At 42.5% G+C, this 251,044-nt stretch overlaps 4 protein-coding genes across 13 annotated transcripts; 3 read left to right on the top strand and 1 right to left on the bottom strand.

Moving 5' to 3' along the window:
• Positions 1 to 11,627: 11,627 nt before the first annotated feature.
• On the top strand, positions 11,628 to 60,183 carry LOC100701904 (zinc finger protein 516). 8 transcript variants are annotated; one of them, XM_025911442.1, is made up of 7 exons: positions 11,628 to 11,730; positions 34,169 to 34,237; positions 40,044 to 42,268; positions 45,284 to 46,594; positions 49,565 to 49,669; positions 52,489 to 52,559; positions 55,808 to 56,016. In XM_025911442.1, exons 3-7 carry the CDS (start codon positions 40,501 to 40,503, stop codon positions 55,865 to 55,867), a joined length of 3,315 nt encoding a protein of 1,104 aa, XP_025767227.1. In that variant the 5' UTR covers positions 11,628 to 11,730; positions 34,169 to 34,237; positions 40,044 to 40,500; the 3' UTR covers positions 55,868 to 56,016. The 8 variants fall into 8 exon arrangements, with proteins under 8 accessions (XP_025767227.1, XP_025767224.1, XP_025767225.1 ...); XM_025911439.1 differs by lacking the exon at positions 52,489 to 52,559 and having other exon boundaries at positions 55,808 to 60,183; XM_005450658.4 differs by lacking the exons at positions 11,628 to 11,730; positions 52,489 to 52,559 and adding an exon at positions 11,767 to 14,368 and having other exon boundaries at positions 55,808 to 60,183.
• Positions 60,184 to 92,466: 32,283 nt separating this feature from the next.
• On the top strand, positions 92,467 to 241,656 carry LOC109204128 (uncharacterized). Of its 2 annotated transcripts, XM_025911400.1 has the most exons (4): positions 126,790 to 126,916; positions 142,152 to 142,397; positions 143,349 to 143,516; positions 238,847 to 241,656. In XM_025911400.1, exons 1-4 carry the CDS (start codon positions 126,910 to 126,912, stop codon positions 239,026 to 239,028), a joined length of 603 nt encoding a protein of 200 aa, XP_025767185.1. In that variant the 5' UTR covers positions 126,790 to 126,909; the 3' UTR covers positions 239,029 to 241,656. The 2 variants fall into 2 exon arrangements, 1 of the variants encoding a protein (XP_025767185.1); XR_002063687.2 differs by lacking the exons at positions 126,790 to 126,916; positions 143,349 to 143,516; positions 238,847 to 241,656 and adding exons at positions 92,467 to 92,677; positions 108,219 to 108,256 and having other exon boundaries at positions 142,152 to 142,513.
• LOC100695646 (teashirt homolog 1) lies at positions 190,943 to 226,754 on the bottom strand. 2 transcript variants are annotated; one of them, XM_003443697.4, is made up of 3 exons: positions 226,546 to 226,754; positions 223,804 to 224,376; positions 190,943 to 195,865 (listed from the first exon to the last, which is right to left on the bottom strand). In XM_003443697.4, exons 2-3 carry the CDS (start codon positions 223,841 to 223,843, stop codon positions 192,330 to 192,332), a joined length of 3,576 nt encoding a protein of 1,191 aa, XP_003443745.2. In that variant the 5' UTR covers positions 223,844 to 224,376; positions 226,546 to 226,754; the 3' UTR covers positions 190,943 to 192,329. The 2 variants fall into 2 exon arrangements, with proteins under 2 accessions (XP_003443745.2, XP_005450713.1); XM_005450656.4 differs by lacking the exon at positions 226,546 to 226,754 and adding an exon at positions 224,597 to 224,922.
• Positions 225,747 to 229,777, top strand: LOC100695385 (prostaglandin reductase 3). Its single transcript, XM_003443696.5, has 2 exons — positions 225,747 to 226,373; positions 228,661 to 229,777. The coding sequence occupies exons 1-2, from the start codon at positions 226,090 to 226,092 to the stop codon at positions 229,589 to 229,591; spliced, it is 1,215 nt and encodes a 404-aa protein (XP_003443744.1). The 5' UTR covers positions 225,747 to 226,089; the 3' UTR covers positions 229,592 to 229,777.
• Positions 241,657 to 251,044: the final 9,388 nt, after the last annotated feature.

The raw sequence follows: 251,044 nt of genomic DNA, 5'->3' as shown, positions 1-251,044 counted from the left end.
TTAGTCATTGCTAATTTTCTCTGTACTTCTTTGCACAAGAAAATGCAGAGTAGCAACTCGAACTGTTACTGAAGAGAAACAGGCCTTTTTTAATAAACAAACAGCTCAGATATAATTAGCAAGATCAAGATAAGTGGAACACAGTCCAAGACATCTGTTATATGTTTTCTGTGCGCTGCAAAACAACTAACTCTTCACAATTGCTAATAAAGACCTGCTCATTTATGGTGAATATAGTGTACATGTGCCTAGGAAACATAAATAGCATCATGAAGTATGAAGACAAGTTTAATTATTAAAGCTCTACAGAAAGAATATCCCTGTAAATGCTCACGTACCAACTACAACACTATTAGATTGTAAGTAGTTAGCTTTCTTAACTAAAGTAAGGGCCAGGGGTTCCCAACCTGTGAATCTGCCCCTGTGGGCTCACTAAATAAATGTAAGGGTTTGTGGTGTGATTAATGAAGCTCTGTTACACAAAATTTCTCTGTCTTTTTTAGTTTTCCCTGAATCTGTAAAGTCTGTTTTGGTTGATTAATTTATAGTATCAAATAGTTATTTGCAAATTCACCTTGCAGAAAATAATCTGCAGCAGTGCCAAGACATCATGTTTTGTTTAGCTTTTTGAGATATAATATGTTGTCTAGAATGAATAGATTGTGAAGTCACATTTTAAACATTTTGTACTGGATTGACTGCACGCTTGTGGTGCAGCTGCAAAGAGTTTTTAATGATATTAAACATTTTTGCACTGGTTAAACACCCAGTTTCTATACAGGAACTGCTGCAGTAACAGTGTACTTAATGAAGGTTAACATTACTTAGCAGGTGACCCCTTACTGACCCATTCTAAAGTACTATCGCTCTCCCTACAATTTGTATAAATGCAGTGTTATCATGCTGAACTACACTATGTTTCATTCATAGCCCAAACTGTAAAAACTACTGGCGCAGCAGTATAAAGTTGCAGCCACTGCCCATCAGCTTAGATTACATTCAGACCCAAACACACAAGAAAATGCTGTAAACCCCCTGCTTGATGGCCCATCACATGATTCAAAAACACAGTAATTCCTACTCTTTGGCAGAAATGTTCCCCTGGGATTACTGTTGTGGGACAAGACTCCTTTGTTTTAGATTTTAGTTTAACATTCCCACTGCTTTCAAATCATTTCACAACGACAAAACTGCTTTCTGTTCATCTACTGAGGGAAAAAAAGAGCTGTAATCAGCCAAATCACACTAACCTGCCGCCGTCATTTCAGCATATGTAAGAAGGAGTCGCAAACAAAGATAAGACTCGCGCATTCTGCAAATCACCTTTTCATTACAGTAAATCATTTTCTGCATTTTTCTACATTTTCGGATACCAATTAAGCCACAATGACCATGCGTGTAGAGCCAAGCTATATGTCTACTTTGCACAATGTGGTTGTGTATCAGAGAAGTGGGTGTGAATGAGAGACTTGCAAATGCTTTCAAAGGGGACGCTCTGAAACTTCCAATGCACATTTGTCATGCTTTTAAGTGATTTACAAATGAGAGGCATGAGGGCTTTGTGAGGGAGATGGAGAGAGAGTTTTTCAGAGGGGAGCTTTGTGTGTCCCTGCCTACCCTGAGCATATAGATGGAGCTGGAAATTGTGTTTGTGCGTCATCAGCGGTCATTAAACCAAGACACACACCAGAGCCACTCACAGTATGGCGATGAAGGGGAGGTGGAAAAAAAAAGCAGATGATCGTGATGCAGATGATAAATACTTTTCTGGGTCTTTTATTATTGATTTCAAGAAGTGATCATGGGAAAATTAAGCGAGAAGAAAATTAGAACAAATGTTTTGCTTCTGATAGTTTTTTTAATACATGGAAACTCCAGATACATCGAATGGAAATGGAATCAGTTTGTTTTCTCATCCATTTATGTCCATTTTACTGCAAATCCCCTGATACCACACCCACTCATTCCCATGCACACACACACTCATATTGTCTCACTTGCTCTCACACACTGACACACACACAAAATAACAGTATACGTTATCTCAAGTAAACACACTAACTCCACGTCACAGATGATGTCTTGCCGACTTTTGACTCATTTCTGATAGTTCAGTATTCAGCAGTGGCGTCTTGTTTAAGCCAAGCAGCACTTGAACAAAGATGAGAGGGAAGAGGGGAAAAAAAAGACAGAGGAAGAGGGAGGAGGGACAATCTAAAAGCTACCCATCCCCCCTCTTTGTAAAAAAAACCCCCCAAAAAAGTAGAAAGAAATGCGTGCCTTGCCATGATTTCCTCTCTCACTTATATGAGGCCACTGTTTTACTTTCTATATTTAAGCACTCAAGATAATGTAAAACACTCAGACACCCCTATAGCTGTGTCTGTACATGCACCGTGGCATTGGTTTGAGTGAATCTGCTAACAGCTTTGCCACTTAAGGCAACAGGTTTCTATGAGCATAAGCAGTTTTCAAATGACACTAAACTCTAAATGTTTTCTTTCAACATAATCTTCAGTCATTTGGGAGAAACTAACAATGGCCAACCCTAAACTGACACATTTCAACGTCAGCTGTTTCTAGCATGGCTTCTGTGTAAAAGCTATTGACAGTGGCCTGAGCAGTGTGTGCTTCTGTGTGTCTTTGTGTGTTTGCGTATATGTGGGTGGGTGATCCAGGCTTTACTTTGCAGAAAGGATTGGGGGTCGGTTGGCTGTTGTGAAGTAGGACGGTGCTGGTGTTGGTGTTGCTTGGTGGAGGTTTTGGGGCTTCTTCTCTCCCTTGCACACTCATTACTTTGGTAAAGTAAAACTAGATAGGGCTAATTACAAAGTGGGTTTGAGCACTTGAGGGCTATCCAAACAACAGCTGTCTGTGGCATAAGCAGGAGAGTCAAACACACGGTTGTCTATACAGACACACACAAGCATCTTGGATATAATTAGCAAGATAGAGATAAGTGGAGGGCAATTCAAGAAGTCTGTTATGTGTTTTCTGTGCGCTGCAAAACAACTATTTACACCTCTTCACAATGGCTAATAAAAACTTGCTTATTTGTGCTAAATGTTGTGTAAATGTGCTAGAATATATATCAAACAAGTATAATTATTACAGTTCTGCAGAAACAACGCCTGTAAATGCTGACATACCAGTGACAGTAGCGCTGCACATGTATCGTCAAATAACACTGACTCTCAGCCTGTGAACCACTGTGGGATCACAAAATAAATGCAAGGGGTTGTGGCGTGATTAATGAACCTCTGGCGCACAAATTTGCGTAGGGTTTTTTTAAGGGTTTTTTTTTCCCCCTTAAAATCTTTAGACTGTTTTTTTTCCTGTTTATGAAATGCTGGACTCTTTTTAGGTCATGGAGGGAAAATCCATTTGGTAAAACAGTGACAAGTTGCTCCAGCTAGAGACTCATTTGTTTTGCGATGGATCCGAAGCCAAAAAGTTGGGAATAACTGCTTTAATACATTAAAATGACTTCAATTCCATAATAGACGTTGTTCTGAAATATAAGTAGCAGTAAAAACATAAAAAATATAAAAAAGTAAGTACAAAAGTACAAAAACCTAAACATTTGCTAACATATAAAACTTTATAATACTTGCCAACAATATGTGTCTATTAGTTTTCACACCTGAGGACGGTGAATGTACTGCATAGAAAAATCAAGGCCGCTGAGCCATGTGTGCTGCTTTCTCAGGAACTAATGACTGAAACCACATGCTGCAGTTTTTGTCTGGAATGACAGCTTGCATACACCTGCCTGCACATGTGCACATCACACATGAAAAGGCCTTGCTGTGACATATTTTACTTGAGTATTTATAGCAAGTAGAGAAGAGCCAGGTAGGTAATAAATATCTAGCAAGCACATCTTTTCAAAAGGACAGGACTGCAGCCAGGCACTCTTAACAAATATGTATCCACGGTGAGCTTGAGCACCGATTTGGTAGATGGGCATTTTACAGTACAGTGTCTTTTTGATTTAGCTAAATTATGTCTCCGTTTCTGATTAGGCATCCTTATAAAGACCTTATAAGTTTTAACAAATCGCTTTATGATAGTTATTAAATGATTCAGTACTGATTTATATTTCTAAGTCATTACCCATTAATGGGAGGAGTGTGTGTGTGTGTGTGTGTGTGTTCTAAATTAATAAATGCTCATGAATTTCCTACTTTCTGATAAGCCATAAACTCTATAGTTAGATAAATAATTAATGAATGCTTTTAATATTCACTTGTGCAGTTGTTATAAAAAGGATTCAGTTCCAGAATTTTTGCAGAAATAGAAATAAAGAAAAGTGATAGTCAGATTTTACTACCTGACAATCCAAAATTTATGTCATAGATCAGAAGCATTACTGGAAAGTAACTCATAGAAACTCTCTATAAACTGCAGCTTATTTAAGAGAGACCACATAATCCACATGTGCTATATATACAGTATAAATGTGTGCAAGTCTGACAATAGTAGCAGAAAAATAAAAATTCAATTTTTCAGGACTGATAATGGAGGGAGTGTGTGTGGGGGTGGACATGATGGTGAGTGAGAGTGGTTAAGGGGAGGGTTAGGTGAGTGGGCATGTAAGCAGATTTTACATATACTCCTATTTATGATTTTGGAAGTGTCTGCAAAGCAGCTAATATAAGAGCCTGAACTATTTTTGCAGCTCACATCCTGTTTCATGCATCACCTGTAGCGCTGGGCTATGAAGTGGAAAAATTATGATATAAAGATTCAGCCATACCCGGACATCTTTTGATTTATTTTTTTTTTAAGTTGTGCTTATAACCCTTATAGGACTTTTTAATTTTTCTTTAAAGCACAACCTGTTTATCGGTTTAAAGAATTAAAAAGCAAGTTTTCATTGCAATTATTAAGATGGACCTGAATTGAGGCATTAATTGCAATTATAAAACTATTTTTAAGAGAATAATTTAATTTTTATGATGATCAATGGTTGGAGCCATTAACTGCAAATGAAGCCCAATGCAAACTGAATTTTACATGCAATGTAAAATGCATTTTATTGTGCTATTTGCACTGGTGGCTACTAGGTGTAATATTGAGTATTCCTTGTATATCACCATAGTTGTAGACGACAAAATGAGCCTACATGGTTATGAGTGTTTTTTAGGTCTCTCTGGTAAGAAATGATTAGGGCCCCAACATGCGCAGACGCTTTACCACAATACAGTTATTAATTCTCCATTTCTACATCACTAGCTGTGTTACCTCGGTTACAATGATGTTGTACTTAATAGAAAAAGGGTCACCTAAAACCACTGTTTGTAAAAAGCCTTCCATCTCAGGCTCACACAAACACACTCACACCTACACTTACGCATGAAATTCGTAAGTCGTTTATGGTTTGTTTAACCAACAAATTTGTATGTGAGCCTTCCATGAAGTTCCATCAAAATGTGTTAAAAGCCAATGAGTAAATAAAGAAAAGCTGATAACTTGCACAGGTGATCTTATATTTTTATCCACATTTTTAGAATAATGTATGCTTTTTAGCTGATATAGTTGGCAGATCTAACAGCGCTTTTAAGATCATTAGCATATTAAATCATTTAGGAAGAATAATATTAGAAATAATGCAAAAAAAAGTCTGTGTTACTGAAATCTGAGTGAACTGTGGTGAAATGTTTCGCAGCCTCATTGTTGAATCATGGAAACATGGACATTTCAGCAGTAGTGCATTTCTGTCTACTTGCAGAGCTTGCTAGATTGAAATAATAGAGCCTCATGCCAGACAATAATGTGAGTTAAGTCCTTTAGGCAAGCAGCTGCAGAGATAGCCAAACAAAAGATAATCAATATCATATGGTGTGTCGCCTGGAGTCTAGACTTTAGCCTCTCGCCGGCGTACTCATCATATGCCTTTGAGTGGTTGTCTATCACCGCAGCCAGTGTCAGACACAATGTCAAACAGGCAACACGTCTAGGGCTCAGTGTTAATTACAACATCACTGCACAAATAAACACGATGGCAATATGACAGCTTGCAACACAAGGTATCATTGCGAGTGTGACTAAGCAAGTTAGCCAGATTAAAATAGGACAGATTCAAATTTGGGGAGCTGAAAAAGCTCACATATTAGTTAGATGTTACCAAGTCAAACATATTCAAACTGATTGATTTCTTTTTTCTGATGAAAAATGTGGAGAAAAGAAAGATGTGAAAAGTAAAACGGATGTTACTTATAACTGCACATGATTTGCATGAGACCGAACAGCGCAACAGCGGTGGCTTCAACATCGCTATGTGAGCTGATGTATAGAACGCATGTACACAGGCTTTATTCGCCTTTTCCTGCCACATCAAATACACATGTGCACATACTACCAGCTCCTTCTCTTTCCTCCCTGGTTCTTTTGAAGCTGAGGACAGACAGAGCTGTCTCTGTGTTTGGATTAAAGGGCTGCGACAGGAGCGGACACTTCCCTTCTCCTGTGACAGGGTGTAAGTGAGAGGTTCGCTGTCGCCAGTAAAATAAACCATGGGTGCATGTTGGTGACTTCCTGTTTGCCTTGTGTAAGTCAGACATGGGATCCTCATATGGCTTCTGCAGCACGCTCACACAATGACAAGTTGTAATGATGAAATCCAACCCTGTGATAGTCTATGTAGCCCCCACCTCCCCCTGATCGGTGCTTTTTGTCTTTTTTGTTTGCTCTTGCAGCACCTTGTTTCTGAACATGCATGGCTGCCTTTGAAAGAGCACACTGTACGTGTACTGTCTGCAGGGAGGGGTGAGCAGTAGTTTTGCTTGTAGGGATCATGCAGCTATGTTTTTTTTTCTCACTTGCACTTTTAGTCATCTTAAAATCCGCTTCATTAGTGTGTCTAATGTGTATGCGTTCTTGCAGTGAGTGTAGGGCTGCACTTGCTCCTGCATCTGCAGCTGTGACTGTTCAGAGCTTGTGTGTGCGTATGTGTGTGTGTGTGTGTGTGTGTGTGTGTGTGTGTGTGTGTGTGTGTGTGTGTGTGCGTGTGTTTTAGAGTGATAATTCTGCTGAGAGGCAGGCAGACAGTACAGGGGAGGGTGAAGGAGGAGGAGGAGGAAGAAGAGGAGGAGGACTGAAGACAATGTCAGCGCTGCAGTATGATCCTGTATCCATCAGGCTGCCTCCTGCAGTCACCGCTGCTTAAAATGCACTACCACAAACACACACACCCATACACACACAGGAAATGGCCTCAATCACTGTAGCACACAGTCCGCAGTTTCTCATTCCAGATGGGATTATGATGTTATTATTTCACGATTACACCAAATAACTATATTAACAACAGAACACAACCTGGGACTTCTCAATCAGTCACCTTCTCTTTATACAGAGAAGACTTTTCAACAACCCCCCTCCCCTGCCTGATACACCGATACACACCTCACCATTCCTGGTCTAACAACAGCAACAGGAGCCAGTCATTCACCTTAATCTTCATCATCCCTCCTCATGCAAGCAAATTAGCCATTACAAGCATGATTTAATGATGTTTGTGCTGTGATGCTCCAACATTAATGCTGATCTGGTGACGTAACACAGATTTGCATTCTATTGGGAGTTTTTTGTTTTTGTTTTTTTTTTCTTCCTCTTTGCAGGTGGATGTTCTGGCCCCAACTGAGAACAGCATTTCTAAAATAGCATTGAATGATCACTCATGTGGGTGGATCCACCCTCACTTCCCCTCCCCACCCTATGGAATTTGATAAGTTGGAGAGGAAAGGTGGCCGACCAAAACAGAACAAGAGAGAGAGAGAGAGAGAGAGAGAGAAAAGGGAGGGTGGGAGAGTAGGGGTAGAATGAGAGAAATGTGAATTTAAAAAAAAAAAGGAAGGGAGGGGAGGAGTGTAAGCAGGAAATAGATGAGATCCAAAAGCAGTGTGAGATCAAGTCAACAAGACCGAGAAAGAGAGAGAGAGAAAAGAGAGTGGGGGGGAGCAGCACTTCCTCCTGTATGGCAGTCACAATGAAGAAGTAAGAGAACATAATCTTCCTAAATTCAAAATCATACGCAGCTGGTCTGGCAAGCTTTGTTTCATCACCTAAGAAGACAGAAACGGGTGCAAAAACCTGCGAGCGGGTCACACGCAATTTACCATGAGGAAGAAAGAGAAGTGGTTTCTGTACCAACAAGATTTATTTATTTCCAACCTATAAAAGACATTTGATTTCTCTCCTGGACTGAGGAGGAGTGACATCTGAGTCCAGAAGACGGTGTTATTTATTTATTTCAAAAGAGAGAATGCGATATATCCCCCATAAATATTTTACATTCTACAGCAAGAGGTGGGCTTCCTCCTGCTGCTCAGAGATACTGTATGTGCTCACGGGCTGGTTAGGCAACAAAGCATCCCTCCACACCCCCACCCACCTACCCCAGCACTCCCCGAGGTATCTCCTTGAGGGTTCTCCTTGCACTCCTCTGCCAGCTGACAATTAGCATGCAGTTGCTAATGCACTAGGAGCTAATTGAGCACAAGGGGGCTGGAGGTGTCAGTCACTGGAGAAGGCTTGTATATGGGAGCATATACTGGCGCTGCCATTTTAAGACAAGAAGGGATAAACTTAGAGAGGAATGTGGGTCACAGCATGAGGCAAATTAAAGTAAGACAGGTTAGCCCCCTACCAAAAATAGCAAATATTTATCACGTGTTAAATAGAGGAACAAAAACCCCCCCAAAAAACAGATAATTTATTGCTTTGTGGGTGTGAGTCATGTTTGCTGCTTACTGATGCTTGAAGTAAATTGTGGTTTTCACATTCACGTTCTCCTTTTATTTGAAACTCTAGTTAGGTAATACAAATAAATAAATAAATAAACACTGATGCCACACACACTAATGTGAATCAGTGCTGGCTGGAGAACTGCACATCACTGTGTTAAAACCAGGGGTAGCTATTATAAGAGCTGCCCCGAGCTCTGTGTGTGTGTGTGTGTGTGTGTGTGTGTGTGTCTGCCACGCATGCACAAGTAGATATGCATGCAGCACTTTGGAAATGCATGCATGCACTGTTTATCTAGAAGTGCCATCAGTGCAATATTTATCAGAATTCCAAATCCTTTTTTTCTAAAAAGGTGAAGGTTCATTTGGGTATATTTAAAAAAAAAAGATGAGTGGGTGCAGACTGAAGGGCAACAAACGACAGAGAAGCTTCTCTACTGGCTCGTTCAGAGAGAAAAAGACAGAGAGGCAAAGGGGGGGAGAGAGAGAGAGAGAAAAGAGGGAGAGGACACCTTGGTGGTGTATGTGTATGTGTGTGTGTGCGTGTGTGTGTGTTTGGCCTGACATTCCCTCTGACTTGGAAAGCAGGAATGAAGAGAAAGGGAGGCTGTTTTAAAGACGGCTCTCCTCTAACAGGAAGTATCTGAACAGTGACTCACACGCTACATGGACAGAGAGGCAACTACATGGAACTACATATCCCTAATGTGTGTATGATGGGTTATAAATATAAGTGTGATTGCATAAATATGCATAAATAATAACATGATAATAATGAACATCAAAAGTGCTAGTGAATGTGTGTGTGTGCGCGCGCTTGTGTGCGTGTATGTGTGTAAGGAAGTTTACATGCACTCTTGTGTTCTGGTCAAATCAAATTTAAAAAATGCTGCGGTGCATTTTACTAAACAAATCTGTTAGTGTGTGCCAGAGGGGCTATCACTAATTCTCATGTGTTTAGCTCAGTAGATCACATTTCAACAAGGGTATGATGCCTTACTCAAAAGCTTCAGTGTGCACGTTCTTTTGTATGCGCGCGTTTGGATAGGAGTACTGCTTATTTCTGAGGAATAAGCGATGCGTATCTGGGCTTATGATACACATATGTTAAATGTATATAAGGATGTGTGGATTTCAGCATGAGCGTGTGCAAGTTCTCAGCACCCCCCCAACCCCCCATGGAGCTCTGGGGGTTTGCCTATACTAAGAGCAGTGCCTGCCGTTACAATTCCAGGGCTTGTCGCTGATAAGATGTCTGTGTATCTTAAGTCACTGGTACATCAGCAGTCAGCAACATGGCTCCCTCTCACTGCGTCGTGCTGAGCAAACAAGCCTGACCTCTGCGCAACACCCACAACAACACAGCAGAGTGACAGTTATTACCAATGACTTCAGAGTACAATAAGCTACAGAGCATTTTGTTAGCAGTAGGGTTGATTTGCATAGCATTGTGGTGTTTATGCCTGGACAATTTTTTTTTAAAAAAAACATTACTTGCTCTGGTGGTATAATAAAAAAAAAAATAATGAAAGGTCCCACACTGATCGACAGTTTTAAGTGTAATCAAAATTATTGGAACTGAATAAGCATGCATGTCCACACTTTTCCCACACCTTTGGGCTATCACTTTCATTTTTCATGCTTTTCCAGACTTTCCAGTCCTGCAAGGGAGGCACTGTTTACTCGTTCCTGTCTCACATTTTTTGGGGCGTGTTTGATAAAAAGAGAAAAAAAGTGAGCCAATTAATCAAATAATTTCATTTTTAACTAAATTTTAAAAAATAGAACTAGCAAATTAGAACTAGCAGCGGTGTGTGTGTGTGTGTGTGTGTGTGTGTGTGTGTGTGCTGACAGTCATTGAATTTCTCCTATGTCTGTGTATTGGACTTTTTAGTATTGACCTCTCTGTGTTATTCTGTTTGTCTCTTCTACATGCGTGTGTATGTGTGTGTATGTGTATGTGTGTGTGTGTTTGTGTGGAACAGGATTACAAACCTGCTTAACTGAAAAGAAACCAGACTATAGTCATGCATTCCATCAAGAGGAAAAAGAAGAAGATACACGTTGTAAGACTATCTTGCCAGTTTTAAATCTTTAAACTGAGGGTAAATTCTGCCTGTAAATCGCTTGTATAGTTACCGTGTCAGACTTATACTGGCTTTTCCACAAGGACAAGTAAAACAAACAAAACAAAACAATCAATGTTTAACAAGCAGAGAATGAGACAATATGCTGGGAGCATATTATCAATGTGTCATTGTACAGTATGTAACAGCTTTGTTAAAAAGGGAAAGAGGTTCTCTCAAGGTTAAACACACAATGTAGTTACTCAGACTTTGTTAACAATATGTTTTTATATATATATTGCAATAAGATAAACCTTATCATCTTTATACTCTGGATTCCAACAACACCCTGGACCAACTGTCAATATAATCAGACTCGACGGGAGAAGAGTGTAATTTCATCGGCACCTTGTGTCTTTATGTGTCGTGGCATTAAAAAACAAAACAAAACAAAAACCTGAGCGTTTTTCTAAGAAGCGGTTGGGTTGGGCAATTTCACACTCCTCACGCACTTTTTTGAGTCCTTAGCAGTATCAACAACTTTTCGCTGATGAGACAATAGCAGATAGTTCCATTTAATGCGGGAGGAACCATTCGGCTGGAGAAGAGGGGTGTCAGGAAATTGCCAAAACACTCACCCAAACACGAAGTCGAGCATATTTATTTTAAGTCACGAGCCTGTGTGATATCAACGTTAAGCGCTGAGTTTATGCATGTGTTACAGAAACGAAGCACAAGCGTGATGGTCGAGTGAAAGCGGAGAGGAAACCTTGCTCCACCCCCCCTCACGGGACAGAATGGACTCGACCTACTCAATCATACTCTTCAGCATACACTGCAAAGAGCATGCTTTCACCTTTAGGATTGTCTGTGCTTCTTGAAGTCACCCTGGATTATTCTTTTGGATAACGCAGGTACGCACATCTCGTCTTTCCCTGCCTTTTACACACATAAAAAAACACAGGGGCGGTCTCCTCGGTGTTTGGATTTGGTTGTAGGTGGAATGCGATTGTCTGATCTAGATTTATAAATAGGTTACATGCAAGAAAGGGTGTAGTGGTTGATTTAAATATATATGTATTTATATATATATATAAGAGTGTGTGTATATATCGTGTATGGCTATCTCAATGTAACAGAACCAGAAGTACGTACAAGTGTGTATAAATTCTCCACTCTACAGATTTACAGACACTGTGAGTCACAGCAGTTTGATGATACTTCGAATTTGTGAGACTCCTCATACTTAATGTGATCCTTCAAAAAAAAAGAAAAAAAGAAAAAAAAGAAAGATAGAAAAAAGGGACTAAACCAAACTAAAGCGTTTGAATAAAAGGTGGAATACTAATATGCTCCACCGACATCCTTCAGCTCAGGCAAACTTTCCACCAGCTCGAACACACGCACGCACACACACACATACACACACACACACTCATCTCTTCCTTGAGTAATGTTTTGGATAATAAACTCTATCATTGCAGCATCAGAAACACAGATGGCAGCTGTAGACTTCTGAGTAGTGTTAAAAAAAGAGGCAGCTCAGTAGCACAGTACAGAAAACATCCAAGAGGAGGAAGAGGAGGAGGAACAGTTTCTCTCTCTCTCTCTTTTTTAGAGATTGTTTTATTCACACGGAGGGTGGAGGTGGACGTTAGGGAAGGGTGGGGGCAATATCCATATTAGGAAGCCGTGTCCTACATAATAGACATGGCACAACTGCCACTGAGCAAGGCACAGGTGCCGGGCAGCAGTCGGGGTCCGGTGGCTCTTTTAGACATTACATATGAGGATCTGAAACCGCTGGAAGCTCTCTGGTGTGTCGCGTTTCTTCTTCTTTCAATCTGTGCGCCTGCTAAAGCTCTCACAATCTGCATGCGGGGTGTGTGCCCGTGCGCGTGTGTGTGTTTGGGGGGGGATGTGGCGAGGAAGGAGTGAAGAAGTAAGGTGGTGGGGGGGTTGATCGTGTAGTTCGTGTGAGATACTGTAAGTGGGGGCTACTACTTGCCCCCCACCCGCAGTTGATGACACACACCTACAGGATGTGTGCCTGCTGTTATGGTAAAGGTTCACAATAGCACTAAGCTCCAAGGGGGGGGGGGGGGGGGGTTATTGCAAGACAATTGGGATGACTGAGACTTGTTTCACATAATCCCTATTATGTGACGTGTACATACAGGTGACTATGATACCAAAATGAGGGAGTGTATGTGCGTGTGCAAAACTAAGCCCAGAACACCAGTGTCAAAGGGATTTCATACCAATATAACACACGAGCACATTTGCGCACGAGGGTCATTGTGAGATGAGTGTCTTCTTCACTTCTCTGGACACTATCATTAATTGCCAACACGCACGCGGGCGCCAGTTCACGTGTCCCTGATAGGAAGCGATGGACATACGTGAAAGCGCGGAGAGTGGAATGTGCGTCCCCTGCGTGGGGGGCAGAGGTTTGGTGACACCGCGAGGACAAACTTTTTTCTTCTCTTTTGTTCGCCCTCGATCTTGCACCTCACCGTTTCACAAACACAATCTCTCTCTCTCTCTCTCTTACACACACAGATGGGGCTTCTTTCCATGCACGGTGCGTTCAGGTGCTCTCATAACCTCTGCCATTCACATGCTAGAAAATGTGATCAAAAAGTAGTGTGTGGTGGTTTTAAAAGAGGAAGAATTTGTTGAATCTCGCTGTGACATGGGGGATGTTGCATGTCTTATGAAAAGATCGTCTGTGTGGACCAGCCTAGTGTGCTTCCTTTACTTGAAACGCATGCGAATTGTAGGAAATGGACTGACTCAACGTGAAAAGTAAGAAATACATGAAATTATTAATGTTAATGAAGTGACATCAAAAACAACAGGCTAATCTAAATCAACAGTGCCTTGTGCGACCTTTATTTCCAATCACTCAATAAATCTCTTACTCAATGCAATCCGCAAAGTGACGTCTTCCAACGTTATCTGATCATTCTGAGTACAAAAGTTATTGACTCAAAAGACGAGCAGGTGAGAGAAACCAGAAAATACCGGTCGGAAAATATATAAATATATGTAGCCCAATCAAAAATAATTACCATTTAACTGGATAGCACCTCTAACAACACACGCCATAATGTACACTCATCTTTTAGAGTATTCAACATACAGTAGTATTTGTTTACGTCGCTGCTAAATTTACTACATAATTCCAACCGTGTGTCACTTTATCCCTGAGTCATGACATATCCGACAACACCTAAAAGCAGCAGCAGCGAAACGACAAGAGACAAGACAGACAGAGAGAGAAGCAGAGAGAGGAACCTGTACTGTGGTAGCTACAACACAAGGAGACAGGAATTCGGCCGAGATAATAATAATAATAGCAATCGTGCAGGATTGTGGCGAAGTTGATCAGCGGGCTGCTGTTGTCAGTCGCCGCACTGGAGCACACAGCGGGGTCTCCTCTGTATCTCTGCTGGATCTGGACTCTTGGACGCTTTAGGGAACCTGCACCCCCCCGACCCTCCCCTTTCTTTCTCCGACTGTTTGAGCTGCTCAGCGTTGTTTTAACTGGTGAGGAAGTGAGTTCACATAATTATTACTGCTTGTAATTTAGAGGGTGTGTTCGTGGTGGCTGGTCTTGCTGCTACTACTACTACTACTACTACTACTGCTGCTACTGCTACTACTTTAGCTGCTGGTGCTCCTGCAATCTTTGGCTGTTACACATTCTTTAGTTTGAAACCTTGTCATTTCCTTTAAGTGAGAGGTGAGAGAGAAGTGACTAAGAGAGGGACAGTAAAAAAAAAAACGGCATGTGCTACAGTGGAGATAAGGGTCATTTTGGGGAATGTTTGACTGATAAGTGGAACCTTGTGGCTAGGAAAAGCAACAACAACAAAAAAAAAAAAAAGGAGAAGAAGAAGCCAACATAATCCTGTGATACACTTAGGAATGGTGCTATGCAAATAGTAGGCAAAACTGACATCCCAAAGGAGCTTCACTGGGATATTAGAACTGTATCATAAAACAGTTTCAAACGTCTTAATAGTAGCAGTAAGTGTAATGATAGCTGCACTGTAGGTGATAAAGGAGGATAAAACAAAATCAATAAAGTGATGCATATTATAAGAGGTTGTAAAGAAAGTTATCACTGGAGACAGTTATGTAAAAGCATAGTTTGCAGTAGAGATAGAGGAGAAAGTGTGCGCATGCATGCCAGTGTGCACATGTGCCAAAACAGGCTCACCTTCCTGCTTTGTAGTTTGAGCAATACAGATGATGAGAAAAAAAAAAAAACACGGGGAGGGAGGAGGGGGGTAGCTGTTCTCTTTATCTGCTGGTGTAGGAAGTTTGACTTCAAATAGGAGCCTAAATAATGGTGGCTTTGTATTGAGTGGAGTTTCCACACACACACACATCCGTATACACCAAATACTGTGATATTCAGCTGTTCCCTACAAGTAAGAACATTTTGGCAAAAGGGTTGTGTTCCCTTCACTGTCCCCCGCTACAACGGCTTTGTTTCTAATTGTGCACGGGACCCTCAGCTGCCAGTTTTCTCTTGCCTATTTTCTTTGAGATTGACTTTCCGTGGCATACTGTTTTCCCCTGTAGCTGTTGACAGATACAGCATTTTTCTTCTGTGTAAGGGTCACACACACAAACACACACACACACAGAAAGAGAAAGAAGTAGAGAGCGGAGGGAGCGAGCAAGGGAGGAGGGAGGAAGAGAGGCAGAGTGTTGTTTTGCAGACAGGATTACATTGTCTCCCCCATGTTAGATTTCAGACATTATGTTAAATATTTCTAGGCCTGCGACTCTCGCCCTGTGCTCGTGCCAGCAAATACAACACCCTGCAGCGCAGCGCAACAACAATAAAGGATCTAACTTCCCCAAATTGACTGTTAGATAATAAATAGCAGTTACGTGTGATCCGAGTCTCATGGATACTGACAAGAATAGGTGTGATAGGCAAACCGATTTAGTCAGTTATGGAGGGGGGTGTTTGGAAAAAAAAAAGTAGCTTTTCTGAATGTTTAATTGATTTTTATTTTTTATTTTTTTGTTTAGACTTTTTCCTTTTCTTAATCCAAGAGTGAAGGAAAAGCTGCAAACAGGATTAACTGTAGCTGACGAGTTCAGCATTGGGGGTGTTATTTTTTCTTAGAAGGTTATGTCATAGAAGTAAATAAGCAGTGACGTCACTTGTTGACCATCGCAGCAGAGTGAAAGAGGAACATGACCTGTGTTTAAATGTGAATTATGACGGTTCATCACTTGACTAATACAAATGTAAGTCATGTTCAGGGAGTTGAGAACTTTTTGGAAAGCCTGTCACAGATGCCTCACATTCACAAACAAGTCCCCGGAGAGCTTGCGCATGGCTCGAGCTGAGCTTTTGTGTTTGATTGCCTTCCACCACTGCGTGTCTTTGCATAAACTGAAGAAGTGCTGCGTATATCTTTAGTAGAACTGCCTCTCTGTCGCACGCAGTTTATGCGCTCAGTTTTCCATCCCTGTGCTTATCAAGATCAAACTCTCAGCCATACCTTGACACTTTTTTTTTTTTAATCTGTAAAGTTCATCCAGCCCCTAACTCCTCCCCTCCTGTTCTTCCTGTATCTGTGGGAGTAAAATTAGCAATTTCATTTTTTTTTTTTTTTTTTGGAGTGGGGGTTTGTATTGTCCCTTCAGAGTGTGGAAGTGTTTTATTGGTGTGGCGAGAAACAATGAGGACAAGGCAGGGCTTTGTGGTGGCAGAAATGCATTTTTAACCCATGTGAATGAATGGCGCCTCACATTCCACAGCAGCAGGCCCTTTACTGAATGGCAGCACTAACTCGGCTGTTTTCATTACTCATTACTGCCTTGTGCCTTTTCACCATGTACAGAGTCATTTACCTTCACCACACTGGAGGGGGGTTAAACACTATACAGACTCTTGTTATAGTCGATTTTCAGAACTGGACATGGGGTAAAGCTCATGATTTGCCTAACTGTCTCTTGCTCAAGAGTCAGCATTAAAGCTGCTCTTGTATATAGACATTAAGAAAGGATGAACTGATAATGTTCAGTGTGAAAGTTCTGCTTGTAGTGATATAATGTGCATGATCTATTGTGACTTTTTAGCTCAGTGTTTTGGCTGTCTGGCCTCGAGCTTTATTGTTCCACTTCATTGTTGATGCTCTCATTGAGTCATTTCTAGCATAGACCTTAAGAGAAAAACTTCGTAAATAGTCAGTGTAAAGAACAAATCACTGGGCAGCAAAAAAGGGTATTTTTTCTTATGTACTGATGGGAAGAAAAAAGTGGTTAAAAAAATAAAAAGTCAGGGAGAAACGTGAATGTTCCTCGTCATAAGCAGGGTGCACAGATTTTAAACAACAATAAATCAATAAATAATGTAGATCTAGTCAGGCTTGTACCACCAAATGGCAGTTCCTTCTCCCTGTTAGTATCTTTTTCAGGAAATGGCAATGGCTTAAGTGTCTAAATCTTTTAGTAAAGACCTTTGTAAAAATCCTTTTTTCCCTGTAATACTGGGGTGTGAGCGTTCTCTGTTGGTGGTATCTAAGACCTTGCTGAATTCACAGAGAATGGTTCCAAAGCTGGCTAATTGTGTTGTCCTTATGCATACACAAGTCGTAAATCCGATCCATTCAGTCCATTTTTCACTGTAATTACTACCCTGCTTTGACCGTACTTTCTCATCTCCGTCCCAACTGCTCGTGGTAATGTTGTGTGGTTTGAAACTATAATTGATATGAAGGGAAAAAGTCATCAAATCAGAGGACAGATATGTTTTTCTGCAGAGGCTCAGTCTGAAGTCATTCTGTGTGCCCTGCTGCCCCCCCCCTTTTTTCCCTCGCTCAGCTCTTCCTTGTTATGTTTTAGATCATATCAGTGCTTTTTACATGAAAGCAAACATGTACGCATCTGCCTTTACATGGTTAAATAACTTTGTGACATGTTGAAGTTGGATTGGAGGTGGGAAATGACGAACGCAAAAACAATTTTCTGGTATGAATCAGAAATGGAGGAGGAAAAAAACCAAACAATTTATTGTCTTTTTACTGGTGCTCCATACAGCCACATCATTTTAATACAGGGTCTTGTGTCTATTCTGTGGTGATGGCATTGATTCCATGCTACATGGTGGGGGTTTCCACTCTGAAAGGGCAGTCTCTCTGTGTTAGCCTAGAAACACCAAGCTCCTGGATTAAATTATAAATGAGCCCTCCGTGGGAAACGTATTGCTTACTGCTTAGGATAATCAGAAGGAATTTTGCATTTGCTGTCATCCTACACATTTCCAGTGGATGTTTTGTCCTCTCTACTAACTTCTGTTCCTGTGGTGCTCACAGTTTTCTTAAAACTTTTGATAACAGGTGTGCAGTTAATCCCTTTATTCCGATTGCACCTGCACCCTCCACCCTCCTCCCGTATGGATCAATACAGTCTGTGCCAAGCCAAGCAGCGTTGTCCAGGTACTAAACTGTGAAGACAGATATCTGTCTAAATTAGACCCAAAGAAAATGATGTAGTAATCAGGGGATTAAGATAGGAGAGGGGTTAAGGGGTTAGAGCTGGTGGGGGGTAGGGAGGGGATTTAGGCACAGGCCATTTTAGTCATCTAGTCATAGTGTTGGGGTGGGGAGAGAAAGACAAGGGTGGTTTTTTTTTTTTTTTTTTTTTTTGGTTTTTCTTTTTAAATTAAATACGCATCTATTCAGCAAAGTGTGATCTTCAGACTTGGGAAGGATTCAGTTTTTCCCACCTAAAGTTTAATGATGCAGTGGTGGAAAACCCCTCTGAGACAGCAAGCCCTAATGGGAGTGAATAACTTCCCTTTGAAAGCCATATATAGATTTTTTTTTTTTTCAGAAAGAAACCCAGAAAAACCCAGTGTGCACATTTATATACAGTACATCTGGCACAGCTTACTTTATTATATCTATCCTTACTAGGGTTACTGATACAATAATGGCAGAGCACAGTTCCCCTCATAAACTGGCTGAAGCTGGTTTAGGTGGGTGTAGGTGCAACCTACAGTAATGATTTTCAACTAAATTCCATATTTTTCATGTTGTAAAAGTCACATTCTAAATACTGTCATTTGCACACATCCACTGAGAGTCTAATGGAAACCGTTTGTGACACAAGGTAGCATTTTTAGTCACTGCGAGATTGCTCATTTCCAAAGTATTTTAGTGATGTTAGGAGTAGTTAGTGTTAGTGGTTCCTCTTACTGCAATGTATTTTTTTTACTCAGGTTATATTTAAGGTATCTATATTTATATTTTTACTCTTTTCTTCTTAGGTATAAGCTTTACAAGAACACATACATTTGTTTCCATTCTAAATAATGAAATCAACAGCGTAATCTGTGTGTGTATTTGCATGTGCTTTTTATGCCTGATGGTAAGAGCTGGATCTTTGGTTCTTTCTTAAAAAGTAAAAAAAATACAATAAATAACTACATTAGTATAACACCCACCTGAAACAGGTCAATTTGAGCTTTTAAAAATTAATAGAAATCCTATATTTCCATACTTTGTAGTAGAAAATAGAAAGTACACTAAAATAATGTTAGCAGGCATTTGCAATTGCTGCTAGCAGCCTTAGCTAAATATGACAGCTCATCCTACTAAACCTAGCAAGCAAACATTTTTAAACATTATCTCCATACCTGAGCTGTGTGTGTTGTGTGTCTAAAAGGCCTGGTTGCCCTGACACAAGAGCCAAATGCATGCTGTTAACAAAGCATGGCAAAGTTTTCTCGTCTCTTTTTCTAGCAGCCATGCTAACTCTGCATGCTAGCATTTGCCTTCTGCTCTTGAGACAAAACTTGTTAAAAACTTAAATTAGCGAACCCAAACCTCTACAGGATGAACCAGATATTAAATAGAAAAAAATATAGCAGTCGGACTTCTATCACATCGACTGCTAAACCAGTGTGTAATACATTTGCCCTACATTCTACCTTTTTGACACGTGTAGGTGTGTGTCAGTATTTTTGCAGTTTTCCACCACTGACAGTTTGCCTGGTCTGATTAGCGCTATTGCTGATACTCCTACTAGTTTCCCTAATAAATAATAATTTCACCAGCTGTGAGTAGGCTGGGACCATCACTGAAATCAGGGGTGGGCCCCACTGAGTGGCTGATGATCTGATGATCAGGGTTGGATATCGACTCCATTTATCAGTGCCGCCATTTATTAGCGGAGGACGCTCACAGCAGGGTTGGGCCTGTAGTGATGCAAGCGGTGTTGCAGAGTCTTGTCGGTGCATAGATTTCTTCAGTTGCAAAGAGTGGGATGTGTTAGAGTTTTAGCAGAAAATCTGACTCTTGCTTCAGTTCAGACAGAAGCTCCTTTGCCACATTACAAGCCACATTGTCCATCACCGTCACTCATGTTGATTTTCCGCCTTACGCATTATTGACGATACAATGAAATAACAACCAGGAGCAACGCAGCGCTGAGCTGACTGCGCTGGATTCATTAGCGGCACTTATCAGGTTTGAGCTGACATACTGATCATAGTTAATAGATTTCTGCCTGCGTCCATGAACCGAAGCTTGGCATTGTTCCTGTGATTGTTGCGGGATTAAAGAAGAGAAATAAGCTTAGCTGAGAGAAACAGCCCAGAAGACCACGTGGCTATGATGGGGGATTCAGAGAGAGAGAGAGAAGGGGAGAGGAACGGCAGTCTTTGTCCAGCCCAGATGTCACTGTAGTAGACTACCCTTATTGATCTGCTGCTTTACACAAACACACACACACACTTCCTGCACATCACTCACATGCACGGTCTAATTAGATAGCTATACAAAGGGAATTTAAGAAGTGATACCTTCAATTTGGCTACATAAACACCATTTACCGCTGATTTATTACTTTATATTGAAATATGTGTCTCATTATAGAATATCCTTTTAACCGAGATGAGAAGCATTCCATATTCACTGTTGCAGAGTGCGTAAGCATACATCAGTTTAAGAATATTTTGAAATATCTCCATCTCTGCATTCTTTCTACTTTTCCTGGCCTGGTTTTTATGTCTGCCCTTTTTAAGGTTTGATAAACCAAGACGACACAGTCACTTAGCATGTAGGTGTCTGTGTGTGTTTCACAGGGCTCGGCAGGGAGGGGACGCAGCACCCAAACTTAATCCAAACTCACAGCAGCCCAGAGGGCATTAAGGGTGGGTGGGGGGTTGGGTGAACCGTTTCCTAAGAAGAGAGGTTCATTTTTTAACATACGCATTCCCTGCTATTTAATAAACACACTCTAAATGGGGATGCAAATGCCTACAGAAATTTTTAAGAACCCCATTGCTTACATGTACAGGTTCTGATTTTTTTAAGGCTTGATTTCTTTGGAAAATTCACCACAGTCCAAAAAAAACTTATATGCAGGGAAGAAATTAAGAATAGGTGACTTCCACTCGGGCAGCACAGACAAAGAAAAAGAATGCCACTTATGGGAACTAAAAACGCAAACATTAAAAAAAAGGAAGTTATGAATAACCACTTTAAAAGTACTTTGCAATTATTTTCATTTACTTTACTTATTGCCACACTGTCCCTATACATACACACACACACACACACACACACAGGATTGCCTAATCCTCCTCATTAACTACTGTTGTTGCTCCATTCTTATATATAAAAAAAACTTTAAATACAACACACTTTAAAGTCTGCTGTCTACTTCTCCACTTGACTTGATCCATCTCAAGTGCCCCATATTTACTACTACATTGCTAGCAACGTCTATTAGTCAGAAGAAGTCTTTTTTAGGGGAGGGGGGGCACAGAATCAGAGAGAAAATGGAAGAGGAGTGGATGTAGTTAGTCCAGATTGAAGGCCAGTGATGTTACATGTCCGACTAACTTAGGGAAACAAGCTGGAAATGTCTCCAGGCTACTGCAGCTAATCATTCAGCCCACAGAGGAACTGATCGTTAGCCACTGATGTCAGCCTAACCTTGCCACGATGTGTTTTAGTGAGTTGTGTTTGTGTGTGTGCGGGTTGTGGGGGTGGGGGGTTATAGATGGAAAGATGGACCCCGAAACAAATGTTTGCTGATCATAATGGATGAGAAACCACCTCCTGCTAAGGGAATATAACATAAAATACAACAATTGCTGTAACAAACTCCCAAAATGTTCATGTTTTACTTTTTGACTATCTCAAAATGAATCGATAGGAAAGAATAACAAGAAAGAGCAAAGATACAAAAACAGAAAAACATCCAAATTTGCGTAACACTTTGAGACCACTGTCTATTCAACTGTAGCAAAATTAAAGCCCTCTTGGAGAAGAGGGACAGTCATAGAACAGTCATTACATCATCTCTGAGGCGCTGAGGAAGTAGGACCAGGAGGTGCTCTGGGTCAAGCAGGCGTCAGGGTCACTGAGGACAGAGGTGAGGGGAAGAGGGTCGCCCAAAGATTAGCGAGCTCACCCGAAATCTCAGTGTGGCTCAGACATCCAGGTGAACTGCAAGCATGCATGCGCGATGAAATCAATCTGGATGCAGATTGGAGGCCATGTGCGTGTCTGTGATCTGCTCTCGAGGATTCTCCTGTGCATGGAAGGAGAAAACAACCTTATCCCTTTAACTTTTCTTATCTTTCTGTGTCTGTTCCATATGGCTGGTAGGTTATAGTTTGCAATCAGAAGTAGCACAAATACTGAAGCATTGTTATGACTGGGAGTGATATACGTTGCACTGTGCTCTTTCAAGTGAGACCAGCTGAAGATTGTAGAGACTAGTTTAGCTCGTTGCCTATGTTTGTCTATTTCTTAGGATCAAAGTATTATGTAATATTAAAAGTAAAGTTCTCAATTTTTCCACATCAAAGTAGGTTTTCACACTTTCAAGAGAAAAAAAAGTTACTTAAAGATTTTTTTTTTGTCTCCCAAGGGAACAATGACAAGTCTAACAAATGTCCTCAAGTGCTGCCACTTGAGTTAGCATCAGTTGGGACTGAAGATCAAATCTCACAATAAGGAAAAGAAAGAAGAAAAAAACCCCCCAAAGAAATGGATGTATGAAAATTGAAAGAATTGATCTGACTTAATCAGCTACTGAGCTACCAGCTGCTTGAGTGTTTGAGGCTATCAGCTGGAGGCTACATTACCTCCTACTAACATCACACACATCATTATGGACAGTCGGTGGCAAAGTTGCTTTTGTGTGAGAATTTGGGAAAAACTTTGTGTAGATTAAAAAAATCTGCAGCTTCAGTGTTTTTCATTTTTAGTATTCATTTAGTAATATCACAGTTATAACTGTATTTAATGTATGACAGTGTCATATCCATTGCATTTAGTCTGTTAAGAACAGAAAGATGTTTTTGGTCTCCCATTGTGTTTCCTGGTTGCTGTCTGCTTTTTACCTCTGTTTCCAGCTGTCTCTCTGTTCGTCTGTTGCTCCGGGGCCTTGCAGTCAACTACACAGGAAAGAAGAGACCAAAGATGGGGAGCTTTTTAGCACCCCCTCCCCACCTTTCCCCCCAACCCCCATCACAACACACAACCCTACTACCCCAACATCCACAGCTACTAGCAGCAGCAGCAGCAACACTCTTGATGCTTTGTAAAGAATCCCTCAGCACACAGACACCCTCCCTTTAGCTATCTGCCTGGCCTCAGTGCCCTGTTCCTACATTGTATCCAGATGTGAGGAGGATGGTTGAAGGGAGGAAGGTAAAAGGGCCCCTGGTACTGCCCTCCCCAGTCCTAGACCATACCAGCTAAACCCATCCCAATAGCAAAGATTTATTAACAAACTCCCTGCTAAAAAGAAATGAGGCCAGCAAAGCAAATATCCCAGACTTTCATTTCAATATTTGCACATGTTTAAATGCTGCACATAGTAACAAACAGCGCAGTGGCCGTTTCTGCTGTTTTACCCTAAAACTAAAACCGAGGAGATGAAAATCTGTTGCTCTTAAATACAACTGGCTGCGATTATCTAATCCCTGGCTGCAGAACTCTATTTAAAGAGCGTAGCCGCTAATCCCATCAGATTATACCTGACCAACTGTACAAAATCACCTAATTAATAGTCTTAAGGATAGTCACAGAAGCTGGGCTTCCCTTGAAAAAAAGACCTTAATAAATCATACAAAAAATTTGACCCATATACAGAGTCCTAATCTCAGGCATAATCTCAAACACAGAAATGGGAGATTCAAGGTCGGAACTCCTCATGGTCAGGACTCGTCTAGAAACTAGAATCTGGAAGTGGGTGAAAAAAATCCCAAAACATTTTAATGCAGTAAATGCATTACTTTACACTGAATCATACAGAGACCAGTGTGAGGTGTAAATTCCCCCTTAAACCAATGCTATAGTTGTACCATCTGTAAGGTTGTACTGGCTGACTGCTGTACATATACTGATATGACTCCTTTAAATGCATATTGATTTTTTTAAATTTGGTTTGTGTCCCAGAAGCAGGTGGTGTACTCAGATTTAAGTACCTGGGCAGCAAGCTCTGTGCCATGCATGTGCCAGGTAGAACTAAGGAGGAGGTTTTACGGATCTGTGTATATGAATTGGAATACTTGTATGAGCAAAAAAAATCAGTTTGGGCCAAATTTAAGTCAAATTTGGAACGTCTGTTTCTATTTTCAAACGTCAGTGGAATTGTTATGGGCAGCTTAAAACAAGTGCTGCTACTAAATGTGTGGAACTAATTTAGACTGCCTTACTAGATCAGTTCAGTTCATGAGGTATTGGTTAATTCTACAATAAATATGTAATTGATTAGGCTGCATCACATTGGAAATATCAGCAACGAGTTTCCTCAGTCTCTTGCCCTGACTCTTTCCGATGCTTCCACATTACTGTCCACGTGTACGACCACATATGATCCTAAACCATATTTGTTGCCATGACAGTGCCATATTTTTTTTCCTTTTTGTATCGTAGAGCCCTGCTTATCTTAAATTCATACTATTGCAAATGCAGGTTTATCAGCAGACTTTGTCTCTGCCTCCATGTGTTTATGTTTCTCATTAGAAGTTAGCTGTGTCCATTTTTAGTAACCCATCCTGCCATCTTCAGTCAGTACAGTGTGTTGTGTAAAGTTGTCCACTGGTGCGGTTTGGAGAGAGGGACTGTGTGTAATCCTCGATCCTCTGTCTCTCACTTCATGTGTGAGCTGTTGCTTTTTAGCAGTGGTTAGGTGGCTGGTTGCCTGGTTTAAATGGCCTGGGTAATGCAGGTAGCTCCCACTGGAAGTTTCTGATCTCTTTAGGGAAAGCTGTGCAAACATCACTGTTTGATGCAATATTTGCCTTCTCCTATACTATCCTCAGCTGCCTGTCTACATTAATGACTCAACATTAAGTGGTGAGCTGCGTCAAGCTGCTACAATTAAGAATTTGGGCTTTTTCTCAGACTTTCATTATCAGAATACAAAATTGATTGTTCACTGAAAAGAAGACTAGATGGGTAGATTGCTACAACTACATAACTTGGAATGGTTATGGCTAAGCACATAACTCTAACCCTTCTTTGTCTTAGGGTTTTTAAAAAATATAATATACAGTCATTGTGGTGCGATAGACAAAACTTAATTCAAATTCAGTCAGATATCTCCTGGAAGTTAAAGAGTTCATCGAGACTGAGCACAGGCAAAGCTGCCAGATGGCATTTTTTTTTCTACAGTTTGACTTAACCTCCTGAAGGTCAAGTCATTCATCTTACCTTTTTAAAAGTTAACACAATAGAAAGATATGGAACACAGTGAGTTAAAAAAAATCCTACAAAGTTTCTCTGATCATGAATTGAACCATAGCCATTGTGGTTGTGTGGTGTGCCTTAACCACTGGTGCACCAGACATAATATTTCAGGAACAATATGTTGTGTCCAGAATTGAATGATAAGGTAACTCATGAGCTTCATAAAGTCTGTTGTAGACTACTGTAGCTCCACGAACACACTGTGACAGCTAAAGAAAAAGGCAAAGTGTGACTCTGTAAGAGTCTAAAAACACTATTACTCTTTGAGGCCATAATTAGCCCCAAAGTTGCTTTGAGGTAAGCATCAGACGCATGGTAGCATATCAATAGCTAGAGCAACAACATGCTCTTTGTGGTTTTTAAAAGAGGTAACATATGCTAACCTTCCAGATTAAGCATGTTAACATGTTTACATTTGCTAACAAATTTAAATTTGGTGCTCAATGAAAATCACATTTAGTACAGGTTACGCTCATGAAAGTATTATCTCAATAAATACTTGAACATCAATAAAAGTTAATGGAAAGTCGTTGTCATTGCGTAGAGTTTATCTTGAGATCACAAATGTTAGCCACAGCAGCGCTCCAGAAAAGGTATTTCTGAAAACTAGAGATGTCAAGCTAACTTAATGATGGAACTGTGTTTGATTGTACATAGCAAAATGTATGTCGGCAAGTAGGCTACTCTTTGCAGTTCAAGGGTTCAAGGTTCTTTATTTGTCACATGCATAGTTATACAAGTATAACACACAGTGAAATGTATCCTGACACGCTCCTCGACATGTGCAAAAATGGGGGGCGGGGTAGAGGAAGAACATTATATATATATACATATATATCTATAGTATATACATTGGTATATATATAGTTGTTATATACCTTTGTTGCCATCATGTCACAATCTGAATCAAAGTACTATGATAAACCCTGTTTATCACCAGTCAATGAGGTGCTAAATATATTAAGTTCAACTCTGTTTTAATCATATAGCGCTGATGCCCAGCAGCTATCACCTCAAGGAATTTAGTATTGTATACTACAGACCCTACAAATTAAAAGTACCACTGTGAATCATTTTTCTACTGAAAGCTTCAGTTTTTATTTAGCAATAATAAATAACAGGAAAATATAAGAACTACAAAAATTATCTCATCACTAAACTGTTGTTCAAAAAGTATTAAACCCTAGTGTTTAGAATTATTAGAGAATTTATGTTATAGTTTCACAAACTCATAGACTGCTTGTACAAGATACTTTTCTTCATTAACAGTGAAACATGAAAAAGTAGGAATCAAGCAGTTGACAGCAATTTGTTATCATTAACTTCTCACTGACATTATGCAACCTATTACTAGACATGGTGGCAGCCTGACGTTCATGCCGGTATAGGTTCTGCTTGCTTCTACATGTCAATTTGGTAAACCCACTACTATCTAAACAGTGCAACTGGTGCAGATCAGGTTGTGGCATGGAGTTTTATTGCAAACAGGCGGCTTGCATAATTCTGCTTGTTTGCCAGTAGAATGATCTGGTTTTCTTAGGCCCACCTGCATCTGGAGGGGAAATAAATTGACATTGTGGGCTGATTTAGATACATATGGAGTGTTTTCCTCCCTGTTTTGTTGTATTTATATTCATCTGTTAGAAACACTCAAAGTGTCTTGGATGTAATTTACTTAGTCATTTACAAGTTTTTCATGTTTTGGGGTTTTTGTGTCACTTACGCAGGTGTTGTTCATCTTCCTTTTTTTGTCATGTTTTGCAAGAAAACTTGTTAAATGTGACTTTTGGTTGTTGCTTCTTTGAAACAAGCTTCTTCAGTTAAACCTTTGAAGACAGATGTTCCATCACTATATATAGTAGCAGATTTAGATCTCTTTTTTTCACTGTTATGTACAAACATTAGAAATCTGTAATGAGAGATTTTTCTGGTGTTGTTGTTGCCTGTTTGATTTTATATTTTTAAAGTAAAATATATCAAAACAAAGTAAGAAAATATCTTGTGTTTAAGAGCTCACGCAGGTATATGAAACGTGACAAACAGACATGCATGTTGACACGCGCACATCCACATTTGAGCTGCACAGCTCGGTTGGAGGAAGAGGGGAGGGGGTTGTTACAGTGTAACTATACTAGCAGATTGTCTCTGTAGGACTGTTGGATGAATGTTAAGAGACAGTGCATTCTAGCCAATTTCCTGTGCTGGGGTTGCTCTGCAAATAATCGCTGTGATGTCTGGTATTGGTGTTTGGACTCTGCTCTCCTGAAGAATTTGATTAAAAGCAAAAAAAGGGAGAAAATGCAGTACTGATGAGCTAAAAGTTTTATTTTTCTTACCAATCTTCTCAACAGACAGTGGTGATTTGCAGTCCAAATTCCTAAAAATATTGCATACTCCTGTAAAATGGACATCTGCAGCGTGCAGCTCCAACGCTGCAGCTCTCGCTCTCTCTCTTCCTACCTCGATCTCCCACATCTTCCCTTCTCGCTCCTCTCAGTCAGCTCTTATTATCCTAATCCATCTCCTGCCATGACTTTACATCACTATTTACCACTTATCTTCCCTCTGCTGCCTCCTTCTCATTATTTGCTCAGCCTTTTCTACTCTCCCTGACATGCATCTATCTCCCTCTCTTGTTTCTGATGCTGCCTTGTTTTCCTCTGTATTGGTTTAGGGTTTTTCCACTGGGCGGGTTAACAAGCCAGCATGATTTCATCAATGTGAATCAGTCAGCCTGATAAGACGTGACCCAGATGGGATCTCCAGTTCTTTTTATACAGCCATCAATCACGACCACCTAGCCACATAAGCTCACACTAACAGTAATGCCTGTCAGCCTGTGCACAGCCTGAAGGAAATATGGCATGTAGCTTTAGTGCGCTCTTTAGAAAAACTCTGTCCCACATGAAAGACTAACAATGTTTGTTATTCTCATCTTGCATCCCCAGTTCCTGCTTGTTGCTTCTTTTTTTTAAAATTATTTTTGGCTATGAAATCCTGGGCAGATGTTGCAGTCAGTGTACACACACACACGTGCACACACACACGGACACATAAACAACTCCCAGAATATTCCTCATAATGGTCAATAATAAGTTTACAGTAACCTCAGTGAACTTTGTGGAATCTTATATTTGCAGTGGTGTCACTTTCATATTCCCACTGTAATAATCCCCCAAGGCCCACTATGTTTCTAGGTCAGTGATTTTATAGACATTTGCTTTGTATGCTAAAAAAGTGTTTGCTTAGCAAAGAAATAGAAAAGTATACTGATACATCTCTCTTGTCTGTGCAGTAAATATTAATCTAACACCAGCAAATTAGCTTAGCTTCCAAACTAAGCAAATTTGCTTAGCTTCCTAGCTAATGTTGCTATGTCGCCGCGACACACTCTTACGGCATAGAAACAAAAAAACAAACAAACCAGTCCTAAATTCAAACTTTTTATGTTTCCTCAAATTTCAAATTTTAAATTTCACAGGTTAACATGCAAAAAACAGATCTTGTTTGCCTGTTTTCAGTTATTTACTGCAAATCTTCATTTTGAAGATGGCAAACCACGTCTGTTCTTTAAATTATTGTGGTTTACTAACAATACAAGTAGCACAGTCTGTGTAAAAGATGACTGTAACTGCTGTGACATTACCTATTTGTTTCTGAAGTGCCCTTTTAACACCCCTGACCGTTTCCATTGTTGTCGTCCTAAGAGCCAAATTACCCCCCCAGATGTGATGAGGAGGGGCTCTGAACGCACTTGGTTAAAGACCTCTGACCAGTTGTTAGCCAGTCAGTTTCAGTGTGGTTTCATACCACAGATAATTCTCTATTTTGAAAAAAAAGATTACAAAATAGACTCTATTGTTTATCCAATATGACCCGAAATGAGTAACTGAGCCCATAAATTAAACAGTAAAATGTTTACGAGGGCCAAGTCAGAAATCTGTTTCCCCATAGACTTTTATAGAGCTGAAGTCTTTTTGCAATCACAACTATCACCATCTGGTGGCCTTCAGATGTAATGCAGGCTAAAGGTACTTCTGTGTAAGCTACATCATTACTCAGTGAGGGCCAAGTTGTACCTCTACATTTGTATAGCTGTGCTAAGTAGTGGTTTCCCCCTCATCTGAGAGGTTTGCAAGGATAAGGACCTGTAGCAAAATAGTGCATCAGAAACTACTCAGTAAGCTCTTTTTCTCTAATAATTTGTACAGGTATTTACACAGAGATAAATTAAGTTAAACACTGCAAATGTGGTCATCATTACCTGGCCTTTGTCTTTGTTGGCTTTTTTCCTTTTTGTGTGCTATATTAGAAATCTTCATTATAGAAAGTAACGCTTATGAACTTGTTCAGCTTTTCTTCACGGTGTCTTTGAATATTTAGTCCTCGTGGGTTTGTAAAGGGGAAGTGCCATCTACTTACCTACTAGGCCAAAAGCAATCAGAAGTTCAAGGTATCGGCTGAAAGAAGGAGCGCTAATTAAGCTAATGATCTGCTGGCAGTGACTTCATATCTGTGGAACAGGTTAAGTGTTTCAAAAGAATGTGAAATTTGTGTGGGTTCGGTTATTAATGTAGCTTAGCTGTAACTTAGCAGTACACACAACAAACTGCTTTCACGCACATTTGACTACTCAGTTATTTAAATGTATTAGCTATATATTTACCTATATATTATTATTGTTGTTTGCCAGCTTTACATTTACGTTTAAGTTGAAGCAGCTGACAAACACACACACACACAGATGGATAGAAATGCTATGCCAGTGTGCTCTGCTATGTTTGCCTACCATCTAACATTCAAAGCTGTATAACTGAACTGACCAAAAATAAGTGAAGTTCCTGTGTGAAATGTGCATAGACTGTAGTCTGGTGTAAATATTGAGAATCTTACTTCCACTACAGTGTAACTCTGATATTGTGAGAAACAACAATTATGCACCACGTCAGTGGCCATGACTTTATTATGCCTGATATTTTTTGTCATATACCATTAAAGCAAGCTATATGATAGCTATAATAATTACCTGTGACTCTCCCATCCACAAAAGAAAAAAAAGTGAGCATGGCATTACTTTCATTTTATTTGACGCTCTCATTCGCAAATCCACATACAAAGATGTCTTTATACTTTTTTGTATTCAACCTAGCAGTTTTTCCAAGGGAAGTAATTGAATTTTGCCCCGAGGTTACTTTGTTTGGAGTTTTGTTTCTTCATAATGTGTGTATGTGTGTGTGTGTGTGTGTGTGTGTGTGTGTGTGTGTGTGTTTGTACTCTATATCAGTGTGTGAAAACCCCACAACAACAACTGCCTGTTTGAGCCCACACACTATTTCTGTAGTAGAGCCATCAGGAGATTTCTGTGGAAACCCTCCCATCCTGCATTCCTGTGTGTGTGTGTGTGTGTGTGTGTGTGTGTGTGTGTGTGTGTGTGTGTGTGTGTGTGTTGCCTACATCCACACACACACACACACACACACACACACACACACACACACACACACACACACACACAAAGACTCAAAAACAGATCTGTTGCCCTGTTTGGGTCTCATATGTGCTCTTGACAACTCTTACAGGATGTGATCTTCAGATTTTGCCCAAAGGTAAAGGTTTGAAAAGAAAAGCACAGCAAGTAACGAAAAAGCAAATAACCAAGCAAATCAGCAGGCAAACAAACAAACTGTATTCAAGCACACACACACAAAACCGCCCCACACATTCTGAGAGACACCTAATGCAACACCTCGGCATGGACACCTTTTACATTTTCCAGCAGAACATTGGACGCTAACACATTTTAAATACTATGCTGAGGAGGGTGATGCTGAAATTTGAGATAATGTTTGTGGAAACGCTCCAGTCTGAAGTAAAATTTCAGCTTTTTTAAAAAGGTGCAAGGGGAATCATGATAAACACAAGGCCTTTAATAAATCGCATTGCCATAGCTAACTGGTAAAATAAGCAATAAGTTAGTTAATTGTGATTTTTGTGAGTCAAATTACAAAAAGAACCTCTTGGCTGTTGTCTCAGTGATGCTCAGTCTTTTTGCTGTTGTTTGGGCAACTTAGCGCAGGCTCAGAGACGCCCATTAGTACGCAACAGCTTGATCAATACAAAATTTACTCTATCCCTCTCCCACGTTAAATGTGTGCAAGCGACATCTCCACGTTTGTGCACCTGTGCGCAAACTCGCTAACCGCCTGACTATCTCTCCTCGGCAAGCCACAAAATAAAAGGGTTACATCAGAAAGTGTGACAGTGTGGAAGACTGGTGGCCAACTTTGAGGTCGCTGGTCTAATTACACTTCAGAGAGACTGATTTAAGTTCAACTGCAGAGGTCGTCCAGGGCTGCGGGCGAGACGGAGGAGAGCGCAGAGGAAGACGATGAAGAAGGCAGGGAGAGTGGACAGTAGGGAGTGGGGTGAAAAGAGATGGAGAAGTTTCAATTTAACTCTACTGCATGAGGGGCTATAGCACCTTCACCACTGTGCTTCTTCTTCATCTTTCTCCCAACCCTAATGCCTTCAGTTTTACCCTGAGACAAAGCATATAAACGAGCTGCATTCGCGGCCTTTCGCACAGATCCGAGCAGTAAAGAATGAAACGTCTTATCTTTGATCAAACACTGCTGCGACTCTCTAAATGACTTGTTTGTTTTTGTGTGCAGAACGGTTCTGCTTGAGTGGCCCTAAATGTCTTTCCATGTAAGGGAAAATCAAAAAAGATCCTCTTATATAAAGACATTCTGATCATCCTTACATCCACTCCAGTGCTTTAGGATTAAGATTTGGATTTAGGGGTTGTGGTTAGATTAATGTTGGGCTCGGGGTTAAAGTTCAGTTTAGTGGCTTAGGAACCAACGATTAAAAAAAACGCAGTCTCGCACAAGAAGTCTTGTCTTTCGCAAGAAACGTGCCTGCTTGTTTTTGAGCTTGGAGGTAATTTATGCGAGGGCTATGATGGTTTAGTCTGCGCTGCACAGTGACAGTAGATCCTAGTTTGTGTATGTGTGCGAGGAATGCTGCTGTGGTTTAGGAGAAGGCTAGAGACGGTGTGTGTGTGTGTGTGTTGAGGGGGGCACTGTGGGCAGGAGCACCCAGGGGTTAACGAGCGGTGTGAGAAAAACAGGCAGAGTTCGAGAAGGAGGGGGAGGGAAATATGCGCACACTCATATACACACACACACACACACACACACACACACACACACACACACACACACACACACGCTCACACAGTGTGTCTCAGAGGAAGCCGAAGATGGTTGGGTCCATAAGAGTAGCAGGGGGGACAAAAGAACTGGCCTTTATCCATTTTCATGTGATACATGTGAAGCCCAAAAATAATAATAAATACATAAATTAAAAAAACAGGTGTCTCTTTTGATTGCAGTTGCAGCCACAGTGAATCGTACTGAAAGACAAAAGCCTCCATTGCAGTGTGTTTGGTTAGTGTGTGGGCCTGAGAACTGCACTCTTCTTTTTCCTGACCCATCCAGTAATCCCACAAGCATGGGTGGGTCACTAAAATGTAACATGACAGTATTGACCCAAACACCTGCCACTTCCTAAACACACACACACACACACACAAACACACACACACACACACACACACACACACACACACACACACACAAAAGCACACATACATAAACAGAGACCCAGTGGACTCTTTCAATCCAAAGGCCCTTCTCACGCAAATAGAGTAGGCAGGCAGGATCCCTCTCAGTCTATTTATCAGAGAGGGGGGTGGCGGTTTGAGGAGAGACAGACAGCATGGACCCCCTCTATTGTTCTGGCTGGGTTTAAGGGGTGGGTGGGGGTCGTAGGGATGGGACCAGGGATAGGATGGGAATTGGAGACCCCAACAATGCCACAAAACCCCCCACTGCTCTTCCTGCTTATGAGAATGACCTGCTCTGACAAGAGAAGGAGGAGAGGGAAAACTATAATATAACTCAGCCCACACTGGACCCTGATTGGTCATAGATCTAGTTATAGGTTAGCCCTAAGTGGGATTCAGTTTGGAGTCACAAACTCTGCCAGACCTCATTTAGAGAACACCAAATTCTTTAGGGGTGGGGTGCAGGATGGGAAAATTTAGGAGCTCAGATCTTGTCATTAGACTATGTTTAATTTGTTAAATACACAATTGACAGAATCAGGCATGAGTGGATACAGACGGTCTGAGCCAGAATCAAAACAAGTCATTTAAAGTCACTTTTGGGCATGTTTTTGGCATCGCAGCTAGCATTACCAGGAAGAATCCAGCACAAAACTGGACTAAAAGTCGCTTGAACCCACATCTGGACCACATCCATCTGCAGTTCATCTCTAAAGGAAGTCCATCTCCTGTCTAGCTTTCATACACACACACACACACACACACACACACACACACACACACACACACACACACACACACACACACACACACACACACACACACACAAGCAAGCATATTTGTGGTTTATGGTGGAGATATGTGAAAAATGTTGCAGGGATGATGACATACATTTCTTAGCAGTGCAGGAATAATGTACACAATTCTGAACATATTTTACTGACACGTTTTTTTTCCTTTTTTTTCTAGAGTGAAGAAAGAAAGTTTTACGTGTGTTCTCCTCTCACAGCTGCTGACAGGATTTTTGGTATATGGCATGTAAGTCAATAAATAGTACTTAACAGCAACTGGAGCAGAAACTGGTCTGTGAACCACAAAGTTTTCACAAAGTTTATTCTTTTTTTTGTTTTGTTTTTTTTCCCAGCTAAACCATTTTTACCCTAAAAATGTCAGAACTCTCCAGTGTGTGTGTGTGTGTGTGTGTGTGTGTGTGTTTTTTTTTTTGTTTGTTTTTTTGTGAACATCCTGTAGGTGTGTGTGAGAGATGCCTATCCGGCTGTGGTTTATTTCTCTCTCTTCATCGTGGCACATACAGCAGACCTCTTTGTCTGCCAGTTTAGAGCTGGGTGGGAGGTGAAGAGCAGTTTGTTCATAATGGATTATTGATTGGTCTGAGAATACACTGCATGTGTGTGTGTGTGTGTGTGTGTGTGAGTGTTTAAGACTCCATCGCCTCTGTCCCACTCTGAGCATTGAATGTCTCCACTTTATGAGCAACTATACAGAGGATAGCAAGTTTATTTGTAAAGTGCTCCCTGTATGTTATGCTCCATGAAGCAGTGTGCAGTGTGTGTGTGTGTGTGTGTGTGAGCCCTTTCTGTATGTGCTGTTAAGCTATCAATGCTGCCTGTATGAAACAGTGGTAAAAGCCCACATTGTGCATATATGGACGTTCAAAAGATGTGTGTGTGTGTGTGTATGTACGCGACATTAAAAGACCCCTCTGTTTTGCTTGTTGATTCCTCAGTTCCCCCTGCATGTATGTGTGTGTGTGTGTGTGTGTGTGTGTGTGTGTGTGTGTGTGTGTGTTCATTTTAACAGAAGGTCCACTCTTTATTTTTCTCCCCCTCTATTTTTTTTTCATAACCTCAAACGCTGATCTCTGCGCTGCTGTGTGGGAGGGAAACAGATCCTGTCTCTGCTGAAGGATGTCCCACATGAGAATGACCTAGAGTCGTTACCAGTGATAAGGTGACAGCGTGAGTGACTGACTGCGTTATGAAAGCCAATCTCCTCAAACGCGGGTACGGGAGATTTGTGCCGTGGATGCCTCTGAGGCGGTTGCTGCGATGAAGGCGATTCCTGGCAGAACGGTGGCATTTTCTGTCACAAAAGAGCAAAACGGCGAGGGCGAGCAAACAGTTGAGGGCGAGCAAACTCCCAAATGGGAGCACGCCTTTTACTCATTATCTGCCACATGTTCTCTGCAAGCAGAATATACGGCCTCTAGAGGGTGCTGTGGAGAAAGAATTTTAAGCGGTGCAGACAGTACTCTTAAATAAACTGTGCTTGCCTTGCTACCAGTGTTGGATCTAAATGGATGAAGCTTGGTTTGTACGTCTGCCTTTGCGACGGCACTACTGTGTGAAAACAAATCTGTAAACAGATCCTCTGCTTGCACAGTTTGACACTGTTTGTTTTGAGATTCTCTCCAGATGTGAACCCCGGAAGATCCAGAAACAAAAAAAAAAGAGCCAAGCTGCTCTGTGAAGGTTGCGCAGGGTTGGGAAAATGAGAACGGATTTCCTCCTCTTACCGGTTTTCAACTGCTAGGGTTTGGCGTTCAGAAGGCAGATCAGCTGAGGTGAACGTATCAGGAAGGAAGAGAGGAAAAAGATTGTTTTTTTTCTTTTTATTTGATGCAGCAGTCATTATCAGCTGAGTGTGTGAGACTCAAAGGAGGCTTAAGTGTCCGTTAATGGCATGTCTGATATCTGAGTGGCAGTTTTGCCAACTGGGTTTAGACTGATCATTGTGTTCGAGGGCGATCTATTTCCTGCAAGTAAACAAAAAAAGGTTAAACACTCCAGTTAGAAAGTAGCTGATAAACACAGTAAACTAGGATCATTTTCCAGCTATGTGCTCTCACCATCTCCAGTCCTATTAATTCTTCCCCTCTTACTGTGCGCGAGGTTAATTAGCTGGAGGATGTCAGTGACAGTCACAAAGTGGAGTGGGCTCCGTGTCTCAGAGAAAAACTCCTATCCATTTATTGTGCCACGGTGATCTTTAATAGAGCTTCTATCTCTTTTTGTTTTTGATGACTTTGATGATTGGTCATTTTCTCTGTCTCTCCTGGACTGTTTCTCCCTCCTTAAGCCAATTTGTCTTTTTTTTTTTCTTCCTTTAGCCTCTATGGCGACAAGCCTGCATTGTTTCCCTTCTGGTGGTTAATCTCATTACATTTCAATTGGCACATGTGCTTGTCTGGTGGATGACAGGCTTACAGTTGAATAGTCTCAACCCCTCCCAGCCCTCCTGACCCCCAGTCAGCAAGGCCATTTAATAGCAAATAAGATCATTATCCTCTGTTTTTAGCGCCAGAACTGGAAAAAACTACTAAGTACTAATGAGTAACATTAGGATGGAGACAGAGAGCAGATGGAACAGATTGAGGGGAAACTGAGGTGGATAAATGGCTGTGGGTAGATGGCTTTGTTTTCCTTATTGTCCCTCATCACTTGAATTTCTGCCTGTTACAGTGACAACTGGAGTCTTCTCCTGATAACATTTGGCTCATATAACAGTTTCTGAATATCTTCTCTGAGATAGCTATATAAATTAAACACTGCGCCATGGGTCATGGTGTTAAAATAATAAGGCCTTAGCAATTACAGCAGCAAACTGTAATGCTCTTTCAGGAGACTGAACAGATGAAATGCAGATCATAAGCTTACAGTAGTAATTATTCTACATACAGTGATACTTCTAATGCTTCTGATCTAAATCAGCAGCTATGCTAGCGGCTCTGTGACACTAAATTTAGGCACAGCAGTGCGCTGAAATTCTTAAAATGGCATTGAAATAATGAGCAGGTCTATTGTTATCTAGTTTTCCTTGTATTAGCATGTTAGCATTGCCACTAAAAACAGAGTGCAGTTTAGACAGATGAGGATTTCATTAGTAATTCATTCATAAACTGACAAACTCTTGTATTAATTCCACGCAAAACCACGACATGACTTGTGGTGGCACAGAAGAACAAATATGGAAATTTCAAAGCACAGTGCATCCATTAGGCCTCAGTCACACAGGCTTGGAGACCTGTCAGCAACCCCCTGTCAACCTCGGTTTGCTAGGGAAAATATCTATCCTTTGACCAGCTGCCGACTGTCACTGGCTAAAATCGGTATCAAAGAGGGTGTCGTACCAAAAACCTCCTTGGAGTTGCTTTTGTTTCCATCAAATTGCTGCAGTTTGTATGGACGATGGCAAACTCCTGGCAACTGAGCGTAGCAAAACGTGAAAAAGTGCTATTCAAACCTGAAACGGAGAACATTTGCCTTCAAATAAAAGTTGTGCCTTAACGCTGTGTCCGGCACGTTTCAAAAGGAACAACTTTTGCACATGGACTTTTCACAGTTTTATTTCTCATTCGGAAAGCAGCTTCCAAGTGATTGCAGACAAGCCAGTTTTTCCTTGCAAACTGTGGGTGACCATAGCAACCTGCTAGCAACCAAAACAATTTTCCTAGACCACTCTCTAGGCCTGTTTGCCAGGGGCCTTACATACTGAGATCTTTTTAAATTTATATATAAAAACTTTGAAAAGGACCACAAAGGTCATATTTAATCACCTGCATTGGGGTTATGCAAACAACTGAATGTCACTGCCATCCACAAAGCCATGCCCTTAACACTGTGTATGCCTTTACAGGTTGAGAGTTTTCAATTAAACGGAAATAGATTATGATTAACTGTATTTTGTTTAGACAGTTAGTTGTCTCCTTCTGATACAGTACTTTGTTTCAGGGTAATGTGAAGCACAGGTGTACTCATGGCAGCAATGGTACGTCTTCACTAGAAATCTTAGCAGACTAAGCTCGCCCAGAGGAAGCATGGTAGCCTACTGAGGCTGATTTCAATAGCATAAATCATTCTTGATAGATAGATAGCTTTGGCGCAGGGTAGTCATTTTCAGTGCAAGAATTTAAGACACATGATTGTTCTGGTGCTAACTTTCCTCCTCCACCACCTTATACTCTTATGATTATGATCAATTATCCACTTATAATTAGAGCTCGGCAGTAACTCAGCTCACGGGTTCTGACACTTTATGTAAAAGCCTGTAATAATGTTGTCAGTCAGATTTCACATAGTTCACACTTTCAGGCAGGTTTCCCATGGAAATCTTTTCATGCTTGAGAGTTTTGTGATAGTAACTTATATGATGTGTCCGGTTTTATAAAGGAAAATGTTTCCTTGTTTTAAATCAACAGGGCTGTCTTATGCATTGATGTTTTAATGAGCTGACGGGTAGAAAAGAATAAAGATGTGAATGACCTTTTAATCAGTATTGTGAGAAGAGTGGGACAGCCCATGAGGAAAAACGTCAATATGGTGAAAAGGAGGCACTTTGAACAGAATACATGGTACACTATGACTAATTCAGGTTAGGGCTGGATTTTAAGGATTCTTAGTTTAACAAATGGCGTACACACAAACAGTTTAAGAAAATCAGTATTTCACCTGTTCATGGAAATACTGTGTATGCAGTCAACACGGAAGTTTCTGTTTGTCTCATCGCTCTCTCTATCTCTCTCTTTCTGTTTGACTCTCTCTCTGACCCCATTCAACTCCAGTTCGAGAAATAGAGCAAAGCAAACTGTCTGAAGAGCCACTTCCTGTTGTGTACTTAAGATCCCTGTCATGTGATAGAGTCAGTTGAGGCGGGTGCATGAGGCCACTGTGGGGAGGGAATATGGTGGCACTGCTGATGTTGCTGATGTGAAAGCGACCCCCCCTCATCACTCCTCCAGCACCACCCCCACCCGACTACAACCCTGATTGTGTAAAGTGTCGACTCAGCCATTGTGTCAGAGCCCCCACGCTCCCCTCCCACCCACATCCCCACCCGACTCATGCACAATCACAGCACACACATGCACGTGCATAGTGGCAGCATACAGTGCAAGATACAGACTCACAGTGTCCTATAGAGACACACACACACACACACACACACACACACACACACACACACACACACACACACACACACACACACACACACACACACACACACCTAAAGCCTGTACATTTTTGTCAGGCTGTTCGGTGGGCAAGAAGGTCAAGTGTTTATCACCACAGTGAGCTTTGAGGTCCAAGAAAGGTTAGGAAGCTGCTTTTTGAATAGGGTATGCATACATACTATGGTATGTATATGAATACATGTTTATGAATACATACAAAACTAATGGCAGAATCTGAACTTTGATTTTAGTGCTCAATAGCAATGATTACTCTTGGAATTTATATTAGAGCATATTATACTTGCTAAACTTGTAAACATTGCTATTATGAGCATGGAACTGCATTCATGATAAAGTATTCATACCAAAGTGCTAACTGTAGGTTGATAGTAACTGTAATAGTTCTATTATGAAACCTCAAAAGGAAGATTTTGCAGCTGCTTTTTTAAAATGTTCTGCTGTAAAAAGTGACAAGATTAGTCCATCATTTCAAAGTGTGACTTGAAATGAGAGCTATGGATGAGTCATTTGGCTCATTGTGTCTTTTTCTCACCAGTGCTGTCAGTGACTGCTGACTTTATCTGTTGGGAGTCTATGTACAAAACAAGTCCAAGCTGTGCAGCTTTACATGCCTTTGGAGGTACAATTCAGGGACACGCATGAATGGTTATGAAGCAGATTTAACACACAGACACTTATACGTTAGAGCTACATCATAGTAAAAGGTGCAAAGACATCTGATAAGCATATACATCTATGGCCGTGTACACAGCCACTACAGTGGCTCGTTGAGGTGGATTTAGAAAACTAAAAGGCTTCTTGAAATGATGCGCTGTAGCTGAACTAACATGCCTTTCTCATTTTTATTCACAGGTGGATGGTACACGTGCGGGTCACCACTTAAAGAACGCTCGCCGTTTGGCAGTACAATGAAGACCAGAAGAGTAGCGAATGGCCTCCTCTGAGGCAGACACCTTCAGACATGCCACTCCACCGACACAATGACATGAAACTGAGTGAAACTTTCACATTATTCTGACAAAGAGATTGTTTAAATCTCAGTTATTATATGCCGACCTTTTCGACTCTGAGAAAGCAAATGACAAGTAGCTGTTTGTGATTTGAGTCACCGAGGATGGCTATATTGCGTGGCATCCAGTGACCGGACTTGAGCTGCTATATTGGTAGCCTGATCGAATGATTGAAGGCAGATAGTGTTTTCAACTTGCCAACAAAGACATCTCTAGATGTACAGCTGCAGATAGCAGTAGTTATAAATACTGTTTGAGCTTATGAGAGGCCACCTAGACAGGGTAGTTTAATTCATACCATGAATCCCAGAGACAGTGTGGACGTAATGGAGACTCAGGCAGGAGGTCAGAAGGAGAAGTTGAGCATAGACAAAGCCAACCCTAAAAATGAGATGGAGGCCGAGGACGACAAAACTCCTGGGAGTTACGACTGCAACATCTGTGGACGCAGCTTTCCTTTCCTTAGCTCTTTGTCGCAGCATATGAGACGCCACACGGGTGCACGCCCTTACAAATGCCCCTACTGTGACCACAGAGCCTCGCAGAAGGGCAACCTCAAAGTCCACATTCGCAGTCACAAGCTGGGCACGCTGTCTAGCCACCACTCCAATGAGGATGAAGAGGGTGCTGCTGAGGAGGAGGAGATGAGGGTTTCAGAGGGTCTCGATGGAGGCACCAGCCCAACCAAGAGCAGCTCTGCCTGTAACCGGATGATAAATGGGGATGGTGGTGAGGAAACCCGTAGGAAAGTCCCTGTGAGGAGCATGAAAAGGGAAAAGTCCGTCACTGAGCAGCGGCCTTACTGTTGCCGTTTGTGCGGCTACGAGGCCCAGCGGGAAGACCAGCTCCTCAGCCACATTGAGAAGGTCCACATAACAGCAGACACAGAAGAGGAGACCGCTGTCAAGGAGGAGGCTGCGACCGAAGCTGACGTCATCCAGCCCCAGAGTGACGGGACCTTCCCTTGTGAGACTTGTGGTCAGGTGTTCTCCCAATCCTGGTTCTTGAAGTCACATATGAAGAAACACGCGGGGATCCTGGATCACTGCTGTCGCATCTGTGGGAGACGTTTCCGCGAAGCGTGGTTTCTCAAATCTCACATGAAAACACACAACACCAAATCTAGGTCACGGTCAAAAGCAGAGTCAACTGAGCATCCAGCCACCATCAATGATGTAGCCCAGGATCCTGATATTGTTACCGGCTCCGTTACTTCTGTCTACCAAATGTGCTCCAAATGTGGAAACCTGTTTCACAACAGAGAGAGCCTAAGAGCCCACGATAAAGTTCACAGTCTCGGCTATAGCAGGAAGTCCCCGAGCCAAGGGAGGCCCAATGACGATGAGGACTCCCCAGCAGCTAAGAAACGTTTCCTTGACTACTTAAACCTCCAGCCTTTTGAGGGAAAGAACCAGGATGAAGAGGAGGAAAGTAAGGAAAAGATGATGGGTCAAAGAATCCCAGAGCTAGATCCAGTTTGCAGCTACCAGGCCTGGCAATTAGCCACTAAAGGAAGGGTTGTGGAGCCAGTGGAGTCTAGTTACAAGGCCTCATGCGGGGCAGGAAGTATCGGAGAGGAAGCCCTAGCCGGTGCTGCTGTGGTTTTTGAGAAGGAGAGCAGCCGTTATGTCCTGCAAGGTCAAGTGAAACGCAGTTCGGGCAGACGCAGCAGCTCCGGTTTGGGAAGCCACACCTCTTCAGGGGACCGGACACCAGACAGCCTCAGTGATTCCGAGTACCGGCCTTCGTCTCGTCAGGACAGAAGGCGCCCATCCCAGTCGCAAGCTTCTTCCTCCAAGTCCAACGAGTGCTTCGAGTGCGGCAAGGTGTTCCGCAGCCGTCACCAGATGATCGTCCACCAGCGGGTTCACAGGAAGGATGGAGGCAGGGCCTCTGTTGGAGACAAGGAAAGAAGCACAAGAGATGAGCGATGGGGCTCCACCAGCGACCCAGAATCAGGCTCTCCCAGCTGGCCCAGCACCCCGGGGTATGGAGATTCTCCACCAGCTTCCACCCTTGGAGACCAGGCCTCAGAGATGGGTACTGCAAACTCTGGAGAGCTTTCGGGTTAGTAAACAGTATTTTCCATTGGCCTAATCTTGTTTTATTCCCTTTTTATTTGTTTGAAATAACCCTCTTCCATTATAGACGCCACATAATATATAATATATAATATAAGCAAAGAGCTGAGGATTAATTAATGTGATGATAAGGAGTCTAGTTAAATAAGCTATGACCAACAATTCTATCAAAATATAATGTGAAACATAAGTGTAAAACCATATCTTGAAGGATTTTAGGCTCAGGAGTGATTGTAGTGCTTTTAAAGCCTTGCAGTAAATATCTGCTGATGAAATGTGCTTTGTGAAGTTGCAGCTTCTCAGCTCATCAGTCTTTATAGAGTGGGAAGTAGAGCCACCATGTGGCAAAACGTCCAAGTTACATATTTGTGCACGGCACTCCATAAAAACAGAGTGCTGCTCATAGATGCCATTTAATATGGTCAATAAACTTTAACAGTTGCCGGAAAGTCAGTTTACAACAGTGCTATTATTATGTAAACAATGAACGGTTAGCAGTTAAATGAGAGTTTGTGCCTTTCAGCAGCATGTCAGCAGAGCAGAGGACATTTTTGGAATGCCTATCATTTTTTTCCACCTCCACAACCAATAAACACTGCTAAGCAAAGAAAAAAAAGGAGAAGAAGAAGAAAGGACACCCATAATCATGGGTTAAAAATGCTAAAGGAAGAATTCCTGCGTTACAGCTCTCTGCTGTTTATCTTTCAAACTTCAGGTTTCTGTCTGCATAGCTACGGGACGGCGGATAGCATAGAACTGTTGTGATTGTTTCTTTTCCTCCCTGCTAGTACAGAAATGCAAAAATAGCAGCAGCATTTCTTCAGGCCTGATCGAGCTGTGCGCTATTTCAGGTCTTCCTGTCTCAGGAAACTCCCCTCACCTCCCTCCCACTTATATGTGTGTGAATATGATTTTTTTTCTCTCTCTGATTTGTGTCTTAGCCATGAACACATGTTTGCTTGCTTCCCTTAACACGCTGGTATTGTTTATTATATAATAACAAATTATTAGCATTACTGGGAACATCAAAAAGTCATTGAAGGCCGGCTCGGCTTTTTTTTTTTATAGTTGTGCAGCACTGTGAGGAATTCACTCTCTAAAAAGAACAATCTGACACTGCGCTTGACTGTGTGAGATTGTTTTAGAGTTATACTAGAAATGCCTAAAATCTCTTTTAAACATTTAAAAAATATTTTTACTGTGAAATGTGTGTACAACAGTGATGCAAAATTATAGTTTAGTGTGCACATTGCTTCATCGAGGGAAGGGCAAAGGTCAAATGAAGGTAGCAAACACGGCTGAATCCCCCGTTCCAATATCCGAGCAGTGCTATCTAGCTTAGATAACGTCTGTTCATAAGAGATCACTGTCACTGAGGTCAGGTTGGATTTTAGACACAGAGGGTGTCAGGATCAGGCTGTTGAGACATTTAATTAACATTTATCGATGAAAACGTATTCAGGATTCAACGATGAACTAATTTGTTTTATTCTCAAGCAGCAAAAGATTTTATTTATCTGGCCATCCATCCTTTTCCTCGTTACCTTTCTTCCTCGTCTGCCTGCTGACTCTTTTCTAATCTCTAAGGTTACCTCCTGTGACACTTCCACTGTCACTCATCCACTCTTCTTACCACTGAGCCAGCCAAGCCGCCTGATGTTTGAGGGATTGGTTATTTATAGCGTCACTTTCCAGTGAGGGGCCATACAGGCTGAGAGGACGCTCCTTTCGAGCCACCACACTATTTGTGAAAATGTTAATTTTGTTTTAAAAATTTGTGTTTACTAATACACATATATTGTGTACTCCACCCTTTATATCATGACCCCACACCACTGGTTATTAACTGAATAATAAAAGTACTGGTTTGGTAACAAGAAAACATCAGTTGTTCCACTCTAACTGGTAGTCCACCCTGTCCCAAGCTTTACCTTTGGCAGGGTCCTGGGCTGTGAGCGCTGGCCAACGTTGCCAACAGGAAGCCAAATGAAAAACAGATGGCAGATTGCTGGTGCTGTAAAAACGGAGGAGGGATTATGGAGAATACAATAATGTGCTACTTAGAGTATCTGATGTATTTTATCATACATGTGCGATTACCCTGCCTCTGGCAGTCTTTCATACTGAAAAAGTCTAATTTTAGGATTGTTCTTCCTCACATATATATATTTTTTTATTTAAAACCTTTTCACATCCAAATATTGCTGCTCATTCTACATCTATTACTAGAGTTTACATTCAGTTTGATATCATTATTAATGATCTCTGTTCCTGTTGAAAATTTGGACACTTACGGAAATAGTTATCCAGTCATAACAATGACATTCACTGTTAGAAACCTGTCACAACTGCCACCTTGTGGGGAGTTTATAGAACTGCACCTGCATGACTTAGCAGCATTGGCTCAGTACATTTAACACATGCAATGTAAAGCAGTGCCAGCATAAGAGCGTGCCAGTAAATAAACCAGTTTTACAGCCCTGTAACACTCCTCATTTGTTTATATGTCAATAAGGAGTTTATTGAACTCTATGGCAATGTTTGATGCTATGTTGTAACTATTTCAATCCATATGGACTATAAAACAGCCCAGCAGTTGCCAAGGAAATGTACATCTCTCTGAAATAATATTCAAATATTTATACATAACCTTCACATGAGTCTTGCATGGTCACAGAGTATTACTGAACAAATACCAAATCTTATAAATAGCTAATCAAATGTTAAAATGTAATTATGTTTTGTTTTCTGCTATTGTGTATATTCTTGCAATAGTAGATATAATTGTTTTATTTTAGTATGCATGAAATAAAAAGAGAGGCTTTGGAAGGACTGATCAATACTGCTCCCTGGTGGACATTTACCAAAACTACATCTAGATGAACCAACATGAATGTGAAAGTAATGATCCCTGGGTTGACTATTAAGTCTATTAAACTATAATCAATATGACTTCCTTTGTAGCCACTGACCTTTTTGTTGTTGTTGCTTTTCCCTACAGATGAGAAGCCTTACATCTGCAGCATGTGTGACTTTGTCGCCACAGATTCACAGGCCTATTTAACTCATGTCCGTGTCCAACATCCACCTGCCTCCAAAGATAGATCCAGCACCATTCCCAGTCCCAGCTCGGACAGAGGAACTCCCAGCAGTAATACCAAACTTAAGAAAGCGCTTCTTCAGGGAGTAAACAACTCTACATCCCCTCCTGGCTACCGTTCAGCTCAGTCCACTGCACTTGATCCCAGCGTAGCACCTTTGGATCTATGTGTCAGGGCTGAGGGCATCAGGGGTATAGCCTCTTTAGCCTTGGACAAGAAAAGCCTCCCTAGCCACAAGTGCTCCTTCTGCTCTCACTCCACCCGCTACCCCGAGGTGCTCTGGATGCACCAGACTGTGGCTCACCGCATTAATGGCAATAGTTCCAATCTGGCTCCTAAATGGGCTCTTAAAACCAACTCGAAAGGCTCCAAGGACAGTTCGTTATCCTCCAGAAGACGCACAGGACCTCCACCTGTCCTGGAAGGGAAGGAGTGTCAGCCTCTCCCTTCACTGACGCGTACCCAGCGCACACGGCCTCCGGCGTGCTCTAGTGAGACTCTAAAAAAGAGCAAGCCAGCCAGTTATTCAGCCACACCATCATCATCTTCTGCCCCCTGCACCTCATCCTCAAGGGGCCCCTCTTCTAGCTTGGGCACCCAAGCTGGGAGAGTCGCAGCACGGCCAGGCAGCAGCAACATCAGACCCACGGAGGACCACACTCATCAGTCACGCTTCAGACCCAAAGTGGAAGTGTACCCACGGGGAAGCTCGCTGTCATCCTCCAGCTCCTTGGAGAAGAACACTGGCACCCCTTCACGCCCCTCAGCCCCAACTGCTGGCTCCGCTACATCTTCCAGAGCTGACCGCTACTTGTTGCCCCAAGAGGGACTGGGTTTCATGCTGTCTAGCAAACACGGCCTAGCAGAGTACAGTCGAGCTAGGGGCACCCCTCATCAGCAGCTTCCTAACCCTCACAGCCAGGTTCGGGCTAATGCTACGAGGCCCAGCACCATTACCCATAGTTCAACTGCAGGACACAACTTTGGTGCCTTGCAGGCGCAGGGTGGCGCTCTTCAGAATTCCTCCTCTCCCTCCTCATCCTCTTCTTCATTACCTTCAGAGGCTCGCGGGGAGGTAAAGCAGGAGCCGATTACAGAGACACCAGAGACGCCAAGTGACGTCCTCGGCTTCCTCAAAAACTACAGCCCTCATGAATTTGCTACCCTGTACCACCGCTGGGGTGCAGCCAATGCCCTCATGGATCCTACTGGTAGGCATCAATTTATTTATTTTTATGGCTGATTTACTTTTGTTTGTGAAAATTAGCAGTGGCGTAGTCCAAGTTGTGTTTTATTGTATTTTTATAATGCCAAACATTGGAAAAAAAGCTGCACTGCAGAAAGTCCCTCATCATAAGCTCACATCCAAAATGCCCAGAGGGCCTTGGCTTTGCCAAATGTCAGGAGTATGTAGAGGAGTATTTTCCAGTGACTGAGCAACTTGTTTTTTCAGCTGATATGAGTAGAAGTGATTAAACCTGACAAGCTAAAGAAGAAAAAGACACCAGCAGCCCCAAACATCCAAACTTGTAGAGCAGGCACACATATTTCTCTTTATCTCACACACTTGGCACTCCATCTGGGAGAAAGTGATCGACAGGCAAACAGACACACACACACACGCCGCTCCAGACTGATGAGATTTTTAATAACGATGGGATCCATTAAACGAGCGCACATGTGTGCTCGCATGTTTGTGAGGCATAATGGAAGTCTTTATCTGAGGCAGCATGTGTGTCCATATGTGCCTGAAATTTTTAGATGGAAAAGGAACGTGTGTGTGTGTCTGTGTAGCCTCTATTTATTTATTTTTTTGTAATCGTGAAAGACGTGAGAGAACCTTTGCTACTCTCAGGTCTGCGAGGCATGCCTACTCTCCAGCTCCACTCTCCCAGAAAGCTGTCACAAACTGTTTAGGTCACGGCTCTGCCTGACGAGAGACTCGCACAGATGCGAATGGAGGGAGGAAAAACAGAGAGAGGGAACAGAAGAGGCAAAGAGAGAGATGAGACAGAATAATTACCCCACCAGCTGCTTTGGAAATGGTCATTACCGAACATCCGTATTATTTGCCCATTTTCAGTTGTGTCTCTGAGGTCAAGTGGGGCTGTGTGGAGCCAGGGGTCAAAGACAACAGCCCCAGAGCAGACGCATGACATCGCTGTCACCCGTCCAGGCGCATATCGTCACGATCTGCCTTAGCCCTTTGAGTCACATGCGATAAAGTGACCTTTTTTGAGCAACTGAGTCTTTCTCCCTTTCTCTCTGTAATATGTGTACGAGTGTGCGCGTGTCTGCTTGTGTTTTCCGTCCAGCTCTGTCTTGTCTTTCATTAGTGCGTCAGTGAGAAGGGCTGGCGGCCCAGAGTAGAAGTAGAGTATCCAGAGGCCAGCAGTCGGGCTGCCAGAGACACTCTCTGTCACCTCTTCCGCATCCCTGTCCTCCTTGTTCCCGCAGCTGCCCCCCCTACATCCCTCCCTCTCTGCCTACACACATACACAAATGTACCAGAGTACTGGGCACTTCCCAGGTATATGCCAGGCCTTAAGCTTATGGTGTTTACGCGTCCTCAGTGAAAGCACCCCTGAATCTCCAGGCCTCTTTTCTGTCAGCGAGAGAGGTCAAAGGCAAGCACGCATGTGTGTTGTCATTAAGTAGACCATCCTTAAATGTCTCTCGTCCTCGTCCTGCCCCTACATTTACATGCAACGCAGGGGGGAAAAGAAAAATCCAGCACGAGTGACGTGTCTTTGCTGCATAGCTGTCGAAATTATGAACACAGAGCAGGTTTCTTTATGGTGAATTCCTGCTCTTTTTAACCACTTTTTAGTATGCATTCCATCTGGTTTACAAAGCACAGGCGGGCTTCTTGTCCCCTTAACAATTAATTTCCTGGTGGCGTTTTTCTTATACTGCCTCGTTATAGCTTCAGAGCTCTCATTAGATGTGGCGAGATAAAAGTTGATTGATTTTCCCGCGCTTTCCCTTTGTTGTAAATCAATTTTAAAGTAAAATCCATGTAGCGTTAAAGGCGTCGGTGAGTTCTCTGTTTCATTTTGTTTACCTAAAGGTTTCGCAGATTCTTCTCGCAGGATGTGTGCAAAAGTAGCATTGCAAACTTTTCCGGCAGAATAAAATCTACAAGTTCATCCTGTTGACCCGCATTAAGCTGGCATGGCAAATTGACGGTTTTTGTGTAAATGCTTAGTTATTAAAAATAACTGCGTAAAAGCAGGACCTAACAAAAAGGCCGAAGCCCGGGAGTCTCCGTTTAGTCATGTGCCATCAAAGAAGACTGTGATTTATGATCCTGTGTTATCAACAAGTTGATATCTTTTTGCTATTTAAGGACATTAACATGTAAAGGTGAGCGGTGCATGTAATGTCGCAGTTGTTGCATTATTATGTGTGTGTGTCTAAATGATGCCAGTGTGTGCCACAGCCCGTGCTTCACTTTCCTCCCTTGGCCCAAACACGCATATATACAACTCTTATAACTCATACACATGCCAACACACACATGCGCACACACACACCTGACATGTGACACACGGGCAGCGGAGCGGGCACATCACAGCCGGGGCGTTTTAATTGCCTGTAATTTATGCGGTGTGTGTGCGCGCTTTGTGTGTCTGGCTGTCAGCCTCTGAGATGATGCTGTGTGACAGCTGCAGTCCAGCCCCTGGAGCTAGCCGCTCATAATGACACATTAGACATACTAATGATGCCTGCGCGAGTCCACTACTGATGCTACCTACCTCCACCGCTCCAGCCAGGCTCTGCGCTTTATGTACACCCACTCACTTTCTGCCTGAATCCGACCTTTACGTCTTTAGTCAAGCTGTGGAAAAACTGCCACGTGAAAATGTCTACTTGTTTGAAATAATATGACTCTGATGTTCACTTTTGACCCCTTTTAATAAAAAAAATCCTAAAATATAAAGACTATGCAATATTTTTTGTTCCCTAATAGTCCATTTTCTTACACTGACATCTGATATCTGTTCTTTTTAAATATATGTATATATATGTTGTTGTTTTATCTCTGTTCTAAGAATCAAAAGTTCAAATTCACTGCATTTGGCCTCCTCTAAATGGCTTGCAGTGGTTTTGACCTCTGGAATTTGCAGAGCCACCATTTAATCCTGTGTTTCCTCCCTCACGTGTTTGTGTGTGCGCAGGGATGCTGAGGTCTCTCATGCGGCAGGGACAGTATTTCTGCAATGAGTGTGGGAAGAGTTTCAGCCAGCCCAGCCACCTGCGAACTCATATGAGATCCCATACAGGTAGATACAGCCATTACGCACTGAAACCCCCCCCCAAACAAAAGCAAGTACATATTTGTCACACACATGCTGGATCTTATGTAGAAGTGTCTAAGCCTTGGGTTAAAATTGTCTTCACTTTTTTTGAGGTGGATTTCACAACATTTGCTTGTCACAAAAAAAAGAAACAATGAAAAAAAAAAAATCTAACAAATGCACATTTGACTGTGACAAAAGGCCATTCATATGAACTAAGTATAGTGAAATCCTATGACTGCAGTAGGGCTGCAAATGTGCTAATTGATAGTAAAAATGACAGATTAGATGCTTATTTGCAGCAGTATTGACACCAACGCGGCCATCTTCGCCTCCTCAAATTGACACAACTTCACTAGCGATTGGAATAATTGGCGTTCACAATACTAAACAACAGTGAAGCTCTCATTTTAACAACACTGAAGTGTTAAAACATTTATAATAAATATTAATCTGGCCAGTGCACACCTTAACGTTACCTATTAGCAATAACCCAACAGCAGCATTAGCCGTCTGTTGGGTTATCATTAAGGCCTATGGCCGATGATAAAATGATAATATTAATGTGTGAGTTACCCAACAAATGTTATCACTCCTGCCTGTCTGTAATATTAATAGATAGTGACAGGATAACACAATTATTTGTGTCTAAAAAGTCTTAAAATCCCAGACTGAAGCTGATAAAGTCTACAGAGAAGCAGTGACAGCCTACAGTGCCAAATCTATTTGATTAACAGTGGTTCCAAAACATTGCCTTTTTTTGCATTACCTCATACAGTCCTAAAATATTCATCACATATACACACCATTTTGTTACTGTAGTTTTCTATGTCAGTACTGAGTGTGAAAATCTAGTATCGTGACAACCCTAGACTGCAGTAAGCAAAATTTACAATACATACAATACATTTTTATTACAATGTAACAGAAAATGTGATTGTTTTCTCTAAAATCTAAAAAATCCCAAGCTTATAACAAATGTAATATCATTTAAACCACTGAGCACAGCTATATTAATTATTTTTAAGATATTAAATAAAGCTCCGGATCTCGAAACCCTAAACCAAAGATTATTGTTTGAAAAGTTCTGGCAGTAAGTTCTCTACTATGACTTTCTAAAGTTATACAGAGCAACTCAAAGAGGATAAATGGTATAGTAGTCAAGGTGCAAAAACATCAGTCACAGAAACCATTAAATTATCCAAAATGCAAAAGATATGAAATAAGGGGGGGAACGAGGGAAGGAAGTCCAGAGCTCTACTTTAACATGTACAACTTTATTTAGCTACTTGCTATTCCCGCACTCTTAGATGTTCCCAGTTTCTAGCCCCTCTCTCACCAGTCACTCATTCCTGTACCACCTGTGCGCACACAGATCTATCCACCCAGAAACGCCGACATGAGATATAGAGGATATATGCACAGGGATTCACATTCCCAACAATATTTCATCATCAGGCTCCCCGTACGTCCGCTCCGTCCCGGCATCCTGCAAAATAAATCAAAACAGATCTTTTTGTTCAGTTGAGTGTGACAACCGGTCTGTGAGTCCTTCCCCGCCCTGGGCTGGGCAGCTGTCTCTATTTTTTAAACTGAAACATGATTTGCTCCGGATACTGACCTGTGACAAATTGTATACATTATTAATTACATGTCAATTAGAGAGATGGAATTGTGCATTCTAATGAAGCAGAACAGCATTTGTCCACACCAGCCTCACGAATCCATTTGCATGCCATTCACTAAACAGCTTGATTCAGACACTCCGGCTCTTCCTCTACTTTCACTTATTCCCTCTCCTTTTCATTCCCCTCCTTTCTTTCCCTTTCATTTCCTTTCCTAGATCCTTTGTCTTCTTTCTCACTTCAGTAATTTTCCTTTTTGTTTCCACATCTTGTCACCTTTACAGTCTTTTTATCTCCTCCGTCTGTCTCATTTTGCCTTTCTCCTTATCCCTGTTTTTCCTTTATCCATTGACTCCCCCACTCTCCTCCCCCCCTCCCCTCACTTTCTTTCCCTCTCCTCCTTTTCCCTTTCTCTCTTTCTTTTTAATTTTCACTTTTATTTTTTGTCCTCACATACCCTCTTCTCCTTGGCTGCCTGATTTCCTGCCTCCTCCTCCTCCTCCTCCTCTTCTTCTTCTCCTTTCCCTCTCCTGTCCTGTCATGTCCATCAGCCGGGCCAGCGGTGATCACAGTAGACAGTGAGATAAGTAGCTTCTTTATAGAGAGTGTGAATGATATGTGGCACAGCCAGTGATTCTAAGTGACAGAGGCCAAATGGTAAGTGATGCAGAGCTCAGCTTCCCTCCAAGCTCTATTGTAAACACACACACACACACACACACACACACACACACACACACACACACACACACACAGATGCCCATGCACAGGCTCTGAAAACACTCACAGGGGCTGTAATTAATGTTGTCACCGACAGTTGTCTTCAGCATGGACGTGCACACGCACAGAAAAGGCCAGCCACCCCGAGGCCTCTATTAACATGCGTCATATTAAATCACCGACTCGCCTCCACCAGATTCCATCACCATCATCACCACCACCACCACCACCATCATCGTCATCATCATCATCATCACCATCATCACTGCCAGCTCCCCTCTATTAACAAGGGTGCTGGTGGCAGAATGCTTTTTGTTTGTGTGGTGGTGGTAGACCAAAAAAAAAAAATGCTTGTGTGGATCTGGTAGAGCGTTTAACCAAATCCTCCCTCCCCTTCCTTCCTCCTCCTCCTCTTCCTCTCCCCCCCCCACCCACCCAATCCTCCTTCTCCCCCCACAGTTGGGTTTGATTTTAACGGACTCCACAGAGGTACTGACGCTCACACCACCGCTTCTGAAGCTCCCAAACAAGTATGTGGCACAATGGCTAATCACTGGGCTCGCTCATCGCTCCCGCATGTTTCTGAATGTTACTGTCTCACCTCTGCATGTGCGTGTCTGTGTCAGTCACTCAGCTTCACAGCCTTTGTGTGTGTGTGTGTGTGTGTGTGTGTGTTTTTTTGTTCATGTTTAACATTCACATGTGGCGCCCTCTGCACATGGCATTAACACCTGGCATTCTCACATGCTGCTGGATCACACCTGACGTAAGAGTGTGTATTCACAGTTGTCTCATTGACGAGCTTCACTTTTGCTTTGAAAACAATGAGGTTTGCGCCATTACACTAAAAGGCTGGGATACTTCAAACTAACGCCTGATTTAGACGTCTACGGGAAAACTACGGCGTAACCGGATGTGCATCTACCGAGAAATGTAACTACACATGAGATCGAAAGAGCCCGCAGTGACTGAATGACGTGGAAGGCTACTGCATAGGGTTAAAAAGGATTTCCAGTTACATTGTAAGTTACAACGTAGATTCCCCCGCAGTTATCTAAATCAGGCGGAAGCATTATTGGTTAAAGAACAGCGCATGCTTTTTACTTGTCATGAGATGCATTTTTTCCTCCCACATTGTCATTACAAATATCACATCCCCCTTTTTCCTCATCACACTGGAAAGGCTATGCAGGCTCTGATCTCACACATTCAAACATATACAGTTAAATCTGCATCCATGTGTAGAGGGTGAATAGCTCTGCCTGGCATTTTGGCTAACTGTACCCATACTTTGACACTTCTTTCAGTTACAAATTGACATAACGAAAAATTCAACCTATAACCAGTTCATAAATGCTTTATGAAGAAATGCCTTTTTGAAATCCCAGTTGATTAGTTAATGAATTAACTCACTGAACATAGCTTAGTAGATAAAATGAGTGAAATTGTTCACATCATCAAACTGAAGTGATGCTATTTTGTGTTTCCAGGTTTCTTTTTCTTTTTTTTGTTGTTAAATATTGAATTTAGGTGTTTTCCTGTATGCATTTGAACTCAAAGGGCAGTTGCTGCTTTGCTGCAGTGCAATTTCACTGCACATTAGACAGTTTCACATGGGCTCGTCAGTGTGTTGCAACTGCAAAATGACAGCATGTAGATTCTAATGTACAAAATCGCTTCATTTGCTATAATTCAAACTTTATAAATCTTTAAGCAGCTAGAATTCAGGAAAGCGATGATTCCTAGAAATATCTGTTGGCAGGTATTTTGAGCATAAACGAATCATTCAAATGACAATTCCAACAAAAACACCAAAACCATCTGTTATCATGTCAGCAGATGTAACTTTACTGCTTTTATTCATCCTGATTTCCTAACTGACACTGCAAACTAACTGATGCTGTTAACTGCAGTTAACAGCGGTAACATGGCAGTTTTTGTCGAGAGATTGAGAGATTGAGATCGTACACATGGCGAGAGGACAGCAAAAAGCTTGGGGTTGCATAGAAACGAATAAATCTTAAATGCGATTATACTCAAATATTCAAAGACTGTATATAAAAATGCGATAATGCCTTAATCCTGCATTTCTGTTAATGGCCAGCAGAGGGCAACTCTTGCGGTTGCAAAAAAGAAGTGAAATTGTATAAAACTCAGTGAGAAAATGTCCATATTTCTGACTTGTTTTATGATTCCAGTTAACATTTTTCTGAAGACTCAACAGTCTGAATCACTAGTTTCAAGACTCATTTAATACAGGTCAATATTAACGTTGTAAATTATGGTCAGATTTATATCGAGTTGAATAAAAAACAATATAGTGGGGAATGCATCTGCAGTACCATCAGATTTACAGTGAAAGCCACTCGTTGCTTCTTGTATCTGGTCTCAAAAATCACTTCAAAAAGGGTGTCAACAAACCACTGGGCAACATCCCAGTATCTCCTACTTTCACCTTTCACATACAGTGTATTATAACATCTTTGTTTATGAGCAGGTGTAAATACAACAAGAACCCAGAGGATTGTGTGGAAATGAAACTGAACACAAGTAATTAACAAACTTTACAAATTGCAGAAACGATGAGTAAGGATCGGGGTCAGTGGGAACATTGGGCTAAAGCTGCTCTGCTCTGCTTTGACATTCAGAGAGACCTGGGCTGTACAGGCAGCACGTCCATCATAATTAATCATGCATATCACACACGCCCATGTGAACTCAGACTTAAGGCACACACACTATGAGTGATGGGAGCGGGCGCTGCAGAGGGGTCCAATTAAATGTAGTGTTGACGCTGCTTTACGGTGACGATAACCTTTAGTATAATGTAGTGCACCGGTCCCGTCAGTGATGTTTTCCCTCGCAGGACGGTGTCGCGGAGGTTTTCGCTTTTGCTTCCCCCACACGTCTCACCCTCGCCGTCTTTGCAGCTGTTTTTTGGGTTTTTTGGGGGGGGGGATTTCGGTGTGATTAATTATACTTTTTTGTTTTTTATCTCTCTCGCTTTCTGTCTTACACCAGCCCCCGCCCCCCTTCCTTTTCTCACCGTTGCGTTTCTGATGATGTATGATAACAGCTATATTTCCCTGTTTCTTCTTCTGGGAGAAGGGGTGCGGGAGGGGCGCGGGGAGTCATTTGTTTTCCCGCTTTGATATTCTTCCATTTATCAAAATGATAATTAGGTGCAATTAAATGGCACGCTCATTTGTTTTGTTCAGGTGTGCGTTGCTTATTTTTATTTATTTTTTTTGTTTTTTCAGAAGTGTCTGTGCCATTGTAGGTCATTCTAATTAGAAGGGAGAGTATAGGGTGCGCACAGAGTGTGTTTGAGAGGGGGTGTGTTTGTGTAGGGGGCCGCTGGGTGGCCCAGGTGATTGAGAGAAACGCATGGAGACAAAAGTGGGACTCTTCAGACAGGGGGATGTGTGGCACTCTTCTCCAGATGGCAGGAAAGGGTGAGGACTCCATCTGGGTCAGGATAGAGAACTTTTTAAGTGAAAATAGATGTAAAGAAATAAATAAATAAATATAAAGACTTCACTTAACCTACAGAGTGTTTCTGTACTTCTAGCTGAATGCCACCATGTGTCTTTGCTTATGTTTGCTTGTGTTCTCTTGCCTCCTCCCCTTCTTTTTCCATTCCCAGTGCAGCAAGCCTCATCTATGCTTTGCATCATTTTTGTCCCGTATATTTAAACATCCCTGTCCTCTCTAAATTCTGTGTACGGTGTCACCTCTGGCCGCCATATGACCTTTCAACTTTGTGTGTGTTCCTCAGGGGAAAGGCCATTCTGTTGCCAACTCTGCCCATACCGAGCCTCTCAGAAAGGGAACCTAAAGACACATGTCCAGAGTGTCCACCATATGCCTTTTGACAACAGCCAGTACCAAGACAGGAGGAGCTTGTTACTGAGCCATGGGGAGCGAGGAGGACCGGCTGCCAAACACCCACCAAACCCACAACAGCAACAATAAACGCCTTCAGCTGATCTGATCACAACCTGGACCAGCTTCTCACACAATCCCAAAGCTCTGTCACCGTTCCTGAAATTCACAGATCTAGACACAAGAACCTACGACTAAAAGTTCACTTTTTGAGCCTTTCCTCTTCACCGTCACCCTTTAATGATGTAGAATTTTCTGCATTGAAGGTTATTGTAGTTTTTTGTTGTTTTTCACTGTAAAAAAGCGTGTTCAAGTTGTGCTAGAAAATTTCAAAATCACGAAGACGGCCCAGAGCAGAAAAAGTCTTTTTAATAGAAATGACGTCTGATGGAAATCTGCTTTAAGAAGCTGCGTGGGTCAGGTGTGCACACCTCTCACCACAGAAGAAGTGAAGAGTGAAGTTTCTCTTTGGCAGGAAGGCTGGACTTACCAACATTCAGTCTTTTGCTTCATTGGGTCTTCTTTATCACGAAGGTTGGTGTGTGACCTGTAAATGATTTCTGATCACGGGAGCCCTGAAAATTCGATGAGTTGCCTCTTGCTGCCATTTTTGGAGGTACCAACAAGTAAAGTTGCCGCCAGCTCCTTTACAGGAGAAGGAAAGTAAATAAGGAGAGAAACTGAACTCAGATGCAACTGCTGGCCTAGTGATCGAGGACTGTGGCATTGCATGGCTGCTGTAGATGCCCCCACAAACCTTTTCTTTTTTTTTGTTCTTTTAAGCTTTATTGTACGTGAGATTTTGTGCGTTTCTCAGGACACTGACCATCAACACACAGCAGGAGAAGAAAGACGAGAAGCTCTACGGTTCATCGACAACCAGCTGGCACATAGCAAGTTTGTCTCCTCTGGGCTCTGACTCAGAAGACTTGCATCTTTCTGTCAGCGTGTGTGTGTGTGCGCGTGTGTGTGTGCGTGTTTAGGTGTGCTAAACTCACTCCCCTTCAGTCGACAGTGTAATGGTGGGAGTGCGGTGACCATTCTAGAGCTAGTGATTAGAAAGAGAGAGAAAGATGGAGAGAGGTAGGATCAGAAAGGGACAAAAAAGAGAGAACAGTAATGGAGGTGTATGCTCATAAAAAAGGCAATATAAATGAGGATACCATTTTTATGGCCCTTCAATTATTGTCCATTTAAGAGGAAGGGACTGAGTGGAGTTTTCCTCAGTAACTCGTTCGTATTAGAGTGTCACCATCTCAGACTATTTGGGCTTTAAATGAGGCGGACTCCACTAAAGCAGGAAGAAAGTGGCAGGAAGAAGTCGGCTCCAGATTGCAAAGAAAAATACGCTGCTGATCATGTTAGGGAGAAGAAATGCATCCTAAGATTTTCCATTGCTAAAGAGCAGTTCTGAACTTTTGACCGCGCTGTCTCTTAAAAATGTCCATTTCATGATGTCATCTTATGCCGGACTTAGAAAGCATAAATCTTTTGCCTTACATAAACGGTAATGGCTGAAAATTTATGCTGTCTGTTTTCTATCTGGAATCCACCATGATGCTTTTATTTAAAAAAATAAATAAATCTTGTGCCCAAGAACCCAGCATGAGCATGTCACCAGCAACAAACAGTCATACAGAGAAATGACACAAAATTACCGGACGCCTGTCGATTAAACGTTTTCAATTGAATGATAGTCCTTAGCTTAATGAGTCAACTTCAGTTTTTTTTAATATATTTTTTGAGAGGAAATGGTTTGAGTTGCAAGACTGTTAAAGGAGTTACATAGGTAACGATGGGCTACATTTCACAAGAATCCAAAACTGTGATAAGGAGCCTTGTAAATACCTCATGCACGAAGCACGCTGGTATTAACACTGCAGCCAGGCCCCTAATTCCATCTTTTACTCTCTTGTTGATCCAAAACAGATAGGCAGGCTGAATACCATCTAAGGTCCCCATTATACCCGTCACCCGGCGCCTTACGAACGGCAGAGTTAGCACCAAATTGACATCGCATCCACTGTCACTGTTTTAACGATATGTTGGCACAGAAGCTCAGAGATTATACAGAGAGATTTTTCAAATGTCTGAAAAGATAAGACTTAAAAATAAAGAAAACAAAAACAGCTATTTCTTTGCATCATCTCCTATTTGTGCTGTAGTTGAGCTACTGGCTGACACCTATTCAGCGGGTACATGCACTGTAACAGCAAGGTGTGTGATGGCACAGCATGCCAAGCGACCAACTCGACGTCTACGATGGGGCCTTAATAACCGCAGAAAGCAGCAGTGCAAGTGCTGCATTCTTTTTTTATTTTCTTTGCAAAGTCACAGTTTCAAAAATTTGTTCAGATGTTCAAAATCACGACTAGTCCTGCCGTTTCTTCCTGTCCCCGGCCAGTCTTAGTGGACAGACGTGACCGTGATGTTGATCTTCTCGTGTTAGGATTTAAAGCTGTGCCTTTAATGGTTTTATTTAAAAGATAAAGTGGGCACATAATGAAACGTATCCACCATCCTGTAGAACAGCGTGTTTATTGGACCGACAATGCAGAGCTGATTAGGTTACCAGAACATTTAAGCAGGCTAATGCAGACTAACATCCCCCGGGCTGTCAGTCTGATTCTTTGAATGGTGATGTGAAGCTTTGCATTCGAGGGGGTCAGAGAAAGAGTAGCCAGAGGTGAGGAGGTCAGCCTATCAGAGAGTTCATGAGTAAATACACAAGGTGGAGACACTGAATTGTAGAGCTGTCACAGCCTTAACACAGGTGTGTGTGTGAGTGTGTGTGTGTGTGTGTGTGTGCATTTCAAACCTCTTTATACTGTATTAGAGGTTGACTAAACTTCCCGTGTACTACAGCCTCCGTCTTGATGCTTTCTATATTATCCTACCTCCTCTGTAATGAAAGCATGCTAACATTTATTGGCTGATTTCAAGCAGGGCTGTTTGTTTTACTTGTCCTTCACCCTTAAAATAGCCCCCAGGATTGAATACGCCATGCCCAGCATGTTAGGGAAGAGGAGAAGTAAAGCGAAGCAGCTCAAGACTCTGAAGAAGAGTAAAGCAGTCGGTTTCTCTGATTCAAAATTCACACCAGTTGTAGATGACGGAGCTTACAGAGTACTGTATTTTCCATCTATTTTGAGACCTCAGTAGTTTTTACGCAAATGGGTGATGAAACGGTTGTTATGCCATTGGGTTGTTTAGTTATGCATACAATATCGTGTGCTTGAATCGGACTAACAATGCACAAAGGTGTATGTTGAAGGTGTGGTTAGTGAAAATACTTGAAATGGATTCTCTAGCCTTTGAGGTAGGGTAGTACTAATACCAATGTTGTACAGAAGTCCCTTTAAAATGAATTCCTCAGCTATGAATTTGTACTCCGAAGTGTGACTTAGAAAAACTATGAAGCAGGAGTAAGTGTAATATAAAGTGTATATCTCTAATCTCTTAAACTCTTACCAAACCCTTTATATACAGCGGTAGAAACCAAATGGCATTACTTAGTGCACTTAGACTAGGTTAGTGCTTTAACCATTCTTATTTTGTCCAGTTCTAGCTAAGGTTTCTTTGAGAATGTCTTTTTAACGGTGCCGGCTAACACACTTCAGCGCAATTTCTGGTTTAGACATTTTGTTTCTTTTTTTGGGCCTTTTATTTTGTTACAATGATTCTATAGATATGAATGCAAAATGATTTGTTCTGTGACGGCTGTGTGGTACAGCTTTTTAGCTACGTTTCCTCAAGGGAGGTTTGATAATGCTAGGCGCAGCAGTGCTTATTTTTTCATAAAGATGTAAAAGTGTGTTTTTAGTCTATTTGCTAAACTGTAGGATTTGTTGAGTAGCTAGTCATGGTTTGCCCTCCCAGAGGGGCTGGCAGGTGTTGTTTCTTTTTTCTCTTTGGTTGGGTTTTTATCATGCCTCTTAAGTTGTATTATTTGTGTCCGTATTCATATTTTTTTTAATTTGTTATGAACTCGATGATTAATTTACCTTAGAAGACATTATTATTCCAAATGTATTTGGTTGATATCTGTATTTATTATCACTTCAAAACAGGATAAGAGGACAGAAGCAGACAGGAGTGTTTGTTTTAATTTGATTTTTCCGGGTTGTTTTTATACTGTGTAGTTTTCAAGCCAGCAAGCCGATGTGAAAGCTCTACCTCGTCTGAGCCATTCTCAGTTCTGTTATACTTTTGTACATCATTTCAAAAAGATGTAATGTCATGTCCACAATAAAGACACACAAAATGGCACCTGTTGGCACCGTTTTATCTTTTTTTTCACTTGTTTGTTTTAAATTTACCTCAGCCAGCGTGACTGAACGAGTCCAAGTTTAGATGAAAAAGCTTCACACGTTCACGGTTTTTAAGATTTCATTTTTCTCGGTTACTTAAGCCGCCTGTGTGTGAATTTCACCTAGAACCATGCAGCCCGTTGTCTCTGAATACTGACGGTAACATTTTGTGTTTGTTCGTTTTCCATCACACAAATTATTCTTATCACGGTCACTCCTGTCACTGTCAGCTATCGACTAGAATTTGAGCATGTTGTCAACAGTAACGCAGCATCACGATGTACATCATGATGTGGTGAAGAACAGCTTGCTGCCATAAATTGCTTTTCCACAAGCTAAACAGTCAGATGAGAATCAGAGGGGATATGTAGACTCAGAACATTGAGATCTTCAAGCTCAACAGTTACGCTCATCTCAACTACACACCTAATCACTTGTTTAGTGATCGTATATCAGCTCTGTTTCTGGGTGTCAAACCTGAGGTCTGGTTGCACAAGACTCCAATCTGATCCACCAGACGGCTTAGGAAAATATGAATGAGGACATAAATTTTATACTTTTAACTGTATTTTTGTAAGTTTTGCAGCTTTTCTTACTAATAAAAGACCTCCCCTGATTGTAATTAGTAATAAGTAATCGATAAACAATTAATTAATTGAATAACATAGTTTTCTCACTATCTACTGTAGATATGTATCATTTTTATAGTGCGCGAAAAAGAAAAAAACATTTTCTGTCAATCAATGCATTTTTTTTTTCCATTTTACTTTTACAGGACAGTCTGCACTGAGTGTAGAGAACTTTTTCTTTAATTTCACACATTTATTTCCTAAGTTAAACTTCTTTACACTAATGGAAAGAGAAGTTTAACTGGTCCGGTACACTTAAGATCAAAGTGGGCTGTATATGGCCTACAGTCGCTGGTCTACAGTGTTGTTTGAAGCCATTGCAATACTTTCGTCTTATTTTATTTATTAGAAACAAGTCGCCCCCGGTATCTTCAGCTTTTTGTTCACACAACTCATGTGTTCCTCACAAGTTTTTGAAGCCTCACAGTGCACTCTATAGCCCAGGGGTTCATTATGTCGCGGACGCCAAATATTTGAAGGCTTTAGAAAATAATAGCTCTCCTTCAGTGTAGATGTTAAGCTTAGGAAGAAAATATTTTTTCATAGCGAGTAATCAGAAACACGCAGCAGCATATTCGTGACTAACCTCGTGTTGTGGATGGGCTCATCTCAGACGTTCCATCTGCTGAAGTTTCCTCCATTTATCGAGTCTTCTTCCTGCAACAGGCCTCTGTCCATCGGAGATGCTCAACATGAGCTCTACTTCCTCACCCTCATCCTATGTCTCCCCTGCGCTAACGTGTTTCTATTAGCCTAAATATAGCTCTGTAGTTTCCCACAAGTTAGCACATCATATGCCAGCTAGCCCCAGATCACTAATCCTCCAAATATTGCTGTTTTTTAGTTTTCATGTCCAAAGTTACAAAGAGGTTTGCATTTAAATTTTTACAAAATACTTCCGTCAGACTTCAGTATATCATTGTTAGGTGGAAACTAGGAAGCTAATGTCTTTACCAAACCTTGTCACTCATGGATATTTTCAATCCATGACTGTATTTTAAAAATGTCCACACTGGTCATGTATATGAACTGAAAGAGTGTGGACCGTTTTATAACTTACAGTGATGCCCTAGTGTTTGTTTGCTTTTATGAACCTGAGGAGCGTTTGGACCCAGAAATGGCTGATGACATGACAGGCAGATAAAGTTTGAAGACTGCATCCTGCAGGGCTCTTTGATGCTGTTGCATGATGTGTGCAGATCATTTATAGAGCAGATGCTACAAAATGACGCTTACACTATATCAATGAAAGTGACTACACTGGCTGTTTATGTGCAAGTATCAATTCTATATGTAAAATTAAACCAGCCTTCTGTTTTTTTAAATATATTTTACATGAGGTGTGTGTTAATTTTACACAGAATTTTTTCATGAAGTGTTTATATATTTTCAATCACCCTTACTTTTCTCATTTCAGAAAATGACTCTAGCATTTCTTTTGCCAACACCAGATGGTGGTTATTTAATAACTGCATATAGTTTACTGCAGATGTAAATGTTTAGTTGCCCGGGCTACATGAAAACTTAGCGTTTACAGGTAGCAAAGTGGTGTGGTGCTGGTTAGCACCACCACATCACAGCAAGAAGATCCTTGGTTCAAATCTACTATTTGCACGTTCTCTTCAGGTACTCTGGCTTCCCCCCACCGTCCAAAGACATGCATGTCAGGTTACTTAGAGACTTTGTTGGCCAAAGGTTTCAATCACTTTGGACAACTGGAAGATAATGGATGGGCAGTAAAGACCCTGAAACATATAGCTATAACACTTATGCATAACTAGTGTTCAGAATAAAAGCCTTTACAGCCTGGCACCAATTTAACTGGTCTGATGAATAGCTGGGTCTAATTACTCTGGATTATGTTGCTGCTTCATCATGATGTAGATGCTCCTTCAGATGTAATTGCACCATGACGACACATATGACATAACTGTAGACATCCTTACTCATGCTGTTTAATGTCATACGTGATAAAATCTCCAAATTTGCTACAGAAATTTGAATAAAACTCTTGTGCTGCTCGACTACAAATAAAGTCCAGTTTCTCTAACAGAACTATTTTGTTTCTGATTGAGCTCTGCATACGACTCTATTGCCTGCAGAAGAAAGTGAACGTGCCCATGCGTCGTGAAGATCAGGTGAAAACAGATCAGACCTGAGCCACCCTGCAAGCTGTTCCCTTTCATATCATATGACACGTTTGATGGATCGGGACTTTGATGTTCGTCTGGGCCCAGTTTCCACCTTGATGTCCATGTGTGGCCTTGCAGTTGAAGTCGAGCTGCCAAGCAACGGTGATGAGAAACCCGCACCCTTCAACTACGAAGGACCACCTAGGGATTGTTGCTACTTTGCCAGTCTCTTTCATGTTCGGAGTCTATGCGCACCATCTGTCTGCCGGTTTGAGTGACGGCTGAATGACGGGTTCCCTCTGAGAACATGGCACATAACGTTAATGCCAAGCAGGCCCGCGGGCTGAGAAAAGACTGCAGCTGCCCGTCACTCCTCACAACCTCATCAGTCACAGCGAAGGCAGACATGACGGCCCCGAGCTCCCTGAAAAACCTGTTCGCTGACATCTCTTCTTTCTGTCACACAGCAGAGAGAAGCTGACTGACTGAATGACTGACTGAGGTGGAAAATACGCCAAACGTCAGGCTGAGTCAGACTTGATGGATAGGTGTTTTGGTGAGCACAGTATAATGCGCTTCTTTATATCACATCTTTACGTGTCATAAAGGAAAAATGTTGTTCCGTTTCAAAGTCTTTGCTTTTACACAGGTATAACCACAAGGGTACATACAGATTTTAATCTTTTTTTTTAATGCATGTTTATGCATTTATATGTCAGTTTTTAGCTGATATTATGAGTTTATTACAGTTATTTTAGGTTGAAGGTGTTTCACAAGATGAGAAGTTGAGCCAAAAATAAGTGGCGCCCCACGTAACACCTGAGGAATTGGTAAGCCTTGAAAATGATGCTGCTTTGGATTGTTACTAGAAGAACCTGATAATATGAAAAGTAGTGCAAATTTTGGTAATAATCTGAATCTTAAATGGGATCAGTATTGCTGATGCCAGTGCCGGTACTTTTAACTTAGAAAGGCAGCTATGTAGGTGAGATCATTGTGTCATGGCTTATGAGATGAATCACAAAGCAGGAACTCCAGCAACACTTGAGGGAAGATGAACAACTTTAATGATTGACCGACGCGTTTCGGCTTGTGGCCTTCATCAGGCCACAAGCCGATGAAGGCCACAAGCCAAAACGCGTCGGTCAATCAATTAAGTTTAACATCCAGGCATCCATGAAAACAGAATTTATTAAATTTAACGGAGTTAGAATTTAGCAGGAAGTTAGCTCGCTAGTTTCCACCTAAACATGATATAGCATGTTCTGACTGACAGATTTCTGAAAAAATTTAAACGTACAGCTCTGCTCTCACTTCCAACATAAACAAAGACAGAAAACTAAACAGCAGTGACATTTGTAGGGTTACTGAAGTTGGGCTAGCTGGTATATAATGATGTGCTACATGACTGCTAGCAACACAGCTATGTTAGCATAACATAAACACAGTAGGGGTGTCCAAATTCATAGGCTGCATCCCCCTGAGGTCCCGGCCTTCGCGGTCTACGTGGGCTGGGTCCTCAGGAGGCGGGGTAGGCCTGAAGTGAGCGACTGTGAAATTGGACGGTCTAGCTTTCAGATTCGCGTCACCAGCTGTCTCGGTGGAGTTTAATAAACTCAGCCGTCTGCTCCTTGCTATCTAAAATATAACAGGACACTGGTGTAAATTCTCGATCATCTCACACTTCAGTTTAATCAGTTTTCCGTTTGACGTTTATTCATCTGTGTGAAAACTTTATAACTTTAATCTCAGCCAAACCGATTTATTCACAAACAAGTAAAACACTGAAAAAAAGCCAAACAATAACATTTTAAGTTATCTAAGTGACTTATATTTATCATGTTTAACCTGAGAAGCGAAAGATCGGTGGGGGTTTGAAAACGATGTGGCAGGAGTTTGCTGTTCTCACCGGCTCTAGTGAGCCTTAAACCCTGGCTAGCTATCGAGCTGGTGGGAAACGTCTCCGAAAACGTCGGAACAGTTTTGCAAATATGTGATGTCTTGATAAACCGAACAGATATTTAAAGTTTACACAGCTACATTCTTGCCTTAAAATATGTTAAAGGCTTATTTTGTGACCCAGAGAGAGTAATAAGAGTAATATTAAAACTTAGTGGCGGCCGCCATTGTTGGAAAGTGGAATTGGCTTTGCCGCGCTATGAATTCTGGGATATGGTGGGCCACAAAGGATACACCTGACCCATCCTTCAAATCTGGGGAAAAGGAGGACGCATTTGTCGACCGCATTTGGAGGAGTCTACGAATCTGGACAGCCTTCGTCTCGGCGCTGTGACGTAATCGGCCTACAAATGCGGCCTCAGGACGATGCAGCTTATGAATTTGGACACCCCCAGCGAAGCTGCAGGATGAACGCCAACTTTTTTCCACTCGATAAAAGTTAATGTGAGGGTTCCCGATGGTTAGGGACAAATGCAGTCGCATGGCAGGATGCTGTAAACGGACCAAACTTCAGTCAGGAGAACAACTGAGATAATCCATCCACAATACGAGGTTAGTCATTAATATACTGCAACAACATGGGAATAGAGCAGCTGCGAGAGAATTCAACATTAATGAATCAATGGTACGGAAGTGGATTGAGTAAAGTTTGACTTATCTGACTGTTTTTTTTTGCTTAATGTGCCTTATAATCCGGTGCGCCTTATGTATGAAAAATACGGTAACTAAGCTAACCCAGCTGCTGACTGCAGCCTATTGTTTACTGTAAAGAAATGAGTGTGTTTCCAATAACACTGTTAAATTAATAAGAATATTGAACTAGTGCCTTCAGAGGATCCATTTTTCAAGGTGGTCAGGGATTATTTAAGCCTGGTATGTTTTATTGTGCATTAAAAAAAATCATTACTTAGGCTACTGCACATTGCTAATTAAACAGCCAAACCTCTTTTTGCCTTAATTCATCATGATGACGTAAAGGTTTATTACACAGCGTACTGGCTTTTCTTGTCTTGATAAGATCTGTCCACAGACAGAAAGACAAATGGACAACACCTCCAAAAGTACTCAAAAGCTTCTTTGTGGTAATTCCTGTGTTTCAAGCACCACATTTTGTTATGATGGCACACACACATACACATGTACATGAACAAGCTTACAAGGTGAAAAAAATCTAAGCTTCATTGTTGTGGCTGATAAATATTTCATGTTTCATGAGATGATGTCCCACAGATGTGGGGAAGTACAAATACAAAACATAACATGGGGACATGCTTAAAGGCTCGTGGAGTCTATTTCTAATGCCCTTTACTGAGTACTCATGGGTCAGTCCTAACTCAGAGAGCCGTTTTGATCTCAGCTGCACACTCAAATTTTAATTTGCACAATCCCAGCTCCTTTCAGTCACTGCAATTCTGTGACTTTATCTTGGATGTTTGCACTGCTTTAGCACTGAAAATCTGTGCATGCATACCAAAGTATGTACAACTGTCTCTGAGGTAGTGACTGCTACAGTAGGCCTCATGGGGACTCTGCATACACATTCCACACACAATGCACTTCCCTAGTTTTCATCAGGATTTTAATACAGAAAATACTTAAACCTTGAGAAAGAAATATTAACCCTTGACAGATACAAGAATGGGCTACAGCCATGCCTCTGACCTCCTCGCTTCCTCTTTAGCTCTGCAGCACACTGTCCAAGTCGGAGGGTCTGATCTATATCTGCCACCAGGGAGCACTATCCCTCTCTAATGGCTGCTAAACGGCCTTCCTCGGGAGGCCAAGGGCCACGTCGCAGACCAAATTGCACTTGTATGTGTAGATTGTCTGCGTTGGTGTGGGGTAAATATACTTAAAACGCACCACGGCGTATATCAGCGCGGCAGCCTTGACTGCAGTTACCACCGGAGAGTATGACTCCTCCGCATTTCCCAGGCAAAAGGCCAAACACATTTACAACACTTCAAGTGTCTGCGACACAAGAACGCCCTCTCCACTGTGAAATATGTAAATATTGCACTAATCAAAGGGTTGTGGAATCGCAAAATGCCACGGAAAGGTTATGACCTGGAGCCTGTGCTAATAAGAGAGAGAGGGAGGAAGTGAAAGAGGGAGGGAGGAAGAGGAGGATAGAAGAGGTGGTGGAGAGAGGGCTGGGGGTGGAGGGCGGCGGTGGTGGGAGGGTAGAGGAGTGACAGCTACCACAGGCGTTTCTCCTGCCTGAGGAGGACCTTCACATGCTGACCTCTGCCTCCTGCACTCTAAGACTCTGACAGTAATGAATAGGAAGGGGCTGTTTATGCATATCAAATGTTATTTACTCTCCCACAGTCAACTGTATCCACAGAGGAAAGAAAGTGAGGAGCGGAAGAAAAAGACAGGATATTCCCAAAGACTGTGGGGCTGCCATTAGAACAATGTGGACAAGAATGCAGAGGCCTCTGCGGTGGACTGAGGTTAATCTATCTATCGCAACGAATTACATGACATGGTTTTACGGGGCTTTGGCGCATCTTGCTTTTAAAATGCTACATTGTTCACTGCCTTGATTTTTTTTTTTTCTTTTCGTGCAGGACTCGAGCGCTTTGACAGCCACGGAGTACCTACGTGAAAACGAGCCGTCGTTCGAGCTCATAAGTAAACTTGACAATGAACTCTGAAAATCTAGCCCGCGCTATTATTTGTTTCAACTATCTCCTGCTCCACCAAACTAAAGTCTATATCCCGCGACAGAATCAGGGGGATGTTAACATGCATTCTAGTCGTGTAACATATTTTTAAGCAGGATTAATTCTTTTCCGCATTGACATGATTGGTCTTAAATAGCACAAACCTTAAAGCCAGAGGGAGGAAAAGCCTGAGCAGAATTATTCAAGGGAATGACGTTCGACGACGAGCTCAAGAAAATAACCTTGAGCATGAACAATGAAGAATCAGCCGCCAGAAAACGTTTGTGTCCCCCCCCCCCAAACCTCTCCTCCTTCCCCGAGTGTCAGCGTCGTCGGTTTACGGCTCGCCCTCATTTTCCATCACCCCTTTTGAGAATTAAGTTGGATCTTAAGTATGTAAATGAGAACCTATTCCGTGGCCCCCACCCTCTCTTATACGAATCCCAGGACAGACCATGACATTTAACATCGCCTTCACTAATTTGTGCTTAATAGCCAAAAAGTGATTAGAATTAACATTAATGACATTTCATATGTCTCCCCTTCTACATTCATTACCCGTTCCCTGCTGCTGATACTTAACCAGCTAATGCTGGTGGCCGCTTCTTGCAGCTTAAATTTCCTGTTACACTTCTGGCAAAAATCTTTCAGTCGCTCCTTTCTTTCCTTTGCAACAAGACAACAAGGCAGGAGAATTAAAGTAGGGGAGGGAGTGGGTGTTTCAAAGCCTTTAAGTTGGAAATCTGTTCTATCGGTTACACCCTTTTTTTCCAATTGACACGAACATCCTAGCAGATTAAGGAGGAGTGTGTGAATGCAAAAGCGGAGGGAGGGGGGTCATCAGTTTTTTTGTGTGTTCGTGCCTGTTCTGTCATCTTCTGCTTCTCTTGTTGAAACAAGTCATGTCCAATACCCTTCATCTCTTCTTCTCATTCCTCACTGTACCGTCCTCAAGCAAAGGCAAATCACAGAGGATAACAGGGCCTTAAGAAATACTGGCTTATTGTACATTTCTTTCTTAGATCTGTACATGGAGGAGATTATCGCGTGAAAAATGAGCATTGTGTTTGTATCAAATGACAGTCTCCACCAGCCCTCCACCCTGCTCTCTGGTAATTAGTGAGGGTTTCCAACCTTGCTCAAGGGCGCTGAGCTTTTCCCATGTGTTTCCTTGCCGAGGTCAACCGATTCTATAGCAAGCATGTTACAAAGGTGGTTCGTGGTGATGACGCTTTTGACGGGAGAAAGAAACAAAGAGAGGGGTGCAAAGTGCAAATGAGCAACATAACAATTTTGCAGTATTGTCACTGTAAAAAAAAAAAAAAAAGTTTAAAAACTTTGATACTTCCCAGGAATGTTTTAAGAGCTAGCTGAACAGCTCGTCTTAGCTGAGGGCCATTTTACTTATATGCATTTGAAAAAACGTAAAGCCTATAAAAAAGCGGAGTTTAACTAACTTAATTTGGACTAAAATTTCAAAGACACAAGTACAAATTTACAATTTATTTTGAAAATACAAATTCCACAATCTGCTTTGTGTTTTTAGAGGATTTTAACTAATTAACTTTAAATAATTTGCCTGTGCTGACAATGAAGTGAAGCTATATCAGTTTTTTTAAAGCAGTTTTTTTTCTTTTAAAATGACTGACACTACTGTAACACTCCAGCATGACTTAAATGTAAACCCAAAGTACAATACAAGGGAGAAATTTTTGTTTTTAAATGGAAAAACACCTAAAGAGACAACATTTAAATTTTGGTTTAATTTTCTCCAGGTTTAACAGCTGTAGAAGTTTTTCTCTCTCTAAAAAAAGATCAACTGTAGGGCACCTTTTTGTTTACCACTAGAACATGGTTGTACTACAAGGATGGAAGATCGTTAAGGCGGAAAACACAAGGAATGTCATGGACGAAGGAAAAAAGAGGAGGTTGAAAGGGTAAGGAGAGCTGGGGGTGATCATGGGGTAATGGCAGCGGCCTGGCTGCTGACAGACAGGCCAATCTTCCGTCTGGACAGACTCAAGAGAGATGTGTCAGTCTCCGCCGGCACCCCGGGCCAGCCGCACCACCACATTGCTAAATGTGTATTGGCAAAGTGTCTGTGCCAATGCCATTAGCCAGCAGACTTAAATTCCCCTGTAATTTTCAGTGGTGCTCCTAGTTATTGGCACCTCTGATGGGTCGAGTATTTGAATCCTGGTTCACGTGTAATGGATGACCGGTGGCAATGAACAGGAGGGCGATCAGTTATCACTCCTACAGGACAGATCCACGTGCACACGCGCACGGACATTCCCTCACACTATTACCGACTGTCCCTGAAACCTTAGAAACAAGTAGATCATAATAGATCACACTCATTGCTTTGTGGTGTGTTGAACAAAAAAAATCAAAGTTTTCATTGTGAATTAAATAAAAGTACTTTATTTTCAAGTGTTTTATGATTTATAGCAATGGAAACAATGAAGTTGTAGATTCCAGTAATCGTAATGACGGTTCTTTAACAACACAACTATAATCTCAAGTCCCTTTCATAAAATAAACCAAGATTTAAAAGCAGTTCTTCTAAAATGTCCAGGTGGAAGAGACACAGTTAAAGTCTAAAGATATCATTTCCAGCATTTTTAGAGTAACTTCCTTCAAAGGTAAGGACAAGTTTCAACCCCCGTGTGACTTTCACATCTTTCCCCATATTCAGGCGTAAAGAATATTCCCCACTCTTGTTGCTGCAGGTGTTTTCCTTTAAATAACTATTTGGAGCCCAAAAAGTAAAATCATCTGATATTCTACCAGAGCCAGACGATGTTAGGAGAAAAGCACAAGAAATGAATTTACGTTTACGTTAATAGCAGCCCTTCGAACATTAGTCAACTCAGGATCCCTCATAATATCATAATCGTACATAAACTACACCTAAAAAACATTAAAATAAAATTTAAAAAATGCCTACACGCTGATGTATTGCTATGCAGTGTCACATAATAAGGACTAATAGGGGTGTTTTTCCTGCAGAGGAACCAATTTTATAACACAACAACATACTGTAAAGAATATAGGAAATAATGTGCAGTAAAAGCGGTGATTTGTGAGTCCCCATTGAACAGTGCAGCTGCTGGTGTCTGGGCTCTGTCTGTTCTGACACTGGAATATATTTTCTCTTTATCAAAAAACTCAGGAAGGAAAACAAGTGCAAAACATTCGTTTAGAAGTGTTCTGATGGGCATTTTTTGTTATTTTCTGTTCAAGCTTTGGTCGGCTAAATACAGCAGATGGCCCGTAACTGTAAAGTGCAGAGAGCAGGGAGACTGTGACAATGCTGATATAGTGTTGTACTTCAAAAAAGGACCAAAAAACTAAAAAGAAATCCTGAATTTAGAGCACAGGGGTGAGAACATGCAGTAACATTTCATGATGATAAACTGGAGATTCCAGCAGGAACACTAAAGTAACTGCATAATAAACTGTAAAGGTTATATTCTATAGAGCACAGCACTGCAATATTTTTACAGTAAGAAACTGTTACGTATCAATAGACCCACGCGTCAAATAACGCAGGCTGCCAGTAATTTACTGTAATTTAACAGGAATCGTCGTATAGCTTTCTTTTGATACATGAAGTACATTTCTGCTAATAAACCTCCCTGTTATTTACTCGAGTCGTTCTCCATTGTTACATGTTAACTGAATTGAAAGATCTGAGTTTGTCTTGTCATGCTAGATGTCTGAGGCACACACACACACACACACACATATCGGCACCCCTGAAAACCTAACACACACTTTAACACAACTCATTACTCCAGCAGGACAGGTTTAATGAAGGAGAAAAGACAAGAGACAGAGGCTTTGGAGACATTTTTTGACTTTTAGTGCTGATCTGAGATCAGGTCTTTGCCGATCAAACCTCTCTCATTAGCTTTATAGGGCAACAAGGACAAACTTGCATGTGGTCTGATTGTGATTAGCATTTAATTTAATTTTTAATTTTTCCACTCAATTCTCCCTGGATCGGGATACAATAAGCGCCAAAAAAATGAGACATTTTTACTTCCTCTTACCATCTGTGACCCAAAAACACATTAAAACTGCTAGAATTTTCATGAGCTAACGATTGTGAAGTTGTTCTGGATTCTTGTGGGATTTGTAGCTTTGAATGTCTCTTTCACAATTTTACAGATCTCCCTCTCTCCCTCGCTCTCTCCCTCCTCTTACTGCTCCCGCTCCCTTCAAGCGACATTGCCCGTAGTGTATCAGGGGAATACGGTCTTCGTCAGCTCAAGACAAACACACGAGTGAAAAAAACACACACGCAAAAGTTAAATAACTATGTACAGGAGCAATTTAGGTCTGCTGTAATTTGTATATAGTGTTTGACAACCTTGCCGGAGAAGTTTTCACCCCAGAAATGCTAAGTAGTCCCAGCAGGAGTCAGTCAGGAAGAGGAGAGGGAGCTCTTTGCTGTTTAATGTATTCTTCGGCAGCCCAGAGGCCTCCAAAACGCTGCATGTCTTTACCATTCACTGTACACACTCGCACACACACACACACACACACACTCACATATCTGTCGGCAGTCAGACTCTGATGGAACACTGCTAATGGGGCTGTTTTTAATGAGCCAGGAAGAGGAGAGTGACCCTTCGAAGGTGAATATCTCTATTTCTCTCTGTATTTTGCTGTGTGCAAATGTATGCCCGCATGCCATTCACACACACACTTTTGAACGTGCAGGCACACAAGTCCTTGTGAATTTATACCAAGTTGTAGTATTTATCTCTAATTGTTTTTAACTGCCATAATTACTTTCAGCTCTCGGCTCATTCATTCATTCAATCCTCTCATCAGGAGCGAGTGTGCGAGACATCAGAAGGGAGAAATGTGTGTTTTTACGGCTCAAGAGCCTGCATAAATTGTGAGGGTTTGAAAAAAAAAGAGCCCTGCAGCAACAGTCCTCCGCAAAGCTGCAGGAGATCCGTCGATTTCCTCAAGTTCCACTTCACGTTGCAAGGGACATATCCATCCCCAGACAACCATTTCACTTTATTTCACTGATTTTATGATCTTTTCCTGCAAAGCAAAGGGGGGAAAAAAGGAGAGGGGGAAGAAAGGGAAGCAGTTCTGTGAGTGGCCAAAAGATGGCACACTATGTATGGAGGGGAGAGGGCTGTGATGAGTGTTGCGGCGGCTGTGGTGTCTGTATTTAACCTAGAACCTGGAGAGCGTCTGTGCTTCCTCTGCTGGGACTCTTCTGCTTCTAGGATTCAGGAGGAGGAGGAAGGAGGGAGGAAGCAGGAGCAAGGTAGATGAACGGGTGTCATGCCTCTGCTCATGTTGCTCAACAAGCTATCCCGTGGCTGCTTTTTGCACTCAAATGAGGCCGAGGATATATAGCTGTGACATTTTATCTAAGAGCCCCCCGGTTCATTTTGTCTGCAGAACATGCGGAGTTACGGTGCAATCCGAGAACGCGGCTAGAAATAATGGTTATTCTGATGATTTGTGTTTTTTAACATCTCCTAGAGAAAATAAATGCCCTAACTAACCAGGTAGGACATATTGTATTTTATGCGATAATATTTTTGGTCTCTCTAAAAAAAGGAGGAGGGGAAAAAAACGGAAAATAAAAATGAGAGAGGAATGAAAAAGATCATTTCATACATCATCTTTAAACAGATTTGTCATGAAGCATCCTCATTAATCCCAGCAAAATTGTCTTTTTATGGCTGTTGCTGATTTCATTTAATCTTTCTTTCCTCATGCCTGTGTGGCAGTTTTATGTCTGTACTAAACACTTTCTTCTTACCCAGATATGAATGATTGGAATGCTCCCCCCCCCTTCCTTTTTCTTTGGGGGGGGGGGGGGGGGGGGCTGTGGGGTTAATTGGGAATCATTACATTATCATTATCACAAAAATACAACAAGCACAAAAAAATGTGGAGCTGGCTGTCCTAGAATAGATTATGATTCATGATGTGCCAATATTACAGTTTATGTTCACACATGTAATGAGCACAAGCTGATATGAATGTTTTAAAAATATCAAAAGCACTTTATTTTATTTCTCGCGCCCCATCAAATAGTTATATTATTAACTTTTTGATATTCTACTTTTACATACAACTGTGTGTAAGTTGTGTATGCAAATGTGGGGTGCACACAGCACAGCGGTCTGATTCTTCAGTGTGATTGCATTCGCTCTGTTACTTAACATGGACATGCTCACACACTCATCAAAGGCACACACACACACACACAGATACACGCACACACACACACACAGATACACGCGCGCCCACGCTACAAGACCACAGAAAATCAATGTGACAGGTTTCAGTCGTCCCTCAGTGTACACATCCCCACTCAGACTCTCTCCTGACATCTGCTCGATTACCTCCTACAGCCACACACACACACACACAGACAGAGAGAGAGAGGCGCCCTCCCCGTGGCCGCCCTAAGCCCCTCTGAGCCATATGAAATGTAGTCGGTGCAGGAGAAACCAGATACTGCTGGCTGTGTCACATTGCGTTTGCCGCCACCCGTCAGGAGCGGGTCTGTTTGACTGCCAGACGTTATGACAGCGTCAGTCATCCTCCAGCCCAGCAGCAGGCTGTGGGACAGAGCGGAGTAAGTGAAGGAAGAGGAGTGGGGGGGCAGACCTCTATCACCACAGGCAGACTGGGAAGAGAGCAGTCCTGCCTTTACGAGAAAATGATTTGATTTTGTGTGAAACTGCATAAAAAAACATTGTGTTTGTTTTGTTTGGTTTTTGTCTACCTAACATTTGGACAAAGAGAGGAAAAAGGTGATGTAGCTTTCAGTGCTTCACTTTGCTAGCAAAGGTGGGGTGGTGTAGAGTTCAGCTGATCCAAAGATTTCAAGCAAACCTCCAGTGGCTCTCTAACCTCTTCCATGAGCCATGTGTGTGTGGATGCTTGTGTCTCGCTTGTCGATTTGACAGCTGGCAAGCTGATGATTGAGCTACTTATCCTGTCAGACCTGTCACGTAGACTCACATCTTTATTTAATTTTATGCCTCTCTCTTTCTCAATCTGTCCCTCTCATTATATATATATATATATATATATATATGTTTATTGCCTAAGCTGCAGGAGTGTGCTGAATGTCAAGCCAGAAGGAGCACAGATAAGAGCCAGCTACCAACACACATGCATGGCAGTCAAGGACACACACGCGCACACTCAAAGAAACACAGGTGTACACTCAAACAAACCTGCACCTCATGCCTCCCATATACACAGAAGATGTGACGGCAGTCCGGTTTGTCAGGTCATCTGACAGCACCTGTGAGCTCCCATGTGGCCAGAGAGTTTCCAGACAGCAGGACAGGAGGCCTGGACAGCAGCACCTCACGCCCTCTCCTCATCTCACCCCTCCCTCCTCCCCCCGCACACACAAACCTTTCCTAGTCTCACCTCCATCCTCACCCACTGCTTCTCACCGTGCAGGACAGCAACCCTCAGAAGAGCCCGGCAGGATAAGAGGTGATGGACAGGCCATCTCTGGTGTGAACTCTCGCCCTCGCCGGCGGACGTCATGGACAGACAGCTCGCTTTGACGTGAGCCAACAGCAGAAGGAAACAAAGTTGAAGCGGTAATCCTCAAAATACTTTGTTTGGGTGATGTTTTGTCTTTGCCGCGTCTCCGCGATGTCTTTGCTTTGTGGTTTCGCGTGTCAGTCGATGAATGGGGAGTCTGGTAGGACGTCGGGTTTGTATAGGTGGTCTTCTTCTCTTTGTCTGCTAAGCTGCAGCGATGTGCTCGTACGTTTTCTGTTTTGATCTCAAATGTTAAAATACATCACAACATACAAAAACATCTTAGTGTTTGCAAGATAAAGTTTCACAAGTTAAAGGATGTAAATGATTCGCCTGTGACTGTTGCACCTTTACTTTTGCTGCTGTGGGTTTAGCTGTAGTTTACTTTAACAAGGTTCTGTAAGCTAAATCTATATTCACATTTGGATACTGATATTTTTTAAGTACTGTAGGCATCAAAAACATTGACATTAATTAAGAAGAACTCTTTACAACTAACAAATCTGAAAGAAGCTGGTAAAAATGTCAGAAATTATCCAATTTAATTTTTAAAAATTGTATTTTGTATTTATTATAAATGGTTAAACAGAAAACTAGTAACTGTAGCTGAGAACACCCCCCCCCCCCCCCCCCCCCCCCGAAATGCATGCCAATAGAAACATAAAGCAGAAAAAAAAGAAATTCCTCAAACACTGAAGTCCAGCACTCGATTAAACTCTATTTTCTAACACTTTATAAAACTGCCGAATGGCTTGAAATCCAAACATGTGAAAGCAAATGCTTGTATTCGGCACAAGCCCTCACTCAGTGCCCCTGTCAGTCTCCTTCATAGCCATTCTATGTATCACTACCTCAGAAATGAAGGCCTTCTCCTATGAATGATTAATAAACAAACCTATTAACAATGCAGCAGACGTTTCACTAAAGGTTCATTTTCGGAAATACAATCTCCCTTTTGTTAATAATGTCCATTAATCATGCGAGGATGTCACTTAACGCAAGGTTAATGAAACACTGCTAATGCCTGGCTAATCTATCCCCAGTCAGAAAGCTGCTGTAACTGTAATTCCTAACCCTCTAAACTATTTTCCCGGGGATTCTCGCTGCGTGATTGATGGATGCGGGACAGGGGATGTCCATTATTTTTAAGTGGAACACAGAGGCAGAATGTGGGGGTCAGCTGCGGGCCGAACTCAGAAAGCTTTACCTGTCCAAATGGCTAATGAACCACTGACAAGATATATGGGAACACTTTGGGGGAGAATTTAAGTATGACATAACAACTTGATAATGGATTTATTGTGGCACTTGGAACCATTCATTCACAATCAGGCATAATGTTCATGGCCTCCTCCCGCCATAATCCTCCGACCAAGTATCGACGGCAAGTGTGACTTCAGCTAGTGCCGATCGTAGCGTGTGGGTGTGCGCGCGCCTTCTTCTGACTTCCATTTTCCAGCTGTCAGGCCGACCTATTAAACAGAGTATTATTTTTTTATGTCTGTGTGCATTGTGTCTGTGTAAGCAAGGCATGGTGTAAGCACAACATTAGGAGAGATGTTTATTGTAATGTGAGTGTCTGGTGCCAGCTGAGCTGAGCTGCAAGCTGTTTGGAGAAGCGGATGACTGTTTGATTGTTTGATGACAATGTGGGCCTTGCATCTCTCTTCCTTTCGTCTGCGTCTCTGAAGAATGCTGACATTAAATGTTTGATGTTGGCATGCACAACTGATGTACAAATAAAAACCTCACCGGTGAGACATGATTTTTCTTCTTCTTCTTCTTTTTTTTTTAGTCTTCTTGCATTTTTGACAATACATTTGTTGTTTCTGTTGTTTCCACGTTCGATTCAAGTTTTACCTTTCCCCCCCTTTTTTAAAAGTTTGGATTGTTTTTGTCTCTCGCTCTCTCGTTTTCTTCTTTCTTGTTTTTTTTTTTTCTTCTTAAATCAGAAAGTCGCCAGAAGATTCACTCAGGGGTTGCATATGAATTTAAGAATAACTCTTTTCCACTTGAATACGTCTTGGGTTTTTAATGGGAGGGTTGAAGCTGTGATGCCGGGGAGTGGAGGTGGTGCAGGGAGAGGAGAGGCAGGTCAATATGAGTCCTAATAAAGCGTGAGTTCATTTCCCTGCTGCACTCCCCCCTGGCCACCAGCCGCTCCATATACAAGTCAAATCGGCTTTTTGCCTCCCAAAGCCCAGTGATTTATGACCCGGCTCCATTGACCAGACCAGCTAGTTTTCATTTTTGTTAAATCGCGTGGCCTCTTAAATGAAACTATTGATTTAAAGTCAGCTTACTGAGGATTTAATTTGTATTTGGAAAATTAAAGCAGGTAACGCTTTATAATTTCACACTACACTGGATTCAAACCAGTTATCCTCTATCCCTCGACCTGGCCTCGATCTACCCAACATCAGCGCATACACCTATGCCCCCCCCCCCATTTCTCCCTCCATCTGGTTTTCACCGGCCACTTTGTGTGGCCATTAATGAATTTTGGACAAGGAGAAGAGGGATTTATAGTCCTGGGACTCCAGCCTGGACTGTCCCATACGCAGTACCCCTTTTATTCAGAGGACATCAGCATTTAGCTGCTGTCTTTGCTCTGAATTTCAGTGACCTTGACTTGCTGTTTTCTCCACTGCACTTTTTTTCTTTTGTACCTCAACTCCATCAAAATCGGGCTACTGAATCCCTTTATCCGCTTATCAAAAGAAGGGGCTTTTTGTGTCACTTTGCTTGTTCGCTGTTTTGTCACCACTGCTCCACTTTTCTGGAAACTTTGTGGGGGGAAATGATGTATGAAGTCACAGGCAGGAAAACAGTGAAAAACATCATCTCACACCGACGACTGCATTCTGGTATTTTCCAAAATGGCACAGGGGGAAGCTGTTTGCTACTCCCCCCTCCATCACGTGTGATTTCTCCGACACCCTTGCCTCCCATTTTTGACAAAACTAGGAAAAATGATGCGCCTCACCTTTTCAAAAATTACACTTCCTGGCCAAAAGAGGAAGCTACAATTATAGCTCCAAAACACGGTGACATATTTGTTGCTGATTGTCCCTCATTTGTGGGGGAGAAGCCATGCTCGCTGTACGCCTGTCTCAGCTTTGTCTCCAGGTCTGTTTCCGCTGTCTCCTCCGCTGACACCGTGGCAGCCAGGCGTCCCTCCCCGCTGCCCCGCTCACCTCACCCCCTCTCCCCCACCCTGCCATAAGCTCCCTCTCCAAGCCCCTCATTAACCCCTCCCTTTTTCCCCTGGCATTGAAAAGGCGCTGTCTTTAAACCTGTCCCCGGCATCTTCAACAGAGTTTTCAATAGTGAGCATGTGGGCGGAGGGGCGGATCCCGTTCACTGTGCCCCCGCACTGACTGTTTTATATTATATTTAGTAATAATAATCACAGTTATCGCGCCTCCTCCTCATCCTTCCTTTTTGTTAAAGCCTCCTGCTAGTGGGGCGGTGGGACGGCATGGCTGTCTCCCCGGCCTCCTCACCTCCGAAAGGGCTTGTGTGTGTCGTTCACCCTCCATAAAGGAGAGGGAGGAGCAGCGGGTGGGGGTGGGAAGCTCTAGGGTGTCATTAACTCCTTTCTTCTCCCCAGGAGGAAACAGCAGTTTGACTACCATGATCCTGACCCCCCCACCCATCCCCATCCAGCATCGCTCCATCCACCCCACCCACCCCCACACGCACACACAATCCCTTCACCCTTCTTTGCTTCCTTATATCCCCGCGACCCCAAAGCACCCCCACCCCTGGGGCTCTCCATAACTGTTTATTAACACGTCTTTGACTTCAGTAGACTCTTTAAACCGAGCTCACCCCTCCACCCACCACCTTCAGTCAGACGTCACTTGAAGCCTGCGCTTTCCCCTTTCATTATCAGGGACCTGTTAGAGCTCGGGATTGTTAACCTTTTAGCTCAGTCGATGCAGGGGAATTTCACTTCGCTTGTTTTGTCTGTACTTCCTGGGGTGGCAGTCACGTTGTTTGATGTAGGAATCAAAAAAATGCTCATATTTATTCCTTTATTTTTGCTTCAGGTAACGCAGCAATGTGTCATTTGGGTATAGGTGAAACGAGAAATTCCTGCATAAGCTTATCTGCCTTTAAAATATCAGCCGTTTTAATGACTCCTGTATGTTTTTTTTTTAAATGAAAATATGTTAATTCGTAATAACGTATATATTATCATGTGTGATGTTTTTTAAAGGCAGCACATGGAGAATAATTTGCCGTGTAAAGTGTGTAAAGTGTTTTCAGCAAAAATAAAATGTGCACTAAGTATAGCTGCACGCAAATCGCCATAAGAAGCAAAATGATAGCAGACTATTAGTGCTGCTGCAGCACTGACAAATGGTTGAAATAGGCTGTGCATATAGATAACACTGACTGAAACAGTTTAATCTTTCAACTCTTTACAAGATTCGGATTTATTTTAAGTGAAGAAAGTTTCACTTTCTTGAAATTTCAGACTTGATTTTAAGCAAATGAAGTACAGCACATGTGGGTAAACAAAATAAAGTATAAATGTGGGATTAGCTTGGCAAACTTTTTGTAAACATCTCCAGTCAGGAATTGACCACAACTGTCTGTCAGTTCTGGCTTTGATTGCCGTGACTGTGCTTGGGATGATCCAGGACAGTAGTAACTGACTGGCTGCATGAGTGTCCCATTGGGAGCTTCCACAAGGGTCTCTGAGCCGGTCTGCCAAGCCTATATCTCCTCCCATAAACATCACAGCGCACTGATGTCTTTAAAAGGCCCTGAATGACATCTGGGAGTGCAGGAACACTGTGATTAATCGCTAAGTTGATTCTCATGGAAATCACTCCAGATCGACACAGAAAAGAGAGGAGGAGGAGCCAAAAACCGTGTGAAACCAACTCTGGCCAAGTACACAAAGATGATTGCTCGCAAGGGGATTTTTATGTTATTAGGAGGGGTGGATTGCTCTCAGTACAATGGTCTCAATCTTGTGCCAATGTTTAACTCCATATTTCAAATCTATAGGCTATAAATTGGCTGCTGAATCGGACTGCCTTACATACAGCTTAAAGAAATGGCTTTTAAATCATTTCTTAATCACGCGCCAATCCTTAGGATCACAAAGAGGAGTGGGAAAAATATATTTGTTTGTATTTGAAAGCTTTTTTATAAAATAAAAAAAATAATAAAATCAACACGTACGCTATGATTGAATGAGCAAGTGGGATTAATGATAAGTGTTGTAAGTGAGGTGTTGTACCAACAAGCGTTAGGTGGTTAACATAGGATTACACTTGATTTAATGGGGATGCTGGGTACTGAATCAGTGACTCTGATTTCCCACAGGAAAAAACCCTCCATCAATTGTAAATGCTGTGCATGTACCGGCTTAGGTAATTCATCCGGGGTGGGGGATCATTCAAATAAACAGATTCCAATGATAAATGCGGGCTTTGGAAAGACATAGACGAATGCGCATTCTCAGGTGTGCACCACAGTTGAGGAACGGTGGAATTCACAACAGTACCTCTTCATAACAAAGCCTTGGAAAGTTGAGGCTGACACCTCTAAAAATGAATGAAAGTTCAATGGCGTTCTGAATGTTTGTCAGGCGGTGCAGTTTATACTGTTTGGCATAACTGCCTTCCCCAAGCCATAAGTCTATGCCAGCATTAAAAACAAATAGCTGGACAGAAAAAAAAAGCAGGCAAGGAGGAAATTTGCCCGAGTGAGGAATTGATTTTGTCTGGCCCAAGAGAGTACTTCATTCTTGGTCACGGCAGCGGGAGGGCTCCGAGACGTGTTTTACTAACAGGAGAGCAAAGGCACCCATGCAAAACTATTTTTTAACAGCGCCTGGAAAAATCGCCCCACTCCTGTACACCATTTTTTTTCTTCTTTACAGATGACACAATACTTTCCAGTCACTCGTCACCAGGAGCACCTCACGGCCACTTTTCAGATTTAGAGCTGCAGTAATGCAACATGGCATCTCTTCCTTTGCAAACCGGTGACACTTCATGCGCTGAGCTGCACATGTCTACCTTTACCGTGAGTGCTCCCCCACTCCCCCCAGTATGTTTTGTTCTTAGATATTTTCTCAAACAGGCTATAGATTTTGATCCCAAACGATTATAGTGAATGACAATATAATTCACCCCCGTATAACCGAATATCTCCTTTCATACTCTATGAAAACACAGGGTACTGATACAGTGTACGCTCCGGCTGTCACCAGTTTCTGTCCACCTCAGCAGAAGCGGCTGGTTTTATAGGGCTGGTAAGGAGCGGAAAATGTGAATAAGCGAATTTGGAAAGCCTGACTCTCCTCTGCAGTGCTAATTTAGTATGAGAGCTAAGTGGCTCATTTTTATGTGAACACCATTGTGTTCCTAACTGTGCAGCAAACAATCGCTGTTCCAAGGCAAAGAATGACACAATGTGAACAATGGAACAATGAGGGCTTTTTTTTCTTCTCTGTTGCTGCCTGGAGGAAAAAAAAAACAACAAAAAACCCCCCGATCCCTACAAAACAAATACAATAAAAAAAACCTTGCCTGGTGTAATTGTTTTCTAAGGCTGTGATTTGGATATGTTAAGTGTTATTTTTTCAGGGGAGGAGACGGGATGAGAACCCAAAGTGTGTGTGTGTCTTTTGCACGCCAGCACGTGGGGGTCGCGTACACGTGAAAACACACAGGTGCATGTATACATGGCGAGCATCAGCCGGCGCCGCCTGTTGTCGTGCGTTTTAGTGTGTATGTTGACAGGGATCAGCGATGGGTGTTAAAACATTTCAGGCCCCTGCTCTCCCCACAGCCATAGCATTGACAGTGTGAGACCTGCCACTGAGCAGCCTAACCTGACACTATCTATCACTGGGAGCATGCAAGAGTCAATGCTACACTGCACACACCGACACACAATCTCCCTCACTGTCTCCTGCACTCTGTCTCACTTCCGCTCCTTGGCTATTATATTCCTTCTCTCTGTATTTATGTATGTCTCTTTGTCCCTCTGCTTCTGCTCCTCTGAAAGACGCTGAAATACACACAGACACACGAAACACGGGATTCTTGGAAGTCTCGCGCACATGTCATCAATCAAAATGATCATATCAGTCTCGCGCGCAAAGTCGTATTTATTGCGCGGAGTGATGATACGATAGATTTCATCCTCCCTCGTGCTCCGTTCGGTAACACATTATCAGCCGGTCTATAAAACTTTGTGTGCGTCTGCCTCTCGGTGCCTCCCACCAAACACTTCACTCTTTCCAAAAAACCTTCCCCCGGGGCGGCTCGTATAGGGCCTACATCTGTTTGTGATATACGCCGTAATACAACACCTCACCCACACGCTACAATGTCACAGATTCACAGCACGACAAGGAATTGACATGGTGTACTTTCCCAGAAGGTCTTGCTCTTAAGGGCTGCGTCCAGCCCCCCCACAAATCCGGCCCAACTCCAACGCCTCCTCCTTCAGATTCTTACCCCAGCAACATGGACAGCCCATAATAGCAGACATGAATCTGTGTCTCCCCTTGCTCCAAACAGATGCTGGCTGTCCATAAATCAAATGCCTCCATTTTGTTGAGGAGAACAAAAAGCGTTGTTTCCGTGGGCCTGGTAATAATCCCTGTGCCCCATGTTGTGTTTTGTCTCTGGGCCGGCTCTCGTCTCCCCTCTCCTCTGTCACACTCCGGCTTCTCCACATGCATTACAATAGGGGCAGCCAGGTGATGAATATTTGTGTCTGGCCTGCCGTTAAGATTTCATTAATCACCCCAAGACTTGAGAGCAAAGCAGCATACCTGGCCAGCCAGCAGGCAGCGGGCCTCCGTATACAACCTCCTGGGGACGAAACACAGCCATGTTGTGTTATGTTATGGCAAGGCTTATTTGTTGTATTTGTCTCTTCTCTCTTTTCTGTCGCACTGTTTACACGGTTCCAAGTAACACCGTGTCTCCGAAAAGAATGAATTTGCTGAAAGGAGCAAAAAAGAAAAGTTTTTACTGTCCAGCAGCATAAAACAACCATGATATGCCAGCAGGGGCTTGTTATGTGTGTTGATCAATACCAACTGACTCGACAATTATTTGACCAGCTGAGGAAATTTCTGGCTTACGCAACCCCCATACTTACAGATGTGTATCGATGGAAGACAGCGCTACATACAAATGAGCCGAGCGTCAGTTCATTTCAACTGGAAAAGTTTGACAAAGGCTCATTCTGAAGTCAAAACCAAACCTGACAGCGCAGCAAACATAATCTAAAATTAGAATATTTCCTGTCCCCCTGTCAGGTTAGTCAGAGACTGGTGGAAATATGGTTATTGTTTGGGTCATTTAGAGGCCACAGTGACTACTAGACGGGGAAAGATGGGATTATTCTAACAATGAAAAGAACCTAAGTTAACATTTTACCGGCTTCAGGTTGCTGGCAAAAAAACGACAAAGGTTAAAGGTCATTATTACTTAAATAATCCAAGCACCATCTTTTTAAGGGTTCCCTTTGGTGTAATCATGCCAGCTGCATGCCTCTAGGGATGGCAATGCCAGTCTGTCAGTTGGTTCAACAACTGTTTCAAGTGCCATGACATCCACGGTCCCCAGAGCGCAAATCCCAGTCACTTTAGTCGAAAGTGACATTTTTATGAAACTCATAATTTTGAATCAAATACATTTGTTGATGTGAATTAATTGCAGATACGTAACCTCCTCATAATTAATGTTATAATGTCACTGACTTCCTAATATTTCATGTGTTCCCAGTAGCTGCATTTTTCCATAATTCTTTGGATTTTTTTCAATTCAATTCAATTTTATTTATATAGTTCCAAATCAAAACAACAGTCACCTCAATGCGCTTTATAGTGTAAGATAAAGACTCTACATTAATACAGAGAAAACCCCAGTAATCAAATGACTCCCTTGAGAAAGCACTTGGTGACAGTGAGAAAGGAAAAACTCTCTTTTAACAGGAACAAACCTCTGGCAGAACCAGGCTTAGGGAGCAGAAGCCATGTGTCACTACCAGTTGGGGGTGAGGCCATGACCAAGTAAGTATTTCTTACCAAATACTTGCAAAACCATCAGTTTGAACTGTTTCCATTAGACTTAGCTGTACTCTGTTCAGTGCTAATTAATAACGATTGTCATGTCAAGTTCTTGAACTAGAAATGATGAACAGGGTAAACACGATACCTGTTAATCCTGTTATGTTTGAAGTTAGGTCAAAGCACCGCTGTTCCTCACTGAATGAGTGCGGCTCTGACTCTATCATCTTAACAGTTTTTCTATCATTATGATGTTGCACAACAGTCAGGACCATTATCGTTTTGTTCCCCTGTATCAGAAATCAGACAAAGCTCAAATTTTTTTTATTCTCTCCCCGCCAATACCGCAAATGTTCACGTCAACAGCTTAACCCGACGGACACTTTTCCCAAAATGTGACTCCAGGCACACAACACAACCGCTGTTTCCCCCGCTCTCCACCTTCTTCTCTTGCTTTGTTACATCTTCCCTTCTTTTATGACACTGGTGAGGGAGTAACAGATGGAGAGACAGAGTGCAGGGATGATGAGGACGTAAAATGTGCAACGTTTACTCATTCGCTTCTTTATTGTCTTTCGCTGCAGGAGAGGAGTGAGGGAGTGAACGGAAAACAAACCAGTGGGTACAAGGACACGGGCCTCCCGAGCCTCATTCACCAACCAATCGGCCTTGATAGGATCCACCAGCTGCCAAGGATACACCGACTCCCGCTCTTTATCTTCTCTCTCGCCCTGCCTCTCTCTATCCACCCTTTGCCTCCCCACCTGTTTTCTCACTGTCAGTCAGTTTTTACTCTCTTTTGCCTGTCTATTTGCCCCCCTCCCACCCCCCTCCCTTTACTGCCCTCCCTTCTTTTCTTCCTGTCTGTAATGCAGACCGGTGATGGATAGACATGTGCCGGCGTACAGAGGAACCTATTTGGACTGGTGTGTCAGCCCATCTTTATCAAATGTTGCAGGGGTATATTCTCTTGCTATGCTTCATTACTCTGGAATGGCGGGCCCTGAAATGTTTGACTGCTCTGTCTTCTCTCCTCAGACCCCCTCCCCTCCCCCTCTCCCCCCCCTCTCCCTCTCATTTAGTGACTGTGAGCTGTAGTATTGGAGCTCTGAAGTGAGTGTGAGCATTGCTGTCCTCTCTCCGCTGGCTGGTCGAGGGAACACAGCGATGCCTCAGGGGGTAGATATCGATTCCATTGCATGGCTGAGGCACTAACAAAGCCCCTCCCCTGCCTGCCCATTCTCATGACAACCAGCTGCCACAGCGCTCCGCCATTGGTCGAGCCTTAGCGGTGCCTGTGCCAATCAAACAGCCACTGACAGCTCCTATTTAAGCATGACCTCAGGATGACATCACTGGAAAGGCATTAAAGTAATAAAGGGCTTGGTCGTACAATACACTAAAGGGCAGCGCAAGATAAAGGCTCATCAATCAAAGCAAACAGAATCCAAATTTCAGTGTTTCTTTCGCTCTTAGTTGGACGAGGGGCGCTCTCTCGCACAGCTGCATGACTCGGACAAACTTTTCCCCTCACAGCCCATCTGTTCTTCTATAATATTCTCGCTATATCTGCACTGCACACCTTGCGGGTAAAATCGAGACTGAATGCGTGCATGTGTGGATGAAGGTATATCATCTCACAGGAAGTGGGGATCAATAGTAAATCCTCCTGAGCTGGAGCTATTTCTCCAGAGAGGTGGGGACTCTAAGCCAAATCAATGAGGAGCACAGAGAGCTTCTTGGACTTGATGGAAGTTGTTGGAGTGATGGGAATCTGGCCAGGGCGGAAATTTAGCACCTATCATAACAGTTGTGGGGGGAAGACACTTGTCCAATGTCAAAAGAGAGCTCCAACTTTAGGTGGAGTTCCAAAACAGAAACGACTCCCCCATAGGTCATCATTAGATCAACTGCTGCTAGGTCTCCCTTGTTATCGGCAACGTTATTTCAAAGAATGACAACCGCGTATCAACCAGGTCGGAGCCAAACTGGAGGGCAGCCAGTTCAACTGTTGATTTGTTGAAGCTCTCTCCGAGGCCAGTGGAGCCTGCGTTCTTCCACCAGCCCCATTTGGACCTGACTGGCCTTTCCCCAAATAGCCCGTTTTTTCCTATAATCCATGACAGGGGACGGGGGCACTATGGGATCAAAGGGAACGCGTGGAACCCTAAAGAAGCCATAACTCTGGGGTTTAATTGTGTTTCGAGTAAATGTCAGAGCACCCCAGACGTCTGGGAATCATCTGCCTCCCTTTAATACCAGTTATTGTCATTCTATCAAACAAAATCACATTTGAACCAAAATATTTGGAGAAGTAGCATGTGGGAGATTCACTCCATGCAGAGCACTAAATTAGAGGATAAATGTAAACGGGGAGCTGCTTTATGACACACACTGTAAACATGCTGTAAATTGGATTGTCATTGGTTCATTTCTTTAAAAAGCTACGGAGAAATGTGTGCTGGATGTCGAAGGCAGAAGTCATGTTGATCATCTGCAGCAGGATTGCTTTATAACTAGAGTGAAACAGAGTGGCTCATGTGTCTGTGATAATTAGGACTATACTCTGTTTTGCATAATCACCCGGAAAGATAAAAGTTGAGATGAAGCATTATCAAAACAATGGTAACTGCACAGGAGGACGTTATCAATATATCTGTTTCACATCCTGGGTTCTCTCTCATATTTTGACAACCTATATAACACGTTTAACCTTCGGTGTCTGTTTCTCAAAATGAAATTGCGCTGTGGAAAAAAAAGAAAAAATGGAAAAGAAAGACTCATATTACCGTGAAAAAAGATGGCTTTTCTCTGGAACAATAAGCAGTCCTTGAACTCCACGTCATTAAAGTGAACGCCATCATTTCCTTTCATTAAGATGACTGTGTGCAGACACATATTGCAGTTGGAAGGCGAAGCTGCGGCAGGAGACTCATTTAAAAACCGCCCTAATCTGGAAAATGATTCTAATGTTTCTCAAATGTTATATCCTCCCAACCTAGTATGTGAAACACTTAAGAGAGCCGTGAGATTCTGAGGCGTTTAAACGAGTCTCTCCTTAAAAAATGTACCCTGAGAGCTGCTTTTCCTGCTTTCACATATATTGCCAATATTTTTGACGATAAATACTGAAAAAACTGAATAAAATTCATATCCTTTCCCTCAGCCGGAGATTATGGTTATCTCATGCAAAAGAAAAAAGGGGGCCTCTCATAAATTGTGAGCCTCTGTTGCGTCTTTCTGTTGATGTCAAAGTGTAGAAATAGCCGTGCCCTCTTCTGTCCTCATTTGACTCAACGGGTGTGAAACAGTCCCTCATATCCTTGTCTTGTCCAGAGATGAAATGACTTTAAGACTGTGCAGCGTTGCCACAGGCAGGTCGGCTGAATGGCTATTTCAGGAGAAATGGACATGGACATAAATATCCTTGCAGGGTGCTTTGTAATAAAAAAAGAAAAAAAACTCACAATGTTATGGAATGCAGTCAAACATAAAGAAAGAAAAAAGAAAGAAAGAGAGAAAGAAGAGAGGAGTGGGTGTGGGTAGAGGGTGGGGGGGCGAGGGGAAATATCCATCAAATTAACACATCAGTGGCTTTGATTGTAATCTGTCTGCCCTGGCTCTTGCTCTGCCACGCTAGACAAGCAGCCAAACGTGATTTATCAATGCAAAGCTAATGGCATCAATATGAATCTAACTAAAAATCAATATTTCATTACCAAATTGTTAGCAAGAATGAAGAAAAATGGCCGCGGCCGGAGCGTTCTCCAGGGTAGGAGCATCTGGAGTTCAATGTGACAAGATGAGCGATGCGTGACTCGGGGCTCGAGGAAGGACACGGCGAGGACAGGACTCAGTCTAGGCACACTTTGAACTCTCTCTCTCCTTCTCTTTCTCCCCTCCTCCTTGTTTCAGTCGCTCCAACAATGTTCCCTCCACTTTATTATGTTTTCGCTGTTCACTTCCTCCCCACCCCACCTCCCCACCCACCCCGTCTCTTTCCTTCTTTCATATCTTTATCACACCGTTTCCTCTATCAATCTCCCCTCGTGTGTCAGCGAGGGTGTCGGCGGAGGACCACACAGTGTTTCACATTCCTCCTCAATTAATGACCAACTCGAACATGGAGCCACTCAATCTCCCCCCCTCCACCTCACCCCACCCCTCCTGTTAACACACACTCGCACTCTCTCACACACACACACCATTTCAATTATTTTTGCCTCCTTTGAAGACAAGTCAGCATTTTTTTATCTATTCCCCTTCGCCTTCAGTCTCTCTCTCTACCTCTCTCCCTCCCAGTGGATATATCTCCCAAGGCTCATCACACGTTCTCCTAACCAGCGCTGCATGGCTTCTTCTGTAATGAGCGTGAGAGAGAAAGAGCAAGAAAGAGTACGAGAAAGAGCGTAAGACAGAGAGAAGAAGAAGAAGAGAGGGAGAGGCTGGGTTGATGGGTAAGACACCTACCACTGGACTAGATCACGCCTTCCTCAGATGTGACCTTCACTTTATTTATATTCTAGTTTTTAGTAACGAGTATTTATTAGGGAGGGCCTGTGATTGTGGAGCACTGTCAGGTAAGTAATGATGCACCTTTGTGCTTGTGCAGCAGCCCCAGTTGCAATTAAAAACAAACACTCTTTCTCTCTTCTCTCTCGCTGCACCATCACACCCCCCTCCCCACCTCCAAACATACTCATGCACACACACACACGTACACGCTCCCTCTTTCTTCAGTTGGACCAACTCCAGTCGCACCTTCCTCTTTTTCTGCCTACAGTCTCCCCCTATTGCCACCCGCTCATTTATGTCTCCCGTGGGAGGAGGCGGTAATGTCCGAGAGGCCCATTTCTCTCCAACAGGAGCGGACAGGTCCACTCCTCCGAATGAAAAGGGGAAGGGGGTGATTGTAAAACATGTGTCATTACAGTGTCAAAACACCAAGCAGGCACAATGACTCCATCCTCCATCCTTCGCCTCCGATGTTTGGAAGGGAATTCATCCCCTAATTTATGGCTCATGAGATAAGCATCCCTGAACTGTGTTGGTGTGCTAAAGGCCTGGCAATGACGAATATCATACATGGGAAGAGCGGCTAATATGAATGCTAATATCGCCCCTGACATACACTAAATCGACCCTGGGTGTGGAACGTATGCGGCTTTGGATAAAGTGTTCATGTTTCCATTGGCGGGAGATTAACCTACTATGGATTTTATTGACACAGTAGTGCTGTGGAGCAGGAGTGTGGGAACAGGAGTGGATGGGGGTGTGAGGTGAGGGGATTTCACAGAAACAAAATGGACACAAGGAAGAAACAACTGTTATGTCCCAATTACAGCACGAAACTATACGTAATAAGTACAAGTGTCACCAATGACAAAGTACTATGAAGAATTCAAATGGTTCATTAAGTTAATTTAAATCTAAATTTGAAGCAAGATCAAAATTAGAATCTTCAAATTAAAACATATTCAGAATTTGCTATTTATTATTAGTATTAATATACGTAATATTTCTAATCTAATATGGTTTTAAATAAGCAGACTACTTGGTTCTGTGTGGAAGATTTTGGTCTAAAATTGAAACTTGTCAGTGTAATTATAAAATAAATAATGCAGAGTACAGAACACAACAGTTCCCTTTGAAATACAGTCAAGCAGAGTTGTTAAGTAGACTGAAATGAAATTACTAAAGCACCCTTAAAGTGTGTATGCAGAGTAATTAAGTTCATTTTCTTCCTACAACACTCCTCTTCTAATCTATTCATTGCATAAAGATGCACTGTTGAGTACTAATAACAAAAACAACAGAATGTATCAGTCTCCCAAAATTCTAAAAAAAACCCCAACTTGTCGAGGAAAAAAGATTTTAATATTTTCATATTTAAATGGAATAAAAACAGAATGTGCTAAGCTAACTTTCTTTTGTATGTTATTCTTACAATAATTCTCGCCTTTCTGACAATAAAAAACATGCTTGCAAGGAAAGAATAATCACCAAATAAATGAATAAATGTGTTTCCCCCCTTTGGTCATATAATTAAATTAATCACTGGTGGACTTATCGCTCACGCTGCTAACAGCCTGGGAGTCCTCTGTGGCAGTATATAAATAGGAGTGTATCACAGTGGAGTATAGCATGACTTGGGCTCATGTCTTAGGAATGAGGCTAACAAGACTTTCGTTTTGTCTTAATGAATAAATTAGAAAAGGTAATACATAATACATAGCCGATCCCTTGTCGGATGGAGTGATAGATAATACATATCTTTCATTATTTATTTAATGACATGAATGTGGTGGGGAGATCTGGAGCCAAGAGTCCAGCATATATAGAGCCTGATTAGAATAGCAATAGGCTGAATCACCTTACCTCTGTCTGACCAGCACAACAGGCGATTTGGCCTTTAGGGAAATACTAGAAGACTGTAAGAAAAGCAAAGCACTGCCCGTGACCCTGAGTGGCTGAAGCTTGTAGAAGCTGGCCAATCACATGCTGTTGAGTGTTATAATTACATAGTATTTATCAAAGCTAGACAATCGAGTTACTGGTTGTCCAGTTGTGATTTATACTGAGTGATCATCTCATGCAAATTGAAACTGCATGAACGTAAGTCATTAATGGATCACTTTCCTTGTCAGACCATCAATGCATTTGATGTAGAACTACATCACAAGTTTAAAGCTGCATCAGCAGATTTTTTAACCACATGAGGGCAGCAAGAACAATCTGAATTGTACTGAGCGTTTTAGCAAACTGTTGCATTTGCACATCCAACTAAGCAAGATTATGATCACTAGTGACACAAGCTAAAATAAAAATACCACTGAGTGCTTTATTCAAAGTTACTGTAGGTGTTGTATTTTTAGAAGCACTTGTGCTGAATATTCTTTATTTGCACTGTAAAGCATTGAAAGCTCCAACAATACTGTGTACATAATAGCAGCCAGCATTAAAAAATTCTAAATGTATTAACAGTGGAAGCAATAAAGGCTGAAAATGTGATCTCTGAGTGGAGATCTGGGTGGACAGTGAGACATCTTATACAGTGATTTTGTTAGCAGCAGCACCCCCAGCCCCAAGTCTCCCCCCTCCCCCCTGTAAGCGATTACAGGTTTTAATCAGGCACACAACCCGAGACCAATTAATTGCGGAATAAATTAGCCAGTTTAGCCCAGATCTCGTCGTTCAACAATAGAAACAGAGTAGGGAAAAGCAGGGACTGATGATTATAGCACAGGGCTTCACATTGAGGCAGGCCCATACATTTGGCGCTCATAAGGATTTAGGGTGCTAATGGGACTGGTGTGTTGCTGCTGGCTCAATGGCTTCATAATATGTAATTAGATGTTCTTTGAATGGCGATACATTCAGACCAGAAACATATCAACACTCGTGTTAAAGTCAATAGTGATGGTAATCAATAGTCAGTGACTCGAGGATCAATTTTCATTCCCAACAGTCCAATCTGCCCTTCTATCATAACTATGTCACCTTTTTTAAACACAGTTTTTTATAAATAAATAAATAAAAACACATCTGTAAGTCCTGAAGCTCTAGACCAAAACCTATAGGTACATCAGCCTTTCTTCCCCCTTTACATTTCATTTACAACCAGAGAGGTTTCCATTTTTCTTCCTACTTTATTTTACTTCATTACAATTTTTTCAGCTTGAGTTGAGAGTTTGGTGTTGACTTCTTAGGCAAATTAACAATTCTGGGGAAGTTTTTATAACAGCTGCAGTAACATAATGCGTTGCCACCTGTAGTAATGATATCTTTACTTGATCTGCCTCTCTTTTCACCCAAGCAACAACCTCTGTAGCTTTGACATAAGCATAAATGATGATATACCATTTGCTCCTCAGATATTCTCTTCAGTCAGCTGTTTAATTATTCTGGTGGTATGTTTATTTTTTTATATATCTTTTGTTTTTTGCTAGTCAACATTAGCATTAGCCTTCTATTTACCCTGGCAGGGGTTAAATTGTGCCAGAAGTATCTGGAAAAGAGAACACCACCTAATTAAATTTGTAATACAAAATACTGTCAAATAGTTTATTTTTCCATGTGCTGGAACTTGGTGGTCCTTTTAGCTGATACCACAGACACATTTAGGTCTGTGATGTGTTGTTTCGATGTCAGTTCTGCTAGCAAACTTCAGCAACTAGCTAGCTCTACAAGACACAAGCACAAGCGGAGTAACCTTTTATAATACAGAGCATTTTTATTAATATTTTCAAATTCAAAAGTTTCAAACAGTTTGAGATATATGGCACACAGATTATTTCTGTACAGTCTGACACACAGTCCGTTTGCTAGCTACAGGTACAGCGGCTATTTTTTCCAGTGAAGAAGAAAAGTTTTTGTGTGTGATAAGTTCGCTCCCAGAGATGGAGAGAGTGAGGACAGGAGAGGAAGATGAGAGATTGTTTCAGAGGTAAGGATTGCTCATGAATAAGTGATGTGAAGTTATCTGCATATTTCATATTCTCAAGAGTTTGAAAACAACCAAAAAAAACCTAAAAAAAATTGTTATACTGTTTATACTGAAGCTTATACTGGGTAGTAAGTGCTAAACTGGGTGGATTGCAGTGTCATGGTACAATTTACAGTGATGGACTACGTTGCACTGGTGAAAGGCAGTCTGTGGTGTCACTGCTAAGTTTGGTCCTGTTAGCAACAGTGACGTTATTAAAGAGAGGCATGTCACTTAGATCTGAATTGAAATTATTGAGATCATTTAGCAGAAATAAAGGTACTAGTAGAAGTAGAAGGATATAAACCTTTGGACAGATTTGATCAGATTGGACTGAATATTCTGTACAGACAGGTTTCATTACTTTTTGACCACTGAAATTAAAGTTCATTTATATTTATACTTAGTTGCGGACACGGACACCGACAGCCAAGTAGTTATTCCTGTTATATATGTCCTTGACATTTGTTTGAAGTCAAATCTACTAGGCGGGAAATTGTAACATGACTTGTTACTGAGTGAGTCATATCTCATCTCTCTGCTACAACAAAACTTTAGGTTCCCCCACCTACTTCACTTTAACTCCTACACTTAGCTAACCAAGCTAGCCCACCCATGCTACCATTAGCTCGTAGTTCCCTGTGTCCACGCTCTCATCCAGATATGTTCATGTATAAACCACAGGGTGACTATGTTCATTGTTTATACCCAATCTATAATCTACTGCTAAATAATCTATATATATATAATTCTTGTGACACACTCAGACCTGCGTTGAGTAGAGGAGGCACGCAGTGAAAGAGAAACTAGAGAAGAGCAGCAACAAAAGGACAAGATTTGATAAAGAACACAAATAAAATGCTTTATTGTTTTGGTTGAATGCCCCAAACTGCACTTTGCAACTTTAAAACCCTTTCAAATGTGGGGTTTAATCACACACACAGAGGCAGTGTTACTTCATTTTTGTCTACCTTTACCTTTACTTCCCATCTTTACATAGAAAATAACTGCTTGTTGCTATATAAATGTTTAAAATTATGTTTACAGATTCATTCAGTAGACTTAGATGAAAATAAATAGATAATAGCCTTTATCTAGATATATTTTTCACAGACGTTATCAATTTCCCCCTATCAGAAATTCCCTGACATCAGCATTCAAGTATCCCATTAGGCTTTCCACCATTTACCTGGGGTATCTAACCAATCAGCCACTCTGTGGTCCTGGAGGTGGGGGTGGTAGAGGGGTAGAAAGGGCCTCTAGGGTTTATCTGTGGAACATTCGAGGGAGGCAGGCAGAGTTTGATGGGCGAAGCACACTTTAGTGTACGGTGAAGGCAGTATGACTAATGTGTGGAATGGGACATTTACATAGAAGAGGCAGGCTGTGCTTGCAGCCTCCCAGAGGTATGTATGGCTGGCCCAGCGCTGTGTCTGCTGCCTGTCCTCGGGGCTCCCTCTATCACTTCATTTCCATGCTCCATTTTAGATCAAGGCTTCTCTAATATTTCCACATTATCCAAGGAGGCAATCTAAGATTGGAATTTGATCCACTTTGAAGGGGTGTGTCATCGCACATTTTCTTCTGTGGTTTTTAAGAGTTTTTTTGTACCTGTGGTGAGACTTAGTTTGGTAATTGTTGCTGCATGTAAACACTCAAATTATTATAATGAAATGAAAGTCATTGCGACGTAGGATTAATTTACTTTCACTTCTCACATGAATCTACGATGACACACCCCTGCACTGATGTTTCTGTTTCTCCTCACTCCTCATTTTCACCTGTGACAAATTTCACACACAAAACAAAATGATTAGGTTAGCACCAGGAGACAATCACATTGTATCGGAAATTGTAAATTACGCAGCACAACAGTAGGTATTTATACACATATTGTGACTACTATAACTCATTCTGCGGGAAGTAATTATTACTGACAAACCTTCTCAGCTTGAACATTATTAGTGCGCATTAACTAGCACTCCCCTTTGTAATTGTACATGGCAAAAGCAGCAGGTTGGAGGGTAAATTAGTGGAGGGCAGAGCCGAAGGGAGAGAAAGAAAAGATTGGAAAGTTAATCTTGAGCAGAAGATGGAGAACCAGCGGGCGCAGAAAACAAGAGGAAGGAGCACTGGGGGAACAATGGATATGAATATGATAAACAACAACATGGACGAAACTGCGTGTTTTGCAGGCCGTCTCCCTTCGGACCTGTTTTCTACTCTATACCATATTGCTGTTGTTTTAATTAGGTGTGCGAGGGGTGTTCGCGTTTCTGTGTACTGTATAGACTACACCTGTATTCATCAAAGATTTTTGTCAGCTGAGACAGATCAGGAGAGCAATGCAATGCGTCTCTCTAACACCCAGCCAGGCCTGATGCCCGCTATCCTGACATCCTACTTTTGATTCTCCCTTTTGTTTGCTTTACGCCCTCTAAGTGTTAAAGATAAAGGATTATTTCGCAGACAGGAAAGAAACTGCTTTCGGAAAAAATAAAACAGGTAGTTTTTTTCTTCATGTATTAGGATTTACCAATACATGTCATGTAAATGAGGTTGGTGCAATTTCAGTTGTCCCTGGGGCTTGGATTGTGTTAAGAAAAAAACTACATGTAAGAGAAAGACAGGGATAATATTCTTCCAGGCAGTTTAGAAACGAGTCTGCTGCGACCGTGGACCAAAGAGATTAGCACCTTCCGTCTGCTTTTCTCCTCATATCTTTTACTGTGTGTTACTTTTACCAGTGTGGATTACTTTTTAATTAGTGTTTCAAAAAGTTATACATAATAAAGTATCCCAGCATCTATTGCAACCCCTAGGAGATAAAAAAAGGAATAAGACCTTAGGATAAATCAGTGGAGACAGTGGGTTTTTTCCACATTGGGTTCCCTGGGCTTTGCCAATGAGTGATTTTTAACGTATGAGTCAGTTGAGCAACAACCTGATTAATTGATTCTATTCAACCACAATTTATACAACGTGGTCCCATGAGGACAATTCACTTCTCTGCTTTTGCTGGGTGCCTTGTGTTATACAATATATTGATAAAAGGCTGAGAAAAACCAGCTTTACATACAAGCTAAGAAGAAAAGATATAAAAGGTAATCTTAAAAGCACACAGAGTGAACCACTGTAGCTACATGAAAGATGGCTTTCTAGATAAGTTTCATAAGTTTGTACTTAAGAGTGCTTGACTATAAAGAACTTATGTACTTCATATTTATTGTGTGTGTTTGTTTAAATAGGAAAAAACATAATTGTGCATGGCAAATTTTCTGAAAAATCACAAGTTCTCATTGAGGTTCCTTTCATCATCCTTCTTATTTCATCAAACTTGTACTGTGTCTAGCTCCAGATTTCATCACTACCTCTGGGTTCGTAGGCGCACAAAGCGGGGGGCAGAATGCCGTCTTGCTGTGCAATAAGAAATCTTAATACTGTCCAGATGGTGGAGGTGAGGATTGACATCCAGGAGAACTCCCAGGCCCAAATGGCACTACTGTGAACATAACAGAGTCATTCAGGTTTCTAGGGAACCACCATCTGCAACACCATTAAATAGGTTGCAAACATCTCTGATGTGATTAACAAGAAACAGCACAGGATGTTTTTTCCTTCAGCTGCTTTGGCTAACATGCCACTACTGAACATGAACTACATCAACTACCTACCTCTTCTTGACAATGGAGGATGTCATTAGAGTTGTTGAGAGGTTTCAGCACTGCTGTCCGGTCATTCCCTCAAAGAACTGTGGGGTGTTAGTGCAAAGGGGCAAAGAAAAGATGACTACTGCTGGCCCTTTCTGGCCAGACAAGCATTTATTTGAGATCTTACCCTCCGGAAGACAGTTCTGGTGCACGAGTGCTCCACCACCTGCCACAACGCTTTCTTCCCAAAGGCAATCACCATCCTCAATCTGCCCTTCTGAATCTGGAGGTCCCCACCCCCACCCATGTCACACCAAAGTCTGCTCAGAAAACCCACACGTTTGCACCAGCCTAGTTGAATGGCACAAGATGATCAAACCGTAATCTACAGCATTGCTGCTATCTATCTGCCTTGAAAAAATCAAAGAGATCTATCAACCTTTAGAGAGATGCTCTTTTTAAACATTTTCACATTTACATTGGTACATAGATACAGTACCAATCAGTTATGGCTCAGTCACTGTAGAGTACTGGTGGGACAGGTGGGACAGACAGGTTGCCTGGTGGGTGGCGGCCTGTCTCAAAACTCTCTACTCCTGTCTCAAACAGACTGGCAAATGTATGAAAATAATTGCCGTCTTATTTATAAATGGAGACTGACAACAGGTTGTAATCAATCTGAATCAGACTGTGCATATAAGAACAATTTGCAGTCAACAGGTTTTATTCCTATATAAAACCTGAAAATGCAAAGGTTGCTGAAAGCCTGTGTCATTCAGGCATTAAATCACCATCCCTCAGCAACTGTGCCACTATTTGTTGAGGAATCTCTGCTTCAGCTCTGTAAAGTTCTGGCTGGACTGAGTACGTGGGCCGCAACAGAATTGCAACAGACCTTCAATTTTTGAAGGACTGATTTTTTTTGATAACAGTTAATTGCTGTATTATCATAAATTAAATTACCAACTTGAAGCCATTCAGTCCCAAACTGATAGCCACTTTATCACCATCTTGGCAAACCAAACTCACTTTGAAGAAAGCAACTCACCGCCAGTGGTCACACAGACCTGGTCGCCATCTTCAAAGCAACCATGTCAGAGGGAAGGAGACAGTTTATTGCACACAGTCGCAATAATTCTGGCCATGCTGTGTTCTCCAATCACTGTTTTGCTGAGTGTGACTGTAGCACAAGTTTAGCCAAGCATAAGGGCAGGGTTAGCCTGGTTCTGTTCAGCACTACCTCTCTTCTATGCTGTTTGATAGGTCAGCCTCACAGTGACAGCAACACTGACTCCCGTGGTTTCTAGTGTTTGTGTTAAGCTAAGCTGTTTGGTGGGCGGCCGTAGCGCCATGTTTATGATGTGACACCAGTCTTCTCATTTCGCTTCATGGATAAAAAAAAAAATGTTTGAACGAAGCAAGAAGAAGCATGCTCAAAGATTTTAATTCATAACAAAAAATGCCAAGCTTTTGTGTTTTCACATCGTAAAACTGCTACATAAAAAAACAGAATTCCTCCCAGGAAGAAAAGGAAAAGTTGGAATGCCAGTGTAGTGTAGCATTTAAGATGAGTCACCGTTAAATCAATATAGGATTTCTAAACGGAAAAGTGTATAGAAGTTGTTTCACAAAAACCCATCAGTCTTAGTTATGTGGAACTGGCTTGTAATGCACAACTCCAATTAACCAGGTCAAATTCCCCATAAAACCATCCTGCTTGCGTAAAGTGATTAATGACAATTTTGATGAGAGCTGAAATTTAAAAAGAAAAGAACAGGAGATTTTTTTTCCATCAAAGGGGTCATGAGAAAAAGTGGCCACATCCTCTTGTTTGCTTGCATTCCCAGGGTGGATATCTTTCTTCCATCTCAGTCCTCTCCCTCTTTCATGCCTCTTCTTCTCAGTCACAAGCTTTCTTCTTAGCAATGCAATGTTGCACAGCATGAAGCACGCAGCAACAGTTAGTTTAGTACGGTGGGAGGGGGAGCGGGAGGATATAAACACCGCAGTTAAAGAAGCGAATTCTGGCTTTGAAAGCCACACAGATGGAGTCATTTGATTATTATAATCCTGCCTATTTTTTTGTACTGTAGAACACACACACATTAATTTTAATCAAAAGCTTTTGACAGTTCATTTCATATGCTGGTTTGCTTGTCTTGATTCCCTAAAATTTTGTGAAATTAGCATGTTGTCTTACAGTGCTTGTTTATGCTGAGTGTCACATCCTGCAGGAGTATAATAAAGATTTATATTGTGTCAGTGATTCATTTTGGGCGTTCTTTTAGTTGAGATCTGACAGCATAAAATACCAGCTGACTCTGAGAGAAGTACCCTTTAACATGTCACTGGCAATGAGATGAGAAGCTGCAGGAAGTAACCTCTCACAAATGTTGCATTTACACTCTGAGCGGCTTAAAGAACGTGGGCTGTCGAGGCGTGCGAATGGGTGACACACGGGGCGATGCTGGGCAGGGAGGGAATGGGGAGCGTGGGTGAAGCCTCCTTGACCCCGTGTAGCGCAGTGGGTGTGGATGGGTGGGGGTGATGGTGGCCTTTCTGGGGCGCTAAGTGCTCTGCTTGTCCAGCCCTGGCAGGTGAACTGGCAGGGGCTTCACCCTGAGGTTGGAGGGCTCAGCACTGAACAGTGGCTCTGGATAGGGGGTTCTGGGATACATCCTGACTGAGAATGCGTGTGTGTGTATGTGTTTGTAAGTGGGTGTGTTTATTTGGTTGTACAAGTTCATATACATAAGAGCACATGCTCATATGGGCGTAGCTTGTGTGTACGGCTGTGCATCTTGGTGTTTAGCCCCTAAATGATGAACACGCTGCTTGTACCAGTTGGCAGATGGGGACCCCCAGCCCTTTCTAAGAGTAGGGTAACATGCTGACGAGTGTTTCCAAAGAGGCTCGACAGGCTCTACACGGTTGCATGTTTGGGGCCCTCTAACCTCTCTGTCGTATCTGAGGGGCCCTACCAAGCCTCCGCGGTGGCCTTTTTCCAGTCAAAAGGGCGTATCGTCTCTGCCCTCGGGACCCCGCTTCTCTACCTGGCATGAAGGGTGACAAAGAGGGCAGCAGAAGTCACGGGATACGAGGGTTCGCGTGGACAGGACAGAAAGGAGTAACACGCCAAGCTACATCGCCCCGCTTCCCAAGCTGACATGATAAGAGCTGTTCCCGAGAGCCACTTTGACCTGTTTTGCCTTTATGAAAAGGAGATAATCCTTGCCTATTGAAAATGCGTTTGATGGCGAAGTGTGTAACACCTCCTGCGCCACATTCACAAGTGAATCCTGTCATTGTGGAGCAACATGTGAGCAATTCCTGCCCGCTTTGATTTCCTCTTTTGTGTGTACATTTATTTATTTTTTTGCCTGTTGTTGTTGCTCAAAGTCGCACACTTGTATGCATCCACCTCACCATAAACACGTGTATGACAAGTTTATAATTGTAGCTCCAAATCAGCGTGTTGGTGTGTGCGCGTGTGCCACATGGAGGCAGAGGAGGCCATAATTGGCATTCCTACCTCTGTGTGCCAGCCGGCTCTCTCTCCTCTCGTCAGAGTGAGAGTTGACAAAGAGAGCGCCAAGCGTTTCCAATCCCACATCCCTCACTTTTTTTTTTTATTTTTCTTCGCGGCCTGTGACGAGAAGAAGGCGAGATCTGTGTGTGTGTGTGTGTGTGTGTGTGTATGTGCGTGTGTGTTTTGGATTAGTGTCTTGCTGCACAATAAATCTTTGTTAAACAAATGCAAAGCAGATGGCACCGTGGTGTCTCCACCGTGAGGAGAGAAAGAAAGAGAGAAGGAGAGAGAGAAAAGGAGAAAGAAAGAGGAGCAAGAAAAAAAAAAAAACCCTGCACGCCTACTCCTTATTCTCATCCTCCACAGACACACTGATCATGCACATTACACAGACGGTGACTGTGTCGAGCTGCAAAACACTTAATCCTGGAGTGGAAGCTAAAGGTGGCGTCTGAATCGCTGACGGACACCCAAACACATTCTGTTCATGAGAGAGAACATTTTGTTTATCAAAAGCCACTGTCAAGCGTGCCTGTTGATACTAATGATAGAGCTGACTTTTTTTTCTCCTTCTTCTTTTTTGCCCCAACGCACACGAGGGAGACGTGACCGGGCCACGCGCCGCATTAAAGCAAGGTTAGGGGAGGTAGAGGACTCTGTTATGTCTCTACCTTTTCATGTAGAAGTGGCCTTTTCTGCATGAGGCCGGCCACGCTTGGCCCCGGCTGTCGCTGATAGTTATGGATCCTTTCAAGAGCTCCCGTGTTCCCTGACACAAAAGAACGAGCAGGCCCCTGGGCGATATTGTGCAAAGGAGCCGCGTTTACAAGATGGCCACAGACGGTCGCGCGGTGAGACTGATTTGCTCGTCACGAAGGAACGCCGAGGATTCCCGGTGACCATTGTCCAGATCAGGCATATCTCACAGACTGCAGGAGGGCCGCTATTGGATTCAGGGCATATGCGAAAAAAATCCTCCTGTTTATGCTTCTCGATGAGTTATTTATTTTTGCTCATTATAATATTCAACCTGACATCGTGTCCAGTCGGCCCTGTGTAACCTCTGTGAGGAATCATGGGACACACATTTAAAAATAAGAATAACAAAGAGCGCGGTCATAATTATGATGATAGGTGACAGTGTTACTGAGCCAAGCATCATTGCAAATGACAGCAGCCTGTGTGTTTATATTTGCGTGCAGCCGCATCATACTGCACAAAGTGGAAATGTGCTCCCTCGAATCACCACAAGTATTGCTCACAGATATGAGACTGGGGCTGATTTGAACTGCTCTGCTTCGCACAGCCGTAGTATTTTACCTGTGCTCACCGTGGGTCGTGATTAATGAACTTATAAAGCTGCATACGCTTGAGACTTATTTAAATACATTCGCAAAGTAGCCAGTCTAACAGAAAGAACCATTACCCATGCTGATGAGCCTAACATCAAGGTGCTGTTCTCTTCCCCTCAAAAAGCCGAGACTCATCCTTGGCATATATTTTTAGACTCCGTGTCTGACTGCGAGGCCAGATTGAACCACGTTTTTCAGCACTGCAATCTTTACTCCTTTCATCTTGCCTGGAAATGGAGGGAAAGCATCACTTAACATTGCAGCTTACCACACAATTACCTGAGTACCTGTTCTCACTGCAATTACAAGCCCAAGACAAATAATTAGTCTGACAAATGACTGCTGGGCACATCGCCCTTGTTGTGGTTGAGCCGTGTAATTTGGAGACCCAGCTCGAAATGCTGGCACTGTGGCGGTAATTAGCGATAGGCGATGTAACTTTACACCCACAGAGAGTGTATGTGCACAAACGTGTATGTTTGTACGTGCCACTGTGAGTTCACGTGTCACCGCAGCCTCGGTTGCAATCATAAGCTTCAGAACCTGGAGCCTGGGTTGCGGGAATCTCTGCGTGTCGGCCCTGATCTCCCAGTCAGCGACACAGACAGCAGCAGCCCACCTGCCAGCCTGTCACATCTCCCCAGCGAGGGGCTGACACCATATTGTCAATGCCGCAGATTGAACGGCGATCTCTTTTACAATCCCCCCTACCCCTACCCTCCTTCCCTCCCCTCTTCACTTCATCTGCCATCATCTGTGGTCTGTCTGCACGTCGCCGTGTGTGTTTCTGCTCCTTCCTACCTTCCTTCCTTCATTCACTCAGTCCCGGTTGTCACAGCTGACAGAGGCTTGTCAAATGTTCCCGCAGCTGCAGGTTCATCCATCATTAAGCGGCTGAGGAGAATTGAAATAATCTCTATCAGAGCCCTCGGGTAGTGCTGGCGTCTTTGGAGATGCCGGGTCTGTAGACTGCAAGGCCTCGCTTGTAGGAGGCATCATTACTTCCACATCTGTCAGATTTGAGTAAAAGGTTACATGGTTAGGGGAAAAAAGAAGAGTCGCGCAGGCAAATTCAGGATGATAGAGCAAAGTCATAAAAGTAATTTGAACTGTCTGCGGCGATACATCAAGTCTTGCTTTCTTTGCCGCTGAAAAGACACAGCCATGTCTTCACTCGGTATGCATGCACATCCGCATATGGCTCAGCCCTTTTATTATAAATATGCAAAAACAAACAGAGCCCCCCTACACGACACACACATATGCGCACACACACGCTCATGTTTTTGAGTTCCCGTGGGGGCTCTTTAAGAACATTGGTTCTCAGAAGTAAATGGATCGCAGGTGTTTTCTTCCACATAAGGGAGGATTTTAAGGGAACAGAGACCTGACCTCTCTATGGGGATTAAGTGCAGGTAAATCCGGGGTCTGTTCCCCGCCTGGTCACGGCAGCCTGGGAGGCCATGTCTGACTCCCCTTAGTGAGTCACAGAGGCCCTGGAGCCCCGAGCGCACACCAGGCGGGCAGACCTCCTCCTCGGATGGCAGCACACAACTGCACAGTAACCGCTCATACACACTCGCAGACTGCAGCACAGGTGTGGAGCCAAGCAAAACAAAAATATTCCTAATTAGGTTATTTTTTAATCTATGGAGGCACGAAGCCTAATTACTACAAGGTGTAAATACAGACGTTTCCATATTTACCACTCGTGAAATAACTGAATACGAATTAGAAACAAAAGGGGAGGATCAGGGAAATGTTAAACACAACACAGAAGAGAAAAAAAAAACAACAACAAACCCTCCAATGAGAATTAACAAACAAAGCCCTCCGTTATTCTTATCATGCTATCTGATCAATCTATTTTTGTTCCTCAACAGCTCTAATCTCTCTCCCACTCCCTCCCGTGTTGCGCCGAGAAACATTTTTTTGCACTTCAGAGATAAAAATCACAGTCTTCTCATCCACTCCTCTTCTTTTGTCTCCATTTCACACAACAAAGAGATAACACACCCACGTGTGACAAGTCCACCCACATCCATCAAACTTCGCTCAAATCTGCCAGCAATAGAAAACAAAAGGATGACTCTTTCATCAGAGAATGGGCCAGAGAGCATCGATCACTCGCAGAGTGCTTAAGCAGTGAGCGAGTGAGCGGTATGGAATGGAAACATATAGGCTCCGTATGGATCTCCGATTGATTTTAGGCCACTTATTTACACCAGTTGTAGCAGTTGTTTTGCATTACACAAAGAATTTTACCGTTGTGTAAGATATGTGCTGTCTTTTGCTGGGTTCCCCATCCTCGTTTCTAAGATAAATTACACTTCTCTTCAAAAAAACACTTCAATCAAACGTGGCCCGTGTCCACTTCTGTGATGTCGTTTCACTGGGATTTTTTTTTCTTTTTGCGGATGAATTTCTTTTTCTGCTTTTGTTTTCATATTTGGAGTTCTTCCTATCATCTGATCCACCAAAGCTGCTGCTGCACTTCTTTTATTTGTGTTCTTTGATAGCACACCGCAGCAAATGTAAAACAGAACGCCCCCCACCCGCGCACTCGAGAGAACTTTTCCAGGGTAAAGCTTTAGTGACAGGAGACATTTATCGTGGCAAACGTAGAAGCTTTCATGAACTGGATATGGAACGATTAATTAGTTGACAGCAGAGCTGACGTATTTGTCTTGAAAATGTAGCTGATTACAGCTGATTGCCAATTATAGTATATTCACTGGCTCTGGTTTCTTCTAGAGAAATAGCCCTTGTGCACACTTTTGACAGTCTGTATTATGGAGAAGGACAAATGAACTGATTTTTTATTTAACAGCAAAGTTTTATTCAATAACCTGTATTCATCTATGGATTTACACAGTGCAGACTAGAGAAACAGCATATGTGTTACTTTTCATAATTTTAGCCTCTTATTTGTTTTGTTTGAGTTATTTCCTGTTTTATTTTGGAATTCCTGGCTTTCATACATCCTAGTTTGGTTTATTCCATCCCTTGTTCTCTTCCTTCCAGTTTTCTGCACTGTTAACAGTTAACTAATTACCATTTGTAAGTTACATAGACTTCTGTACATCACTCCACCCAGAGTGTGTCTGAACTCATTGTAACTTTCCACTGATGTTTCTCAGTGATTTCCAGTGCGAACCCTTTGTGTAACTTTATCTATGCTGGTCTTTAAAATGAAAGTATAAAAGCTGTGAAAATGTTTTGTTTAACTCACCATTCACACCGACCACTTAGCTTAGCTGGACAAATCTGGTGCATTACTTTTTCCCATAGATCTGACCAATCAGAGCACTGCATTTGGCAACATGTGCATTCATAGCTTAAATCGCAGACTGGTACTGAATATATAAACAGTCTGTACTGTTTGCCATACATTATGACCTCAGGCTGGATAGTTAAACTAGTTTTTACTCCTCTGCTCTTTAGCATTTGTGTTTCCTGCTCATTTGATCAACAATCTATTCAAAACCTAACTGAATGGTTTCACACAACTGTCACGAGAAGGATCTTGAATAGAACTCAGTCTGTGTCTCTGTCAGTAATCTTTCTTGAAACAGACACTTTCAGGCAAAATTCATTCAAAACAGCTGAGAAAACTATAAAAACATGTCAGTAGTCAGTTTTTAAGGTGGTAAGTTGTAACATTTCCCAGCAATCTTGGATAATTGTTGGCTGATGGTCTTTTCGTAGTGCCTAGGCTCAGCTGAAAAATGGCTAAATGAATAAATGAAAGCTGTCAAACTCACATCTTGACCTTGGCTCGACATATTTCTTTAAAGTCGGCATAGACGTCCTTGGTAGACTTTCTAATAAAAGAAAGTGTTTGTTTGACAGAAAGAAAGGTTTTTGATAGTCTTTTCATTGATTAGGAAAAAGAAGAAATAAAAAAAATTAAAAGAACTTTGAAAGAAAAAGATAAAGAATAAGTGTGAGTTAAACTGATGACTCGAGCCTGTGTTTCAGCCAAAATCGACTGCTCAGGTCACAGGGTGCTAAGAGGTGATCGCTGTGAGAATCTACACAAAGTCACAAAGTAACAAATAAAATTCAATTTGTTTTTGAAGAAATGCAAAGGGCTTAAAAGTGTTGCCTAAAACAGGGCAATACTACTGTGCACATTGACTATATATTGTGTGTTCACAACCATTTAGTGACCAAATAATGCTGAATTCATAGTAGCACGATATTGTCTGTTTTTAAGTCTACAGAGGAGTTTCCACATGCATTGCTCATAGGCTGATGGGCTGATTCATTGGCTGAAACAGGGAAGGGAGTTCACCACAAGTGGTTAAAGCACGGAAAAGCATGAAAGATCAAAACATATGACATGAAAAGTACAAAAAGTACCCAAAAATAAAGAATAGGAGAACAAAAAGAATACACAAATACATTAAATGTTTGAATCAAAAATTAATACTGTGCCAATGGGTAAAAAGTGCTGTATAAGGAACAAAAACATTTTGAGAATGCTGATAGGATACTAGTGATGGCTTTCCACTAAGAGAAGCTTCTGTTGTAGATGTGATGCTTCAGTGATGAATCACTGTGGGACAACCCTGGGTGCGGAAATCTACTGACTAATATCTTGAAACCTACACAAATCAAACCAAACCTTTCTGCATGGATAGATAGCAACAGAGGGAGGTGAGAAAATAGCTTTGCAATTTGGACGAACTGACCCTTTAATATGAGCTAAAAGCCGGAAGTGTTATAAAGCACGCAGAGGCAGACGGGCTGTAAAACATGACACGCTTTTGATTTCTCCCCCAAAAATAATTGTACTTTGAGGACAGTAAACCAAAGACATTAACACCACGACAGATGAGCTACTGGCAATGTGATCCAACAGAAGAGAAGAAGGAAAAAGGTCAAGGTAAACTGGACCAGAGATTTAAAATGTTCATCACAATCACAGCTTGCCATCAGCTATTAAGCGTCCAGTAGCGGACAGCCACACAAATCCAGGCCTGACTGCCTCTCACAAAACCTCCTTATCTCACCTGTCCACCTGTCCCGCTCACTCGTCCATCTTCTGCCCGCCGCCCGCCGTGATTGCATCTTTAGTGTTACTACCCGAGCGACAGCTCTGCTGCAAAAGCAACATAAAGTCAGCCATTAAAAAAAGTGTATTTATTATTTCTGAGACACAAGGAGACAGCAGAGAGGATTGCCTCTTCCTGTGGCTGTGCAGGGGTACAGTGATGGAAATGATGGTGAAATCAGCATTAGCAGACTGGAGAAAGGAAGCAGCATCTGTCATTTCCATTTTGAGTGATGAGATTAAAAGAAGAAAAAACGTATATAAATTGATGCATGTTTTTGAATGAATCTATCCTCAAGGTATCTGAAGAGATTACATATTATTCGACGGTTTGCTGGATTATAATTTTAAGAAATTAAGTTTTTGTGTTACTTTCACTGCTGAGGGCTGATTTACTGCAAGTTTACATTTTTAATTAATTTTTATCCTGCACATAATTCTCAAGTAATAACGTAATAATTAAAGCCATTTACTTAAACTATAGTATTAGCTTAATGTTACACACTTGGAGCACAAAAATTAGAGCACTAATTTTGCACGATTTTTCTTTTTATGAGCATTGTTGACACATTAGTACGGACTCTGCGCTTTAACGTCACGATTGGTTGCTATTTTAACTTTTTTTTTAGAATATAACACAGCACATAGCTAGTCAACACTGAAATAAAAGAGCAGCAAAATATAATGTTGTATATAATGTGATATATGTGAAATCTGTATTGAAGTACACTTTTATTGAAGTCATTGTAACTTTGCACCAAATATGGGGATTTTTGCATTAAACTGCATTGTGCATATTAGTGTTAAACATGGCTACACATAATAATTTCTACATGCAGCATCAACTGTTTATGTTAATCTCTTGTGTTTTCAATAACTACCCAATAAGGAATTTCCTTTTATAATGCAGGGCTTCTTGGACAGAACAATAGTTCATTGCGCTTAAGCCCTGCAAAGTGCCCCCCCCCCACCCTCTTGCTAAAATAGACTGTATATGTGTTGTCTTGTTTGGTGCCGGGGGGCGTAAAGGGCTTTAAAGTCAACGGGTGTCGTGCTACTTCCACCAGGCAGCCACCCGTCTCTGAAGCCAGCATGCGTCACACATATTGACGGAGGAAGTTCCACGTGTTTCTGCAGACAGCCCTGTCTGCCTGCTCTTATACTTCGCTCTGCTGAGATCTATCCCTACAGAACGAGGTCAAGCCTGCATAATGACCCTAACGAGTCAAGATTCGCGGGATTAGATTATTTCGAACAGTTTGCAGAACTACCGTTTTGACAACAAATATCCCCGAGCCAGAGAGTGATGGTCGTTCCCTGGCTGCTTCTGACATCGCAAAAACAATGTGTTGATTTGGATTTCACGTTCAAGCGCTCGTCGCGTCCGCACGGCTTATGCGGAGAGATATGTCATTCCGGGGGTTAGGCTAATTTCAGCCAGGCCAATTTAGATGATGTCAGTGGGTGCAGGAGAAAATGGAGCTGACCTCTCGTGCCCCGCGCTGCTATACTGCGTTAGACTTTCCGTTCACCGAATTTGGTAAATCTGCCGCATTTATTTCCCCCCAGTGTCCACTTCATTACGGAGCGTCTCAGATATCGGGTGCACCATTCCATGACAGATCGCCAGCCTCCACCAGCAGAGCAACGCCGCCCTGCTCTTGTAATGCAAAGAGATAGGAGGCAACGTGAGCGTTCGGTTCAAAAATAAAACACATCGCTTCCACTGTCAGTCTCCTCTTCAGGAAACATTTGGCGGAAAAACGCTGTCCTAATCTGCCTTGTCTTTGGCTGTAATTATCAACCCTATACTATAACCAGGCCTCTGCCTCTCTCTTCTTACATTGTGTCTCTTTTGTGTTTCGCTTTTCTCATCTGTTTTTTTGTTCCCCTTTCTGTCTTTTGATTCCAGCGGATTGAAGAAGAACAGGCCTGATTGTCTCGCCTGAGGTAAGATTTCATAGGTTTACATATCAAAGTCTATAAATAGATAAGAGCTTTTGAAAGGGAAAGTGAGCAGAGAGAGGAAAGTGTGTGTATGTGTGTGTGTGCACGCTGATTTGTGCCTGCGAGTTTGTTTGTATGTCTGTATGTGAATGCACGTGTGTGTGTGTGTGTAAAGACAGAGAGGCTTTCCCACTTGCATACACAGCGAAAAGAGCCTCCACCAAAACAAAAGGGATTATGGCATTTCAAGGGTGTTGTGTTTGCTGTGTTTATTCACATAGCTCATGGGGCTGCGCAGGACCAGCAATGAATGTCAATGTCAGGGAGCGAAAGCGCTGCAACACAAGATAAATATGATGAACAATAAACACAGATTAAGGCTGAATATGCCATGCTACATCACGCTCAGATCCCAAGTCTCATGACATCAAGTAACCCTTGAAAGTGTTGACATGATCACGTTAAATTAAAAAACGATGATGGCTGCTCGCCTCGAGTGCGCCGCCACAGACGAGGCCGCGTTCCTATGGATAGTTCGGGAAAATTCAGGCGTCGCACCTGCTCAGTCTAGCCCTGGAAGTGGTAGGTGTAACAGGGGGCGGGCCGTATTAGCAGTGATCATAACGCTTCGAGGACGGCGAAGATGAATGCGTCAAGTGCTGTAGTTGATGGAGGTGCTTCCAATAAAGTTAATTAGGCTGGGGTGCGCATTCTGCAGCAGGTGCAGTCTGTATTGCAGGTGCAGCAATACTGGCTATTAATGCACGGGAAGTACAATATCTGCGTAATCAAAGTGATGCCTCAGCAAACACACCCTTACCTATACATTTTCCCGTAGCAGAGAGAGAGAAAGAAAAGTTGGCTAGCGTTTGAAAGATAAAGCCTAATGTGCACAATATTGCAGCGTGTTAGTTAACAACTGTAGCCTTAAGTTTAAGTTAACCGATTGCTTTTCCATTCCCCCGCCTTTTTTTTTTGTATTTCCACATCTAATTACACTTTCATTCATCAATGTTGATTAATAGGTCCTGTGGCACGCCTGCCTCATTTTACTCTCAATTAAGCTGGTTGATGCATGTTCTCATCAAGCAAGATGCATTGGCCTGGTTTACTTGAGGCGCTATTAGTGGACACTGTAATTAGTATCCCAGCACATAGAACTTCCCCCACCTCCTGAGCCCCTCTCCCCAAGCTGCCATCTCTGGCCTCTTTTAATGCCTTCCAAATAATGAAGATAACAGAATAGATGAGGGACGAGCAGTCCGGCTCACGTTAATCATCTTCCTCTCTGCAGTTTTTGCCCCCCTCTCCTCTCTCTCCCCTTCTTTTTTAGTGGGAGAATTATGGCTTGTAAAATCACCAAACTCCCGATGTCTTGACAGACCTCTTTTGTGTGCCAACCACTCCAGCTCCTCCCCGCATTTTCCTTATCAGTGGGGAGATGTATGTCTTTATCACATTTCACACTCAAAAGGGAACAGCAAGCTTGATATATTTGCCAGTTACTAAATGTGGGGCTTTATCGGAAATATCAGTCTAAGTTGTGCACATTAGCCCTCTTGCTCTTTGAGAAGCCACTTTAAAAGAAGGCTGATTACACGCTTGTTGCGGTCGTGATACCAGCTTCAGTGCCGGAGCCCCCTTTTTCTCGCTCAGCCAGCTTTCCCAGAGCGCTCTTCTGCCTCTGATTCCCCGCACTTCAAGGGATCTCTCTGAGGAGGGCTCTGGGGGCCTCAGCAAAGAGCCTGGCTGGGCAGACGGAGACTAAAGGATGGGTGAAGATGGAGAGAGATGGAGAGAGAGGCGGCAGGAGTAATAAAGCCAAGAGAGATGGAAAAAGAAAGAAGTCACACGGCAGCAGTGTGGCCGCTCTTTGTGCTTCACATGCTGTAGCGGTGGCCACGTCTCGTCCCCGTGTCTGTGCGGACGGCTCCCATGGGCCCCTGTGCCGAGCTTGTAAGTGCTAATTGGGCCTGTTAGGGTCAGCAATTAGTCGGCTGCTATTGAAGGATGGTGACAGCCAGGCCTTACAGAGGCCCGTCATTCTTTTAGGGCAGAAAGAACCAGAGCAAAACAGACTGTAACATGGACAAAAGCTGATGCAGAGACGACTAGCAGACAAGCAGCAGAGGGAGATGAACCAACAGGATATCCCGCAATGCAATGTGTACTTAGGGTTAGGGGGTAGGGACCGTATGAGGCAAGAGCCCTCTTAGAGACTTCAGTCAGAAGTGGAAGGACTGATGCAACTCTCTCCACCAAGAAATAATGCATCAACTAGCACTTTTCCCTTCCTGTATCAAATGAAGAGAGTTTGGAGTTGAAATTCTGTGTGAGTGCGATGTGGCGCAGTTTGACTTGCTATTTGTGCTGTCTTTGTGTTGCAGTTGCTCAGCCGCTCTCGTAGTTCTCACAGTTTGCTTTCCTAAGTGTCGTAGTAGAGGGAGCTATCCAAGGACGAGGTTCCGCAAAGGTTAAAAATGTAATTATCTAAATGAAAGAAGGGATTCTCTTTTTAGTGAAAGTTCAACAAAAGACACCAAAGACGGGAAAATGTTTCTTGACTCTCAATGGTGAGAAAGAATAAAGGGAAAAAATACACTCGAGCACCTGTAAGTACCAGCAAGTGGCTCTCAGATGTCAGCGACAGGCGGTAAACTGCCCGACAGTCGGTCCAGCCATGCAGACCTGACGAAGCTCCCTAATGAATATGACAGGGGGTCATTAGCAGATTTGGCCTCTAACTACCACAGCTGTCTCTTATTGTCGGGCCTTCCGGTTTGTGTGGGCGTGTTTGAGATTTAGGGAGGGAGCATCTGCTGCATGCTCAGCAGCCTCGCGGCAAAACGGAGAAGTCATGGATGCTTCGTTTTCTTTGTCTTCTTTACAGATAAATTAGAAAACGAGTACTCGAGATTTCTCTGTTTTCCAGCTGGATTATTTTCAGCTGTAGGCCTCGAATACACGAGAAATGTCAGGTTAAGAAATACAAATGTGGGGCAATATGGAACAGATGTCATTTAGATAAAGCGAATAAACAGAAGCATTAAAAGTCGTATTTTGCAGACATTAGCCAAACAGAACATCAAGCAAAAGATATAAGGGAAAATGTTAACATAGTTAACGTCCTTTTCTTAAATATCTTATTATCTTGCAGAATAATAGAGCACAGTGAATCATGAACCAACTGTGGTGATTTGATAAATGATATTGAGGAAAAAACAGCAATGTTTAAAGCAGGGTTGTCAAATTCATTTCTCATTATGGGCGTCATCGTTTTTAAGTCGGCCGGAATGGTGAAAATCCTTTTTCCTCAGAGTAAATAAGTTGAACTTCACATTTAATCCTTGTAATATCTCAATATAACAAAAAGATTTTGAACAGTATGTCGCCATTTATTTTTACATGACAAAGAAATGCTGCTGTAGTTACTGAAAGAAATCTGTCAGCATTACTCTTTAGACTGTAAAAAAAGCAGACTTTCCTATAATTATAAAGCATAAAGTTTTTTTTTAACTTACAGAAAAGTTTCAATTTTATTGGTTTAGCTCTGGACATATTGTTCAAAAAATTATTATTACTTAATTATGTTGGTGTTATATGAACTACGTACGAGTGAGAGAGGTCTTTATCAGGAGGACTAGCTTTGGAATTTATGAAAATACAAAATGTATGCCCTCCTGCACATTCTCTAAAGACGTCCGGTGGGCTAGATTGTCTTTGCGGGGCCAGTTATGGCCCCCGGGCCTTAAGTTTGACCTCCCTGGCTTAAAACATCACAAGGTGATTAATAATACTGAATTTAACCATCATAATCATATGTGTATCTTGTGCAACAGAGGTACAAATTGCCTTTTCAGCAAGAGTCCGGTAAAGACATATTAACAAATCAGGCCAGTTCTGTTGTGGGCTTCAGTGACGTCTAGCATTATAATAATATCATTTTATACAAACCACTCAACTAGGTGCTTCACAGGCAGTTTGGAGAAACTTCCAGGCTTTGATTTTGCCTCACATCATGCCTAACAGCACCTCTCAGCTCTCCTAAATTCACTGTAAAGCACTGCCTCTTATCGCGTATAGCTTAAATCAAATCAGACCCATTGCCACAAATAACACGGCAGGCATAAAAAGGCGACTGGGTTGCAGAATATTTGTCTCACGAGTGGCCCTCAACTTGTACCTAAGTGTTACCTCTTTATTATGCAGAAAGTTCAAAGGTTTGCCTGAATGCATATTTGCATTAAAGAGGAGGGGCGGGGGGGTTGGGGGATAATAAAAATGTATGGTTTCAGCCTGAAGTTGTCATAGCAACACTGTCATTGCTTTCCTTAAGCCTTTCATTTTATATTATCGTTGAGCGAAGTGAGGAAGTTACCTGCTGTGTGTGTGTCTGCGCCTGTGCGCGTGTGCACCGCGTGTATGTGACGGGTGGGGACTTGTTGTGCTCTGAGAGAGTGATGGGTTAGGCAAGATGACAGGCTGGCACAGGGGGCAAGCAAGATGGCGACTGAACATGCTTGGATCTGGGGAGAGGTGTCAGTCCTGCAGCCAGTGAAGCAGAAACACACAGGAACACTTAGGAAGAGGTGATTCAAAGAGGAAACAAACAGAAGCTCCACTTTAGATATTCCTGTGAACCCGGAGGAAGTGACTGCTGGCGCAGAAGATGATTTCTTCCACATTTAAACAATTAAATTACAGTATTTACATTTCAGCACGCTGTTCCTTCACCCTAGCTTAGCAGCATTTGCACAGAAAAAGGCAAATCAGGGAGTTTACATTTGCAAACAAATTTTGCAAATTCATGCATCTCCAGGCTTTCCTAGCGGCACTTATCTGACGTTCACCCTTCATTATAATGACGAAGCAAGATTGAATCTGTTAAATGTGATCTCCATCCACAAGGAGTAAAAAGAAGACATACCAGCTGCTCAAATTCATAGGTGATGAATTGAGCTGCAGGCTTCCAGGCATCATTTTTCAAAAAAAAAAAAAAAAAAAAATCCTCATGGTCACAGTCCATTTTTTACATAAAACAGCATGAGGGTTTTTTAAAGAGAGATGCTCAACTTGTAGTCTCTCTTAGTCATGGCTAAAGAGCGATATTGCTTCGGCTTCATCGTTTACGTGGTGCAAAGGGGGGAAATTAATCAAAGCTGAAGAGTGATTTTTTTCGAGCAGCTCCCTGGGAGAATAAACATCAATAAACATTACTTAATACCCTACAACACAACCCCGCAGGGTCCCATTTAATTTCACTGGTGGAGAACGCCTAAAGTGCTACTGTTTTACACCAAATTACATACTTTGAAAGTTTGAAGAGGCAGCTAGTTTTCCCGCCCTTGAGAAAGAAATTAAATTAGCTCACATAAAACCGAGCGCGCGCGTGTGTGTTTGTTCCTCAGTCTAAATTATTGTATTTAAAAAAAAAAAAAACCTGAGAATTTCCAAGTTAGTGCAGAAAGTGATTAACAATATTATCCATCAAGCCTCGACGTGCGCAGCGTTTCTTCTGTTTTTTCAACACTTTTCCTGCAGCTTCTTGCCGTTCGCATAACTTTGAGCTGTCGCGCTCGCCCGCTACAAGGTGACAGCCATCACAACACTTCACATTGTACTTTTCACAACACACTTTTTAAGGAACTGCTTGGACTGTTAATTAATTACGGCGCAATTATCAGACAGCCTCGGCGGCGTGACGTGTTTAAAAATCAGCCGCGGAAATGAGTGACGCGGAGATGTGAGGCTGCCTGCCGCCCTTTTACATCCTTTTTTTTGTTTTTTTTTAAAGAGTGCACACACGCGCGCACACTTGCATGCACGCTTCGCTTTAAACCAAGCGGCGGATGGCTGGAGAACACCGTCAGAGCATCGTGCAGTCGTGTGGGGATTTCATTCACCGTGTCAGTTTGGAAACAGACGTTCGGCGAGGATGCCGGGTGTCGTCATCTCTGTGCGTTTAACACCGTTTGGCCTCGTGTCAAACATGAAATGACTCATATTTCATCATGCTTTTCTGAGATGTTCTAAGGAGCTCGGCAGGCATTTCAACATGTTGACTTATCTGGTATCATCAAACACGGCATGTGGGAAAATCTCTGTCAGTCAAAGCTGTCAAAATCTCTTTTTCTGATTTGACTTCAGCTTGATTTTCTTCTTTCATTGCTCCATCTCCTATCAGAGTTAAAGCAGCTGCCTTGATATCATCGTGAATTTACACGTTATCATTTAGTTATTTTTCTTTTTCATCTTGTATGAAGAGTTGAAGGGGCGTGGGTGGGGAAGTAAAGTTTTAATAAAAGCTGAGCCAGTGTACACTTCAATTGATTTTATGTGGTTTTATCATAGTGACCAAATTACAGTTTTTAATCCCCGGAAATATTATCGCAGGTCACAAAGTTTTAGCTGCAAATGACATCCGACTCAGAGACTCTGCCAGAGTCCCTGCAGAGTCCCTCAAAGTGCCCCCCCCCCAAAAAAGAGCCTCATTATAGCAGCAGACAAGAGCTGGGTTTGTGTACTGACTATCATTCTGGACTTCCAAAACCATAAACACTGTGCAAGCCCATGAAAATAAATAGTCAGCTAATGCCAGAACTTATCCCTGCTGTGGTAGCACGCTTTTTTTTTCAAAAATAAAAATAACAGAGGGAGTGATGAAAGAGCATTTGGATCCAGATTTCCTAATGGGCTGCAGGAGCCTGTTTCGAATTACAGGACGCTAGATGGTGACGGAGCTGGAGCTGGGAGCACCTGATTGTTGTGTTTTTTGAAAAAAAGGAACACCTGTCATCCCCGCTCATTCATCCCTCTTTGCATCCACTGTTTTCAAGCACTCTCGGAGGGAGGAAGGGCGGCCCAAGATGAACGAGGGGCACTGGCAAATACCCAAGCCGCTGATATCTGATCACCCTCCCACATCCTAGCAAAGGCAGAGAGACAAAAAAAACCTCCGTCACATCCCAGGCCGCAAGAAAGCAAGAGAGAGAGAGAGAGTTTAAGAGATGAGAGCTGTGTTTCCTGTTACTCTCACTCCTCCTCCTTCTCCTCCTCCTTTTATTTTGATTTAAGAGCGGAGCTACTTTAGCAGAGATATGAGGGGCTGAGAGAAAATAACAAGGCCTACCAAGAGATTAAGCCTTTAGCCACATGACTGTTATTGGAGAAGAGACTCTGTGATCCTAGCCAGTAAAACACATTTCAAAAGTTTACACGATGCTGTAGCTTTGTGCTCGCTGCCATCATAACAACAGTCGGCTGAGCTTTGAGTTGCCGTCTGAAGATCAAATTTGAATCAAATGGATTTAAGTGGTTACACTGAGAGTTTTTCAGTTGAGCTTTAAAAAAAATAACAATATAAGTGCTCCGTTGTGATTTATGTATGCATCTCTGTTCCTCACTTTTTAAATCAAGGAATTAGAAGTATGTATTAGATGTTTTTATTCCCGAAAACATCACGTCTTGACTTGAATTTTTTCTATTAAAGTACCAAAAAAGTAAGAACAGAAACATTAGTTTCAGCTGATGGGTTGATTTTCATTCTTCCTTCATATGTTTACAGAGAACGTCCTTCAAATTCTGAAGCTCCACATGCCTTCAGACGGGGCTTTGATCTGATACGCTGCTGTTAACCATGACCTCTGACCCTTAAGTGTTCCTATAGGGACCACTGTGGTATTACATTTTATTTCTTGTGCTTTCCTCAACAGTTTTAGTTTAAAAAACAGTGCAAGTAATGTAATGCAGTGAGCATTTGAGAGCTTTAGAAAATGTACAAAAAAAGAAGAACGTGTAGTTATCTTTCTGGGTGTAGAGTTTCAGAAGGGTTTTTGGTTATGATACCTACAGATTTAATATAGAAGTATGAATCCTGTATATCAGGGGTTAGATTAGTTTGGATGCACAGTGAGAACCTGTGCACGTCCACAATCCACAGAAACACCCCTACATATGAACCCTGGACCCCTTTCATTCTTCTTTTCCTTCTTTTATCAGCTTGTTTTATTATGCAATACTTCACAAGAACCTGCTTACAAATTAAAAAGATTATCCAACAAAGTTTTGATGATGGCAGTCTTTCTACACTACATATGCTAAGCTACAGGTGTATAAGAAATCCTTGACTAGTTAGCCCGGCGATGGCAAGACAAACCATCTCAGGTTGAGAATCTGAATCTCCAAACTGTCCAATCCCATAGAAGCTTTTTTTCAGCGTTGATAAATCAATATTTTTAGTTACTGTTGTTCATTGCAAAACAGAGCTTTGACACATGCGTGAGCCATTTCCCTTTTTAGATTTAGAGCAGAGAGCAGAGTTGTGTGAAGTGTGTTCAGGCCAATTTTTTTTGTTTGCCACAATGCCACAACGGAAATTGACCGTCAGTCAATGATGACTTTGGTGTCAAAAAATCTTATCAGTGTTGTTCCTCACCCCAAACCTAGACCCTAAATATTATACATTAACTTTTCAATATTAATGCAAATGTATATTGTCTTTAATATAATTTAATGTTATTTTAAGATTGCTGATCAAACTTTCCGTCTATGTTGTGAGAAAATCATTGCAACATATTTAGCTTAGTGTGTTCTTAATGGTTCTTTTTCATACAAGAGAAGTTTAATTTAAAAAAAAGTTTACATCATGATGAAATCTACTCTGATCTGCTCTCATCCTTTTAAAAAAAAAATCCTTTTTAAGCTAGTGTTGCATGAACCGGTCTTTCTCTAGGCCATGCATGCTTACTTGGAAGGCTGCAAAATGCTGCAGGAAATGCTTGAGGCAACACTGGAGCACACACAGCCTTATGCACTAACAGACACATGCAGCACAAGTGTGTAAAATCAAAATCCCACCTATCGCCAACTGAACAACTTAAAGGATATTTTGCAAGTTTATGTCTAATATATGTGAGATTTTCACAGTAGGGTCTCTGCAGATAGATGCAGCGAATAAGCATACTGGGCTGCTAATTTGTCTAATTCTGGCTTTGAACTTTCAACCTCTCATCCACAACCCTGGTTATCCTTGACTTGTCACCCCTCGTGACAAATCTTTTATCAACAGGCACGATTTCATTTGCATCTCATATCTCTGTTAGATAAATGAATAGATTGGTCACTGGTAATCATTTCACTGTCGGTGACTTTTCAGAAAGAAAAAAAAAAGAAAGCGAAAAAAAAAGGGAGAGATAATCTTTAAATAAAACTGATAAGCTTAACATTCAGTGCACAGTGCATTTCATTTCCTCCTCTGCAGGGATAGAATATCAAACACAAAACATGAAATGTGTTTTAAATCACTGGAGGACGGTGACATGATTGTTTCCAGCACACACACATGCACACACTCACAGACAGCACTTTCCTTTTCTTTTTTCCACTCCCTTGTACGTAATCTGCAGAACAATCACACCGAAGCCACACATCACAGTGACAGAGATGCACCTCCTCTCTACCTCTCAGTATCGATCTCCCATCCAATCTAAATGACCCTGTTAACCATTCCCTTAGCCCACCCCGCCTCTTCTCTTTACTACCCCTCACTGCTTTGAGCCCTACTTAGCGGCAGCAGCACTAACCCCCACCACCCCGCCACGCCCCACCCTACCCGAACTGCCGCCCACCCACTCACCCACCCACTCACACACATCCACCACCTTAGTCCTCTTAGTTTAAAATGGCCCGGTGTGAAATAACTCACATCACTACAAGAGGGATGAGGTCATTAGAACATGTGACGCCCTCTTGAAACAGCAAGCATGATTGAAAAATCAATTTTGATGCCTGTTTTTTTTTTTTTTCTTCCTCTCTCTCCTCCTCCTTCTCCTCTGTGCTCACCTCTCATGCCGTCTGTGTTTGCATTTACTCTTAACAAAGCTCCCCGGTAACGCGTTTCCACCACTGAAACGCCAAATCAAAAGACATAAAACTATTACAGCAACGCTCCTTGTACTTCAAATAGCCTTTATCTTTGTCTACCTCTCACAGCTTTTCATGCTGCTGCTCTGATTTTTGGTGGGGTGGGGGTGAGGGGGGGGTGTTTGAACATGTGGGAAGAATACATTTTAACCGAGGAAGTAGTTGAGGGTGGGCTCCGGAGTACAAACTAGGCTGTCACACTCAAATGATAATGATGCTGTGCTAATATGTTATCATATACATAACATAACCCCCCCCCCAAACACACACACACACACACACACACACACAACTTCCCCCCTTCACTCCTCTCTCTTGGTAATATTTCAATCTAGCTCATTACTCCGAGCCTCTCGATATGACTGCAGTCTTTTGGGAGTGCAGTGGTGGCTTTGAGTGATTTCTGAGTTTTTTGATCTTTTTAGCGGATCGCTTCAGGTTAGCTCTTCCGCTCACCTCACATCTCCTATCCATTAAACCCGAGTCATTTTGAAGCATGTTCTTATTAAACAGCTCCTGTGTTCTTTTTGGTTGAATATTTTCACGTTGGAAACCCAAGGACAGGGCCTGCCCACGGCGAGAGAGAGAGAGAGAGAGAGAGAGAGAGAGACAGAGAGCGAATGAGAGAGAGAGAGAGCGGGCGAGAGACGTCAGTGTTTTTTTCTTTTTTTCTTTTTTCTTTACCAGCCGTCAACCTTGTTGGGTTCAGTGTAACTTTCATTAGAGAAGGAGATTTAGTGCACTTGAAAAGACAGATGAAAGAGTTAGAGGCTAATTATCAGGAAATTGAAAAAAGATAGATGTACTGCAGCGACTACAATTAGTGAAGCACAGAATATCAAAGACTTATCAAGAGCAAGTGAAAAGGCTGCCTTGAAGAGCGAGCACAATTAAGGCATCTGCAGCCCATGTGAAATGAGAGAGAAGAGGAGGAATAAAAATATGCCGGCTTGAATAGAAGTCCTTTTTTTAACATTTCAGGGATAGAGGGGGCTTTAGCGAGCCAGCAGATGACACTAAATCACACTGTTTGATGAGCTTCACTCGCTGTGGCAGAGTTCTCCCACTTCTCTTCCTCGCTTGCCCTTCTCCCATCCTCACTTCCCCTTTTCTTCTTTACATTCATGGTGCCTTTTACACCCTGCTCCTTCCCCCTTGTGGCCCTACCCATACCCACACACACACACACACACACACTCAGTGGTGGAGATGGGGGCAATGTGTTGCCTCTGCTCTGACGGGACTCTCCTGCATGCTTCATTGCCTCACAAATTTGCACTGATCGACAGTCGCAGGTCACACATGCTCACAAATAGGTCATTTTGGGGCTATGTGTGTGTGTGTGTGTGTGTGTTGGAGGATGTACCAGTGCGCGGCGATACCGCCATCACAAATGTTCAAATCAGTTCTTTCTTTTTTTTCTTCTTTCTTTAAAGAGGAATAGGAGTAATTTGAGGATGTTGTCCGAAAGTTTGGAAGGCGGGTAAAGCTAAACCGAATGAAGACAGCAGCGTTAGAGGCAAACTCAACGCATTAATGATCAATTTAAGAACCATTTGTTTAACTTTTTTCCAAGCAAACGATTAAATGAAAAATCTCAGTCATTTTCTCCTTACATGCATCTCCAACATGAGATAAAGGTGATCAGCATGTTCGCTGTTCATTCATTGTTCAGTTGTGGCGTAACGTAGGTGGTTTTATAAGTCACGTTACAGCCATGTGTTTTGACCGTGAGCTACGTGAACTCTACGCCGCTTTAAAGGCTAATTGTTTAACCCAGCTATTCTAAATTTGGGAGCTCGGTTTTTTCCAACGCTTTTCCTCCATGAAGCGATGTTCTCATTCGGGTAAAAAACTCCCAGGTGACTGAAGAAAGCAAAAACAGTAGTGTTTCACCATTAGGGGCATCTCTCTTTGCAGCCTGGCCATGATTGTGACTCCTCAATATGTGAGAGATGCTTCGGGGGTCTGTGCTCTTTCCAGACAGGCTTTTACATAAACTGCATGGCAGAGGCCTCGCCAAATCTACCATCTGTTGGATCTCTCTCTCCTTCTCTCTCTCCCCCCCTCTTCTTCCCATCTTTTCTCCCTCCCTTTTCTCTTGTCTGTCGTTTCTTTTTTTTCCTCTCTACTCTATTACAAATACGACACAAAAAAACCCACAGCCATTCTCACACTGTTTACAAAACAAGAGCTTTTTGCTGGTTAGAACAGAGAGCTCAGTTAAGGCAAGTCGTCACTTTTTTTCTTTTTTTCCTTTTCTTTTTCTTACCGAGCATTTGTTACCAGAGATCTTTAGGGATACTGCAGTCTTTAGTCAGAGGACCTGCTTTTTTTGCCATTAGTAGAATGATATAAAACATGACAAAACAGCGTCTCTGTGAAGCCGGGTGTTAGACGGGTCTATTCTCTCCGGGACTGATATGTAGGGCAAGAGAGGAACAGCAGGAGGAAGAGGGGGGGGAAAAAAAGTGGGGGGGATGGGCCTGATCCGAGAGCTAGGGGGCGCACTAGCACATGCACGCTGCACTGTGGCCATGCACTCGCTCAAACACAAAAAAGTGATGGCCCTGTTGGCATTTATCTCTATAAGAGTAACAGCGCCAGAGCGATGTGTTTTGTTAAATGTACAGTCTTTGAGTTTTCCTATGCAGATTGGAAGCAAAAAAACAAAAATCAAAGTTCTGCAGATTCACAAGGCACATATCAAAACCACAGCGTGTGTTTTTATGTGCATAAGTGAGAGCACACTCTCTGTCTCACATTCACACTCGCGCATACTGAGAGATGAGATGAGATATTGGGAGGTGGTGGTGTCTCTTTGACTGTTGCGCCTGAGGCTCTAGCACATGGGATGGGGGGTAAAACAAATGCTAATGTCTCTCAGCCAACTAGCACACATGTCTAGCAAAGTGGAGAGAGAGGGGTACGTAGATAGATAGAGGGAGAGATTGGCATCTGTCTGTTAGCACCGAGATCTGCAGTATAGTCGAGTGTTGTTTTACGCGCTTATTGTTTCGTTTGCCTTACGAGCCCCCCAAAAACTGAAGTGCCAGGAAATTAATTACTCTCTTTGGGAAATTTCTCTTCCTGTTGAACACTTTGAATTGTATCAATTGCGAGAACATGAAAGGAAGAAAAAAAAAGCGTGCTCGAAATATTGGCAGATATTTGCTAGATGAAAAATTTGGTACACTTTAAGGGCAGAATGAGGAGACAAATATCTCTTCTTGCAGCTGCCATTGTTTTTCACCCTGAGAGAGTCAGATCAAAAAAAAGAAAAGAAAAGAAAAGGAAAAAATAAAAGATCAGTAAATATCAGTGAATGACAGCGGAATCCTTTGGCTGAAAAAGAGGATTTAAATTGGGATTTATTTTTAAGGGTTAGCATCTGCAAATGCCTTTGCATGCATGCATTCATGCACACATTAATGTCTTCTGTGTGCGTGTGATTGTGTGCTTGTGTGTGTCGACAAACCACAGCCACTATCTGCTGTCGCCTCATTCATTCCCGCCACCTGATCTCCATCTGAATTGACAGCTGTAATGCTGACTCTTTTCATCCGTGCTACAGTTGAAAACAGCCAATAACAGCGAGCACAGCACTGCAGCGCGCTGATGGCGTCCATGTGTGTGTGTTCGTGTGCGCGCGCGCGTGTGTTTGTGTCATTCACTCACCGCAGACAGTGTTACAAGTCACCCTGTATTTTTAACTCATCTCCAGCAGAACTGTAATCTTGCCCATTGAACCTTCAAATTGTTGGATGTTACCTCAAAGGGAATTGGAGAAGAAAAACATTACCCATTGCTTATCGTCACCTCTCTTACCTCTTGTCAAACCTGTGTTTGCTTCTCTGCCACCCTTTTATTCTACCTGCTACTTTCTCCTGATTATTTTTTTTCCCCTGTCTTTTTCTGAATGGGCGCACCCCTCTCGTTCAATTCGAAGGCTTTATTGGAATCCGTGTGCAATATTGGCAAAACAGAATGTCAGTTTTTACACTCTGGCGAGCATGTTTATGCACTGAGATCACAATGGAATATTTAATCATTTAATTTGAGGGCCACCGTTAAGATTATCTCGAACAATGCGGAAGGAGCAGCAAGACGGAGACGGTGCTGAACGTTTTCCCCCATTTATGTTACACGGCGTCGACGCCTGCTCCGTGTCTTTTCTCTTATGCTTCACCCCACGCTGCCTCCGTCTCCTTGTGTCTCTCTTTTTTGTTCTCTGTCTCTCTCCCCACGTCTCTCATCCGATCCTCCAGTTGCAGGATTACAGGGCTGAGGGTCGGAGTCGGTGTGCGCTGGACTAAGGGGCAGAGATTAGCTTCTGAAGTTCCTGCACAGCTCAGTTCATAACAGGAGGAGGTCGCATGTGTGCTTGTGGGTCAGGGGAGCAGAGGTTGGTCGAATGAAGCAGATTAGCTAACGTGTGAGACCGAGCTGCAACTCTCTAAGTAGACCCCTCAGTCTCCACAATCTATCCCACCCCGTCATAGAGGAATGGTACAGTCCTCTATGTGTGTGTGTGTGTGATTGTGTATGTGTGTGTTGTGCGTGCATGTGTGTGTGAGAGAGTCTTTTTCTTTTTTTATTTGCTGTGCCCTGTCAGGCTTTTGGTAGGGTCTGGCCCAGGAGGAATGCTAACTCACAGAGCTAGTGCTTGTCACAGATTCTACTCTCAACACACACATACACAAAGGTGCACACACACACATTTTGCTTGTCAAGGCTTCTCCACACCAGGCTGGTAATTAAACTCCCACTGATTTATTGAGTGACACCAACAAATCCCAACCCAGCTTTTTTTTATGACAACCATACCTCCTCGGGCAACAATCACCATCTTTTTTATTCTCTCTCTCTCTCGGTGTATATATAAATGTTGTCTTTGAACGAGGTTTGGGGGCAGGGAAATACTTCAACCATCTTTTTTTAAAGACACATAAATTACATCAGTTCATGTTCACATGAAAAGAAAAGATCTATAAACTTAGACTATTTGTAGCATGCGTTGGTCTTTTTTTTCTCTTTTCTCTTTCTTTTTTTTTGCTTTTGCCCCCCAAGCCTCAAGTCACAAGATTGAAATGTGCATGTCTATGTTATAAATGAAGTCTTTCATAATGCTCGGCAAGCCCAAGAACACATAGTATGAACTATAATTAGCCATTCCCTGTGACAGGAAGCCTTTTAGGTGTCTCTCGCTGTCCACTCACGATGACACTGCGGGATGCTTCACTTTTGTAATCACAACACAGTGACTGATTGACGGCTATCTCACAGGACACTAAATGCCAATGGACGTCAGAAACTTTGCCTTTTCTATCTGATTCCATCCCCCCAACGCGAGGTTCTCATCGCCAAACCACAAGCAAAACCATTGTTTGTCGACAAGCGCTATCATTTACCCTCCCTGAGTCAGGGAGCATTAGCAGGAGTACCGGGAGATGAGGGACTGTTGGTGTATCTGATTCCTCGGCGGGGGCTCAGAGATGAAGCTTAGGTGGGTGGACTGGTGGGATAAGAGCCTCAGATCCTTGGCAGCTGCCAATCAAGCAGCTCTCTGAAGTACAATCAATATCATCAGGCTCCTAGTCAACCTGATCCACATCAGAAGAAAGCGCGTCTCTGTGCATTTGGAGAAGAACAGGAGATTTCCATCAGGAAACGTGAACTAAAAGTCAAAACGCATCCATCACTCAAACAACTCTTCTGTTGTATCTTTTATTTGATTCGCTCCTATCGCTATAAAAGTGCAACAACAAATGTTTTGTGCAAAGTTTTTTTCTTTTTCGTTTTGTCACGGCAACATTGGCTGGCAGATAGGTAGGCGGATGGGCGGGGCTGCAGGCTCCCAGGCTGCGGGACTAAAGGTGTGTCACGGAGGTGGTGGAAGGGACGGGGTAGCGGCGGATTTGCGCTGACAGCTCGACACACCGAGGGTTGCTGGTTCCCCCATGACAGAAAGAACAGCATACTAAATGCCTACCTGAGGTGCCACAGATGGAGAAGTCAAAGACAGAGGAATCTTTACAAGGCATTTTGGAAGGCACCATTAATATTTCATCAAAACTGCGTTTACACGCGCAAACAAACAAAAAAGGAAGTGTGTCGCCTTAATCCACCCTGCAGTCTCTCACTCACTCACACACACACACACACTGATGCTCTGTTCTATACTTCTGATCCCCCCTTTTGCTCGCTCTTCTTTTCTCTTTATTGCTTCACCCACAAGCCCGAGCCCAACATAATATTTTGTTCTTTACTTTTTTTTGTTTTACTCACTGCTGCAGCAAGTAGGTTAAACCATGTTTAGGGATGCCATGCTAAGCAGTTAGATACAGCCTGTTGTTTGCTGTAGTCAAATTTACAGTCTTAAAATTCCACCGCAGGAAGTCTGTGCGTGACTACTTTTAAATTGTGCATTAGCTTTAGTGTCAGCATTAACACAGTTTACACATTATCCTTAAACCTACAGTATAGATAGAATATAAAGGAGCAGATGACTACCTGTAATGTAAAACGTATCCGTTCTAACTCTGCAATTATCCTCAGATCTTTTTCTTGTAATAGTTTTTTTTCTCTTACACTTCAAGCAGACCGAACAGAAGACTTAATATTGAAGCTACATGTGTGCATGCTGCCTTCACATACCTTTAAACAGATGAAATAATTATTGCATAACTGTCATGCAACTCTCACAAACTTCCTACCTGGAGTATAGTTGGTCTTCATTAAAATCATATTAAAGATAGTATTATTATATTAACAAATGCTGTACATCTTTGCTACAGCTGTTTTGTGTGTACAAAGGAAAACCAAATTTCACTGATTTCCCAGAGGTTGGGAATTTATCCGTGGCGGTGGTGGTGCGTGGTGTAAATTGTGACCAATGAGTATGCAGACGATGTAACCCAAGTTGTATCTTTGATTTAAAGAGGGAAACACCAAACCTCTCACATCCAGACTATTGATAGATGCTACAATTTACCAGTGTTCCCTTACATGACCTGAGCTGTTGGCACTGATTTATTTGAACTCTTTTCCCCATGAAAGCTGACTGGGAGTAGCCCTTGAAGATCTTTTCTGACCTGAGAAGTGGTCTCTGCCTATGCGGCTACCCTCAGAAACTCTTTTAATGGTCATCAAACCACATTTTTTGGGTTACATACTAAGCAAAATCTAGTGGGTAAACTTGTGTTTATTGGGATGGCTCCAGTGTTGCAGTCCAGCTGGAACTCGCTTCAAATTGTTGTAATTCCCATCACCAACTGATAAAGTCATATCCTAGATGCCGTTTGGAGATGCAGTTGTAATAATTATATTTCCCCACAATCAATAATGTATTTTTTTAAATCACAAAGCCTTTACACAAATTACAAAGACTTTAAATAAATTTGTGTAAAATGACTCTGGTTAAAATTGCCATAGAAAAACTTTTATTGCCATGCAGTTCAAATCTGGTTTCTTCATAAAAATCCAATCTATTGACATTAGCTCAAAATCAGAGGGATATTCAATCAGCCCTTTTAAAACCCTGCTGCTACTGCATTAGCTGCAGAACATAAATAAATTCTTCCTCTCTGATCCCAGTGTGCTTCACTAATGCATTGTGTGGGACTCTTGGATTGTTGGCCAATGTGATCTGAAGCCTCAAAGGTATTTATGGAAGCTGTCAGTAACCGGAGAAATCAAGACAGCAGCAGGGTGGCGCTGCTTTGGCATGTTAACTAAAGGCATGGACTGTTTAGATTAGAGATTTTGAGAAGGCTGGAAATCTGGATTGCATGTTCACTCACAGTAAAATCTTGTGTAAATATTGCAATGGTGTGAGAAACAATCAGTCCGATCCACTTAATCCAAACACGCGACGGCCTGACCTGACTTTATGTGCGCAGAGTAACAGACGCCCCTTGTACGTACAGTGAAGGAAAAATATTAATTTGCCGAACACAGAAAGTTAAAGGCGCATAAAGAATAATGTCAATACTCTCACCCTCTCTCTCCTACACTCCCAGTCACACATGGCACAGTGGTAGATCAACATGTGACGGTGAGAGATAGCAGCAGCTTGCCGTCTTTGCCGGGAGCAGCCATTAAATAAACATGTCAAGTTGTGTGCGTTTTAATGATGATCAGCCGAGCCTGGTTTCCCTGTGAAGCGCCAGCCAAAAAGGATAGACACAGTGCAACTCCCCAGACCGCCTCTCCCTCTCTCTCTTTCTCTGTTTCTGCCTCTCATCGACACTTCCTTCACTTTGACAGAGATGGAAAGAAAGAGAGAACAAGAGGCAGGCCCGTTTGAATCAGGTTTGGGGGTGAGGGAGGTTGTTTGTATGATGATTTTTCATTTGAAAAGAAAGAAAAACATCAGTCAAGTGCAAGCTTTTGTGAGGCTTTAACACAGCTCTATCCCCGGTAGTGTGTGTGTTAGTTAGTTCTGAGTGCTATGTGTTTGACATGAGAGTGAATAACGGGCCGGCTGGTAAACGCTCTGTTTGTGTGTTTACGGCATTGCACGCCCTTAGGTGCGGCGTCTCTTGCTCTCCCCCCCTTCTTTCTCTCTCTCGCTCTCTCTCGCTTACTTCCGTCTCCGCTTTGAAGAGCAGGGGCTCGGCGTCGGATTAAAGTTTGTTTGTTTTACGTTTAGCGAGCGAGAGCTGCCATTTCTCTCCTCCTTTCTCCCCGTCTTCTCCCACTCGCCTCGTGAGCGCTCGCACTCTCTCGCACACATGCACGGTAAATCTCACAAACACTCTCGCGCGCATACACCTCACATCAGAAGTAGTGTGGAGTGCTGAGGCTGCATATGTAAATGCTGAGAGATTGTCAAGTGTCTGGGTGTGCATACATCAGGGTAATCAAGCCAGCGCTGATGGGGAGAGCTCGCTCCAGGAGCAGATCCGCAGTACTGGCAGTCACACAGCCGTCACTGAACTGCTGCCAATAATGGGTTTGAGAGGTGCTGGAGGAGGGGGTAGAGAGCATGTGTGTGTTTGCGTGTGCATTTGCTCGCACACAAACATGCCCATCTGCAAGTTGCCATCTATTTTGTATGACATGTGTGCATGCATGTATGTTAATGTGACACCTCTATGACAGAAAAGCTGATTGAGAGTGTGAAGGTGAAGCCAATCTGCCCGCAGTAGCATCGGAGTTGCAGTTGGAGTGCTGCTGAGTTACAATCTGATAGAAAAAAATGCCTGTAGATAAACTGGCCTACCTTCACCTTCCTCTGCAAAGCTACTGTGTCCAATGCAATAATAACCTTTTAAGTCCCATCCAAACTCATCCCCCCATACTCTGCTGTTTTTGTATCTGCCACACCAGTCAAAGCCCAGGGATGAAACAGTATCTGACTATCAAACAGCCAGTTTATCCGATTCCATCCGGTCTTATCCTGTTAAAAGTCCCCTACTTTTTTGTGTCATAGTTTCGATTTTAAAAGCTCTTGTAAAAACAGTAAATTGAATGCAACAGTGTACCTTTGACTATTAGGAAAATCAAAGGCAATCCCATTGATGATGAACTAAAGGGTAACAAAAGATTAGACACAACCATGGACTATCTATATAAGATGCTAAGTCACTAATCCAGTGTTTAGTGAAATCCCATTTCTAAGTCTGGAGTTTGCCATCATGGAGTTCTGAAACTGGATTTTACAAGTGAGGGTTTGAACTGACTGGTAAACCGATATACACATATGACTTGTCAATCCCAATTGTATTTTACTCCAATTAAGCCTGAAGTTTACAAAATAACCATTGTGTTACTAGAACTATGAGCCTTCCCTCCCTGGCCATGATAAAGAAAGACTGTTTAAGGCACTTTTTTTGCGGGTTAATTTTCATTAGTCCTGTGGGCTTTGTGCACCTTTTGGGCATGGCGTTTGATAATAACATCACAATAGTTGACGCACACATGTTACTGTAAGTTGGCATGGATGTATAAAGTCAATCACCTGGCCACGCAGTCCGGCTTTACAAGCATTTTTGAAAGGACGAGTCGTTTTAAAGAGCTCTCTGAATCGGAGCATGGTACTGTAACAGGATGCCACTGTTGCAACAACTCAGCTTATGAAATTACTTTCCTCCTTGATATTCCATACGGGGTATTATTGCAAAGTGGAGGCGTTTAAGACCACGGCAATTCCGATATTGACAGATAGTCAGACCACATAACGTTATAGAGCTGGGTTCACGTGTGCTGAGACTCACATTGCGTAAAGGTCGCCAAAGCTCTGCTGACTCAATAACTGTAAAGTTCCAAACCTCCTCCTCTTTGTGCCCACAGCTTCATGGCATCGGTTTCCATGGCCAATCAGCTCCTATAGGCGTCATGTGTAGGTGGCCCATCGCCTTTGCCAATATAGTCAACGTGCTGATGAAGTAATATATAGACAGTAGTCAAATTGGGGACAGATTTTTTTTCATATAATCTTGAGTAATTACATAGATTAGCCATATCATATATTATAAGATCATGATACAGTATGTTTCACATGTAAAATCATTATTCTTTAAGAAATTAGTGCAATTTTCCCCCCAAGATTGCGGTGAAGAACAAGTATAAAGGCTTGTTAGAGGTTGTCACTAACCACCTATCAACACAAAAACACCCCAAAGTGGCTGCTGGATATCTTACCATCAGCTATAGTAACATATTACCATATTTTCAACTGTATACCAGAGCACAGATCATGCTAGACACTGTCTTGTCCTTTATCTGCTATGTTATTCATGCTTAGCCTTACAATGCTATTGTAGTCAGCAGTATCCTTTATCTCATCCAAGTCTTTCACGCCCTACTCGCTTATTATATCCTACACTAGTCTGTTCCCTGGCCTGGCAAGAGCACTGGCACGTCTGATCAACTAAACAGATCCCCCAGCAGGCCTCGCTCTTCCCTGTGGAGAGCCCGGGATTGGGAGGAATGTTAACATTGCATTACAGTATGTCGCCACGTACACAATGTCCTCAATGAACGACACGGCTTTATCTGTCTCTCCCGGGATCTGGGCTGTGCCTCCTTCTCCTCTCTGCCGCTCTATTCATATGATATTCTCACTGTCCCTTCCTCCCACCTCCCCCTTTCTTTCTCTGCACACATGTGCGATAGACAGAATATCAGGATTACAGTATGAGCTGACATGGTGACACGGTGTTAATCGTCAGAGTCGTGTTTGTTTCCGCCCAGAAACTGTCACCCTCTAATAACGAGCCCCCAAAACCAAACACAATTGGCGCCGGAATGGCAGGAGTGGCACAATAGGCACAAAACCCAGCAATCTTGTCAACATATACAAATGGAAGGCAAGGAAGGAAGCCGCACGCGTCCCCTTTTCTCTTGTTGTCATAGAACACACATGCGAACCCTTCATGTCTTCTTCCTGCGTCGTGTCAGCAGAGGTCTGCAATTAATTTGTGTAATTGCCTCACACACACACACACACACACTCACACACACACCCTCATATCCATCCTAACTCCACCTCCAAGCCATTCTTTCAACCTCCAAGCAAAGTCCTCTCGTTTTAATGCCGCTAAAGACACACACATTCACAAAAACCGAACATGTTTTGTGCAGGACTTTGATCGGGCGCCGACATCAACAGAAACACAGAATTTATGATGTCTCAGTGGTCAGTGTTGTGTTTTTTGTTTTTTCCGTCTTAAGGTTGTCCACTGGGTTATGAAGAATTTAAAGGCTTACATACCCTGCACCATGGAAGATGAATTGACTTATTTCTTGTGTGATATTTGAAAATCTTACTAAACCATTTTTTCAAGAAAGCTACATCACAGCAGAAAAAGTACTAGGCAGCTGTAATCTGTATAGAACATTGATAAAGTTTCTTTGCAAAAGTCAATTGTTTTCAAGTTTTGTAATTTCGAACATTTGAAAAAGTCTCGCTGTTATGCTGAACTTCGCTCAGCCGGCGAACTTTTCTTTTCTGTTGGGCCATGAGGTTTCAACTATACACTCAAAGACAGAGATGCTAAAGATTCCCCCTCCACACACGCCAGCATTGCACTGCATTTGCTTGGATATTATTTAAATAACTGAAGGTAATATAATCTTCTACTTCTACTGGCTTTGTATCAAAAAATGAAATTCCAGCATCGGTAAAACAATATATCGGTTCAGTATTTGTGTGTTTGTGTGCGCGCCTGTATTTGTGCTTTAATAGCAGCGCTCCCGTGCTGCCACGGGGAAAGTATGTGTAGAGCGGCAGCTGCAAAAAAGGGCCCTCCCAAACCTAGGCTGACGTGAAGTGACAGCTCTGTATATCTCTCACTGGCACTGACAGCTGACAGATGGATAGCACTCATACACCGCAGGAAAAAAAAGACAGGGAGAGAGCGCGGGGGAGTGCGAGGAGTGGAGGGATGGAGAGAGAGAAAGAAAGAGAGAGGGAGAGAAAGAGAAAGCCCCCAGGATGATTCGCCAGCATTGCTCTCTGTTCAGAGGGGCCGGCGTTTGATTGAGTGCTACAGAGAATAATAAACCCTCCACTACCCGGTGCAGTGCCAGGCTTTCTCTCCCTCCTTATCTCCCGCTTTCCCCTCCCTTTCTCTCTAACCCCTCTCCTCCCTTAATTCTCTCCTTCTCTCTCCAACCCTTTTATTGTCGCCCCTCCTTTGGAGCTCTGCTCTTGCTCCTTTATGCTATGCCTCCTATTCCCCAGGCCCATCTTCCACACCTCGTGGTCTATCTTTATGTTTTTCTCTCTCTCTGCTCTCCCTTTCACTCATCTGCTATCTGCCTCTATCTGCCTTCCCGGTGTATTTGTCTCTCTGTATCTGAGGTGTGAGAGACAGGGGTAAGAGGTCTCTGTCAAACAAACCAACAGTACTCACTCACAGCTATTCCCCTGTGTATCTGACAGTGTATCTGGATCTGTGCTGTGCTCTCTGTTTCCACCACTAAAGATACAACGAGCATACATGCACTCACAAAAACGCGGCAGCTTTCACCGCAGCAGGGAACATGTGATCGGCAAAGCGAGCAAAAGTATTATGTTAAAGGCAAGTAAACATTCATTTTGCTTGGCTTTTTGAGGATGAATAAACCCTTATGCAATTTAATTACCTAATCTGAACAACATAACTTTGTTCTTGAACATGAATGTATGTAACAGTAGAACTAATATTGGGAAAGAATAACCAACGTCAAAGTACCAAAATTCAAAACATTCTCAAAATACAACGATTTTTAGAAAGTTGTTTTATGATGCAACAGGTAACAAACTTCTTTACAGTTGGTTAAACAATGACACGTGCACACGAAGTGCAGACTTTTACAAAAGGCTTCTACAAAAACTTTGCATTAACTGTTCAGCAATTATAACCATGTTTTACACACAGTCCCCCATTTTCACGGGCCCCAAATTAACTGGATAAGTGACTTACAAGCAGGTTCATGGCCAGACCTGTTCCTTTGTTGTTTCATGATGAATTAAGTAGATATAATGCTTGAATTTGATTCAAGCTGTTGAATTTGTTTGTGAATCATAATCGTAAAAACAGAGGATTTACACAAGGTGGCAAAGTCCAATCTGAAAACATCTACAAGGGTCTGCACAGTTCAAAAAAAAAACTTTGGACGGATGAAACCAAGACTTGCACCAGAATGATGGGAAGATAAAAGTATGGACAAGGAAAGAAACATGAAAGCTCATGATCTGAGCCTGTAATGACTGTAACCACTAAGGGGGGTTCAGGGTCACCTGATCCTGTAAGCTTTGTCAAAAAAGAAAGTTTTAAGCCTCATTTTAAAAGAAGAGAGGGGGTCTGTCTCCCAAATCCAAACTGGGAGCTGGTTCCACAGAAGAAGGGCCTGAAAGCTCTGGCTCCCATTCTACTTTTAAATACCCAAGGAAGAGTAAAGTGCTCTATCACAGTGATACGGTACTATGAGGTCTTTAAGATAAGGTGGGGCCTGATTATTCAAGACCTTTTGTGTGCAGAGAAGGATTTTAAATTCAGTTCTGGATTTAGCAGGTAGCCGATGAAGAGAAACTCTTAGCTGCAGCATTTTGTATCAACTGAAGGCTTCTCGGGGTACACTTAGAACTGTGCAATCATAAGGAATTACAATAATCCAGCCTAGAAGTAATAAATGCATGACGAGGTATTTCAGCATAAATGCAAAAGCTATTTTAAATCAGTGCAGTTTGCAGTTTTCCTCCTGTTCCCTGTCTTAAATGACAATAATGATGTACACAGTGTGTGATGATGATGATTTAATACTGACACATAAAGTCAATTTCAACAGCAAGCACATTATTGAAGAGTACACAGTGCAAATTAAAGTATGAAAGGATGATGCAGTTCACTTATCCAGCAACAATGAAGAAATTATTTAGTGTGTACAACTCTCTGCATGTGTCTACTTGCTAATGAGGCCACACAAACACACTTGAATGAACTTGAATTACTAAACTTATGTGAGATTATACTAACTTACATTAATAATTGGAAGGCCTAATGAGCCAGTAGTCTAGACCTGAAACTCCAGTCATACTTTGGAACAGTAAAACTTGAACAGCAAAGTCCTGCTAAGAAAAATCAAACTTTTTTGTGGTATTCAAACAATGCGTTCTTATGTGGCTCAACCTTACAATAACCTTACATCTATGGATGAAGGTCTGGCACAAATCAGTTGCTCTTTGCAAGCCCCCCCGAATCCCTGCCCTGTCGTCCTCTTCAGTGCTGCTTTTATTTGGGAGTGTGAAGGAGAGGATTAGCAGTGGCTTGTGGAAAGGAGAAAGGATGCGATGTAGGGAGGAAGAGATAGAAGGGTAGAGGGTCACGCTGAAGAATTAAAGGTGTGTATTCTATTTGCTTTTTTGCTGTTGTCTCCACTCCAGAGACATAAAATGGACACTGCTGTGTGTCGGTGCCCATCTGAATGTCGCTGTTCATCTGCCCTCTGCTTCTCTCTGCACACACACACATGCACACACACACACACGCACACACACACGTACGTATGTTCAGTTCCGCTCTATTTTCCATCTCCTCCATGAGGGTTAATCTGTGGATGTGTTCCAGTGCCCTCCTTCTCTTTTTCTCCATCTCTTCACCCCCACCTCCTCCTTTTCTTTTCCCCTCTCATCCCTCCATCCCCTGGGTGTGTAGACGGCCTGTTTCCCCTGCATCCCAACATTGAAGGGAGAAGCTAAGAGGCTGTCTGGCTGCTTGGCTGGCTGGCTGGCATGGAATTGAAAGATGTTTACTAAATAGCCCCCATGTCCCTGCGCCTGGCATTTAGTAGTCAAGACTCTGCTTGCCTGTTACAGAAAAATATGAAGAGAAAATGACTCACAGCTCACCCCCAGTGACACGCAGCATGCTTTGCTCGCCTTATGTAGAGTTCACAGTTTTCATTTCTAATTGTATTTTCCGCTTTTGTTTTTACGTTTTAATAAGTCCTATTAATTAGCGCTCAGTCTCAAAGGCATGTTTTCGTACCCGTTTTTTTTAATCTTGGGAACTAGTCGAGCATCATTTTCACTTCCTGCGACACCAAATCACACCAATGCAACTCTGAGAAAAAAAAAAAACAGCACCTCCTAGTTGCTAAGGAAGTGCAGTGTGCACCGCCGGTATCAGACTTAGGATTTCTGAAGGATGTGATCTTAGCGAATGCAATATTAATAACTTTTAGAGGGACAAATTTTTGCAGCAAGTGGTGCACACAAGCTTTCATTTAATATGTGTGTGTGTGTGTGTGTGTGTGTGTGTGTTTCTGTAGGTGTGTCTGTATTTCACACATGTATAAAAACACACACATAGACATCCAACCTTAGACTCCCCCATCTTCCTGGCTGCGAGAGGGACAAACCAGGCTCATCATAAATCAAAATGATAAATCCTGATCATAAGTCAGTCAGGCTGGTGTCAGAGCCAGCAGGCGGACACATGCCCTCGAACGACAGGGACACCGGTGACACCCATCACCTTCACATGTCACCCAGCTAAGACACATACACACATAAGCCTGCACACTCTGCCCACTACCACTTTGCTCTCCTGTCCTTCAAATATCCCGCCAAGGACACATTCACTCAGGTCCACATACTCATCTAAAATAGAGCTATCTGTTACTAAGCCAGCACCAGACATAAAGCAATGACTGCATTCACTCCTTTTCAGGACAATTTCAGCGAAGTGAGACAGAAATGGCCTCGGCTATTAGCCTGGGCCGACCCTCATTAACTGATCACCATTGATTCCTCCTAACGGGCTGTTTACCTAATTAAAAGCAGGAACTTTACATTGCGTTACCTAAATAAATGTCTATTAAAATATCACTTTACCACGTGCAGGCAGAGGCGGTGAGGTAGGCTTTATTTCTCTGCACTGTGCTGCTGGGCTTTGTAGGAAGACACAGAGTTAAATCACACTCCGAAAGGAGAGTGTTTGACAGACCTGGTCCTTGTGTCGCTTGTCACGCACATTTGATATTTTGATAGCTTCCCGTCTCTTCCCATTAGCCCCTGGGGTCCCAAAACCATTTTAGATGTTTATCGGGAAAGCGCTGGGGGTTAATTTCGTGTCTCGTCAGAAGTGCCGGCACAGAACGGTATCACACTGTAACCCATCGCGGCAAAATCGCAGCAATCGGACGGGCTTATCAGGGAGAGTTGTGTTACACTGACTGACACATGACAATGACCCTGGTGACTCTCTGTGGGCTGATAGCATCTGGGTTTTCTTTTCACTACTATCCCACTCTTTTTCTCCTGCTCACCCCCCCATCTTTCTCTCTCTGACTGCAGGCAATGGAGAAATTGGGACTTTGTCTCTGGGGAAGTGGAAAGAGTAGGAGGGAGAGCGCATGGTGTCTTTGAAGGAGCGTACTGCTCACGCACATGCACAGATAGCACGCACGAAAAAAAACCCCTGTAAGCGCTGTGCGTGCGTACACACATAAGGCAGCTCCGATTGAGCCGAGGGTGTGTGCACGCGTGATAATATGCATGCCTATCTCCGGCCATCCAGTTTTATCAGTGACAAAAAGGTATTGGTTTCACTGTTTGGTGTGGAACAGCATGGAGCCACAGGGCATGCCTGCTCAATAATCTGCTACACGTACACAAACACTCACACACGCATACATGCATGCATGCACACACAGGTTCACAAATGCAAACCAACCCAGCATGCTGGACACGCACGGGTGGTACATATAGAGGTGTACATGCACATGCGTGGTGCATGCAAAAGCACACAAACAAGCCAACATAGGGATTCAAAACACACACAGACACACACATACACAAAGTGCATTCTGGCTGTCCATCAAGACTCCCTGTCATTTTCATTCTCCCCTGTCCCCCCGTGACATGGCCGAGTCCCTTTTTTCTTCCCCTCAGCTTTAATCCCCTATTTACTTTCAGCTGCTGGTACTGAGGTAGAGTTTATCTTCACTCATACACACGCAGTGTGGCTTGAATTAGTCTATATTTATGTGACTGACTTCATTCGCAATTGAGTGATGATACAAGTATTTTTTTTTTTTTGCGACGCATAAATCAAGCATGATGACATGATTTTAAGATATTTCTTTGACAACCATAAAGCAACAAGGGCAGGATTATATTTTGAGGGTTTTTTTTAATTATTTATTTATAATTTTTTTTGCAGAAAAACTAAAAAAACTATTGTTTTATGACACTAGGGGTGACTGCTTTGTGGCACAAATCAGACGATTCAGATGATTCAAAAAAACAAGAATAATTTCTGACATTGGCATTAATGAGATCAGTGGTTCCCAACCTGCAATAAATGAATGGGATAGCAATGTCATTAAAGGGGAAAGAAAGAAAATAAAGGTATAAAAAATTTTGAGTTATTTCTTCTTCCAGTTGTGTGAAGATGTGATTATTTTCAAATCTTCTGAGGTCTATAAATCATTCAGGTATATCTGAATATCTGAGTAGGAAAACCCTCTTCGTTTGATTAGTTCACCACAGAACACACAAAGCTGGGGAGCTTGTTTTTTTAGGTAATGGATCCGATCATAACGGCCAGATGATCGGATCCGAACATCTACAAAGCAGAAAGACCTGTGGGATGGTGTCATTCAGGTCTGAGGTCTGAGACTGGGTGTCTGGCGATGTGTTAGACCTGGGTGATCCACAGCAGCTTCCCCCTTTTTACTCTACTTCAGTGATTTGCTTCAGACGTGTAGCTGACAAATAGTGAAGCACACCTTAGAGGTCTTGTAGAGTCCATGCCTCAGCAGGTTGGAGCTGTTTTGGCTTCATGTGGAGGACCAGCAGCTGGGATCGTCATAGTGTTTTGGCTTCTCAGTGTATTATTTCTGGATTGATTTAAATGAAAGTAATTCTAGTAATTCATACATTTGAGGCCTATAATTTGCCCATTGGACTGTACTAATGCAGAAAGTCTCACTCATAGTCACTAGATGATGCAGTTGTGGATATTTGCACAAGTGAAGAAGGCAAAAAAGCAAATACGTGTTGGTTTGTGCGCACGCTTGTGTGTTAGTGTGTGTAATTCTTTGGGCGTCAGCCATGTCAATCAGCCCCCTGCAGCGCAACTGCCCTTCACACTTCTGTTTATCTGCTGCTGCTGAGGACTGGGAAGACTGATAAGAGTACACCACTCCCTGTCTCCCTCTCCCTTTTTTTTCCATCTTTCTGTCTCTCGTCCTCGCACATTATAAGCAAACAGACACACAGATTGTTAGTTGTCCCTTTCAGCGTCATCAGTCATATTCATCCTCTGCAGGTTTTCTCAGACTCAGAAGAACATCATGCCGTTTGAAGCAAGACCTGATAATTGTTAATATTTCCTTCTTTATGTTCACTTTACTCATGTCTAATCCGCCATACCATATGTTTAATCTGTGTACAGTGAGTGTGTATTGGATTAACAAGCTTGTGTTTATTCCTCAGATGTTAACGGAATGATCACAATGATGTATCTAATGGTCAAGGCGAGCCAATTTTCTTGGTTTTCGGCTTACTTATTCAAGCTCCGTGTGTGTTTGAGCTCTTTTAGATTGTGCCCTATATTATAATCAAGGATCAGAATCCATTTTCTCTATCAAAGCGCTTGCCGACGGCAATGTTGATTAGCACAAGCCCCAAAAATGCTTTTTTTTTTTCTCCTTCCCTTTTTTTTTCTTTTTCCTCTCGCCGCCACCTGAAATGTTCTCTTTTCATGTCTGAAGACTGGCAAAAGTCAGGCTCCACATTTCCCTGGAGACCAGCCATTGTTACCATGGTCTGTGGACATTATTGGCGGCCACTGTGCCACCCATGTACACCTGTCACTCAAGGATAAGGAGGCCGCTCTGAGCACACAGACACAGGCTATTGGGCTGAATGTGAGTGTATAGATGTGCTGAGCGTTTAGGGAGTTCATGCGTGTATATTGAGTGGGTTGAGTTTGCATGTCTATGTATCTGTGTGTGTGCGTGTGTGTGGTTGTGTGTGCCCTCAAATGTCTTTGTGTGTGTGTGTCCTCACTCAGTCAGCCAGCTGAGTCTGCAGTCAGTTTACGTTTGACTGCAGGGCAAAAGCTCGAGCAAGAAATGAATTCTGACTCGCCGAGCGCCTCACATAAATTCCTTTTCTCATATTCCGACACAAAAGACAACATATCTGCATTGCATTAGCCCTGGGACTCCTTTCTCATTCTGATGATGATTTAGGGATGTTGAGATCTCCCCATGAACATCAGAGGCAGAGGCAGAGAGAAACAGTAAGACAGAGATAAAGAGGAAAGACACACTGAGAGATGCTTTTGGGTGTGGGTGAGGGGGTGTGGGGGGGAATGCTATCAACAGAAAAGAAATTATAAAATGACATTTAGGTTTCATATAGCTATAAATTATATACTTTTCGATTATTTCTTTGACAACATTGGAAGGCTGTGGAGCTGCTCAGCAGTAAGAACTGTTCCCTTGCAGCGAGAGGCTCCTGGATTTGAGCCCAGGCAGGTGTTTTCATCTTGCTGCGCCTGTAACCAACAAACAAGCTAGGTCAATAAAGCCTATTTAGGCCCAGGACACTCTTGCAAAAGAGACTCTATAGTCATGTGAAAAATCAAAGTTTTCACAGGACTCTTTGCAGTTCTGTGGAAAAAAAGTCCACCCCATGATTCAGTAGCTTGTAGAGCCACCTTTAGCAGCAATAACTGCATGTCATCGTTCTCTGTGTGTCTTCATCCTTCTCTCACATCATGCTCAGGAATTGTGGCCCAACTCTCCTTTACAACTTTGCTATAATTCATTTGAGGTTTGTTTATGCACAGCTCTCTTTATGTCCCACCATAGCTTTTCAATCAGGTTGAGATGTGGACTTTAACTGGGCAGCACCTTGATTCTTTTCTTTTTCAGCCATTCTGTTATAGATTTGCTGCTGTGCTTGTAATCTTTGTCATGTTGGATTCGCCAGTTTTGACCAAGCTTTAGCTGTCGGACAGATGGCTTCACATTTGACTCTAGAATATGCAATGACTGCAAGGGACCTTTGGTGACAAAACAAGGCCAAATCATGACCTCATCACCCTTATGCTTGACAGTTGGTATGAGGTGTTTGTCTTGACATACTGCGTTTCTTTTTCTCTGTGAATGCTGTGTGGCCAGACATCTTCACTTTGGTCTTTTCTGTCCAAAGAACATTCAGAAGTGTTGTTGTTGGTTTCTGAGGCAACCCCTCCGGGCAACCTTTACAAAAAAAGCTATACTTGTTCATTCTTTTTGTAATTGTACTGTCATGAACTTTCACATTTAGCATGCTAACTGAGGCCTGTAGAGTCTGAATTGTAACTCTCAGGTTTTGGCAAGTTCTCCGAGGACGGTACGTTCTAACCTTGGGGTGAATTTGCTGGGATATCCACTCCTGAGAAGATTGTGGCAATGTGTGAACTTTCTCTTTCACATGACTGTAAACTGAAATAGCAAAGTGTTGTGTAGTGCCCTGGATCCACCTGTTAAAGTAAAGCAGGCTTTACCCGTGACAGCCTTGCATTGATTTTTTTATGCATCTGCATATGCATCATCTTTGGCACTTTTTCATGCAAATAATTTTTTTTTCTCTCGCATATGGTTTTGTCCTTGAGCTGAACAGAGTGACATGCTGGATAATGTTTTCTTTTGACTGAGGTGACAGCCCCGGATTGCCATTTGCTCCCGGTGATGCCATTATCTCAGAGACAGGGAGAAAGAGAGTAAGATGCAGAAATAGACACGAGTGATTTCACTGTTTTTTTGTTGTTGTTTTTTTTAAATTTGAGCACCTGTTGTTTGTAAAGATCGTTTGTGCAACAGAAAAATATTTCAAAGAAGGGAAAATACTGTATGTGCTCTGCTTGACACATTCATAAAGGAAATCATCCCTGGTTATGAGAAGGGCCATTTCTATTTTTTATGTTTTATTGTGAAATGCTTCACACCGCTCACAGTCACATCTCAGTCAAATCATCAGATGAGGATTTTCTCCGCTGTTTCTCAAGCACATCTGTGAGGACCGCCGATATCTCAAGTTATGTTACAGTTAGTTATGTTAACTTTTAACGTTTAAAGGTGCTGCAATGCGTAACCTTACCACTAGCTCTCTGTCCTGATACAGTGTTTTTCATGAGAAATGGAAAAAAAAATCACTCTTTCTTTGCAAATGGCACTATGTGTCACCTGGAAATCAATTAAAACACTCATACAAATCCTTATTCTCTGTGCTTTCTTAATTGTCCCAGAAGCCGGACTGTAGCAGTCAACCAATTTAAAACAACATCCATATAAAAATGAAAATACAGCTTGCAATTTGTATCCACACTTAAAATTTCGACCTTTCCTCATTTGTAAAACAAGATGTTGATTGACTCGAAGGGTGATCGCATCACTGGTGTTTGACTACATGTTGTCTTGTTATTATTGCCATGTCTCAGGCACAACGGAGGAATTGTCATTGTGGGGGTGGACATGGTGGTGTGGATTGAGGGTGGTGGTGGACTTGCACGGGGGTGGGGGGGCTATATATGTGAGCATGTGTGTGTGCGTGAGTGTATGGTGGAGGGGTGGGTGAGTGCAGTGGGGAAAGGAGAGGCTAAGATGCAGGTGTGAACCTCTCATTATCGAGTGGCATGTGCCTTGTCACTCATTCATTGTTACTGGCCATGTTCACATCTGAGCTCTTTCACATTACTCATCCTCTGTTTGCCCCACCTGACCTCTCTCTGACGCACGCACGCACACACACACACACACACACACACACACACACACACACACACACACACACACACATGCAATACAGCTGAGTATTCAGGCAGACAAATCCTCAGTGCACTACAATATTTATACATCTCAGTTGTTCTTGTGTGCTCAACTTAGATTAGGGGAAATTGTTTTACAAAATACCGCTTATACATTATTTACCCTTCATTCCCTTTGTTTGTTCTGCTCTCCATTCCTTTGTAACACCACTTTGTGAACATGTGCAGGGAGAAATCCTCTTTACACTCCTGCAAGTCTATCAATGTGCAATTTGAAAGGGAGCCTGCGGTATCTACAAGATTCGTCGCACTCTTTAAATAGAGAGTCACCTTTAAATTATTGCACCAATTAAACAATGTCAATAACAAAGCATCTTAACAGTATCTTGTCGTATTAATGCTGCTTAATGTGACACGAAATACGACTAAGTTATTGCAACACACTTCATTTAAGGATCCCAGAGTGTAAGTAGAAGTTGACTCGTAGATCGTTCATGTGAGGAGAGCAGTCGGATCCACTGCAAGAAAAGACCCTGGGGTTTTCCTGATGATCCGAGTTTCCTGGGAGCTCCTGGTTCCCTCTGTGTTATTCAATGCAGAAGATATGAGGTGCATGTATTGTGTGTGTATGTGTCTTAGGGGTGACGGTGGGGATCTTAGGGGAAAGGAAACTGGGTGAGAGTTGTATGTGAATGTTTGGTGGTGGTGGTGTGTGTGTGTGTGTTGGAGGGGGGGTGTTGTGCTGGGCTCTGTTGTGTTGTATGCATCATTTCATGGGTGACAGAAAATAGAGAGCCCCCATGGGTGCCTCCTTCTGCTCAGAGAAGCCGGAGAGGAGAGACTTTAGGGACTGGGAGAATGAAGGAGGGAGAGTTGAAGAAATGGAGTGAGAGAGGGGGGTCCTGCCATCACATGGGACAGATCAAACCACAGCTGGCTGATTTCATTCGTCCCTTGCCTCCCACTCTTCACATCCACCCCTCCGTCTCCTTGAAACTTCTCCCTCCATTTTTTTCCCTGTCCTCTTCCAGAGACACTGTGGAAATCGTTTTCAGTATTCAGCCTGTTGATCATGTCCAGAGAAAAATGTGCAGTATGAATATTAGAAAATACCATGCGCCCATTCATGCAGTCTTTGTTTTACTAGTTAGTCTGATTGACTATAATCTAGCTTGATTATGTACAAAGGCCAGCAACTGTTCTGTTTGCATAGCAAGGTCTTTGGTTTCGCAAGAGCTGTGCAGAATTGAATTTAAAATCATCCAATAGATTAAAACATTTCAGGAATAAAGTGGAAAACTAACAGACCCAATGAAATTGCTCTCCTTTGTGTTTTCGCTTCAGAAAAACATCTCCGCCAAAGATCTGCTAAAAGATGGTGCAACTGTCTTCAGGAAATACATCAGCACTGTAATTGTATCATTAGACCTGTCAGAATGAAAATAGGTTCAAACTCTGTATTTTGATACATTGTGCATCATGTTATGTTTTTTTTGGCTGGGTATTCAGAAGATACTGTTATCAACATGAACGGATTTTTATCAGGCTTAATAAACTGCCTTCATCTAAATTGTAGGTAAAGATGACCAAATTCAAGGCAGTAAACAATGAAGGCAGAAAGTCCACATGACCACCAGCCCATGGCTATATTTCAATCAGTGCTGTTACCCCCACCTCCTACGCTTCCTGCTCCATGCTTTCCTTTTTTTTCCATGCAGAGAAGGCGGAGGACGGAGAGAGATCAGACCACACATACAGATCCAGGCCTCCACCCTCCACCCCCAGCCTCCAGTTCCCCCGCCATCTGTGCACGTCCCTCTGCCTGCAACTCTACAACAACAAGGCCCTGAACCTCCGCCGAGGAGTCAATCCATCACTGGAGAAAGAGAGAAAAAGACAGAGAAAGGAAGTGGAAGGAGAGAAAGGATGGGTGGCGGTGGAGGGGGTTGCAGGAAAAAGGAGAGGTGAGGAAAAGCGAAAGTGAGATGCCATGAAACTTAATCACAGAAAGGGTCGTGTCGGGCAGAGGAGAGGAACAGATTAAATTAGCATAGCATTAGATATGGAAAATGATCTCTGTCAAAATCATCCGCTGCACAATTATAATATGTTAATTACTTATTTCATTAAGGAAGTTTATTATGGCCTCGCAGATGAAATCATGCAGGCCAAAGACACCTGGAGGAAAAGCACTGATGCCTGAATCTCTCTCTCCCTCTCCCTCGCTCTCGTCACTCCTCAGTCTCAGCTGCCTCTCTCGCCCCATCCTCATTCCTTCACACATTTCTCTTTGTTCCCCACTACGTGGTTTTAAGACACAACGCTTAATAATGGGTACTGCAGTTGTCGTATACTGACGACCACCAGAGAAGAGGTTTGGATGTTTGCCTCTCTGTCTCCTCGTGGCCCATCGGTAAGAGTGCACATATAAATAGATGTGAAAAAGCAGAGCCATATACAAACAGGCATGGGTACTGTGCAAACATCTATACGTGCAGGTTCTGTATAAGCTTTTCTCTCTTTTTAAAAAAATCCTAAACTCTTAAACGATATACATTGTCATCTAAAATGTTATTTTGAGTATTTTTTTCATTACAATCTCAGATCTGTACCACTGGTACACATTAGTGTGTCACCATGGGAGAAGCTTGTTTTCTTTTGATAAAACCATGAAAAGGAGACAAACATGGTCTGTCCCTGTAGAGCAACTTGCCCAACATGTATTAATTATTTATTATCTGCAGTGGTGTTTTATTCATTTGTGAAACTGATTTACTCACTCCTAACACAACTGATAAAAACATCGGTAATTCGCATTCACTCTTTTTGTTTCATTTCAAAAGTTTTGCATGTTATTTGCTTAGCACTTGAATTTGAACAGAGGGGCACGGGGCACTTTGCATTTGTTTCCACAGCCCTGCTGTCTGGCTCGCTGGCGTGCTGCCTTCCTGGCTCATCACTGCTGTTCGGACAGACAGACAATGATGATGACAGTCATCAGGGATGTAGCAGCCTTCCGCCTGTCCATCCGACAGTAAGAGCGAGAGGAGCAGGTGCAGAAAATCGAGAACAAAGAGGAAGCAGTGAGTAGAGAGATTACACCTGGCAGTAACGTGTCCCAGGTTACGCTGGGTTAAAATCAAGGTCAGAAAGACACAGCAAATCCACAAGTAAACGAATTCGGGGATGGTCTGCTCAACCAAACCGTTCCTCGGCTTCGAAAGGTGGTCCGAAGTACTTTTAGATAAAGCAAGATTTTAATGCATCAAAAAATTCACATATTCGCATCATCAGTCAATTGTAACCTTGCAGTAACAGTTTAAATTAAACCTCTTGGTTGTTTAGCCATAGCAGATATCATGTTGCATTAAGGTCAATGGAAGTGTCATCAGGTTTCTGAGCATTTGGGTGCAATGGTGAGGAACATGGTGAGGAACATGGTTAGGAACAATTTTTCTGAGGGCTTTTTGCCTTTATTTACAGATTAGGAGTAAATGTTAGACAGCAAACAGGGAGAGCGTGCAGCGGAAGACACACAGCAAATGGCAACAGGTCAGGTTCAAAGCCAGGGCACTGCATTTCAGTCATAGGACATATAGGCACCCGTTCAGCCACAGAGCTTAACTGGACCTGGAACAACTTTTACTTTGAAGGCGAATGATCTTCACAGTTTAAGTACATCTCAGTAAGTAGTTGGCAAGTGTTTGCAGACCAGTCAGCATTCTCTGTGCAAACTATGGACAAGTCTGGCAATCTGCTTGCAACCACAAGGAGGTTTTCTTTGCAGCAGTGTATAAATCTTTGTGACCAAGCTCACCTTGTGACTGCCCGCAACCTTCAGTCACCAAAGAGTCAGGGACTACACATTTTTTCCCAGTGGTAGCCTAGGGGTTACTTTCCAGTCCCTCTGCATGTGTGACTGGGCTTCAGCACCCAGTTTCACTGCAAATGCCATCAACATCTAGCAGTTACTCACCAGATGGTCTCTAGCCTGACTGGGGCCTTAAGTAATTGGTTTGATAGCTGGTGATCCATCTATTCATCCATCCATCCATCCATCCAACTGTCCATCCATCCATCCATCCATCCCTTTTTGTTCACATTATTCTAGGTAAGTAGGCTTTCTCTTCTGGAGACTATGAATCTGTCTTTAAAATGTGATAGCAATTTCTCATCTTGCTGAGATCTTTAGTTATGGAACAAAGTGGTGGATCAGGTGACTGACCTATAGAGAATGTAAATGATGTGGATCTAGCATGGCTACAGGGCAGGGTTTTAATAGTTTTGCAATTTTCATTAGTTTTTATTTTTATTTAGTTTTGACTGAAGATTTTCAATTTTATATCAGTTTTAATTAGTTTTTACCAATTGTTTGCTAGTTTAGTTTTTATTTTTTTGAAAATCCTTAGTTTCAGTTATAGTTTTAGTTGTGTTTGCAATAATTAAGTGTAACAAAATCCCAGTTTCATCATATCAGTCATGCTCTTCTGCTTATCCTTGGGTATGTTGCTATTCCAGCTACCATACCCTGCACCCTGGACAGGTCGCCTGTCTGTCGCAGGGCTAACACGCAGAGACAGACAACTCACATTCCCACCTATGGGTTCTTTAAATAAATAAATAAATAAATAAATAAATTAGGGCAGATGAACAACCATTGGTACCAGGCAACTATAAAAGGTATATCTTGGCCCCAATGAGACTATTAACTCTTGCAGCACCGGGTGTTCGTAATTTTGGTTCAAGTGAATTGATAAACTTTTTGATGGCAATTGACTCACACAGTTATGTAGATATCCCAGTCCTGTTGTTTCGGGATGCATCACGCTGCCTTGCCTGGGGTTAGCTTCTGTTTCTGGGGATGAGGGTGGAGTGTGCTCCCTTACCTTCTCATGGTAAGCTAGGTTAGCCTTCTTGTGTGAGCTTTTCAAGTGCACTTTAAGGTTTGTGGGATTTTTTTCCCTTTAGAAATGTCCCTCATAATTTGTCTCTTTCCACTACAAGACACTTGCTTTATCCAAAACACAGTCATATTCAAAGTAATCCCAAATTGGACTCTGGTGCTTTCTCCCGACTTTTCCTGACATGATTCTGCGCGTGGACAGAGCAGCAACACAGATGACTCGACTAACGTACTGCCACCTGCTGGCATAATGAGACACAGCAAGAAAAAAACCTGGAAACTAAACTTGACACGCACACATCAACGAAAACTAAACACATTTTTGCTATAAATTCAGTTAATTTTAGTTAGTTTTGTGAACACTCATTACAGTTTTAGTTAGTTTTCCTTTTTTCGCAAAGTCTTGTTTTTATTTTTATTTCCGTTAACGAAAATGTTTTTTCACTTCTAGTTTTTGTTATTTCATTAGTTTTCGTTAACGATAATAACCTTGCTACAGGGTAGACAGCAAATGTGAACATATCAAGCATGTATTAGAGATAGGCATGAATACCACATAGAAGAGGCCAACAAGATCTTGTTGACCTCAGTGCTTGTATGATATATATATATATATATATATATGTGTATATGGTTTATATGTATAGTTTAATACCTGTGAGTACTAAACTAGTTCAAGCACAAAAATGTGTGTTTTGGACAATAAATATTTGTGTTCCCATTAAAAAGTCATTTTAAAATTACTTTTTTCTTTGTTTGTCACATTTGTTAAGCTTTATTAAGAAATTTTAATAAGAATTTATTTATTAAGAAATTCCAAGAGTCCCAACACTCCCATTATAGGGATTAGCAACATGCTCAGTTCACCATAGAATGAAGCGAAACACCATAAAGATAAAGTTCCCATGAAGGGAATTTTATGCAAGAAAAAGCGGCTGAGCCACTGACTGGAGTCTTTGAACTTTACATTTTAAAGTGTATCATATTCTATACAGACATCATGCAAAATACAGACAGAAGAGCAAGTAATGCGGTGTTGGTTTCTAATGAAGCAAACTGTTTTCAAAGTAAATTTATGAATATATAAATATGCATCACATGTTCATTTTGTAACGATAATTGCTACATCCCTGATTTAGTGATTCCCTAATAGATTCAAATGCTGGAATCAGAAATATTATATAAAGAGCCAGAGAAAGATCAAAGATAGCTGATAAAAAGCTATAACGTCTGATGCATGTACAGTATGCAGCTGGGAACTGGGAAAAACAAATTCAGACGTTTAACATCTCTCCGATGATCCCAAATTTTCAAAACATCTTCGCTGTTTAACATGTTTAGCATTCTAACTTCAAAAATCCCGTAGCGCCTCTCATATTGGCTGCGAGGCTTCAAGCAAAAACCGTATTGATCGCAAAGTGAGAGGACTTGCAGAAGATAAATAAAAGGGAAAAAGAAAGGAGATGAGAGAAGAGAATCAGGAGATATATATGGCAAGAGAAAGAGAGGAAAAAGAGAGACAGAGACAGGCCAAATAAACCAGGGGCAATATCTTCAGTATCTGGGGCTCTGTTCTGCAAGGAACACAAGCAGAGGGAGGGAGGGAAAAGAAGAGGAGAAAAGAGGAGGAGAGCGAAAACATCTTAGAGAGTGTGTACAAAGGGAATGAAAACACACACACACCCGAAGGCTGGGGTCACAGTCAGAATGCTAGAGAGGTGCAGCAGACCCAGCGGCTACGCAGGAACACCTCGCTCTGCCTTTAATATACCCTGCCCACCGCGCAGATTTCAAAACAGATAGTCAAAAACAAAAATGAACGCCCCCAAACACACACACACACACACGCACGCACGCCTCTCTCAAACACAGCCTCCACCGTGTACATAAACTCTGCAGCCCCCATGCAGATGTTGTGTAGTCTTGTTAGGTCGAGCTCACAGGGTGGGAATGGGTAAATTCGACAACAATGCCAGCCACTGGGGAATTGCAGAGCAGACTCACACATACATACACTAAACTCTCTCTCTCTCTCTCTTTGCACATCACAGTCTCCCTATCTCGATCTCTCATGTGCACGCACGCAGAGTGAGAGAAGGGTGAGGAGAAATGAAAGGTAAGCTTTTCTTACCGTTTCATGCATAATTCTGCCTTACAGCGCCAAACGCTGCGATGAGTTTTCGCGGCGCAGATATTTCTTTCTCCTTTTCGCCTCTGTTTTTGGTTGTTGTATGTGTGTGTTTGTGCGCGCGTGTATTTTAGGGCCAAAAGGTGCCATCATGATAAAATAGTTAAGTTGGTTTGGGCAGCAGCTTGTTTTCAATCAGGGCATTTATGAGGGGTTGAATCATTTATGCGCCCAGCGTCCCGGGCGTATGACAGATCCCTCGGAAACACAAATTATCATGTTGACTTGCAACAAACACTGTGTAATTACATCATGGCCTGTCGAGAGGCATTAAGGAATCTTCACCCTATCTCCAAAGTAATGAGACACTAATGCAGCTACGTATGACACAGTCATTGGCAGTTAAAAGATTCACCCAAATATGCTGCCACTGAATAATTATAAAACATCACAGTTTTACAGGTTATCATATCAGAGTGTCTCTAGCATGTCGCTTCAGTTTCAATAAAGGACTCAGTAATAGATTCACCATCAGGGACAAACGTCTCTGTGGCCCGCTGCTATATATCTGGCGTGCCCCTGTGTATCAGACCTGCCTCTGATTTCATTTATACATTTCTATTCTTGGGTGAGGAGTAAAACTGTAGGTCCCATTTGAAATCCAGCAGCTCCTGCCATGTAAAAGAGCCAGAAATGGGACAGTTCTCCTGCATGTGTTAGCTCTCCACTTGATCCATCAGGCATCTATCTATTCACAGAGGTCTCTTTAGGAGCAGACCGCTCAGGGCTGTTTGCCTTCGCGATGTAAGTGTGAGAGAAATTGGGAGGGCCGTAGCCCTTAATGGTGTTGCCCCTCCCCACCCACCCCCAGCCTCCTATCCTTAAATCTGCAGGGAATAAAGAGTGCTGTTAAACCAAACTGGAAGACAAATGGTTTTGTTCAATGGGAAGCCGCCTCCATAAATCCCCACTTAATGCGGTGGAGGAAGGCTGAAGCAGAAACAGGTGAATTCGCCGCAGTGAGGGAAGCCATTCATTACCTCTCTGGAGAAGGGGAGAACAGGCGAAGAAAGGGCCAGGTAGATGGACAGACGGGTGGACAAGTGGAGAAAGATGAAATGAGGGGAGAGAAACTCAGCGCTTTTCTAATCTTTCCAGACCAAGACTTAAACAAAACTGGGAAAAAAGGACAGTCTGTGGATCTTTTATGTGATTGATTTTAGTTGACTAAGGATATAATCAGTGTGATTCAACCCAGTCTACAGATTGGAAATGCTTTTCATCTGGAGAGAGTCAAACATTTCATTAGATTCCAGTCGACACCCTAGCTTAGTGATGATAAATAGAATGATTATTATAATATCAGTAAAGTACCTAATGTGCATCTTTTACATATCTTTGGAAAACACGTGGAAGTTTACACTTTGATGTTAATTTGATGTACTGCTAAGCAAAAGCCAGAAAAGTCATTAGCTACAATATGAAAGCACCTGTGCTTCTATGAGCATTCAAAAATCTAAATAATGAGCCTTGACAGAAACACTTAGGCTGTATGATAACAGTGGTCTAGAACAGATTTTGAGTCACTGAATGTTGCCAAAGAGCTAAAAGTGATTTCTGTTCAATAATGTAATATCTGGGCGCACGGCCTCGGAAAGGAGATGTTCTGTGAGAGATGAGGTGAGGATAAGACAGGACGAGAGGCTCTGAAGGGCGAGATAAGTGAAGGGGGGAAGGAAAGGTAGCATGGGTGGCGGGGCGTAGGAGAAACAGTGGCACGGGAAAGAGGACTGGAGTTTTGGAGTGAGCAGTAAGTGAGTTATATTTAAACCATTAGGCAGCTTATTCGCTCAGTACAAATGCAAATGAACCGGCATTATCATCACGGCCTCTTCCCTGGAAATCGACTCCCTCTGTAATACCTCGGCAGAAGTGGACCGGTCGTGAACCCTCCTCCTCTGCAGTGCCAGCTAGCCCTCAAATGGCCTACATAGACAGCTAGATGCACACACGCAGAGACATGCGCGCACGCACACACATGTAGAGTACCCCTCCTCTCCCAGGCACCCACCCAAATCAGAGATCAAAGGCTGGATTTGTAAAGCTAATGGCTGCTGCGCTGCAGCCAGGGACAGGGAATGAGAGGAGAGAGAAAGAGAGGGAAAGAGGGCAAAACAGACAGCAACAGCGGAGGCAGAGTGACACAGACGCGCCGAGGAAGAAAATGTCTTTGTGTTTCGAGCATGTGAAATTACGAAGCACCATGTGGACAGCCACCGCAAATGCCACTATTTAAAAATAAGGCGACGCAGAATATAGTGGGAGGTATCTCCAAAAACACCTTAGACAAACGCCACAGTGAGGCATTCACACTTTAACTTTTCGCTGGGTACAGTTTTACTTTTAGGCAAAGTGATGAGAAACACATCCACAGATGGTGACTATCTCTCGCTCATCACTGTGTGGGATTGTGGAATTGATGGTGTTGAAACAGACCTTTCTCTTTGTCTCACACATGGCGCAAGTGCTGCTGCTATTCCCACAGTGCACTGAGGGGCCATTGAGATAAATGGCATGAATACAAGAAAAGGAGTGAAAAAAAAGAAGAAAGGAAAGGAGGAAAAATGCGTCTTCGCCTTACAGAAAGAGAAATCTCAAGCATTCAGTCTGCCAGTTTGCATTGTCCCAACATTTATAATGCTTTAAGCTTGTCAGTAGTGCTCTGTCACTCCCACTCGTTACATTGAAATCCTCGCTGTCACGAAAAAAACAAGAAGGGGGGGGGGGAGAAAAAAAAAAGACCCAACAAAAACAAAACCGTTTCATCACGTGCAACGATTTTGTGATGACAGAAACATATTGAGGAGCATATTTCACAGCTAAATTTAAAACTCCACAGCATGTATACCGAATCTCATATTCTTGTATATTAACAGCTCAATTCTTGCCTGTTTCCAGTTCGCTCAATTAGGAGCCATTTTGGTGGCGAGCGGCTGGCTGACAGTGATGAGAGAAGAAAAGTAGCTCTTGCATACATTAGCAGTGGAACCAGGCCAAAATGCTAGATTTCTCCTGATGACACCAACACTGTGACTTCATTATCATGACAATAAACAAGCGAAATGAGCAAAAATAAAAGTGTCAGAGCAGCAAAATTGCGCTAGTGGCTGGTTAGAGCCTCCGCTATGATGTCAATACCTTATTCAATGTGTTAATCAAGACAGCTGGTGATTCTCAATGGAGATCGGATGGTTTCGTTTCTATTTTTGACAGTGAACAAACAGTGAATTTCAAATCTTTTTGTTGTTGTTGTTGTTTTTTAAACCACTTTTATGCCATAAGCAGTCCTCTAAGTTTCCCCTGCGATGAAGATAGCCTTTGAGATTTAGCGTCACCCCCACCTTCTTTCTCCTCACTCATCCTTGAGACTCCATCAGTCATCATGATGGGGTGCTGAGGCCCCTCCATATCCCCGTGAGAGAGAGGATGAGGAAGAGCATGATGTAGAGGGATGAGGGCCAAAGCCAGAGCTCTTTGTCAGGTGACAAAAGCTTTCCAACACAACAATAGCTATCAGTCACTCCCCGAGCCTGTCGGATTATTCGGATCACTATACAGCTGCAGTGGTATGTGTAGGTGTCTGTGTAAGGGGTGTAGGGGTTGGGGGGAAAGGGGGTTTAGAGGTAACGGGAGGGGGTAGGTATTGTAAGAAAAGCTGGTCATGGTCGCGCTTCACCCCTCTAACATTAACTATCAGTAGCAGATCGCTAACGTTTTGCTTACATACCAGATGGTTTGTAAAGCAGCGGGGTACCTTAGGAGCTCGAGCCTGGAGGTTCGTGGTGTTACATGCTTACATATTTGAATTTATAGATATTTCTAGAGCTAGGATGCTTAATCGGACAGCTAACAATCAGTCAGTATGACATGCAACAAATTTCCCCGAAATGAGACTAGGAAATTTTTCATATTTTGGAAATAAATGTAGCACTGGAAAAAAATATACATATGGAAATAGAAAAAAAATTACATGAAAAATGAAAATAATCTATAATTGCTTCTACATTCATTCGATTCTTCAGAAATGTGGTCGGTTATTGTTATCATTGGTAAAAACAAGGAGGCTGGGTAAGAGTGAGGTATTGACAGTGACCTCCTGCTCCACTCTCTCTCAGGTCAAAGTTCAGGGTGAGGCTGATGCTAAAGGACCTGACGAGCAGGAGTCTGAGAGGAGGGCTGGGCTCCCGATAAAGAAAAAAAATCAATGCATGGCCGGTGGTGGGTCTCCTTCTCAATCAGCCTCCATGACAGCTACTCCAGATGGCCACTGGGCAGGTTGGCTGTCAGGCCATCAGTATCATCATTACCCATAAGGCACAGCACGGTCAAAAGGTCAAGGGGTGGGATCTGTAGATTTGTCACCCTGCAACACCAGGGAGGCTCCAAATATTTGTACCATTGTTAATGTGTGTGATTTCTTTTTATTGTCAGTGATATAATGCACAAACTCCAAAGTAGTGGATCAGGCAGGAGTAATTAATAATGGCAATAATTTAGATATAATTTTAGTGTGGAACAATATTAATGCTAGAACGGATCCAGCCTTAGCAACATGTGGTTTGCTTTTGTTTTCATGCCATAGTTTATGCAATGCATAGTTGCCATGTACTGTGGAGACTAGAGCTGGGATGCTCTGTCGCTTCTGGGAATAACGATCGGAGGGTGTACATGGCTGCTGGGGGGTCTCTGTGTGCCTTTGAACAGTAGATGAACCCTGTGAACTCAGCAGCACCACTGCCCTGGTCACAGGGTCACTGCAGGGTCAGGGGTCACAGAAAGGGCTTCCCTCTGAACTTTAGCACTGTGGCCCTCTGATAACCTTGTTGTAGTGTGAGGAAGCATGGCGTGACAGAAAGTAAAAGGACAGTATTAGCACCTTTAAATTAAAGTGATATTAGCTTTAGCCATCTTTGTTCCTGAGGCTAGCTCTTTTAGTCAAGTCTACTTATTTCCAGTGTTGTTGGCACCTTGGAATATATTCCCTGACAACTACATTATAAGAGTAACACAACTTCTATGTCTTTCCTTTAAATTGATAACCAATGTCATTGGCTGACTAGGTTAGCTTAGCTTGCCTGATTCTCCCCAAAGGTGGCTAGTATGTCTTACCGCTCACTAATCAACACAGATGCATGGGCCCTGTTTGTTTAGTGGTCACACAAACCTAAGCTCAAAAAACATTTTGGTTGGAAATGTCTGGTTTTACAGACTTTTACTGGTTTTCTTTTCTCGTACTCCTTGGAAATCAGTGGCTACTAAAATCAGGCTTCATATTTAAGCTAATATTTACTCTCACAAAGAAAACTAAGTCCATACCCTGTCAGGTGTTTTCATTAGGCACGTTAGTCTCAAAAGAACCAGCTCTGTAAATCTGAGAAGGCTGTTTATTTTTGATAGGCAATATGTAACAATAAGTGTATCTTCAACAGGGCTGCAGTGCCACTTGAAAGCACTCTGTGTCCTAGTAGTACAAAGCCATATTCTTCTGAAGCGGTGAAATTATGCTTTTAGCACTGCGCGTGGAGTTAATATTCAGTAATATACACGTTATGATATTAAAAGGCAGTATGAATGAAGGCAACGTTGAAGTACCACCTTTGACAGACAGCCATAATGATATATGTTCAGTTTCCTTTGCTGGCTCCCGCTGATTAAACACAATGAGAGATCAACAGCATGTTTTTATGATTGCTGTCTGTTTACTGCCTTGCCTGGTCAAAGCCTCAGAGTGTGTAGTATGTAAACATTATGTGCTGTCTTTCACGCACACACACCACATGCCTGTATGGGAAAACAGCAGTCGTGTAGGAGGGACTGCAGTTGCAGTATGTCTGATGAAGCCACAGTGTGACACGACCCTCTAAACAACAGATGCAGCCGCGCACACACACTCTGGCAAATCCCATGCACGATGGAGCACACTCGTATCCGCACGGACTGCGAGAAGACAGAAACCATATCCGCATACATCCACACAAAATACATGCACTAAACGTGACCTTGCCCTGACAGTGGCATCCACCTACGCTACAATCTGTGTGACAGCAGAAAGCAAAAAGAGATGAGATGCCCATTTTTCTTGAAGTGGCATTTCTTTTTTGGATTTCTTCCTGTTACTAGTATTCTGATGTGTCAGAAATGTGACTTGTTGCACCTGGCAGAAATCTAGCTCTTGCTAGCTATCAGCAAAGAAGCTGAAAAAGAGGATACACATAAAGAAGAAGTAGATGTGTCGGGTGATAAAGCCGCTAACTCCAGGTGAAAGAAGTAAGCCTTTATTCCAACTTTATCCCAACCTATTAGACCCCTCACCAACAACCTCTGGAAATGTGAATGTTTTGATAGAAGTGTCCAGATATGAATTCAAAGGTGTTCTTAAGTGCAAGAGTATGACGAACAGTGGAATTTATCCAAATATCAGTATAGTTATCTGCTATCCCGAACTCATAACCTGCATTTACAGTCTTCAGGCCCTGAATCTTTATAGGCTTTCTGAGAACCTGTGGAGGAAAAAAAAGGAAGAAGAAGGGGTGGAGAGGGGGGCAACAAGAAAACCTAAAGGCTGTTGAACTACATTTGTCTCTCAGACAGCACCTACAGTCTGCTCTGCCAGCTAGGAAAACAAGGAAGGAGCAACCAGACGGAGGGGGGCTGTTGTATTATCCTCCTCACAGAGGGTGGGGGGTGGTAGGTGGAGGGGAGTTGCTCTGCCATGTTATTGAAATCTCCAAGTCCTGAAGCACTCTGCTGTACTTCTCATTAACCGGTGCAACGTTTGCTGGGGTGTCTCTTTCCTCTTTAATAATAAAACAACGCTCCCCTCTTTTCTGCCGACTTAAAGGATTTCCTAATTTAATCAACACGGGCAGGAACAATAACAACAAAAGCATCAACAATGGTAACATGGCCTCCAGTGTCTTGTTGTACTTTTGCATAGCAGGGAACACGCCTGGATGCGGGGGGAAAAGTCATGTGCGCGAACACTTGCGTTTGAGCTTCCTGCCTGGCGGAGGATGGAGGGAGAGCTGCAGAGGGGCTGACATTTAGTTCAGTTTCTTCTCGATGTGCTCATAACGCGGCTGCCAATCCGTTAGCGGGCTAATTGATTAACGCGAGGTGAAAGGAATACTGAGTTTTGTCTGAGCGCACATTTACGCCACATGATGGTTTTGAACTGCGGTGAGAGACACACAACCCAGCTGGGAAAAAATCTCCTCAAAGTTAGCCACAGTGGCCGCTGACTGATCCACGTAGCACACACCAGCCTTAGTCTACACAGGCAACCTGACCTGACCCTCACCCTGAATGTCCCTCCAACACCACTACAGTCCCTCACACACACACACACACACACACACACACACACACACACATATACACATGTGCAAATGCCCTTAGAAGCACACACCAGTTTCTTGGGTCTACTGACCTCTTGATCACCCTCTCATAGTCCAGCTGGCCTCTCTTTCACCCCTGACCTCTAGATCACCCCAGATAGCAACCTGAGAGAAACTGAAATGGCGAGTTTATAAGTGAAAGGCTGTGGTCATTTCCCTCTCCATGGTTGAGAAGTCCTGCAAGTCAGGACCTCTTATCAAACCAGAGTAGATCAGATATTTAAAGATAATGAGAAAAATTTGTGTTTGTATTGTTTATTTTTTTCAGAATTATTGTAATAATTTAATTTTAGCTATACAAATACATAGATTCGTTCTTTACAGTGCAAAAATAATACATTTAAAAAACTAAAGACTTTATTTTGCAGGAAAAAGTCACAAGAATAAACTTTAAACTCATCTGAGTTGACTGCAACTAACTTGCACGGCAAGCTTCAGTTAAAATCTGACTCATATCCAGTTTACTTTACTGTGCCCCTGGAATATTTAACTGCTACAATTTTTTACACCAGACTTACAATTCTCTGTGAAAATAACTTTTCTAAGTGCTACTTCAGTACTCTCCTGGTTCAGATGTTGTACTCACTTAAATTAGCAGCATCCTGCTACAGATAGCACAGTCGCAGGGCGAGTTAGTGTCTGAAGAGAGAGGCTGCATATTTCAGCAGTATTTGAAAATCATCTGTTTTTGTCTCCCAGTCAGGTATAACATGTTACATGCAGGAATTCAGGGAAACAATGAGGGAAAGGTAGAATTTTGTGCACAATATGCAATAGCTCCATCATATTTGAAATGCAGACTGGCTCTTTTGGTGAGAGACTAGTGGGAGTTGGAGGTGCACTGCAATGGCTTCTGGGAGTAGAAAACAAACAGTGCTGTCAAAACAAATGCTTTAATGCCTGCGGAGGCTGTCCTGCACTCTGCAGTTAGCAAGACTGGTCCATACCAGCCGGCTTAATAGGCTAATATGGATGAGAGATTTTTTTATTTTTTTTTCTGTGGTGCTTTTGTAAGCTGAACTTTACATCAAAGACCCATGATTAATTACTGATAAGGGGTTAATAAAACATTAATGCTTTTTGTAATTAACTACGACTCTGAGATACAGACACCCCCTCTTGCCACCGCCACTTCTCTCCTCACTCACCCCCAGCTATGTCTTGTCTTCATCTTTTTATGTCACATTCTGCTGCATCGTGCCATCTCGCGTTTTTTTTTTTTTCTGAGGTTGAAGTGAAATCATTAAAATAGAGTATAGGATGGGCCAGAAGGGAACAAACACAGCCCCAGATTTGTTTATCCTGCTCCAGAGGAGGATGGGGTGGCGGGTTTTTAATTAAGAGCTTTTGAATATTAATTTCGAAGGGTGATGGAGGCTCCAACAAGGTCAAGATAAAAAACAAGAGCTTCATGACGCTCACTTTCTCAAGAACTGAGCCTCCAGAAAACAAAACACTCTCATTAGCTGTCTCGAACAGGCCAGGGAGCGGGTTCAGACGAAAAGTAACGTTGCGTCATCTGCAGGGAGATTCTCACTGTTCTCTTCCACCTGAGTCCAGCGAAAAAAACCAAACTTAATTACTGGAACAAAAACTATTGAGTTGTGAAGTGTTTTGCATATAGCATTGGATCTTGTTGACATAATGGGATGTCTTCTGAAAAACGCTTGTCAAAGATTGACGAAAAAAGGCAAAATATGATTGTAACAGTTTTTTTCTTTCTTTTTCTAAAGTAAATATTATCTTTGGGCATTTTTAGCTTTTAAAATCAACAGGAAATTAAGTAGAGTAGGGGGTGGGGGCGGGAGGTGCATGCGACATATGAAATGGTCTTGGGTAGAATCGAACCCAGGCTCCTGCAGGCTTTTGCCATACAGGGTGGAGCACCCAGTTAGCTTAATACGTTGGAAGTATTCAGTCTAAATTGCTGTAAAATTACAAAGCGTTTTTACAGTAAAACATTTGTTTTACAAATCAGTGCTGCGTGAAACAAATATAAGAACGATATAGTGTTACAGTACAAAACTGTATCATTTTTTCTTTAGTTAAATTTAATTGAGTCTTGTTTTCTTGCTCTTAAGTCATCTGAGACTAACTAAAACTAAGGTAATCAAAAAGGAGCCTTAAAATATTATATTGTGTACACATTTGCATGCTGGCTAACATATAAGAAAAAAAAATAACATACTGTAGTTATGCCATGGCTATGTTGCATGTAGGCTTTGTTGTGGGTGTCTAGTGTGCTCTCTGGTGTTTGTGTGGTTAAAAACAGTGTGAGAGTTTCGCCGGTGATAGAAACACTGTGATTAATCACGTCTACCTGGTATCCATTTTCAGTGTGCTTGTTAAAATCAAAAATACAGCAGCATTCCTGTAACCATGAGGTCCTGGGGATTTGAGAATTTCAGCACAGCTGATGCCTTCTCATAATCCAAGAAAGAAACAGAGTGAAGAGGGATACCTGGGTGAGGAAATTCAGATAAAGGAGGCATGAGGCATGGTGTTCTTATAGGTACAAAACGTACAATTCACAGTAATAAAGTGTTTATGGAGACACTGAAAAAAAAAATAGTATAAGGGCAGCCAAGCACCTGACATACTCTAAAGCTATACAGCACAAAATTTGCACATTAAGAAGCTGATATAAAATACTGTAGGTACACGGCACCATAACTAGCTGTGATTACTTTAGTACTCTACTGTAATTTTACAGATAGGCCACATTTGTGACAAGGTATCAAGCTTTGGATTTTAAATACTTCAATTTTTTAGTGCATGCCCTTATTTCTAAGTTTGATTATGAAATCAGAAAATTATAGTTTCCTGTTTTGAATCACTCAGCATGGATGTTTTCAAAGTTTAAATACATAAAAACGTAACAGACCAAAATATGTTATTGGAGTTATGCAGCTGAATTCCTTTTTTTGGACATATATACTCATGTCAGAAGCCTCTTGAGATGACTGACTGATCAGAGTCTGTAATAATCTCAGTGACTGCCGAGCGGCACGCCTTTGATAATTTAATGAATTTGTATGTTTTCCTATTTATGTGTTTGCCCGCTGCACTTTCTCTCTTGTGCATTGAGAGAGTGCATTGTCCTTAGGGGCCACCATACCATTCGGATTCTAATGAATTTGTTATTTACATTAAAAATTGGTATTTTTAATGAGACTAAGAATTTAAAAGGAGGAAAAGGACTCAAGATAGAAATGGTCTGAGGGCCTTCCTCGCTACACTAACCAATACACCCTGGCAGTTGAAATACACACACACACACGCACAAATATTTGATGCACATATACGTGCATGCACACTTGGACACAAATAGAAAGGTTGCACACGTAGCTTTCTCTATCTCCCAAACACCCACACCTATACACAGTGGATGAGACAGCGGGAATGTGTGGTTAATATTTAACAAGCAGGAACAGAAATAGATGGGCTTGTGTGTTCAGAGCTGAATAGGTTTCTGCAGAGTGGCCTCTGTGGCACATGAAACATTTAATACACTCCAAACAGTAAATCATAGGAAATAGAAAAGTTTACATCACGATAGACTTGTAAAAGAGCCTCTGCTGGGCTGCATGTGACTTCCCTTTTTTCTTATATTTGATTAAAAAAAAAAAAAAAAGGTGTTACTCAGATTTTATTCTAATAAAAAATGCACCGGGCATCATTAAGAGCTGGCTGAAAGCATTTTCAAAATTACCAGCAGCTGATAATCATGCAAACGGTAACAATAATAAATGATCGCTACTTTCGCTTTCATGCAAAGGAAAGGCGAATAATTACTGCCTGTTATCGATTAGGCGGTCATCAGCAACAATTTGAACTTGTCATTTCACCGGGTCTGCTAAGTGTAAAGATCACGTTGCCTCAAAGTGAAGCAAAAACATCTGGTCTATGAGTTTGTGAGCGCGTGTTGTTTTTGCTTTTCTGTGCCTTTTTGGAGCCTGCACATGTGCTACCTGTGTGAATGATAAATCTGTTCCCTCTCATAATCTATGTGATTCAAAATGTGATATATGTGAGCATGAACTTTGAATTATGACCCAAACCGTGGATCGTAAATCTCTCCTCCCAAACTCTCTCTGAGTATACACTCTTAGACTCTTTGGTTTGGTCCACTCATAAATCTCTCCAAACTGGAGCGGAGGTACACGCTCTTTCTTTCTTACTTTCCAGCGCTCTCCCTCACACAAGTTGGAGATTTCCGATTGGACAAAACAAACGCGGAGAGGCCGGCTGATTGTTGCAAAGACAAATATGGAGGATTCAGAACAGAATAAAGGAGATCATTTCGATAGCGTGCCATTAAGATCTTCTGATATATAAAAATTTCAAAGCCAAAAGGCAATGTTGAAATGTTTTGTCAAAGCTTTTTTTGGGGGGCGGGTCTCACTGTATAATCACAACATATTCATGAAATAGTGCAGAAACAGAATAGCAGGCACTTTGAACTTGGTGTAAGATAACAATGGTCTTAGCCAAAAACCTCCCACAGCTTCCAGGCTGACCACTGATTCGGAGACTGGAGCCTCGAGGGTGTTTTCCAGACGGTGTTTTCTCTCTTTGTCTCATTTGTGCCACAGCCAAAGTGGATTTCAGGAGAATCACAGCATCAGCAGTCGAAACCTGAGTGGTGAGAGGACAAAAGAGTCGTCTGCTATTGTTACCCCGGCTCTCAATAATTTGCAAGTTAGCATGAGGTGCGATATCACAAAACAAACGCCCTCAAACAGAGGGGAAAAAAATATATTGCCATCTCGGCATTCCTTCTGTCACCTGTGAAGAGAAACACCTGTGATGCGCAAGAGTCAGTGCATGGTGGTGGGATTATTATGTAGAAAATATTCAGAGGCTGCTTCTTCTATTAGTTTATACCCATACTGTGCAGCCTGCGGGCGTTCGTGGAGAGCAGCACTGTAAATCTGTACGCGTACGGGTCGGGTTACCTTTCCGCTTCATTTTGAGACGTGACTGAGTCGTGTCTCAAAACCATCCAGTTCCCTCAGAGCAGATTGATTTAAGATAAGATAAGATACCTTTATTAGTCCCACAAGGGGAAATTTACATGTTTGAAACTTGAGCCACCATGTTTCATAGGAAGTTTCTTCCTGGTGAAGCAGAAAGCAAGCCAGCTCATTGGGCAAAACCATGTCCTGCCGTGTCATGGGGGAATCTGGCTTTAGCTGGTCTTGTTTGTGTAGGCTTTCTTCACTCCCTTGTGTGTCATTTGGTCTGGCCTAATAATTATATATATGTTCCCACATACATAGTTTAGTTAATTTGAGTATTACTATATTTTATAAGCACAGTCATTAACTTCATCTTTCATCTTCTTTCTTTTGTATTTTTTAGGTAAAATACATTTTTAAAAATCTTGTTTCCTCAGAGCCTGACTTCTTGCTCCATAAAACCTAGAGTATCTGCTATGCAGACAAATTACACCCATGAAAGCAATACTGTACACTGCATCACTGATTTAATGGGCATTAATCTGAAAGCAGCATATCTAAACTGGTTGAGCTGACCTAATTTTAAACCAAGTCAAATGTAAAGGTTATTCTATATAATCTTTTCCCTATATAGTTTGCAGCAAAAAAACAGAAGAATAAGAAGTCAAGTAAAGTTCAAGTCCTTTAAAAACTGTTGTTAAGTATTTTAGTAAATGTTTCTAGCTATGTTTCAGAATTCTAAATAAGGCCTATTAAAGAGGAGTGTTCGATCTAAAAGTGCAAATGTATGTATTTATTGACTACGTGATAATAATGTTTCACCAGTTCGTCCCCAGAAATGCAGGCCTGGTGATTTAAAAAAGAAATCAGACACAGCTTGCATTTAGTGAACTGATGCACCTGATATGGTTCATTATGATTGTCATTTCCACTTCTGCTCCTACTGGTGCCGCTGCAGTCGTTTTGCTGCCGGTAACGGCGCTATATGGAGTAATTAGCGCGAGTGTGTTGCGGTGGGTTTACGGGACGCAGCGTTGTCGCCTCCATTACGGCTGACATTCATCGCTCATCAGTCCACTCACAGATGATGATGATCAACATACGGCGCATCATCGCTGCTAATGAGATGCGCTTTGCTGATGAAAGCCATTCGTCGAAATTCAAGCGTAAAAAATAGAGGCAGAGAGGAAGAAGAAAGAGAGACAGGAGGAAAAAAAACACATACACAGGAAGGCACATTCAGACAGCTCTCATCTTTCAATCTAATGGTGTTAACTAAGATTCATTAACCACCAGCCATCTTTGTCCTGCAGGAATCTTGGAAGTGTGTTTGTGTGTTTGTCTGCTCTCTGTTTCTCTTCCACATACACTCTGCCTTATGTGGCATGTGGTCATGTGTGTGTGTGTTTGCGTGAGTGTTTATTTGAGTGGCCATGGGAATCTGTACAAAAATTTGTCTGTTTCAAAGAGAAGGTTCACTTCATGCCATTATCCATAGTAAAAATAAATTCACAAATGATTTGCTCCTGGAAATGTGGCCATGTGTGTGCGTGTGTGTGTGTGTGTGTGTGTGTGTGTCGTAGTGGGTGTGTGTGGGTGTTGTCTGTGCAGAAGGGGTGCTCATCATCTCCTGGAAGGATTGATATGAACATTCTGTCACTCACGGGCAGCACAGATGGCTAATTTCCGGAAAAGAGCAGATTTGAGCCAGGTTTTAAAGAGAAAAAAAAAATAAAAATGGCACTTTTTCAAAGTGCATGTGTGCCTGTGTGCGAGTTTGGGAGAGGCAGAGTCAGTGTGTGTGAGTGCCTATAATGTAGCGGGGGTTCAGTCAGGCTTGACCACTGACAGATAAAAGCTTTGTGTTGTTGAGCTGCCAGCCCAACATGGCTGCCTGTCAGAGTGTGAGTGAGTGGTGTGTGTGTATGAATGTGTGTGTGTGTGTGTGTGTGTGTATCTGTATGTGTGTGCGTGTGTGTGTGTATGTGTGTGTGTGTGTGTGTGCGCGCTCAGTGAAACCTCCAATGTGATCTAGGCGCCCACAGCTGTGGAGCTCTTCCAAAGTGCTAACATTTAGACAAACAATCCCTGCTCCACATCCATCGGAGAAAAAAGAGAGAGAGAAAGAAATCCAGATAACGTCACTTCAATACCCATTTAACACTCGCTTCTCTCGCCACCAAACATTGGCTATGGTTTTGTGGAAGAACGAAGGAAAGGCTGTGATGGGATTACAGCGCTGTTTACTGTAAATAACCAATTTAATGACCGCTGGCAAGCGTCAGACAACAGGCCAGAGGCTCAAAGAGAGAGACAGAAATACAAATGTGAGTCATCTGGTTGACTCCCCGTTAGACCAACGTAGCGAAGGTACTTTGGAGCCATGCTCATGTGATGCAATGAAATAAAATAGTCCAGCGAAACTAGCACATTTACATAAGAAGAGCTTCCTCCTTAGGCAAAGAGTGTTTGAGCTGGACTGTGAGTGACTGGTGATGCCATAACCTCAAGAGGGACAAGATTGGGAAACAATATACTGTCTATGTGTGCACACCCCAGAGCAGCACTTAAAAAATATATATATATGTAAGGACGTGATTTGTTCATGTGCATCCACGCTTCACAACGCATGTGTAACCGTCATTGTTTAGATCACATTTAAACAAAAGAAACTGGCATTTTTCAGTGTGTATATGCAGGTGGGCACATTTGTTCATTCAAGCAAACACCGGCGCCTCTTTATTTTAAATAGATTGACGTGTTTATGTTTTTTGTGTGCGTGAATGTGTGCGTGTGTGAGAGAGCAGTTTGTTTGACTAGGCATGCAGTGGATCTGTGTGTTCGTCTGCGCTAAGCGGATGAGGGACCCGGTGAGCAACGCTAAAACATCTAACTTCTTGTCCTTGCCCTTGTCAACATGGCGCCGTCCGTTATCCCTCACCTAGCAGACAAAGACACTTCTTAGAGGAGGGATCATCAGTTGCCTTTGCAACTCTGCAGATTCACTCCATAAATCCTAATTACCCCTCCCAAGCACCCCCCCAGCCCCCCACCCCATATCCTTTCCCCACTCCACAAATAAATGGTCAGAAAGTGTAAAACATCTGCTGCGTGGATCATCTCAGTGGCTGCAAAGGTAAATCATCCTCGTCTGTTTCTATTATAAAGGCAGCACAGTCAAGGGACTTCAGCTCAACTGAACGTGGAGCATCACTTCACTGACTCTGTTTCACTGTGTCAATTGACTTTTCATTCAGTGAAGCCATGAAGTGATGTCTGTTGCTATTTTCTATGTTGTTGACAATTTAAAGTAAAGCAATGCTGATAAGGCAAAACTAAGGGTGTCAAATAATGACAATATTACCTGACCAAAAACCAATATGGAACACCATATCTGTGTAATATCATACCATTTAAATGTATAGCTATGAGATATATATTTAAATATAAACTTGAAAAATTATAGGCAAAGAGGCTATAGGCAGGAATTGTTTTAGTATGAGACGCCTCAGGTTTAAGGATTTCTTCATTATTACAAGTAAATCTTCACTAGTTGTCAGCACATCACTCTATTTTTGCTTTTCCAAAGGAAAATACTTAATTGTGTACAGACAAGCACAAAACTACACTTGTTTTATAGTCCACATACTAATTCATTGTATCCATGGAAACCTTACACTTTCTGTTCTTTGTAAAAGTTCTACATCTGTTCACAGAGGTGACTTTCAATGACACATTCTTAAAAGACTTAAATTGAAATTTGAGCTAACAGTGGTTATTTTAAATCAAGTATAACTCCATTATCCATGTCAAGTGCGGTGATGATCCACAACAGGCTTAAAAAAAACATATAATTATGACAGACTGTATCATGTAATTGCAAGATAAGGTCCTGTTTTTTCTTTTTCTCTGTTGTTAAGGCAGTAGTCTTCCATTATTTAGAATGTTGACTATTATAAAGATTAAATAGCATTAAATTCCATGAAACCAGTGATAGACGTTAATAGCATCGTCTCAATGGATGTCGCAAGAAAAAGGGACCAAAATCCCCAAGAAGATGCCTTTCGGCACCTCTCTTTTTCATTAATGAAGGGCGATCGTGGCTCAAGAGTTGGGAGTTCGCCTTGTAATCGGAAGGTTGCCGGTTCGAGCCCCGGCTTGGACAGTCTCGGTCGTTGTGTCCTTGGGCAAGACACTTCACCCGTTGCCTACTGGTGGTGGTCAGAGGGCCCGGTGGCGCCAGTGTTCGGCAGCCTCGCCTCTGTCAGTGCGCCCCAGGGTGGCTGTGGCTACAATGTAGCTTGCCATCACCAGTGTGTGAATGTGTGTGTGAATGGGTGGATGTCTGGATATGTAAAGCGCTTTGGTGTCCTTAGGGACTAGTAAAGCGCTATATAAATACAGGCCATTTACCATTAACGCAGCCACTGATAAAAACAGCATTACAGCCAAAACGTAAAGTGTCCTTCTAGACTTAGACTTAGTACATTGCTGTGACTTTTCATAAATATAATTGCACTGATTGTTTACTAGGTGATAGGCACTTTTGAAATGAGGGCGTCAACCAAAGCCTTGGACATCACCCACTGATTTCTGAAACTTGATTAAGGCAATAAATCCATACAAACAGATTTCTTTTTGGGTAGGTTTAAAGGACTTGTTAGACCCAGAAGCTACACCCATCTTTTTTATACAACACAGCTATACTTTGACCAAAGCTTAGAGGGTATGACCTGCCGAATATATGAGGTTATGTAAAGTGTTGCTTTCATGGTAAACTGTATGTAAAATTCTTTGCTTGTGTTCCCGAAAGTGAAGGTCCCTCATTATTAGATTGACAAGTAAAGTAAGTCATGGATCTACAGTACTGTGCATAAGTGTTGAGTCAGCCCTCATTTTGTTAATATTTTACAAGAAAACTAGGAAATACGTGCAAAAATATATACAGTATTTAAAGCAAAAACAGAGCTTGAAAGTCGATATTTGGTATGACTGCCTATTCTTCTTCTTCTTCTTCAACACAGCCTGAACTCTTTTAGGCAATCTTTCTTGGAATTTCTTTTAGTCTTCAGGAATAGTTCTCCAGGCTTCTTGAAGGACATTCATAGCTCTTCTCTGGATGTTGGCTACCTTTTGTTCTGTTCTCTGTTAGTGGTTTTGGCTGCCTGTTGACCAACAACCAGTTGACTTTGTTTTAAAAGTTTTAAATATATAAATAACTTGACCTCTTTCCTTGATGGTGCTTTTCTGTGTTCATAACGCCATCAATTTTGAAAAGATCCCCACACCACTGGCTGAAATGCAGCCCCAAACCACGACAGAGCCTCCACTGTTAAAATCAAAAATGTCCCATTTGGATTCATCACTGCGTAACATCTGTTTCCACTGATTTTCTGTTTAATTCTTGTGTAATTTGGAATACCTCAGCTTTTCCTCCCCGTTTTCCCTTTTAAAGAATGGCTTCTTGACAGCCACCCTTTCACTCAGACTGTTTCTGATGAGACTTTGGTGAACAGCAGTTGGATCAAGAATTGGACCAGATGCCTCTCTCAGGTCCTGCGTCAGATTTTTGTTGGATTTCTTTCATATTTCATAAGGACATGACTTTCAGATATTGCTTATCTGCTGTAGATAGCTTTACAGGCCTCCTAATTCTAATTGTTGTCTTCCACTTGTCCAGTTTCCTCTAAATTTTTTAAGGACACACTGCACACCATGCTGAGATATGCCTAGTTTTTGGCTAATAGTTTTTTGTTGATGCAAAATCCTATTTAGGATGTCAGACTGTGTTATCTTTAGCATTTTGTAAAGTACTGTATGCAAGGTTTGAAAAGCTATAACAATAGGTAGATGACTTTACAAACTTTACAGTACAGGAGGCCTTACAGCACGAAACGGGAAGACCAGGCTGTTTGCTAGAGAGAAGAAAGTGGCAACATTTTAAGCTCTTGAACAATACCAGATTGTTGAGGGAAGGGAAAGGTTAATGGCAAGAAAAACACAAAGGAGAAACTAAAAAATGCAGATTGAAAAAATAAATAACTGAAATAAACTTTGGCATTAGCAATACCACTGACATGATACAGAGGCAATAGGATTCATCTCATTTACACTAATTATGGGACCTTTAGCTTTGACAACTACGCCAGTTTATTTCTGTTTGGTATTAAACAAGTAGACTCGCCCAGGCCTGTTGGTATTGACATTGCATTGTTGTTTACTTGTGTAAAAAAAAAACAGATGGCCTTAACATATTTGATATTGGGGGAAGGGGCGTGGGTGGGCAGCAGGTTCATGCTAGTTTAGTTTTGTGTGTGTTTCTTGAGCAGGCGTGTGGTATTTTATTTGCCCTCGTCCTTTTCTGCCTGTCTCTTCTCCCCTTCTCCCTCCTTCTCGGCTCTCCTCAGCCTCCAGCCAGCCTTGCCACAGACAGGAGGTCAGGCCATGCCACTCCGCTCTGCCTGCTGTGAGCGCTGGGTCACCGAGCCAGATAACACCACCAACTGTTCAATATTTGAAGAAATCAAGCATTCTGTTTGTTTGAAATTTTGCTATTTGTTCGCATTCTTTCCACCTCCCCCGATAAATCTTGCACTTTATGCAAAACAGAAGAGCAGCTCAAGGGTGAAAAGTAGCAAATTAAAGCTTTGGGAAAGCTGTAAAGCAATAACTCTTATTGTAGCATGTGCATTTAACCTATAAGATAAATGTATAGTGTAATGCCTGTACTTTCTACATCTAATGTTTTAAATCTTGTTAGAGTTGTGATGAATCATTTAAGTTATTTTCTAAACCCTTGTGTTCATCTATCTAAAAAAATAAAAGTCAGCCATATGCAAAGAGTTTCTTCAAAATATCCTCTAACTTCTACCTTACTCATTTTAAATGCACCTCTTGATTTTTACAGCAGTGTGAGGCATTCAGTTGAGCAACAATGCTTCCACTCGAGAGGGACATTTTGGCACTTCTTTTCAGTGTTTATCATGAATATTCAAAACTGCGATGCATTCCAAGACTGACACACCAGACATGCAGATTAGTGAAGAAATATGCTACTCCGCGGTCAGGGTGGTAAAAAATTGATGCCGGATAATGTGAATGTTTATGTTTCCTCTTTGGTCACCTACAGCGAGTGAAAGCAACCAATTTCAAAATAGAATGCGACTGTAGTGAGGGTGTTGTGTAAAACGGTGCTGTTTAAAATAGGAGTGCTCTCATGTGCACCCGAGCCACGCAGTTTTCTCCACAATAAAAAGGTGATTTATTTAGTATTTGGAGGACTGTCAGGCCAAGCAAAAGATTTCACAGGGTCTAATTTAATCTTGAATTGCTTAGCTCCGTACACCATTCAAAGTCAAGAAAGGGGCACCCGCTTTATTTTTCACAGCACAAGAATTGCAGACATGCCATTCCACATAACCGGGAAGTTGTGCATAAGCAAACCGATATGCACATTAACGAATGCCAATATGCAAGGATGTGGCAACGCGTGCAGAGTAGCAATGGCTTATCTCCTACGCAGCCTGATTTTGTGTTAAAATAAAGAACAACAGTTTAAACACCAGAGGTCAACTGAGGTCACTGATTCAGATGGAACTGGAAATATTTTTTAACAACATTTGAAGAGAATAAGGAAAAAGCATCAGCTTTTAAAGTCACATGTGTAACTTTACAACAAGTTTTCTTCCTATTGGTCACTATGTAGCAGTCTGTAGGCCTCAGGAAGCATTTTCTTAATGGGTTAACAGTCTTAATTGCTTCTTCAAAGTCTTATTTAATGCAGTGTGTGTGTGTAATGTGATCTGATGTGTGTAATGTGTAAATATGTGTGTGTGTGTGTCACTATTTTCTACTTTATGCTCCATTTATACGCTCTACTCACTGCTCACTTCTTAGCTGTTAAAGGCTAGCAAGCAGTTGATCATAGTTTTCCTTTTTTATTTAGTGCAGAGCACACATACAGCTGGAAACAAAGATGAAAGAGGTAGAAATGAATCAAAACTATAAATATGTGGGCTGTGAAATTAATGTGCCAAAACACAATAAAAACTGTTAAATTCTACTGCCGTGCTAGCTGATCTGCGAGGCTGTACGCATGCACGGCAAAGCTTTGAGTGAAACGGTAATGCCACGCTCACAGTGAGCAAATTTCAAAGTAGCGAAATGCATGTCTTATTGAGCGTTGACTTTATTAGAGAGCGCACAGAAATAGCCTAACAACTGTTTGAGGGATAAGCGCCAATACTTCATGTACTAAATTTTTAAGTAATCTTAACAATCCAAAGCGAAAGCCCAGCCCTGGCGGGTTATTCTTCGTGATCAGTCAGTACGTTTCAGGTTAATGTGCAGGGTTTACTTCTCACTGTCAGACGATTTCAAGTCACCCTCGGCTTCATATGGCAGCTTCTCTCTCTGCAGGTTCTCTCTGCCTGTCTTACTAACTCTCTCTTTCCATAATGTCCTCTCCAGACACCAGTACACTTGAAGGGTTTAAGGTAATTGCACTCAGGGCTTCATCTTAGCGCTGCTCTCTCACATGTGGAATCATTATCCAGGCTAACAATTACAGCCTGCTCTAGTAATTGATCAGAAAACTGTCTCAGGGAGGTTAAAAGGTATTAAATATCACCACTTTCTTAATTTACTGCGCCTGTCAAATAAAAAAGGAGGAAAGAGGAGTGAAAATGAGAGTCTTCAGCCTTTTCCCTCTCTCAGCTTAAATAATGACCCCCAATTAGAGTTCTTCTCTGTTACTATGCACTGCTCTAATGCAGGTCTGTTGGCCCTGTGGCTAATCTTGTGTACACAGGGTCATGAAGATTTTAATTTATCGTCTTGGCATTGTACATGTGTGTGCGTGCGTGTGTGTCTGCTTGCTTCTGTGTCTTTGTGTACGTGTGGATGCATTTGCATGTGCAGCATGTCTACGCGCATGCATTTTATTTGTGTGTTTTCTCTTATTTTTCAACTTTACTTTCACCAAATCACCAATTCTAATGAGTTGCCACTGGCAATTATTGCCCACTTTAGCTGTGACCCTACAAGATGAGGGGGTCAGAGTGTGCTACTTTGTGCTTTTGTATGCATCAAAATGGGGAGGGGAAATTATCAAAATGTGCAAAAATAAACACAAGATGTTCATTGTGTCCTAAGTGGTCCATTATGTGCACAAATCTGCCTTTGTATGCTATTATAGCACCTCTTTGTACTTTCATTACGAAAAAAAAAAGATTTCTTTGATGTTAAAGCAAGAGTATAAAACGCATCAGATGCTGTTTAGTGATTATTGTATTTATTATTCTACCTCCTTCTTTATTACATTACAACAAATTTCTGTTTTTGTGTCACGCGTTCGAACACTATACTGAATAAAATCCAGCCGTGATAAAGGATTTGGTCACTTTTGCCCTTTGAAGGCATTTTGGTCAAGAACAAGTAAGAAGTACAGAAATGCACAGACTACTACATAGTCAAACACACCCTTAAAAAACGACCACAGTGTTCTTGTGTGTGTCTGCTGATTCCTTTTTTTTTTTTATTAAGCATCTATTAAACAATCAGCCCTAACCCATCTCCCTCTGTTTCTCTCTCTCCCCTGGTAAGGATAGCTGACAATGATAGGCAGACAGAGCGAGGTGGAGGAGGTGATGGGAGGAAGATGAGGGGAGGAATGGAGGGATAGAGGGTAACAGCAGGGGACAGCAGGGCTAGCAGGGTGAGCGACGCTCGGTGCCTCTCAAATCAGGTCCATTTTTTCATTAGCTCATATCCTTGCCAGGCTTTACAGCTGGCTGATCAGCAATCAGTGGCCGTTTGTTTCAATCAGGCAGCGACTCCACTGTTACAGACAGGACCAGATTACCGAGAGAAAGAACAGGGGAGGAATGAAGAAGGGAGGAGAGGATGAGGAAGGTGAAGGCAGGGGGAAAAGGAAGCACTTGGGGGGGGTGTCTTTACCTCGCCATCAGTGTGATGAAAGGGGTGAAGCAGGGGACATGCAAATACAAAACGTACAAAATGGAGAGCAAGGCAGTTGCAAATATAAGGTTTTAAACAATGGAGTGAGCTGTACTGAACATGCTCCCCATCAGTGCAGGGACAATAGAACGAGGCTAATTTTATTTCAGTGTTGCCACTTGTGTGCCGGAAAAGTTAAGGAAGAAAAAAGGAAAATCTGAATGATTGGTACACTGCAAAAGGTATCTCTTTTAACAAGTCATTTCAGGAAAGTCTTTTGTTTTGGGGGGTTTTTTTGTAAAACAAGTGAAAAGAACCTGTCATCTAGCAAGATAGAGTTGGTTGTTTTGCTTTTTTTTCCAAGGAGTAAAGTAATCTGCATATTTTTCTCCTTCTTTCAAGATATTGTGGCGTGTTTATAGCCAAAACCCAACGACAAGTGAGACTGCTAGAGTAACAAAAGAAATCAGCTCACCCCGGCTGCCCAAATTACTTTCCTGTTACCTTCCTGTTTGAAGAAGAAGAGAAATAAGACTTTAAGATCAGATATGAGATTAAAAGCCTTGATGAGAGTGAGTGCTTTTTTTTGCTGTGAGGGGAAGTATGAGGAAATAAAGAGAAATGAGAATAATATCTATCTCATTCCTCTTCCAGTCATCCAGCCAGCCTCTCAGCCTTTCAGTGCTGAAAGGACAGAGTGAAAAAAGATGAGAATGAGGGATGATTTAAGGAGGAAAGCCAGCACCGTGCCCAGGGAGGCCTTGTGCCTACTGAGCGTGCCCAATGAGTGGCGGAGACTGAGGCGTGTTGGATCTATAAGCAAAGTATTTATCCTGCCAGAGACCCTGAGAGATTAGCCTCCGCAATGGTGATTTATACTGACACACAGCCATCCTTTACCTTATACTACTCTCTCTCTCTCTCTCTCTCTTTCTCTCTCTCTCTCGCTCTCTTCATTCCCTGTGGATTGTGTCTGTCAGTGGGCCCTGATGCCCAGTTAGCCTCCAGCTATGATATTTGATCATAGTAACTACTGACTCTGTCACCTCCATTTCTTTTCGGCTCAGATACATTATATATAAGGCTGCTGAGACATGGATGTATAGCGGAGAGGGCAGGAATCATATGGAGATGGATTAAAACAAGTTTGATGAATAGAGCATCTTCAGCATTAGACGGTTTGGATGCATGTTTATTTAGCTTCTTGACAACCTGGTTGTCTCTCTATATAAACAAGACAGGATGGAATACATCACAGTAATCAAATTTATTAGATTCTATTAAATTGTAGTTATATAAAACCAAGACTGGTCAATTATGGAACACAATGTTAGATGTAGAGGTATAGGTAAGATCTGCTTTGATTTATTTGTAGTCTTAAAGTCAGAGTCTGTGCTATTCTTTGGCCTGAAGCTGCCAAAACTGTTTTATGTATTTTGAGGCCTTGTCACACCACTTAACAGGATTTAGAAGCAGCAAAATCAGTTCATTTAAGTGGAGCTACTGCAGTTGCTGGATTCTCTCATAACATGTAAACCTTAACATATTTTTCAGGACTAACCTGTCATGAAGTCTGACATAGAAATTGGCAACACTGAGTAATAGCATGCTAGCTTGTCAATGCTGCCCTCTGAGGGGACTGAGAGCCAGAATGTAAGAAAAGCAAGCAACTCATAGCACATTAGCTGCATTTTAAAATCCCCCTTGTGGCTACTGAACTAATTTGGTCTGTAAGTTATTCTTTATTAGCTTTTTTCTTCTGTAACTTTAATATAAATGATGAACAATCATAATGTAGGCAACACAGAACCAAGAAAATAAGCTGACTTGCATCAGCCAGGGCTTTAGCTAGCTAGCTACCATGAAAAAGACAAAGTGTTTCACTGAGTAGATAGCATGGTAAATGTACTGCAAGCCTCTAGAATTATTTATTACGTAGAGGCTCATTAAAGTTAGTGTGTGTAAATTCTGTTTTCTTACTCCTCCCAGTTTAAGTGCATAATCCTAGGTGTAGTGGCCACTGTAGGACGAACGTGTTTTAGTCAGGCAGTAGAAATCAAAAACATTACATTTAGACTGTACCCAATAACAGCTATGGCCCGCCAGCCAGCGTGTTTCTGCAACTGTTTCAGAGCCACCCTGAAGTTTTTACCTATCTGTGTAGGGCCACTATCTCTGTGCACTGTGAATTTGTTAATAGGTGAGTTGTATAGCATATACTGTAATTTTCTATGGGTACAACTGCTGTTTTTGCTACTGTTAGCCTCCATTAGCTGCTGTTAGCTGATGATAGTGAAACCATGTTTGCTACTGTTAGCTTCCATTAGCTGCTGTTAGCTGATGATAGTGAAACAATCTTTGCTACTGTTAGCCTCCAGCAGCTGCTGTTAGCTGATGATATTGAAACCATCTTTGCTACTGTTAGCCTCCATTAGCTGCTGTTAGCTGATGATATTGAAACCATCTTTGCTACTGTTAGCCTCGTTGGCTGCTGTTAGCTGCAGTTAATGAGACCATCTTTGAAGTGAATTTAACTTTATCAGGCTCTGACACTAAGTAAATAAACTCCCTGTGTGAGAATACAATCAAAATGTTTATCAGAGGTAAAGTGTGATTTTTTGCAATACATGAGCCTAACATTAGCTGCCATAATGTTAGCTTATAACCAGCTTGTATTGTTGTTTAGCTGCCTCTTGTGAGTTATCTGAAGATGGGAGATGAGGCGTCAGGTGAGGAGGAAGGGAGTGATATTAGGTGTCGGTGACGTTGTCAGTGTTGCCAACTCCTCAGTAAGGAAAATCGTATTTGCTGTCCTAAAAGTTGCTAGAAGTTGCTAAATGATGTCATCACGTAATTTGCATAATTGATCATGCTTGCTGTAGGAGAGAGATAACATCATGGAAGAGATATAAACTGAGTAAAAAACACCCTAAATGCATTTAGAATATATTTAGAACTACAAATTAAATTTATTTTAGCAATTGTTATTTTTTTAATGTCACAATTCAAACCCACCTCCTTTATCAGCAAAAGTGACCCGAAATAGGCACTCTGGCGAAGTTACTGGTTTTTTCGTGTGTGTTTTTTTGTAGTTTTAAACCTTGTAATCCACAAAAAGCAACAGTAAAAGAAGAACTGACTGAATTACAGTCAGGGTGGGACCAATGGCTTCGCTCATGCGCAGTTCATTTGCAGTTTGGGCGTATAGGGGTGAACATCTCCTGCTCTGACAGCAGCTGGGGGCGACTGCTGCGTGACGACTAGCCGCCACCTGTGAGCGCTTTGGCACGGCCGAGGTGCCCACGGCAGCACCTGCTGCTCGTTGAGAGTAACAGCTATACATGCTTTTACATCAAAAAGTCATCATAAGTCTCCAATAACACCAGCAAAAGTCGCTAGATTTTTCGCTAGTGGCTTTTTAGAAAAAAAGTTGCTAAGGGGGTCTGAAAACTCGCTAATCATAATGACTAAGTCACTAAGTTTTCAACACTGGGCACACACACAGGGTTGATCGTTCATATCTTGAGTCTAAAGGTGGAGACACAAATTTAAATGTTTTTCTCCAGCATTTGTATGCCTGCAACTTCTCTTATGCTCTGCCTTTGTTCTTTTACCTGTGTGACCAGTCATTAGCCTCATTCGTAAAATCCACTGTATTCAAATATGGTGGGGGAGCATTGTGCATTCCCCAAACCGCAAACCCTAATAAACGTATTGATTATAAGGTTATGAAAACCCATTAGTTTGTCAATGGTGTTATTACACTTGAATCTATGGATATTTGTGCATACAATATTTTTTTTTGGTATTAAATAGCCTAAAAAATTACTGAGTGCACCTTTAAGGAATTTAAGTTTTCAAAAACTAATGTGGAATAATTGTACGAATACTTATGAAACAAAACCCCTCACCGGACAGTGATCTACAATTGGTAAAATGTTAGTTCATAATCAAATCAGCGAAAGTTTTAGCCACAATTGCTAATAATATTTAATTATGTTGTAAATATATAATGAAAGGCAGCACATTAATCAGTTCATTTCTGGGTAGTACCGTCAATATAATAAATGTATGCAAAACCAGTATAAGTGATGGTATATGTCAGATTGTGCTGGACATCTGAAAGAGTCGCTACACTCAACAGAGTTTCCTTTCAGATTTACAGTCTGTTGTCAGGTTTTATATTATTAACAATGTGTTACACTTAAATCATGAATAACAGTCAGTGGGATGTGAAGATCGTGTGAGGCTCTATTTACACCCATTGTAGACCCTCAACCCTCGCGTTGCAGCTGCAGTTCAGCAAGCTCAGACAAATACAGTGTGACAGCTAAAATCAGTAGACAAGTTGGCACATTATGCTAATTATGAGATGTCATTACATCTTAAATGGGAATGGCTGGTGGGCTCAGAAAGAGGAACGAGGGCATCGTCAGTGGCCCATCGACACAAACTCGATCCATTTTGCCCCACACCCCAACAATCAACCCTGTCCTCCAACTCATTCTCTCTCTAACATCTCACCCTTGGCACCAGCACCCTAAAGTCCCTAAATATCTAATCTGACCCAGTGTGACAAACACAACGAGGCTGTAATGTATCATTTCAGTGCGCGACTTCGACTGGTAACGATGAATGTTGTTGAGAGAGAGCATGTAATTGACAGATTCTTGGCTGGACGTAATTAGATAAATGCGCTCATATCGAAAACTGTGCACACACAGACACTTATATAGATAAAGCGGATGTAGATGCAGCATTTCTTAATTGCTGACTGTGGAGGCTGTTTTAACGTTGTGTGCAGGACTCCATGTTCTTCTCGTCATAAGATTAAATAAGATACTTAACTGTGCCTGACTGATTGCATCACATGATAAGGATCTAAACATTTAATAGACACAGATATCATGCGATCATATGAGTTTTCAATGGTCATTTTATCTCTTTGTGAAAGTAGGATTGTCTCTGAGGTCTCCGCAAATGACCTGTCACATTATCTGTGTAACAAAACACACAGATATACACACAATTATTATGACTTAGATATATCTTCATGCCTAACTAATCATACTGTGAATTTAAGCATATTTCAATGGCTGTATTAGTGTATAAACTACCATGGGTGTTGATTGTATTATTTCTGTGTCACTGAGACAAACGAGACAATATCTGATATTTTCTCTCAAAGTGCCACCAGGTAAAGTGGGTGATCAGTAAAAGCAAAAACAGTCTCACAGACACATGCACACACATGCACACAGACTTGCATGTTCACATACAGGCAGAGCATTCATCTCTCAGTAATCTAACCACAGGGATCCCTCACAGTTATGGCCCCAAATAGCAGGAGCTGTCAATATGGACAAGGTTAGTGAACCCAGGGTCATAACAAGCCAGACCCCTACCCACCACACACCGACACACTTCATCCACATAATATGACACATCCTGGGCTGCATATTGCCTAACTTTGATTACATACATCAACATCATGAATTTAATTCAGAATATCAAAAAAAAGAGTGTGCACTGTACATGCTTTAATATATCTCAGCCTGGTACTAATTGAATTTTATCCATTATACTCCAGGCTCCACAAATGTTTGAGGCACAACATGGCAAATAATTAAGCATTCATTTTTAGTGACATAATATTATATGGATGATATCACAAGGCCTCTGTCAGGGGGATTGTATTGATAAACTCAATAAGCTCATCTGGAGTAAAAATCAGAACGTATAGACAAAGTGCGAGCCTGTCAGTGTTTTTCTCTGCTTATAATTTAGATTAAATTAGAGTTAAATTAAAAAAAAAAGTCAAAAGAAGAGGAATCATCAAGCCGATAATAGGATTATTGTTTGTTGTTTGTTTGTTATGGATGGCGGATTAAAAAGAAAACCAGGGTTAAACGCAGGGAAGATTAGCACAGCCTGCGTAGTTATCGCCCTGCCGTTTCATAAAATTAGCAAACGCAACAGACTGAGAGCTCATTTGCATGAGGAGATAACGCTGGCATTGTTGTACGAGTGTTGCTGCTAATTAGAGGTTGTGCGAATACTGTTATGATGAATTAAACCCTTCATCATTAACACTGAGAAAACTCGCAAATGATTGGACAGAGGGGGGAATAGCTGAAAAGCGAGCTTGAAAGAGTATTTACAGGGTGTCAACTTGACTGACACCCCCTCCCCCCAAAAAGAGAGTCTAGGGAGGGGCGGCTTTCTCTTTCGAATGTTATCAAAGTCACTAAAGCCCCAGATTGAAATATTATGGGGTTTAATAATCTTGGGGTGGGGGGCTGGGGGGTGACCTGCTTCTGTGCAATGGCTTGTGTGTGTCTGGTCTGCCTTCTGGATTTAGCTAGGACATGTGTGCTTGTGCGTGTGTGTGTGTGTGTGCGTGTGCATGAGCTCATTTGTGAGTGTTTGTGAGTGATGTGTGTGTGCTTTCCTGTACCATACTGCATGTGTGTTTGCCTTATCTAAAGTGGTTAATTAAATAGCAGAGTGGAATTGTCATTTAGTTTTAATTATGTGCCATAAATGAGGAGAGCGGCCGACTCGCGCTCCTTCTCTCTATGAACTGGTCCTTCAAAAACATCAGTGAATAAAACCTAATATATGGTTCAGTTGGAAGTTATGCAATCTGACGAGAGTCGGCGAGAGGAGTGGAGAGTGGGGATGGTGGGTGGAAGTCGGGGGGGTGGGGATGAGGGGAGTAAAAAGGGAGATGGTGCTAATTAAAGTCAGCTCTCTGTCAGTTCTGGTGGATAAACACTTCAAGAAGCTTTGCAGATAGACGAGAGATGCCTTTGTGTCAGGGAAATCTCTCTTACGTGGAAACGTACTCCGAAAAGGGTGACATTCCCCAGGGAGAAAGCGTCTGATAAGGACCTTGTTTTAGTTTAAAAAAAAAATACAACCAAAAAACCCAAAACAGGCCAAAGTCATAAAGATACGCCCTTCGTCTAGTTTGTATAGCCAGCAACAATAAACCCCACAATACATTTTATTGATTACACTATTTGCATTGATTTGATCAGCTCCATGATATCTTAGTCACATATTGCTTTTTATCCTAAATGTAATAATTTGCATGTAGTTTATATAAAACTACGTTTCCTAATCGTTTCTGAACATATGTTCTGACTGCCTTTGTAGGCACTACAACTGATAATAACATGAACAATTTTAGCCTTTCTTGCTCACAGTTATTTTCTTTATTGATTGAACAAGCTTATCTTTTAAGAGACGGCCTTCTTGCTTTGTACAGCATCTTGCCTGCTTTTCCAAAGGATTGACTGCACTGGTCTGAAATAGATTGATTATCTAATCAATTTCTTGTAGACTTTTTGTCAAGTTGTAATGCTTGGCAGTTGGTGTTTGACTCCACATTCTATTAGATTTCTTCTGTTTTGATTCTCCTTAGTTACAATGAATCAGAAAAGGAAAAAATACCTAGAGAGTGCATGCTGGAAGGCAACAACATTAGTGAGGGCACTACCATGAACGTTCGTCTCTTATAGTTATGACCGCACTTAGATTTGGATGGTCCAACCAGATTTTCATTGTTAGGTTCAATGTAAAGACTAGTCTTAACAAAGACAGACTTGAGATATATGCCAAGTGTATACTCCTGTGTATTTGTGTGTCTAGACCAGTCAGTACAACCGGCCTCAGAAATCAGATGCAGCAGTTCAAATGGGCCTGATACGCTTTTCAACTATTTCACTCAACTGAAGACACACTTAAGCAATCAGAGCTGTATACATCGGATTTTGAATGGGAACATCATCTTACCACTTATCTAAGGAACTACCCCACAACTATCGAAATGCAGTGAGAGGAATATTGATGTATCTCCTAACACTCATACAACTCTTGCATTAAATTACAGTGAGTAGTATGAAAATGTCACTTGCTAGGAATTGGTTTGGGCAAAACAAAGCAGAATAACCCATCAGGTGTTAACAACACAGTAAGAGAACTAACACAGCTGAAATACTGCAGTGAAACTATATCAGGCTGTTGCTTGCTTAGAATAGGGAAGAAAAAACTTGTTTGACATGGTTGTTGAATGTTACTATACAAATGAATTTGTTAATATTTTACAAGTGCAACAGATAGAGAGACTGGAACATTTGTTCTGCTGTGTTTTGGTCACTGGCAGCAATGTGCAGCAGTTGGGTCATAGCAACCAATCAAAGCTGCTCAACTCATTGCACCACCTCAAGTGTTACCAAATATATATTTTTTCAAATGTCAAAAATTTCCATTCACATACCATGTTAGGTTAATGGCACAGTAACCTCTTTCAGATTGCCAGATGTTGAGCCCGTTCTCATTTGTCTGCTTTGGTTTGCTCGTGTTATTGCATTACTTCCTGGTCAGCAGCCGCAGCCGGGAACTCAGTTCTTGTAGATGTTGGTTGAGGGTTGAAATTCGAGGCGGCTGCTTCTCCAAAGGACCCCCCATGCCTGCAGGCGAAGCTGACCCCATCACCGTTCTCCTCCGACTGTCTGAGGTGCCGATCCTCGCTTCAGGCTACAAACTTACAAGGGGGGAATGCATGTTTGGAGGAGAGAAGGGGGAGTACAAGGCTGCATAGGGCAAAGGCTTAATTTGCCTGTTTTGTCACTAAATTTAAATAGGAAGATGCTGGGAAGTGTAATATTTTACAATGTGATTAATCCCACTCTGTCATGGCATACAAGGGGCTAATGGGGAATAATGGGGTGAGGGAGTCGGGGTGGATGAGTTGTGGGGGACCAGTTGACTGGTGATTTGCATGGATATTTGCCTCTTCCATGCAGTCAAATCAGCATCCATTTAGAGCATGAAAAAGTGTGTTTAATTTGTGATTCAAACAAAGTACTTTGAATACAATGTTTTATAGAATCCATTAAAGATATCTCGATTTTTATGATTTTTAAAACAGGTACTTTAAGCATATTCCATATTATTCCATAGTATCCATATTATTCAATTTAGATTACCTTAATAATTTCAGATAACTCAGGTACTGGAGGGTGAGGGGTAAGGTAAGGGGGGGAGTATTCATTATAACTATTTGCATACATTTTTAAATTACTACTATAAAATTAATATTCTTGCGGCCACTGTGAAAGGAAGTGATAGAAAACAAAGGGGTACTTAGAAAGAGTTTTTTTTTTTTTTTTTTTTTTGCAAAACAACACCACATTTTTCTTTGAGTGACAGCCAGCAGTATTTTCAAGGCTTTCCTTCCTAGTGAAGCCCGGGCGACAAACTGCACATCACAAGCCGGCCAAGATGGCATCCATCGCACAGCCCTGCCACTGATCTCACCGCCATCGGCCGCCAATCAGACTCATCACATGGCTGCCTTCTGCTTGCTGACAGCAGCCAGGGCCAGAAAAGTTAACTCTTGCTCCACCAAACTGGACAGAAAATCTAGTGGAATGACTGGGCCTTTCTCTGTGTCTTTTTTCCTCTTTGTTTGTGGTCAGATTATATCTGCACAAACCAGGATTGAACCACAGCAAGCGATCACTCTCTCCAGGATCCACCTCAGCCTCCTCACTGTCACTGGGACAGCAGAGCAGTGATTTTTTTGTTTTTTTGTTTTTTTTCTTCTTCTTCTTTCTGCTCTTTTTTTGCAGCTAGACCAGCCTTATCATCTCAGTTTGCATACACAACACTGTGGTAAATTATTGTGTGAATGTGCATAGTGAACATTTCTAACTTAATTGGGAATATTGAATAGCAGATAATTAGATATTTGATGTGACACGTGGCGTCTAATGGGCTTGATGCAGTGGTCTCATGTTGTTCCCATAGCGAGAGGGATTTTTGATGTGTTGTCAGGCTCCAGTGTAAAAATAACTGAAGTGACAGCAGTGACTTGGTTGTCAGTGTTGTCGAGGCTGGTGCGGATTTTCACAGCCATGGGTCCTGTGTATGTGTGTGTGTGAGTGTATACGCCTGTGTATATGCGTGTGTGTGTGCTTGCATGCACTTGTATACATGTGTGTGTGTTTGTGCACTGCAATGTTGTGGGTGACAGTGCTGATCGCTGTGTGATGACAGCCTATCATTGTCGCTGTGCAAGAGTGAGAGTGGCAGGGGGGCCTTTTTGGCATGTGATTTCTCCACGCCTTCATCTGTGTCTATGGCACTCCGAGCTTGGCTTAACAAAGGAGAAGCAGGGTGGCGAGGTGGAGGGGGAGTACTCGGTGCTGGATGTCGGAGGCTGGGTGGGGCTAGCCGTTGAGACACTGTGATAGTAGCTGCAGTCACATGGTGTCACTTCCACCCACGGTTCAGGAACAGGAAGCAGAATTCACAGAATCTGTAGGGCAAAAAGTCACCATGGCAACCAGCTCCTTTTAAACTTATTTTTTGTATCGTTGCACATTGAAGCAGTAAAAACATAGCTAACTATCAGTCACATTTAACATGCTTGAGTAATTTTGATTGTTTCAGGTTTGTCAAGTTCACTTGCCACTTGCTAGCCATCTTGTTGAAGACTCCAAGCAGTTACTTCAGTTTAGCAAGACCAAACCTTTTTTTCTAAATGAATTGGAAGAAAGCCATTGCTTTCATTTCTTTTGTGACTGGGACATAAAAACTCATGTATAGAATTAGCAGCCAAATCTAATGAAAAATGTTAAATTCTTTGATTGCCTCCATCAAGGAGGTTATGTTTTTGGTAGCATTTGCGTACATGCGTGTCATTTTTCTGTCTGTAAACACAATAACTCAAAAAGGTTTGACTGGAAAACTTTGTTGGGGTGTAGAGTGGGGTCATATTAAAAATCCATTAAAATTTGGCCTTCATCCACCAAGGTTTTCAAGGCCAAATCAATGATTTATTATTTGAAAATTGGAGGAAAAAAAAACTTTAAAACTTAGAAACCATGATTCTTACAAGTATGGTGTGCATTATCAGCATATAGAAAGTACCAAACAAAGATTTAAAATGGCATGTCACATTTGACCCCTGACCCCTCCTTCAAGGTCATTAGGTCAAAGTGGTCAAAGTGATAATAATAATACTCTATAGAGCTGTTTAAAACTGTGTTTCTTACTGCCATTGTTTATTGTCCACATACAGATGTAGGGAATAATATATGTAAATTATACATTTACATCCAGATGTTATGTCACATCCGACCTGTGACCTTACTTTTACTTTTCACATCTGCCCTTCAAGTTGATCCCAAATGTGTTATGTCTTTTAAAAAAGTAATGTTAACAAAAAGAGTATGAGCTGCCTAGTTAGTTAGGAACACTGTGGTATAATATTATATAATGATATAATATATAAAATATAATCTATTATTACCTACTTCTACATAACATTTGTATAATCAAAGTAAACATCTGTCATGCTACCCTTATCTGATTTTTAAAGAACAGCAAATTTAAAAGGTGTTTAGAAATTACAAAGAAAATAAATTAAATATATGCAAAATACAATACTATTCCCTTAAAAGTAAATACTGCCCAGAGAGTGAATTGCCTTGGCGAAGGTTTGCAACCCTTGGAGTGCATCTTGTGGTAAGGTGTGTTAGGTGTGTGTTGGAAAGTAAAGACCCTAATATATTCAAAAGAAATCCCAACAATCACATGAGCCCTTTGAGCAAGGATTTGGTGACAGTAGCAAGGAAAAACTTCCTTTTTGACAGAAAAAAACAACCATCAGAACCAGGCTCAGGGAGGGCTGTCTATCTGCCATGGCCAGTTGGATGTGAGGGGAGGTACAACCGAGCAGAAAGAGCCAATGACTACTACACAAGTGCAGTGTTTCGTGGCACGATCTCTGGCTCATCCCAACAAATACCGTGCTAATTCATATACAGAAAGTCAGTAATTAGGACTTACACTATGAAAACTATCAGATATGGCTGTGCATCAGTGTCAGTTCTACAAGACTGGCTTGTATGTTTCCTGGTTCAGCTTTTGTAAGCAGATGATTGGCTCTTACAACATCCATCTCACAAAACAATCCCACAGATTTCTATCTGGGATTCTTTGAGTACCATGTCCCTTATAACAGCTCTGGTTTTACTTTGTACTGGTTTTGTACAAAGGAAGCGAAAAAAAAAACATATCCAATCTGACGACATCAAAAAGTTTCATGTGAAAGGAGTCATTTCATTTTCTGGTTAGATTTTTGATAAGGGGAAGGGCTTTTGTAAAAACTTGCCTTAAGTCATCAGGGGCGAAATTTCAAGGAGACAGATCACATGATTTTTCTGTCTAAGGCTGCTTTGGAAATGCTCCAAAAAGCCTCTTTCTTTCCTAGTTATTACCTTATTTATATATGAAAAGTTAAACCAAAGTAGGATTCATAATGGAAACATTTCCTCTTTAACATCTAGGAACAAAAGCTCCCAGTGAGGTTGGCCTTGGCATACTTTGAAACTAGTCCAGTTCATTGCACATACAGTTCACGCACACACAATGGCTGAAGTAAAATTATCTCGGTGAAATGAAAATGAAGTGACAGGCTGTCCATTAAGTCAACACCCAGGAATTCCAGCTTCCTATCTTAGTAGCACTAAGGTTATGCGTGACTATTAACTGGACTGTCTGCCCATCTCACCTGGAGACTTCTTCATGGGGAAAGAAGTGAGTAGTAGCTCACAAGGACTTAGTGTTTGCTGATTGTCTGTCCTGATCATTGTTTTCATATTAACAGTAAACTCAAAATATAAAAGGTATGTATTTATATATACATAAAGTGTATTTTGTTTGATACTTCCTAACTTCTTACTCACCTGCTTCGGTTTCTGTGTATTTTCGGGTTGAATTTAGAGTCGCCTCCCTGAGTTATTTATGCCAGATTAACTGTGACAAAGATTGTCATTTATTCTTTTATCAGCAAAGAAGACAAACTTTTCAGATGCGTCAGAGACAAGCCACCGCATGTTGTACACTCTGAGGAGCATGAGAAACGTGCGCTTCGTAAGTGTGGAGGCAGTTAACCTTTAATAAACAGATGGACAACTCCAACTGGTGCTGTGAAATTAAAAGGCTTGAAATAACAACAGTACGATTACATGCAAGCTGCCTACAATGCCAGTCTGTTTCATTTTCCCTTAATTTTACTTTTGTTCCTTCAAACCGATACCAAAGTGGTCAGAGCTCGTCTTATTTAGGGCTCCAGGCCACTAGAAGCTCTTAGGTGGTCCTCCACAAAATTACCTAGTGCAGTCAAGGGGGTTCACATGACATTAGCTCAGCAAATAGTGGTAATCATTAATAAAAAAAACTGCACATTAACACCAATTGATCAGTGTTTTACACAACAGCGTTGTGCTCGCTTGGATTGAAATTTTACTCACAAATTAGCACTCATTTCTGGTTGACACATGGAATCAGATGGAACAACCACAGTATTTATGCCAAGCAAAAACTCACACACAGCAACAGATACGCCTCTCTTGTTTCTCCCTTCTTTCATCTTTGCAACCCCCCCAAAACCCTGCTGGCAACCACTGGCTACAAAAACTTGAACCAATAATGTTAATGGGGGATCACATGGGAGCAGCGATTGAGCTGGGTGTGGGGTTTGCAGGGAAACTGCTTCCAAGCAAACACATTGTAGTCCTTTAAAGAAAGGGGAAGAATGTGCAACACATGCCCCTGAGCTTCAAGTCCTCTGGGAAGTGATCAGTTTATACAAGTCTTGGAAACATGATTTAGTCTTTTACAGGACACAAAAAAAATCTCCATTAAAAATCTATATAAAAAGTGTTCATTGCAGGGTTTCCAGACTGAAAAAAATCCCACACCACACTGGAAATATTTCTGTGGCCACACTTTCTTTGAAGCAATATTAACAAAAACATATTGACAAGTTGTGGTCAGGGGAGAAACCACCATCAGGGCAGAAGAGGTTAGATCTTCTGTGTCCTGTCCTGTCTCAGTATATATATCTTGTCCTGTGCAATAAGGATCTTGCATTAAATGGATATCGAGCTGTCTTACTGTGTTTTTGTATTCAGCACAAGCAAACTTTTATTCTGTTGGCACCGCATTTATCTGCTCGAGGAACAACAGCAGCTTTGTACACATTGCCCAGTTTGTGGCCTATAAAAAGCCTACAGCTAATTTTCCAAATTCCATCCACTCTAATAGAACAACCTCCCGATTAACAATATGGATATCTCTGCTTTTCCTTCACTGCTGGTCATATACACATTTGTGTGTGTGTATGTGTGTAATTATTCCATTTTAACCATTTTGTGTATGTGTGTGTGTGTGTTGGGGGGGGGGGGGGGTTAAGAAAAGAGTATCTTTTTAGGACTGAAAGCAGATTTGTAATGCAAATGGTAAAATTTCCCTCCTAGTTTAGTGACTGGGTGATCATGTATACTACAGTCAGGCAGGGCCACATTTACAACTTTGATATTTGTCAAGCTCTTTGTCTTTGACCCCCAAATATTTAAATATAGTGTGATTAGAAGAATATAAGTTTCTTTTCCATATGAGTTCACGTACATGGTGAAAGATTAGTTTTGAGTGTCCTGTGGAGGAACTGGCCTTCAACTTTATTACCAGATGAGGTCTTTATATTGGTCACTGGGATACATTTGGCAAAGTCGTCTTTTTTTTTTTTAAACCCAATGAAAACTTTTTTTTCTTTCTGTAGTATCTCTCCATGGCAACCACAGTGTGAGGAAGGTTTGGAAACGAGCTAGCTTGGTTTAAGCAGAGAAAACTGGTCAAATCTGTTGTGTGTGTGTGTGTGTTTTTTTTTTGAATAACCCACAGCTGAAACACATGTATGCAATGACACAAAAATAAAATTTACGGCTTGAATTTTTAAATCTCAACCATCATTTGGTTACACTGACAAATAAAGATTACCGAGGTTGTTTCCTTACATGGTGAAGTAGTTTAAACACTCCAATTTTCGTCTCCCGCTGGAAGATAGCCCGTGGGTTACATGGCAACTGTTTTAACCTAACTGAAGTGAATATATCCCATTAACCACCAGCCTCAGTCTGGTAATACCACTGGACAGGTGACCTGCAGGCCTATAACATGTCTCAACCCTCATTCATGTCTGCCTGGGATGAGGCCTGTCCAGAAAGAGGCCTCGAGGGCCTACTGTATCTCACGGTCATGTCTAATCTGGTTACCGCAGCAACAGCAGGGATTAGGAGTGTGATAAGGGAGGGACTCTAACGAGTCTGGTCATATGCATAATTCATGTAAACGAGCCAGGCTAGGAGGAAAGCACGAGAAGTTGATGGTTGATGAGAATATCCAGAACACACACACACACTTAGACATATACACAAATAATTAACCACTATCTCACGGATATCTCGTTGCAGTGTTGATGTACATGCAACACATCAAGTCTACATATTCGAGGTAAATCATAGTGAAGCCGTCTTTGCTGCAGACTTTGAAATGAGATTAATTCAACTTTTCTTTCGTTGCACTGCTCAGCTTTAAAGAAAAATACAAACACACCTACATGTTCACCCTGAAATGCTTTACTGAGTCAGTGATGCAAAAATTATGTGAGGCTGATGAGATGTGGTGTCATCCGTGCTTTAACAACACTCTGCAGCTGAAGCCCGGAAAACAATCACATCCAACGGTGTGACACGGGGTCATTTCAACAATATTAGTCATTTTCACTCACGAGCAGATGTCTTAAGGGACGAGATTATGGCTGTGATTTCACTGTGACTCAACATCATATCACTAAAGTGCGAATGTGCTTGTGTGTGTGTGTTTGTGTGCGAGAAAGAAAGAAAGAGATAGTCGGGTTGTCTGCATTAGTGAATTTGAATGCACTTGTTTATGTATATGTTGCTTCTCAGTGGACATGACAAATGTGTCGCCCCCTTCAGTGTGTGCTACAACGACATGCCGCCTTCCACCGCCCCTCACGAGCAAGCACACTAACACACAAACACACACATACACTCTGCCACCTCTTCGCCCTCGCTCTTCTCCTCGTGCCCCACACCCCCACACCCCACCTGCATAATAAACCCCCGCACCCTCACCCCCGCACCCCCTTCTGTCTTTCCTGCCAGAGCGCCCATGTCCAAACCAAACACAACAGATCAACAACTCGACATGCAGATCGTGTCACGGGATAAATTATGCGCAGCGTGTCAGCCTCATACGTGGGCTCTCGGCTGGCTGTCCGTGACATGTGTCAGGGTGCCCCTGCGTCTCCGCTGCACAACGCTAATGACGGGATGCCGGGTTAGCCGCCGATGCACCCCACCCCTCCGCCTGCCCCCAACCACCTTCTACCCCTTCAACCACTCCCCTACCACCACCACCCACCCCACCACCCACTCATCACCAGCGATGAGACAGTGTGTCACCTCTGTGAGGGTGGAAGTTTAAAAAAAAGGTTTTTAAGGGGATAAAGATGGACGATGTTTGGTCCAGTGTTTTATCAATGTGGATTTTTGGTTAAAAAGCAGTAAAAGTAAGTGTTTAATGTGTTTGGATTCGTGTAGAGTCCACGGATATCGAGAAATATTATAAAATAGGCAACCATCATAAACTGACACAATAAACAAGAATAAATAAACAATAAAAAAGTCATAATCGAGACAGAGGCTTTTGTCCTTTGTTGTTATTAAGTGGTGTGCAGCACTAAACCAAATGCCAAATGCTGGTATCAGTTCTGTACATCAGTCCGAACCTTTGATATACACAGCATGACATGCAAGACCTTTTTAAAACAATTTACCGGTCTCCCCTTCCTCCCCACCCCCGTCCTCATCCTCTCCCCTCCTCTCAAATCTCTACCTTCTCTTGGTGCATTTTTTATTTATGCCCTTTTTTTGTGGTCTTTGTATGCAAATCCTGTCTGACTTGTCTGAATTATGTGTGTCTGTCCGGGAGCTTCTGTGATTCGGAGTGACTGAGGATTGCACACACGGTGATTGCATCCACTGGGCCCACTCTGAGCCTTGCATAAGTAATTGAGATGTCAGTATGTGTTCTCATATTCCCACAACAAAACTGTAGGAAAACATGCACTGTTGAAGGTCATTTGAATAATTCCTTAATGGAAGGAAGGCCTTGTTTTTCAGGATGCATGAAAAAGCAAATGTCAATGATCAAAATCAAGCAGCATCATATCTCATGGAGGCAGCACTGATTCCTGGAGCACTTCACCCTCCATCTCCCTCTCTTTCCTCTCTGAAAAGATAGATAAGGGATAAGTGTCTTTGTGCATATCAAACACGGCACAAGCCACTATTTCTCAAGGGTCTTTTTGAAACACAAATTGGTTTTGAGACATTTTCTATGTTGACCTCTTTGATTTGAAATAGGAAATGACAGGAACATGGTAGTTCTCGTGTTAAAAAAAAAGAAAAGAAAAACCCTGAGAGGTCAGTGATTAAATCATACATACACACAATGGATGAGGGGAAATATGTCATTAATCTTTCATATATAGATTATTATTACAGCTATAGACAAGTCCCCAGGTGAACAGCCAAACACAGATAGTTATTAGCTGCTACATGGAGAAGGTGTGCATAGAAAAACACGTACCGGGCATAGGGCATGTTTATATCCTAGGGATTAACAATTCAAATGCATATTTTATGGAAAGATGCATGCCTTTTAACGTATACCTTAATGAAACTGAAAACGGAAAAGACTTACAACAAAACAGACCCGCTCCTGACCAAAAAGGGCAGGAAAAAATTGACACAGTAAGAACAGAATGGATAGGTATCGTATCTTGTTTTGTAAAACCACATCCTTCATCCACCAAGCTGGAGGAAACATTTCACCCCCACCAACACCACCCCCGCCCATGCTTTGTGTTTTGTCCGGGCTTGTGATGGATGAAGGGCCTGGCGACACACACCTGCAGATCTCATCCACCACCAAATCATAACTAAAGGCTTGGCAGACTGAGATGATCTCCTACATCCGTTAGCCTGCTGCTGTCAAACAACATCATTCTCTAAAGACAACTCTGTCACATCAACCCTCCCACCGCAAAATAAACCCACCTTGATGAAAGACTGCTGCATGTCCATCAAACAAAAAAAAGAAGAAAATATGTGTGCACAAATACACTGCTACTCAAACCAGCTGGGGTGTTGCACATGAGCAGCAGTGTAGCATGTGAGCTTTAATGAATAAAATCAACACATTTTAATACATTTACAATCTTATTAGTGAGCTATGAACGATATGAGGTAGGTTATAGGTGAAAAGTTAAACAGTAATAATAATAATAGACACTCCAAAAAGTGTCTCAAAATATAAAGTGAAAGTTGCTCCAAGAGCTGACTGACAAAAATATGACTTAAGGTTCTTAAATCCGTGTAACAGTTGCCTCACATTTTACAATGAGAAGCCTAGCAACAAAATTGAATCAAGTCCACGAACTGAGACTGAGATGAACGTAAAAATAGACCGAGGCAGGTATCCTCAGCTAAACGTGAATACTGATAACTTCTTCCCGAATGCAATTTCCACAATGAAGCCTCTTATCAGGATCCGAACAGATTTCTCCGACTTTAGTTTCTGATCCCGTACAAAGGCTCTCAGTCGTTGTTGCTTTGTTTGCTGATTCTCTGTCAGACATTGTTTGTTTGGTTTGAGGTATTTTGGAAGGGTATTAAACCATACGTCAGAGTTGTGTGCAAAAAGTTAGAGGTTTTGCACACTGCAGACGTACGCCGGGATCCTCAGCGGGAGCTTTGTCTTTGTTTTGTGGTTGACGATGATCTCCGCGTCGCTATCACACACAAAACCTGGAACGACGACCAGGAACATGCGAAGCTGAACAAAAGGACTTGTCAGGGAAAACCACAGGTGTTGTTTCCGCTGAGCATGCGTACATATTGAGGTAATAACACGCCTCGGAACTTTAGAGGTGAACCTCTGAGAAGAGATCAAACGGCACGAGCGCTTGGATCAACATGCCCCGTCTCATTCAGCTTCATTTCTCTGTGAGCCCTAACCCTAGAGTGACACCTCTCTATGACTGCCTTTAACAGATAACAGTGTGCTTTATACGATGTACTGGATAAGAGTGTAAAGCTGAGTACACATTCCCATGCTATCCCATATATATATATATATGTGTGTGTGTGTGTGTGTGTGTGTGTGTGTGTGTGTGTGTGTGTGTGTGTAGGTTAATACTCCCTCCCTATGTTCCCACCAGCCCAGGTAATTTTGTTATTCCGTTTGCGCCCTCTGTCTACACCCACCCCTGTCTGCTGTACATAATGGTCCAAGCCCTGGGAGGAAGCAGGCATTTACTTATACAAAACCTTGAGGAAATCCCTACCAATCCTCAGGGCTCACGTTCAGGAGCGCCCAAAACACAAAGGCTATGCAAATCTGCCCAGCCTGCGTTTATCTACCCTCGGTTTCCGTTTGCACCGCGGGAACCAGCATTGTGCTGTGCGTGGCGATTATCGCATGTAATTTACATAGAATACGCACAGGAAACAGTGCACTGATCTCTAACAAAGCAGGAAAGAGTCTCTATCGGCTCAGGAGCTATCTGACGGCGCAGCAAAATTACAGGTTTAGCTGTGGGGTATTAAACCTACAAGGTGTTTTTTATTTCTGGTGTGCAGGGAACACTATCTCCTCCAAATGTTGCTTGTTTATCTGCCTTGTTTGTTTTATAACCCAACTCTAGCAGTCCCCTCTCTGAGAAAGCTGCATCTTCAGCCGGGGCTAATCTGCCCTCTGCCTGTGTTTCCTTTGTCACTGAATCCATGTATCAACACAGCGAGGTGCAGTCAGATTGAGGAGGTGTGTAATTGCACAAAGACACTCGTGCTAATATAGCTGGGAGACTGAGTATGTGTGACTGACTCAGCTGACACAAGACATGTTGTGAGTGTGAGGAATGGAAGTCATAACACTGCAGCATGGCTTCATCCATACAAAGGCTGGTACTGTAAGTACTCTATCAGAAACCTGAGACATGAGGGCGAGATGAGAGATCGGATTCCTGATGCAGACGCTTCACCTGCGGGACTGCCCGGGGAAGAAAACCCCAAAGCTTGTTGATACCTTTGGCTGGGGGTCACGCAGAGGTCGTGGCCCCTAATAAATCTCCTTTCAGCTTTCACACCGGCTGAATACTGAGGCAGTGCTATAAATTTGATAAAGCTGGATGTGAAACATAACAAAAGTCAACTGCGCGCACACACACACACACACACACACACAAACAAAACAAAACTGAAGGGCCCTGATGACACAGAAGCTGTGTGATTTGTCCAAAACATTAATTACGAAATATCTGAAAACGATCAGTAAAGTGGAACGAGAAACTGCAACAACCTCCACTATATCTGACCGACAATTAAAAAAAACAAACACAAAAAAGCCTGTATCCAGTGATAAGTGACACTTCATCAAAAAACATATACATTTTAGTTGGACAAATCAACCAAAAAATGTGTACATGTACTGAAATAATAGCATTTATCGCACACATGTATTCAGTTTGGTTGTGATTAATGTGACACAGGCTAGGCCGCAGATTCACCCGTAGCGTCTCAAGAATCACATAAAAGGTATTATTCAGTTTTGATTATAGACTCCCTATTGCCCCCATTTTTTTTAAACTTAAGCAGAACAGACAGCCATCTGATTTCGCTCCAAGAAGACACGCAAAAAATACACTGCCGTCATTAATACAACACTGATTCTTTCAGTACGGCCCTCCGAAGGCCAGTCACAAGCCTAGCATGGGTTTCTTACTGTACAATAGGCACCCTTACAGGCTTATCATCCCCGTCATCTTCATCATTATAATCATTGGTGGTATGATGCGGCTCAGTCATCAGTTGTAAGTATGACACCAGTGACTTTTATTTTGTCTAACAATTTGGGAAAAACATAAAAGCAGGCCTGTTACAGAACACAGAATATGTACCAGCAGCGAGACGTTTCGAATCTCACCTCCAGTTTGCTAAGAATAGCCACTAGAGGAAATCCTGTTACACTGGGCTAGGATTTGACATGGGTGTACACACTTGACTTTGCTCGAGAGCAAATTCTACAAAGCCGAGTTTTTACATTTTGAGTTCGGTGCACCGCCATGACAAAAGAACACACAACCACAAAAATCTGACTGTTAACAACTGCTTTGGGGTTTATTTTACAATTTAGAGAGAGAGAGAGAGATAGAGAGAGAGAGAGAGAGAGAGAGAGAGAGAGAGAAAAGAAAAATGAAACAAACTAATCGGTGCTAAAAAGTCGTGTTTTTTTTCTTTCTTTACAATATTGTCGATAAAACATTGAAATGTATAGTCATTGTGCATCGCTTATTTATTTTCCACACCATTTCATGCATCAAGTTGGATGCAAGTAATAATTAAAATCATTTCTGTAAACCAAGCCAAAGAAGCTAAATTTGTATTTTTCTTTAAAAAAAGGTCATTTCGTAGCTCTACAGCATATATCTATGTACACCATCTGTTTTTATTTTTTAGCTTTTTCTTTTTGTATATAAAAATGACAATATAAAAGTTCAAGAATGCACACACCTTAAGATACAAACAATTTTGAGCCGTTTTTCAAATGGTAAGATATGTCTCATGGAGTACTGACATTTCACTGGTAATCATTTACACGTGACGGACTGTTCTCTTTACAGCTGAATAAAGCGACACAGTTTAGAAAGAGAAAAGTTGTAACAAACCATACAACTGGAAAATTGCTATGAGGTGATACTTCACAACAAGGAAAAAGTTTCTTCAGCAAACTTGCATACCGATGGCCGTTCATTTCCACTGATTGACTCAGAACCAGAAGCAGCATTTCAGTTTTTCCAAATGTTCATGTGATCTTTTTTTTTCTTTTTTTTACACTGACAGATTTATGAGCAGGCCATTCATCATCAAAAACATTGCCGTGACAGAAACCCAAGAAGGAAAGAGGGTGGGGTGGGGTGGGGGGGTTGATAATCCTTGATCTTTTAAAATCTGATTTTGACAAATGCAAGATATTTCAAAACATGTTCTCTTTACAAATTCAACTGTCTAAGGTGCTACTTCAGTCTTTCGGGGTATTCTTTCATTCTTTTGGTGTATACATTGAATTTTCCACCTTCTTCATATCAAGTAATATACAGTTATCTTTTCCACCAATTCTGTCCACTCGCCACTTTTACCGTTGAAGCAGTAGTTGTATTTTTGCCATGAAAAGATTAAAATCTCGTGTTTAACCTTGATTCACTAAAATACATGCACAGATCAGACAAATAGCATATAAATATATTACAAAATAAGTGTAAAAAAGCTTGGCGAAACAAAAACAAATTGACATGAAAAGACATGGTCCAGTCAGGCAGTTATCACAAAAAAAAATTAATAATAATAAGACTTGATTTTTTTTTTTTTTCTGGCGGCTCAGTTCGGCCCAGTGCAGTAACTGTGAACAACGTCATTTTTAGTGCAATGAAAATCGAGTCAGTTCCACAGCTGTCAGTCCTTACTCTCAGCTCGAGACATTGTTTAAACCTTCTCCATTTTGTCTAGCTTCTCCAGTTTCTCCAAAGCGGTGACAAACACCAGGTGGTCCTCTGGAGACTTGCCATGGGTCTTGCTGAGGTGCAGTTTGACTGCGTGTTTGCTGACGAATGTCCGATTGCAAAGTCTGCACTGGTACACGGAGCCTGTGTCGTCCTCTGGCGTGGTCAAGGCTGACAGGGGGCTGCCGAATGTCATTTTGTCTGTGATCACCTTCGAGGCAGCCTGCTGCTCCCGTAGGTGCTCAGCTGACAGTTTGGACAGGTCCTTCAAGCTGAAGCCCAGGTGAGACTCCAGGTGGCTGATGTAGGAGGAGGGAGTCCTGAACTGAGAGGCACAGTCACCACAGAGGAACACGGGCTGGCACGAGTCCATGTTCTTGAGAAACTTGGTGCCCCCAGTCCGTCTCAGCTGGTACTTGACATTAGCCAGCCAGTGGGATATGGTAGTCATGGAGAGGCCCGTGAATTTACAGATGTGGACCCTTTCCTGAGGCCCCAGGTCGGTCATGGCGTAGCGGCCCTCTGGGGTCTCCCTCAGGCTAGACGCAAACTGTGCCTGCAGAATGAGGAGATGCTGGGGATTCCAGTTTGACTGTCTCCCTTTCCTCTTCTGCACTGGGGAGAGGTCCTCGAGGGCATCCTCAAACGCGCTGCCATCAGCGTCCGACTTCTCTGAGATGGAGGAGGGAGTTGAAGATTTGGGCGTAAGTCTCCCGGTGAGGTTCTTTACCATGTCTGAAATGTCCATCAGAGCGTTCTCTCTCAGGGGTGAGGAGACTGTGTCAGGGAGGGAAATAAGGGGTTTGTTACCATTTACGCTACTGTTGGTCAAAAGTGCACTGCTGCTTTTGTTGTTGTTGTTGTTGCTATTAGTGGCGGACTTATTTTTACTCAGGTCTATGGGCTGGTCATTATTTTCATACAGCTGGTAGTGGTTGACGGGCTCAGCTGGCTTGCCCTGAGGAGTTGGGTTGAAAGCTGGCTTTTCCATCATGCTGTTGCTGATTTTGTAAAGCATAGACAGTGGATCTGCTGCGGGACTTACTGGTTTTGAGGCTTTCCCCAGGTGTGTGTTCATGATTGATTGGAGTGCGCTAAGAGGGTTGATGAAAGGACTTTCAGGTGAGTGATCGGTGATGATGCCAAGACTGTTTCCGTTAGTTACTGGGGATTGGCACGTCTCAGAGCCATTCTTTGAATGGTTGCTGTGGCTATCTACTAGGCTCTCTTTGGGCTCCTTCTTGCAGATAAGCTCTGAATCTACACTGCCCGGGCTGCTACTTCTCATACCAGACGGTTTACCTACGGAAAGGTCATTTGGAGATGCCAAATGCTCTCGCTGTTCTCTCAGTGCAGGGGAAGGCGATTTTACCAGCGATGGCTGTCGGCATCTTTCCAGGCTCACCATTTTCTCCTCCTTTTCTTTCTTCACAGTGGCAGCTTTTCCTGTCACTTTCTCCACAAGCTCCTCCATGGCGGTGACATTGCTCCTTAGGGGAGTAGGAGAGGAAGGGCTCCGAGGTGAGTGGATGACTGAGTTGGGGTCGCTCACTAGACTTCGTAGACCACTGTTAAACATTGGCTGCATCTGAACACTCTGGACAGTCGGGGGTAGAACAGTAGCTGAGCTTTTCACGGCACCCTGCAACTGGTAGGCCGCATGAATGCTAGGGTAGCCACCCCATGTGGGCGTGCCTGTCTGAGCCTTGCTGATAGCACTAGATACTGTGTTCTCAAGGGATTTGAGAATATCTAAACCCTCTTTAGGGGTCTCCTCCAGGTCTTCTTCTCTAAGGTATTTATACGACGTGGTGTCAGTCTCAGATTTCTCACCTGAGTCGTCTTTCTCTTCCTTGATTTTTTTCTCCACTTGCTCGCCTCCTTCCACTTTTTCATCCTCACCCGCTTCCCTCTTTTCCTCTGAGCCAGAGGAGAGTGCAGGAGACACTGGCTGGGACTTAACCGTACTGGGAACAGGGAGTCTGGTGGTGGTTGGCGGTAATGGGATAGACTGAATCTTTTCTTCCACCACTGGATCAAAGACTAGCTGCTTGCCCTTTTTGGAAGCAGAATTTGTGACCTTCAAAAAGTGACCTGTAACCATCATGTGGGCAGTCAGCTGCTGCAATGTATCATGGGAGCTCCCGCACTCCATGCATTTTAGAATCTGTGCTTTGCGAGCCTCAAACTGCCATGTGTAGCTGGCACCATTCTGGTAGCCATAGCGGTTGTTTGGCGTAACATAGGGGTTAGCTGCAGCTTTTGTGTCTTTGCCAACATCCCCAAGAGAGACACTGCCACCACCACTACCAGCATGGATAGAGTCTGGGGAGCATGGAGAGACTATAGCATCTTGGATAGCACGTTTTTTAGCTGAAGTGGGTACCAGTTTAGTGGCCAAGGCTGGCACTGGTTCTTTGAGAGGCACTTTCTGGTAATGCTTGGTCTTGATCATATGAACGCTGAGATCTTGCAGAGATTCAAATGAGTGGCCACAGTACATGCATTTCAGAACTTTCTGGGCGTCCTCTTTCCCCTCCATTTCCATCAAGGAACGCTTACGTGGTTTGGACCAGCGCTTTCCCTGATCTTCCTCTTTGTCTTTGTTGTCATCTCGATAGTGGCCCGTCTCATTCATGTGGACCGTCAAACCCACCAGTGTGTCATAGGCAGCACTGCAGTCTTTGCAGCGGAACTTGCTCGCACCAGTAAAAACAGAGCCATACAGCTTGTTGTTCTGTCGGTAGAGCTGCACTGTGCTGAAGAGGCTAGGCTCTGGTAAAAGGTGATAGGGGGTCTGCTGAAGTGTTTTGGCAAGTGCTGCCTGATGCCAGTCATAGGCTACACCACTACCATTACTGGCAGCAGCACTGCTGCTCCCACTGCTGCTGGTTGCACTGTGGCTGCTAACAGAGCTAGCTGCTGTGCCATTTGTACTGCCACTTGTGCTCCCTGTGTGGTTGACAGTGGTGCTGGAGGTCTTGCCGTTATGGTGACTGCTAGCCATGTTGACCCCACTGCTCTTATTTATGGTTGTAGTTGTGGACACAGAGGCAGTAGAGGCAGGCTCTGGACTAGTGAGGGCACTGTTGACACTGCCAGCTGCAGCAGGCTTAGATTTCATGATGTCCATTGTGATGCTAGACCAAGAGGCATCTGAGATGAGGTTTGCATAGACGGCCTTCATCTGTGCCAGGCTATCCTGGAAAGAGAGGCCGTTGTTGGGACGGAAGGGAAAAGCTGAGCCCTCCCTCTCCTGACCATCCCTGGAAGAGGTGCTCTTGAAGTCTGCAAGTCGGTCGCTAGCATCACTAAGCGGAGACCCGTATCCAGCGTCAGGGTTAGTGCCATTGCTGAGTGGGGAGTCTCTGTAGCTAGGTGGTCGGCCCCCATCCACGTCTTCTTCTTCCTCGTTGCAGAGGAACTCAGTGTCCTGGCCGTCTAATGAGAGGCCGTCATCCTGCAGGTGCTCTTCCTCATCGTGAGCAGCTGCCTTAAGCTCGTCCTCGGGCATGTACGCTGGAGTACAGAGAGACAGCAAGAGAGAGGAGATAAAAATGGGGGGGGGGGAGAGAAAAGAGGTCAGCTCAGTGAAATTAAAGATTTACAGCACACTAACAGGACCACTGTCAAAATAACATGGAATGAATGCTCAATGGTGGGAAATGCAGGCTTTTATTCTCACCCAGTGTGAGTGTGCGTATATGTCTGCATGCATGCATGCATGACTTTGTGTGTACTTTGCACACATGTGTCTCTGAAAGCCAGTGGTGAAAAAAACCTCCAAGGGAAAAATAAATCACTGAGCTTCTGACAGTTGTCCTTTTCCTTCCCAACTATCTATTCCTCCACACATGCCTCATGTTCCCCAGGAAATGACTGGCTGTTTGGCCTTGTTAGCCAGCTGCATGCTTGCATGTTCAGCCCCCCCACCCCCCCTTTCTCTTTCTTTCTCACTTTTCCAAGCCTGTACTGCATCTCACTCATCTAGTCCATGAAGCCTAGCTCCTCGCCCATTCAAGTTATTCGACTGGAGAGGGACTGAAAAAAAAATTACCACTTTGGAGATATCACAGTTTTCCTAACCCACTCCAATTAGCTGACGGCCATTTTCAACTGTGCTACTATGCAGGAACTGGAAAAACAATGCTCTCTGGTTTGAGAGCAATACAAATGCTACCGATCGTTGCAACCAGTTTATATATTTGCACTCCAGCTGTTCGATGATCCATGACAACATGGACAATGTCTTAAAAAGACAGATTAAAACAGGAAGGCAAACACTCGATCAAAGAAAAAAAGCCCAGCGGAAACAGAACTAAGATGTAACAGGTTTCGAGGAAAAAGAAAAAACGTAAAGTCAAACGATATTGAAAGGCCGACTACGTGCATTTGGAGGTGTGCATTTTTGTGAGTGTGTGTGTGTGTGTGCATGCAAAGAAAGGCACAGTAAGCATTAGCAAGTTGCGCAGACAGGAGGTGGTTAGGGGGAGAATAAGTGAATGAGAAGAAGACGTGGGAGAGAAAGAAAAAGTGAGCAGGAGGCGGTGGGTTTGTTGGGTGGGGAGAGGCGGAATGAGAGGAAAAAAAAAGGGAGAAAGAAGAGGGTGAGTGAGGCAGGGAGACAGGAAAGACGGCCCCCTAGCTTCTTCCTTTATCTCCTTCCTGCATGGTGAGATGTGTGTCCTACATGCCAGTATCAGTCTCTCCCGATGAAACAGATGTGCTGTCAACTTCAAACGGCACGCTAACCTGTCATATCATAATCTAAGTGGACATAATACCTGATATATATACACTGGCACCATTTACTGCTGCCTGGGAGGAGATGGGTGGAGGGTGGAGGGTGGTGGGTGGCGGCGGGGAGGAGGTGAGCAGCTGCACCATCAACTGTGAGTATGTGATGATGTGCATGTGCGTACGTGTGAGTGCCTCCGTAAGTGCCTGTTTGCGATTGCGACTCCGCACGCATGCTCACCTTCCGTGCCCATGTGTGTACTTTATGCATTTTTCCCCCACTCGTACACATTTGCTCTTACAGCGCAAACCTGAACCCACCGACCATAATATTGCCTATAAGTCTGAGTTCGCTGTGTGCTACTGATACACCCTTCTCCAAATGAGCAACATACTCCCCTAACGCCTGACAGGATTTCTGTGAAATGAGAGCACTACAGGAGAACCTGGCTGCGCTTCAATCCCACTGACAGACTGAGACCGAGACAGTTTCTAAAACTCCTGAAAATCCCTAACACAGCAGATTAGCATTATGTGCTGTACTCTCTACAACACATCTGCAGAGTGTCTTCTGCTACAGTGCCTTCCCTCTCACTAACCCGCTTCCAAAAGAGGAGGCTATCAATACATATCAGCCTTTTTAATATACAAAGCATCCTGCAGAACGGCTATCCATTCTTCTCAAGCCCACAGGAACGGCGCAAGCATACAGTAGGAATTACCTATGTGAGTCACTCACATCAGCTGCAGCCAAAAAAAACAGCTAAACCCCAATAGCTGGCAGTGTTTAATAAGTAGACACTCGCAGATACACAGACAGCAGGAATGAGAAGCAGCAGATCAGAAATATCCCTGGGTGAGTGACAAAACACAGACTGCAGCAGGGAGGGGCTTCGAGCGATGAGCAGGTCGCCAGGGAACCCTTTGACGATCCCTGTCAATCAATTCCTGTCCTGCCATGTTGTCATGGAAACAACAAAGAGGGAGATATCAAAAGCCCACAGACAAAAGACTGGCAGAGACAGACATCTGTAAAAATCACAGGCAGCAAGTGGACGGCTTCGCAAGCCATAAACGTACAACGTTCGTGATGAAACCTGAGTCTGAAATAAATGATCTCCCCATCTGTTTTGAGATGCCGCATGAATTCTGACAGGATGCTAAAATCCAACAAATATTAGAAGCTACGCATCAACTCAATCACCCGCAACTTGAAGAAGTGCGATTGTGACTGGCGGCCAGATTAAGCCCCTTCTCTTCTCCTGGATGCACATATGCAGAGCAACACCAGCAGCAAGGGGCGGGCCCGGGAAGGGCTGGCGTGCCGTCCCTGGCGGTTTGGTTTGCCGAGTGGGTGATGGCTGTGAGCAGGGCCATCTGCACGGGCGCCAAAGCGCCTGTCACTTTTGCTCGGGGACGTGCCGCCATCAAGGAGACAGGCGGCAGTGCGGCCAGGATAGGACTGCAGACTCACTGTCACAAGCAGCAGCAATCAAGCCCGCCACCAGCCACGCCAGATCACCAGCAACAACAACAACAACAGCAACAACACGGGGAAAGGAAGCAAGACTCATCCACCCGGTGTCTCTGATCTCCTGGTACCTGCTCAGAGGGTTAATGTAGCGCTAACAAAAAGGCTTATAAAATTTGTAAAGTAGCAAAATGGGTTTGTAGAAGCCCCTTCAAGTGTTGTAAAGAGCTCTTTTAAAAATGCATAATGCACAAATAGATTGACATACACACTTAATAGAGCTGTAATGCATGCATTATCAAAGGTTTTCATGTCTCTGGTTACCAAATACACTTTGGAACACAGACCCTTATTTGATTAGAGATAAGAGCTTTAAAAGAGCTCAAGTATGTGTTTTGTTCCCATCTGCCTCATTTATTATTATTCATATTTAAATGAGATAGTTCCTGAAGGACTACCCAAACTAATGCACCCATGAAGCACCCTTGATTCTAACTTCTGCCTAATATGTAAAGATTGCAGAGCGCCGTGCACCATTACAGATGTTTGCTATCGCAATCCGTGATCAAGTTTGTGCGTTTAACGCAAGCACTCAGGGACCACACCAGAGACGAGTCTGTGCAGTGCCCTGTTATGTTTGATATCATGTTTTCTGATGAAAAGTCTGCGGTGAACGCCCTGCCTGCTGCCTCAACACAACACTGGGCCTCACAGCGAGACAGAGCGATGGACCTATGTACAGATCATCTCTTAAACATTTTCTCCGTCTACATGCAGCGTAACTTTTTTTCGTGTGTGTGTATGACTTGATTTTTGTAAATGATACCAAATGAAATACAACCAGCGGGATACGTCAGCTTTTTTGGCGAGGAGCAGAGCAGAAACATATCACTCCTTTTCAAAACTTTGCTATCTTTCTCCGCCCTACCCATTTTTTTTCTTCTTTTTTTTTTGCTTTCTCCTTTTTCTTTGCTGCGAGTCTGCTGGTTGTTAAATCAATAAAACTCTCTGTCAGGCTCGCAGAGCTTCACCATTTGGCCGCTGTCAAAGCCAAACAAACCAGATAAGAAAGGCAGAAAGGCGATGAAACGAGCGAGGGAGAGGCAGAGAGGGGGGAAAAAAAGAAGGGGATGAAACCAGTCAGCCTCCCCTCGCCACCACCTCCGTTTCACCAGCAACCCCTCCTTCTATTTATTTACACACATTTCTTTATTTATTTGATGTGAGTTTGGGAAGAGGGGGCAATCACGGCAGTCATTTGCGGCACTAATGTCCAATCATGGGGCCCTTCACTCATGTGATTTAGGCAGTGCAGGAGTGGGGTTCGCGGCGCAGAATGGTGCGAGGAGGGTGTAGAAGGCGGCGGTGAGGTGGGGGGCAGAGGCCGTTTAGGCCGGCCCCTAATAGGAAACTGGCAGTCTTATTCCTTCCCCAGATTCTGTTTGTCACCCCGCTCTCCATTACGTGCCTCCCAAGCCTGATGGCTTTGGACAGGAGCTGATCAAAAAGCCATCGCTTGACCTACACGCCGTGGCAGAACGAGACTCACGTCCTGCGCAGGGAGAGGAGAAGATGAGACAGAAGAGGAGAAGGAGGGGTGTATGTCAGTGCGTGGTGCAGAGCTGGAGAAAGAGGGGGGGTGATAGCTCTCGGACCGGGACAAGAGGGCTGTAAATAAAATGACATTATTATTTCCTCTGTCCCGTCATGTAGAAAAGCCAATTATGGTAATGCTGCTGCCAGCGTGTCAGAGGGAATGCTGGGATGTGCTTCCTGTGAAGCGGCTAACATGAGAGCAATGCCCTGATCAGGAACACAGGCCTCAGTTTGACAAGATACTGAACAGATAGGAAGAACAAGAAATAGCGAGGGACAAGTAAGGGAGAGAGAAAGCGAGAGGGGTAGGGCCTTGTTTTCTTAATAGATAAATATTAATACACCTGGATGGATTGAGGACCTAGAGTCATCTATTCACTTTCAAATAGTTCACTTTCAACGAGGTGTAGAAAGTAACAAAATAAACACCAGTGAGGAGGTGTGTCATACAGAATCTTATTAAGTTCAGCTTGGTGATGTGAAAATGATAGAGATGCCCAAGAGAAGTTATCGACCCCAAAAGTTCATGAATTATATTCTGTCACACCTCAAAATTTGACGAGATGAATTATGCAAAGGCGACGGTGAAAGAGCCGGATATTGAGGGTGAAGGCGATCATTTACTTTAGAAGCTAATTCGTTCTCATCTCATCTCAGGCTTCTCCACGGTATCCCGTTCTTAAAAATTCCTCCCGCGCTTGATAGGGGTTCTCTCCTTAAAATAATTCCTCAGCTACCTTTCTCCTTTCACTCTCGTCCATTACCCCTTCTTTCTCTTTTTCTCCCACCCTCCTCCTCTTCCTCCTCCCCTCTCCGGCTTTGCTCACACGCCCACATGGGCCCCTCCCAAGCGGAATAATGGGAGCATATGGCCTAGGCAGCACCTACAGGGCCTTAAATAACTGCTGCAGCATTCCAGCTCGCTGTACCAATTTATCTCTCAACCCCCCCCCTCCTCTTTGCACCCCATTTCAAAACACTTCTAGCTTGAGTTGAGCTCAGCAGACAGCAGCGGATGGGACATGTTGTTCTTCAGACACATAGCAACATAATGGACTGACACAGAAAGTGGTGTAAAAGTGATTAAGCGTCGTGCGCATGGGACTGGTGTTGAAATCCAGTTTTATTGGCAGATATTCACTAGCCTTCTTAGCGATCATTTTGCTCTGGCAAACACCTCAAGTCGTGTTGCGTTACGGTGAGCTAGTAGCATTATTTAAACTCACCGCCGTGATGCTTTAGATAGTGTTGTGTGTTGAGTGAGCTGAGCGTATACATATCAACGCTGGACCTTTATTTGCCAGTCTGTCCGTTTAAATTTTTGGTCGACAGCTATTGAAACAAAGCATATGCTAGCTGGAAGTTGCAAGAGTTTCCTTTTGGGCTTTGAGAGAAAGGAGCTCAGGTTCAGTGTGTTTTGAATGAATAAAAATGCATACAAAGCGTCCACTTAGTTGCCTAAATTCTGTTCACCTGATGAGATTACTGTCCTATAAATGTGGGGCTGAAGAGGTAGCAGGCGCTAACCTGCTACAGGTCACGCTCTCGTGTAAATATGTCCCGCAGACTTCCTTCTATACGACCTTAAAAAGAATGATATATGGATTAATGGGCAGCTCGTGTTGGAGTGTTTATGCACATGAGTGTCATGTAAGTGCCTGGGCAGGTGTAATGTCTAAGTAGAGGGGCTGAATGTGTGCGCAAATGAGAGAGAGTGAGTGCGAAAGGTGCTGCTGTTTTATTTATAGAGCCAGCGCTATTTATACCCAACTCAAAGATCAGTTCAGAGAAGCTTGCTTGTGGGCCACAGCCAAGATCACTCTCCATTACAGTGCATGCTTAACACCAAAACACACACATGCACGTACACTCTCGCCTATATGCGAGGTGGGGCTGCGGTTGCCATCATATCTGCTTCGTACATATACACGCAGTAACAAAACAAAGTGATTTAGTGCGTATATGGTACAGCCATGCATTCGTTCACGAAGCGGTGGATGAGGAAGGGGAGAGGGTGGGGGTGCACGGGGGTGAGCCCACACTGACTGACTGAGTGTTCTTCATGGAGTACAGCAGGCTTTAACATGCTCAGGGATCAATACAGTGAACCAGCGCCAATCGATTGCAATTCATCTGGCTATTTTTTTTTTTTTTTTTAAATTTCATTCTCACCCACTCACACTGCACGCTGAGCAGCAACCCTGCGAAGCAATACATAAATAAACATACACACATTTGCATACAGAAGAACACACACACACACACACACACCTGAGCCGCTGGAATGATGCCCCCCATCCCCACCCCCCCGGCCCCTTGCAAAAGCGTGTTCAATAAACCCGTATGGAATTTATTTATTTTTATTGAGCATATCAGCCCATCCTGGTCCTCTCTGCATAACAAGGCCTGTATAATTAAACCATAAATTTCAGTGCGCTCCTTTAATTACCACAGACAATGTCAGGAGGCAGCAGGGTAAACAAATGGCTTTGAAGTGAGCGAGGGGGGAAAAAAAAAAAAAAAAGGTTCGACACAGCAATGGAGAAGCTGTTCATTTTGGTGAGAATGTTGTTGCACTTGAAAAGGATGAAATGTTAAAAAGAGTGTACGTGCTCGGGGACTACAGTATGTATTTTTTTTCCTCCCTCCTGCCTTTTCTAGGAATACTTTTGAGGGATGCAGTTTTGTCTCAGAGTGAAAGAAGAAATAATCAGCGCATTGCTGCAAGCATGACGACGTGCAAATATGTATGTCTGGATGAGCACAGTACACTTGCGACTACTAATAAACTGAGTAATGGAGTGGGTGTTTTGTGTGTGTGTGTTTGCATTTGTGCCTTTTTTAAGCCTCTTTTTCCCATGAACACACAGAAGATGCAGATGGTACGCTCGTGTTTATATGTAGTTTACGGGAGAAACCAAGTTTCTTGAGTACGACTGGAGACACCTATACGGTCTTCAACAGCATACAGCATATACAAATGTGTGTGTTTGTGTGTGTATTGTGCACACGTGTGTAAGCTTTAGGTCAATGTCAACACACAGACCTGCTTCTCAGCAGCTTAGCTAATTACACAAGAGCCCTGAAGGCCACTTAGAACAGGTTAGCTAATTAACAAACAGGCTGATTGCAGATTAATTGAGAGGTGTTCCTAATCTTCACCCCTAAATGCAATGACAAATGCTAACTGGCACTAATTAGGCCGGTATGGAGAGCTGAGAGTGGAGGCTGTATTTACAGTTACCGTGGCTCATATGGATGTGTGGCTTGTATCCAGCTGCCTCTTTCAGACCTGCCAACAGGTTAAAGCAAATGAAACTTTAGTGAAAGTACGAGGAGGCTAAGAGGCAGTGAAGACAGCTTCATCAGCAGCCTTTTTAGGCTGCAGTGCAAGGTGGGCTCGGTATGCACGGTACATTAATGGTATATTCTGTGCGCAAGAGTAACTAATACATATTTGAATAGCTCACTCATATTAGAATGTGAATATTTACTTATTTGCAGAAAGAGAGGAAAATTGTTCAATACTACACTGTGCAAAATTGGTGGGACACAACGGATAACTATAGGCCACTGGCACCTCTAAATGTGGAACACTGCATCCTGAATTATTATTACAACTGGCAGTAAATTCTTTTAAGTACTGCTTTTTTTGCAGTCTCTGTGAAAGAGAAACATGTCCCACTTTACCTGTGGGGATAGTACTTTTGAAAACTCCCTCTCATATGTCTATTGAAAGCCTACTGTTAAGTCTACACTATTTGTAGTTTGACCTTTCCCTGCGTGTGAGGATTGGTTCCCTCAGCTTCAGCATGAATGGCGCGCACAGAACATGAAACCTGAAACGGTGTCAACACAATGGGTTAAGGTGGATTACAAGGACAAAATAAAGAGAAATAGGCCCCTCGGTGGGGATCTGAACCGGCACCCATCTGTGGATGATCACCTGCCAATAGAAAATGTACTTTGCTTCACAAGCCACACACACACACACTCACATGCAATCTTGCAATTTTCACGGCCACTAAAACTACTCCCCAAGGCCCGACTTCTTCTAACTTCCATCTGCCTAGATAAATTTATCATTCAGTTCCCCTGTCTATCACACACACACCTGTGCCTTTTAAGCTGCCCACCCTCCCCAAACATGCACACGCACTAAGTTTCCACCTGGACTCTTTCAACCTCTGACCCCACCCTCACTCCTTCTTATAATCCTTCTCTCCATCCATTGACTTCATTGCTTCCGTCTTTCTTTTGCAACACCTGCGCTTTTAAATCCCTACATCAGGATGGCCCATTTTACCTGAACAAACACTCACACACTGCCAGTAAACACACACAGAAGTACCTGCACGTCCTTACCCAGATCCCGGGAAACACACACAAACGCAAGTATGTACAAACACACACACACACGCACGCACACACACATGCACTGTCCCTGACAAGACAACAGCCAGCAGCAGCTGCTTCCATCTCCTAGCAACAGCCAGCCTGATAGATGACCCAACGATGGATAATTACCGTAAATCACCACAGCTCACACACTAAAGGAGAGAGAGGGGCAAGGGAGCTTAAGAAAGACTGAAAATGTAAGAGAGAGGGAAAGAGCGGGGATTGAGAGGGATCAGAACTCAAGGGCTTGGGGCTGGTCATGTGTGCACTAATGCACATTGATGAGCTCAAATTCATCTGCTTTTTAAAGCACACACACACACAAACACAAGTATACATTTAATTCAGACAGCATGCTCTCCTACACACATGCTAAGGTGCTCACCGTGTACATAAACGTGCGTGTGTGCAGCACACAAACACAGTCACACAGTGTCAGCGCTGTAGCTGTAATCTGAAACCACAGGCCCCACCTTCCTATAGAGGAGCTTGTCTGTCACAGGTTCCCATCTTTTTGCACAAAGGTGCCTATCAAAGGCCAGAGGGTGCTGTAGGGTGAGTGTGCGCAGTGCTCTAGAGCACAGTTATGAATGGAAACAGCGGGCTGCTGCTTAGAAACTCTGACAACATGATTGCCTTTGATTTGTTTGAGAAGTGTTTGATTTAAGATATTGACCAGATGGATGCCAAAAAGTTCTCCTAACGTGCTCTTTTTTTCTTTTATTTAGAAGCGAATGTCTGACTTGAGAATCATTCCTATTTTTTTAAACCCTCTACCGACAATGATAAAGCAGATTTACATAATGTCACATCCAACTACTGACATGCAGTCTGTATTCCATGAATTCTAAATATAGCAACATGACAAACTACCTCCAGAAGAACAAAGTTTACTCCAAATTATCAACAGATCTTCGATATGCACACGCAGCTGCTCCATTTACTTCCCCATCATTTTCAGCTCTCCCAGACATGCAATCTGTCCTTCTCTCTCTCCCTTCTTTCTTTCCTTGCTATTCTCCCCTCCCTCCCTCATTCCCCGACTCCCTCCCTGTGCGAGTCCTGGCTGCTGCAGACATTTGATCTGGCTGCCTTGTGATAGATTGACAGGTAATGAGGAGGTTGAAGGGGCGTTGGAGACAGGAGCAGGTGTTCAGCACAGTCTTTTTGGCCAGCGCTAAGCTGCCATGTCCTTCACTGCTGCACCGCACCACTCCGTTTCCTCCTTCTCTCACTCCTTCTTCCCCTCCTTCTTTTCCTCCCTTCTTTCCACCATCCCCCCCTTTTCTCTTCCTTAGAGAAGAGGACTATGCAATCCATCACACGTTGACACGGTCGGACATAGACTGTCTTTATATGGGAAAAATGCATGGGCCGTGGAAATAAATAAAGAATAGAACATCGTGTCCCATGCTGGCAGCAGCAAACTAGGCCTCGGACTGATCACTCAAACTGTGCCGTGAGGATGAGACTGATTTGGAACATCCGCCTGTAGAGGAGACCAATAATGGCTTCTTATATAGCAAAGCTGGCACTGACGTGACTTTTAATGCAAAAAAAGTTTCCTTTGCAAAATAAAAATGCTTTGGTTTTTAGAAACACCAACATTTTCACATGATTCTAAAGTACATTTCAGAGGCAGACTGTTCAGAAACTCACAGGAGTAAATTTTAGGTATGTTAGTCATGTTATATTAAAAGAGGACTCCCTTACAAGCTTTACAGTACATAATGGTCTAACTCGACACCAATCAGAGGCAGATTTTGACCTGTTTCAGTCCTGCTGACACAGCAGAGCACCACTCTGCATCACACCACACAAACTAAACAGGAGGATAGAGAAGAGAGAAATCTGATGAGCTGGGAGACGGAGCAGAAATCTGAGGACGAGGATGTGAACGGTTGCAGTAGAGACAGCTTTTTTTGGGTCCAACTGTTGAATTGCTAGTTTGCTGCATTTATTTGTTGCGCTGGTTAAATTTAAAAATTAGTTATTCTCAATGATCAATTTTGTGTTTTAGGACAAAGTTTAACCCCAAAATGACCTCAGCTTGCTGTAATTGTTCAGAATCCGGTAATATTTGACAGAAAGTCATTTGTGAAGCTTCTCTTGTGTCGGGCAATATCCTGACATACGCAGACGCAGGATTTAAGGTAGAAATGAACGGTTGCACCTTTGAAACCACCTTAAATGCAGTAACAGAAACTTGAATTGTCGTCATGGGAGCCAACAGGCAGAGACAGCCAGAGGAAAAACAAGGCTTCAGGCTATAAATCCAACCCTCCAGTTTACTGCCCAACATTAAAGGACATGTCACCCTCCTAAATCAGATCACCAAGAGGAGACAGACGGGCTAAAATGGGGAGCATTTGCATGTTCAGTAAAACATTCCTAAGAGCTCAACAAAGTGCTTGACCACTTTCTTTTTGTTTTATCCTGCAGTTAAAGATTGTTCATACAATTTGAGATACGCACAACGTGAAAAAGGCAACTAGCTTTCTGTCACGACACACCATTCTGAATGAAAGTAAAGACAGAAATATTTATCTAGCTTCTGTTTTTAATCAGCCTCCCTAAAGGTGCATTTAAACACTGAAACTAGCACTTGGTCTGGTGTCTGACCCACGTTTCTTCCTTTAAATCTACTAAAACAGCAGCTTCACCTGGACAATCTAACAGACAGTTTAATTATTTAATATAATGCCAGATAAGAGTGTGTGTAGAATTAAAGAGGAAGCCACCAGGCTTAAAATTAGCCTATCCCAATTGTCACCCTACTCAAAGAGAACCTGTTTTCTGAAAAAAGAAAAAAAGTCATTGACGTGCAATCACATTCAAACACACTCGCCTGTCAGTTTATAACTCTCCTACTCTCACGCACTCACACACACACACACACACACATACAGACCAAACATCGGCCAACACACAAATAGACACCCACACATACACACTTTTTAAGCCCTTGCCTGGCATCAGCTGTCACACAACCTGTCTCAGAGAACTAAGCAGAGACAGACGCTGTCAACTTAGAGTGCCTCAAATGCCCACATCCAGCCAGGCAGAGGAGAAATCAAGCCTGTCTCCCAGTATAATTTGCGCTAATCCTTCATGGGAGATAGTAAAGTCTATGGCATATCTGCCTAATAGCATCAGTCACCGGCAGGTTCTAATCTCATATTTAGACCCATTTCCATCACGGACTGACGACAAAAGCACCAGCACAAAGTGTGATTACCTTCTTATTTTTTTTACATTTCTGCATGACTTGACTCCTGATAATAGTTCGGTAGGGAGGTGGGGAGGGGTGAAAACACGAGAAGTAGAAACTTTGAGGTTCTTTTCTTCGTGGAGGAAGAAGAAAGTCATTTCTACAGAAGACAGGTGGGCAGAAAAAAATGGAGTGAAAGTAAGTGGCAAACTGTATCAGGAGAGAAAAAGTGGAGGTAAAGAGAGTGAAAACCTTTCAGTCAAGAGCCTGCCCAGACTCACACACGCTCACATTCACGTTAACACATCCTCATGCACGCACACACCCTTACAGACTCGAACACACGCACACATACACGCGCACACACACACACTTCTTTTCAATGCGTTTACAACCTGTGGTGTTTGTCCTGCTCTACTGGCTGCTTTACCGCGTGCATTTGAATGCCGACTGGAGTGCATCCCTCTCTTTCAGACAGCACCATAAAAGACGACACACACAATGAGGGCTCTTTTCAGCAGAGTGGGGCTGCCTGGGGGTAGGGAAGCACCTCCAAAACCGCCACAGCACTTCAACTCTCAAGGCACAATGAGGTGCTAAGCCTTGATGAATAATGAGAGATTATTCATAAAGATGACAAACAGAACAGAAACCAACTATACAAAGTGTTGCGAAGAAAAGTCCTTTAGCTGCAGCTTTCCCTCCACAGAGTGTGTGTTGACTGTGGCCGAGGGTATTTGTGTGTGTCTCTAAGAGTGACCTGGCGAAAGGAGGGAGACAAAAAGAAGGGGAGGTAGCGCAAGGATCCTAATGAAGCCGTAAATCAGAGTCCGATGAGAACAGACTCTGAAGGAGGATCACATCAGTGGAGATCAATGCAGACAGCTACACACACACACGCACGCACACTGACGAGAATAGAGATGAGAAAAAGCCAGACGCAAACACATGCCAGCGTTCCCAAGTGTGGCAGACTTATGAAGGTAAAAGCAAGTACATGAGAATAAACACACCCATTCATTTCCAAACACACAAAATGACACACATACACACACACACTCATCTAAAATCTATTAAACTCCCTCTAAGTTGTGCCCCCCACCCCACCCCCCAAGCCCATCTTCCCCCAAGAACTCACCCATGGGCTCAAGAGTCCCACCTCCTTGTTCAATCCTGCTCGTCTGAATAATATCTGCTGTGATGAATGGCGCCATAACTCTGATATCCACAATCAATCTCTGCTTTAAAGACACATTCATCTTGTGCAATGCTGAATGGATTTAGGGGTGGGGTGGGTGGGGGATGCAGATGAGACGGTGGGGGGTGTAGGAGGTGGTTGGGTGCTTGCCTGACCTCCCAGAAGGAGGGTGGGTGGGGCTCGAGGGTGCTGATGGAAGGAAGAAGGGGAGTCAGGTTGGGAGGGCTGCACTGAGTGATGTGTGTCAGCTCACATCTGGCTGCAAAAATAAATGAGGCTTATGAAGACAAATGAAAAGGGGCTGTCTCCCCAGTCTCTCCCCCACCCCCCCACCCCCCCACCCCCCCACCCCACCGCCCTGACGCACACTCAAACTCAGACAGACAAGAAATGCACAGAGAGGGAGGAAAAAAGGGGGCGAAAAGACAAAGAAGACAGAGGAAGAAGCTAAACAGAAGAGCTGAGAAGAGACCGAGCGTATTCACCGATGTAATGACCTTACAAGGATAGTGAAGTTCTGGTGTCGATGAATGCATATGCTGCTTTAGTATGAGCTGAGTCATCCATGGGTGCCAAAAAAGCTATGGTAGTGTAGCGTAGCTGCCTGAAATGATTGTTTTATCATACAGTAGCTAAACTTGACTGCACTCTTTGCACTACAAAAAAAGGGAAAACAGAGAAATTAAAATGGCCACTGTGTGAGTGCAAATTCTCAGCCCTGGACTCACACCTATGGCTGAGGATACAGAGGCGGGGGGAGGGGAAGTATTTAGCGGGCTGGGGGGCTTTTAAGAGTGAACTATCCATGACCTGTTAGAAGGGTCATCCGTCGGTGACACTGCCACTCAATATTCTTCTTAATGATGTACCACGTCTTTTAACCCCAGCAGACAAAGTAAGGAAACATTACACCGTCAGAAGGGCTCCCCCACGTCTTCTCCCTCCCTCCCCGCCCCATCTTTTTCCCCTCTCATTCACTCTCGCCGTTTAGCTCACCAAGTTGTACGACCCAGAGTTGGATTTTTAATTATTAAAAAGAGAATTCCAGCCAGGGAGTTGTTCAGCTCTTTTTCAGGCTATATGATCTGGCTGGAGTCTGCACAGTGAGCGCCATATACCCTGTTTAGTCTGGTTGTTGGAAAGCGAAAGTAAGCGCACGGGCACAGTTTTCAAGGTAGACACGTGCTGACAAGATACATCAAAACTGTATTTATCCAGACACCTTAGCATGCCTTAAAAATATCCTGGATAAATTCCTGTCACTTACTAACCAAAGAAAAAAAACTTTTACTTATTCGATGATTTAATGTTGATTTTACCATATTTCTTCTCATCAAAGAAAAAGTTTAATATACCACATAAAAACACACGAAAACAAGGCCTGCTCTAGGGCATCTAAACAGATGATGATAATCAGGCTCTGGCCTCTCTAAATACATAATATAACCTGATTGGAGGAAGGGAAGGGCACCCAGGTAAGATAGTTCATTGATTCGGGAAGTGGCTGCAATGGAGTTAACCCTAGCTGAGGCTCATGATGGGGGTGGATGAAGGTTTGGGATGAAAGGTGAGATGATGATTGATGAGAGGAAGCAAGAAAAAGGAGTGCATGCAGTGAGGTAAGACATTAACAGAAGAAAGTAGTAGTAGATAGGCATGCCACGACTGGACCGACACTGTTTGCTATAGTAACCGACACATCAGCTGCAACGGGTTTTCCTACGTACGAGCTGTTCTGCAGAGTAATGTGCTCTTAAACAGGCCCAGAGCATTCAGTGCCGTGACCCCCGCGGACCTCCGACTGGGTCCCGAACAGCCAGAAAAGCTGTAATCTCTCTGTCAAACAACTCTTCAGTAGCAGGTATGGAGTGTGTTTGTGCATATAAACGCTTCCAGACTGCATCGACACAGTGAATATAAAAACGACAGCAAAAGAAAGACACGGGGGAAACAACTATTCTGTACGGAGGGTGCAATAATGACTTTCAGAAAGATAAGACGGGTTTTAAACACATCAGAAAAAACAAAGATATATAATATCTATTAAATTATTATATATTAATAGCATCATTTAGTGAGAAATTTGTGAATGAATGTATAAAAATATTGGTAGATGTTGCCAAACCGTTTTTAAGTGCTTCTGAATGCCCTCCCAACTTATTGAATATTTTAATTATTCTTTCAGATTTTTTTTTTTTCAAAAGTTGGCCTTGAAGTTATAGCCAGTGCCTGTACTCAATGGGGTAGCCCTGCATACACAAACACACAATTGTATACACACACAAACACACACACAAAGCGGCTGTGTGAGAGTAGAGGGAAGACAGAAACATTACAGGGCCCGTTTTTTTGGCACCAGGCAAAGTGAGTAAGGAGGGTGGAGGTGGTCGGGAGGGGAGGCAGGGAGAAGAGAAAACGAGGAGGAGAGTGAACAGCGGGGGCGGGCTGAAGGAGTAGAGATGAGGGAGGAAGGGAGGGAGGAAGGGAAGGAGGGTGGGTTGAGCGTTGGAATGAACTCTCTCAGGCTTTGTGGTGCACGTTTCCCAAGGCCCCCGCCTGGCCCCTTTGATAAATGACACATGTCATTCTGTCAGCTTGTGACACTGCAGCTGGGAGGCCCTGTGATGTATGGCTCTGCTGAAAAAGGAAATCAACTTTTTTCCCCTTCTCTCTCCCTCGCTCTCTCTCTCTCTTTCCTTCTGTCTCCCTCCCTCCTTTCCTCAGCCCAGCCTGAGTGCATGGCCCTTTTATATGAGGATTTAGGTTTCCTCTGGTCCAGTAAGCCCCCACCACCACCCCCCCAACACGCACACATACGCAGCGACAGACAGGCATGCATGCAGCCAGGTTGCGGCTGGTTTGTTCTCACGCAGACACACACACACACACGCAGACACACAAGCGGTGACGCAGCTATTATGATCGTGTTCAAAGCCGTAACCTGAGGAAAAGAGGGCAACGCCACATTGGAGGTAGATCCAGGATTTATGGCTAAAAGCCGAGGAAGTAAACAAAGTGCGCACTTTTAATAGGCAAGGGGGGGGGTAGCAAGATTCCGGTTGGGCAGGATGGCTGGTGTCTCCCACTGGGTCATCTGTCATCCATGTGTCTGACTGGGAGTACGAGCACACACAGCTCTGGAAATGTTGCGCATGCACGCACACTCCCACAGGAACTGGGATGAACTGAGAGAGGTCTGCCACACACACACACACACGCAGCGTTATACAGATGCATACAGTTTATATGCAAACAGATAAATATTCACACACTCCAAAAGACTTTTCAGAGCAAATGCTCGCACTATCAATCTTGAAATGGTGAAGAAAAAAAAAAGAAAAAGAAAACAAAGACATGATGAGATTTTATTTCACAGGGCAAATGAGTCTAGCCAATGAGCTGCTCCCGTGAGGCCTGCCCTAGCCCTCCCTTCCTGGCAGATTAGCCTATCACGGCATCCTATTGACCTCTCTACTCCATGCACCGCCCACGCAATGGGTGAGCCAGCATGAAGACCAATCTCTCTCTTTCGCTTTTTTTTCCCCCTCTTGCATACACACTCCCTTACTCACACTCTCTCTAATCATATCCCAGTCTTCCTCTTCCTCACTCTCACCCCCCCTTCCAGTTTCTCTCTCTCTCTCTCTCTTTACACTCCTCCTCCCTTTCATTTCTCTCTCAACGGCTGACCTGTTATCAGTGCACTGGAGATTTAACGGCCAAAAAAAAAGAAAACAGCCGAGCGCGAGTCAGGCGTGGCGGAGGGACATTTCCCAGTGTCGCTTCTCAATCTTCATGTGCTTTCTCTCTTTCTCACACACACACACACACATTCACCCACTACTGACTTGAAATCATCCAAATATCTTCACTAGCATTTACTCCTTGCAGTCAGGTACAAAAAAGAAAATACAAATCACGATGAGGTGATGGTTGTGTTAGTACGAAATCACAGGAATGAAGAGCAGGATCCAGGCCATTCATTGGGCTGCAACACACACTAATGAGTAAGAGTTCACTGTGTGTTGCTATGGGGACCAGGGCTACTTTGACTAAAGGAGAGCAAAAGAGCCTGAAACACCGAAAGACAGGGAGAGGAGAAAGAGAAAGAAAACAGCATGAAAAGGAAGAAGTTGGTGAGGATCCAATAGACAAAGGAGGGGAATAAAGAGTAGAGTCAGACATATTTAATAGATTTGCTTGCCACATATTAGAGGATGACCCATAAGGCAGGTCTAACACTGTGTACCAATTTCATCATCATGTGTTTATTGGGGAAATCAAACACAATGGTGTCATGAAAGGTAGCCGGATTTAACTTAATGTAGCGTTCTGATTGGATTACACAACAGGGCAACAATATTTTTAGCGTTCTTATTATTATTGTTGCTATTAATATTGGCTTATTGGCTTAGAGCATTTTAATAATGTGTAATTCTGGTTGAACCACAAAATTATTTACATTTTTTTTTCGGTGGCATGAAAATCGTCAAATTAATACCATGCAGCATTTTAAATACCAGCTATCTGTACCTCCCAGCAGCGAAACACTGATATCCTGCATAAAAAGGCTCATATCTCTTTGAACTTAAATAGAATATGAAGCCAGCCGAAAAGAGAGAAAAGAGAGCAAATAAGAACCTGCTTCGTTCGGACCGTGGCCACCTGGGGGTCACGACCTGCCTGCGACCCTGTCGGATGTGCACTCTGGCTGGGGTGGGAGTGTGTGCAGCAGAAGTGTTTGGAGAGGAGTTGAGGGGGGCAGCTAAGCTGGAGCACGGACACACATTTATAAATGCCAGAAGGCCTTCATGACGCTGTCAACAGCACCGGTGCAGGAGGGATGAAGGACCACTGGTATTAGCCCCCCCGCTCCACGTTAACAGGCCGTCTCTGTGACCCCCACAGGATATTGCTATACACATACAGACAACAAACACATAAAAACACGGCGCTGTTGCCACTGGAAGAAAATCCCTACCCCTGGAATAGTGCAGCCTCTGTAAGCCATTTTGTTATTGTTTAGTCTCCTCTTTGGACAAAGTTCGGCCTGAGTGGTTTGATTTTGTCTTTTAATCACAGCTGGAGGACAGGAAGAAAGAGGCATGAGGAAATGAAGTAAGGGATATGACAAGAGGGGCAGTGTGTGTGTGCAGGCAAGAAACTGGGAGAGTGTGTTGTTGTAAGCGCGTATAAAAAGCTAGCAACTTTGGACTCTGAGGTCAGTTGATAAACACGACATTGACAAGTCAGGAGCAAGGACGGGGGGGGGGTGCAAAATAAAAAAACCTCCAGTTTCCCTGATCCTTCTAATCTGAGCCAAGCATTCACCTCAATTAATCACTGGAATTGTTACACCATGGTAATACTGAAAACAATCTCCATGATCACACGCACAAACAAAATTTCAAATTGCTATCATCCATCTCACCTGCCCCTGTTAAAAGCACACAGCAAGGGTGGGGTGGGGGTGGAGTGTGTATGAGTGTGTGTGTGTGTGGGGCGGTTGTGGGGGGGGGTATAGATGGCTGAACCATTTGTTGGCTTCCTTCTCCCCCCCGTTCCCATTCTAAAGGCCCGGCCAGCGAGATGATGGTGAAAAATTAACGGCAGGCAGCCAAACAAGTAAAAGCACCAGGGCAAAGGGATCAATGTGCGGCATCCATGGCGGGAGCAGCTATGTAAAACACTTGCCTTAAGTCAGCCGCATCCGGTTAATATTTAATCCCTCCATCCATCTCCACAAAGAGCGTTTCCCTTTTAGCTTTAGCTGCCGTTTACTTTGATTACACACAGCCGTTTGGGGGTGGCTGGGGCCGGGGCGGGGAGGAGGTAGCGGGGGCAAAGCAGGAACGATAAGAGAGAGCATGGTGGGGTGATTTGCATGGGGATGGAAAAATATTCTCAGGTTTGATAATCGCTCAGAGCAGTCTAGTGCCAGTGTGAGACAGCAGAGAGGAGGTAGGCCCGAAAGAAAGAGTGAAATAAACAGAGAAAGAAGGAGAGAGAGATCTGTGATGATGAGGGGAGGAAAAAGAGGTGATGCTGAATGAAGCTTAGGAAAAACAAAACAAAAAAAAACAAACCGAGTTTCACTCCGAGGGGGTTGCCTTATTTAAAACAAGAGATATGCAAATACGGCTAGGAGTAGCAAAATAACACTGATATTATCTTCCCCGGTTATTTTCTGTGGCAAATGATTTCTAGGGAGGAAATCCAAAACTGTAACTCCCAAGTGAACATGCAAATCCATCTGCGTATTCCTGGGGAGCCTTCTCCGCTCGCTCTCATGTTGCTTCTTGCGCGTTGCTGTTTTTGCTTCCCTCCTTTAACCGACTGAAGTTTCCCATGTTTATTCTGCACCGGCGCCGAAAACTGCACATTACAGAAGCCGAGCAGTAAACTACGCAGTGGCAACAGTGTTACGCACAGGCGTATAATAACTTCATATATATGCATGTAACGGTAAATTAGGTGATATTTAATTAGAAATAATGGCAAATGTAAAACTGAACTTTACGTTTCCTGCTCTGCTGCTTACTGCGCGCAGTCACCACTTGGCTGCCTGAAGCCTGTGCACATAATGCTTTCGATTACACTTTACCAATTACCGAGGGAAATGACCTACATGCCGCTGCACTGATTTAAACCCTTAAAAATTGAGAAAATATGGCAAATGTGGAACACACGCCACTTAAATTTGAGAGTTTTTTGGGGGGGGGGCGTTGTTTGTTTTTTTTCCACTTTAATGCCAGAAGCCTGTAGACTCAAACGTGTTTGTCAGCCAGCGGGTTTACTGGAAGGAAGCCCTCAAGATGGGCAATGGCAACTGTTCATTTTCTCACTCGCTGACCTCAGCTCCCCACTTTACAATGTGGAATAAAAAACGGGCCTGTGTTAGCCAACAGCGCGAGGAACACGGAGGGAAGAAGAACCAGCGGTTAGGTTAGTCTGCAGCTGCTGCTGTTTTGCAGAAGGTGAACTTAACATACACTGTGTATGTATGACGCACACTAGGGATAAAATGAACAAACTGCATAGCGAGCTTGATCTAGAGTTTTGCTTTCGCCTACATCTTTGCGTCGTTCTGGTATTTTTCAACTACCAGAGTGCGAACCGGCCTAGAGATCGAGGTTAAAATGGGGAAAATACCGGACCTTCCAAACCTTCCACCCATCCGCCCAACACTCGCTTCACCGTGATTGCTAATACAGCGAGCTATTGATCAATGAGTGCCTGCCGCTGGCTGCTGTTTCAAAGGGGGAGAGAACAGGGGCTGCAGGGCCTGTGACAACCCTGACAAGGGTAAAGTGTTATTTCTCTCACACACCGACAGCTGGACAAGGGGTGGGGAGCGGAGGAGAGCGTTGGAGGGGAATGTTGTAGGGATGGAGGGACATGTGCGTGAGTCGGGAGGGGCAATTCGGCCGGCCAGGCAGTAATTCTTAATTGACACCTGTCAGGATAATGGCGGCAGTCACAGCTGTTGTGGGAGAATTTGTCCATCGTCCCGTTCATCTGTCAGCTTTAATGCCCATCCTAAAAGCTACACCCCACCCACCACCCACCACTCCACCCCATGCAGCAAATACACAAACACACACGCACAGATTTCATCTCCCTTCCCTATCCTAAATATCCACCTCTCTAGAGCTTCACCCACACGGCCAATCTTCTTTGGTGCTGCTGCTGGACTAAACATCGGTGCCCACCGCTGTCATCAAACCATCACACATCCATTTCCCCCCCCCACTCCTTCCAGTTCCATAACAGAGGGGGGGAAAACCCCACACTTAATCATTACATTGCTGTATGGATTTAAGCCACGCTGAGATAATTTAGTATTTGTTAAAAGACGAAAAAAGAACGCGAAGTTCAACTCTTTCACTCCCCCAGCTGCCTCCTTTTAAGCGTTTCATTCGACCCTGACAATCTCTAAGTTTGTCCGACGAGGTACAACCAACGGGAAAAATGAGGAATTAAAAAAAAGGAAAACATATATTTCTTTTTAGCCAGCCTCATTTTTGGTTTTTTGGTTTTGTTTAGCCCCAACGCCAGAATTTCTTTTTTCTCTTTGCTTTGGATTGGCAAAAAAAGAAGAAGAAAAAAGAAGAGTATTTATCCAGAAGTGAAAGGGGTGGGTGGGACGGGGTTGAGATGAGAAACATGCTGGAGAGGGTAAAAGAGCAAGAAATAAAGGGAGACGGAGTGCTGCAAAATGAGAGGAGAGATATGTGAAAGAGTCAAAGAGAGAGAGTGAGAGAGGTAGAGGGAGATAGAGAAGAACAGAGGAAGAAGAGAGGGAGGAGAGGGAGGAGTGTACAGGGGTTGGGTGTCCCTGGATGGGGCTTTTGCTCTTCTGTAGTGGGCCCATCTCGTTTGTCTTGTTTGTTTGTTGGCATCAAAGAGCTGCCTCTCACTCCCCCTGCTAACTGATGTAATGAGTGGGTAAGCTACATGTTTTTTTTTTGTTTTTTTTTCCTGCGCCGAGGAATTCAAATACTTATTAAACAAAATATTCTGTAATTGCTCATCTTTTATTGATAGTAGTAACATGTTAAATTTGGCTCTAGCAGACTTTCCCATAGCCTCTCGAGGAGGCACAGCACTGATCAAGAGAGCAAATTTACCCTCGGCAAATGTAATACTTTACTTAAGAAAATTTAAGATGTCAATTTTTGTGCTGTAAATGTTGCATGACTACTTCTCTTGAACGTTTCCCCTCTTATCCTCCTCATGTCTCAAATTATGTGCCAGAGGAAAGCAAAAAATAAATAAATAAAAAACACACACACACACACAAAATATCAACAGTTTGTTTTTTTTTTCATTAATGAGCTCGGAGGTCTTACATCCCTACTGTGGACCCTTAACAAACTGTAATTACTCAGCACAACACAAATATTACATAGTAATTAAGCACACTTAACAGAGAGCTGATAACGGCGACAGCAAGTCGTTTATCAAAGCTTTGAGTCCTTTCTGAAATTTCATGAAAGTTAAGAAAACGAGTTTGTTATGCTGCTGCAACATTGAAAAATGAGAACAAAAATTCTTTATTTGGGGGGAAATTGTTTTTCTATGGCAGTCAGGAATAAGACTGCTTGTCAGCCCAGTCCCAGAGGGCTGCTTTCTATCTGTTTCAGACTTGATTTTCTCAGACTAGCGTTTTTTTTTTCCTCCTTCTTTTTTGGATCCCATGACTTGCTGCTGTTTTTATGTGCTGCAAGGCAGGCAACAAAGCACATCTGGCTTCTTTAATGATATGATTTCCCATCATACTAAGCCACCTCCATTATGACCTCCCACAGAGACATGCTGGCTGCACTTAAGCATTAGGTGTAGGTGTGTACGTGCGTTTTTGTGTGTGTACGTGCGTGCGTCTGTCTGACTGTCTGTGTTTATGGTTGACGGTGTGCATGTGTGTGTTTAAAGTGCAGCGAGGGCAACACACTGCTAGTGATGGTAGCAGCGTGCCCCGAGGGCAGGTTTTTGTTGCGAATGCCCCGAAAAGAATCAAAAAGAGGAAAAAGACAAGGAGGGCATTAGCGGTATGGCGTGAAATCTATCTTTTATCCATGTGAACCGCGAAAGCTACATGGTTACAAGTTTGCTAATATCATCTATCTTGTAATTAGTTATTCCTGATAATCCATTTTTTTTTTCTTATATTAAAAAAAACTTGTTGATCTTGAAACTGTTTTGGTAATGCTTACACAACTAATATTTGCACATTCATGCAAAAGAATTACAAGGATGATAAATGAAACTAAACCATGTAAGAAACTAATACCACACACAGACACACACACAAACACCAGGGGCACTTGTGGTGACTCGAGGCATTAGAAGAGCGAGCTGAGCAAGTTTGACCTCTGACTGGCTCAAATCCCAGATGTAAATTTAACTGCTAGTTTGGGAGGGTGGCGCAGGAGCAAAAGTGGCTATTGACGAAGTCGATCGATGCCACCTGCTAACGACGCCACCGCTCCAATTAGTGTAACCTCTAGCTGAGTCCGCACACACCGGGCTAAATAAAATGGCCAGAAAACATAGAGTACATGCGAGGTGTGTGTGTGTGTTGGGGGGTGTTGGGGCTGGGATGAAACAAGGCTGCGGTGGATCGATAAGTGTTCCCACTCTGTCTGATATCCCTCCTTTTTGACTGGGAATAGTGCAGCGATAGAACAGAGATATGAGAAACATGGCGCTGCTCTTGGAGCTTGTTTTCCTGCTCTTGCAGTGATGTGGGGGGTTGGGGGGGGGGGGGGGGGGGGGGGGGGCAGAGGGGCAGGCCACGCTAAAAAGGATGACTAACATGGCGTGGTTACCGTTACACTCGTTGGAGTTATTCATTCCAGGAAAACTAACACCGGTCAGTGCTAAGCTACAAGCTCACACACACACTCTCACCTCATCTCTCTCCCTTTCCTCCTCTTACACACTCACACAAACATGCACACACGTCTTTTTTTTTTCTCTTTTTTCATCCAAATCTAACATAAACTTCTCATTTCTCAGAAGCTGTGCAGCCTTTGAGCCATCGGAAGTTAAGCCTTCCAACTTTCAAGCGAGACACTAGTTCCTTTCTTGAAAAATCAACTTTTCATCAAAACAAGACTGTTCTAATTCTCAGGAGGGAGGGGGGGGGGGGGGGGGTATTCAAATCTGGCAACACTGAGTTTTTTCAATAAAACATACACACACATACACACCTAGAGCCTATGCAGTGCAGTATTCCTCAGGACACCGGTGCAGACAGAAGGGTGAGTTGATGTCTGTGTGTGTGTGGGGGGGGGTCACATAAATCTCAGCGTGCTGATTATTTCGAGGGGAGAATATCACATAACAGCATCGTCAAGTAAGAGCACAAAGGTCGCTGTGTAATCTTAGCTACCCCGGGCATGCAAAATCATTAATCCCCGGGCACTGTGATTCTCCAGCTCGGAATAAACTGGAGGCCTTCAGCAAGGCGGGCGACTACAACACCGAGCTGGGAGAACGTTCAGCCAAAGTACGAGGAGGCCGTTCTATGAAGTGGCGGTGATTTACTGGCAAGGGTGGGGGTGGCGGGGCTGGTGGGGCCGCAACACATGCAAAAGCCTAACACTAACCCTAACTTCAACAGAACGTCGAGATTTTTAAAAATGGTTCCCGGGATTACTCTGGAGCGCTGATGCATCAGGCGGTTAGAACAGGCCTCAGTCGTGTCATTAATACAAAAATAAATAAATCTCTCGCAAGAGTTGAGAAATTTCCACTGAGAAAATTCCAGCAGAAAATAAGAGGAAACTTCACGAAAAATGCACTGCATTAATGATAATAATAGTAATTTTTAAAAAAACAACACGTAAATGATTTTCGTCGTAACCGAAAGAATTCAAATGAAAATAAAAACAATGGGACAAGCAGAAAATTAGCAGAGAACAGAGGGATAGCCTGCAATGTGCTGTGGCTGGTCTGGCTCGCTTATTGCAAGGTTATGAGGATGGGGGCGTGTGTGTGTGTGTGTGTGTGTGTGTGTGTGTGTGTGTGTGTGTGTGTGGGGGGGGGGGGGGGGGGGCCTTACTGAGGTCATTAACTGGCATTGTCTCCTGATGTGATTAGTCAGGTAGCAAAGTCCATTTGTCACCTGCACAGGCAAATTGAGTTGGTGCTGCACTAGGGGCTATGGGGACTGTATAATATCAACTTGATTACATCAAGGCAGCTGTGGACTTGACACCTTACTGAATTTGTCAGCATTAATCGTTAGGGCCTGTCACAAATCCATCAGCTCCACAGATAATTAGGGCTCTCTCTAATGAAGCCAACGGGAAGCAACCTTACCCCCACCACCACCACCAACACTACCCCTTCCCCACTCTATACACACTCACACACACACCGTTTCTCTTATAATTAACCATCATGCAACGGAACAAGAGCGACCATCTCGTCGTCTCTTTTCCCTCGTCTTCCTCATGTAAGACTATGCAAGCCTGCCTACCATGAAAGGCGGCGTCACTGCTTTCTGTCCTTTACTTTTTTTGGTTTTTCCTCCTGGCCTCTTTACCTTTAAATCAAGGCATCGACTGTACGGGGTGCACGTAGTAATGCACAACAGGAGCATCCATCTTTGCACAAACAAGAACACCAGGGTGTGTGTGTATATATATATATATATATATAAATATTTTTTCACAAACTTGCTGATTCAGGTTTGCAAAGTTTCTTCAAGTTTTGGTTTCCATGTTCTGGAATTCCTGCGTGTGAATTTCCTGATGAAAATTATGAAGCAACAGGAAGCGTAACAACGAGTGCTGCATTTTCATTCCATCGGTGGAATATGTCATTAATGGGGGTTTTTTGTCATCTAAACAGCAGTCTCACACACACACACACACACACACACACACACACACAGAGATACTTCAAAATGATCCTAAGAAATCCTGTGATAATTTTCTTTGGAAAAAAAAAACAAAAACAAAAACATTATTGTTTAAAAAAAATTTTCATTTGCGGAAACAGTAAAATTTACTGCAAAATAAAACAATCGGTTAACAACCCGATCAAAGAAAAGTTTTAACATGGGAAGCTCAAGCAACCCGAAAATTCAGCTCTTTGCCAAGAAGCTGCCTAAGAAGTGCACAGTGTATGAAAATTAAAAGGGAAATGTGCACATCTGATTATGTACTTCAAAGAAATAAAACTGTTAAGAAAATGTTTTGCTGTTTCTGATTTGCAAAATACAACTTTGCATGGTGCGGCCTCGAAACATAACGCACCAAATAAAAGTCTCCACAAGCTTTACAAAGTGAGAATGAAAAAAAGAGGCCGTCCACACAAGTCTGCTATTGTTGTTCTAATTGTCTGACTCCTGATTTCCATGCCTAGTCCCACTATGAGCTATTTCCTCTTTGTGCAGTAGCACACAGAGGAAGCCACAGGTCAGTACGAGCTCCCAGTGGAGCATCGGGCTAGCCTGGTGTGTAAGTCGGTGTGTGCACGCGTATCAGCGTGACTGCGTGTTAGTCAGTCGCTTCTGGAAGCGTGGAGTGGAGGGCGTTATCTCTGACCGGCCATCGTGTTCGTGAAAGAATGGAAAACATCCCGTTTGCCAAGCTGTGATTGACCATTACAACCCATGATGTGCATGGCACTCAGTGGACGTTGTAATGGATCAATGGTTTGTGTGTATGTGTGTGTGGTGTGTGTGTGGCAGGAGAAAGGAGGGGAAGGGAGGGGTCACAGAGATGTCATGTTTTTCATGCCTCCATCTACATGCAGAAACCTAACGGGAGTCACTCTGCTCCCATCGTGGCCAACCTTTTCCAGGGGGATATTTTGCCAAAACAACAGCGGTGACTGCTCTCTCCGTCTCACACACACAAATGCAGAAAGGTACAGCGAGACTCGGTATATAAATCTCGATTCTTGCTTCGCAGTGTGGGCCAGAAAACATATTACAGGTTGCCACAAAGGCAAACGAGAAAAGGCGAAGTTAACAGCGAGCACCGGTTGAATGTTCATCCGTCCTACACTCCTTCTCATCCTCCTCCTCATCCTCATCATCACCACCACCATCATCTTCATCATCGCCAGCTCTCTGTTTAAAATGATAAAACCTGCTGAGTTCAAAGTCTTCGTCGGCTGGCCCTCCTGTTCGACCCGCTTTGCACCTCATATTTCAAAATCTCTTTAAAATTCTGTAACTGTCTTTTGTTCACTCCAGTTGTTAATGCCTAACTTCAAAGGCTCGGCCTCATTAGCACAGAGGTAGAAACCCCTGTCACTCATTTACATTTGTTTAAAGGCTGCAGGGAGACAAGAGGAAAAAGGGGGAGTCCACATCCAAACCACTAGAAGTCAACCTTGTCGGTCCTCTGCCAACACCTGGCTTTATCAGTTGGTCACATTATAAAAATCATATCCAGCAGTGGACCTCAACTGTGGGCTGATTCTTGCAGCGAATAAGGGAGGAATATTTTGGACGAGGACAGCCAGAATCTTCCATATTTTCATCTAAGAGTATATAGGAAGAGGAGGGGAATTCAAATACCTGATTTTTTTTGTTAAAGAGTGTTGGGGAATTTCTTGCAATTGAACATACACACAGTGCTTTCATCTGCTTTCTGTGCATGCACATTTGAAGAAATAAGGTGATTTTTTCCACCACAATTCCCAACTTTTTTCTTTATCCTTTTTTCTTTTTCTTCGTTTTTTTTCTTTGCTTTTCAGTTCCTGGTTAAAAGCAGGGTTGTGCATTTGAGTGGCTACCAGAAGCATGCTTGTCTTCATGGAGGGATTTATTGATGTTTATCAGGGATGAATAGATCAAAGACTGCCACATGACAGACGATCAATCACGCATCAAATCAAGGGTGGCAATCCTCTAATAAAATAAAAAAGAAAGGAAAAACCAGCTCTCGCCCGTTTTTCTCCCCCCTTTCTTTCCCAGTCAATTATTCATCATTACTCACTCTTGAACCTCAAAAACTCCCTTTTATCCCCATAACATGCCATTTAGTTTATCTCACCATTCTTAATAGAACTTTCCTGGCACAGGAGGATTTCAAAAAAAATCTCAAAGTGGCATTGCGCAGATACGTGCGTCATTTGCGCAATTAGATACATTTTAAACACAACAGTGTGTCCAGGGCTGAGTTGAGCGCTGTGTTATTAACACAAATAATTTAATTTAAACCATAAGTTGTAAAATAATAATAATAGTAATAAATCGCAGCATGCAGTACTGCTAAAGGCAAAAAAGGTGGAAGGAGAGACTTCCAATTGGCACTTGGAAATAAAAACTAGTTGGTTACTGGGATGAGAAATGGTCGTAATGGAGGGGCGGGTTCTACCTGCTGATCGCCGCGGCTCTTGCTGCTTTCTCCTCGGCATAGTGACCGTCGCGTTCCACGGTGCTTCTCATGCAGGAATTACAAACAAATGGAGTCTTATCAGTTTTGAAAAATCATCCCGTTTTTCGGGGGAGGGGTGTTGTTGATCTCTGAGCTGAGAATGTCTCTTCAAACCGGCTGCTCTTTTTTGGATGTGATAGCTGGGTCGGCTTCAGCGAGACTGAGCTCAAAAATTACGAAGGGATTCGGCCAGCTCCTGACACCTTCACGTCCATTAAAAATCATCTTCCTTCATCTCTCTCGTGGCAGAGTACGAAAAGAAGCAAAAAACCAGCACCTTGAAACCCAAGTTTTCGGTTCACTCCCTTTGGGGGAAAAACAAAAAAAATCCCCCTAATCTCCAGTGCTGTTTGGAGGGGGACGATAGTTTGCTGCGCCTTTTACGCACACCAAAACTAAAAAGAAAAAAGAAAAGAAAGAGATTTCTGGCGGTAACCAAACAAATAAGTCCCGAGTGCACACCTCTGATAAGTAATGTATCCTTGTGTTTCCTTCCGTTCTTTTGCCACAGACCTGAAAGAGAGAGAATGGAAAAGGAGAAGAGAGATAGACAGGCATTAGATGGGTTAATGTCAATCCCGTCACCACCACGCCACCTCAGCCCGGATCCAGCCTCACCAGTCCGGCGGAGACTTTTTTCCTCCCTCCCCTTCTGCCCTCTTTCTCTCCCACAGAAGAGGAAAAATAATTAAATAAAATAAATGGAGACGAGTAGGCTTTCTCTCGTACTTACGTTTTAAGAGTCGTGAAAATGATTTTCACCGCTCATCTGATCGCATGTTGGACAGAGTCGGGTTTTTTTTTTTTTTTTTTGGAGGGGTGGTTGATGCGGTGGAGAGGATATCACTTGAGAGAGAGGGGAAACAAGACGCAGGCGCATCCAAGCTTCGCCAACAACAGATCAGATCGACATGGACTAAAATATTTGTCTCTTGAAAAAGCCACAAAAAAAAGACGGGGGGCAAAAACTCCAGGGACTGATCCGCGGTCTCTCAAAAAAAAGAAAAAAATGGGAACGCGGCGGATCCAGAAGCTGTTTCAGACAGTCTCAACTGATAGACAGACGCATCGAGTGGCTTTTCCTGCTACATTTTTACTCCTCCCCTCTCCACAAGCGTCACCCCTGACAGAGGAGCCTACCTGTCAATCTTTTTAATTGTCTTGTTTTCCCCCTCTCTCTCTCTCTCTCTCCTTCTCCCTTTGCTTAAAAAAGAAGCCAAACCTCCGACAAAAGGATATGATCCTCTCAAAACTTACTGCGAGATCAGCTAACAAAACCAAACTTATCCCAACACCTCTTGCAAACTATCAAAAACAACAAGGCTCACTACTTAAGTCTGAGCTTTTTGCAACTCAGGTGACATCTTAAGATCGCCTGGTAGTGACACGGCACGAGTTAGGGCACGACTCTTGCTCCCGCTGACGCTTTAATATCCCCCAGTGCGCTCCGGCAGCGCTGTTAAGAATAGATCCTTCCAGAAAAATGACAGTCAGATGACAACAGATGATAACACAGCTGCATGGAAGGAGCAGGCAAAATAAATAAATAAACAAATAATGGAATGAGATGAAAACAAGACACTTTCACAAAATCGCCTGTGGGAGCTTTTTGGTTACAGGTGTAGTGTGGGCAGAAACATCTCTCCTATGACGCTCACAACATTTAGTATTAGGAAGAAAAGGGAAAAAAGACGCCAGTTAAACGGGAGCGCATTCGTAGTGCACGCTCGGACCGTGATTTTTGTTGTTATTTGTAGGTGTTGGAAAAAGATCCGATGGGTTGGCGTTCTTTTCGTGGGAGTGAAACGGCTGAGGATAGCCTGTGTGGGGAGACGAGGATTGATTTGTTTCACCTTAGTAGGAAGTGAGTGTTGTGTCCGGGAAGGGGAGGGACTCCCGACGACAAGTCTGAGGCGCTGCTGTGCTCCACGCTGGGGATGCACCAGTGCAATGTTTTAATCCTAAACTCGATCCCCCGCTTGTTTGCTTTGCGTAAGAGTCACGCTACGACGCATCGCGCTTTTTTTCTCCCCCCCTGTTTTTTTTTAAATTATTTTTTGGTCTAAAAGCTCGTTTGGCTCGGCTCAGCCTGGCCCGGGCCTGGCCTGCACGCCGTGCGTGTGCAGAGGGGAGGCTTCTGGTGCAGGCTAATGGCACCTGATCGACCTAATCACAGGCACGAGCACGCGTCAAGTTTGGTCGTGAACTTTGTCACATTTTGCAATCATGTCCAGGGCGCTGTTGGCGAGAAACGGCAGGAGAGCACTACCGCTAATCTACGGGGGGCGCAGAGGCACCGACACACTTTCAGGAGTTCATCTGGCTGCCAGGCGCTTCATCGTAGATATGTCCTACTCGGCGCACTTCATGGATTTTAAAGGATCCTCCATAGCGAGCAGCATGAAAAAGCTGGTAGTCACCAAGCTTAGCCCGAATTTCAGAGAGGCCGTTTCTACGCAAACCGTGGCCGTTCCGACACCCGGAGACGCGGACTTGCTGGTCAGAAATCGGTAAGTTGTTTTTGGTGACGGTGGGAACACACGGACTCTGTTTTTCTGTCGGTCGGAAAAGCGTTAGGTGACCCGTAGCGTCTTTTTTCTTTCTTTCTTTCTTTCTTTTTCTTTTTTTAAAATGCCGATCTGTCAGGAGATTGTTGAGAAGTTATTAAACGGCTCCGCTTACCTCGAATCACCCATGTCCAGCACCTGCGATCACCCTCATCATTATCATCATCATCATCGCCACAAGATGGAAAAATACGTGAGGAATAAGCGCTGTACTGTAATTCCAAGTTCCGCCCTCTCTGCATTTGTCTATCAATCCATCTCGGCATCTCTCTCTCTCTCTCTTCTATCGCTCTCTCTCCCCTGCTCTCTCTCTCTCTCTGTCCTGTCTCTACGTCACCAACCTGCAAACAGAAAGTCATGGGGGGGCTCAGGCTGGCATCAAGAGATGGAGATGATGGAGAAGGCGATGGGAGTGCTACACGGCGCTGGAATTGCAGCATCATTTCTTTCATTCACAGCAGCAGAAGGCAGAGTGTATCCAGGAGTCTGTTGTACGGGCTCTGTTGTGCTTGAACAGAGTCGGCGTTATTACAGTAACAGATAAATGAAATTAAAGCCAAAAAACATACATTAATGCTTTTTTTTTTTTTAATAGTTGGATTTCTGCATAAATTTCTGATTCCACCTCACTCTGCTTTCAGGTTCCTACAACATTGCTGGCTGCGTGCGCCTGATGTGGTTTTTAATGTTAAGTCAGCTTTACATCAGTCTACCTCAGGGTTTACTGCTGTATTTACTGCCAATAAAATACAGTCCTCCCCGAGACTGAGTGTAAAACATACAACATTAGGATCTTATTAGCTTGTAAGACAGTCGCTTGGTGCACCGAGACCTTTGACCGTCCGGGTCGTCTGTGCCAGTGATGCATCACAGTCATGGGAAGATGTTTTAACTAACAGGAGAAAGTAAACCGGAGAACACTTTGTCCCGTTTATCACGGTGTAAGAGAAATTTTAAAGGAATATAAAATACAGAAGAAGAGTGTGAGCAGTTTTTATTTAAAGAATTCATGGCTGCAGTGAAAGGAGGAGACTGAGCTTTAAAAAAAATACACACATATACATATATATATATATAATATATATATATATATGAGTAAATAAATAAAATGCGTGCAGAAATATTTTACATGTACTACAGCCCTTCACTTTCAAGACTCCAGGTGTCCCTCAGCATCTTATCTGAGCCACATGTGCACATAAATTTGGTCACGAACATGCAAAGGACACAAGTCGTATAAAATTGCAAGACGTGTCTTTTTGTAGTTTTCTGGACTTTCTGGACTGGATTTATTTTTTATCCCCAAGTGTAGCATTTATCAATACACTGTATCTTATTTTGTAATTTCAGTGGAACCAGTGTCAAATTATTAGGCTCGCTATCATTTAACAGAGCATTTTGGCCAAACCTGTGTTACCTGTTTGAAAAGTTTTTCTAGGGCTTAGGCTTGCACAGACTGAGACTTTATTGTTACAGATCCCCTGCTAATTTGGAGTGTTATTTAAACTCAGACGCATTGCTAGTTTATGCACATGCAAACAGTTTGTACCTTTTTGATAATAAAATAATACGTCGCCGTGAGGAAACTGATTCCATAGATGTGAAGAAGTCAAACCAAGGCGTTTTGTTATATCGGTGCCACCCATCTATAAACCACAGAAGCATTATCTGGGAGCTCAAAGTACACGTGTGACATGCACGGTAATGAGGCACAGCGTGCGTGCCGCTCTAAAAGACAGTAAATGATTTATTTATACGTTCCTTTCTCACATATTTGTTTCCAGCATGTTACAAAAGTAAGATGAAAACAACCGTCTTCATGTTGAGGCAAGAAGCAGCTATCTGAATTTTTTTTTTTTTTTTTAAAGTGCAGTTTGTTGTTGGTGTCTCTGAAGACAATGAATCATGACATCATGCAATGTGTTTTGTGATACAAACCTTTCCCTGTCGGTGCAGGACTTTTCTTTCCGAGCAAAGAGAAGGAAAAGAGAAAAAATAACTCATTGCCAAAACAAACCAAAGTGTTTGGGCCCTGTGCGCGCCCGTCTGCACAACAAGGAAGTTGACCTTCATACAGGATTTCAGGAAATATGTGCTTACGCTAATAACCGCATAAAACCCCGTTAACTGAAATGCAATGTTAATGTATCCATTTTGCTCAGCACATGCTGATGTAGCAGATTTATTTCCCTAACTTTTAATCCTCAATTATTTTTCTCTTGTGTTTCAGTTTTGTGGGAATCAACGCCTCAGACATTAATTACTCAGCGGGCCGTTACGACCCTTCGGTGAAGCCTCCCTTTGATGCAGGTTTTGAGGGCATTGGGGAGGTTGTCGGCCTTGGCCTTAGCGCGAGCTCCCGCTACACCGTCGGGGATACTGTGGCCTACTTCGGCAGTGGCGCGTTTGCCGAGTACACGGTAGTCCCAGCCAAGGAAGCTGTGCCTGTTCCTGCGGTGAAGCCAGAGTTCCTCACCCTTTTGGTCAGCGGTGCCACGGCTTATATTGCCTTAAAACGTCTGGGCGACCTGGCTAAAGGTGAGACTGTCCTGGTCACGGCGGCCGCAGGAGGAACGGGACAGTTCGCTGTGCAGTTTGCCAAGCAGGCTGGTTGCCATGTCATTGGGACCTGCTCGACCAACGAGAAAGCCGGTTTCCTCAAATCCATCGGCTGCGACAGGCCGATCAACTACACCGCTGAAGACTTGGCTAAGACCCTGAAGAAAGAGTATCCACAAGGCATAGACGTGGTCTATGAGTCAGTCGGAGGGAGCGTCTTAGAGCTCGCAGTAAACAGTCTGGCCAATAAAGGCCGGCTGATAGTGATTGGCTTCATCTCAGGGTACCAGAGCGCTTCAGGGATCCCACCTTTCAAAGGAGGAACGCTACCAGTCAAGCTGCTCCAGAAGTCGGCCAGCATTCGGGGTTTCTTCTTGCCCCACTTCTTAGGTGACTACAGGGAGGCTATGAGTAGCATGATTCAGATGTTTGCCAAAGGGCAGCTAGTGTGTGAGGTGGATTTCGGTGATTTGGCAGAGGAGGGGAAATTTGTAGGCTTGGATGCGGTTTTCCGGGCAGTCGACTACATGTATGCAGGGAGAAACCTGGGCAAAGTCGTGGTGGAAGTGGCACCACCGTCTGTTAGTAATAGCAAGCTGTGATTTAACTGATTGTAGATGCACTTAAGAATTCACACTTGAAATTACAGTGATTCAGTCAATAATGTATATTTGTGTAGTTTAATGAAGTATTTTTAACCACAGAAAAGCTTTTTATTTTTGTAAAATGACTGATGATGCAGCCCAGTAACTAAAAATAATGCCATGAATAAACATACAGCAACTTTGGAAAGTGATTTGGGGTTGTTTTTTTTGTTTTTTTATGTGCACATTCACTCAGCCGTCAATATATTCAGCACAGAATTTAATATAAAATATTTAAAGTTTTAAAGAAGTTTGTGCTAATCAAAAGTCACCACATACTGAAGCTCAGAAACAGAAGCTAAGGTTTTTTTCACCTCCACAAAAATTCCCGTGCCGTTTCCCCCCACACCTTCCGTCCAGCTCCGAAATCATGTTAGACCTGCTGCCATAATGCGCTTGCTTTTGGCGCTCTCGAGCACTTTATCTACCATAAATGTTTTATGATAGACTTCATTGTTTTTCTAATAGGGCCTTACATTGGTATGTGCTTGTCAAAAGTGAGTGCTGCTCCAGGTGTGCTTGGCATTTCATTGCCTGTTTGTGGCTGACAGAAACGGCATTCACACAATCAATCTTTTCATTCACATGCCCCGAAGCTGCACATAATAAAAAAAAATTAGTCCAGCTAACCAGGAGTTGGGCTAGAAAATGTCATTATTTTCTTCCACCGTGAGTAAAAAAAAAAATCACTCATAGTGAATGCTCTGCGATATGCCCTTTGACACGTTTTTTTTTCCATTTCCATTTTTTGAATTTAATTTGGCTTTTTGAAACAACAAACCCTTAAAAAATACCATTTAAAGTTTAATCACATTGCACTTATTTCAATAAAACCCAAAGATAAAACTTTAGTGTTTCTTTCAACTTTGAAAACCTTATTGAGCTTTAAAAAAAAAAAAAGTTTTCAGAGTCCCAACTTCAGCAGTATACGGTTAGACCACTCCAAAGGCAGGAAATGGACAAGAGATGCATTTAACAGTGCGTGTTGGATTACTGCACTGTGTGTCATTTTAAACAAACACCTGTTCCTACCTGGCAGGGAGGGCTGTAGTCTTCATGCACCGTGAACACGTTATTTCCTCATCCAGGTGGCTACTCAAAATATAACCCAGTGTGAAATACGTTACAGGTGTGACCCCAGCATGCAAAGCTGCTACCTTCACCAGACGGTGCAGGAAATCAGAAACACACCAGGCCAAGGCAGTTCTGAATCCGTAGTGGAGCAAGTCAGAACACCTCTCAAAGTCACTCACACGTACGCCACAGCCTGTGTCAACAAGAGACACCGTAGGTATGTTTGTAGCTTTGAGTCAGGCCCGTAATGTCTTACGTACACAGTTATTTTTAATTTTCCCAGTAACTGTTAGGTTTTTTTTTAAAACTATTTTTAGCTGCTTAAAAATATGTGTGCATGTTAATCATTGTTTCTGTTACTGTTGGAGGGGGATGACTCACGCTAGTCGTTGCTTGCAATTTTTTCGTGTAGCTTCCTCTTACAAATTTAGGTTAAAAATTATTTACTTAAATCACAGATGTGACGTTTTTGCACTCATTTATGTTTTCAGTATTTAAAGCATCACATCTGTGATCTAAAGCCTCTCGGGTCAGAATAAAAATTTTTTTTACCCATGACGGTTAAACTTTGATTGCACAATTTAAAAAAAAATGTTCTTTAAAGAATTTTATTTTATTTTTTATGGACAGTAATTAAAGCAGAAATGGAAGTACTGGGAATTGCATAGGCGTAAGTGACCAACAGAACAAACACACTTTAAATGACTGCCAGTCACCTCTTAACACCACTGCTTGCTCAGGAGTTAAAATGAAAAAAGAAAAGCAAGCTCATACATGCCGCCCACACAAAAGGTGAGAGGAGTGATGATGCAGGTGGGTGCGTAGACGAGTTTAGCATGCGTCAGTACTCCTGTGCATCCATGTTGGACTGTGAGGAGAAGGAGGAGGCCGGGTGTAGCATCTCTTCAATTAACAGGAGAGGCCCTGTCTCGCCGTCCTCCGGGGCCTACCTGTACCTCCGCTGATTAGTGAGCAGTCACAGCCCCAATTAGAGAACACAGGAACCTGGAGAGACAACACTCTTTATTTAATTGGATTGTGTTGCAGTCCTAGGCTGCTAACTGGCATCGTATTGAAGCAACCTGGAACTGCAGAGTGTAAACAAGACATTAAAGATGGTGAAGGTCTTCTAGAAAAGTATTCGCGGACTGCTGTGAGGTGGTGAAAGAAAGGAGAAAAAATCAAGAAATTAGAAATCATGCTAAGTGTCTCTCTCATTTTAGTTAAGGATTATTTTGTTGCTGCTCCTCAGAAGGGATCATTAACACACAAACTTAAATAGGTGATGTACATGGAAGCAATGAAGGGTAAAGTACATTTTCCCTTTAATGTGAATGTGGATGACTTAAATGTAATGCACTGATTATCGCAAGTATTATCAAACTGATTGCATAGGAAATTATAACACTGGAAAAAGTTAAATGTGTTGCCTCCATTGAATCGCCATCTTTTACCAGGAATTTAACTTGCGTACTAGTTACTATGTAGCATTTCAGATGGCATAACATTGTAATTTTATTTTACATTTACTACAACAGTTTCTATGTAACATTTAAGGAGAAAGCATTCAGAAATAAAAAGTTGAATCCATGAAAATTAAGCACACTGAGGGCGATTTTTGCTACTACAGTCATATTTAGTCTGGTGTGACTTTTAAAAGTTGACTGCTTTAAGCTAATGGCAGAAAAACAAATATAGTCTTTAGTGTATAACACTGCGCACTCAGTCTGCTTATGCTATATTTCCTCGTTATTTGTGCTTTAGTTTCACTTTGATGCAGCAATTATGGAGTAATTGTCACTTGTGACCATGGTGGCCACAAGCTCAGCAAAGTTAAATGTACTCTACGTTTGAAATAAAAATGTTCAGTCGTTGCTTCTTTTTTTTCCACCTTTACGTTAATTAGTGGTGATCACAACTTTTTTGTAGCTCTCAAGTCCACTTTAATTTGCCATCCAAGACAACAGCGCGGGGCTGGATTTTATTGTTGTACGCTGACATTCAGGGTAGGAAAATTCTCAAAGGTCTCCCTCTTGTTCCTTTTTTTTCCCTGCTAAATCCTCTTTTTTTCACAGTTTCTTCTTGCTGGAATATGTGGCACATAACAAAGACATCACCCTCTTTAGTGTGGGATGGTAGTCTACCTCCAGGCACCTAAGGGACACTGGCTGGCTGCTCGGTGCTGCCAGGATCTAGACAGTCCAGTTTCTTTCTCTGCAAGTCAGTCAGACCCTCTCAACTCCCCAACTCCCTGAGCCCCCATCACTCCTACCTCCGCCTAATTACCAAACCTAAAACCCCACTCAACTAATTAGCCACAGCAGACCCAGGAACTGTGAGTAAAGGTAAAGAGATGGCTTCATTCAAGTGTGTGTGTGTGTGTGTGTGATGGGGGGGTATGTGTTAAAGAGAGAGAGTGAAAAGAAAAGACAAGAGGAAAGGGAAATGGAATATTCAAGTCTCCTTTAGCGAGCACGTCTCTACAGCCAATTAAAGTCATTTATTTTAACTCTTTGCAAAACCTGTGAGTTGTGCATGACAGCATGACAGGGGGGTTGTGTTTGTGGCTGTGCGCATGTGTCTCAGGATATGTAGCCATGCACGCGTCCGCGCCTACCCTCGCACACAGACCCACAAGCGTCCACACGCGTCTCAGTATGGCTGGCAGTCTGTCGGCTTCTCTGTCTATCAGCGGAGGGAGAGCTCAGTGGGACATAAATTACAATATGCAGCAGAACCACTTGTGTAAGTCTCAATGAAGGGGAGGAATAACTTTCTTAATCAAGTTCCCGTGATTAATTGTAATAAAGGTGTCATCCGTAAATGTGTCCTCCTGATTGAGTAATTCGGGGCCGGAGACAGTAAGCACATCCCTGGTGATTGGGGGGGTTGGACAAAGTGTGGAGGAGGGAGAGAGGGAAGGTTTGTGGAGGACATAGTGAGACACAAATAGCTCCTGGGCACACTGGCAGCCTTCGCACAACTGACAGTTATGAAATACAATTATCAGTGTGATCTGCTTAAGAATTCATCAGCAGCTTCACCGGCCAATAAAGACGTTCAGAGACACAGAGAGAGAGCAAGGGAGGAGCAGTGACACAAGAGGAGAGAAGGCCCCACTGATTAAATGAGGTTTTTATTTTGTCCAACAGATTGTTCACATTATGTTACACTATTGTGAAAGGATTATCTGCAGTCTTCTTCCCGCTCTAAGAATTCCCCATTTTGTACCATATTATCCATTTAACCTCTGTTCCAAACAACTGCATTTAATAAGGATAATCTTTTTTGTGTATGGTCACTATGATTCAGTGGTTTCCATGCCAAAAACCCTCCCTGAAAAAAATAAATAAAAAAATAAGCATATGGGTTTTAGATGATAAATGAGGTGACATTTTAACTGTGGCCTGTTAATACTGCACAATGTCTTCTAATGACCAAAAGTTACACTTGGCATATATCAGCTGAGGAGTTCAAACAAAAAATCCTGTTCATTTGAATTCTGAAATGAAAGGGACTTTTTTATATATCCTAGAATGAAATGAACAAACAAAAGTCTGCTGAGAAAAAAAAACTACGAATTCTTTCTTTTCTGTACTTTTTCAACAATCACTGAGATTCTGATCTTTGATTTGGGAACTGCTGGTTTATGTTTCAATAGCTAGAAACATATAACTTTATGTCAAAGATACTGTATAATACCATACAAAAATAAGTGCACCTGAAAGGTTTAGATTCTTGTAAATCACCTAATATTATATATTCCACAGCACTCAAAAGAATCACCTTGAAGTCTCTTTAGTGATGAGAATAAAGCTTTTGCTACAGTTGAGGTCGTACAAGAAAATGAAAAGGTTCTAAGAATCAGGACATAATCAATATAATATATATAATAAAAATAATCTTAGCAGGTCTTAAAATGAGGTAAATACAAACTCCGATTAACTATAAAAAATTATATTGCAGAATTCTTTATTTAACATAAAATAAGCCAAAAGGCAGAAGCAGTGTGTTAAAAAATAAGTGCAAACTTCAAGTAGCAGCCAGGTGGTGATAACCAAATACTTGATTAACTGATTGTTAGAAAGTGTGAGTACCTCCATAAGAGTAGAAGTTTTGGTAGTTTGCTAGTCTGGAGCATTCAGGTGTGTTAACGTAATACCAAGGAAGAAATACATCAGCAATGATGTTAGAGAACTAATCGTTGCAGCCCAGCAGTTCACGAAGGGTTATAAGGCCATTTTCAAACATGTTGAAGTTCATCATTCTTCAGTAAAAAACATTTTTTACAAGAGCAAAACATTCGAGACACTTGCCAATCTTCCCAGCAAATTCACCCCAAGGTCAGACTGTGCAATGAGAAACTGCAAAAAACCCAAGAGCAACACCTCTGACTCTAAAGACCTCAGTCAGCAAATGCAAAAGTTCATGTTAGTGGAATTAGAAAAAGACTGAAAAAGTAAGGCTTGCTTGGAAAGGAGGAAAGCAAAAGCTTTTTTATCTCTAAAAAAAGGAAGATGGTAGCACAGCTAAGTTATACTAATAACCCACAAGATATGTTAGACAATGCCCTTTGGACAAATGAGACAAAAGAGGAGATGTTTGGCCATAATTTACAACCAAACACAACATATCACAAACACCTCGTACCAACTGTCCAGCACGGTGGTGGTGGAGTGATGATTTGGGCTTAAACTTAAGCACCAATTCTCAAAGCGTTACAGCATGCAGCAAAAGGGGCAAAGAGTTAACACCAACCAGTACAGGAAGAAACTGGTAGAAATAGAGACAGGCCACAAAGAGCTAAAACGACAGGACTATAAATACACAAAAACCAAACTCACTAATAGAACACAGCGAAAATAACCAGGGTGTGGAAAACAGACAAAGACAGAAAATACAACAACAAAAAGACAGAAGAGAAGTGATTAAAAAACAAAACGGGAATCGGTTAACACAAAAACACAGCACAAGAAAACACAGGACACCCAGTGTAAAGGTAAACACCGTGAAACATGATGGAAGAGAGCTGCAAAATGAAAACAAGATCCAGACCCATAATGAAAACCCCAAACCATGACAGCCTCCTGCAAAACATGGCACAGACTCCACACACGGAGCCCTTATCTCAAAATCGTCTGTGTGTAGTTACATGAAGAGACTTTGAGACATGCTAAATCCACATAAGAGCTGTTGCAAGTTCTCCCACAGGATTCCAGCAACGTACCTGCCAAAAGCCTCGAAACACTCTGCCAGGTAGACTCATTTAAAAGGCAGAAACATTGAACTGATTTAGATGATTTCCATTTACTGCACTTTGTAAGGTTCAATTCACGTACCTATATATATATATATATATATGCTAAAATGTTTATATCATAAACTAGACATGCACAAATATTTTACACAAAGCTTTGCCTGAACTGAACATTTTTGCCTAAATAAAGAGTAGCGAGTTGGACAACCAAAGGCTTTTAGATCAAGCATGGTAACCAAGGTAACTTTTGACAAATGATAATTGTGTGCTGGTGGTCAAGTTCAAGAGCAACTCAAAAAAAGCACACATTTTTAACAATGATGATTTAATACAAAAAAAAATATCGGAACCGTTTTAATTTATAACCATCATAACAGTGTAATAAAACATTATTCTAACACACTGTGCATAAAAGATCAAAACAAGCACTAATGTTTCTATTTGACAGATAAAATCACACTCAGTAACATTCATCATGTCTTTCTGCCTACATTGACCCTTCGGGGCATCTTCTGTGGCCTCAGGAGGGGAGTGAGGGTCCCTCGCTGGGTCTGTTCAGATGTAGATATACACTCAGGTGAAAGGCAAGGGCACTATTCACCACAGCAGGATTAATGGCAACATTGTCACCAGGCTGACCAGCCCCACATTTCTATTGGCTGGATAAAGAGGAAAAGTAAAGATGGCGGTGGGAACAAGGGGAAATATGAACACCCTGTCGGTGTGATGACGGACAGGTCCTCAGCTCAGCTCCCCCAGGTCCCTCCCCGTCCTCATTCTTTACTGGCCCGAGTTGGCTAGTGAGGCAGCATCTCTGCGGCCAAGGACACAAGGGTGTCAGTGATGCGTCTGGGTAACATCGTTCATCAGGGCGCATCGGTAATGGGTAGCTCTCTGTGACAGTGGTCATCAGGACACAAAAGCAAAAGGGCCTATAAACATCACATGACAGATGGCTGGGAGGACAGCTTTGGACAGGGAGGGAGGGATGGAGAGCGAGAGATAAAGTGAGCTAGAGGTAGAAGGACAGAGCTGGAAGAGAGATCTCAGGCTGGATTGTTAAGTCTTAGGAAAAGTCTCAAGTGCTGGATGGTTTATGAATGCCCATGTTCAATGTCAGCTGTGAAGGGAAAAACTAGAAACCACCGGGGAAATGCTTCGCAGCTGACGTCCGACAAAAAGCCCTCAAATGAGCAAAGTCGGTGCAAAAAAGCCCAGTGAAATAGTTGATATGCAGAAATGAATGCAAATTATTTTGTCTCATTGCAGTGAAAACACCAGTTTTTAACATTTGTAATACATCTGAAATGCTGTTCTGCTGTTTTTTATGCAAAGTTTAATTTTTAAGAGTTTGTATTTTCCTTTCTTTTCTTTTTTTTAATCTCCTGGTTAGTTAAACTGCATTTCAGTTGTGACTTTGACCAATTAGTGCAGTGAAACACCTTCAGCATGGTGGGTGCGGTCTAAGAAAACAGATAAGCGGCAGTCCGATATGAAAGCTGCGCATGCTTAAAAGCCCAACAGTGAAAGAAATTTAAAAAACTGTGCTTGGAAAGTAAGAATGAGACATTCAGGCCGATGTAAGAAGACTTCACCAAAAGGACGTTTAGCACAGTTTTCACTTTGAAAAGTTTGACAGATAAGCGCCTCCCACTGGAGGAGATGCTGAAGGAGGAGGATGTTTTTCAAGAAATTACAGTCTTAAGCAGTCTGAAGCGGAGTGAAAGTTAAGGAATAATTATGGAGGTGATAGCAATGACAGAAAGCGAGAAACAGGTTGTGTGAAAATGAGGTGAGGCGAAGGTGTCGAGGGCTGTCACAGAACTGACTGCAGAACCTGTTGTAGGTCCCTGTAGAGGGAAGGCAATTGTTGTGTTAGCAACACCTTTGTCACCTCGGGATGTATACTTTGTCTCTGCGTGTTTACAGGGACATCAAATCCCAAATGTGAAGTATCGTCTTCAAAACAGAGGGAAGTGCAGCTCTCTGCCCTCCATAGCGACGCCGCGGGCCATGCTACGTCTTTTTCTTTGTTTTGTGGAAACAGGCTTGCCCGTCCATTAATCGTCATCCATCCATCCTGCGCACCTGTATATAAAAGGGAAATTAGAATATCCATCACTTGAGCGAAACGTCACCGTGATTGATGGGTTAGTCACAGGATCCCCTCCGTTTCCTCCTCAAGTCTGTGTTTCAGCAGTGAGAAGTGAACATTATCTAGCGCCATGATCAGATTTAGTCCACACATTTCCATCTAGGAGAGCATTTTTGAGCGGATGATACACAATCCACGCGAGGAGGCAGCCAGCAGAAGGTTTATGGAAATCTAATATCATAAGGCTTTTTGGTTTGTTAGACTTGTTATTCGTGGAGTGGGCTGGTGACACTTTTGATGTAACAGTATAAGACAATGTAACGAGGCAGAATCTCATTTTGTTGAAGTGTTTCTGTCAAACTATGGTCTGAAGGATGATGGGGAAAATCTGTGCAAACAGGTTTTGAGTGGGGTGTGCTAAGACTAAAATACCAACTGTTCTCAGAGAGAAGCCTTTGGTAAATAACAGGAAACATCCTCTGAGAAGGCGATATGAATGCCAGGGAGTGTGGAATCCATATTTGCCTTTTTTTTGTAAAAATGTTAAGTAAAAAGCAAATGGTTAAAAAAAAGCATAAATAGATGGGGCAACCAGATGATGGGAATGTAACTTGGAACTGCTTCTTGTCATAATCATCTGCTGTCAATCCAGAAACATGGGTGTTTAAAAATCCATCTCGGTCAAGTTTATGTCTCCTTCTTTGTCTGATTCCCCCCTGTTTGTGTGTGTGTGTGTGTGTGTGTGTGTGTGTGTGTGTGTGTGTGTGTGTGTGTGTGCTTTGACGAGGTGGAGACAGGAGCCCTAACGCTGCAGGATGGAGAAAGGTGAACAGGAAACAGAAGGTGCCCATGGAGGAGGTATATGACATCTGTCAGGATCCAGGGTGGGCGGGGGATTCAGCGCCCCCCTTCTGCCGGCCGAGGGTCACCCATCGCACTGCAGTCGCTGAAGTTGTCACGACACCGTGACACTTCCTTGGCAATGGTGGCTGAGAGCCGGACAGCCCTCGGACGTTCAAGACACACACATATTTTTGAGTAAATTTGTCTGAGGGGAGTGGGGGGCATTTTGTATGAGCTGTTTGTTCCTTCTCTGTACAGAAATGTCAGCGTCTTGCTTGTTGTTTCCTCTTTCTTTTTTTCCCCCCTTCCCCTCTCTCTTCAGGGTCCTGGATAGAGGAAGGTCAGCTGACACGGCAAGGTCGACAAACAAACAAACAGAAGGAATTAAAATGGAGAAAAACAGGGCAGATGAAATGTGGCGGTGTTTTTTTTTGTTTGTGTTTTTTTATCTGTGTGAGGGCTGATGGCTTGTAGCAGCCATTACTCTCTGTTGTGTCCTCTGCCCCCCATTGGTTGCAACAACACCGCCTGGCACTGCTGCCAGTGTCACGTCATCTCATACTTCTGCTTAACTACACGGACAACAAGGGCCACTTCACACCAGGATCAGTTTACTATTTCTCAGGCAGCCGTGTTTGCTCAAGGTGGCAAAGGTCATTCACAGTGGATTTGATAAAAATAATTTTCCTCAGCCAGCATGAGTTCAAATTAGATTTTATCCCTTTTTTTTTCTCCTCGCCCTCTCTCTATATGAAGGGGAAAACAAAGGAAGTATACCCGCAAAAGTCCACTCAAACACTTCACAGTAGCCTGGACCCAGACCTCTAGCTCGCTGCCAAATATCTGATTTCTTCATGAAATGGCAATTCAGTCTGATTATCTCATCAGGCTAATTGGAGCATCTTAATGTTCTGTCTAAACTGATGATGTCTGGCTACCCTCGCTTTTACAGCATTTATCACACAAACCAAATGACAATACGTTGACCTCATGATTAGCTCGGCTAGTCCACAAACAGACAGTTTATAAAGAGAGATTTGTTTGTTTGGTTGAAAATCGTTTTAGAGTGAAAGATGAGAAATGTGGATAAATTATAACTCTGAACTGATCTTAAAGTCCTAAATTCATTCACATTTAATCTATAGAGTGCAGGAAACTGTGCTGTAGGTACATTTTAGGACAGTTTTAAACCATAAACAATTTTATAGCCCTCTTGAGTGGCAGTCTTGTGAAAAGATGAAGGAATGTTGTTATAGATCATGATTTGAAAGTAAAGCCTTGCCTAGAATTGTTTTTTACCAGCTATTGTGCAGAGTGCAAAGCACAAAGTCGAGCGAATTCAGACTCAAGTGCAAGCATGAAAGTTTTTCTGGTGCTAAATTAATTTCCAACTCGGGCTTACAGATGAAAAAGAATGATGCCGTCATTTAGGCTTCACCGCGTGGAGCCGGCTCAGGCTGCTGCAGGTGAAGCCTGGGCCTCACCCTCGCAGATCTGTATGCAGAGTGTGCCTTTAAAAAAAAACATGTTTCTTTTGTTTATTCTTTGCGTTGTCTTTTCCTTTCTGTGTGGAGTTTTGACATCGGAGATGACAGGTGTCTGTGGAGTGGAGGAGGAGGAGGAGGAGGAGGAGATGCTGGTAAGAAAACAATCTTTGACTGCCTGTGGGTGAAGGCAGACTCCTCTAGGCAAAGCGGCCTTCAGCGTTTAGCTGGGGGCGCAGTATCAAAATCACAGCCACTGCTGTACCCCTAAGGCGCTAATCTCAGCCAGTTACCGTCAAGTGCTGCTTCTTCTTTATATAATCCTTCATTCCCCCCCTTCCCTCGGCTCTCTCCATCTCCGCCATTCCTCCGTTTTCCCAGACCCAATCCGCAGAGATGTGAGGATAAATGACAGTTTGAGAAGGTGCAGGGGAAGCCAGGCATCTTGAATCCAACATTGTTTCTTTGCTTACCAGTGTTAAATCCAAACTGCGCCGCTTTCAGAAAAACGGTTTGCTGGAATTGTAATATCATAATTAGCACGGCTTCTGCGCTTATCTCCACTAAACTAGGCGTCTCACCAGATGCCGAGGAGACCTCAGCCGTCATTCAGCCGCCTAGATGGAAAAGGGTTGTTGTTTGATCACTGGATGACTGCTAATTTAATAAGTGTTAACTATGGTGCGGCCAAGCGAGCGGGAGGAAAAAAAAAAAAGAGAAAAAAGGGAGGGAAAATGTTGAAGTAAAAAGCATTAAGATTAACTGATGACATGTTCAACTGTGCGCATAATATGAGGCTTAGTTAAGTACGCGCATGCTGTTTGTCAATTATTTAAAACCCCAGGAAATTAAGTCCAGGTAATCTCATAAGGTGTAAATAACATTCTTTTTCATGGCAGCTTAATTGAATTCATTTGACACTGTTTAGAAATAACAGAATTAGATTTGCTTTCACATGAAACCAAAGACTGTCACAGGGAGCTCTTTGTAAAGTTGAATAGAATTGGAATTAAAGTTTAGTATTTCAAACACATCTGGAGGGATCAGATATGAGAATAATTGAAATAACAGAGGATTACTCGTGCTCCCTGCCTTTTGCAAAAGAAACCAGTGCGGACTACAGTAATGTTTGCAGCACGTCAGAGGTCAGAACTGACCTGTTATCTGTGGGAGAGCAGCACATAAATGCCCCCAAATGCAAAACATTTGGCATTAAAAAGGATCTCGACCCTCTGCTGACTTGTAAATGGGGAATAAATTCAATTTCTACTCTCACTTCAAAACATTTTCTGTGATTATTTTAATCTTCAGTGTTTCACGTGGAAAGTAACTTTAGTTTTCGTACATTTATTTGTTTGCCACTGCCGGTTATTCCACTGCAGGCCCCCACTATATTAAAGCATAAGCTGAAGACCTAAAAAAGATAAGTAAATGTGTTGCTGGTGAGGAATGAAGCAAAGATGTTTGACAGCGGGTTGTAAAGACCAGGCAAGCCATGCAGACACAGAGACAGTGGCCTCAGGCATTTCTGATTTGGCCTTACTAGTGGGATGGCATGGCTTGACGCTGTTTAAACACACACACACGCGCGCGCGGACAAACACACCCACGAAGAGTTTTGATGCAGACTGTAGGTGAAGGCCAGTGTATGTCTGTCTTGTCTTGTGAGTGAGCGGGGCCGGAGATGGAAGCTGGGTAGACAGATTGGAGGGACGCAGGAGAAGAGGGGAAATGGAGGGATTAGATGAAACCTTTCAGTGCGTGTCATCATCCCTGACATTCTGTAGGGCTTGACCTTAACAGAGCAACATTGTGTCAGAGACAGGGTCTCATCACAGCCCACACACACACACACACACACACACATATATGCGCACAGAAAACTCAGAGATCCCGACAGCCCGGACATCAACACCCAACATATTTTCAACCTGGGAATAAAAACAGATAAGTCAGGTGATCCTAAAAGTCAAGTATCAACAACTGAGGAACTATCATGTATCTCTGATATGATGCTCTGTGATGACCTATTTACTGATTAGTGAGTGATTACACTTGTTTTGTGCAATTTAAGAAAACGTGATGAAAGAGTTTTCGTGGATGTGTTGCTTTCCCAAATTTGCACACTGTTGGTAGCGTGCTTTCCTTTCAAATTTCATTTATTTATTGCCTGGTATTTCTGGTCCGGTTGGTGTTCACATCAGCTTTTGAAATCAACAGTAAAAAGAAGAAAAGCAGACACAAGTACTGACAGGTGACTCGTTTTTTGACGACTATCACTCATCATCGTTGCCGCGTCCCAAGGGGAAATCAAGATTCTTTGATAGGCACCAGGAACTGCAGCTCTGCTACTGATCCTTACATGTACAGCAGATTTACATTCTCCGGCATCACAAGGTTGAAAGAAAAATATTACACGCGCCATTAGTTATGATCACAACCTTGTTATAAATGACAAACATAGGGAAACAGGACAAAACGAGACTCCGGGGTTTCGTTTTACACTTCCATGGCAGAAGAGAGATAAGAGAAAATCAAAGAGATATGACTTTTAGTCATTTCACATCAAACTTTAAAACTGTAAGACTGATTTCAGTAGTGCAGCTTCACATGACACCGTTTTCTACCCAAATGGGCAGTTTTGGCTGCTATTATCGAGGATAAAGTGGGCTCACAATGGTGGCAGTACCCCAATAAAATCAATTACATTAAAATTTCAATATATTAAAAACTAATTATTATTTCTTAAGTACATGAATACTTCCAGTCCCTCAGCCTAACTTTGGCATATCATAACATTTATTAATTCTGCTGAGAGGATATAGGACTTACCAACACAACCACCAACCTGCAGCTTTAGCGTTGTTGTTTGTTTTTCAGCTATATTTTCACTGTAACAGGAGCCTCTATGCTTCCAGCACTGCAAAATTATTATTTGTTTGGCTTTTTCATGGAATGGCATTCTGCGTAATTCTCTCTCTTTCTCACCCACCCCCACCTCATGCATGTGTGTGTCGCAGGGAATATTGTCAAGGCTTGTTGCCAACTTTAAATAAAACCTATTATTCTTGTTATTTGAGCCGTCCCTTTATGTATGTTTTTTCTTTTTTTTCATTTGAGGGCAAAAATGGAAAGTAGTTTTTAAGTTTCACTGCACGATGTGCACACAGAGATTTGTGTCCTTAGCCGTTCACGTGCGGTTAAGAGACGAACGTTTGCTACTGCTTTCACACTCACAACAGAAATTTATTTAAAGCCAATCTATAAAACACAGAGGGAACCACAAGTCTTATATTGTGTTAGCAGTGCTGGGGTCGTTACTCGCGAAAAGAAACGTATTACACATTACTTGTTACTTTACTTAAACGTAATGCGGTACATTACTTTATTAGTCGCCTGAGAAAGTAGTTTGTTTCATTACTTTCTTTGTCCTCCGTAAAAAGACATGAAATGCACCAAACAATATAAATCTTATGCTACAGTCCCACACACCTATCTAATGAGGATCTTCCTTTTAGTGTTTAAAGTCGACAACACAAAGTTGAAAACCATCACAAAGAGAATACCTGGTGAAGCTCAGGGTCTTACTGCTCAACTGGTCAGCACAGGTTTATCATTACTCTGGGTTTTTGGCTAGCTTCGTGTTAGCATGCTGTCTGTGCAGATGCTTGCAAAGATGTTTTGTTTTTTCCCATCTGCCTGTAGCGCATAATCTTAGCTTAAAATTTTAGCTAAATCCAAAAACTTGGTTGCAGTAGTAGTTCGTGTAGCATCGTATCATCAAAACAGGTATTAATAAGTCACCCATATGTACATAAACATATATGTGCAGGTAAGAGATTAACGTTTGCTACTGCTTTCACACTTACAGCAGAAATTTACTTAAAGGTAGCCTATAAAACACAGAGGGAATCGCACGTCCCATATTTCTACCCTGCCCACCTGTAAAGAGCGCGTCGTAACAATGCCTCGCACACGTACCGGATTTTATCTCCTGCACCTTCTCATTGGATGGCTTCCATTTTCCCGGGGACAGATTTAGAGTTGGCCATAGGGCTGCTATTATAAAAATATGGTTGACCTTTGAGGACCAGGGATGGTTTAGAGCCAGATTGTTCCTCCCCAATGCTGTTTGGGCAGCCTGCTCTTCTCAGTCTTATTAACATATGCCAGTCTCTCTAAATGTTCTCAGTCACTTTATTAAAAAATTTAAGTACAACAGTATAATTTTTATGAGGCCTATAAAGGCAGAGGTAGCCCGTATTCATTTTTTCATGAACAGTGAACTTTCGGAAAGAACCTCAATGGGTTACATAATTAATTTGTGCTTTCTGCGAGCCCGTTGCCATCCATTCTAAAGTCCTGCTCTTTTGATTTTTGCTTGAACCTTGTTTATCTAGCCATCTCTACAATGATGCCATTATTCAACCAGAGTTCTCTCATAGAAGGTGTTTGATTGGGACATTATATTTTATCTTGAAACATCATAATTCAACAAATAGCTAGATGGAAATACTTTCTGGTGTCTGGTGTGTTTGTCAATAAGAGTGGTGCTAGGAGTCTGCAGAAGCAGTGCAGCAGTAACTGTGTTTCTGACCCCATCATGCTATCTGTTCTAATGATGCTCAGGCCTCCATCAAAGTAGGGACCCCCTGTGGCTCCTGGGGGCCCCTGGGCTCAGGCACAGTTGCTCTGGTTCGTTTTTTTTTTTTTTTTTCCCCCTCACTGCTTGAGGCTCGGCACAGTAATGAGAAACAGAATTTAAAGAAAAGCAAAACAAAACAACAAAAACCCCTCAATCTTAGACTGACATGCAGTCTGTGTTCAGTCAGCTTGCTCTGTTTCTCCTTGTCTGTATCAAAAACAAAGATTGTTTTAATGGAGCAGTTCAAACACACTGGGCAGCTTTTGTTCAATGCAACAATTTTTTTTTCTCTTCCTCACACGCACACATGCAACTCACACAAACAGAGGGGTGGGGGGGTGGGATTAGTGCAGAGCGTGCACACATATGGATTGATATGTTACAGTTTACTGGACCGATGCAAGACAGAGGGGGAAAAAGTATTGATTTTTTGCCAATATGGCTGCGTGTTGATCCTGGGGCCACATTCATTTTCATCACTCAGATGTGATGGTGCTGGTGGTGGTGGGGTGTCACACTTGTTTTGCCAGTTTCCATGGCAACGAGGATCATCCAAGTCAGAGGAGGTCAGGCCGCTGGTGAGAGGCGAATCTGGGTTCAGTGAAATCAACATTACATGAAATGCCCTCCACAACTCTCTGTCTGTCGGTCTCTCTGTGTGTCCATCACCTCTTCTGTCTCACTTTAAGCTGCGCTTTCTCCTCTTCCACGAGCACAATCACTTATCCTCACCGTTCAAACTATTTTCTGGTGTTCCTGCATCAGCTAGGAAAAATCTGAGGCGGTATGAATAAGAGCACGGGTGCCCCAGGGGTTCTTGTGGAACTAGCCAGCAGCCGCCACTAAAACACAGAGGACCTTCCCTGCATTTATGAAGTTTAAACAGATCACTTGTCTCTCTCTCTCGTGCTCCTCCACTCTCATTTTAATGTACTGACAAGGCAGCATCCTTCATCCCTCAGTCTTCTTCTTATATTAGAGTTTATTACTGCCATCCCAGATTTGTTGTCACTTTGTATTTGGGTGAAAATTTGTTTTATGGCTCCTCATCCAATTTGCTTGGGGCTGACGGGCGGCTGATTTCAGGAGAAGTGTGAGAAGAGGAAAGGATAGCTGCCAACTGACTGAGGCCAACTGACTCTCCTCAGGTGATAATTGGCTGCTGATCCAACATCCAGGCCCTCGTAATTAATCTTTGTTGTTGTTGGTGTGTGTGTGTGTGTGTGTGTGTGTGAGAACATCACAAATGTGATTATCTTACGTTATGTAATCTGTGCTAAAATAGCTCTCTGGTTTGGAGGTTATCCCTTGAATGCAAGTACATAGAGTTGGATGGGTTTTTTTTTTTTACTTTATATCGTGATGTATTTTCTTAGGTGTAAATATTATATTGCTGACATGCTTTATCTGGCCAGTATTTGATTACTGTAAAAAATCTGAGTTTATTAGACACAGTGAGTCTGAAGAAAGTTCCCATAGTTTGCGAGTATATGTAATAATCCACTTTGCTTGGTCTTGGTATTGAATAATAATGAAGTCAGAAAAGGAAGAAACTCTTTGAGGACTCACTTTTAAATACCATCCCATCGGTTCACATGTGAAAAAAATGAAGAAGCAAGGATTCACCAACATTACAATCAAAACAACTATTGTGCAAAACACAAGACTGGATAGGGATGTGGCCTTTTTAGTCAGCAGAACCACCATTCCCTTTGCTTAAAAAGCACTTTAGTTGCCATAACAATAACCATAGCAAATGTTTTTTCTGTTATCAGTCCACCTTACCATCCGGTTCACTTGTTTTATCTGATATTGTGACATGAAAAGAGATAGGGGTCTATCTGCAGCTTCGCTACACGACACACACCGCCGCCGCTTAAACAAACTCCTTGAAGCTATGCTAGCTAAGTCTGTGAAGGAGGAGGAAGAATACCAGTAACAGCTGTCATTGTTTGTTTTTACTTCACTTTAGCAAAACCAGTATGTTGGGATGACTACACACATCAGCTCCGGCTTTCAACAACAATGGATTCAGAAAGATACAATGAGCTCTAGTGTTGGTTAGGGAAAACTGAATCCTCTCCCCAATCAACATCAGTTTGTGAAAGGGAGAGAAAAAGGTTTGCTACACCAAAGAAAAATCTGTTATAAACAACCCACCAACTGGAATGGTTAAAATAATTGCCAAGTCGATAAATCTAAGTTTCAGAATTATAAAAAAATAAAAGAGCAGCGTTCACAACTTTGAAATGTTGGCGTCATGTCCACTGAGGGGACTAATTCACAGTTCAGCTCAGGTAGACTGTCCCAAGTAGGCACCTTGGCCCTCCTTTTTTGTGTGGCCAGTTTGGAAAGCTAAATTTAAAACTATCCAACAAGGTGGCTGGAAGATGTGGATGTGGAAGGGATTGCAACTTATTGTCTGTCGCTCTGTGTCGGCCCTGTGATGGATGCTATGGTACGGTGGAGTGGAGGGTCACTGTTGCTAATATTAACATAAAATCTTCATCTGTAATTTTTGTCAAAGCTGAACTGTTGCACCTAAGAAACAGCCACCATGACCTAAGCAATCAACTAACCATAAGAATAAGATAATAATCTACATTCACCAGTAAGCGCTTGCAGAGCTGTGAGGTGAGGTGACCCACTCCTCCCACAAATTAGTCCAAAGCAAGACCTTTTGAAGTATGGCTGTAGCTCAGGACATAGAGCAGGTCATCTACTAACTGGCTGGTGGTTCGATCCTTAGATGCTTCAGTCTGCATGGCAGAGTATCCATGGGCAAGATACTGAATCCCAGATTGCTTTCTGACGCATTCATAAGAGTGTGAATGTGAGATAGAAAGCACTTAGGCGTAGAAAAAAATGCTTGCATGAATGAGGCATGTTGTGTAAAACACTCTGAGTGCTCAAATAGAAAAGTGCTATACGAGAAACAGTCCATTTATCAGTATCAAGTGCCAAATGTGACCGTGTGTCCATTCTGAAAAGTTCCACTATTTTACAAACTCTTACCTGAATACACTTACCTACTTAGCTATTCACCTCTAACTGCATCCTTGCTGCCTGTTAAACTTACCTGCTTATTAATAAATCAGCTAAACTGGTGACAGTTGTCTTGGTCTGCCTTTAGGTGTTCTGCTCACGATTAAAGGTTTTGCTGTTTGCTGCTCTGGTGCATTAAAGTAAGTATTAACAAAATGCCAAAATCTTTTCAGGAATCTCCAAGCAAAGAACTATATCAATGACAAAAAGCCTCAGTTAGCATGTCAGATGTTAAAGTTCAGGATAGTAAAATTAGAAAAAGACTGAACAAGTATGGTTTATTTGGAAAGGTTGCCAGGAGAAAGCATCTTCTCTCTAAAACAAAGCTGCATCTCAACAAACCACAAGCCTTCTGCAACTGTGCTTGGAAAGACGAGACCAAAGTGGCAATACAACGCACAGCAGATCAGCACAAACACATTTACCAACTGTCAAGCATGGTGGTGAAGGAGTGATGATTTGGGCTTGTTCTGAAGCCACAGGACCTTGGCATGTTGCAGTTACTGAGTCACCCATGAACTCTTCTTTTCTCCCAAATTGGGTCACGCAAAAGGACAATGACACGAAGCACAGCAGCAAATCTACAACAGAATGGATGAAAAAGACAGGGATCGAGGTGTTGCAATGGCCCAGTCAAAGTACAGACCTCAACCTGGCTGAAATACTGTGGTGCCACCTTAAAAGAGTTGTGCATAGATGAATACCACAGACCTAAATGAACTGAAGCAATGTTATAACAAAAAACAACTCCAAGTTATTGCTGCTAAAGGTGGTTCTACCAACTACTGAATCATGAAATATACTTAATTTTTTTTACAGAACTACACAGAGACCTGTGAAAAGCATCTTTTTCACATGACTCCATAATCTTTTAGAAAAACAAATATTTGAATTTTCTTCAGACTTTAAACTGGAGGTGACGTCAGACTGAAGACAAAAAAGTGTAACAAACTAACAACTCTAACTGATATCAAACAATATGTTTTTGCCAAAACCAAACCCTTAACCAGTACAAATAAGTGCAGATAGAAAATGAAGAAAATATTGACAAAAAATGATATTGGATGTAATATACTTCATAATCAGCACTTTTTTGTTTGGCATTAGGGTAGAATTACACACGGTTATGTTATTTTTATGCATTATTGCATTTCAAAGACGAAGCTTTAATGAACAGTTAGTGTCAAATGCTGTTTATTATTTTTTACCCAACCAGTGATTACAACAACACTGTTTTGCATTTCATTTCCAAATCATGCTCATGGTGATATTTGAAATACAGTATATTGCTCATCCTTCTAGAATCCACTGGCAAACACTTGAGTATCAGCTTATGGGATAATTTTATGTAAAATTTGCAAAGAATAGTGTATTATTCTACAAAGTTAATTAGAATACATTTTTTTGAAAACAATATTACAGTATAACTTTTCACATAATACAGATCCGGCAGTTCAAGTCATTACATTGCAGTTGGTGATAAGCCATGAAAATTACCTGACAGAGTACAAGGTAGAGATAAGAGGCAGATAGAATGAGCATCTATCTTACTGTGTTAATTAAAGATAATCAGTCCTTAAAGACATCCAACTCTTCAAATTAACACAAAATGGTGAGCCCAGCACCCACCTCAGAGGGAAATAGACAGAAAACAGAGATATAAACACAAATAGAGATAGAAACTGTTTCCAGGCAACTGTCAAAAAGACTTATAAAATGTCACCAAAAAGTAAAATGTTAATTACGTGTGTTTGAGCTGAGATGGTGTCATTATACACTTCTTAAACATAGAACAGATATATAACAAAAATACATGCAGGAGATGGCTAAAGCTGATGAGCACATTATTTATTCATAGCTGATGTAGTCGCATGTCATGTTGTCTGAGAATGAGCACAAAGAAATATGTATGATAATCTACTAATTAAGCGTTCCTTAATATCAAATCCTGTGTCACTCTAACACCAGTGGAGTTATTATAGCCCTAAAGTCAGTAGTTGCTTATGTCTTCAGGCTTTGTTTCTAATTTTTTTTCCTATAAGATTCATAATTTGGGCAGAACTTCAGGGTTTGAAGGAAGACAGTCATAATCATTAAGCCGTGTTAACAGGCAGAAGCACTTATCTACCATTTTCAACAGCCTATAGGACAGAAATAACACAAGAGCCTACTGCAAACAGTGTTGAGGTCATTACTCAAGAATAAGTGATGTATTTACTTTTAACGCGCATTACTTTAAAAAAAAAGCAACATATTACATAATTACTTCCCGGAGAAAGTAATTTATTACTTTACTCATTGCATTACGTATTTTTTATTCTGCAGCATGGCCTGAGATCCATTGTCACATAATTACCAGTTAACAATATAAACCTTAGGCTACATGCCCACACACTGACACAAATCCCTATCCTAATGCGGCGAACAAACAAAAGATCTTTCTTTTAGCATTAACACAAAGCTGACAGAAAAGTTGGTGGAAAATCAGCCTGAGGAGCACTTCACAGACAAAAGCTGTGGCCACTGTCGAAACAGGTATGGATAGGTTTGCTACAAGCCTGACTGCGAATCGCTGTTTTGATGAAAATCCAGCTTTGGCTTCCCGCTGGAGTCTGCTTACACTCAACTTTAACATCACGCTGGGTCCTGGGTTCATTGCTACTAGCTTTGTTGTCTTTGCAGATGTTTGCAGAGTCTGTATCGTGTTAACAGCAGTGCATTTTAGTTTTTAGTACGGGCACTATTGGTACTTTTCTGTTCTGTTTCAAACAGTAAAAAGGAAGGTAACGTTTATATGCCCATTTCTCATAAGCTTTAGATTGAGGTGCTATTTTTTTTTCTCTCACCAGACAAACTGACGTCAGCTGAGCAAGAGTGCAGGATTATTTGATTATTTTTATCCACTAAAAAAGGAGGCAACTGAAAAACATAATTTCTTGATTAGCAACTGTATTGTGATTACTTTAGT

Source organism: Oreochromis niloticus, linkage group LG11, assembly GCF_001858045.2.
Source record: "Oreochromis niloticus isolate F11D_XX linkage group LG11, O_niloticus_UMD_NMBU, whole genome shotgun sequence".
In the NCBI taxonomy this organism is placed as follows: domain Eukaryota; kingdom Metazoa; phylum Chordata; class Actinopteri; order Cichliformes; family Cichlidae; genus Oreochromis; species Oreochromis niloticus.
The sequence above is the reverse complement of the archived record's forward strand: the minus strand, read 5'-3'. Positions and strand labels throughout refer to the sequence as shown.

Coding starts and splice junctions, on each gene's coding strand:
- LOC100701904 (XM_025911439.1), top strand. CDS start 40,501: ATGAATCCCAGAGACAGTGTGGACGTAATGGAGACTCAGGCAGGAGGT. Junction 42,269..45,283: donor AAACTCTGGAGAGCTTTCGG/GTTAGTAAACAG, acceptor TTTTCCCTACAG/ATGAGAAGCCTTACATCTGC. Junction 46,595..49,564: donor TGCCCTCATGGATCCTACTG/GTAGGCATCAAT, acceptor GTGTGTGCGCAG/GGATGCTGAGGTCTCTCATG.
- LOC109204128 (XM_025911400.1), top strand. Junction 142,398..143,348: donor GGTTGCAGGAAAAAGGAGAG/GTGAGGAAAAGC, acceptor TTGTTTCCACAG/CCCTGCTGTCTGGCTCGCTG. Junction 143,517..238,846: donor TCGAGAACAAAGAGGAAGCA/GTGAGTAGAGAG, acceptor TGCTTTGACGAG/GTGGAGACAGGAGCCCTAAC.
- LOC100695646 (XM_003443697.4), bottom strand. CDS start 223,843: ATGCCGAGGAGAAAGCAGCAAGAGCCGCGGCGATCAGCAG. Junction 195,866..223,803: donor AGAGCCGCGGCGATCAGCAG/GTAGAACCCGCC, acceptor TCTGTACTCCAG/CGTACATGCCCGAGGACGAG.
- LOC100695385 (XM_003443696.5), top strand. CDS start 226,090: ATGTCCAGGGCGCTGTTGGCGAGAAACGGCAGGAGAGCACTACCGCTA. Junction 226,374..228,660: donor GACTTGCTGGTCAGAAATCG/GTAAGTTGTTTT, acceptor CTTGTGTTTCAG/TTTTGTGGGAATCAACGCCT.